At 39.7% G+C, this 288,358-nt stretch overlaps 11 protein-coding genes and 1 long non-coding RNA gene across 27 annotated transcripts in view; 7 read left to right on the top strand and 5 right to left on the bottom strand.

Moving 5' to 3' along the window:
* Positions 1-46,458: 46,458 nt before the first annotated feature.
* On the bottom strand, positions 46,459-108,178 carry si:ch211-191a24.3 (tensin-3). Its single transcript, XM_042006735.1, has 27 exons — positions 108,022-108,178; positions 102,750-102,922; positions 102,323-102,373; positions 102,124-102,246; positions 101,951-102,015; positions 99,020-99,103; positions 98,760-98,872; positions 95,160-95,220; positions 95,009-95,084; positions 93,230-93,359; positions 92,932-92,997; positions 90,307-90,411; positions 84,207-85,103; positions 77,896-77,999; positions 75,407-75,515; positions 75,259-75,327; positions 56,565-56,700; positions 54,374-54,828; positions 52,760-52,843; positions 52,491-52,622; positions 52,185-52,277; positions 51,825-51,902; positions 50,223-50,300; positions 49,942-50,110; positions 49,792-49,860; positions 47,957-47,986; positions 46,459-47,451 (listed from the first exon to the last, which is right to left on the bottom strand). Exons 2-27 carry the CDS (start codon positions 102,915-102,917, stop codon positions 47,310-47,312), a joined length of 3,687 nt encoding a protein of 1,228 aa, XP_041862669.1. The 5' UTR covers positions 102,918-102,922; positions 108,022-108,178; the 3' UTR covers positions 46,459-47,309.
* A 2,869-nt stretch (positions 108,179-111,047) lies between these two features.
* LOC121653328 (PH domain leucine-rich repeat protein phosphatase 1-like) lies at positions 111,048-134,270 on the top strand. The gene is made up of 17 exons (XM_042006718.1): positions 111,048-113,008; positions 116,501-116,697; positions 116,998-117,123; positions 119,061-119,209; positions 120,735-120,881; positions 123,564-123,791; positions 124,331-124,533; positions 124,616-124,676; positions 124,776-124,871; positions 126,638-126,793; positions 126,935-127,135; positions 127,370-127,532; positions 129,188-129,318; positions 129,405-129,521; positions 129,926-130,120; positions 130,211-130,448; positions 132,469-134,270. Exons 1-17 carry the CDS (start codon positions 111,385-111,387, stop codon positions 133,594-133,596), a joined length of 5,160 nt encoding a protein of 1,719 aa, XP_041862652.1. The 5' UTR covers positions 111,048-111,384; the 3' UTR covers positions 133,597-134,270.
* A 659-nt stretch (positions 134,271-134,929) lies between these two features.
* On the bottom strand, positions 134,930-141,411 carry si:ch211-191a24.4 (uncharacterized protein LOC100150331 homolog). 4 transcript variants are annotated; one of them, XM_042006727.1, is made up of 5 exons: positions 141,297-141,411; positions 141,071-141,173; positions 140,517-140,631; positions 139,202-139,320; positions 134,930-136,725 (listed from the first exon to the last, which is right to left on the bottom strand). In XM_042006727.1, the coding sequence occupies exons 1-5, from the start codon at positions 141,399-141,401 to the stop codon at positions 136,067-136,069; spliced, it is 1,101 nt and encodes a 366-aa protein (XP_041862661.1). In that variant the 5' UTR covers positions 141,402-141,411; the 3' UTR covers positions 134,930-136,066. The 4 variants fall into 4 exon arrangements, with proteins under 4 accessions (XP_041862661.1, XP_041862660.1, XP_041862664.1 ...); XM_042006726.1 differs by having other exon boundaries at positions 140,517-140,634; positions 141,297-141,410; XM_042006730.1 differs by lacking the exon at positions 141,297-141,411 and having other exon boundaries at positions 141,071-141,181.
* c14h8orf82 (chromosome 14 C8orf82 homolog) lies at positions 141,090-145,841 on the top strand. Of its 4 annotated transcripts, none has more exons than XM_042006733.1 (4): positions 141,090-141,222; positions 143,193-143,374; positions 143,464-143,512; positions 144,658-145,841. In XM_042006733.1, exons 2-4 carry the CDS (start codon positions 143,210-143,212, stop codon positions 145,152-145,154), a joined length of 711 nt encoding a protein of 236 aa, XP_041862667.1. In that variant the 5' UTR covers positions 141,090-141,222; positions 143,193-143,209; the 3' UTR covers positions 145,155-145,841. The 4 variants fall into 4 exon arrangements, with proteins under 4 accessions (XP_041862667.1, XP_041862665.1, XP_041862668.1 ...); XM_042006731.1 differs by having other exon boundaries at positions 141,141-141,222; positions 143,027-143,374; XM_042006734.1 differs by lacking the exon at positions 141,090-141,222 and adding an exon at positions 141,712-141,890.
* Positions 145,842-146,514: 673 nt separating this feature from the next.
* naprt (nicotinate phosphoribosyltransferase) lies at positions 146,515-154,262 on the top strand. Of its 3 annotated transcripts, none has more exons than XM_042006722.1 (13): positions 146,515-146,995; positions 148,498-148,625; positions 148,708-148,790; positions 150,052-150,182; positions 150,275-150,390; positions 150,989-151,185; positions 151,496-151,633; positions 151,746-151,830; positions 151,915-151,995; positions 152,083-152,185; positions 152,285-152,442; positions 153,465-153,572; positions 153,705-154,262. In XM_042006722.1, exons 1-13 carry the CDS (start codon positions 146,749-146,751, stop codon positions 153,789-153,791), a joined length of 1,662 nt encoding a protein of 553 aa, XP_041862656.1. In that variant the 5' UTR covers positions 146,515-146,748; the 3' UTR covers positions 153,792-154,262. The 3 variants fall into 3 exon arrangements, with proteins under 3 accessions (XP_041862656.1, XP_041862655.1, XP_041862657.1); XM_042006721.1 differs by having other exon boundaries at positions 146,518-146,995; positions 151,493-151,633; XM_042006723.1 differs by lacking the exon at positions 146,515-146,995 and adding an exon at positions 147,072-147,283 and having other exon boundaries at positions 151,493-151,633.
* A 4,742-nt stretch (positions 154,263-159,004) lies between these two features.
* On the top strand, positions 159,005-201,791 carry LOC121653329 (1-phosphatidylinositol 4,5-bisphosphate phosphodiesterase gamma-1-like). 2 transcript variants are annotated; one of them, XM_042006719.1, is made up of 32 exons: positions 159,005-160,277; positions 173,661-173,810; positions 174,520-174,613; positions 178,760-178,807; positions 183,655-183,739; positions 183,851-183,931; positions 184,889-184,923; positions 185,299-185,371; positions 185,454-185,549; positions 185,632-185,750; positions 186,625-186,710; positions 186,870-186,990; positions 187,130-187,298; positions 189,216-189,335; positions 189,413-189,520; positions 189,751-189,935; positions 191,319-191,519; positions 191,721-191,840; positions 191,962-192,145; positions 194,937-195,014; positions 195,452-195,555; positions 195,626-195,722; positions 195,818-195,884; positions 196,074-196,240; positions 197,656-197,752; positions 197,855-198,079; positions 198,164-198,309; positions 198,388-198,502; positions 198,600-198,761; positions 198,885-198,973; positions 199,172-199,356; positions 200,046-201,791. In XM_042006719.1, exons 1-32 carry the CDS (start codon positions 160,016-160,018, stop codon positions 200,101-200,103), a joined length of 3,927 nt encoding a protein of 1,308 aa, XP_041862653.1. In that variant the 5' UTR covers positions 159,005-160,015; the 3' UTR covers positions 200,104-201,791. The 2 variants fall into 2 exon arrangements, 1 of the variants encoding a protein (XP_041862653.1); XR_006012782.1 differs by lacking the exons at positions 199,172-199,356; positions 200,046-201,791 and having other exon boundaries at positions 198,632-198,761.
* Positions 201,792-202,762: 971 nt separating this feature from the next.
* LOC121653331 (alanine aminotransferase 2-like) lies at positions 202,763-210,730 on the top strand. The gene is made up of 11 exons (XM_042006724.1): positions 202,763-203,011; positions 204,577-204,666; positions 204,987-205,095; positions 205,213-205,346; positions 206,594-206,837; positions 206,917-206,996; positions 207,081-207,217; positions 207,995-208,169; positions 208,255-208,410; positions 209,568-209,677; positions 209,757-210,730. Exons 1-11 carry the CDS (start codon positions 202,910-202,912, stop codon positions 209,956-209,958), a joined length of 1,539 nt encoding a protein of 512 aa, XP_041862658.1. The 5' UTR covers positions 202,763-202,909; the 3' UTR covers positions 209,959-210,730.
* A 1,683-nt stretch (positions 210,731-212,413) lies between these two features.
* LOC121653332 (zinc finger protein 135-like) lies at positions 212,414-217,963 on the bottom strand. Its single transcript, XM_042006725.1, has 3 exons — positions 217,696-217,963; positions 213,801-214,553; positions 212,414-213,532 (listed from the first exon to the last, which is right to left on the bottom strand). The coding sequence occupies exons 1-3, from the start codon at positions 217,877-217,879 to the stop codon at positions 213,306-213,308; spliced, it is 1,164 nt and encodes a 387-aa protein (XP_041862659.1). The 5' UTR covers positions 217,880-217,963; the 3' UTR covers positions 212,414-213,305.
* Positions 217,964-234,255: 16,292 nt separating this feature from the next.
* LOC121652713 lies at positions 234,256-253,956 on the bottom strand. Its single transcript, XR_006012676.1, has 3 exons — positions 253,882-253,956; positions 241,031-241,043; positions 234,256-234,266 (listed from the first exon to the last, which is right to left on the bottom strand). It is a non-coding gene; the product is annotated as an uncharacterized LOC121652713 (long non-coding RNA).
* A 1,547-nt stretch (positions 253,957-255,503) lies between these two features.
* LOC121652708 lies at positions 255,504-260,370 on the top strand. Of its 3 annotated transcripts, none has more exons than XM_042005633.1 (4): positions 255,504-255,627; positions 256,467-258,195; positions 258,709-258,921; positions 259,389-260,370. In XM_042005633.1, exons 1-3 carry the CDS (start codon positions 255,547-255,549, stop codon positions 258,903-258,905), a joined length of 2,007 nt encoding a protein of 668 aa, XP_041861567.1. In that variant the 5' UTR covers positions 255,504-255,546; the 3' UTR covers positions 258,906-258,921; positions 259,389-260,370. The 3 variants fall into 3 exon arrangements, with proteins under 3 accessions (XP_041861567.1, XP_041861569.1, XP_041861568.1); XM_042005635.1 differs by having other exon boundaries at positions 255,546-255,627; positions 258,712-258,921; XM_042005634.1 differs by having other exon boundaries at positions 255,546-255,627; positions 259,493-260,370.
* Positions 260,371-260,646: 276 nt separating this feature from the next.
* Positions 260,647-283,149, bottom strand: LOC121652712. 2 transcript variants are annotated; one of them, XM_042005642.1, is made up of 4 exons: positions 283,135-283,149; positions 263,336-263,732; positions 261,726-262,630; positions 260,647-261,461 (listed from the first exon to the last, which is right to left on the bottom strand). In XM_042005642.1, exons 3-4 carry the CDS (start codon positions 262,554-262,556, stop codon positions 261,123-261,125), a joined length of 1,170 nt encoding a protein of 389 aa, XP_041861576.1. In that variant the 5' UTR covers positions 262,557-262,630; positions 263,336-263,732; positions 283,135-283,149; the 3' UTR covers positions 260,647-261,122. The 2 variants fall into 2 exon arrangements, with proteins under 2 accessions (XP_041861576.1, XP_041861577.1); XM_042005643.1 differs by lacking the exons at positions 263,336-263,732; positions 283,135-283,149 and having other exon boundaries at positions 261,726-263,050.
* Positions 276,479-288,358, top strand: part of adcyap1r1b (adenylate cyclase activating polypeptide 1b (pituitary) receptor type I) — a 33,264-nt gene continuing 21,384 nt past the window's right edge. For 3 of the 4 annotated variants that reach the window (XM_042005639.1, XM_042005636.1, XM_042005640.1), the window contains exon 1: positions 276,479-276,817. In XM_042005639.1, the coding sequence (XP_041861573.1) occupies positions 276,815-276,817 (3 nt within the window). In that variant the 5' untranslated portion in view covers positions 276,479-276,814. Of the gene's footprint in view, positions 276,818-276,885; positions 277,020-288,358 lie in introns of all 4 variants that reach the window. The other variant, XM_042005637.1, reaches the window with a different exon arrangement.

The following is a 288,358-nucleotide window of genomic DNA, read 5'->3' as shown; positions in this document are numbered from 1 at the left end:
CTTCAGTTTGGACTTGCCTACCTCTGGCTAAGGTTGTTCCTGTGACAGCCTGTTAGGATCTTTTGTTTTTATTGTTAGTGTGGTGCTGAAGGCTGGTAAGTAGTGCAGGTAAGTAGCGCTGCATAACGTTTGAAACAGCATGTTTGGACAGACTAGCTGCAAGAACACATCCTTTGAAAATCCAAAATTTATAAATGTTCTTATGGAAATATAGTTTTGACTTAATCAAATTGAAGGAGCGATCTTATTCATAACTCTCTTCATAACTCAAGAAAAGGCAAAGATGTAAGTGTACACCAACTGTCTCATTTAAAACTATAGGTATGTGTATGTGAATAGATGTACATTAATAAAATGTCACAGTCATCTTTTTTCTTTATTTTACTTTAGCTCCAACTGTCCTCCCTTTACTATGTCCACTTATGTTTTTTGGCTTAACTACATTAACAGATGGCTAATGATGTCAAATAAACCTTGTTTTCAGTTGTTAAGCTCTGACAGGTCTCTCCCCGCAGGCTGACGTGTTTGGCTTGCTTTTGTCTTGGGCCCTGTACCCACAAGCACTGGCATTTTGATATCCAGTTAGCCAATTATTCTATGCATTTTCACCCATTGTATACAAACCTTTTTGCAAAATAGCCTCCAGATATTTGAATGAATGATAAGTGAATGTTTCCACTAACACCAGCCGTAATGTTTATGTGTGACTGGAAAACAGAGGGACTGACTTAATGTGTGCACTGCTGTTTTCTTAGCTTTAGATTTTGAATACACACTAATTTTCCCTTTGTCTACATGACAAAAATGGACTTGCACTGGTGCAAACCATATTAAGAGAACTTTTTACCAATAGGCCCATAAATGTACAGTTACTGGCTGACTATAAGGGTTGGAAATGTCAGAACATGCTATGAAGTACACTGCTACATAGAACAGCAATCCTACAACATAGGACTGGATCCTAGTGTTGCTGGTTTTGGAGCAGGCCTGGCCAGATCTTGAGTTGGTGGGACTAATTTGCCAACAAAGTGGTTTTAACTGTAGAACAATGAGAGCATTTTATCCAAAACTTTGACCGAGCTGCTTCACCAGTACATTGTCCTGTCAGCCCAGTCAAAAAAAGTGATTTATTGGAACAAACCCATTGTAATGTATACCCATGTGTGAGTGTTGTGTTTTAAACTTCAGATTATAAAAGTATTAAGAAGATTTGAATCATGATTGCCCTCTAAGAGGACGCTTTGGGCCTCTTTATGGATTCTGTGTTCACTTGTACATGTGATTATCTGCACAACAAGCATACAGCACTCTAGAACTGCTTTAATGTTTCAGATACACAGTTGCTTGCAAAACTGTTACCATTGCCAGGCGTTGTTTTGCTTTTGTTTGTTTTGCAATCAGTAATTTGGATATTTGGGGGACTTTATGTAAAAAAAAATCTAATTTAAATGTAGCACAACTAAACTTTGTCAGATTTTCTCACTTTAGCACCTCATTACAAAGGCCAATTCTGCATTCATCTTGCATCATGTCTCTTCTCTGAGCTCTCTCCAGCTGGTGAGTCAGTTGGATATTAATTCTTGTTGTATATTTTGCTCTGTCACTTTCTTTTACTCACTTCCTTTGATAATTTCTTCTTGCATTTCTTTCCTGAGTCCGTCATGGCCAATGTGGTTTATCCAGTTACTGGTGTGTGACAAAAAGCAAAACACAGTTGTCACATGATGCTCCGAGCTGGAAAAAAAAAAGAAAAAGTGTGAAGTGTAGCTTCTCACCCTGACGATGCAGCAGGGCAATGACAGCCCCGGGAATGTACATAATGAATGTCAGGGTAGCATCAAAATGAGTCAGAAGTGTTTTTAAGGTCGAAAAGTTATGTAGTCTTGCTTTAAAAGTGTATAAATTTCAAACTATAAAATATCTGATTGTTTTTCTGTTTTCTTATTTCTTTTATCTCTCATAGATTTTACATCAATGTTTATGGTCCTACATCGTCATAAATGTTACCATGTAAATTGAAATGAAATGCCCTGAAACATCACTCAAATATTGATTAGTAGGGAGTCTGTAATTTGATTGTGTCATTGTGTGTATATGTGTGTGTGTGTGCATGTGTGCAGAAGTGGAGGTACATTAACTAACACGGATATGTCAGTGTGATTAAACTATGTTTGCGCTGTGAAAGAAATCACAAATTCTGAGTTACTGAGATGTGGTAAAGGATGTTTCACATTGCTCAGAACCCATTCCTGTTGGATGTGCACACTGACCAGAACAGGTGGCAAGAGATCACATTGGTTACTTAATTTCAAGCGAGGACAAAACAACCTTTATGAGGCACTTTTGCTTTATCTTATTGACAAAACGAACAAGAGAGAAATGACTGATGTATCATACCTGCTATTTGTGCCTCTGCAGGGCTTTATTATAGTCATATTTGCTTGTAATTTTCAGAAGACAATTTGTTTCTGTGGGGCCAAGACTTGATGAGAAACAGAGCAGCACAGCTGATTTCCCATCTCCAAACAGCCTCATAATAAACCTAATTTGCAGTAAACCACAAACAAGCCCAAGGAGATGAGATGAGCTGTTTATCCTAAAGGAGAAAGAGAGGAGCACTTTACTGCATTGACAAATTTTAGTTTCCCATTAGCATCACCCCCGCTGAATATTGGGACAGATTGATAAGATTGATTGTGCAAGTGTGTCACCTGACTGGCAAGGACTGGTGGAGACAGATCAGGAGGTTTCAGCAGCCAATCACAGCTCAGCTGTGCTGCCTGTCAGTTACCTCAACCAATGACTTACCCCGCAGCAGGGCTGCCCCCCCCCCCCCCCCCCCCACACACACACACACACACACAGCACCAGCTGTAGCAGCTGTGCAGTCAAAGGGTTAAAAAGAAATTCACTATGACTGAAATCCACAGAGAGCTGCCCACGTTGTCCTCCAGTTTCCACACAGAAGATGCTCTCTGCAGTTATGCTTTCGTCATTCTTTCTTATTATTATTCATTGAAAAAGAGAAATATTCCACATTAATCAACATAGGTACATAAATGTAAACATATGCATAGATCGCATTACTGTTGATTTACATCTGCAGACCTCAACAATGCATAATAACCACACAATAAAAAGTCATGTTTAAACTGATTGTAGTAAACTTTGTAATATTTAAAGTGTCCAAGTTAAATTACATATTTCAAGTACAGGAGGCTGGAGTGTAGTTTTAAAAATACAAGATAAAACACAAACACTATAATTCAATTACAGCATCAACACAATCACTTACCATTTAATCACACAGGATAAGTATATGAACAAAGTTAGTGCAGTACATGTATTTTGTTCCATGCTGGACATATTTATATAGTTTTACAAAAGGAATAAACACTCAGAAAAAAGGCAGATGTGTACAGCTGCATGTGTATATGTATCATACTGTAGAGTAGCTACCTAGTTGTGAGAAGAGGTTCTGGCTGGTTAAAAGACAGTTTTAGAAATTGGATTTAAAAGGGAAGCTACTCATTGCATCAGTTTTGATTAAATTACATGTTGCCAGCTGAAAGATAGTTGACCACGTAGTAATTATCCAATAGGAGGCTCATACTAATTTGCTTAGTTAAAGCTTAGTTTTTTTGGTAGTGTAATATTTCTGTGTTTGGTTGTGTAGAATAGCGTAAGAATAATGTTCCTTTATTTTTATGCAAAACAAACTCAGCTTTTTCAGTCTCACTCTTGCTTGTGAGACTTTTATATATATTTTTCAGCAATTTGGCCTCTGTCCTGTCACATTTCCATTTTCCCGTCTCATTGTGCACTAAAAATGCTTTTATAACATTACGTAGCTCAGGTGGAAGAGCGGTCGTCTACCTACCAGAAAGTCGATGTATCAATTCCAGGCTTCCCCTGACTACATGCTGAAGTGTCCTTAGGCAAGACACTGATCCCCATATTGCCTCCCGATGTGTCTATCAGGGTATGAATGCGAGTGATAGGAGAGCACTTAGTATGTAATAGAAGTGTTGAATGAGTGTGTGAATGGGTAATTATTACATGTAGTGTAAAAGCGCTTTGAGTGGTCAATACATGACTAGAAAAGTATATAAGTACAGTTCATTTACTAAATGGATCATTGTTTTTACAAACAAAGCTTAATACAAAACTGTCTTTGTAGAGGGACTGTGTCATGGTTCCTGGCTCTTGGAGTGTTTGGTTTGTGTTAGATTTTGATAATGGTTTAGGGCAGGGCTACTCAATTCGGTCCTACGAGGGCCGCAATCCAGCAGGTTTTCCATGTATCCCTGCACCAACACACCTCAGTCAAATTAGGTGGCTCTAACAGCCAATCAGGTTCTACACAATGACACATTCATTTGACTCAGGTGTGTTGGTACAGGGATACATGGAAAACCTGCTGGATTGCGGCCCTCATAGGACCAAATTGAGTAGCCCTGGTTTAGGGTTTTGGTTTGTCATGTTTAGTTCTGTTTTGATCTTGGTTTCTAGTTCTGGTTTTTGTGGCGTTTGGTTTTCTGTTTAGATCATTGTTTGTGTCATGTTTTAGTTTTTGTCTTGATTTTTGGTTTATAGTTCTGGGTTATGTCACGTTTAGTTAAGTTTATGTGTTTTCCCTCTTGTGTTCCTGTGGTTTCTGTTTCTGGCTCGTTAGTTCACCTGTTCCTTATTACTCCCTCTGTGCATATATACCCCATGGTTTGCCCTTGTCATGGTTCATCCCTGTCTAGTGTGGTTCCCTGTCCTGAAAGTAAGGAAAAAACCTTGGTCAACTGCACTGCTCTGCCTCCTGTCCTCCACTGCCCGCATTTGGGTCCTCAACACCTCCGCCACCCATCCACCAGAAATGGACCCAGCAGGCAGAAAGAACCGGCCAGCACATACCCAATAACAGAATGAGCGGGCCATATAAGGATCTCACAGAGCGCGAACATTTGGAGGACTGTTTATTCCTGGCCAAGGACTCCTACCTCAGTAGTCTGGAGGGGCCTTGTCCACCCTTTGTACGGGTGGCAACCGCTACCAGGTTGGTGAATTTGTGGACTGAGTACCTTACCTTTCCTGGAGCAGCTGACCTATGGTTAGAGGACGCTGTTCGAAAAGTGAGGGCTGAACTCCATCCGCCAATTCCAGGACTCACATCACGGTTGTCGCCACCTGTTCCGCGCCTCACGTCATGGGTGACGCCACCAGCTCCAAGGTCAGAGTTACCGGTTTTCCCACCAATTCCAAGGTCCACGTTCCCAGTGTTGCCACCAGCTCCACGGTCCACATCACGGGTGTTGCCACCGGCTCCGAGGTCCAAGTCACGGTTGTCGCCACTGGCTCTAAGGTCCATGCCTCCGGTCTCGTCACCAGCTCAAAGATCCACGTCTCCGGTGTTGCCACCAGCTCCCAGGCTCACGCCTCCAGTGTTGCCTCCACCTCCGGTACCTCAGCGCCCCACGCCGGCTCCCCGGTCTGCTCCAGTACTTCAGCGTCGGACGCCAGCTCCAAGGTCCTGTGCCTAAGGGGGTCCCTTGACGGGATGCACCTCTTCATGTCCTTGTTTTGGAGAAGGTTCCTAGGGGGGGGACGCTTCTCACCATGTCCTGGTTCCTGAGGAGGTTCCTGGAGGGAACGCTTCTCATCATGCCAGTGTTCCTGTGGAGGACCACAGCCACGATATTGTTCACGTCCCTGTTCCTGAGGGGTTTCCTGGTCAGGACCCCTCTCCTCTTGCTCCTGTTCCTGGTGGGGTTCACGGTGGAGATGCTCCTCCGTCGCCCCCTGTGGGCTGCATCGCCGAGGGGGTTGCTTTTCCTCCTCCGCCTGCTCCGTGCCTCACGTCCCCAGAGTCTCCGCCTGCTCCACGCCTCACGTCCCCAGAGTCTCTGCCAGCTCCACGCCTCACGTCTCTGGTGTCGCACCAACTCTGACATCCACATCCCCGGTGTCGCCACCAGCTCCGAGCTCCATGTCACCAGCGCTGCAACTCCCCTTGCTGGCTCCAAGGTCCTGCCCAGCACAGCAGCCCCCCACTCCTGCTCCCCAGTTTGCTCTGGCTCCGCAGCCTCCCACGTCAGCAACGTCCTGCTCGGTTCCTAAGTGTCCGATGCCAGCGCCCCAGTCCTGCCCAGCTTCTCAGCGTCCGACGCCTGCACCCCGGTCCATGTTGCTTCTGACTCCTGTCTTTGAGGGGGTCCCTGGTCGAGACCCGTCTCTTCTGGTTCCTGTTCCTGAGGGGGTCTATGGTCGAGACGCTCCTCCCCAGCCTCTGGCTCCTCCCTTTTCTTTGGTTCCTGTCTCCAAAGGGGTCTCTGGTCGAGATGCTCCTCACCTGCTTCTGGTCCATGGGTCTGAGGGGTCTCTGGCCAAGATGCTCCTAACCCATCCTTCGTCTCCACCGCTGAGGGGATTGCTTCTCCTCCTCTGCCTGCGGTCAGCGCCGCCAAGGGGATTGCTCCTCCTCCGCCACTTATGGTCTACGCCGCTGAGGACATCGTTTCTTCTCTGCCGCCTGTGGTCTGCACTGTTGAGGAGATTACTCCTCTACCGCCTGCCTGTGGGCTGCACCGCCATGGAGATCGCTCCTCCTCCATCTCTGGGGCTCGTCAAAATGTGGATACTGAGCCCAGAGAATCCGTCGGCGCAGCCACCAGAGATCCAGTCTGCTCGGCCTCCGGAGATCCAGTCCGCTCGGCCTCCGGATAATCCTTCTGCTCAGCCTCTGGAGAATCCTTCTGCTCAGCGTCCGGTGATCCGGTCTGCTCAGCAGCTACTCCCAAGCCTACTGTTTGCTCAGCTTCAGGGCCGACCTCCCGAACTGACCCTGTTGTCTTCCCAGCCTCTGGGCCGGCCTCATGACCTGTGCCTGTTGTCTGCCCGGCCCCCTGGACGGCCCCCTGAACCGAGCATGTTGTCTGCTTGGCCCCCTGGGCCGGCCCCCTGAACCGAGTCTTCTGTCTGTGCGGCCTCTGTGCCCCCCATCCCCCACCCTGAACTTTGTTGCCCGGAGTATTCTGCTTGGGCCTGGGTTTTGGGGACTGGTGGAGTACTGTAGCAAGGGTTGGCAAGACAAATTTGTTTATATAGTACATTTTATGTACAGGACAATTGAAAGTGCTTTACATAAAACATCCAACACCTAGAAGTAATTAAAGGCAGCAACAAATAGCAAAAATCACAATAAAATCATAAAATGATTAAAAGCAAGATAAGTTAAAAAGTCACTGTGCAGATTTTCATGCATAGGTGCATGAGAAAAGAAATGTTTTTAACCTGGATTTAAAAATGTCTACATTTGGTGAAAGTTTAATCTCCACTGGCAGTTTGTTCCACTTATTTGCAGTATAACCGCTAAATGCTGTTTTTCCATGTTTAGTCTCATTAAAGCATTATTATTAAAGCAACATTGTTGTCTTGATATTGTAGCAGATGTTTCTGCCTGAGGTGGTATTTTACCACATTACCTTCATCTCCCCATATTATACATGGGAATATACAAAAACAAAAAGATAAACCTGGTGGGTAGTCAAATGACACAATCGATAATGTTGCATAACTACAGATAATGGGCATAGCAAGCAGAAATGACTAGCTGTAATCTTGGGTGTGCCAGTATGCCTTGCAGTTTACCGTCATGTGCAGGATCCGATCTGGGCTTGATCATCTGATGCTATGCTCAAAAGTTTAGTGCGTTTGACAAAGTTTTCTTTTGTTTAATAAAAGCAGGAGAAGTGTGTTTATGAGTTACCATCATCATTTAACAAGCCTCCTTGGTGAGCCTCCAGGAATTTGATCAATCAGAAGACACTTGTTCTCTGGAGGATGCTTCACCCTGGGAAACGATTGATGATCCATCATAAACTGATCCAAGATTAATAATAGATCATAATCAGTTGAAGAAATTATCCTCCATGTCCACTTTAAAACAGATGCTGTTGGTCGCCTAACACACACTCATTAAAAAATGTTTTTTTCTGTCACTGCAATTGGGAATAGATAGGGATATAATCAGTTGTTTGCAGTTCATCCACTTAACATCCACACAAGTGCTGTCAAAAAATATGAAACTGTAATAATCCCAAATGTAGGCCCTCGGATAGGAGGCAGGCAAGTGAATAAAATAAGAAACTTCACAAGTTTAATTTTGGTTTTAGTAATAAAGTCTCCAAAACCACAAATCTAGAACATAAAGATGAACAGGTCAGGAAAAGAGCTAAACTCATGAAGAAAATGAATACAGACAACAGCAAAGTACTGAGAACAGGGAACCTGGTAGTATAACCCCAAAAGTTGGAACACTGTCTAAAAGGTTGATAATTAACAGAATTAAATTATTTTCAAATTATATAAACCTATATGTTATTCCTGATAGAACATAATAAACAAATCAGATGTTAAAACATTTTAGTTCAGCATTGTCTTGCAGAAATCTGCAAGACCTTTCCCGAAAGAGACATCTGGATGGGAGCAGATGTTGCTCTAAAACCTCCATGTACCTTTCAGCATTGATGGAGCTTCACAGATGGAAGATGCCCAGGCCATAGGCACTAACGAAACCCCATACCGACAGAGATGCAGGCTTTTCAACTGTCCACTGATGAAAAGCTGAATGCTCCCTTTCCTCTTTAGGCTGCAGGACACGGCATCCATGCTTTCCAGAAAGACCAAGATCAAGTTTTGACCTTTAGCCTTGTCCCATGTCCATCCATCTATTATTTATCCCTGCAACATTAATATTGACAACCAAAATGTAAACAGAATGTTCTCCTGACAACGAATCTCTCTATTGAGAGTATCCAGGTCCAAACAAGATTGATAAAGTATTAATGTTTTCAATCCAGTATAAAAACGTAAGTTAAGTTACAGCAATTATCTCACAACAGAGAAATGAATAAGAAATTAAATTCATTTAGTTTCTCCAAACAGTAGAGCTGGGGCAGAACATGCAGAAAGCACAAGATGACCCTAAAAGTATAAGGTGGTCACATTCTTGGCTTAATTTGGTCTCTGGCTCTATCACATTACAGCCATTCCCCTTACTGCTTGGGTGTTGAACATGGTTCTTTGTGCTCTCTAAGTTTGCACTTTTAAAATGCAAATCTACATATTGTAGCACTTTGCTGCCATTTAAGGACAATGTCAGAAGTATGAAACCATCTAAACTGTGGGCCAGTTGCTTGGGTGTTAATAAGTATGTAGCTAAATACAACCAAATGTATTCGTAGATGATTTTATAGTGGACTGCAAACATTTCCAGGTCCAGATGATTTTTCTTCTTTCAAATTTCTCTAATTTGCTGCAGACACCTGCAAGAAGAAGCCTTCAGCCCTCACAGATTAGCATGCAGTGTAATTCTATCACTTGTTGTTATAGTAGCTGTTTTGCCCTTTGGAAGAAATAACAGTCCCTAGATGGCACATTTGAAGAGGATGAGTATATGCCTAGCTCCCAGGATAAATTGGATCTTACTGTTTTTTGGTGGTTCACCACAGTGACAATGCACCTACATGTCCAAAATCAGCTTCTCTTATGGCGATAATGTTAAATTCAGAGTTTTAGAATGGCATGTGCACTAACTTTGCTGTTTATGCATTAATGTGTTAAAAATTAAGGGGCTAGTTTCAAAGATTTCTCTCTTCATTGATTAATTTTGACAGCCCTGGTAAAAACCCTAAATTAATTTAATAAATGTAGGTTATATATTTTTTTACAATCATCTAGCGACCCCCTATGTGGGTTCCGACCCCCAGTTTGAGAACCACTGCTTAAGGATTCTTTGAACCTGATTCAGTACAGCTTGTTAATAGAGTTCAATGATTTTAACTGCTTGTTTGCAGTCACTTTGCAAGCAATAAAACCTGGTCAAGCATCAAGATCAAGCATAGGTTTGTTCTGCACTGTAAGAAGACCAAACCAGGCAGCCCATCATGTAGCTTATGCTTTCAGAAATTAGCAGTATAAAACTAGGTGAAGATTTGGGTGCTTACATTAGTCTCATTTACAGCAGAAAGTGGAATCTTTGAATTGATTTTGCGCACAGATGAATGTCAGAGCTACTCCAACATTCCTGACTCAAATAAACGAGTCATTGTGCGGAACTTCATAGGCTGTTGGATCCATACGGCCTCTTCTGGTCTGTCGTGGTTAAAAAGGAGCTGAGACAAGGGGCAAAGCTCTTGATTTTTCCCATCAGTCTACGTTCCTACCTTCATCTATGGTCACAAGCTGTGGGTAGTGACCGAATGAATGGGTTTCCTCCACAGGTTGTCTGGGCTCTCCCTTATTGATCTGTCATCTGCTTGGGACTGCAAACGTAGGTATCAATACAATTCCAAGTAAACCCATCAAAACCGATACTTATACACTTTTTGCTTGAAATTTCACAATCATTTAATGATTTGGGCTTTAATTATTGATCATGATTACGATGATAATGAAACACAGAACAAAGATTTTTTTTAACTGAATGCTAGAACTGAGAAATTTAAATTCTTTTTTTCTTGTTTGTTATTCTCTGTTATTCCATTTTATCACATACAAATGTCTGAGAAAAATAAAATCAATAGTCCAAATTAGAAAAAAAAAAAAAAAAAAGCAAAACCTACTATTGATTGGCTCTCATTCACATTCTTTGGCTTTTTATTTTCAAAGCCCTCTGCAGGAAAAATATCAATCTCATCACGCTAGTATTAAACAACATTGATACTAGCCTTGGTATAGAGGTCCCCCCAGCCCTATTCTCCACATTGAGAGGAGGAGGAGGATGAGCTAGCTCAGGCATCTTTTTAGGTTGCCTCCTGGACAGCTCTCTGGTGGGGTCTTCCAGGCATTTCCCACTAGGAAGAACAAACGTAAGCGGGACTATGGCTATGTCCACACGGCACTGAAGCCAGTTCAGGTGTGAAAACGGTGGCGAAAACTAGGAGAAAGGGGTCAATATCCCCATGAAACTGCTGTAGTACATAATACAAGGCTGTGGGGGGTACTAAAGAGTAACACTCCAAAGCTAGAACAAAACAACGCATGCACATACAAAGTCTCACTGTGTGTTGTATGAAGTACACATTGTAAGAAGAGAAGATGGCTGAGGATTCACTGCGAGGCAAAAGAGAAACATTTGTTTGGACTGATGAAAAAGTTGAGCTTCTTCTTTAAGTAACGCTGGACTACAAAGTAAAAAGAAAATTGAGGAAGGGTGGATTGGGAATTGGTGCGTGTTTGTCACATTGATGCCATATCCTCCAGTTGTGCAGCTATGCTGTCCTCACAGTACCACAGACGGTAGAGGTTTCAAACCTATCCACCTTCGTACCTGGTTTCAGACATGATCGGTCTCATGGAGGCTAATCCCTGGTTTCGTGGGGATGAAAAGGTGGTTTGCTAAAATACTTTTGCGGTTTACTGCAATTCGGCGTCGTGGGGACGGGCCCCATGTCTCTTGGCTGGCTTGGGAACACTTTGGCCCCATATGAGCTGGAAAAAGTGGCCAGGGAGAGGAAACTTTGGGCTTTCTTGCTTAAGCTGTTGCCCTACAACCTGACCTTGCAAAAGCAGTAGAAACTAGGTGGAAGGAATTAGTGGGTGTGGCCATGTTTTTTTTTTTTTTTTCCAAAATATATGAGATATTATAACAACACAATTTCAGAAAGAATCAGCAACAATTGATCAGCTTTATGAACAGGGTTCGGATCACGGGGGAATTAAGGGGAGCTCGGCTCCCCTGACAAGCAGACAAGCTCCCCTAAAGACATTCAACTTATACTTTAAGGGAGAGCCCTAAAAATAGTCCACTTTCAAGGTTACATTTAATTTTTCAATAAGGTTACTGGTGTTTCTTGAAAAGAATAGCCTTATTTTGTCTGCTTTGTGTGTTTATTCATTTATTTAACAAATTAAATCTTCCAAACAACATAGGTTATCCATAGTGTTTCCTTCAGCAACGTGGACTGCAGCATTGTTTGAGCATCCAAACAACAAACAAACTTGATATGCTTCTTTTTGTGGTTGTTAAACTCTCCTTCCCTGTTTCTGATTAAACAAACTACATACAGTAGTAGCAGAGGTTTTTAGTAGTAACCATATTTTTTACTGCGCTATGTGCACTAATATATATGAATGTGGATGTGAATTTTTTTAATCATGACTAAGTGTAAATCTGTTTCACTGGGGGGGCAAATAGATACCTGAAATTAAAGAGAAGTGTTGGAGGTAAGAAATAAGACTGGTACTTGACCTTTTTTTTATGATTAGTTGAGAAAACATTTAAAATGTTTTCTGGTTTGGTTGTTGGACTTTATCAACAGCCTACCCTTATCAAAGGAATTTCTTCATTCTTTTCATTCTTTCATTCATTCTTTCTTTTAGTATCTTTTTATATGAATTCTAACTATTTTTCAGTTTTTTGATCCAGTCACATAGTAAATTCTCTGTAGAAACTAGACGCATTATTCAGACACTGGAACAAAGCAGATGTACCATGAAGCTGGCAGACAGTATTATATCTGACATCTGTGTTCCCAGTCTGAATGAAGTTTAGACAACATAAAGGCAACAGTGTAGGACATAAATTATGATCTTAATTTAAAACATGTGCAAGGACTTCTTGCTTCACAGAACCTTGCCATTTGTCATGATAAGATGATGCTACTTTTCACTGTTTTTTACATCAAGCTTGGTGCCTACCGAAACTGTCATCACAAAGGTTAACCCATCTTAGCTCGAGTTCAGTTTTGAACTGCTCATGTTAGCTGTGCATGTACTCTAAACTTCTTAAATCTACAGTCTCCATGTTCTTTACATGTCTTTATTTCAATACTCTTCTCTTCTTTGCTCTACCACCACTCTTTTCACTGAAATGGCAGGTGGGACATAAAATGTTGGGAGGTCTCAAAGTCAGGACATCAAAAGGATGCATCATGGCTGAGTCACTCAGCAGGCTCCAGATCTCTGCCCTGCATTATGAAAACAAGGCGGCTGTGTGTAAAACACTTGTTGGCGGTGGGGAGATTGGAAAGTGGGATACGGCCAGTCACAGAGGAATGTAATCAAAGTGCATTTTATTATGTTTCACTGCAAGACCACGGGACACCGCAGCCGTTGACTCACTCGTCATTCTACCCTGTGTAACCCACTTCTGCTTTGATTTTCAAGTGTGCTTAAGTGTGTGCGTGTCCATTCCTCTCATTTGTTATGTGTGTGTGATACATGCCTGCATGCCTTTGAATGTTTTTCAGTGAGAGAACTGCCATTCTTAAAGGAACATATCTGAGTGGTCATATGTTTTAACTCTTTAAATATCTAACAAACCTTAAAAAAAGGGGGGGGGGGGGGGGTTAACCCCTGCTTTTTCTTCCTCCATTCAAAGCATTGAAAATATAATTCAGTCTGAACAGGAATAACATATGAAGTCAGCCATTACAGAAACTAATTCTTGTTTTTTTTTTCTCACAAAGGACCTTAACAGATCTTTTTACTCATTTTATGTTCCTTCAGCACATTGTTTATTTGAGGTCCTATTGCGTAGTCAAATCCCTGGAAGGTTAGGGATATTATCTAAATGATATATTATATATACTATATGTATATATATATATATATATGTATATATATATATATATATATATATATATATATATATATGCTATATATGGAATAATAACATCGAATTGGATTTTACTGCTCAAAAAGCTCGCAGATAAAAACAGAATTACAGACAGATGCAGAGTTTTTATAAGTAAACTACAACTGATAGGTCTTCTTGTTCTACTGTCTTCTACATCTAATAAAGAGCAGCTTTTCTCACTGTGGTCAGACTGTGTACCTTTATTCCACCCTCATTTGACTTTGTATCTCATTATGCTTTCAGACAGATGTTGTTCTGGTTCTGGTTCTGACTCTTTTCTGGAGGCTCAGAATCTTGGTGTTTTCTGGGGAACCGCCCACGTTCACCCCAGTTTAACCAGAACCAAAGTAGCAGGGTTTTACCCCATGGAAGTAAACATAAACAGCTTGGAAATTTAGTCACAAAAGTTGATGGTTAAATCGTCAGACTATTTTAACTTGTAGTTTCCCAAAAATAAACAATATGTGCTGATGACAGCAAGTTTCATAACATGCTAGGAAATCAGCAGCTTACATGTCGACTCTAGCTTTTCTTCATTCACTCATTCTTTACTGCTTAGTCCATCACGGGTCGCGGTTAAGCTGGAGCCTATCCCAGCATTTAACAGGTGAGAGGCAGGGTTCACCTTGGACAGGTTACTGGTCCATTGCAGGACCAACACAGATATGGACAACCACTCACACACGTACTCACTCCTAGGGAGAATTTAGAGTGACCAATTTACCTAACATGCATATCTTTGGACAGCTGGGAGGAAGCCAGAGAACCCGGAGAGAACCCATTCATACACAGGCAAGCTCCACACAGAAAGGCTACCACACCCCAGGTTCGAAACTCCACCCAGCCAAAGCTTGAGCCAGCAACTTTCTTGCTGTGAGGCTGCGGTGCTAACCACCACACCACCGTGCAGCCGCTGTAGCTTTCTGGAATTTAAATTGGTTGCCAGACAATATAACATAATGACATTCAGGTTTTAAAATGATTAATTAATTATTAATTATTCCAGTGTTTGATGGAATAAGTTAGGCTATCAGTAGTTTATTTTTTCACAGGTAATACAGTCAACCTACTGTCTTCTTTTGTGGAAGAGCCAGGAGTGGAAGGTGGTCAGCTTCTGTGGCTGCTCCATCAGCTAGAAAGATGGACATATCATACCATATCAAGCTTAATTGATATCAAGCTTAAGAACCCTGCGGACATAAAAGGGCAATTCAACTTGTTAAGGCAAGGATGCCAAACATTGGACCTTGAGGGATTGCTGTCCTACAAGTTTCAAATGTGTCCCTGCCTCAGCTCACCTGATTAAAATCAAATGGGTCCAACATCTTATTTCAAGTTCTGCACATTGAACTATTGATTTCAGGCATGTGTATTGAAGCAGGGAAACATCTAGAGGCACATTTATGCTCCTTTTAAGTACATAAAGGGAGGGGCGTCCATTTCAGCCATCACTGCTCTCATACTTTCAGTATCCCAACGTTGGCATGGTTGTTAGCCAATACATCCACTAGAGGGCAGTGCAGAGTACAGAGTTCACCTCCGAGCTCTAACATCAGTTTCATACAACAGCAAGCATGGAAAAGATAGAGGAAATCAAGATAATGTTCATTCCAAGAAAGAAATATAAAAGGAGGCAGCACAGTAGAGGGCGGTTGTCTGTGCTGCCTCAACAAGGCTTCTTCTTTGTTCCTTCCATGAATAGTACGTCAGCTATACAGCTAAACACTGCCCCCATGGTTTCTAGTGGTACTACTTTGTTTGCTCCGTCAGGGCACGCCTCCACGAAGGCTCTGAACACAGACCAAATTATGTACATCAAGGATCCAGAAGATGGACGAAAGGCTTGTCTTTAGTGTAGAGCATATGGGCCTTGACACCTCATGGATTAAGACCTGCATCCATTCTCAAGCTACCTCTACTTCTCTAATTCTGACATCAGAAAGTTCTCTTTAATTACCTTTCAAATATCCATATCAAAATATCTTTTATTGTAAATACATATCTGCTACAGTGACTTTTCAAACATAATCTGGCACAAACTGCTCTGGAAAATTCTAGAAATGAAATGATATACATGTGGGTAATTTTTTATATCTCGACGGTTACACCCTGATACAGTCTACATGTATGATTATTATTCCAGAGTGGAAAAAAAAGAAAAAGAATAGTGAATAGTGAAAAAAATCTTAACCCTAGAAGACAGTAGCAAATTAATTTATTAGCAGAGTGGAGACTCAGATGAAAAAGTGCAGCTATAAGCTGGCTAAAATGCATAAATCCCTGTTATTCTTTCGGGACGTAAATCTATGGTTTAGATTAATCCAGATTAATGTTTTACTGGAAGCAAACGTCTTGGCCACAGCTCAGACTATCCTTTGATTTCTCTTCATCCTGTGTGTTACAGCTAGTGAGGCCTTTGAGATAACAACGGATATGAATCACAAACATGTGACACACCCCTCCTCTGATATTCATTATAAACTGTTAGCTCTTTTTTCCATCCTTGTTCTCCAAAATGTTAGTCACCCAACCAAAAAGAAGAGCATAAGAAGGGAGAGACTGAACTTGGAAAATGGTGAAAGTAGATTGGTGGAAGGGTAAAAAGTGAGATGATGGCTCTGAGTAAGAAAAATAGAGCTCATCTGAGGATTAATCATCTCTTCTCATATTTAGAGAAAAGTCAAAGGAGCATTTTCATGAGCATAGAGTGAGAGTTTTTGGTCACCTTTCACAAAAAGTTGAATTAGGTGTAAATCAAATGAAGGAAAGACTGAGATGAAAGTGGAAGGACTCCAACCTCCCACAAACAAAGTTAGAAGGTCTACAGTGATTAAATGGCTCTCTAGATGCCACTTTCTGTCTACAGTACAAAGTTATAAATGTGCGCAGTGGCTACCCATGCACAAATGCCATGAAATGCAGTGGAGGAGGGTGATGGAGAGAGCGGCAGCGAGCTTAAAGGTTAAGACAATGCCATTTATAAGTCTCTCATCTATCTCTCATAAACTGGGAAAGCAGGAAACATCCTCTAAATGCAAAGCTTGAAAATGGCCAAACTTCATAAATAAAAGGGATAAAGTGTTTTTTGGTTTATATGGTTTACGGCTGTGACAAAATGTCAAATTCAGATTCTAAATATGCAAAGAGTGTTACCTTTGTTGTTTATGTATTAATAAAAAAATTACATTTTAATTCAACAGAAAAATCTCGGCATTCATTTTTGACAGCCCTATTAAAAACAATTGGTTTCAGTATCGACGAGACTAACTCTTTATTTACTTGGTATTGGATCAACACCAAATCTTACAGTATCACACACCTGGAGTCTGGTTTGATGGACCCAGGATTGGGTTTCTGCTTTTTGCAGATGATATAGTCCAGTTTACTTCAATAGGCCGCGATCTTCAACTTTCACCATTTGCAGCTGAGTGCGAAGTAGCTGGGATGAGGATCAGCACCTCCTAATTAAAAAACCATGGTTCTTAGCCGGAAAAGGCTTGAGTATTCCTTCTGGGTTGGGATTGAGGTCTTGTACATGCAGGAGTTCAAGTATCTCAGGGTCTTGTTCATGAGTGTGGCAAGAATGGAGCGGAAGACCAAAGGGCAGATCTGTTTGGGGTCTGCAGTGATGTGGACTCTTCATCGGTCTTATGTGGTATGTCAGTAGTGATGAGGTGCTTCGAACGACTGATCAGAGACTTCATCACTTCTTCCCTACTGGCTCTTCCCTTGCTCAGCCTCAGCACTGCAGCCCCCCAGGGCCTATCAGAAAGAGACCTTTCTGATAAAAGCGGATGACGAGAACTGGATAACGTGGTTATGTGCACTGTCGCAGTCTGAAACAAATGTGAATATGCGAATACTGACAGAGAGCTGACATCTCTCCTTGTTCTTTCTTTCCCTCTCTCGTTATTTCTGTCCATACCTGTCTCCACCTTGCCTCCGTGCACCAGGTCTATGTTTAGACAGGATAGAGCTCTCTTGGGCCAACACGGATAAAGCTCTCTCTCGTCTCGGCACGGTGAATGTGTCAGTAGGGAGAGTTATAAGCCCTGCTCCCCCCACCCCCACCCACACCTTGGCAAGTGGTAGTTAGTCAGCTGATTTGTGCTGCTGAGGGGATTTGGTGTTCCAAGTAGGCTATTTAAAAAGTACCCACACCTTTCTCACTCTCTTTTTAACTCCTTTACTTTTTCACAAACTCATGCCCAGCTTTACTTACAACCTTATGACACACCCCTGTCACTGAATTTATTCCTTACAATTACCCAATATGTCTTTTTCACCATATGTTATGAAATATAGGACATTAATCATTTAATGGTTATTGTCCAACTTTTCTAGCATCTGAGCGGCTCTACAGCTAGGCTGCTTGTAGCTGGTTGTATGAGCGCTATCTGACTGCTTGTATACGGTCGTGTGACGTCTGTAGGCTCATGTTCTTCTGGCAAATGAAGTAATAGTGAAACAAATTAAACAAATCCTGCTGAACAATCAAGATACAAGACGTCTGAGTATTCTCAATTTAGATGCGAGTTTACACACTAGCTGTCTTTAAGAATGTTGAGCTACATGGTGGGATAGATGCTTGCAACAGCTTTGAATTAATTAATAATTAATTCTTCAATATCTCAAACTTTCTGGTGCTTCAGAGCCCAGCAGATGAAAGCATGGAAATCTTGGATGTCAATAACATCTTAGTGTGCGGATGGGTGAAAGCATTTGGGATTAAGACCCTTTTAATCCTGCATTGTGTCTTTATGTGTGCTATAAAGACACATTTAGGTGCATCATCATTGTATTTTATTGTATTGTATGTTCGGTATAAACAAACCCCAACCGGCTGTTTCACTTTATCATGGCCTAGATTTTTTGGAGGAGCCCAGTCTATGTCAACGTCATAAAGACTGCAAGGACTTCCTGTTGGATGAGAAAAAACATTAGCTCAAGTTAAAATTAACCCAGCTCACATGTTATTGGCTTCTTGCTTGGGATTCACTGTCTTGGAGGATAAAACAAGAAAGCAGATACAGTTTTTAATTGCTCTTGAGTTATAATTTACCCAAAACATTCCAAAAGCTAACAAAGAATGACCCCCAACTGACTGAAATAACGTGATTTACAAACCATTAACTAAGATTACTGCAAACCTCTGACGAGCTTTGACTCAGTTCCTTTTGAGCTTAACAAAAGGTTCACAAAAAAATTCCTTTGACCAAACCCCTTTTTCAAAGAATCTTTTAATGTAGGAAATATGACAACTTTACAACAATGTAATAACAATATTTGAATACAGTACTCATCTTTTCAAAAACAAAAACACTAACAACCCTTTTTTTCATTCAAATTTTGAAGCTATTGAGAAATTAATCTGTCTTTTTTTTTCAATTCCAGTGATTCAAAAGGCTACGGTGTGCTAAAAGCCAGAATTTCTTTATTATTTAGATGGAAATGAACCTCATCCCGGGAGCCCCCAAAAATAGTGAGGAATGCAACATCAGAGGAAAATTTGCAACTTGCAGCATTTTCAGCTAGCTTACTTGAGCTCTGGAATAACTGACAGATTCAGAGATCAAGAATTTTTCATACAGGTACTTTTACAGTAGTAAATGTGGATTATGCAATGCTAATTCTTCATGGCACTATATTTACATCTGGCAGTATGTGTTACCAGAAGTCTGTGTTGGCGCCACCTTGTGGTCGATTGACCTATGCAGACAAACTGTTGAAACAAAAAAACAAAAATACAAAATTCAAGCTCCAAAAAAGCATTAGATAAACTGTCTCTGTCTTTAACATCTCTGCATTGGCACCATCTTTGCCTTCAAATTTCCACATCTATTCTCCAAAAGGCTCCACATCAGATGTAGGCTTTCTGGAGCCCCGAGTGAGGTTATAATTTACTGCTACCCTCAACCATCCTTCCCTCTGGGTCATTGCTGGGCAGCCTACCACAAGAGGATTTTGCCAAAACTGTCACTTTAAGTAAATTTGTTGATATAGTATTTCACACAGCTCAGAAGAGGACATGTCTCTGTTCTTTAGTTTAAGAGAAACTAGTTCACTTAAAGCCTGAAAGACTGCAGGCTTTCCCATGGTCGCTCTGCTGCAAACCTACTTTGGTCCTCACATCTCTAATCATATCAGGAGAAATCTCTTCCGTACCTGGAGCATCATATCCTCACAAATTTCGGCTTTAATGCTATTTTTGCTTCTTAAGAATTTCATATTAATTCCTTCCTTGTTAACATAAGGACCATAATCACTCAAATGAGCACAAGATGTTGTGTGTCAGTAATAAGTAAACTGAGGTTGTACCAATGCAGCGCTGCATGAATCTGTTGTACATTATCAGGCTTTGTCCTGCATTGACTTAGCTGCATGACTCTTAAGCACATGTTAATATGCAGACATGTAAATGATCCACATGTTTCTGAAACATCAATTATATTTCGGTGGGTAGGTGCTGCCATTTATTTAGCAGACATATTATGTATGCATGCACACACATAAACATGCATGCAGATATAGATACATCACAGTCAATGTAACACATACCCCTCTTAGTGTAACCATGCAGTCCTGCAGGCTTTACATTCTGGGAGTGTTTCCAGTGCCTGGACCTCTCTGTCAGCAGCGACGGAATTTACCCTGTTACATTTACAACGGAAACAAAAACATGGCCTTGGGACTTCATGGAAATATATAACACACACAGGAGAGTGCCTCGGTGCATGTTTACCTTCTCTGCATGCACGTTTAAAGGTGTGTCTGTGGGAATTTGGAAGAAAACGACAGAGAAAGAGTTATGTTATTTGTAAAAGTTAGAACAGATTCCATCGGGTGAGAAAACTAGGTCACAGAATAGGAGGAGATACCAAAAATGGACAAAGAAAACAGTGAAAAGAGAAGAAGTTAACAACATAAATCAGCAGAGAATGACTACATGATACTTTCAATTATTTTATTAATCCACTGAGTTTCAAATGTTGGCCAAATAAGCTCACCTATCGTTCACTTCTGTCTTTTAACAATGCCTGTGAAATAGGCTTTTATAAACACTGTGTCCTTATAAGGTCCTAAGAGGACGTGCCAAAACGTGTAGGGATGTGGCAGTATTTATCAGCTTGTATTTTAACTTCTTGCAAAAACTCTCTCCATCTGACTCAAGTCATGAATTTGATGACTTCAGACTCTAAAATCAAAATAAAAACTTAATGACTCATGACTGTGCTTGGACTTATGACTTGAAAGATGTGATATACTCTGCAGGCCCAGAGAGGAAGAATCTTGGCTTGTGTTCGGGGACTGAGCACATTCGGGCCAGCATTCAAACTGTAGATGTTTTTGGCAAAAGTCATTCTGATGTGTAAAAGCAAGGATTAGAACTTTATGGAAGATATTTACTGCAGTAGTTATGCAGAGTTTATTTAGAAAAAGTAATAAAAAAAAAAAAACATGATAAAAAAGTTTGTGCTGGGCCTATTTCTTGAACGGCCACAGTTAGATGTAGAATAGACCATTTCGCGTGAACCTCTCCACTTATTCAAGTACAAAAACCAGTTTGGATGAACATGTTGAGTCCCACTTACCCCCAAAAAGGGTCTGACAGAGTTTAAACTGCTTTACGCCAAAAGAAACAATAAAGAAAATCACCAGTATTCATAAGAATCAATTGCTGACTTGCTGTGCAGCAAGAAAAAGGGTCCAAATGAAAAGGAACATAAGAGCTATGCCATAACATCTTTAGAATTTTTAACCCTAATTTTACTCAAGTATCCCAAAGCCAATCAAGCCTACTGTGTTTCTGCATTTTTCACAGCACAGAGGAAAATCAATAACACAAACAAAACCAAGAGCCTCCCCCAGCAGGACTTGTCCCACTTGTTACTGATACTGCCACCACATGGCAGTAAAATACTTTAACATCTAGATGTGTGTTTGCAAAGCAATGTATTTAACATCTTTTTTTCCCTGGGGGAAATTTTTGGACGTATGGGCCATTTTAAATTGTTGTCATTTCACTTTATGTGACCCAAAAACTGTATGTATGTTTGGATTGTATATTGATGGAAGTATTAAAGGTGGTTTATTCCACTCTAGGAACCTGTGTTAACTAATAAGTTAATTTATTTGTCTAACAGGTATTTATATAACCATAATAAAAACTATCTAAAATGCATATGTCCAGTTATGTGAAGTAGTTTAATCTCATAGTGCACACTGACATTTGAAATGTACAAGAAACATTAACTATAAGAAAAATTAACATCAAAATGACTTATTCAAACAAATTATCAACAAATAAACAATTACTCTGCAAAACTGAAATAAAGACAATATTGGTTGCCATAAGACTGCACTTTACATTTTAGTTCCTGCTAAGGCTGCATTGCTTGTATTCAATTACAAGACTTGTACTTCCAGAGGGCTGTTTCATGAAACGGAGATAACAGATTAAGCAAGGATTTTCTGATTATCCTGGTTGAATTTATCCCTGAATCAGTTTCACTGAAGCTGTGACACATCAGTTACCATGGAGGTTTATTCTGTGCAGTTAGCCTGCTCCAGACCAGGCTAACAGCCTGGCTTAAGTAATGCTGGATCCTTACACATCACTGAAGAAAGATTCAAACTGAATTGAAGAAATACCTATCCATTCAGTTTCATGATAGCTTAAACTATCTGGCACTTGAGATGAGCTTCTACACACCCACACAGATGAAAACGTAAAATCTTGAAAGGCTATTAATTCTTCATGTGTTGATGAACGAAAACATCTGGGACTAAAACCCTTCATGACATGCATTTTTTTTCTTTTTTGGTCCTGTATGTATATATATTGGCGTCTTTATAGCGTTATTGTTGCTTGTGTTTGGTGTCAACGAACTGTGACTGGCTGTTTTACTTCTTGCTTAGTATTCGCTGTCTTGCTGAGAAGAACAATAAAGCAGTTACGGCTTTTATTGCCCCATGAGCTTTAATTCACCCACAACTGAGCAGAAGCAAACAGAGAAAGACCCAAACCAACTGAAGTAAAGTGATTTACAAACCTTTAACCAAGTGATCGCTGTAAACTGTGGTATTCTTTGACTCAGCTCCTCTTAATCCAAAGAAAATATTCACAAGCCACTTCTTTGATGTCTTTTAAAGTTCCCATATTATACACTTTTTTAACACTTTCATATGGCTTTCAGAGGTCCAACAACATTGTTTTCAAAGCATATTAACCCAAATTCAGCCTTGATCCTTAATTTCAGCCATTCCAAAAGTGGCTCTAGTGAGCTCTCATGAGAATGGGCTGTTTCTGTGTCTGAATTTTTAAATGTTCATGAGGGGTACCTGTCCATGCGCCTCTCTGGGCGAGGATCTGGCTTTGGCAGGCACCTGCTTGGTGATTTTAAAGGGACAGGCACAGCTAGTCTGGGGGCAGGGTATCCACTATGGGGGGCAGTGGTTATTTCACTTTGTGAGGTCACAAAGAGAAAGATCTCACAGTCACCCGTTTGAGCACATATTTGTTTAAAAGTGGAGCAAGCAAGAGATGAGACACAATTTTTTTCATTTTTGGGCCTCATACACAGGCTATGAGGACAAATATGACTGTTAGAAAACCTTTAGAAAGGGAATTTTTCAGAATATGGGACCTTTAATAAAATCTGGAAGTCATTCTCTTTTTTTGTGATTTCATGAGAAACCCTGAAGTAACCTCGATCAGTTTCATGATTTGAACAAGTGGAACGCCAAAAACAACACAAAAATCAGACATTTTCCAGGACACAATAAGCTATGCTGACCACCACTTCATGCTATGTATAACTAATGAGGCAGATATGACGTCAAGTGAAAAGAGAGATAGTCTGACCCCCCCCCATCATTGTTGGCTTATCAGTGGCCATGGCCGCATTGGTTCTCAGTGCTGTTAGTCTGATTTAGTCCAATTTAATTGTTTTACCTGACTTTTCATGAGTAAAGCAAGCCTGTTTCATTTTTCAGTTTCTCTCACATTTTCATTGTCTTGGGTCTGTTTGTTTCATATTCTCTTCCTTGCTTCCCTATGTATTTTATCCTTTCTGGAAGCCTTGCATATCCAACTGCCTCTACGTGTTCTGCAGGTGATGCTGTAGCTTTATATCATAACTTCTTCCGGCTTTTTCCATACTTTTTCCCCCTTCATCTGTTGTGAAGTATTATTTCATTGTAGACTTTGATCAGGATGTGCCTTTGCCCTGGAAGGAATTCTTTACTTGGCACAATCTTCCAAACTGCTCAATTCTTTCCCATTTTTCTATGTTCTCTATTTGCTGTTGTCTATTTTTGTTTTCTTACCTCCATTTCCCTTTTCGGCCATTTTTGTCTTTATTTGCAAAACTAGCGCATCAGTAATTACATCTCTTCAAGACAAAGCAGGACAGTGTTTTACACTCCATCTCATTCTCCTTTGTAATTCTCCTGCTGACTGTTTAACTGTGTTTGTGGTCGTCTGGTTGCTGTTCTGGGATTGTGGGACAGCCACTGCCTCCATCCTCAGTCTCCCTGCTGGGCAGACCGATTGAATAAGCTTATTGTCGGCCAGTGGAGAGTGCAGGTGCACCTCTTCTTTTTCACCTCCGACCCTCGGCCCTCGACCCCACAAAGCCCTTTGTGAACTCTATTTACTGGCGACTCCAATGAAACTGCAGTCCATTACCAACATCTCCTCTCTCCCTTTCTCTCCTCATTTTCTACTCCTCTCAAGAAACCAATTAGTGACAATGCAAGTAGGTTAGACTCTCTATTCAGAGTGGGCATTGTTGAACACAATACCAGGAAGCATTGTGAGCTAACAATTAGTGGCAATGGGGCAGTGTAGAGTGTCACTGACATTGTTGGGAGCTGCACAAGGGTGGGTTTGTTCCCAAAGAGGGAGTTAGACAGGGGTGGAGGAAGAGTGCAAAGGGGTTCCCAGGTGCTGAAATGGCCCAAACTCAGCCCATGTTTTCCAGTCACACAAGACACTTATCAGTGGCCGGGTTCAGGATACAGGATACAGGAGCGTGTCCCCAAGAGGGTGTGTTGTTTTCTATGGGTGTAGATGTTTATGTTAGAGGTAACCCAACCTAGATGGGATTGTGTGTGCATGCATCCATTATTTTATTTTTGACTGAATGAATGTATGAATGTGCATCAAGTTACCTGTTTTTGATTTTCTTTGTCTTTTTTTTGTGTGTGTGGGTGTGTAAATGCAATTGATTGGGCTTTGTATGCAGATATGTGAGCACCCAGAAAGGGAGGTGTTAGCTTAGGGTGTTCCCTTGGCCCTCTTGCCTTGAGGTCAACGCCCCGGGTCATTAGCCTATGCTAATGCAGAGAGCAAGCTAGTCGCCGCGTGAGGACTTTGCCATGCAGAGGCTCCTCCATGCTGGTGATTCTGTGCTAGAAGATCACGACCAGAAGGTCAAGGGTTCAGCCATCATTGTTAGCCTGCTGCCCTCGCGCTATACACCCCAAACACACCCCCGCTGCAGCATGACATCATGCAGTCAGGGAGTCTTGAGGAGCACATCAGCATGGAGCTGCTGACAGCTGACATTCGCTGGCCTCAACCCTGCTGTTCTCCTCTGTGCAGTAATGAGAAAAGTAAAAAGACCGTCAGATTTCATCATTTCTGTCTCACACAATTAGCTGTACCAGGTAGAAAGTAGAAGTTCATCTCTGCCATAGAGGTCACAAAGAAATAAATTCTACTCCAGTAGCATCTTGCAGGATTTTGTCACACAGATTAGCCACTTCAGGAGTACATCTGGTAATTATTATGGTAAACCTCAGTAAACTCAAAGCTCCAGAGCAGCTGAAAGCAGAATAAGGACACATGAACCCCTGCAGTTTGTTTTCTTTGATCTGAGTCATGCCTTAGGCCCGTCTCACAAGGCATAGTTATTAAGTTAGCTGCACAAATTAACTGAGTTAAAACCATAAAAGATATTCTTACATCAGAGGACTTTGGTGTTTTGTAAATTATACTGATAATTTGATTATGGTAAATTTGTGATAGTGGCCTCAGCTTGCACCAACTCTTTAAAAGCCAAGTCATGAGGACTGACAAGTAACTAATCATTTGATTATCTTTAGCATAGGGTTCTGGTTTCCAATGTCCTGTAACACTGGATGGCTTAAATTAGATAACTAACCACACTGCACGAAATGATAGATGTTATTTACCCAAAGGGTTACATGAGAAGAAACCTGGAGAAAAAGTTCAGCTCCGACACTGTTTGAGCTGTAGCTGATGCATTGAAGAACTTTTAACCATAAGAGTTCATTTTCAAACTCTTTAATATGTTCATATATTTGTTTTGTTTAAGCAAAAACAGATTTGAGTCACAGCAGAAATAAAAAACTGACTATAGAAATTAAGTTTGAGACCAAAAGAATTATAAAGACAAACTGTTTGACAATTTCCAAAATGCAAAAGAATGTATTCCTGCATGCTGCTGTTATTTTTGTGTTTAAAGGTATTAAAAGAAAGAACAGCATTCTTATTCCAGGTTAAAAATAATATTGTTTACACAGTTCTGTCTCACTGATTTTAAAAGAGATCTTGGTATCTTTGACAAGAAGCTGTTAGCTTAAAATTCTGAACAAATACAACTTGCAAATCCATGCCTCCCTCTTTGCTGTATTCAGCCTCTGCCTCCATAATGCTCCTCTCATGCAGACAGGATAACCGCAGCAGCTGCAGAAAAGGCAGGGGTTGATACCTATGCAGTCAGCATGCTTACATGAGGCCAGGAAGAAAAGGAAAAAAAATGCATTACTGTGACCAAAGTCAGACTTTTCTTTGAATGCAAACATAACTAAAATCATACAAAGATAACACAGACCAAGATAACGCAGCTTGAGGTCTAATCACTCTTACAAGTAAAGCTAGACTAAAGTGGACTGAGGCAGGCCACACATGCTCCAAACTTAACTGTTTTCTCAAAGATGCAGCAAAAAGTAAGTGTAAGTGTACTATTAGAGATTAATTCTCCCTCATTTACATGTTTTGTTCTCTTGTCGAATGGCTATATATGTTGCAGTTCAATAAAACTACATCAAGCAATTGTTGCGTTAATAATTTCCAGATGTGTTATGCTAAACAAATTTGCTTTGCCAAGGGGACCTTTATGGGTATAAGGCTCCTCTGCATAATCTGATTTTTTTTTATTTTTTATTTTTTAAATCTTAATTATTTTATGTCGACTTATATAATTTACATAATCTTACTGGACCTGACAGAAAAGAAGAATAGTGAACAGAGGTAAAAATAAGAGTAGAAAATAGAAACAGGAGACAAAGATACAACAGATAGAAGGCCATGATCCTTCAATCCAACCCAACACCAGATAACCAACTGCTACACCTGAAGATAAGCACAACAGAGAATTTCCTACGGCTTTTACAGACTAACTAAGCTGACAGTCATCAGGAGTTCCTAAAACATGTATCACAACAACAACCAAAGTACCAGAAACACACACACAAAAAGAAAAAACCTAAAAAGTATCTTTCAGTGTATAACCCTCGGTGACTGTGTCAGCATGCGGAGTATGAGGAATGAGGAGTTATCAGAGGTCAGCCTCTACGAAGGCTAGCCAGCCCAGACCCTGACCCATGGAGCAACCATCTCCCTCTGCCTGCCCCCAAAGGCACCCTAAGGAACAGGGGTATGAGAGGACCCCATTGCCCTTGCTTCCCCCACTCATGACTGTTTGTGAAATGTGTGTTGTTTGCAATTGAAATTGAGGGTCAGCAACCACACTGTGCTGTGAGCGAGACCACCAGAGCAGCCCTGCCTGCCATGCACTACATGGCACACCCCCCAAAAGTTGCTGGTGTGTTGTGTTTCTCGTGTTTTGATGACTAAGTCTAATTAAAACTGAGAGGCGAGTCGCCACAGGATGCATCCAACGAGGCCACTTAGATGGCCCCCTCCACTCCACCCAGCATGACATGCATGTCTCCCAACACATGTGTTGGGAGACATGCATGGAAAGGAGAGGGGTCTGAGGATTAAGTCCAAAGGGAAGCGAACTTCCCTCCAGAAGGTGAGCTGCTGGTGGCAGTAGGCACCCCTGTTCCCTGGGAGGCCCTCCAGAGCAGGACAGGCTAGGAGCAGCCAACCCCACAACCAGGTTGCACAGCAACCACACTCAGTTAGCCGCCATCAACTCCAGATATTGTCTCAGTACTGATGTGGTCTAGTAAGAGATTCCTAAACTGCTAAATACCTATATTATTTTTGGTTTTCCAGTTCAGATAGATAGTTGTCTTTGTGATGCAGAAGACTGTGACGATCATGTGTGCAGACTTAATTACCATGTTAATGTCACCCACGCCACCTAGCAGGCACAGTGTGCATGAATCTTACATTAAGCCATGTTGACATGTCTTCACATACATCCTGAACATCCTGTGTATGAGTTCTGTGCAGAATTTTAAATTGTTTTAGTGGCATATTTGAATTCTTAGTCAGTTTGAAGGTGTTTAAACATATTTGTGACCATTCATTTTTATTAAAGTTACTGGATAAGTCGGCCTCATATTTTGAAGTTGGAAGAGAGATTGAATCTTCTAGTATATATAATAGTTGATATATTTTTGATAACATCTTTGGAGCATTGAGATTCAAGAATTCTGCTACCCTGATAGGTAGCTGCAAGCTTATCTGGTTAATAGTGTATTTTTTTTTTTACATATAATAGATTTAAGCTGGTAAGGTTCTAAAAATTTAGTGCTGCTGATTCTGTGTTGTGAAGTGAGAATATTAAATGACAAGAAGTTTACATTTTCTATTATATGTTCCCTTTTATTCCTTTATTTTTTGATTGAGTGAAGTTAATTATCTTTTTGTTTTACAGGATGTTAGGATTGTTCCAGATGATTGTAAGCTTACATGGAAAAAGTGAGGACTTGGTTATTTTTAGAAATTCCCATCAAGCCATTAATGAGGAACTGATGTTAATGGTTTTAAAACACTTATGTGGTTTTATGGCTGAGCTGATGAATGGCAGGTCAGAGATGACTAGATCCTCACACAATTCTTGCTCTACGTCTAACTTGCCATTTTCTAAAGGATGGGGATACGGGCAGCTTCATGTTTCAGCTCCACGACAATCTTACACACGGAAACCACAGCAATGCGTAAAAGCCAGTAAGTCATTTATCTCACCTCAAACATAAGGCTGTAACATGAAAAGTAAAAATTCTACTTTGTCCAAAATGAGCTTTTTGTTTTTTAATCAAGATGGCGGTTAACCGGCCGTATACTAGCGGCACGTTACAGTAATGTATCGTATATAAGTTAGGATACAGTAGATGAATTGATAAATGGATAATTAAAACTTTTATAGTTCAGCATTTTGTTCAGTGGCATCTGTCGTAAAGGGCTTTGTTTATAAATAAAGTTGGCTTGCCTTGGTATAGGCCTACAGTTAAAAGTTATAATTTGAAAGTGTAAGGCCTGTGCATTTTTAAGCTGCTATATTTTGTGGCATAGTTGTCATATCTTGTATTTCTGTTTGCTGATTTGATAATAAATGTATATTTTGGAAAAGTAGCTTGATGTTACTGGATTATTCTAGAAGGTATTTCCTTTATAGTGTCACGTTCGACTGAGGTGAAGACCCAAAATGCAGATTTCAGACTCAGCAGGCAGCAGGACCCCAGGAAACAAAATTATTTAATTCCAATCTTCAGGAATAACAGAAAAAAACCCCACACACTACAGGCACTAAACTGTAAGGCTCTGACAAAGACACTGAAAACCATAGGTATGAATACACAGAGGGAGTAATCTGGAGCAGGTGACGTGAATGACAATCAAACCAGGTGAACTAATGAGCCAGGAACAGAAAACACAGGAACACAAGAGGGAAAACAGATAAACTTAACTAAACGTGACATAAGGGAAAGCTTCAAAAACAGGAAACAGAACTAAACATGGGAAAACCAAACACATAAACCATTATCATGACATATAGTTTTAAAACTTATCTTGAGCTTCAATTTCTTGTAAAGCAACTTTGATGGACTATAGTGAAAATATGAGCAGGTTGCAAAGAAATTCTAAATGGTCATAAGGTGTATCATAATTATTTATTATAATTTAAAATTAACCTTTGTTTATATAGGCAGTCCTACTGAGACATGCAGTCTCATTTACAGGAGAGACCTGTTTACCTAATCTAACACGCATGTCTTTGGATTCCACCTTCCACCTAATACATTATTGATATTACTGGTTGAACATAGCCAGTGCAGAATATAGAATATGTACTAATACAGAACAATGCTAGAACTACTATCATCAGTTTTAACATTATTTAACATGCTGCAAGGCAGGTTGCAAAGGAGCAGGAGAGAGAGCAAATTTTTCGCGTCCCTCCCAGCAATTACACTGAAGTTTTACTTATTGTGTCCCCCACAAAAATGGGAGTTTCACCCATGCTTTTATTAATAATAAAAAAATAAATAAACATGGACTTTGGCAAAGTACATGTCACTCTGCAACTATGCTGTGAGTTTCCCATTAGTCTTTGTACAACTTGAACGTTTTAAGTTTGCTTTCACCAAATTGAGAGATTTAGATTGCTAAGTTGAAAGAAACTAATTATTTAACTTGAATGAGCTTAATAATTAACTTGGTTCTGTAATTCTAATGATTTCAAGTTAATTGAATCAATAAAAGTAAGTTTGATCACCAACAAAATATTTAAGAGGGATTCATATAAAAGAAAAAAAAGTGCTATAGATACATACAGCCCAAATACACTAAGTTAACCTAAGCTAACCAGCTACATCAGAGGGATTCAAGGAGCTATGTGGTTGACCAAAGCCAATCATATCAACAACCCTCTCACGGTAACGACATACCATAGTTAATGTTAAGGCATACAAGTTGATCTAAACTGTATTTCTTTTTCTATTTCAACACTATGAGGTCTTTCTGCCCAAATGTTCAGTGATCCAAATGGGAAACTCCTGGTGCTTACAATGGTCAGTCTGCTCTTGGTTATACACCCTTTCAACTGGGGCAGTTCCACCACTGGTTCGGAGCCAGCTCCTAATTTAGAAGTAGCACTTTTTTGTTTTGACTTAAAAACACAGTGTTGGCTTGGGAAACTCTGTACCAACAATGAGCTGGTCTAGAGGCGGGATCACCCGTCCAGTGTCCTGCAGGTTTTAGATTTTTCCCTGCTGCAACACACCTGATTTACATTAAATGGTTCTCCAACAACATGTTGTCAAGCTCTGCACCAAGCTTTTGATGACCCACTAATTTGAGTCAGGCCCAAGAGGTCTTGCAAGGGACAGCTTTACCAAAACTGCAAATAAAGACGGTGCAGCCGTGCAGTGTTGTCGGCCTGATCCAATTGATGATATTGTAACATTGCCAACATTCAATTGTGCATGCTCTCTTATTCTGCAAACACCAGCTTTCAAAATTATTTTGAACAGCCTTTACAGCCACATTAGGCTTCTCAACACTACTTATTGGCATTTTAAACTCTGTTTTTAGTTGTATTTAGAAATGTAGGCCTGTGGTTAAAAAAATGCCATTTGGCATTGAAAAGGACATTCACACACACTGTAACTTAGGCTATGTCCACATTGCACCGAAGCCGATTCAGTTGTGAAAACGGTGGCAAAAAGGCTTCATCATCCCTGGGTTGTTTAAAAAATTTAATCCGGATAAAAGCTATCTGGATTTCGTAATCCATTTTTTCAGGACAGCGGATCACGTAATCCAGCTTACTTTTACCCCAGTTGTTCAAAGCAAAACAGGATTGGATCACCCTGATCCAAAATCCCGTTTTTGAGGATCACGTAATCCGGATTTTCAGCATGTAGATCAATGTGCGCTGCCGTCCATGTGAACAGCAGGTAGACAAAACGGTTTGCACGCCTTGCGAGCGGAACCACTGGGAGCATGTCCTACATAACATTGCAACCTGGCGGAATCTTCTTCTCTGTGACATGTTAATGTTGGGATCAGGATAATCCTGTTTTTTTGGTTCAAAGTTATCCGGATTCTACTCAAAAGTGTTGAACAACCCAAACTAAGGGTTTTATCCGGATTACAACCAGGATTGGATTATGTGATCCAAGTGGATTTCGGAATCCGGATTTCCGTTTTGAACAACGCATTTTCAAGATTTGATCCTATCTGATAACCAAAATCCGCTACGATTACATTTGAACAACTGGCCCCCCACGACACCGCTGTAGTACATACTACAGGCAAAACAATCAAAATATGTACCTACATGAAATCTACTATACAAGATTAAAAAATTATAGGAAAAATATAGATTTAAAAAAAAGGATAAACCTGAGCAGTCAGTGCAAATTCTAGTAAATGTTTTGGATAGAACTCACAGTATTTGTTTCCAAACAATATTCTCTGCCCATAGATGCTTCACATGAATGGAGCGTGTGGGACATCAGACTTCTATGATGTTACAAATGCTATTTATTTTATTTTCATTTTACTCAACTTTACGACTTCTTATTTACTTATTTATTCATTTATTTATTCATTCAGTCATTTTTAGCTGGAAGAGGGCTGGAAGAGGGGTGGGGGGCTTGGTGTGTGTGTGTATACGTGTGTGCGTGTGACTGTGTGAAAGATTTCATTGAGTGTTTTTATTCTTATGTTTTTAATCATGTAAAGAACTTTGTGTTGCCTATGGCATGAAAAGCACTTCATGAATAAAGTTTGATTTAATTTCATTTGATGAAGGCAGTGTAAAAAATTTGTATTTAAAAAGAATGGCTCACAAATGAACGGCTCACAGTTGTGAGGGTGTGTTCCCATCGTTCATTTAAAAGAGTCGTTCAAAAGAATCGATTCGTTCATGAACGTCACATCTCTACTCACTGCGTGTTTCAGGAAGTTCACATCAGAAGAGAGAGAAGAGAATATAGCTGAGGATTCACTGCGAAGCAAAAGAGAAACATTTCTTTGGACTAATAAAGATGAGATTCTTCTTTAAAAAATTCTTTCTTTTTTTTTTTTTTTTTTTTTTTTTTTTTTCTTTTAACCTGTCTTGTCCAGCATCGTTGCAAACAGAATGAATGTCTGGCTGCCGTCTGGTGCCAAAAAAAAATTCTTGACTATAAAGCATAAAAAACTTGAGGAAGGGTGGATTGGGAATCGATGCGTGTTCATCACACTGGTGACATTAAGCCACCTCACTGGAGGCAAAACTGAAACAAACAATCTGTAGGAAGGACAAACTAACAAAGGGATTATTTAGGCCTTATTGAAACTGGTTATAACTTTATAGAAAAGATGACTGCAGCCTTGTAAACACATACACATTTTGTCAAATGCAAATGTAACGTTCACATGCAAATTCATGTCTAGGCTCCTAAAAAAGTTCATTCTATATAAGTCCAGCCAGGATGAAGACAGTGTTGTCATGTCTACACATGATTGTTCACCACTCTCTCCTTGATTTTACATCAGAATATTCATCAATCTCCAATAATAACAGTGTTAAACTGTAGGTGTAGAAAGCACCACAGATATCACTGACACATAATCCAACACCGACCCAACCTTTAGCTCTGCTGGTTTTGGACAAGCCTTGATCAGATTTCAAGCTGGTGGGGCAACTTTGAGAATTAAAAAAAAAAAGCTATTGCTACAGACAAGGGAGAGAATTTTTATGTTTCACCTGCAAATCAACGTAAGGACAACTGTAATTAGATCAACTGTGAGATGTAAGAGCCTGGAGCTCAGAAATAGAACAAAACAAAAGAGACAACAAATTCTACATCCACATCTGAAAAATAGAGTTTTTGTTAAGGAATTACTTTAATCTCTGATAATCTCTGGGAATAATTAGGGCTGGGTTCTGCCATTATTTTTCCTGAATCGATTCCTATTTTGATTAGATTTTGATTCAGTCTCGATTCATTTACAGCTAATTGTGTAACACCACCTATTTTTTATTTATTTATTTTAATATTAAAGACATTGTCAGACAAATGATTTTATAAAACACTAAGTACATTTACTTGGCAATCAAAATCAGTTATCTGGAAGTAATCAGATTACTGTAATAATCTGATCTGACACATTTACGTGCATTTCTGAAATACCAGAACAAAACTGTGTTTCACCAGAGTCAGAAATACTGTGATGGAAAAAAAAATACTCAGGACGGAAAAAAACTTTAAACATCCTGATGAAGCTGTTTCATTCAGTGGACTCACTCTAAATATTCTTAAATTTCAGATCTCAGATAATGTGTTGATCTTAATAAAACCTATAGTAAATCCATTTAAAGCCATAATATGACTTATAAATTCCTACAGTGATGTAAATTCAGCTTGTTCAGCTATGCGTTGGATTGTTATGGACAATCCATGATGAGCGCAGAAGTCCAATAACAAACTACCACTCAGATGTAGATCAGTGAGGCCATTCCTCCCAGTCACACCCCTCCAGGTCTTACTGTCATTGCCCACAAGAGCATTGAAGTCCCCCAGCAGATCGAGGGAGTCCCCAGAAGAAGTGTTCTCTAACACCCCTTCCAAGGATTCCAAAAAGGGTGGGTACTCTGAGATGTTGTTGGGAGGAGTTTGGAGAGGCCATGGAGAATGACTTTCAGATGGCTTCGAGGAGATTCTGGTCCATCTTCTGGTGGCTCAAGAGGGGAAATCAATGCTCCATCAACACTGTTAACAGTGGGGATGGGGGGCTGCTGACCTCAACTTGGGACATTGTATGTCGGTGGAGGGAATACTTCGAAGATCTCCTCGATCCCACCATCACATCTTCTGACAAGGAAGCCGAATCGGGGGACCCTAGCGTGGGCTCTCCTATCTCTGGGGTTGAGGTCACTGAGGTGGTTAAAAAGCTCCTCGGTGGCAGGGCTCCAGTGATGGATGAGATCCACCCAAAGTTTTTTAAGGCGCTGGATGCTGTAGGGCTGTCTTGGCTGACATACCTCTGCAGCATTGCATGGACATCAGAGACAGATCCCCTGGACAGGCAGACCGGGGTGGTGGTCCCCCTCTTCAAAAACGGGTACTGGACAGTATGCTCCAACTACAGGGGAATCACACTCCTCAGCCTCTCTGGTAAGGTCTATTCAGGGATCCTGGAGAGGAGGATCCATCGGGTAATCAAACCAGTGTGGTTTTCGTCCCGGGCGTGGAAGAGTGGACCAGCTCTACACCCTCTTCAGGGTCTTGGAGGGGTCATGGGAGTTTGCTCTACTTGTGCTTTGTGGACTTGGAGAAATCAATCGACCGTGTTCCCCAGGGACTTATGTGGGGGGTACTTTGGGAGTATGAAGTGCCAGACCCCCTTGTACGAGCTGCCAGATCCAGAGCTTAGTCCGTATTGCGGCAGTAAATCAGATTTGTTTCCGGTTTCCTGATAAGTTTCTCTGGTTTTACAAGGAGTAACCAGAGGAACTTTCATGTTTTTAAAGTTAGTTTTTGGAAGACAGTTTCAGCAAATAAAAGGAAAATTAAATTTTCTTCAGGTCACAGAGGTCAGCTTCTAGCCTTGCTTGTATCTCCCAGTTGGCTTATTTGCTTCCATAATGATACAATTAAAAGGTTTATATCTTCATAACTCTGCTGTTCAGACTAAGGAGAGAAACATTGTTCTCTAACATAAATTACTCCCACATAACTCCTGTATTATGTGAAACTGTAAGGCAAAGGACAGAGTGCCACTGCAAACCCTCCAAGCCTTTGTTTTATCAGTGGCTACCCCAGATGACCCCAGGCTGAGTTTAAGGGGTGTGACGAGAAAGATGTGGAGCAGGGAGCAAAGACACCGGAGCCCTCCACACTGGTGCTCATTGTGCAGCCATCCCTGAAGCCCTGTTTCTATTTCTGGCTGTCCTTCTCATTTCATCTCTCACGCTCACCCTCTTCACCCAGAACCGTTTCCCTCCGTTGTTTTCACTTTTTTTTTTTTTTTTTTTTTTTTTTCCAGTTAAGTTATTCATTGATTTCTAATTGCTAACTGGACTTTGAGTCCCGGCCTCCTTTCCATGCTCTGCTTTTTCATCCTTGACTGGCTGAAATTTGGGTCACAGCTACCAGAAAACTCATGAGGTGAAAGTGCTGAATGAGAATACTGGCGGTCAGAAATGAGGGAAGGAAGAGGAAAAGAAGAAAGAATGCAGAGAGGCAAACAGCCGTGGCACCATCTTCTTCCTCCACAGAAAACTTGTATATACTCGCTTCTTTGTTCCCACACTCAGCAAAGTTTTTACATGTTCAGGAGAAGCCAAATAAAAGACAGGAAATAAAAGAGAAAAAGAAAGAATGAGACTGAAACTGAAGATGGAAAAAAAAAAAATTTGTTGTAACGTGAACCAGAGGTACATTTGCTCTAATAAAATACTTTGGAGGGAAGCAGGAAATGGCACAAAGAAACACAAACTATTTTCACACAAAGAAAACTGAGATGGCACACTAACATTCAGATGCCGTCATTGCAAAGAAAAAACAGTTTAATGCATTTCTGGTTGAATTGTTTCTCATTATTCTGACTAATGAAGACAACGAAAATCAAAAATATTGTAAATAGACCAACAGTTAATAAAACTATCTAAACTAGCCCTTAAAAGGTATCTATTTCTGTTGAGGTTGTTTAAACTGCTACTGAGAAGTTTGTGTCCGAACTTTGATTGGCAGCACAGAGCACTCTCGGCTTTAAAAATGAAAAAAAACCTAAAACATGTTTATTACATTTTGAGTCAGTGCTACATTGTGAATTTTTACACTGTGTGAACTTTGCATCAGTGTCAGGCCTGCGCCTCCTCCACCAGCCCGTTCATCATCTCCAGAATACTGAGCCCTGGAAAGAACTACAAATCCCATACCCACCGGACTCCGCCATCATGGCTATCACCTGCACTCCCTGATCAGCCTAACAACCAACACCTGTCAACATCCCTATATATACCTTCAGTCCACTTCCACTCTTTGTCTAGTCTTGTCTATGCTCATGCATTCTCTCTACTGACCGACATCATTAAACCTTCTAGAAACTACAACCTGCGACTGTGTCTACCTGTTCAGCGTCAGATCTTACAATCAGACTGTTTTTACATTTTCTCAGCTGAAAAATATCCGTGTTTCAGCACAAATTCATTTCCATCATGTTGCAAAAAATATCAAAATGATGCACTCAGCACAGCATAAGAGAAAGCAGCTAAATTATAACAAATTTAACAAATAAAAAGGTCTTGCTTGTAAATGCAGATGCCCATAAAAGAAACACCCATTTAATTAGGATGCTAACTGCAATGACAACAGTATTTCATATATACAGAGTAGAAAGTATTAATATTTGCATCTTATCTAAGTAAAATACATCTTATAAACTGAGAAAAAGAACCTCACCAGCATTAAATAGATCAGTGAAGGACAGGCAGTAAATGAAATCACAGTCACACTGCACTGCAAAGGTAATAGAGTATATATTACTGAAAATATGCTGAATTGTCTACAGACAAGATTTTATAAAGTACAATGTTTTAGCCTCAGAGACTTGGGCAGAGACAGTTCTTTGGCTACATGAAAAGCAAGTTTAAAAACAAGCCAAAAATCATCTTCAAATGGTTACACCCTTCACCCTTCAAAATCTCATCAATATTTCCCCTGAACACACAAATACGCTTGTAAGTATACTTGTATGGGCAAGAGTGCTCCATTACTCCACCTCGCAGAGATTATTTAAGATTTATGTAGTAAAAAAAGAGTTTGAAAGAAAATACAGCTCCATCAGATATGCCTCATGAAATACACACAGACTCAATGGCATACACACCCTTGCACGCCAATCAAGATTACTGGCCTACGTGAGCTCAGGCACATGCCTGAGAAAACAGTGCCTTTATGGCCGTCCTCCTCGTTGCATTGTCTCTGTTGTAACTGACTGACAACACTGCTTTACACACACACACACACAAAAGGTCTGGGCACTTGGGTATCAGCGTCAGTCTTAATGAACCTGTCTCCAGGGGGCGGGACTGGGGTAATGTCCCACACAAAGAACCCCCGCTGGGCTGCAGAGCCAACCAGAGGCCAACAGATTAACTTGCATTACATCAGCATTCCCACAATACACCTAATGAGGGGGGCACTGTGTGCATATGTGTGAGTGTTTGTTTGCTCTCATGGCACCGCACCACCAACTTAATGCAATGATTCACTTTTGCTGATTCAGTTTGAGTTCAGCTGACGTTAACACAGACGAGCTGGTGCATATCTTTACATATATTTAGCCTCAATCAAGCTGCTTTAATAACTATACTTAACATTAACTATTTTAAATTCCTGAAATATGAATTGTGAAACATGTGCGTGCTGAAGCTTTTTACAGCATTTTAGTGTTTTTTTTTTTAATTTATTTATTGTTTTATTTGTTTTAGCCATCATCCAGATGGTTTTGTTTCAGTGTTGCCTCACCATCAGTCATGTTTTTATTACTTCTGCAGGTTTTAGTATTTCTCTCAATAGTTGTTGAACAACAAGCTAACATAAAGACTTGTTCTGGTTCTGTTCTGTTGCTTTACATTTCCTCTGGTGTTTGCGTTTTTATTTGGACAAAAATTAGCTGGATGCCATCAAAATGTTTTTCGGGGTTTTGTCTGCTGCACCCTCGTGGCCAAATAGTGTGAGGAACTAAATTCATACAACTTCAAAGAATGAATTATTTTACTAAGTATATTTTGCGTAATACATGTTTTAAAGTTATTGGAAGTTGTTTAATGTTCTATATTTTGTGTGTGTGTGTGTGTATTGTGAATATTTTACTTGCAGGTTTTCTTGAACTAACTGTGCTGGTACTATATCCAAATTCCAAAAACGAAAAGAAACTTTCTAAATGGTGTAAAAAAAAAAAAAAAGCTGAGTGCAGTGATTATGAAAAATATCATAAGCCAGTGTTTTGTTCATGATAAAGCATAGAAAAAAGTGGGGCATTTTAAGTTAATTTTTAACTTAATGGCAGCATAACATCTTTTAAAAAGGTGGAAAGGAGGAAACAAAAGTAAGTAGCACAGCATGAAACTGCTGTAGAAACATGTTGCAACTAATTAAGTATATTGGCAGGTTAGTAATATGATTGGGTATAAAAAAGAGCACCTTATGGAGGCAGAGTACCTCTGAGGAGAAGATGAACAGATTTTATCAAAAAGCTGCATCAACAGATTGTGATATGATCTCTTAACATTGTGAAGATTTAGAATATTCCATCATATGTCATACATAATATCAACAAAATATTCATAGGATCTGGAAACACCTCTGTCCTCAAGCTGCAATATGATAATTATATATTGGATGTCTCTGCTTTGAACAGGAATGATAGCAGAATTTTTTTAGGAAAACACTGCATGAGCCCAGGAACACTTGCAAAAATCACTGTGAACACAGATTATAATGCCATCTACAAATGCAGGTTAAAGCTTTCTCATGTAAAGAAGAAGCCATACAAGGACATGATCCAAAGACATGACTGTCTTCTCTGGACCAAAACTCATTTAAATTGGACTGATGCAAAATGGAAAACTGTTCTGAGGTCATATGTGTTGAAAATCAGGGGAAGGTTCTGACTTGTTATCAGCAATTAGTTCAAAATCTTGTATCTCTGATGATTTGGAGGTGCATTAGTACCTACAGAGCTGGCAAATCACACACCTAAAAAGGATCCATCAATTCAGATAGGTACATACACGTTTTAGAGCAACATTTGCTTTTATGCAGCCAAAATCTTTATTTAGAGGGCCTTGCTTGTTTCAACAAAACAATGTTAAACTACCTACTGAATCCATAATAACAGCCTGGTCTGAATGCTGGACTGGTTTGTCTGCAAGATCTAAATTCACCAACTAAAAGCATCTGGAGTATCATAAAGTGGAAAATAAAGATGTTTACACTGCAGGCCTTAATGCTCAAATCCGATTGTTTTCCAAAATCTGATTTTTTTTTTTTTTTTTTTTTTTTTGGCATAGTCATTCACATTATCATTTCAGTGCGCACCCTCTGGTAAGTGTCAACACAGAAAAACTGCCATAAAATGGTCATACATCAATATTCTTTAACTTTATCAACTGTTTGCCATCATTTAAACAACGTATGTCCTGCTTGAAACTACTAGACATTCAGTCAGTTATAGGATTTACCTGTCCTGTCCAGCATCTTAGCAAGCAAAATGATAGTCTGGTCATTGTATTGTATTGAACAAGTTTGCTCTGCCAAGGGGAGGCTTATGGGTATAAGGCTTCTCTTGACAATCTGATTTATTTATTTATTTACTTTGAATCATGGAATCTATGTAATCTTGCTGGACCTGACTGGAGGGGACAGAAAAAGAAGGAAGACGGCAAAAAGAAGCAATAGGGAAAGAAGAAAAAGGAGACAAAAACACCACCGACAGAGGCACCGACCCTTCAAGCCACACTATCACCAGACAACAAACTGTTACACTTGTACATAAACACACCAGAAAATTTCCTACAGCTTTTACTGAAAAGCAGAGCTGTTAGTCATGAAGAGTTCTTAAATAATAACCAAATCAAGAAGACATAAAAAAAGTAGCACAACAACAACCAGACACTAACTGACAGGAAAAAAAAAAAAGATCTCTTAGTGTATAAACCCACTGGACAACTCACTGACTGTGTCAGCATGCAGAGCATGAGGAATAAGGAGTGATCAGTGATGAAGAGTGGTGAGTGAGATCGTGCAAATGTGACCATGCCTCTACAGAGGCTAGAGGCAGACCAGGGCAGCCCAGAGACCCAGGCCCTCAGCAGCAGCACCAGAGCACTAATCCAAGCTACCCCACCCCGAAGACGACTCCAGCCCCACCTGGAGGGTGGCAAAGGAGAGCCCCAGCCAGAGCCCCCCACGGTCTTGTGGCACAGGCCCCAGTGGGCCAAGATCAGCAGCCGCCGGCCCCGCCAGGGACCTGCCATCCAGGGCAGCCCAAGCAAAGGGTCCAGGGCCTCAGGAGCCCGGAGGTGCTCCCCCCAAACCCCCAAAGGTAATGGGCCGGCACCATGCCTAGGAGAACCAGGCCCCCCCAGACAACCACCTGGTGTGGGCTAGCACACACCGATGTTCCAGCCGCACATACCTGGAACCAAGGCGCCATCGACCGCCTCCCCCACCCTCCACCTACTCCAATCTCCACCCCATATAACCCCACAGTCACACCCTCCCCTGCGCCGTACCCATAAGCACTCACTGTCACACAGTCACGTCATGCATAACCCGTCATGTCGTGTTCAAAGATGGCGATGCAACATGGCAGCCTCCACCTATGTATTTATAAACAACTCATTCTAAGCTATGAGAATGCTTCTATTTGGATGCGATTGTGATTAGACTTTGGTAAAATACGTATTTATGATAGCGATACTAGATTTTTGCTAACAAAAAGCTAAACAAGCTACACACTGTACTTTTAAGTGTGAACGTTACGTGTGCATGAAGTAACAAGCATGAAGCACGCCGTCACGCAATGCATAGTGTTTACAGAAGTAAATATTAATGTTTCACATGTTTGTGTATCATTTCGGGAGGGATTACACAATTAGAACCAACGAAATTATGTCCAAGTGATAAATGAAATTATTCGATGTTGCTGCGTTCTACTGGTGTAGAATCGTGCCATTTGTCTCACTTCTTTGACGTCAAAGTTGGATGAAATGCTACATAACCATTCAGAGTGCGGTCACTTCAGCACGGGTCATATCCGATCTAGGACCAAATGTGAAAGTGGCCTGGGTCAGATTTTTTAAAAAAATTGGATTTGTGCTGTTCAGACTGTCATCAAAAAAATTCAATATGATTCAAAAGTGGGCATAAAAATCAGAATTGAGCTGCAGCATAAACGGAACCCTAAAATCTTCTTTCAGAAAACTTTCATTTCCCAGAGGTCCAGCACATGATATCCTTAGCTACCAGTTGGTTCTACACAGTGGCAAATATGGACCTGTCCCAATTTTTTTGAGATGAGCTGCAGATATCCAGTTCAAGATGACCCAACATTTTTAAGAAAAAGTTTCAATGTTTTTATCATGTAGTGAATAAGTTACTGGTTTATGAGGTTTGCAAATCATTGCAATCTGTGCAGTCTCATTTTTCTTTTTTAGCCTTAGAGTTGTAGGAAGCATTATGGAAATGCAATAATTTTTAATATAAATATGATTATTTACCATTTTTGTTACCATGTAATCAGTGCAGTATTAATTTATACTTAAGAACTGTTCACAGAGTGATAGGGTAAACATTTAGCTGTTACTTTAACATAATGGTAACTTGTTTTTCTCTGATAAAGTTTTGTTTTGTTGAATGACAAGTAGAAACAAAATCAGTACTTTTTATGCAGTCAGCCCTGCAGGCTCTGTCTCCTCAGCAAACCAATTTAAAAATAGAAGTGGGATTATTTGTGGGTCGTTGTGGTTTTAGCGTGTGAGACGGAGTGTGTGTTTGCTCCCCCCATGCAGCCAGCAGCACACTTAGCACAGGCTTTAAATAGCTAACTCAAATAAAGTGAGAGGAGGCCGGGGATCAGAGGCTGAGAGGGACTCTGTGAGGGAGGCATTCCCAAACGGAAGCCAGCCTTTGGATTTCCAAACACCATTCGGAGTGAGCAATGCCAGGAATGTGATGTCGTCCAGCAGCAACAGCCGCACTCCGGCTGTAAAACCACCTTGCCACCAGGTGCTGGTGTGCCGCCTGACAGGAAGTGCAGCAGGAAGTGCAAGCAGAGGTCCAGCTGGGGGAGAAAATGGCGGCCGGTGACTCAGCACAGAGGACTGAGGGCTGCTGCTGTGAGCAGTCTGTGTCTGGCCCGTCTGAGGGAAAGCAAAGCTTCTATCAACCCCGAGAATCTCTGAAGCACTGAAAAGGCAACACGACTCCCCTTCCAAAACAGCCTCTTTCTCATTTACTAACCACTCTTCCTCACTTTCCCTCCTTTTTTTACACACTGTATTAAATTTCTATTCTTTCTCATCCTTTTTACCTTTTGACGGCCTTCTTTGTGTGCAGGCTGTGGGAAAGTTTCCCGTAATGGTGAGGTCATCCACCACCGACAGCCACCCCCACCACTCACACGGACACACACACAAACACCATCACTGCACCCCCTCACCCTCTGTGCTGTCCCCCCAGGACAGGCAGGACTGTAGGACAGCAATGCGTCCCCGTGTCTCTGTCCCACTTCCAGTTCCTCAGTTCTCCCCACAGAGACCAAGAACCTGAATAGAGCCTCATTCAGAGCTGCTATCTAATGCTACCAGCCTACACACCAAGACAGAGCAGACGGAGACAGACAGACGTCTGTCAGTCTATGAGGCACCTGGAGATTCATCAAGCATCTATACCATCCTCTTCTGCCATGTGTACACCAGGAAATTCTCTTTGTCATTCCCAGACACACACACACACTTTGACAAGTGCATTCTGGAGGGGTGTTTGTCCATGTGTGGACAGTTCATGCAGCAAGTGTACTGTGGTCAGAAAGGAGGGAGGAGAAAGGCTGATTAGCAAAATCCAGACTCTGATTTTCCTACTCAAATACTTTAAAGTTCTTGCTTTGGTATAAAATTTTTGTGGTTGATTACTGCCATCTGTTGGCAATTCTGGACACCAAACCAAGGATTATTAAAGGAGCAGTTCACCCAAAATAAGCAAACACCTCTACTCATGAATAGCTCATTCAAACATCACATTTAAATAGTTTATCTCAAAAGATGAGTTGAATGTTTAAAAAATCTACCTTTTTGTAGACACAACCCAGCTTTCTGCACTTTATACCTATAATTTAAAAGCAATGTTAATTTTAGATTAAGATGGTAACATGCATCAGTAATACCAGACAAAAGGAGAAAAAAGTTTAACACTTCCTTGGTAGAGATTAGTTTTCATTAAACCAGAGCAAATGTGAAAAGTTGGGACCAAATGAGTGACGTAGATACAGTTGTGTTTTCATCTCTTTCCTCTAGTAAATTTCCATTAACAAATTAGCTCAACATGCTATAACATAAGAAAACACTACTTAGATTTGCTGCAAAAGTGACAACAAATCTTAATACATGGCAGAGTTGTGAATAAGAAAAACATTTAGATGACATGTGTCAAACTCACGGCCTGCAGGCTACATTTGGCCCATGAATTAATTATTTTTGGCCCGCATGATCACATCTGATCACTATTAGAGCTGGCCTGCTGATAGAGCGCACTCACACTATAATACTAAGGGGCTGAGTTATGACGAGGGCAAAACTGCTGCGCTATTTAACATTTGCTGCGCAGTTTTGCCCTGGGTATGTTTCTACGATTAGCGCCTGATCTATTAAGACTGCTCCTGTTATCATTTGCGGAGCAAACAGCAGTATTTAAATGAGGATTTAGCGGCGCTGTTTGCTCTGTCATGTAAGGTTCTGGAGAGCAAGGAAACCGCAAACGCAAAATTAACTTTTATCCGATAGAAGTTGAGACAAATAAAGGAGACAAATAAAAATATTGCGGAAGTCGAGGAAAAAAATCTAAATGTCACCAGAAATGCTGCAATATGGTTTCATATTCAAGTTCAATTTATTTATAAGGCACACTAACAACAACCTTTAGGAACCAAGGTATTGTACATATAAAAACATGCAAGGAACAAATAAGAAATAATAAAGGTTTAAAAGCTATAAAGAAATAATAATAATAATAATAATAATAATAATAATAATAATAATAATAATAATAAAAGACAGGCATGATAAAGTCTTTAAACTTATCCAGCAATTCTAATATTGCAACGCTGGATCGTCTCCACAATCCTCTTCTCTGGCATTCTAAATATATTAATATAATAGAAAAAAATGCATTATCTTAGTCGCCTTTCATGGTGTCTGTGCCTCCTCCTTAAAATTATTACTGCAGCCATTGCGCGTATACTGTTGTGCCAATTAGCACCTGCTTTTCAGAAACGCTATTTTTAGAGCAAACATAAACACCGCAAACTATTTGCGGGCTACATGAATCCCACTGCTGCGCAAACCAGATTTATTTGCATAGTCTCCTCCCACTAATGTGCACTTTCTGGCCGGAACGCCCATAATGCATATGCAGTAGCTTCAGAAACGCAAAGTGGAGAGCGGCGCAGTTTTGCCAGGATAACTGACGCAGTTCCATGTTTGCGGCTTTGATAGATAAGCTTGGGCCGATTTTAGCGGAGCAAAGCCGTCTGCACCTGTTTTAGTACACGCAAAGCGTTAATAGATCAGGGCCTAAGTCCCACAATGCCCTGCCTGTACGTTGGTGTGTAAATCACATTGCAAGCACGTACCTAGCACATTGGTTCTCTAACTGGGGGGCGTACCCCCTCGGGGGGGTACGGCAACATGACGGGGGCGGGGGGGGGGCGCATTGGATTGCGAAAATGTAGCAGACAAACTAATGTTTTGACAACTTCGATTTGACAACAAATCGTGATTATTCGCAGCATGTCATGCGGTTAATCGCGATTAAAAATTTTAATCGTTGCCCAGCACTAATATATATATATATATATATATGCAAGAGGGTTTTTACATGCAGAGGGTTGAAGAAGCACTCCTAAACTTTGACAGATTTTCTCATGATCGCTAATTATGTATTCATCTTACATACAATATATATATATATATATATATATATATATATATATATATATAGATAGATAGATAGATAGATAGATAGATAGATAGATAGATAGATAGATAGATAGATATTTACACGGTGGAATGTTTCTCATATAACAAAGTAGATGTACAGGCTTAGGACACCCACGCACATGAAACTATTTTATTAACTGCAGAAGTTGGTGTGCAAACTCTATGTGAGTCTCCAGTCACACACACACAGGTCCAGATAGAAGAGCAGTGACTGATAATATGAAACTCTGCCCAACAACAGAGGAAAGCCAACCTGGAGTCAGATGTTGGGTGTGGTGAGCCCGCCTCCTGGCCCCAGATCTGCATAAAACCATTGGGGCTCTAGTTAAGTTTCGTTCTTCTCCTCGTGAGCAAAGACACATTTTTTCTCTGCTTGCTGAGAACAACCAGAGCTCTGCACCAGCACATTCAATTTCTAATGTTTCCCAATTTCCTGATTATTCCCAAATCAACGAACACATGAATCCTTGTTTGATCATTATTTGCCTGTAGAAAAATGTTTTCACTTGAAAGTACTCTGAAAAAGATAAATGCATTTAGAACCATAAGAAATAAAAGAGATTTGAACAGACTTTTTTTTCCATTTATTTAATGATTAATGTTGTTTTATAGGCAGTAACTAATAGGCTCTGTTATTTCCAGGTTTATTGTGTGCAATAAGGTAATTTTTAATAAGTTTTTAATAAACAATGAACCAGTCCAGCATACATGTTGTTCTAATTCTTTAATTTTGACCCACTGTGTATTTGAGTTTGACACCCCAGATGTATACTTTTCAATTATGTGCAAAGTGTGGAAATGCAGAATAGACATGCAAAATATCAAAGTTTAATTTTTATAGTGAGATACTATATATATATATATATATAGTATCTCACTATAAAAATTAAACTTTGATATTTTGCATGTCAAAGTTTAATTTCTATAGTGTTGTCCCATGAAAAGATATAATGAGATATGAGGGTGTATATATATATATATATATATATATATATATATATATAGTATACTTGCATTCAGGTGAATGGACTGTGGTAAACATAAATTTAGAAATCTCCAAACTGCAAAAAGCATAAGTGAGCAGAGTTGAGGAGAAAATGCTCTTCTTAAATCTGTATTAAGAGTAGAGGAACACATTAACAACTTCATTAGTAATACAACAACTACATATGGTAGATTATACAGAGGCTGTCGTGAAATAGCTCATTATTTTCTTCCACGACAATATAAACGACAGTTTGCTTTTAATGTACAGCATGTGTTAATATACAAAAATAAATGGTAGGTATATTTAGTAAAAAGAAACTTTCACACATCTGTAATAGGAGATAAATATCACAGCTCATAATAAATCCATCGGAGCAATCACACTGATTCCTTTGTCTTACAACCATGCTGTTGGTTTTGTTTTAATACCACAGTCTGATTACTGCAGCCTGATTTACACATTGTTACTTAAAAAAAAAAAAAAAAGTTTCAAAAGTATAATTACAAAGACCTGTTCATGTGCTGTATATCCAAAAGTCTCTGGGTTTGAGTAACCTGTTATAATGGACAATTTCACTATCAGCAACAGTGAGAACTCAGTGTGAAGAACTTTCAGCGTAAATGTAGAAATAAAGTAGTCCATCTTTTCACAAAAACTTTGTCTCATTCTACATCTGTGAAAAAGTCTGTGATTTAATATTTAAAAAAATGTTCCAGAAACAAACTTGGAAGTAGTTCCAGCTTCCTGCTGATACATCAGTCTTTTCTCCCTCTAGTGGCAGCATCCTGCAGTGCAGGCAAGAGTTCAGCCTGCAGGATGGACAAACAGGATTCGATGCTGGAGTGTGAGGGCTTTAAGGTTTTTCTCTGTTGGTCTTTCTTTATGACATATTTAATTTGTGTCAGGGTGGGAGAAATATTCCCAGGTCCACCTTTTCCTGTTATTTGTTGCAGCTCACATCCCCTCACTTTTTGTGACAACCAATCATGACCTTTGAGACAAAGTTTACGATGGCGCTCGCTGGCTGCTCGGGGTCATGCTCAGCAAACAGATGGCAAATGTTTTCAGTCTCACTCTGAGATTTCCTGGCTACAAATCCAAAGATCCTGGAGGACAGAGATACAGAGAATAAAAGGTTGAAAATGATACAAGCTTACCTAAATAAAAAAACAGCTGCTTTTAAGATTAAAATAAATATTAAACTCAAACCTAAAAGAAATTCATGCTGTTTTGCTGTTAATATTTTAGTCTCCAGCTGGTTTTATTATTTCATTCCTCATACCACTCAGCCCTCGGCTTCATTAACAGAGATACTGTCCCTGAGCATAGATTATCAAACTGTTGAGGTGCTCTCATGCTGTGTTTTATTATTTCTTACCACAGTGAAGTAATAAAAAAAATTCCTGCAGCTGAAAAAGTTTACTTTTATGTGTCAGACCAGAGCAGATCAAAAACTGGTGCACTTAATGTTACAGCATAAAACATGCAGCTTTAATGTAGATCCAGAGAAAACAGAGCTGAATTATGGCACTTTTGGCTTGCCATATAAAAAGCTTGCCTGTAAGCCTCCTCCCTGACCGTCATACATTCAGAAGGAAGAAGTATACTTACTTTGCAGTGGAGCCACTGTCTCTTGTCCACCTGTTTGGCACAGAAAATGTTAAATTAACAGTTTTATTATAATTTACAGCTTCCACAGTTACTGACACAAACAGCATCTGCAGACGTTACTGTGTGCTAATCTAAAACTCAGAATCTGAATCCTCGCTTTACAGTAAAGGAAAATGACTTCAGATAAACAACTGCATCACGGCTGTGTGATAATGATCCTCCATTCTTGTGAACCAAAGTGAGTAAAGTTTACCTTGAAGGCTTTTTCTCTGAGAGCTTTTGGTTAGAAAGGATTTCGGAATTCAGGACAGGTCATGTTCCACCGGTTGTGAACTCTGTTGAATTTGGTTTTAACTAAGACTCTCTATTAAGGCTGGAAAATAAGATTTGATAGTCTTTAAATTTTAAGAAGTAATAGGTGAACAATGCAACAAAGACTTTATATTTTTGGGGGGGCATCGACTCCTAACAGCAGGATGAGAATAAGCTTCCAGCTATCTTTCCAAAGACAAAAACAAAGCATCAGTGCTGCCTCTTTTTGTCCACTAGTTGTTGTCTCTGAGTGAGATCTTATTGTCAGTTGATATCTGTTTCTATGAAAGAAAATTGTGGTTTATCACCCAAACTGCAGCAACTTTATTGAAAATAAACCTTTACACCTGAGCTCTGTGTTCCCATCCGTGCTGAACGGAGTCAGAAAAGATTAAAACCTACAAATCATTTAACCATCGCCACATAAACACTAACCTGAAATAACAAAAAGAACGACTGTGCAATAACTGACTACATGCAAAATAAACATTTGTGCAATTTTACTGGAAAATAAGTTTAATATTTTAATGTTAAACTCAAATGTCAACTTTTATGTTTACATGTGTATGTGTGAGGGTGTGTGAGTGTGATTAGTATGCAAATTTAAATATTTTATTATTATTATTATTATTATTATTATTATTATTATTATTATTATTATTATTATTATTATTAAAAGCTCCGATTCTTAACGGGGTCTTTAATTTTGTTGTATTTTACAGTCACAATAAAGGTTCTGAATCTGAAACTCGGGTGTTAGCGGATATTCATGTTTGTCTCATTTTCATTTTGCAAACTATGAGGTAAGGACTAAGGTGGGTCAATATATCAAGATTTTCAAAAATTTTGAGACTTTTTCACACGCAATATAGAATGAGGGAATGTTGTTTATGTCGAGATAGTTTGTTTCGAGTATCTTTTTACTTTATTATTGTTATGGGCATTGAAAAGTATTTTTCACTTATTTTGTTTTAAGAGTATTTAATGTAACATACAGCTAAATACACATGTGCTGCTGATCCTTGTTAAAATTTATTTAGCACTCAAGGCTGTAAATTAGAACTGTCTCTTTGGTTACTTGACAAAAATATTACAGAGATAAATATCGTATCATATCGTATCGTATCGTATCGTATCGCGATTCAGGTAAAAAAATATTGAGATATGAAATTTTGTTCATATCACCCAGCCCTCAGTCTGTTTCCAATGGCCTCTTCTTTTTATTAGCTCAGTCTATATTTCATTATTTTTATATTTCAATAATCATTCATATATATTCCTCTGATTGTGAGCAAATGCATTTCCTGCTGTTGCTCCCAGGCAGAGAAGTTCAGCCTGAAGCCTGAAACCTCCTCAGGCTCAGTTCTGTGGCATCTCGTTGCTACCAACACCCTTTAAATGCTCAACGCTTTTTATTGATTTTAGATCTTCAAAAGGTCACTGTTGTCCTTGCCGAAGACAGCAAAACTATCTAAAAATGTGTGTATGTTAATAAAATGAGGAATGTTAGTAGGATTACTCACTTCCTCCCCTGCGGGTCCAGAGAACAGAAAATAACGGTGTTGACAGCGTAGTGTCTCCTGAAGAACAACCTGCAGAGTCAAACAAACATGTGATTGCTGTGTGATCACCTGAATCTGTGTGTGTGTGTCTGTAGGTTGTCGAACACTCACTTCCTCTGGTTGTCAGTGAGTGTGATTCCCTGAGCCGACACTTTGAAGTGGACCACGGTGGAGGCCGGCGGAGGGTCCATGGAGAGCGTCAGCGTGGTGGCCTTTTGAACTGCCTGGTGACCCGTCAGAGACTCCAGCTCCACAGAGCCGAGGTACCATACATTACATGCTAACACACACACCGATGAAAGGAGAAATTCACCAAAAGAAATGCAGTAAATGTTTACATGCCTGGCTGGAATGAAATCAGGAGGACTACATGTGAGATAAAAATGTTTTACCTGCTCCCTGCTTGAGAAGTTCAGCAGCTGAGTTTGTTGCAGTCTGTGCAGACGACTCATTCAGTTCTTCCAACGGGTCTGTGGGCAAAAATAATGAGTTTACTTGCAAAAAAGTGCAGACTGTATCTATGCTGGGCATGCAATCTGACAACCAGTCAGTTTAGGTTTAATAACAGTTTAAATTATGTCATATTATGTCATATCTGAGCAGCTTGGATCCATTAAAACCAGCTTGGCTCAGATTGGTCTGTTAATGCAGTTTATCTGAGCTGATCTGAGTTTGGTTTGTTAAGGTTTTCACTGGACACCTGACCCTAGAGCACTGCTCCTAATTTTGATTTTATTTACTCGTTTCAAGCTGAGCTTATCAGCTGATGGTGTCTCAATCTTGAGACACCATCAGCTGATGAAAACACGTCACGATGACGTTTTATGAAGAAGGCTGAAGTTCCACTCAAAACATGTAAAATTAATACTCCTTAAAAAACTTTTTCTCTGATCAAAAGAATTTTTACAACTATAACTGGAATAGACTAAATGAACCTAGTCACGTTATTATAATAATAATAATAATAAATTTATTTGTAATGCACTTTACATTGCATAAAAATTTCAAAGTGCTACACGGTAAGTAAGAACAATAAAATAGCAATAATAAATAGGATAAATAACAGTCTTTAGGTACAGGCAATGAAACTAAAAGCTTTAAAGACTAAAATGTTTAATAAAAAGTAAGGTTTTAAATCCCTTTTTAAAGCTTTGACAGTCTGTGGAGCCCTCAAGGTGTCCACCCATTGTTCAGGACCTAACTTACAAATCACCGTCATCTAAAATAACATCCCAAAACATTTACTGCCAGGTATCTGGGAGTGAAAAATACTGTATTTTATTTTATGACTAGAGTACAGCGCTTTTCTATTCATGTTGTCCATTTAAAGCTCTTTACACAGCATGTCACATTCACCCATTCACACACTTTTATTGTTAGATACTAAGTGCTTTTTCTTATCACAGACATTCAAACCCTGATAGACACATCAGGAGGCAACATGGGGTTCAGTGTCTTAAGCATGTAGTCAGGGGAAGCCTGGAATCGCACCACCAACTTTTAGGTTGGCAGCTGACTAGAGGACATAGAAATTATTTAAAAAGGAAAATACATGTACATTTCCACATTTGTGTAGTAATCACCTGACCACCTGAACTGACTCATCTCATAATACAAACTGAAATGAGATCTATTAGGTAAGAAAGACATAAAAACAAGTTATCCCCCTTTTTTAAGAATGTTCCCCCTGGAGTGCTTCCAGGTACCTCAAGGGATACGTGTGCCTTCATTTGAGAAACATTGCTCTAACCTAAACACATCCATATTAATGTTGTCACACAAGCAGCTCAGCTTTTTGAAAAAAAAAACTGACACTAAGAATAAAATAATTCATTAAATAATGCCACAGATTTAGGAGCATATTTTGCTTTAATGTCAGGTCTGGAAACGTGGTGCATTCAGAGGATTTCAGGCATTCGTCACACTGCAGGTTAAATTCCCAACTCTAATAAAGAAGCCATTCATTGACAAACTGTGACACAGGCTGTGTTTACCTCTGTCAGGCAGGATTAGTTTACAGGGCAGGGCCAGAGGGGTGATGGAGTGCTGACACACCAGGGCTGTGAGACTTCCTGTCAGGAGAGAAGCGTTATTAGCAAGCAAACCCACTGCTGCACCTTAATAAAACGACCTGCAGAGGGAAGCATATCACTTAAAATAATGTTTTACTGCTATGCTTTGTGCAGAGCACCCTGATGGAGCATAATGGATGAATTTCAGAAAGCTAATTTAAAACACACCTCCTTTTGTACTTTACATGCATGTCAGAAGATACATAAACATTCAGGATCTTTACAAATAAGACAAAAAACACCCAAAGAAGAAAATAATCCATCAGACGGGAGGATTCTCACCAAAGTACGGCTCGTTGGGGCAACCTTTCAGTCGAACTCCTTTCTGTGTGCACTCTATCAGGAAGTGTCTCACCAGCTCATTTGACAAATCTACTGCAGAAATTTCAATAAACGAAACAAACATTTCAGCCCAAAATACTCACTGAACAAGCAAAAACATTAATCAGAGGAAGCAAAAAGCTCACAGAGATGACCTTTAATGTGGAAACCTCCACTTACTGTGTGCTTTTTTTATAAGTTTAGCTTTTAGAAACTGTTTGACATATTTTACAAAAGGAGCAGAGAGTGGTTTCTGCTTCAAACAACCTTTTTTACTCTGTTGCAGCACAGACGGAGGAGGCGTGGCCACCTTCATAGCCAGTCCGTACGCCCCACGAAACGAGTGGCTGTCTCTGACGATGAACGAGCCCGGCTCCTTGTCTTTTAACACGGCGATGGCTGTTCAGCGGGTCAGCAGGTGGAGGAAGCAGAGATAAGCTAAAGTTAGAACCAAATTCCAAATGCATGCAGGGAAAACTTTGCATAATCTGCTCACAAGTGGCTGTTAAGCACTGCGCTCCAGGGTCAATATTTACCTTGGTCTCTGGAAATGTCGGGCTTGTACCAGAACTTAGATGTGTCCTGAACAAACTTCACAGTGTCCTGCTTACTGCCACAGTCTGCAAGACACAGATTTAAGCTCTCTGTTAGGTTTCAGGATAACATTCCCATGAAGCCAGTTGAATTATGTGCATGTTGTTTCTTCTTTTTTGTTCAGACAAGCTGTTATATGAGATAAGAGGAATGTTTCCCTGCAGATCCGGGTTCAATGTTTCCTTTGAATTAAATTAATCTGAAACTATTTATTTTATTTCCTGTATAATCATTTTTAACATGTTTATTCCAGCATTCGGCAGTAGGCTTTGCAGACAGCTGCACAGGAATGTTATGAAGCAGCTTTGGGACGGCTGATTTTAACTCTGTAACCTTGTTGCTGCTGAACATGACAAACAGTAACACCAGCACAATCTATTAACCAGGTGGGATGTTTTGGATTATACATTAGAGACAGTCAGTTAAAGAAGCGCTGACTTTAGACTCAGATACGCAGAAAAAATAATAATTTCTGCGAATAACTGAGGAAAATATGCTTTTTGCTTTTGAAGCTTGCTAAAAATTTTATATATGTTCCTCCTTTAATTCTATGCCCTTTAACCCTGCATGCTCAGAGCATTGTAACTTGCTCCTGGGCAAGTATAACAGCTAACGTCAAGAGGTTTCTGCATCAGAGAGTCATCTGGCATGCAGAGATTTCACAGTCAATGAAGGCAAAACCATCATCTTCCACCTGTTGAGGTCATTTATCATGAATCAAAGGCTTTTTAGGATCATTATTCTGTTGTAGAAGCCGTCATCTTTTATATTCAGCTTAATTTGAAACAGTTTGATGTTTGCTTGAAGAAAAGCAGTTTAGAGTCCTCATCACCATCGATCCACCCCCGTGTTTTAGTGTTTAAGGTTTTCTTTCCATTGAGTTTTGCACTCATGTCTTTGTTCAGTGTGGTAATAAATAACATCAGAACACAGAACTTGTTTCTAAACTACCTTAGGCTCATTTAGATATTTATTAGCTGAAGCTGAGGATGCATGAAGAACACATCCATGAAGGTCATATTATGCTGCACAGTAGAACAACACCATCACTCCAGACGCTGTCACTCCTGACAGAAGTTGTGACTGAGTTTCCTAAAAACCCACAACTTAACTTGACCTCCACTGTTAATTCCTGTTTCTTAAATCACATTCCTGCTGGTAGGAACAAATCATAGCTTTAAATAGCTAATTAAAAGTTAGTTTTTGCATGATGCCCCTTTCCAACACCCTCACCTTTCTTAAAAATGATGAAAATAATTTTTTTATCTGTAACTTAATATCTTTTGGTTAATTTTCTACTCTCATGTTTGGAGTTTATTATGTTTTTATTGCAGAGGAACTGACCTTCAAGTCTTTTTTATTATTTTTTTTACTTTAAAGGGACAAATCTTTCCAGTGTTTTTCAAACGTGAGCATATTTTTGCAGAAGATTTTAAGGTTAAACTTAGTAACTTGCTTGGTTTGAGTTTTAAATTATGTGCAACATGAAGAACAAATCTCTTAAATGATGACTGATCCTGTGATAAATGTACTGCTGCCATAGAAAGACAGCATACCTGCTCCGGGTGACGTGGCCCCACTGAGTCCTCTGAGGGGATCAGGGGTCAGCGAGGATGAGAAAGGGATGCTGAGGCTGCTGCCACTGTGAGGGCTGGAGAACCCACTCAGAGACGGGGAACATGAGCCCATCTCTCCCAGCTCGCCTCCTCTTCTCTTCTCGGGCAGCAGCGGAGTGAGGCTCCCGTCTCCCTCCATATTCAGCCTCCCGAGACCCTCTACTGCCTCCAGCAGGCTGTGCTCCAGGCTGCCATTTCCCAACAACAACGAGGACAAGTCTGCGCTGCCGGCCCCCTTGCAGACCTCCAGACTCCCCCCCAGGCCTTTCAGAGCCTCCCGGGGAGAAATGTGGGCATTGGGAGTGCTATGGGGAAGAGGGGGCGAAGGTTGGGGAGGATAGGGGGAGTTCAGGGAGTTTGGAGTCCTGTCATGCCACACAGGGGGAGGAGTGGAGCTGCAAAGAAAAAAGGATAGAAAAAGGAAAAGATAAATGGAAATTTAAGCACGAAGATGATGGCCATATTTAAAGAATAACAAAAGAAATGGTGATGATGTTGCAGTACAAATATTTCTCTTCAGGATGGCGTTTTGATATGGTTCAGCTGCAGCAGTGATTTCTCTGTACACGGACAAAACATGCACGTGTGCAGGGTTTTATAGTTTTCCTTAAAGATGATTTAGAGGCAAAGCTGTGTGAAAAATAACATGGTGTCCACAGGAGGAGGCCTACATCAGTATCAGAAAAAATAAAAAGATTCCTGGTGGATAAAAGCAAATGTGAATTTAGAAAACAAACAAACAACAGAGCAGTCTCCGATGTGGTTTAATAGCTGCACCTGCATTTTCCCACCTGATGCTTCAGACAGTAGACTTAGTGATTAAGAAAAGTGTTGTTGGTGGGATTAAAATGCTTTTCCTTGTTACGTAACTGCATGTAGGACATTTATCTAACTAGGAATCAGTGAGATCCTGATTAGGAATGCCTACATATTCAAGTAAATATTAAATACTGAAGCTGCAGTGCATTAAATCCTGCAGATGCTTCACCTGATGTTTAAGTTGTTTGTTGGGAGTAGAAGCTGAAACCATTCCTTTCCTGGCTTCTGAGTAATTCAAGGACCAGTTAGCATAGAATGAGCAGAACTTCCATGGGTGGAAAACACTAAAGGAGACTTGAACACGCCTCCTGTTTCATCGATGCTGAGCAGAAAAGCAGCTCAGATTTATATCCAACCACCATGAGTCACATGGGATACAAAAGGAGGAGACCAGGTCCTTTCAGGAAAGAAATGTGAAACTGGAAAAGACAGGCTGGTTCCTGCAGAAACCGGTTCAACATATCTAGGATGTCTACTAGAGGATGGAGGTCTTGTTGAGTAGTCTCACTACACAGGTTATGAACCCAGGTTTTCGGACAGTGGATGTTTGCTCGGTTGTGCAAAACGATGCCATCAGATCTTAAAATCATGGTCATTTTCTGTCCTAAAAGGTTACAAAGCTGCTGCAACTAAAACAGTCATGTCTCTGACAGAGACAGCCTTTTCTCTCATGAACAAACCTAACCTGCTGTCTGAAGCAGATTGAGCACCTTGATGATGCAGCAATAAGGTGCAGAAATAATGTGATGCAAACATGTCAGAATGCATCCGATTTAGAATCAGAATATCTTTATTCTTGTTGCAACAAGTACAACGGAATTAAGTGCCTTCTATGTAATGTTACAAAAGACATATAATAAGGTATAAAAAGGTAGGAAGAATATATGTTTTTATACTGTATGTACAAGGATAAAATAGGAATCTTTCACTATGGTACACTACTGGATGTAAAAAAATCTGCACATAAAACAAGTGGCATCAGTATCTCAAGCTGAATTCCATCCCAAAGCAATGCCAGTTTTATGTAAAATTTTTTTGCAAATCTGATTTAAAAAAAGTAAATATATGTGCCTTTTACATCCACTTACATCCGCTTATGTGGTTATTAAGATTTGAGACATCGAGATCAGCTGTAAGTAGCAGATATTCAGAGAAGCAGTCACTTATTAACAATTTCCCCTTTTTTATTTTCCAAATTTTTTAAATGTATTTGTCTGCCACCTTTTTTATTTTTAATCCAGTTTTTTATCCTAATAATTGCAGATGGAGGGTTTCCAACTGTTTGAAATTTTCAGTGTGACTTTGCGTGCACCTGTCTGTGTGTGGGAGTGGGCTGCCGGATGATACTGAGCACATGGAGCCAAAGATCCTCTGACAGGAAGCAGGAGTGACAGGTACGTCTGCGGAGCCGCCGGTGTTGTTCATGCTGTCCAGGAAACTCCGGGATTCTGATAAAAAAGAAAAAAGAAAAAAAAAAGGTCAGCAACCTGTCTCCAAATACAAAAGTAAACAGATGTACTGTAAATTTTCCCAGGATGTGACACAGGTCCATAAATTGTGTAATAACTGCCTGCACACGACTAACTGGCACTTATGTTTGCCTGCGTTGGGACCCGACCCTTGTTTGGATTACAGAGAAAAAAGGTTGAAACACACCCACCATCTTTAAGAGGAATTCTTCACTTTGTTAACTTTATCTTATCACAAGGAATTATTCCAGGATTTATACCAGTAGCAAATGAAATAAATCAAATTTGTCATAACAATCAGCAACAAAAACAACATTTATGCGCTGAAATTTTCTAGTTTGGTTTGCAGATTTCTATAAGAATGTAAAAAATATACACATATCTCTCTCTCTCTATATATATATAATACATATATATATATACATATATATATATATATATATATATATATATATATATATATATATATGTATGTACATATACTAACAGCATACATTAGATGTATATCTGTGTGCATGCTGTCAAAGTGAACATCCCAACGTGACATCCTGATGTCAGCGTGTCATTCAGAAAACATGAGGACGGGCCTCCTCGGACGGGACTGTGAAGTACGATGAGTCACCGTGAAAACAGTCAATCATTATAAAGAGCTCGTTGTTCAGCCTGCTGAGCCTCCCCCTCCTCTCTTCCTCTCTTCCTCTCCTCCATTCAGCCACTCCGAAGTGCAAGAATTTGGACTGAGCTGCCAGCTTGGTTTACAATTATTCTGGACAAGCGGCATCGTTTCAAATGAATTATATAATCACACATACATAATTCAGTGATGTAATACAAACAAAAAAGCTCCAGTGGATATAAACTATAAATATTTATTGTATGTGTAAAAAGAGGTTGTGGGAAATATACTTATTCAGGATGGTCTTGAGATATTTTTATTTATACTACTTTCTGGAGACTTTTCCCCATCATCTTTCAAATTTCAAATTAACCTACAGAACCTGTAATTATAGAAGTCCTGAACCTACCCAAAAATCCACTGCAGCGAGAAGAAAAACAGCCTCAAACTGTGACGTCTAAAACAGTAAATCACAGCTTGCATGTCCCTCTTAGGCTTAAAACGAAGACATTCACCTAACTTACATGTATATTAATCCATATTAATCCAAATGCAGTTTCAGTTTGTGTTAACTGATATTTTAATTATCTTAATTAAAAGCACATTCACTGAAATATTTCAACCACTAAATTCAAACCGCTGATGACAAGCCCTGTCAGTATCAGCTAATTATGTGGCGTCATGCTAGGTGCATGGGGCACATTTTATTTCCCAGATGTCATGAGAGGTCAACTCAGCCATAGATGGGAAGATTTCCTTCCACACTGTCAGAATGCTTTGGTTTAAGATGCCTTTCTCACACACATTTCTACAGCGCCAACATTCTCTACGGTGTATCAGATGTCTGGAAGTGTGAATGCCATGGCTGGGTTTGGCATGTTTTTTCATATTTTGTCAGGTTTTAAGCTAAAACTTTCATCAGGTCATTTATTTTATCCTCAAAACAGGCCATATCCTTTCAGCTTACTCATTTATTGCAGCTCTTTTAAGGCAAAGGCAATAAAATAAAAAGTAAAATATTCGCAGGCATCTTAAAACAACAATGTGCTTGTCAGCATCGTCCAGAGAAGCTTCTAGTCAGGTGAGGACCCAAATGCAGGTAGCAGTTAATTAAAACAAAATTCATTTTAATTAAACACATTAAGCATTACTGCTGGTGCAGGTTGTCCAAGAACAACACATGGAGCTAAAAATATCAAGCATAACAGGAAAGAAGGATGATATGTACAGTAGATGGAGTTTCTGGCAGTGAGCAGTGAAAACTATGTGAAGTGGGGAGGAGAGAGGAAGTAAATCAGCTAATGGAGACTGAGGAGGTGGGTGAGCAGAGAGAAAGACAACGATAGAGATTATAATATTAATTTAAAAAGAAAAAGGAAAAACCAGAACAGATGATGTTACCCGCCAAGATGCTAGCAGTGTGATTGCAGATTCTTTTCTTTATTTGAAGTTTAAATAATCAATAATATTCGGCCTTTAAAAATAAGTATCACAGGGATGTCCAGAATTGGTTCTTAAGAGCCAACGTCCTGCAGGTTTTAGATGTTGTCCTTCACCAACAATTGAAATGGACCCTTAGCAGCATGTGGTCAATTTCTGCCGAAGCGGATTAAAAATCTGTTAATCTGATTCAAGTGTGTTGAACTAGGAAACATCTAAAAAGACGGTGGCCCTCGAGAGCCAATTCTGGACATCTTTGCTTTATATTAGAAGAAAGAAAGCAGTAAATCTTCACAATTTACTAGTTTTTAAAAAAAAGCCTACAAAACGCAGCTTTGCTTCATTTGTTTGATCTTCTCTGATGCTGTAAATCTGTCCACATGTGACTTTCAGGCTGTTTTTGTGCACAGTTGAAGAGATTTTTACATCATTTACTGATATGACACTGTAATAAATTATATTCTGTTGAAAATGTCATGGATAAAGAATAAATTGACACAATTATTAGAAAAAGTCCAAAGTTTTAAAATGGTCTTTTTTTTTTTTTTTTAAAGCTGTGCTGGAATATACAATAAGTCTGCATGAGTAAAGCTGTGAAATAATTGAAGTGGGAATGAAAAATCTAGTCAGAGATGATGTAAAAGATCTTGTTTCATTCCACCGGAGTAGTTTCACCGCTTTGAGGTTAAAGTTTGAAAGCACAGTGCAGGTTTGGTTGTGGTTTGCCTCTAATTAGACATCACATCGCTAAGAGCTCACAAACATCTGATGTACAGAAGCTCAGTTCCAAGAGAAAAGATAACCCCAAGTTGTTGTTGTTGCTTACAGACAACAAACACAAACTGAAGGGGAGGACAGCAGGATTCCTCAAACATTCCCACAGTCACTGACAGTTTTCTCTCTCGGGATGGTTCCCAGAAAGCAGCCGGTCTCTGTCTCTGCATTCCCACGGACGAATCTCCTCATTGCGGCTTGTCACATCTGCTGCTGGTCGCGGCTCAGCCGGCTGATTAAAGATCAGCCAAAGCTGCAGCCGCACCAGCTGACCTGCGCCTGACTTCTGACCTCTGATATCACTCTGCTCCCAGAGGTTCCACAGGTCCATGTCACACCATGTCTCTCTCTGTATCCATGTTACTCAGTTTCCACAGCTACACATTTCCAACTTGACATGCATTACCAATCACTTTGGAGAGAATGCGTGTTGTGTCCTGAGTCTTATACAAGTTAAAAGTCAGTTTTCTTTTAACAAAGTTTACAACGTAAACACTCATACTTATTTACCTTATTCTCATGAATTAGAAAATAAGATTAGTTTGAAACACAGTTAGTTTGTGCAGGTTTTTAATATAGGTGTCAGTTTAGACCTGGATCCTGTCTGAAGCATCAGAAGCATCAGCTCATTAATGGCTCATTAATGCTGCAAAGACGGACTCTCTGCAGAAATGAAATACGATGGAGGGAGAATGTGGATACAGTGTAGAAACTGCATGAAGCTAAAAGATGCAGTGAGATTAAAGGAAATTTTATTTTCTTAAATACTGAAATGGAAAGATGTCTCATAAGTCTCAGAAATCCTTAAAGAATGTGGAACAAATCCAGCAAAGAACCGTTGAAAAGAATCTTGCATGAAGAAAGCAGAACGTTTCCGTAGAGATCAGGACAGGCTGCTATCATCTGTGTCCAGAAGGATCACAACAAGAAACAAATGGAAATATTTACAATAAGAGAAGAATTTCACCAATGAATGGGTGTACCCCTCGCTATGGACCTTATTCATAGTTTAATTAGTCAAACAGTCAGATTTTCCAATACATTGGCTTCATTTTTATTAAATTTTGACAAAAGAACAAATAGTCTGTGTTCTACTCTAAATATCTAAATAATTAAATTAAATTAATTTAAAACAAACAAACAAACAAATAAGATAATTATAAAAAGATAATGTGGCTCTGAAACAGCTTCATACTGTATCCTGATTTCATTTTAGTGAATAAATGTTCTGTTTTACTGCAGCTAGAAGTCATTAGTTTTTTTGTACTTTTAAATAGTTTCAGACTCATCTGCAGCTGCCTATCCATACTTCCCAATTCAAGCATCTGGTATGGTGCAGAAAGCTAGACTAACATTAACATCTATGTTAAAATCATCTTTTCATAAACTGTGGCTCAATCATCAGGTCATAATATCAAGTTGTCCAGCTTCAGCTGCAAACAAATGATAATAAAATCTTTAAAAAATATACTATTACAACTATTGTACCAGCAAGAAACACCAGATTTTCTTTATATTGACCATTCTAAATGTAAATCAGAGCGTATGTTTCTTGGAATCTAAAAGCAAATCAAGAAGGAAAATAAGTTTCTTTTACAGGGATAAATCTTTTTTCCTATATGTGTCAAAATTAAACTAAAACTTTAAATTAAATGTATTTATACACTTTACTGTAGCTGGACCCAAAGCGCTTTACATTATACATCCTATTCACCCAAAGCTGAAGCTGCCATGCAAGACGCTAATCAGGACCCATCAGGAGCAATTCGTGGTTTGGTTTCTTGCTCAGGGACACCTCAACATGAGCTCGACAGGCCGAGGATTGAACCGGCAACCCTCAGGCTACAAGTCGACCACTCTAACCACTGAGCCACGCCGCCCCACGCTGCTTTACAGTCATTGATTGTTATTAAAGGCATGATCATAAACTGTAAGCTAGGATAACTCTTTCTCTCTGTAAGGTGTAGAAAAACATGTCTCATCACTGTGATCTTTTAATGTGCAGCCCATTATAAAACACAAGTTATTCTATTTTAACTTTGTAAATATATATATTTCCCCCATTTTTTTGTATATTATTAACTTTTAATAGTAAAATTTCATCTCTACAAAATCCTGTTTTTGATTTTCTAGATTAATTGCTCTAACTTATCTAAGCTTTTATCTATTATTTAGTCTTATTGTTCTTTTCCCCCCATTTACCTTAGATTGTAAAAGAGGCCTCAAAACTCCATTTTAACTGAACGAATACAGTATATTTAGACATTTTGGGATATTTATTTACTTATTTAGTGTGCATGGGGTTTCTGAGTGAGCACAAAGCCTCTTCAGTTTATGGTTAAACCATGCAAAACCTTTTCCAGATGGCACAAACTCATGAGGGCATGTCTGCCAGCCACCCGCTGCAACACCCCAAACCCATAACACACACATGCACACACAAGCACATACTTTCCTGATCCCAGACAGGGGTGGCTGCATGGCTCAGACTCTTTTTGTGCAAACCTTCATGTGTTGTATTGATATAAATCCCATTAATCAAAAAAAGTGCATTGAGGTTATTTGGATATATTCTCCTCGCTGGGCTCTGCTTCACAGTGAATGAGGAGGAGGTTATGAAGAGAAACAGATAAAAGAAAAAGAAAAAAAACTGTGTAGCAGTCACGTTTTATCTGACAAAGAAACATTTTGTCTTGTTCAGTATCAGGACAGAATGCCGAGCCTACACACATGCAAAAACACAGTGATGCATGTGCAGTTACACTGGACAAACACCCTGCAGACCACAGGAATGCGAGTCCAAGCTTTTGGTCTGCACACACACTCAGACCGAGGCTGACACTGAACTCCTGTGGCATGTTACAGCTGTTCACAGCGCTCACATGCTGCAGCTTCTCAGGGGGATGAAGGGAAGAGGAGGGAAATGAAGAAAGAGGAAGACACCTGCTGCTTCCTCCAAAACCCGCCGGCAATCCATGTTGCACATAATCATGTAAATATAGTTTGGAGTCATGTTTTTAGTCTTTAAAAAACAGATCAACTTTGCTTATTTCAAATTAAAATTCTGCCATTGTGACTGCTTGGACGATTTAAGCACTGGCTTCCTGTTTACAAATAGCTGAGGACAAGTGTGCAGCAGGAAGCCTGAAAATATGCTGCTAAAGTCAAAGTTTACAGAAACTTTTTTGTCTAAAACATCAGAGTTTCCTATAAGTAGACAGATGAAACTCAGTTTAACCAGATAAAAAACAGAACAAAACAAAATAAACACAAAATTATATTTATTTGTCCCTTTCAACCTGATTAAGAAACGCACCAGCGTGGATTATAAGTGGATGGGATCATTGAGTTGTATTTTACTTTAGCAAAGACAAAATCAACTTTATTCATGTGGTTTTAAATGTTTAAATAGCTTTATCAACAAAATGTCTGATTTGAGAAAACATGCAAGTCTCAACCATCCGAATACAATCAGCTGTTTGGTGTTTTCCTCAAAAACCAATTAACTCACCCAGTAGCTCCAGCATTTTTCTTTAGGGAGGAGAAACTTGTAGGTGGTCGTCTGTAAATCAGATTCCTCTGTCAAGTGGTGTTGTTCAGAGCGACAGCTTTGTCGACTCAGAGAAGAGGGAGCGAAGAATAACAGCAGCAAACAAAGACACGTTTAACGAGAATGCTGTCATCACTCGGGGAGTTATCGGCGTCTGAAGGATCCTGATTACATGTAAATAACTTAATGAGCCATAGTTGGAGACGCAGGATTGTCTCCAGTCATGAGATCAGACTCAAACTGTTTTCCTGCTTTAGTGTAAAGTCTGCAGTCAAAAAACAGGCTGATATCATGTTTTACAGCTGATGTTACAGCCCTCAGACTTCCCATATCCTGCTGGTAGTTCCATATAGTATGTTAGTGGGTTCATCCTCTCACTGTGCTGTGAGAGGCTTTTTTATTCTATTTCTACTCCCACAAAGTAGATTAATATGAGTGCAAAATGTTCATTTAAGCATTTGGTAGATTGCAAGAGGTGACATTGACTTTGTTCTGTGCACCAAGGCCTGTGGGTAAGTGTAAGAAAATAAAATGAAAGAATATATTGTTTTTCTGTACTAGAAATCTAAATATCTTCCAACCGTCCATCAATAATAAAAGAGTAGTAATGTTAATATGACGGGTGCTAGCAATTGGAAAGTGAGGTAGAAAGAAGACTAAAGGAATGATACATCAGCAGCAGATAATCTCTTATGTAACATGTCAAACATCACACAGAAAAGAACCGTGTGAAAGGAAGAACTATGGCAGACACTGGGTGTACCAAGTGAACCCACAGAACCGCTGCAGGGAAGACACTCATTCATGTTTGTGAATCACTGTGTCTGCACAACAAAGGATGCTCACACATTCATATGTTTACATCCAAGCAGCTCTCAGTGACAGCCTGTTAACCACAGAGCTTTATCTGCATCTGCAACTATGATGGAGATCAAACAGCTGTACAGGCTGTAACGATTACATAATGAATAAAATGAGCATAGAATGCTTGTTTTTGTTCACTGCTTCCTGCTAACAATACAGCAGTTTCCATCAGTGGATAAATGCATCACTTCCTAAGAGTAAAAAACCTGCTCTCTAAAAATATACCACAGGTCATCATCCCAGGAACATGGAAGCTCCTGATATGTTGAAATTATACCTATCTTTGAAATTGTATATGATAAAAGTTATCAGATGTCTTAAAAGTAGCACTGTGTAACTGAACTTAAAAACATTTGTTTGTTTGAGTTGTTTTGATGGCTTAGGGACATTTGTTAAGTAGATTCTGGAGCCGTCGTTGCCCAAAGACTGAGAAACCACACTGCACAACTTTAGCTTCCAGGTTGCTGCATTACTTAAGAGCTAAGTTTTGCTCACCGCGTAACATGTTGGCAGCTTGGATACACTGGCCGTTCTGAACACACACCGTCGCTGACTCATCAAAGAAAGCAAGAGGACATTATCAAAGGAAGGAAGTAAAAGAAAGAGAGAAAGGGACAGCGATAAGACAAGTCTTGACATGGGATTGACTCTCACTGATTGGAGCTCAGAGTGTGTGTAGGATGCAAGATAGATACCAAATTAACCATCATGAGAAAATCTGCCAAAGTTCAGGAGTGCTTCTTCAACCCTCTACATGCAAAAACTCCCTTGCATACTGCTCAAAAAAATAAAGGGAACACTTAAACAAGAGAATGTAACTCCAAGTCAGTCACACTTCCTTGAAATTAAACTGTCCACTTAGGAAGCAACACTGATTGACAATCAATTTCACATGCTGTCATGTAAATGGAAAAGACAACAGGTGGAAATTATAGGCAATTAGCAAGACATCCCCGATAAAGGAGAGGTTCTGCAGGTGGTGTCCACAGACCACTTCTCAGTTCATGCTTTCTGGCTGATGTTTTGGTCACTTTTGAATGCTGGTGGTGCTTTCATTCTAGTGGTAGCATGAGACGGAGTCCACAACCCATACAAGTGGCTCAGGTAGTGTTGTGGCAACAAGGTTTACTGTGTCTGTCAGCGTAGTGTCCAGAGCATGGAGGCGCTACTAGGAAACAGGCCAGTACATCAGGAGACGTGGAGGAGGCCGTAGGACGGCAACAACCCAGCAGCAGGACGCTACCTCCGCCTTTGTGCAAGGAGGAACAGGAGGAGCACTGCCAGAGCCCTGCAACATGACCTCCAGCAGGCCACAGATGTGCATGTGTCTGCTCAAACGGTCAGAAACAGACTCCATGAGGGTGGTATGAGGGCCCGACGTCCACAGGTGGGAGTTGTGCTTACAGCCCAACACCGTGCAGGATGTTTGGCATTTGCCAGAGAACACCGAGATTGACAACTTCACCACTGGCACCCTGTGCTCTTCACAGATGAAAGCAGGTTCACACTGAGCACATGTGGCACATGTGACACATGTGACAGAGTCTGGAGATGCCGCGAAGAACGTTGCAACATCCTCCAGCATGACCGGTTTGGCAGTGGGTCAGTAATGGTGGGGGGTGGCATTTCTTTGGGGGGTAGCACAGCCCTCCATGTGCTCACCAGAGGTAGCCTGACTGCCATTAGGTACCAAGATGAGATCCTCAGACCCCTTGTGAGACCATATGCTGGTGCATTTGGCCCTGGGTTCCTCCTAATGCAAGACAGTGCTAGACCTCATGTAGCTGGAGTGTCAGCAGTTCCTGCAAGACGAAGGCATTGATGCTATAGACTGGCCCGCCCGCCCGTTCTCCAGACCTGAATCCAATTGAGCACATCTGGGAAGTCATGTCTCCATCCACCAACGCCACGTTGCACCACAGACTGTCCAGGAATTGGCAGATGCTTTAGTCCAGGTCTGGGAGGAGAACCCTCAGGCGACCATCCGCCACCTCATCAGGAGCATGCCCAGGCGTTGTAGGGAGGTCATACAGGCACGTGGAGGCCACACACACTACTGAGCCTCATTTTGACTTGTTTTAAGGACATAACATCAAAGTTGGATGGGTTAATAAATTTGATTTCCATTGATACTTTTTGTGTGATTTTGTTGTCAGCACATTCAACTATGTAAAGAACAAAGTGTTTAATAAGAAGATTTCATTCATTCAGATCTAGGATGTGTTATTTTAGTGTTCCCTTCATTTTTGAGCAGTATATTTTTTTTACTCCTACACACATGTAAAGTCATGCTTTACTTTATTTTTAATTTTATTTAGCTTTTTATTTATCAGTTTTTAGCCACTCTATGAAAATATTTATGAAACAAGTTTCTTTTTATATACCTATTTTATTAAAATAAAGCTGTATCTTTTCTTGTTTATCACTGAAACAAACTGCTTGGTTTATCTTTTTGCCACCCACAAATATACCATCCTCACCCATGCATTTACTAGAAAACAGCCTTTAAATAGGTATCCACTGTAGTAAACACTGCATGAAAGGGTTAAGAGCGAAGATTTTATTGTTGGTCGCCATCCACTCTTCAAACCACAACAAAGCAACACACAGATCTCCTCATCTCCATCAACTTCCAGTTCCTCCTAGAGGATCCCCAGCATCTCCTAGCTGGGGATATAGTCTCTCCAGAGAGTTATGGACAGCCAAGTTTAATAGGTTCATTAAGTGGTTAAGGAGACATATCAAAAGGCAAACAACATCCACACGGTTTCCCCTCTTAGTGGAGGAGCAGCCAGTCTACTCTCAGCTCATTTTATTAATTATTCCTGGCAATGATCTTGTTACTTTGGTCATCAACAAAGGCTCAAGGCCACAAGTGGCACTATAGAGGTGTCTCCTGGACTGTGCATAACTTCCACTCCTTCCTACTGTGCTTTGTCATGATGTATGGAGCAGATGTACCAGGCACCATTTCATCATCAGACCAAGACAATAAGAGTTCTGGTGAGTCTCTGGCATGCTGCTCTTGTGACAACATAGACGAGTTGTTATCTAATGCTCTGGGTTAGAAAATCCTTCTTTCCTTCTTTCCATTCTGCTGCGTTTGCACTGAACTGACCTTAAGTCCAACATTTTTTAATATCATAGTTTGATTTTCTGCAACTTTCCTCTTAATTTCCTGCAGTCCTACAAAAATCAAATGTCTTCCACACAGAAGACATCCATATAATGTCACTGCAAAACTTTCATGAATCCAAACATTTTCAACCTACTCACAACTCTGCAGCTATTTCATTTACCGGTGAATAGTTTCATCAGTTTTGCAAACACAGATGTTTTCAGAGTAAATTTGAAAACTTCTGCACCTGAAAACCGCCCAGACTTTGGTAAAACTTAACCAGGACAGAAATATTTTAGTGGCACATCTAAGCATTTGGCTTAAACTCACTACAAGACCCCATAAAAAGTAAAAAGTAAGCTGATAAATGGAAATTATTTTTTATAAAAGTGACTCAGATTAATCTAGCTTCTGCCACAAAGCTCAAAACCTAAAAATTGGAAGTGAGATAAAGATAAAAATAACAATGCTTCATGACATCTTGAGGAAGCCTAAAGCAACAAGTGCAGCAACATTAACAACAAAAGACTTTTTTAATGCAACCATGGTCAGGAGAGCAGAGAAAGGGTAGAAAACAGCCTTTCTCAGTTAACCACCGATACATTAGTCTTCCACTTCCACGACTGCTTTATAGAAGCCAAAATAAGCCTTTAACAGGATGAGATCATAAAGGCAGCAGTGGAACAAACCACCTCACCATCCCAGCAAGCATAAGAGGCTGCAGATGCTGATGTTCTGGATGTCAGATCAACAACAATTACAAACATATATATATATATATATATATATATATGTGTGTGTGTGTGTGTGTGTGTGTGTGTGTATATGCACAAAAAGAGGCTTTAAAGGAGGTGGGTGGGAGTTTGGGGAAGAGTAAAATTCCAGAAACTGTCTGGAAATATAAAAAGGCCTAAGAAGGACAGCTAACATGTCTTAAACAGAGGGAATAAGCATAAAACGGGATGTACACAGCAGGAACATTTATTTATTTATTATTTAGTGGTTTTAATGCCTGCCTACACACGTGGGGGAAAAAAAAATCCACATTTGCATGTACATACCAAGAGATGCGGTCATGATGAGGGCTTCCTCAGAAATGATCCCGTTATTTGTTGGTTGTTTCCAGTTTTCTCCAAAGTCTCCAGGGTCTCTCACCTTCCTGTTCTAAAAATTTGCAACTCTTTCTGCTGCTTCTCAGTGTGAATGAAACCCTCCCTGTTACCAGCACCCTCCTCCTCCTCTTCTCTCCCTCTTTCACTTCTGTCTACTGAAAAGCTATCTGGCTCCACTCGCTGGAAGTTCTGTTTTAGGAGCTGGATAGTTTTACTGTTATTCCCAATTCCTTTCGTCCCCCAGATGGGAAAATAAGCTCCCCGTTTGTTCTTGGCTTGTTGTGACACCGCTCGACTTCTGGGTATGTATGGAGGGAGGGACTGAAGAAGGGAGGGAGGAGGTGTATGGAATTTCTTCCCCCTCTCTCTCCCTCCTCCTCCTCCGTCTCGCTGACCATTGAGCATTGTTCCTGCTGGGTCACTGCGAGAACTTTCGCCCAATCAGAGTGGATTCCTGCAGGGTCAGAGGTGACTTGTGGCCTTTTATGGACTAGGGAGAGCGATAGGAGGTGATGGGGGAATTTGAAGGGCCTCTGTGTCAAGGCCTGTGTGTCCACTCCCACCATCTGCTCACCACAAACAGAAGGGCACGCAGACACACTGACACTCCTGCCATGTGTCACATCTAAGCATGTCATAAATAACATAAAGCTCCAGCTGAATTGAATTATGTTGAGTTTACTTTAGTTTCAGTGGAAGCATGTGCCTTGTTTGAGCCTCCGTGTCACAGGAAATGAGCTGACATGAATATCAGCTCCGTTTGTCTGTGCTGCTTGTTCATCCGGTTAAATATTTGGAAATATATTTTTCCTGTATTCAAGTAGTAAATCCATATACTCCCCCTTTTCATTTCTATCAAAGTATTTTTTATTCCCATTCATTTTGTTAAACTGCTTGATGATGTTTTGAAAAGAGACCTGTCACGTGCAGCGGGCGGAGGTGAGGACCCGAATGCAGGCAGTCAGGCAGGTGACAGGTTTATTTCCCAAAACTTGAGACAAGGAACCACACACGACAGGGATAACTCCAGTGAACAAAAACCAAACATGACCAAATAAGGATCTGACAATGAATGACTGAAAACTAGGAGTACTTATACACAGAGTGAGTAACAAGACACAGGTGAAGTGGATGACTAATCAGGCCAGGTGATCTAATGAGGCAGAACAGAAATCACAGGAACACAAGAGGGGAAACTGAAACCTAAAGCATGAACATAAGAACTATAAACCAAGAATAAGACCGAACTAAACATGACAAAAACCAAAATCCTAAACCAAGAACACAAACCAAAACCCAGAAACCATGACAAGACCAGGGCGGTTTGGTGCAGTTTAGTAAGGTAAAGTCTGATCTCTGTTGGATTTCCACAGCCAACTGTACCTTTACCTGGTAGGCGAGTATAAGTTGTATATAGATGGATGCATCAGCTACGTAACAGCATGATATTAAATCATAGGTACGACTTGTTGAACATGTCTTTCTTTCTTTATGTCTCTTGAGTTATAACAAAGAAGAATATGACGCAGAAACAAAAGACAAGGGCAGTGGACATTCAGTAGTTTGTGTTCTTTCTTCAACTGTTTCTACTGTATATTAAAACATGATACTGTTCCTGCCTTGTTCTTGTAGCAAGTGGCTCATGAGGTGATGATTTTTTTGACCAATGAATGGATTGGAGTGTTTCAAACTCCACTCTTTAGGGTAAGATTGCTAAAACTGGGATTCAAATAGAAGGGTCCCCATGAAGTAGGGCAGGTTGAATTGGATATTCTAGCATCCTTCCCAGTTTTTGCTTGTGGAAACACAAAATTACAAAAAAAAAAAAAAAAAAAAGTCCAGGTCTGTACCGATCTAGACCCCTTAGTGAAAAGTGGGCTACTGATTAAAGGTCAATTAAAAGGGTTGGTATTTATAAGAAAAGATGAACATTTTCTTTCAGTGGGCTATGACTGCCACCTGCTTGCTATTGTTAAGTCTTTTTTCGACCAGCTCTCAGCCTATCAGGAAGGAACATGTCATCTCTGGGGGTTGCTGCATTGTGTGGTATCAGCACCTTTACAGTACAAATATCATATAGTCACATTGGACCCTTACACTTCTGCTGTCACATAATAAAGGAGCAAAAATGTATGTTTGACTGGTTCCATAACTCAGTTCTCTGTACAGACGTTTCTTTATGTATTGCTATAAGCTGACTTACAACATCTCACTACACAATAAAGTGACTTGTCTTTTAAATGCTTATAAGGTGGTTATGTCTTTGCGGATGCTCCCTGACACCAAACACCTGTCTAGCATAAATATTCATCTATCAATATCTAACATAGATGTGAACAAAATGTAAACAAGACGTGAACAAACTTATATTGCATAATTTCATTCAATTAATTTACAAAACAGCCTCCAAATAACAACATTGAAACTAAAATTGGTAATACAGCATTTTGTTTACCATCACATCCGATTTCTAAGTGCAAAATCTACTTGTAATCATACACTATCATCAAATAGCCAAATAATGGGAACATTAAGGTTTTTAGAAGTTTTTGTTCCAGTGATAAAACTAAAATAATTTCTGAGTTAGTTATTTTAGTTGGGCCAAGTTAATTTATAAAGCACATTTAAAACAACCACAGTTGACCAAAATGCTGTATGTAGCTGTATATGAGTGCTGTGTATGAAGGGCAGTTAAGCCAGTTAAGCCAGTGTGAACAAATACGTCTTTAGCAGTTTCTTAAAAGATATGCCTGTCAGTCACTGAAAATGCAGCGTCCAGTCTTTGTTAGACAGAAGATTAAAGAAATTAAAAAAGAAAAATCAGAAGAAAGCGTCCTCACATAAGCTTGTGAAGCTTTTAAGGACATTTCTCTACTGCCTGCCCTCACATTTCCAACCATCTTTTACTCTGTCTGCCACTTGCTTAGACATTCTCCTGACCTCTGACCTCTGAAGTTCAGACAGTCAAGTGTTTGTCTGAGCAAACCATCTGCCTTTGCTAAAGCCAGTGTCTTCATCTACATTCCTTCGACTGAACCCTGCTTCCGCTGGCTGAGAGCGTCTGTATATCGCTGTTTATTTTGATTCAGTCATAAATACACAAAGGAAATGTTATTACACAACATGTGAGAGCACAGCAGAGTCTGTCTTTGGGAACTGTGGGTTTAACTTTAGTTTTACACAAGCCAAAATGTGGAGAGTAACCAAACCATTTCTTTTGTCTTTGGGTCTTAGGTTAAAATTTTGGCATTACTGTTAAAATTTCTCCATGTTCAGGGCATCTCTCTGCCATCAAGGTAAAGACAGAAGAGTTTCTCAAACTTAATATTATCACCCAACAACTTTAAAACATTAGTAGTTTATCTATGTGTCTGTAAATGATCCCTTAGCTTTACAACATTTTGGGCACTTTGCGTTGTTTTAAATGTGCTATAGAAATAAACTTGACCTCGACCATAAATCTGGTGATTTTGCAAAAGTAATTTGGAGAACTGATTAAAAAGCCTGCGATGAACTGGCGACCTGTCCAGGGTGTACCCTGCCTCTCACCTAATTCCTGGGATAGGTTCCCCGCAACCCTGAATTGGACTAAGCAGTATTGAGAATGAATGAATGAATGAATGAATGAATGAATGAATGAATGAATGAATGAATGAATGAATGAATGAATGAATGAATGAATGGATGAATCTAAGCATTACTCTTCAACCTGCACAGCATAATATTCTCATCATTAGCATGTAATGTTTTTGTAATTTTTAACATAAAATTTGTCTTTGTTTTTATGGTCCACAATGTTTTTGTCTTTTATTTTTTTTGGTGGTGGGTGGTGGTTATAGTGCGTTCCAGATGTCAAAATACCTGAGAGTAGACCTGTCACATCATTACTAGGAAAAGCATCTTGTCCTGCTTTCCTGCTGCCTAAAAGGAGACCGCTCCAACATAGAAAATTTCTAAGTGTCTAAAAATTGGTTAGAAAATTGAAAGAAATCACAAACTAATTATTAAAATCTGCACCATAAGAAAAACAGACAATTCTGGCAATAATGGTTAATAAACCCCACATTATGTTATGTAATTTTATATATATATATATATATATATATAAACAACTCAACTCCGTGCTATTTACACTAAAAGCACTTACAGCTAGCAAATTGGCTAGATAACGTAGCTTAGCATTTAGCATTGAGAGAGACAAAGATTTTCAGAGGAAACCCAAACAGAGCTAAAAACAAAATGAATACAAGTCCCAAATGATACTAATATTAGTTTATGTCTGCATTTGATAGCTAACTTAAACAACTTTATAAGAAGAAAACAATCCATATGAAGTCTAGCCAGTTAGCTACTTCGCTAAGCTATTTGAAGTAAAAGCTAGGATGACTTTTGTCTCATTTCTTTCTACATTTTAATTTATTTTTTGTTTATTTATTTTCTTCCTCTTTGTAAGAGTAAAATATTTACGTCATGTACAAATAAATAGGAAATAAAATAAAAAAGGAATAAACTTCTTGTCTTGTTAGCAGGAGCTCACCGCCCGCTCTGCTGTCTTTAATTTTCTCAAATTAATCCTTATATTCATTCTTTTATGGACTTTTTCCTCCTTTTAGCATTAAAAGAAAACAATGTTTGTTGTTTTCTTTGCTCTGATGTTTAAAGGTCATATTGATTTATCAATTTTGTACTTAATTTAAAAAGTGGTTTAGTCTGAGTGAAGTACAAGCTGTCCTACAGCAGCACATTGGGTTATTCATCATACCCTCATCAAAAACTGCATTAAATGTAGAAATTAGCTGTCTTTAATACTAACTAAACATCTCAAAAGATTTCCTGTTTACACCCAACAACAACAACAGCATTACCACTAAGATCTGCTTGACGATAACTGCAGCTTGGACTCAGTTGTTTTCAAGTTGCCTCCTGCAGTCCACCACAGAAAGCCTTAAGTCGAATGAAAGTAATGAATGTACAAATAAAATTCATTTTATTTAAATGGAGAATCTCAACATTCAATCCAGACTTTGCAACTAGTTTTTCAGGCTGTCGTCTGCATTTAACGTGGGAAACAGGAAACTATTGTCTGACCCAAAACAAGCAAAAGATATTTGATGTCCTTTGTTAATTCTTCTGTCCATTCAGCCAAGAGAATCAAGTGATTTTCTGTATACACGTGATAACCTTTATTTTATCAGTTTTTTCTCCATCCTGCCGCTGCTCTGCTCTGACAAACATGTTTACAATAAACAGACAGACATGCCTTTAAAAGAACAAACTGGTTCATCTACAAAAGCAAAATGCCACCAATAATACCACTGGTTTTGTAGAATAAAAATAATCTGTCACCGCCACCGCCATGTTTACGTCCCCTCACCGATGTTAACCCCAAGTTCCACCGGTTTCGTTCCGACCTGCATGGCGGGTCAATTCACACCGGGAGTATGTCAGTTGCGGAGCACCTGAAACCGCACTCTGTCTAGCTGGATCCGCGAGATCACGAAATCCCAGGAGAACTGGATAATCATGTGATTCTCCACTTCCAGGATAAACAGCTAGTCATCCATGATAAAAAAAAAAAAATTAATTAAATTACTGAGAGCCATAAGGCTGCGCACAGGCAGGAGCTTAAACAGAGTGTTCAGACAAAACATGTTTTTCCCAGCAGACCCTAAAAATGAAATATGAAACTGTAAGTAAGCATTAAAAAGGCTTTTTAACTTAATCACAGTGCTCTCTTATTGATGTTGGTTTTCATTTTATTTTAGTTTAGCCTGCACTTTTGATAGAAGCTGATTGAAAACTGGAGATCTTTAGATTGTGCTTTCCATTTCAATTAAAAATTGAAGTCATTGAGAATATCTAAAATCCCAGACAGCAGCTGACTCCGCCTCCAGACCAGCGAATGCACTTTGACAGTCACATTCATTTTACAGCTGAACAGACCTGTGCCAAGTGCAGGCTGGGCCGAATCACACCTTAACAATCCACACCTTGCCCAGGGCCGATCCTGTTCTGGGCTGGATTTGGAAGAATGGATCTATATTGGTATTGGCCCATTGTGCCAAAAGACAAAACCCGGATCTGTTATGCAGATCTGGGCCAGAACTTCTGTGGGCTCATTTAGACTTTATTGTCAAGCAACTAAACTGCAGCATGTGACGTCTCGTTACTAATTTTTGAACATTTACAGTGACTACACATTTACACATTTCAGTGTTTTTAATTATGAATACTGTTCATATAAGCTCGTACAGAAAAGTTTTTTCCTGCTGCCATCATCGTTTTGATTAAGATGACTTGTAGCTACACCATTATGATGTGTGATTACATGATTGTACTGGCTGGGGTTAAAATGAAGAAATGTTATTACAGTTTTTAAACTCTTAGTACGGTGTCACAATGAACTACTGCTTTACCCTTTAACAGCTACTTTTTTCCATTCCTACATCCATCTTCTAGACCCGCGTGATCCAACTGAAGGTTACCAGGGAGAGGCTGGAGCCTGTGGCAGCAGATTAGATATTAACGTAATCAGCTGAAAGATATTTATGCTTTTTGACACTACAGTAAATTGTTGCTGCAGCTGTGTGGTGCATATCTCCACAGGCAGGATGTCCCAACAACAAAAGACACTCCCCTCGCCTTGCATTCCCTCCCTGAACAGGACGTGAGTGGACATCCTGCCAGCAGTGGTCTCTTCCTCTGTTACCGTCAACTATTATTAGCAGGAATCCAGCATCAGCTGTCTTACACAGTCCTGACAGGATTTTCAAGTCTATTTCTTAAATTAATATAATGCCACACATAAAATAATAAACACACACACAAAAGAGCAACAAGCCATCTGTCACCCTGTTACTGCATCTAAATGACCAAAAACAAAAGTCGTGCCCACATATCCAGCCAGTAGCAGCAAAGTGCAGGACAGGTAAGCTGAGTGTGTTTTGAGTATATTATGCCAGGAGGACATTCCAGCCAACTCATGAACCTTGTCTAGAAGGAATTGGGAAGTATTTTGGATTTAGTGCTTTTGTCAGTCATACACACTCTTTGGAAAGTTTACCTTGTATCCAGCTGTGCTGGTCCCACTGGCTGCCCGCCCTGAACTGGGAAAACTCTGGGAAATGTTTCACTGGGAAAAGGAGGAAAATACTGATAAGATTTCCAAATGCAGAAACACCGACAGTGTTCATTTTGACATGCTCTCTTACCATAGGGAGTTGGAGGAGACACTGGGAAGGTCGGAGTAGGTGGGACGATGTCAGAGGAGTTCATTTGGCTGCAATAATCCACGCTGTTGGTTTTGTGCAGATGCCCATGCTTCGGAAAAAAATATCATAACGAAAGACAGAAGTGAGAAAACAAATGAGAAAAGTCAAGAACATGATTTCTTTTCAGTCTTAAGAGGTGACAAAATCTCCCTCCCTACACACACACAAACACACACCAGCAGACGTTAGTCTTGTGACTTGTGTGTGGCTGCAGCCAGTGTTTGGGTGTAAACAGTTGAGCCATTATGCCTCGAAGCCGAAAGACTAAGAGTAAGAGTAAGAACAAAAAGTCAAAGACTTTAAAAAAGAAAGGAAAGGCAGAAAAGTAGGTACAGTTACACAATTATAATCTCACAAATCTTTTTGCTCTGATCTTTAACATCATGAATATTTAAAACCAAGTAATTGTGCAACTTGAACATGCTCTTTTCAAGTTTTTCTAAGTTGTTGGGACATTTTATCCAGGTTCTTTTAAATCCAACTTTCATTGCAGAGCATTACAAATATTAAAACATTATTCATGAGCACCTGCTCTGATTGTTTAAATGTAAACATGGTGACATACCCTCACAGATAACGTAGAATGTTTTATACTAAATAATGTACATTTCCACTGCATTTCACCTTCGTTTGTTTAATAACTGCAGCTGAAAACATCAGCATGATGTGTAATAACAGTAAGATTGTTTCTAGAAGCTAGAGGCTACTAGTTTAGCTTTAGCACCACTAGCTCATAACGTAGGGGAGTTTGTACCAATGTAATAACTTTTATTCTCCGCAAGGCTATTTAAGGACATTTTACAAGGAAATCAAGAATTATATGTTACCAACACTCATCTTTGTGCTGTTTGCTCACCATCTTTAGCAACTGGTAAATATAATTGTTCTGGGGAGAGTAGAAATCAAGTTTAACTGTTGTTTGTCTGGGTAATATAAGGCTGACTTTCTCCTTGCAGTTCTTTAGCATGTAATCTAAACTTGCTTACAGTATGGGCCAAAATTTCATAGTACAGTTCTTTTTTTTAATACCTTATGTTTATTTCACATATTTATATCAGATAGGGATGTATTTATAGCAGCAGCTGTATAATTTCCATGTAAGAACCAGCCAACTTAATCATTAATGTACATTTTCATACACATATGTGCTCGTGTCACTAGAATTTACATCATGCAAGAATATCTCATGTCTTATATTTTGCAACTACACACTGTAAAAATAAAAAAAAGAAATTGGTAATATTCTGGCAGCTGGGAGGCCTGACAAATAATGTGGAAAAAAATAATAATTCCAGTGAAATTTCAAATTAAGAATACAGTTTATACCTTTACTTTTACATGATATATTTTTATTTTTATTTTATTTAATAAAAGACTTTTACACATTTGAAAAGAATTAAATGGCCCACAGCAGAATAAACCACAGTAGTAGTTTTTAACTAACATTTTTCTGGGTTTTAGCCTGACGTGATGCTTTTTCTCAGACTAGTTGCATAGTTTCAGCACAAATTAGGACTGCAGATATGCCCATGGTCACTGATCTTCTTGGTCAAGGTTACTACACGTGTATATGTAATATGTCTACTATATTTTGAGGGGGAGTAATTATCAGTGATTATGGGCTCAATATAACATCATAAAAATTTTACAGCCGTAAATCAAGTTTGTCATCCTGCAAAAAAAAAAAAACAACAAACAAACAAAAAAAAAAAACTGCCTAAAGCAGCCCAGTAGATCCCTCTTTGGACTGCCACTTCTCGCTCTCCCACACTGTAAAATATTCAACCTCCCACCCGAGGAGCTGCTGTCAAGGACAGAGCTGGACGCAGCCGGTTGATGCAGCAACCAACACTCTGTCAATGGTTTGCAGAAAGAGAGCGTCTGCAGCACCTGCTGCTTGAGTCTGAGTGAAATATTGGTTTATATTAACTTTGAGATACAATCGCACCACCATCCATCCTTAAAACATATCTACTCCCCTTTAAAAACCTGCAACAGCACAGAAGGACAGGAAGCTGTCTGCTCTCTGATTGGACAGCTTAATGAGTCCCCATCCAATCAGATAGAGGTAAAAGGACAGGGACAAAATTCGCAACCGCAACTTCGGTTTCACATGCAGTTTTGTGTTTTGCATCTGTGGACAGGATGTCTGCAAAAGCACTTCTATTACATCCACACAAATACAAATCCTTTTTTACAACCATGCAAATCCTTTATTGCACATTTGCAAACTAATTTTGGGCAGATTGTTTTTTTATAGGGTGACTTGATTTACAAATAGAAACTGAATTTATTTGCAAACATTCATTTACAGCTGCAAACCTTTGACTGTATATTGAGCCCATATTCATGCAGTCTTCATAAAATTAGCATCCATTGCCCTTCATATGGAATATGGAAGTGCCTACTGGGTGTGATGAGACATTTACCTGAGAGTGTGTGAAAGAAGGGCTGTTGCCCTGCGGTCCACTACCTTGCCATCCTGGAGCAACATAGTCCGTCACATCACTGAATTGTTTCTGCTGTTTCCACCCTGATCAGAAACAAGGTAGTATAGAGGGGTAAGGGGGGGGGACAGAGAGACAAAACCAGACAGTCAGAAAGATTATAATCTGGCACGCAATCAGTTTCTGAACCAAACTTTGCCATGTGTTCTCCTATTAAATTTAATGCCCACGAACAGTTATGTCTAGTCTTGTAAAAAAGCCATAACATTAAACAATATCAGACACTTTGCTGTGACCAGACATCAACTTGGCAATAAAAGGTGATGACAGTGATTAGTGTTTGGCATGTTTGTCTCAAACAAAAGCATCTATCAGTACATTTATCAGCCGAGCGTAGCTGCAATCATCCAGGCAAAGCTTGTGTGACTAAGCAGGACTTTGCTGTGAACAGATGGTGGAACAACCTGGTGTCTTTTTAGAAAACATCTGCTGGAACAATCAGTCATTCTCCGTTCAGATATGAGTGCATCATTGTCCCATGGGCTGGTTTTTTTTTTTTTTTTTTTGTTTTAATTTCCAGAAAAAGAAAATACACGGTATATTCCATAAAGCTAAGAGTTATTATTTGCTGTTCATACTGCACAAATGTCAACTAGTAAAGTGGTTTAATAGGCCACTGGATGGGAATGATATCCTGAACTGTAGATATTCTGTGCACAAAGAGCACTTTTAAGGAATCCTTAACAAAAGAGGCTATTTTTATGCTGATAAATAATTGCTAAACTGCCATTTACACGACTGAGTCAGTTTCATATTACATTCTGTGTGCAATTTCAGTTTTTCCTTTTAATTTTTAACACCTGGGTATGTTAAATGGGGTATAACAAGCTGCAGTTGGATATTAAGTGGGAAAATCTTGTGGAAAAAGATAGTAGTTCTGGCTCTTAAGCTAGTTTTTTTTGTGTGTGTGTGCCATGGGGGCATAAAGGAATTAAATTAAATTAAACAGCTAAACAACACAACAACATCCACATTAAATGTTGAATTTTGAAAACAAAATGTGAGGGGTCACAAAAATCTCGGAAATGTTTGTACATCGTCCAACAGCAACTAGCTTAGCATTAGCATCAGTGCATAAGTAAAATTCTGTAGAAGTCCTGGCCCTGGCAGCTGCTTTAAACAGCCTTTTTGTTTGAATGAAGCAAGGTAACATCAAGACATGTATGCATCGGTGGTAATGTTAATTAATTAAACAATTATTTCCAATGTACTATCCTGCCTAACATAGCGCATAGAGAAAAGTTTGCCAAAATTAATAGAAATGTTAAATGTACGGGCGGCGTAGCTCAGTGGGGAGAGTGGTCGTCCTGTAGCCTGAGGGTTGCTGGTTCAATCCTCGGCCTGTCAAGCTCATGTCGAGGTGTCCCTGAGCAAGACACCAAACCCCAAATGGCTCCTGATGGCAGCTTCCGCCATCAGTGTGTGAATGGGTGAATGTGACGTATGATGTAAAGCGCTTTGGGTATCCCAAGTACAGAAAAGCGCTATATAAATACAGACCATATTAAATGTGAAATTATTACACTTCCCTTTTAATAATACTTTAACTTGTTAACAACTTTTCAGCCTCCTTTAGTCACTTTTGAACGATGGGCAAAGTAAAAAGTTCAGAAGTCTTTATTTGACATAATTTGGGAGACTTTTGTTGTGGGTTTTGCTTTATTTTCATATAGTATTGCACCATGAATTTACACTAACTTTTCATCTCCTTGCATTTCATATTAGCTTTTTACTGAATTTTTAAATATAAATTTTGGTTTAAACCATATTGGCTAGTTTGCAGCTTCATTTTTTGTGCATTTGTTTAATCAAAAGTTGATAGTTTTGAATCAAATAGTCAATTAACTTTAAACTCTGCTGATAAGACATGAGCCTGGATCATTTGCCATAAAAAGAGATCAGGGTTGCAATGTCTGAAAACATTAACATCTTAAAGTTTTTCTTTTTAACTCAGTGACAATAAAATGTTACTGCAGTGTTTCTATACTTTGCAGATGCCAAAAACAAAGTAAAACACAACAACAAGAATGTGTCATAATTAAGATTTACTGTATGCATCAAACCGGTATAAACAGCAGTGAGTACAGTAACAATGAGAACTCAGCTTTCACTGTGAGCATCCATCATCTCAAAATCACATGAAAGCGAAACTGGAGTGAGCCAAATGAAACTAATCCAGTTCCAGCCCGCCAACCGTGGAGGCTTCCACAGAGGTTTCTACAGTGTCAAGTATCACTTCTTGCCCACTGTATTTGTCAGAGGGCTATTCTCTTTTGAAGAAGATGATGAGAGGGTGAAGGGCAAAATGTTGTGTCAAAACTTCAAAAGCATTCTTGGTCGCTTACAAGTTCCTGCCTCCAAACATCCCCTTGGAAAACATGTACCCTCACAGTAACAAACCCAGTCAAGTGTTAGTTACTGCTTAAAAATGTGCCCTAGGGAAATATCAGTCTCCAACCTCCTGACACACATGACCTACATATGTATAAACATTTAAGCTATTTTTTCTGCACACAAATTCTTTGTTTTAAGTAAAATAGCAAAGAATACTTTAGAGTGAGATGTTAAATGGTGTCAATAACGCAGCCTCATGTTGCACATAACCACCGTTCCCACCAACCACCACAGAGACACAAACTAACAGAACTCAGGCACTATGAAGGTCATCCTCCCACATGAACCATCAGGCCACTGAGAGGTCAGCACTGATGAAGCGACTGCTCTTGACATCAGACATTCAACTATGACCTAAACTCCACAAACAGAAAATAAATCAGGAATAGAGGTCACAGCAGAAATGTGCTTTTTCCATGCATTGTCTCAGGGGATATGACAGGGGATAAGTCCATCATATGCGCCAGCAGGTTGAAAAGAAACAGCAAAGAAGAGGCAAAGCAGAGGTACACAAGTGTGTGAAACAAGAAAGCAAGCTTCGTCAGTGTTAAACATTCAAGTTCAAGATCTTTGAGGTGGGTCAGACATGTTTACTGTCTCAAGTTCAAGTGTAGGTTTTAGACTGGATAGTTTATATGATGCTTCATTTAACGTCTGCAGGCACAATAATGTTTGGGTGATGAACTAATGAAGAAATATATTGGGCATGCTTGAAGAGGGCGATTCCATATGCGAATCCATCAATGCATGATGAATTGTTAATAAAGTTTTTTTTTTTATTTGTTCTGTAGTACATTGAAAAAACTAAACTGAAAACAAGCTAATGAATTATTCAAAAGGATAGATTGAATCCATTAATGCATCACAAAGAAGAAAACTAAACCATTTCCTAGAGTGCTTTTTATCAACTATGGCTCAAAACTATTTGTGCTGTGTAAACCAAAATTATCTATGTGATACTGTATGTCACACTTAAAATAACTAGATTCTCATTCACAACTAATCACATAACAATGCTGGGAAGAGCCCCTTGTTTTAAAGAGTTTTAAATGCATGCAGAGCCCTTTTTTATTTTCTGATGAACAGGGACCTGCTACAGTTGCATGTTGTCATTTATCCATCTGTGGAAGTGATGCTCTGACCTTTCCAACTAAACCTGTTCTCACAACTGGATAGATGCTCTGTGGCACACTGACACATACATGTGTGTAGCTGTGTGCTGCACGCATCTGCCTTGTGTTTGAGTTGAGTGTTTAATTTCTAATAATCCAATAAGGTTCACAGTCTCTATAATTCTCAATAACTGCTTTAGTTCTTATGTTTTATTTGTTAGTTATTTTGTCTTATTCCTGTTTTAACTTGGAGAACATGTGTGTGAACACGTGACAGACTCCTGTGTGATTGAATGGTAAGTGGTTGGTTTTATCTTTTATTCTTAAAACTACAATTCAATCTCATCTGCTTGAAAAATGCTGTTTAATCTTTTAATTTTAAATCAATGTTCTTCTCACAATATTTAGTATGACCAGTCTGCACTTTACTTTATGTGTCTGTTTATTTGTATTTTATTGTTTTATTTCATGAAAACAAGCTTCTTTTTTTCCTATCTCTGGCATGTTTGCATAATGCTTTTTTGTATTGATGTTAATAAATAAATAGACTGCAGCAACTACAGTGACAACAAGTAACACAGACAGCATAAGGGGGTTGGACAGTTTTCCAGTTCCCAAGCCTGAGAACGGTGTGGCATCCAAACCTGTGGCTGCTGTTCTTTCTGTCTTTATTTTTCCATCCAGTCTTTAATTTTACTTCCTTTCTCATCCCTCAGCCACAATTCAAAACATTTGCTTGAGGTTGTACAAACATCATGGTAAGACATTCAGTTTCAAAATGATGTACATCTTTTGGGGGCAGTTACCATGTTGCCATAGTAACATGTCTCAAAGACTATTGCATTATCATTCAGGGAAACCATGTAGATCAAAAAGTGATATGTTGGAGGTAACCTGCTCATTAGGTTCCTGACCAAAAATCAATATCTAATGAGTTCAGAGTGAGAACAGGTTTCTAAAAACCCAGTGGTAACGGCCAGTTTAGGACACTAAATGACTGGAACCTTTAATCCTTGGCCACAAACCAACAGGCTCTCATTACCAACCGATCAAACACTGCTGTTTGGTTAAGAATCCTTACGTTGGCTTTAAACATACAGAGTACCCCTTGGTGGTGGGTTTTTATGCAGGAAGAATTGCTCTACAGCTGTACACTTCCAGTTATCCTCCTGCAGCGGGAGATGCACCGGCTGTAATAGTCATAAAGGAAACTGGGCTGTCAACAATTAATACGGTCACACAAGGAGGTTGTTGGAAGAAGGAGGTTAGATACCCGACTCTACAATGTGCAACTTGTGTTTGAGTCAAACCTTGTTGTTTTTTACTTTCTCTTACTTTAGTTTTTACTTGTGTTTATTTTCTTGTTTTCATTTAGACTTTCTCTGTTCTACATTGCCATGTTGAGTTACCAGCTTAGAAAACCCTGCACATCCAAAACTGACACTTTGAGGGCAGCCTCTGTATTCAAAACATTCAACGATAATGAGCAGGTATTATTATCTGATAAGTTATGATTTTTTTTTATCATTGTGGTCTTGCAAACCTTGTGGGAATCCAACTGCTTTGCTACGTTGCTACATTCTTCTAAATACATGTGGCCATCTCCTGTTTCATTTCTTTCAATAAACTTTAAGTTGATCTTCACAGACATAAATAAATCTTAGTTCAATCCCAGCAACACTAAAAGCCACAACATTTAAACCACCTGTGCAATGTCCCTCACGCTGTTAGTTCTGACTTCTCGCGGCATGGACATGGGACCTTTGGGGGTGTCCTGTGGTGTCTGGGACCAGATTGTTTGCAGTGTATTGTCTAAATCGTGAACTTCTCTATGGTTTGATCCTATTCTGGACAGATCTTGCTCTTGGATCTGGGACTTTGGAAGTAAGATCGGTGCTTTGGGTTTTTTATTGTGTTTTCCATTGAACAGTTCTGACAGTGTAATGGCTGCACACCTCACATTTAAAATGTCCTATTATTTCATCAGAAATTTATAATCTGGATCAGCATTACTGCCTAAATAATTTTCTGATTCTTAAAGCAGATGACATTTAGATTTTTCCATGTTTGTCATTGCACCTAGTTATGTAAACTCTTCATCTAGGTGCACATATTTCCATCCATAATAAGACAGACTGTGGGGAAAACTCATCATTGTGTCGCGAGCAGAGGTCCTGATTTTACACTGCCTACATAGCAAAGTTATCCACTACCTGTTTAATCAAACGCTTACACCCTTTCAGCAAATACCATTCACATAAACAAACACCCCTTCTGTAACAGAGGAATTACTCTCTCACATGGCGGTTTCCATGGTGCTTCAGGCCTTCATTGCAAACTAAACTGAGCCCAACATTCTCACACGCAACCTTTATCGTCCCATGAGCATGTTGGCACAGGTGAACTTTTCTTAGTGAGGTGTTTTGTAATAGTTTTCCAGAGTGAAGGGTCAGTGCACCCAAAGTACTCCAACCATAGCAACTGGGATAATTTCACGTTCCACTTCACGTTATTACACTCTAAAAATTGGTGTAATTTCTAGTACTTCATTTACCAAATTACCTGACTCCATATGCTTTCCATTATGAGAGGAATGATTGTGCATCTTCATGATGTCAGACCAACAACACGAGGGAATGCCACTGGCTGATGGGATTTGAGTAAACTGACCCTTTAAACTGTTACACTTCTTAATTCAAGCATTGATTCATCAGTGATTGGCCTTACCTAAGAGATGGGAGCGTCCTTTGTGGCTGAGGCCGTTGGTGTGTAGGGAGGCACTGCGGGACAGCGGGGCACAGCGGGTAGGAACAGGAACAAAAGTGGGATCCAAGTCCAAAATCAGCTGGTTCAGCTGTTCTATGGACTCATCAATGTCTGTAGTTAATGATGCCAGTTCATCCTCTTGGCAAGATGAAGGGTTTTTGGCAGACTGCATGCTGTATGTGCTATTTGCGACATGAGAATCGTGCTCGTCCATCGACCCTCTCTGCACCGCTTCTCTGCTGCTGGGACCTCGAGGTGGTGTGTCAGGAGCTCTCTCTTTCATTGCCTTGCCTGATCTCCGAGCTCCATCCACAGCAAGGAAATCATCAGTGACGACATCCACCATCTGCTGCTGACACACCCAGGAGCAAGTCGAATACTCGGCTTGGGAAGGTCTCTGAGTTTCAGATGAGAGCGAGCAAATGCTACTTGAGCTCGGCATGCCTAAAGCAGGATCTGTTTCTAGCTCGTCTTCATCATCCAGAATATCAGTCTCTCTCTCACTGGATGAAGCCTCCCCATTGATGTTGTGTCCCAGTCCAAACTCATCTCCAGCCATCTCCCCCTCCCCTCCACCAAATGATGCAAGTTCAGTCATGACCTCCAGAAGAGTCTGTGTGGGCTCAAAGTTCTCCCCAGAGATCAGCTTCCCTGTCTGGATACACTTGTCCTGCTTGGCCCCTCTCCACTGTTTGGCTCCGGTCAGCCCCTGTGAGGCAACAGACAGTCCTGAGTCACTGCTGGCAGACGGGGCTCGGTCACTGCAGCTGGGACTGCTGGTGCTCACTCCTTCCTCGCTACTCTTCTTCCTCACTCTGGTGTATAAACTTCCATTTCCAGGTTCTAAGACATGAGGATCTGTAAGAAGACATTAACACTCTGGTCAGGTTAAGTTTTAAAGACTGATTTAAATATCACCATGTCAGCTGTAACAGAAATATTTAATTGTGAATGGCTTAATAAAGTTTTTTTCTCTATTAATTTAATTTCACTTCACTTTTGTTCAGCCGAACAGAAATGCCTTAATTCTTTTTGTTATTCTCCTATTTCTGGAGTATCACAGGTGCACGTTTTTGGAAATCTGAGTTAGGAATCAAGTGGCTAAATTAACAAATCCTCTTTATTTATTTAGCCATTTAGTAAAAATAAGTATAAAGCATTTCCATGCAGAACCAGTCCTCCAAAATAAAACATGAAATATCGCGTGTATAAAAATCAATAATAACTTTTGGTTTTTATATAGATTTTTTTTATCAGTTTTAGGTTTAAAATTAAATATATTTTCTCAAAAAACAGTTTTAAATATTTCAGGTTTAGCACAGCAGAAACCTGATAAGCAAACATCAGGAAAAGCGATAAATCAACATCTGTTTCAGATTTTTTTGGTAGGAAACATCCAATTTAAACTCTTGAAAATTCAAATAAAAGATAAATGTCCTCCTTTGAAGGTGTTTCCGCCTCATGTGACTCCACACCTGCATCACCCACTGTATATGACTCATTACACACTTCATGTAGATAACACAGAGCCCCTTTGTCTGGGCTAATGGGTGCATGTGTGAGTCCGTGTGTCACGGAAAGGACGTGTCTGTCACAGACGTCTACCTGAGGTCAGGTAGAGCTGACTGTGTGTTGATGCACACACAAATTACATCAGTGTGTCTCAACATGACAAAACAAATAAAAATGCAAGTTTAATGAACAGATTTCAGTTGTATGACTGTAATGTATTTTTGTGTGTGTGTGTGTTTTTGTTTTTATTACATATACACTAAATAATCATTATAAATAATAATAAAACATAATTAAGAAATAAATATTACTTTACAACTTGGATTGTTACGCTTTACACATAATGACTGCCTCGTGCAACAATAGATACAGTACATACCAGAGCTGTATGAGTACACACACTTAAGTCCAGAGAGGCAATAAAACTCAAATACCAGACATGCATGGTAAGAACTCACAGCTGCTCTAAGAGGTTTCCCACACAGAGATGCACGCAGTTTGCAAACTGATACAGATTCTTCACAATGAGCAGAATATAAAAAAAACATCTTACTTTACCAGCGGCCAGGAGTAAACTTTCACTGTCCCCGCTGCAGACTAGAAACAGGATGGAAATGCTTTGCTGAAGCCTCCCTCCGGAGTCAGAGAAAGAGGAAAAGAGAAACAGATGACAAGCAGAAGGGAAAGAGAGACGAGGACGAGGGCAGAAAGGATGAAGAGTGAAGGCAGCTTAAAATGATTCAGAGCAGCTTCTCTTTATGTGTTGTCCTCTGTGTCCCTGAGGCTGCCGCAGGAAGACAAGCAAAGAACATTCTTTCTCTTAAGGTGCTAACAGCCCTCTGGTGTCCCCCCTGCCTCCCACACTCTCTCTTTCCCCCTCTTGCATGTCACTCCTCCGTCCCTGCACTACGAATCCCCGCCTTCCTCTTTTTTCCCCTCCTCCTGCATCCTGTCCCAGGTAGGTAACTGTGGGGAGAAAGAGTGGGAGCACTCATGCGTTTTCATGTCATAGGGGGAAGCAGGAGGGGAAGGAAACTGAGGGGTGGATCATTCACCAGACTTGCAAACACACACACACAGGTGGCAGAGTGTGCAGCACACATAATGCACTTTCAAGAAAAAAAAAACTCAAAGCACGGGGACCTTGAGCTGCCCAAATTTGGAGCGGGGAATGTAAATATGGAGGCGGGCTCTGGAGAGACTGTGTGCAGAAGGGGGATGGGGACATACTGGACAAATTGCAACCTGCAACTTGAACCTGAAAGCAGCATGCAGAGCGAGATAGAAGGAGACAAGAGAAGAAAAGGAGTGAGTTATAGAAGATGAGATGAAGTGATAGAAGCAGCAAAGGGGAGGGCTGTGAGAGGGTAAAGTAGAACCACTTGTGCTTCAAAACAACATTCCTGCAGCCAGCGGTGCTCCTAACAGGCTGGCACCTTCATTTCCCTCACAGTTAAATCCATGTGTGTTTGTGTTCATGTGTGTGTATTTGTGTTTACATGCCACTTTTCCACACGTCTCTGGATCGAAATTACATGGCTGGAAGGGGCAGTTTTAGCAATGGCATAAAACAGCTGGAACTGAAACGCCAACCACCGGTTAAAGAGATTGTTTCAGCTGTCTGGTGTGCGTTTTTGTGTTGATGTTTTTTGTGTGTGAATTGTTATTTTAACTAAAAAAGGGAAAAAAAGATGCTGCCTCCTCATGCACAGGTCTGGTTGCTGTTGAGATGATGATTTTTCCAGGAACTTTAAAAAAGCCTCTTTGACCACAACATTTGTAAGATGCTGCATTGATGAGCAGGTAACTCTCCACAACACTGACCACAGTAAATGCATCCAAATAGAAAGCTCCTGACCATCAGTCAGAAATACATTAATAGATATTTTATCATTACCTTACGAAGTTTTAAAGCTTTATTCATCTTGCAGACACAAACCAACTCATTCCAGTGGGCTCATGTGAAAGTGTGATTAGCTCTGGTTTGGTTTCCAGAAAACTGTTGGAAACTGAAAGATTTATCTGCTTTATTCACCAGCTTTTAACTGAAAACGGCTGAAAATATGAAAGAGAACCAGGTGCAGAGTTGGAGATAATCCACTGAGATTACACTTTTTATATAAGACACTTGATGTAAACGCAGGTTATATTTACCAACGTCACCTGGCTTACTGAAGATTTTGTTTGCTTTCTGTAGCACTGCTGTGTTTCACATTGTTAACCCTTAAAACTCCAAGCCATTTTTGCTGTTTTTTATTATTATTATTATTATTATTATTATTATTATTATTATTATTATTATTATTATTATTATTATTATTATTATTATTATTATTATTATTATTATAAGCTGAAGCCTTTTAATTCCAGTCAACACCCAGACATGATGTTTTAAGACAGCTTCACTTGTCAGATTCTGAGGGAACAGGTTCAAAAACATTTTTCTTCTATAAATAAAGTATTAAAGTTAGCATCTTCTGGAAACTTTGGTTGAGCTTTGGTTGAAGAATGAAATTAGACTTAGTCGGGTTGAATAATTTCAGTCATAATCAGGTATGAAAATCATATTTTCTTATCAGTTTTTGTCAACTCCAAGGAGGAAGAGACATCATCTTGGTATCGCGATGACACAGTGGAAATTAGAGAAACCACTTCTGTTAGTTATGTATGGTCCACTGGGTCCTTACGCAGCGTTTCTGGGGATTTCCAAACCTCTTTTCTCTTTTAATGCTGTGCACAGAAAAAGTCATTGTAGTTGGTGACTTATTCATTCATAAAGAAGAATATAGACAGCCTAAATATTTCCTTTAATTCTATACTAGACTGATGATTTTTACACAAAAGTACACAGACACTGACACACTTGTTCTGACACATGGCATCATGAGCAAGTGAGCTGACTAAGAGTCATCTCACGTGTTCACTATGCCAAGGAGGAAAGACATCAGCAATGATCTTAGAAGAGCTTTTGCTAACAATCAGTCTAGGGAGGGTTTTAAGGTCTTTTGCAAACTACTTGGAGTCGATCATTCTACAGGCAAAGATTGCTAATTATCTTATAGAGGACATCCCAGTAAGATCAGCCCAACATTATGGCTTGTTTGGAAGGGTTGCATGTCTAAAAACAACATGGCATCACAACTTAGGTTTGCAAAGCTGCATCCAAACAAACTACAAGACTTCTCGAACAATGTCCTCTAGACTGACCAGACCAAAACGGAGGTGTTTGGTCAGAATGCACAAAAGAAACCAAACAAGCATTTCAACATTAATACTTCATATTAACTGTCAGCTCGGTGGTGGAGGGATGATGATCTGGGCTTGTTCTGCAGCGACAGAACCTGAATACCTTGCAGTCGTTGTGTGAACCATAAACTCTTTTGGATACCAAAATATTTTAGAGTCAGATGTGAGTCCATCTGTCTAACAGCTAAGGCTTGGCTGAAACTGTCTCCTGCAACATGACAATGATCCCAAACACAGCAGGAGATCTACAACAAAATGGCTGAATAAGAAAAGAATCAGCATGTTGACATGGTCCAGTCAAAGTCCAGATCTTAACAAGATCAAAATGCTGTGTATCAACAAATACAGCAAGAAGCAAAGCTGTAAAGAGAAGCAGACCAGAATTCCTCCACAATGATGTGAAAGAATGTTAACATCATACAGGAAACCATTACTTCAATTTATTGCTGCTAAAGAAGCTCCTTCAAGCTGTAAATAGTCATACGTAGTGATCGCCATCATCTCTTTTACCAGGTAGATTTGACTCATAAACATAACCACATAGTTTAGTGCCTAAATTTAGTAGCTGTGAAAGTGAAAACAAATGGAAACAGTAGATGATCACAAAAAGAGAGCTGAGATTTTAGACCTTGCAGCTGGTTAATAAGTAAACATTTAATAGTGCCATTTGCTGTCAGTGTGTTGGAAATGCTCATATTACCATAAATAGGGCTGCTAATTATTCTCACATCATTATCTAACAGCATGAACAAAAAAACAGCATGTTAAGCCTGGAAGCTTATTGATTTTAATAAGACATTTGCTTTTGTTAGCCAGTTGTTTTCATCCTGGTCGGACGGATGGTTTAAACAGTCTTAATCAAAAACAAGGCACAATAGTTATCAATAACATACAGGGTGAACATAATAATGTGGACTTTTTGTCTTCTGGTCTAACTCTTGCTAATAGCTTTGTATTGCTGCAGCCTGAGCAGGGAGTAGTTTGAGAAAAACACAATACAAAGAAAATAAACACTAACAGTCAGGTGAAAGATTCAGTCTTATTCTTTGAAAAATGTAGAAAAAGTCAATAAAAGCTCAATTCAATAAAGAAAGATACATGAAATGACTTTTATGTTAAAGCAGAGTAGGAAAGTTTAGCTCCTGAGTGCCTGGATAAAATGTTTTCTTCTTTTATATCCTTATTAGTGTTGAGGGCAGCTGAGTCACTCAAGCTCCAAACAGCACAAAGAGAAAGTGAAAGAGCAGAAAAAATTGGTATTAGTGGACAATTCCTGACAAGGATCCTAAAAAGTGGCCTTCACCTGTTTCAAGACAAGATGATTCCTGGTATGAATCACGTCTGACCAAAGGGTCCAAGGTGTCATAGTCCACCTTCACGGAGCGTCCGTTGTGCCACAGCTCCCTGCCTGGATAGAGAAACAGGCGACTAAGTTAGAAATCTGCAAAACAACAACAAACAGGTTTATCAGACTCTTCTACAGTAGACTTTTTTAACTGAGATCAATCAAGATGTGAGCTTTGCCCTTACTTTGGTTTTTGCTCGGTTATATCTGCATGTTCGTCCCTGTGTACAGTATCTGCTATCAAGATTCCAGTCAGATGTGTGCATGTGATAACCCCCCTATTGCTTCCTGTTGAGACGCAAGGAGCCTGGTTGTTGGTGCCAAAGGGCCACTTCGGTCATTGTGGTGACCAACGCTGCCCCCGTCTGGCTGCTGAACTGTTTTATTTTTGTGTGTGTTTAATTTGAGTGTGTTTCAGTTTCTGAGTCACAGGCTTTAAGAGACACAGCAGCTCAGTGCAACTTTCTAACCCAAATAATGAGTCCAGATGTTTCAGCTATCAGCCAAAGCATGATAATACCTTCCCCTTGTAATCTCCACATTTTTACTCGTTTTTAAAACAAATTTTCTTTTTTCTTTTGAGATAATGTATGAAAAGCTTTTCCTGCTATTATTACTTCCATTACCACAAATGTCCATCCATCCCTTTTCACGCCACTTATTCATATTAACGCAAATAGCTGGCAAATATTTAAAGTGCATAGCTCTGAATTTTGTTATTAAAGTGGTGTTAATCCTCCTCTATGTTTCTGTCTTTTAAAGCAGTTGTTCCCAATCTATTTACCTTGAAGACACCTTTAATTTAACTACCAAAAAGCCCCCAGGGATCCCCCCTATGGTGAAAGTGTGCTTGGTTTTATGCTTTCATTAGTTAGCTTGACATGTTGCATGATATGCTCTGACCTTGTGAATGTTCTTGTTTTAATGTTTTAATGTATGTTTTAATATTGTTAGGTATTGTATGTATTGTCCTGTGTCACTCCCCTGTTTGTTGATAGGTAACTATCAACAAACAGCTTTATTATTTTACTTTTAATTTCTTTCTTTTTCCACATGTTTCATTAAAGAAAAGTTGCAGGAAAAATCAAGGTTACCTGTAAAAACGTTAAATACTTCAGTAGCTCCACCGGCTCACTGACCAATGAACCACAGTACATAGACGAAAATTGACTGGATTCACAAGGACTAGGATCCTACTAAGGAGCTTTTTTTTTATCTTTGGCTAAGGATAAATGTCTAAATTATTGCATAACATATTTTGATTATGCTTATTTATTCACTTTGAGACCTGGTTAAAAAATCTGGCATTTCCAGGCTCTTGCAAATAAATCTGTTTTATCATTCATCCAAATGATAAAAAATAAGTTAAGCAGATAAATCTAAACTCGTCTCTGTGTGGATATAGCCTTAATTCAAACAATCTTGAAGTCAAAGCCTTGAGGGTCCCCTGTGCTCTTTGGGAGGGGCCCAGGCTTGGAACTATTACTTTAAAGGATGTCACTGACATGGAACATGGGAAAAAGTCTGAACCCCAAAACCACGTGAAAGGTTTTTCACTTGGTTTGGGGGTTTTCACTTGTAACCTTTTGAAACTCCAACTTGAACAACAGCAATACAGGTTATAAAATCAGTTTGGTTTTGCTGTGTGAAGTTCATCCACAAACACAGCCGCTCATTCAACATGAGTTACTTTCAGTGGGCAGGAAGCTTTTCATGTTTATATTTGAAAAAATCTTGTTTTTTGTTTTACATTTTACAAAGAATTGCAACCAATCTTTGTACACATAGAACTCCCTTGATAGGGTTTTTGGTGCCTGCTTTGGAGTAAGAGTTTTCTCTACATAAGGGGTAAACATCACTAAAACATCTCTAACATATGAACTAAAGCTACAAACTGAAACAAAACACAGGTGGACTGACAGTGAAGTCTGGGGTTTATCAACTTTATATGTAACCACATATTATAAGCTGAATTTGGCTCATCTGACAACAGCTGGTGGGTCATTATGTCACTTTAGCCGTATCAATCTGAGAAAAAGGCTAATTCACAAAACCCTCAAAGAGCCTCTATAACTGTTAATTATTCATTATGATCTGGAACCAAATTTAACAATAAAGATGTTAATATAAGGGTATGTAGACTCTTGTATCTAATAAATCCACCATAGACCATCAATGGCCTTTTAAAAGTTTATTAACTAAGATTTGGATGATAATACAACTGGCACAAGCAAAAACCACAACACACAGGACGAAACTTCAAGTAAATATCAGACAAGAATTATCAAATTTATTTTTCATTCGCTTTACTAAAAATATTTCATATTTCCTGGTTTTTTAACAAATACGTCTGTCTGAAGGTGGCTGACCGCCTCCATCTCTGTACAGTCCATTCACCTTAAATGACACCAAGACTTCAACATGTTTTGTTAGACTTTCAGAGAATTTTGAAAACCTGTGAGCCAAATCCTGCAACCTCTGAGATACATTTAAATCAGAATTTTATCATCTGTCTTATATTTATATAAATGCCAGCTTGGTTTGAAGATAAATCACTGAGACGTCTGTGTGGGGAAAGTCTACCTGAAATCTTCTCTGGACTTTCAGAGAACAACAGCTCAACTTTTCCATCATCTGGGAACAGAGGGTCTGGAATATTGAGAGAAAAAAAAAACATCAGACATCTGGACGCTTCTCTCCACATACTAGAAGTGTTTCCATGCGTCCTTCACAGCTGCACAGCTGACATCGTTCCAGGGTTAGTTCAGGTGTTCGGAGAACAGACCTGACAGATTTATTGGTTACAGATTAAAGCCTGATAGAGCAGCAGAGGGGAGCTGTAACAGCATTATGTACAGTTCAGACTGCAGGTTATAAATACCTTCACTGGCACAGTCAAGGTCCGCCTTGGAGAAAGAGAGGGTGTGTCTGACCATGAGGCCGGTGTGAAACTGCAGACGGAAAACAACCCGACGACTGGCTGAACGGCTGTTTTTATCATAACAAACCACCTGGAATAAGAAAATGAGATGATGTATAGTTTACTAGTCAGCTGCATGCTGGCAGGCTTCTGGCTCAATAATTCATTTTGACTATCTAAACACTTACAATATACACTCACTCGCCACTTTATTTGATCCACCTGTTCAACTGCTTTCAAACACAAATATCTAATCAGCCAATCACATGGTTGCAACTCAGTACATTTAGTCATTTAGACATGGTGAAGATGCTGAAGTTCAAACTGAGCATCAGAATGAGGAAGAGAGGGGATTTAAGTGACTCTGAACATGGTTGCTGGTCTGAGTATTTACTGGGATTCTCACACACAACCATCTCTAGAGTTTACAGAGATGGTCTGAAGAAGAGAAAATATCCAGTGAGCAGCAGTTGTCTGGACCTGAATGTCTTGTTGATGTCTGAGGTCAGAGGAGAATGAGCAGACTGGTTGGAGATGATCAAAAGACAACAGGAAGTCCAATAAGCATTGGTTCCAACCAAGGTCTGCAGAACAGCATCTCTGAACACACAACTCATCCAACCTTAAAGTAGATGGGCTACAGCAGCAGAAGACCACACCAGGTGCCTCCTGTCAGCTAAGAACAGGAAACTGAGGCTTCAATTCACACACACACACCAACACTGGACAATAGAAGATGGAGAAACGTTACTGGTCTGATGAGTCTCCACTTTAGCTCCACATTCAGATGCTAGGCTCAGAATTAGGTGGAAACATCATGAAAACATGGATCCATCCTGCCTTGGATCAACGCTTCAGGCTGCTGGTTTACACAGTGCAGCATCTTCTCATGGCTACTTTCAGCAGGATAAGACATCATGTCTCAAAGCTCAGATCATCTCCACCTGCTTTCTAGAACATGACAATGAGTTCACTGGACTCCAACGGTCTCCACAGTCAACAGATCTCAGTCTAATAGAGCAGCAGGCAGTTCTGATAGAAAAAGGGGGTCTAACCCGGTTCTGATAAGTTGTACCTAATAAAGTGGCCGGTGAGTGTATATTACACATTAAGCACTAAAAAGTGGTAAAGCCAGTATCAAATGCATGTTCCACTTCCAAATAATTTTTTACTAGAAAAACGTTGTGGCCTTTAATTCCTGATTATCATCTTTGTGTTGACTTAGTGCAGTTGTGTTTGTGTCTGGTTCACGTTTATAAATCTCATGAATGGATATAAAACTCCATAAATTAATCATTTGTATGTAAAAAAAAAAAAAAAAAAAAAAACTGTTTTGGCCAAAAATATTAGTGCAGTGAAAAGAAAACAAAGAAAAAACATTGCCTCCCAGTGGGATCCTCACATGAATGAAATGTCACGTGGCAGTAAAAGTACTGCACACTGAACTGTAGGTTCAAGTTTCTATAAACCAGAAAAGGCTAATTCTGGGGTCGAGGTTTTCATCCTGCAAAGTATCTGTACTCAGACTTAACTTAATATTGAAGCCTATTATAAATCTAATAAATTATGTAACAAGTTCCTTGTTGAAAAAGAGAAATATGTGATTGAATTGTCTCAAGAAAACACATGAACCCAACAGTCCACAAATGCAGTGAAATGTCAGACATCAACTGCAGCATTAAGAAAACCAAACATCCCATTCATTGATGAAAAATGTAAACACAGAGAATTCCTACTCACCATGATGTCCCCTTTGAGCAGCTGAGCCGGCTGAAGCACAAAGTAGAGCCGGTCTGTTTGAGCTGCATTAACATGGCTGAGATAAAGAAAAACATGTGTCACTTCCTGGGCTCTAACAGTGTTTACAGTCTCTAAATTATATGTTTCTTACTAGACTGCTGATGTGCAAACAGCTTGCAGGCTTTGGTAGACCCTCAGGAAGAGGCATGCGCCTAAGAAATAATGATAATAATAATAATTGAAAGAAAAATCATAGGTTTAAACTGAACAGAATAAAGTAATCAGGAGGCATTATTGTTAAAAGAAAGGGGATAAAAGACAAGAAAAAAAAGCCACCATCAGACTCTTATAAATACTGTACTGTGAATTTTGGGGGAAAAAATAAAAGAAAAAAAAATATTTTTCTTATGCATTTTCCAATTCAGATCAGTCAGGTCCATTTCTACTTGGGTCCAGTTTTTATACATGGATTAGTTTGGAAACTCTTAGTTCATTTTTAATTTTCTTATTGGGAGTTGCTGACCGGTGCCTTGTATTTGAACTGAACAGTAGGAGTTCTCAGAAAAATCACCTGGAATGCCCCCAGAGGCCCAGTTTCCAATTCAGAAAGTGAAAGGAATCTCACCCTGATCCAAAAATCTAACATGGCTAACCTGTGCATCAAAGTGAACGATTTATTCCCACTTCTGCAAGTTTTTGTCTGATTATTAAACCTATCACACACATCGTACTGTCTCACCTGTACCAGTGAAAGTGTTGCTATGATCATTTTATGATTTAGAGACAGAGCAATTCATTGTTACATATTTGTGTTGCTAGCTAGCTTAGCCAGTGATCAAATCTTACTGGCTTTCCAGCTAAATAAAGTGCAGTCAGGCTGTATGGAAAATTATGGGGCTATCTATTTGTGTTTAGAAGAAGAAAATGCATTCTCAAGTCAGATTCCTGACTTGGAGGAGTCTGACCTCAAAATCCAGCATGACTGCCGCAGATATAAAAACTGCTGACAGCTGCAGTAATTTGCTTCTCTTTCAGTTACACACATAGCACAGTGTAACCTCTATCAGTAAATGTATTATTATGATATTTGTAAGATCCAAATATAGAGCATAACTCACATATTTATATTGCTTATAGCTAGCTTCACCAGTGAGCAAATCCTACTGGCTTTCAGCTAGCAAGAAGAGTGCAGTCAAGTTGGGTGGGAAATTATTGTCTAGTTGCATTTGAGAGTCTTTTAGCTAGATGTAGGGAAAATTAGCTTAAATTCACCCTGAAGCAGAGTTCCTGACGTTATAAAAAACTGACCTCAAACTCTTGTTTGTCAAATGACAAATTAGCTAACATTAAAACTGAACCATTGTGTTACTCTGAGATAGCTAGCTAGCCTGTTAGCTCACTAATCAAACAGTAATCTGTGATGAAGATTGTAAGCAAAGACAACTTTCAGCAATGACACAATATTCAGGGGACAAGAAATATCCGCAATTCTGTAATAACTGTGTTTCTACCCAAACAAGTCGAAGGTCCAGAGCAGCAAACAGCTGGTGACACATCTGTGTCATTGTAACTTCCTCACATTCCTAATGACAGCTTTTTAAATTGGTAGGAAGGTTATGCTGATGTAATGTAAGTAATGCCAAACATTTTTTGGTAAAAACCACACTGGTAACACACTTGAATCTTGTTTCTTAAATACATATTTCAAATTCAAAAGCATATAACAAGAAGTCTCGAATACATTCTTGATTAAAATATTACCATAATCAAAACATAATAGTTAATAAATTTCCTGGTTTTCTTTGTTCCTGAGATAACTGTTTGTTCAGTAAAATATAGTTTCTTTTCTACAGAATCCATTGTCTTTGAACAATGTGGTTTCTTGTATGTTTCGCTTTGAGATTTTTCAAACAATTGAAAGTACAAGACAGAGGAAATACACATTTTTTAGGAGGAAGTTGTCTTCATAAAGTTTTGGCTTCCATCAAAGCTCCATTAGCATTTATGTTGAGATATCTTTGGCTCTATTCACTGATGGTGCCACTTGCTCATCATGTTTTTCACTATTCTCAGCTGTTTTAAATCAAAGTTAAAAACTTTTCTGTTTGCCACCTTTTATCAAAACAACTATTATTTCTTCACTCTGTTACTTATATTTCTTGCATTTTATTCTTTTCTACTTTAGTCTTTTCTGTCTTTGTTTAATTTCTTCTTTCTTTTTAAAGTTGGTTCTTAATGTCGTTCTTCTGCACCCCACAGTAATGTTTCTAGGCAAGGCAAGACAAATTTATTTGTACAGCACATTTCATGTACAAGATAATTCAAAGTGCTTTACATAACATATTAAAAGCATTACAGCAGGATGCAGGAAGCAATAACAAGTGTATTAATAAACTTTAAAAGAAATAAAAGAAATTAAACAAAAACTGAAAGAAAAAAGCTTAAATAAAATAGATAAAATGCAAGAAATAAAATTCCAGTGTGGGGAATTTAACAGTTGTTTTGATATAAATCTGCTGAGAGTTTCAACAGACATGCAGTTTTCTAGAAGTTTGTTCCTCATGTGAGAAGCATAAAAGCTGAACGTTTAGTTCTGACTCTGGGAACAAATAGTAGATTTGACCCGAATGATCTGATTGATCTCTGGGATTCATATCCAGAAGATCCTGAATGATTTTGAAGTCAGTTCTTTGGCAGACAGGAAGCCAGTGTTAAGATCTGAGGACTGGAGTTATAGACTTATAATACAATTAGACTACATCTAGTCTAAAGTTTGATCTCTGTCTTTTTATTGTAGCATAATGATGTACACTGTGCTGCCAGGGACAAACTTAAATGTCAGTAATGTCATTGTAATGTGCATGTAACATGTAAAGTACATGTTACACATCTCAGAAATTCATATTAAAGGTTTCTGTGTCTCTTCAACTTTATTTATTTATTTATTTATTGCTAAATTCAGTCAATTCAATCATTTCTACTTTCATTGTGCCCCTCTTCACTTACTATTTTCTTATCTTTTTTTTTTAAACATGGTCTAAAATACTGTTAACATCTGGCTCTTGGGTGCAATGTGAAAGTGTTTAATTTATTCCTTTGTCAAACAAACCATGCAACAACTGGCTCCATCTCAGCTTGGCATCAATGGGAACACAACACCTGGGTGCGCAGGCTAATTTTCACTGAGAAAGCTGTAGTTGGGACAACAAAAATGTACACAGCTTACATTTTCTTTATAGAAAACATGTCTACCACCCCTAGCATCTCACATGGATGCTCCGAAAGTGATATCAAGGACTTGTGGACAAAAAGAGGAGATCAACAACCTGACGTATTTTAGATTGTAGTGGTGAGCTGCCTGAAAAAATAATGCAATAGCTGTTTTTGTTGTTGTTGTTGTTCCAGAACAGTCCTAGAAACCTTTGACTTTTCCTGTCAAGATAATTTGTCTCACTTGTGTTTCAGCCTGAAAACTGAAATTTGATCATAGTAATATAGTCTTCACCATTAGATGATAACTTAATGGTAAAGACTATTACCACATAACCAACACTCCCCATTTGATTCTGGTCAAGGTTTACTTCATTAACTACATCACTTCTTTTTTCTGTACCTCTATCCTGTCTTGATGAATTTGGGCTAAAAAGCCAGAAGAAAACTTAAAAAAAAAAGACATTAAGGTGAGGTTTACTGCACTGCTGCTATATAATGAGTTTAGAAGAAATAGAACATGACAACTCTGACTTCTTACCTCCATCTGGTCTAAGTTTTGGGAGACCATGAAGAACAACACAGAGGAGGAAAGATGGAGAGGGACACATCCTCAGTCCTCTTTTCAACATGTTGCCCAGCATCCACACATACCTGAAGAACAAAAAGAAAAATGACTACCTGCTGCAGGCATTAACTAAATAAAAAAATGACATTTGAAGGGGTTATTTCATATGGTAACACCAGTCAGCAGGTTCCCTCGGTTGGCTGGTTGTTGACATAAATGCTGCAGGTTCTTACCGTTTCTGTGAAGGTGTCATCACGGCAGACAGCTTGTCATTGTAGAACCGCCTCATGGCAAAATGGTCGAGACAGAGGTCTGGACTGAGAGAGGAACAAATCTTCAGATGAGGCAGTGTTGTGAATAATTTTTTATTCGTTTCTATGTTGACATCTGCAGAGATTTCTACTTCAAAGTCAGCTCAGTGGAAGTGATGTCAGAGACAACTTTACTGATGAGGACTGCATGAAACCTATTAACCAGGTTTTTAACTGTTTATTAACAAAGATGCTTTTTAATAGAAGTTCTGTATTTTCCTTGCTGAAACGCAGTCTGGTATCTCAAACAAAATAAAACCAAACGCATGACTGGATATCACGTCTGTCTTTCACAAGCCTCTGCATACCTGAACTCATGCACATAAACACCATTCACAGAGGGACAATGGTCACAATCAGATATTTCTCAACTGTGAGTCAACTGATCAGCCCTGAGAAACATGCACACGGACACGTGCACACCAGTAAAGGTGGAACTGATTTGCCTAGACCTGAACTTTCACAACATCTCACGGTGGGATGAACCCAATCGAGTCTGTGCTTTAAACAGCTGACATTTAGCTAAAAGAATAGAGGATATATTTTAAGAGCAGCTTGTGTTTGCCTTTGGCTTCAATTAACAATATTTTAGCCTGTCATGCATGACAGGATCCTAGCCTGGAAATCAAATAACATGTTGTTCAAAGTCTCTTTAATCAGCCACGCTGCCCTTTGCCTGGAGGAGACGTACAGTAGATCTGCTTCTGTCTATTGTTCCATCAGTGCTGTTTAATCTTCAAACATCAATAATGGCTCAGTTCTTTACAAATACAATTCCCTTCATCTTGATGACATCTCACAAACGTAAAGCCCATGTGTACAACCTCAGCAAGATAACAATGCTTTAAAGATTTGATTAAATCTAACTAGAAATGTGATGCCAGTAATTCCCTCAAAAAGAGTTGGGTCATGTTTCTGTTGTGTTCCATCAGCTTCATACTAATGAGGCTAAACTGAGGATAGCTTTAGGTTAATCTGTTTCCATTCTTGATGAATCCAAGATTTTAGCTCTTCAACAGTCTTTTATTGTCTGATTCTCCTTTTCCCTGTGCCAAAGTCCAACATCCACCTCTGCATCAATGATGCCTTCACATATATGAAGTCCTCCATGGACACAGAGGCAGCCTTGGATGATCTCTCATCTTTGGCACATAGAAGCGGATGTCAGTTTGTTCAAAATGCAGCTGAAACATCTGACCACAGAACACATGTCCAATATCTTTCTGTCCACCTGAGATGAGCCGGTGTCCAGAGAACTCAGCAGTGTTTCTTCACAGAGTTGATAAATGGCTTCCTCTTTGTGTAATCCAATTTCAAGTTACATTTCTGAATGCAACAGTTGACTGTGTTGTTTAATTTTTTCCAAGGTCCTCCTGAGTTAATGAGGTTGTATTGATCATGGTATCATGATGGTTTCTCCTGCAGTGATGTCAGAGGAACTGAAGGTCACAACCATTCAACAGTTGCTTCTTTCCTTGGCCTTTATTAAAGCATAGCATGCTGGTTCTCAGATCTCTACATTCGCTTCCAGTGGGACAAATAATTTATTTTATAAATTTAGTGCTGGTGTAATGGTCTGAATGGTTCTGGTCCAAAATGTATATCTGCTGACGCCACATAAGCCACCAAGACTTCTAAGATCACCTGGGTCATGTTTTTGCTTTCCATAACGAGAATTAAAACTAAACAAGGAGTTTAGTTTTTATGCTCCTACTGTCCAGAACAAACTACCAGAAAATCATATCTGATCCAGACATTAGTTCTTTCCATTTTAGTATTAAAAATATTTTATTTTCAACTGTTTTTAATAAAAATATTGCAGTTTTTCTTTCTATTTATTTTCTCACATGAATGCATTGACAGCGATGATGATGATGATGATGATGATGATGATGTATTTCCTGTTGGCACCAGTTTGCATCATATGTATTTCACTGTATATATTCCGTTGTCTGTTTCTCTGTATCTCTGGGTTGTATCTTGTTCTGTTTCTATTTTATTTCTTTTGTTCTTTATTGTTTTAATTATCCTGTTCAGTGTTTCTTTTGCTCACTGCTGTTAACTTTTTGTTGTCTTATGTAAAGCCCTTTGAGTTTTCCTGTACATGAAATGTACTATACAAATAAATCTGCTTTGGCTTTACACGCTGAGATTGTCCCCTTGCTCCCTGATTGTTTTAATGTTCTTTGATGCTAAGAAACCAAAGTTTGTTACAATTTGTCATTTAGAATTTATTTTCTTTTTATGTAATCCTAATTTTTCACACGAGTTTGGCACAAAGTGGTGAGCCATGGCACATCCTCTGCTTGGAAAGACTAAAACTTTGGTGCATGCTCCTTTTACACCAAATCCTGACACCCTAACCTGACACCAAATAATCTGCTGACCACAGAATCCTTAAAATGCTGTAAGTTCAGCAAATCTTTCTGCCTCTCTCTGCCTCTTCCGCCATTTTTTAAATATATTCCAGCTTAAAGTTTCAGGTGTGCTCAAATTTTATATAAGGAAAAAATAATAAGATTAAGTCTCTCTGTGAAGACACAGAAATTTATTTACTTTGAATATGTGTCTGTTAAATAAAGGTACCAACAAATTTAGATTCACAAGTTTTTCCTATTTTTTGTTTTTTTTTTTAAATGGGGTTTGTAATGTGAAAAAGGCTTTTTTGTGTCAGTTGGATTAAAGTTTTAGTTACAGCAGTCTGCCCATAAGATATGATATTTGGGTTACAAGAAAATATATATTCCAATATATATTTTACTCTATAACTTTGCTAACGTTAAATCTGAAAAAAGTCGTGATTTAGTCTCTGTCAGGATGAAAAATTAGCTTTTTAGTGTTCATCACAGTTACCTGGCTGACATGTTGCTGAAGTGGATGTACGATGCCACCAGGACTCCGAGTTGGCCTTTCCCTCCCTGTTTAGGATAATTACAGTCTCAGGATAAATTAATTGCATTTGCTAATAGATTCATTTAAAGACCATGTCAGTGTTAGTATGTGCTGCAGTGATGTGCAGTGTTTACCCTGCAGTGCAACACCAAAACGTGCTTCAGATGAGTCTGCAGCCAGTTCTCCATCATTGTGCAAACACTGAAGACCTGATCCAAGCTGGGAGCCAAGAGATCCCTCCAGCCTGTGTCCAAAACCTGACAGAAAAACCACACATGTATGATACAGTCATGTGACCCTAGAAAATCTATCCTCATAAACTGGTCCACTTACCTTGTGGTTCATTCGTGTGAGAGCTTCATGTTTCTGGGAGAGGTTGATGAACTGCATGAGAGCAGATGACCCAAAATGTTTAGAAATCTATCAAATTTGTCCCATAAAAGATTAATGTGATGTTAAGAATAAAGTGCAATTATTGGTTCAATTTTAACATCACAAATTGATATAAATATCTAAATGTAAACAGCAGGAAACTGTAGAGGATCTAAGTAACACAATGATGAGCAAAGTTTTTCCACATTTTATTTATTTATTTATTTTTTACATTTTTTGTGCTTTCAGTCATTTTTTCACTCTGTAGAAAATAGTAAGACTCTGGCACTTGTGGGTTTATCTAAACATTTCATTTGTATTGTGCAATACGCAAATAAATCAACAGATTTTCATATTTCAAAGAGATTAACTACCCTCCCCAACTCACCATGTAGTTGTGTCCATGCTTGGACTGCAGCATGGGAACAATCTCCTGCAGGTTCTGCAAGTAAATGTCCTCTGGACATCCAGGAGGGCAGAGGATGGTGATGATGCGCTCAGTGATGTAAGTTAGATCAATATGATGCTGTTCTTCCATGATGGGTGTGAGTAACATGGAGCCTGTAAAGAGCCAGGAGGGGATGTAGGATGTGAGAAAGAAAGTTGAGGAAACGTTTGAGGAAGTGAAACTTTCAGATTAACATAGCATTTATCTGAACTTCTGCAACATCAGAAGGACGCCCATGTGAGACAGCTGTAGCTTGAATGTCAAAGTTCATATAGTCCACCTTAAATGTTCAAAAATAGTTTTACAGGATGTGATTCTTACATAAACTGGGGTCAAGACCAAAAAAATGCTGGACATCACGGAAACCATACACAGCTTGTGACCAGTGGAGAAAAAAACCATGCTGAGTCACAAACATGAGACTGTAACCCAAGGACTCATCAGCACAAATACAGACCGTTTTCTTTTTTTAACTTGTCCACCGTCATGGCAGCAAAATGATGGTCTGGCTGCCTTGTAACAAACAAGTTTGCTTTGCCAAGGGGACATTAGTGGATATAAAAAAGTGAAAATAAAGCTTTGTGAATTTAATGCTCAGCTTATTGCTTGATTATTGTTCTTTGGATCTAGCAAGGGGAAACAAAGGAAGGTGGAGTGTGAGGAGAAGTGAGAAAGAGAAGAAAAATGAGACAAATATATAACAGAAAGCAACAACTTTATAACCAAAACAGCAACCAGACAGCTGCTACACCTGTAAAGAAACCTTACAGAAAACATCTTGCAGCTTCTGTAAGAAAACAAAACAGATAATCATAGGGAGCACCTACAACTAAACACTCTAAGAAAAGCATGAATAACAACGACAAGACCTGCAACAACTATACAAAAACACAACTGTAGTTATTGATGATTAAATCTGCAGAACAAAGCAATGACAGTACACAGATTCTGAAAAGAAAAGTTAAATCAAACTCAGGAATGTCTTATAATTCACACAGCTGTATAATTAAACAGCGGAAGAACTGATGCTCATATAAACTGTACAACACTCATTCATCCCCATGTAAATACAATAAATCCCTGACTGAGAGTATTGTAACGTATAATTTTGTGTCCTGGTTTGAAAACCTTTTAAATGAAACTGAAAGAAGAAGAAAGTGGTGCAAAACATTAATTTAATCAGCCTTTTTTTGTCTTTGGACAAAAACAACGGTCACTTCAGGAGTCACATCATCAAAAAGTAACCGATAAAGCAAACCAGATTTATCAAGATCTCACCCACCCGCACATTCTGTATTTCATCTGCTGCCATCAGAGCAGAGACTGACGGTTCCACTGGCCCAGAAAAAGGCCTACAAAATGTCCTTTATTCCATAATCAGTAGTCATTTTAAACAAACAAACAAACAAAACTCTAAATAGGTTTTACAGGATTTATCCCAGCACACACACTCTGGTGTTGATAGTATACTTATATATTTCTAAAACATTTATTATTACATTTCTGCTATTTAACTCAGGGGGCTGTGGTGCTTTGTTGTTTTTATTTATTTATTTACAAATGTTATTCTCTCTCTTTTTATCTTCTTCTGTGTTGTATTGTATATTTGTCGTTGGGCCACAGCCAAAAATAAATTTCTATTTTTGAGAATGAAATGGACAATAAAGTAGTCTGAGTCTGAATTTATTCATAACAGTTTACAGTAACTATACCAATGATAACAGTACCAATACCCACTAAACTACTATGAATAAAACAGTAGTAGTTATTTTTAATTAACTTGTTCCAAAATAAAGAAAAGGGTACCTTTAGTATTTTTATTTCATTCTTAGATTACATCTTTGTTCTATTTCTTATTTTTTCAACATTTTTTTTTCTTTTATTTCACTCCGCATCTAATCTGAGATCCCAAAGAATGCAACTTCCTCCCACATTCTTGTGTAAACCATCAATTCTGTGGTAAATGGGCTCTATGTCAGCATTTGGAGCAGGGAAATTACATGCATGTTTGGGAGTGAGAAGGCACATAGTGGAGCACACAAAGAAAGGCGGTTAACCTCGCCTTCACCCGGACCATGTGACCACAGCGGGGTAAACAGTCATACAACCACTTTTACAAGCAACGTGCTGCAATGACCGGCTGGAAATCACCGTTTCAGTCCAAGACCTGGACAACGTTCTGTCTTCGAAAGTGTCTCTGACAATCTTGGTGATGCTTTACATACAAAAACTGAATAAAACATTTACTGATCATTTGGTAATATTGGCGGCTCATTTTGGGAAAAGATCAAGTACATAGTGAACAAAACTCTGTCACACACTCTGCTCATACACACTTTCTTTTCAGTCAGTCACAGATTACTGCTTATAATAACCTCTATTTAAGTGCAGTGTAACATGCCTGAAAAACACCAAAATAAAATCCAAAACTACTAAAAAAGCACAAATATACAAAGATATGTTTGTACAGAATAGTGGGCTTTAATCAGTTTCGAGACTGATCTACATATTCTAAAAAGATTCTCTTGTTTGTTTTAAATTATAGTTGCTTTCTTCATTTTTAAATTTCTTTACATGCTGAAATTTCTGGCTGAATATGTATATTCACTGATGTCATAATTATTTCTAGATGTGTTTTAAACTGCATCATTTGATTAAGTTGAGTTCCTCTTTAATAACTTCTAATAAATATTTTAAATGGTACTGATTGGATTATTTTAATTCATGTCCAAAAAGCATTTAAAGTAGATTTTGGAGTATAAGACAAGTTGTTAAGATTGGTTTTGTCCAGTTTCTATCTTTAAAGCTGCAGATGGTTTGTCACCAAAGTCAGCCATCGGTTTCTTTAGGAAATTTATTGTAGTTCTAGTTTTTTTCACTTTTCTTTCAGATTTGAGAAGCAAAGCAAGCAAACTGGTAAACTGATCAAATGGACAATGATCTCATTCACCACCTTCAGACAACTCCTACCTACCTGAACTTCCTCAACAGACCATTGTACTTAAATTATAGTTGAACCAGTAACATTTAATGATTGAAACTACAAGTTATTATCACTTAAACATACAATGTTTTACTACATGACATTAAGAGAAACAGATCCGGTATTTATAGTGATTGCTTGTATTTCTTGTTGGGAGATCTACAGCTGCAAAAAGAAAAAAAAAAGAAACAAAAACACGAACACATGGACTACAAATAGAAAAAAATAAAATAAAATAACACCTGAGAGAGATGCAAAGTGAGCACAGAAACATGTCAGAATGACAGAAACACACAAAAGTAACTTTGAAGGTGTGCATAGAGACTTGAAAGAGATTACAAACAGACAAAACAATCACAAGGAAACACAACTTATAAAAAAACATAAAGCTACATGTCAGAAAAAAAAAACAAAACAACCACAAAGAGACAATGACAGCTAACAGACACAACAACATATGGAAGGCAAATCATCTCAACAAAAACCAGCCAGGAAATCTAATAAAGATCAAATGTTTACAGATTTAATAAAAAAGATCCATCAAAACAACCACAGAAAATCAAAAGGGACAACAATATGATCCAAAATTAAGAAAGAAAAATGACACATCTCACTACAGAAGATCTGAAATCAGCCAAAAGAGACACAAGAGGACAAAAAAAGAGAGACTCACAAACAAAGAGATGTTCACAAAGAACCACTGAGACACAAAAAAGTAAACAAAAACAAGCTAGACACGAGTTACAACAAAAAAAGGGTTAAATAACTTGAAGATTTGAAGTTAAATGGGGGAGTGGTAGCTTAGTGGTTACAGAGGTGGGCTTGGGTCTGGAGGGCCCAGGTTCCAGTCTCCTGCCAACAGCCTGAACTGACCTTAACCCTCCCAACTGCCCCCCAGGCACCAAAACATGGCAGCCCCCTACATCTAGAGACGGATCAAATGCAGTGCCGACCTGACTCCATGGAGACTTAAACAACAAATGAGAGAATAAAAGCATCAAATGATACACAAAGAAGCTACAAAGACATGCAAAATCAAGAAATTATCATAAAAAATAAATTAGACAATACAATAGAAGCCAAAAACTAGAACAGAAACAAAGAGGGATGACATGACTGCACACAGAGATGCACAGCAGTCTGAAAGCGACACAAAACCACAAGAGGTTTTTTCCATGTGTGCTCAGGGCCAGCCACCATCCCTGTAAACATACAGTCACTGTAGCTAAAATGGTACAAATCAGTTGCTTTAACTTGCATCTGTTTAATCCCAGTTTAGGGTCGGAGGACCAGCACATCTGAGCCAGTTCTCGCTGGGACAGCTGACAGGCTGAGCAAACAATCCTAATGAGCTACTTCTCTCCAATTATATAAATCTGGTCCTGTTTTTCCTCCGTTTTCAACTGCGCATCTAAATTTGTCAGCACTCCGCCTAAGCAACCAAAACAAACGGAAGTGAGCGACTGAACCACACGTGTCTACTCATGCTGCTGCTCTGCAAAGTCCTTGAGCCCTTAACTCACCACATCTAATTATAGTCTCTATTCCCATTTTAAAAGAAGGCATTCCGAAATGGATTAGCCATCTTTGTTTCTTTCTTTCTTTCCCACTCAGCGAGTTGGCAGGAAAACCTCCTTTGCCTTCTTGAATGATGCCGACTTAAAGCTGCTTTTTGGCTGTTTATTCACCTGACAGATTAAAATTGAAAGTGTGTAAAACAGGAATCCAACTGATCTCTAAAGAAATGTTTAATTTTGCTCTAAAACTCTTTTTTAGCAGAATTTCAATTAATTTCTGTTCAAATTTCATATCAAAGTCAAATCTATGCCACTTCATTCAGTAGGTTATTGTCAAAGCTGGTTCATTAGCATTGCTAATAGTGTCATTATCCCACTCCCACTGACAGGGTTTGCACTTCTTCCAAAACAAGCAGGCTTTTAAAACTTAATACGAGATTAAATGACCTCTTAAGATGGAATGAATCCCAGTGTAAACATGTTTTTGTGGGATGAGAGTCTTAATATGTCAGTAGGTTAATCTCTGCATCTGTGGGAGAGACAATTTTTTATATAGTAATACCCCACCCCACCCCCTCTTCCCCATACATTTACCATCCATATGCTCTCACCTCAGTGACCATTAACATTCAGGGAAAGAGAAACTTAAAGCAGCAAACAGCCTGTCTACATGCATCCAGCCTTGTTAAGAGACTAGAGAAACAAAGCTTACCTTGGTTGCAATGAGCAGAACATCAAATCCACAGCACTATGAAAACCAGATGAGTGAAAGTCTGTGTAACCGGTATAAAAAACAAGGAGGAGACTTGACAGTAGGCGGAGGAAGAGGAAGGAAAGGAAATGCGAGCAAGAGAAATAGCATGATAAACTATAAAGTTACAGCTCTGCTTGCACTTTGCCCTCTGTTGGACTGCTGTGTGACAACAGTCCACTCCTGCCTGCCTGTGTAAAACTGTTAAAACAATCCAACTCCACCTCTCTGAAAACACACACACACACACACGCGCGGGACCTGATTGAACTGTTTGATCTCTTATCTTTGCTACATGTAATTACATTAAATCCACTCGACATTTAACCAATGTTTTCATATAATAATAAAACAGATTAATTTGCTTTTATCTTAAAATACATTTAATATCCATCATTTATTATATCAGGAAAACAGAAAATAGATGCAGCAATTTACTGAGACGTGTAGAAACACGAATGTTATAAGAATTTTTGGTCTGAGTTGCTTTAATCTTTAACAGCCTAAACTTTCTGCCATTTATTTCAGTAGTCAAATCAAATCATATTTTATTTATCAAGCACTTTTAATACAAAAAGTAGCATAAAGTGCTTTATGTGATAAAAGCAATTTTTGTTCATTAAAAACACAAGTTTTCACGCACGCAAGTATGTGACCTAACAATTTTAAAAATACACACCTGATCATGCCCTGTGACCTTTCATCGGATGAAGCGGTATAGATCATTTATAAATGGACACCTGATTATAATCTCTTTGCACACAGCATGCATGCCCCCCTGTGTGTTACGCTGTCTTATCTTTGGTGCTTTTCATAGCTGCAACTAAAGAAATGGGAACAAATTATGTGTATATGTGTTGTTAAGTAGCTTAACAAACAAAAACAAACATAAATTCTTATCAAATAGCCAAGACCAAAGACTGGATTGAAATTTAATACAAAAGCATTCATTGTCAAAAGTAAAACTTTATTTTTTTATTTATTATTTATTTATTTAAAAAAGTAAAATCTTCAAATGTCTTCAATCAAAACTTGAATGAAACAGGGGCAGCAACCAACCACTTAGCCATCAAGACAATGTACAAAAGATTTTCAACAGTGTCTTTACATAGTCGAGCTCAACACACATCATATTATAATATATTGGGAATGCATCCCTTCATCAACTTTCACCTTTTTCTTTATATTTGTTTAACAAGAGTGCTTTCATTTTTCTTTCAAACACAATTTTTTTATTTCAACTCTTTCGTTTCTTTTTCCAAATTGCTCCACAATCTGACACTGAGAATCAGCGCCCCTTTAATGTGGTTTTAAAATTTGATTTCCTGATGATCTCAATGAATAATAACTTTCTCTTTTCTGAAAGATTTTCTGAAAATTTCCTGGCAACAGGTTTTGATTATCTTTAAACATTATAAGGGAAATGTTGTAATAATCTATGTTTCCACAGTTTTTGATGCACAAATAACAGAATTGATGAATCTCTGTAGATGCTTCCAGTAATGATCCTTATTGCTTTTTTTAAGTTTATTTATCAGGGAAAATAGAGATACAGAGGACACATAGAACCACTGATGTTTTGCATATAGAGTATATCTCATTAAGCTTATTCATAACTCTTGTAATGTGAAAAGTGGCACCGTAAATGTTTAACATGTACTTCTCCACCCTTAAATACAGTATGTCATATATGGAACAAACAGTACTATACAAGATACAGTGCTTAACCACTGCAATTGTTTTAGATTATTTTAACTTTAGTTGATCAATATGAGATTTCCAGTTCACCTTTTTGTCAGTCATTACACCTAGGAACTTTGAGAAACCTCCAAAAAGTCTGGAAAGCTATATCTTAATACCACATTTAATATTACACTGAAAAATGAAATCAGACAACTTGGAACCAAAATACAAATAAATAAATAAATAAATAAAGGTGGTCCACTACATTTGCTGAGAATTGTATAAAAATATATTTTTTTGCAACATATACTGCAACATATGATTAATAAAGTAAGCTGTAATACTAATTTGTGCAAAAAAAAAAAAAAAAAAAAAAGACTAAAAAAATAACTAAACTTATTGGAGTAAAAAAGATAAACACAAAATATTCAAGTGAATAATTTAAAAAAAAAATCCAAAAGACAAAATGAAAACTAAGTAAAGTACATTTACGAACTCTAATTTATAAAATCAGGATAAAATGCTGAACCTAAACAATCCTCAATAATATGTTCATTTAAAATTTTTAAGTGGTAATATAGTGTTTTTACACCAGATGGCGGCAGAATACTAGTTACATGTCACCCTTTTCTTTTGGTTAATGAGAATTGTATGGCGATAAACTAATTAGTTTAATCATAAAAGTGTCTATGTGTGTGAATGTGTTGGAGAATTTCAGATAAATGATACCATATTAGAAAAATCCATTTCTATGTAAACTAACAGGAAACTGTAACGAGGATATGTTGCCTTCACAGACTTATTCAAGCTCGTAGAACTCATGTGCGTTTTGAGAAAACTCCCCTAAACTTTTTTTAAAAACTTATGTTCATTAGAATGTTGAACTATTAAGCAAAATGTCATAAAATCACATGAGATTTGCAAATGACAGTCTTTTTTCTGTTCGTTGGCGATCTTCTGGTCAAAAATTCCATCACATTTTTTCCCTTTTAAAAATAAAACGAAAAACATAGCCAATGGTCCAATCCGATTTGGTCGTCTGAACAAAACGATAAACATATATGACAGGATAAAAATGTTGTCAGTAATTACAGTAAAACAGATCTTACAAATCGTTTGAATTCCTTCAGTTTGACTTCAGAAACATATGCTGGGAAAATCATCGGTACTTTCCGTGTTAACCCCAGCTAAAAACAAACAACAGCAAAAAAAGTCACGTGATGACACCTGAAAATCCCGAGCCTTCTGGTAGTTGCTGAATGTGTCATAATTCATATCCAATGAGACCCCGCCCTGTCCACAATGTACCACTGACCGCCAGTACAGAGGGCTGTACAGAGATAGTCGCGCCTTCTCGCGTTAGCTTCTATGGCGACCAGCTACAGAACTGTTCTTTCCCTCGACCAGCCGGTTAGCTCCTATTAGAGAGCTAACGGGCGTCCAATAAAATGGGATGATGTAGCGGGATAACTCCATGGAAGAACTGCGCAGTGCTTTAGCATGCTAAGCTAACCCATAGCCATACACATTTGCTTGGAAACTAGCCAGTAACTAGACCGACCGACTACGCTAGCACAGGCTAGCATTCACCTGCGGGCTGTTCCTGCTAATCAAGTGGCGTCGCCGTTGCTTTCTAACAGGATGGAAAGTGTGAAGGAAAACGAGTCTGGAGCGCTTTCGACTACATCAGCACCGCAGGGGATATTTGACACTAGCAGTGACAGTAACTCCGTGAAGCCAAGTGGATTATCGCCGCTGCCTTCTGGAAAGAGACCCTCCATCGGGGAGGATGAGGGTGGGGGCACAGAGGCAAAACTCTTTGGGAAAGGACTTGCAGCCACCTCCCTTCTTCAGATTGCGATAAGGAACGGGATCTATCAAAACCAAGTTGCCAACGCAATCGGCGGTGTGGCAAAAAATATAAATATGCCTGCCGTGAAAACCGCCAACATTTACAGTTTGACATCAGTCAACAGCACCACTTCAGTCAACTCTTTGCTGAACAGAAGGCGGCACAGACACAAGAGGAACCTGTCTCTGGGGGCTCAGCCTTGCTCCAGCTCACCGGGGGTGTCCCCTGCTGAGTCGGCCAGCCCTGCTCACTCAGCCTCGCCGCTCAGCACGCTCAGTCTGGATAGAAAGACATTCCTCCGGCAGAAGCAGTCGAAGCAGCTTCAGGCCTCTGATAAGTCATGGGTGAGATCCGACCGCCGGCGGGGCTGCATACATGTGCACGACTGGCTCACGCCCTCTTATCCGAGACCTGTGCTGTGCACCTTGGACACCACTGCTAAAGAGGTAGCCAGTAAGCTGGAAGGGAGTAAAGCTGGAGCTGTGCTGAGAATAAGCTGCAAGCCTGCTGCTGTAACAGACTTAAATGATGTTTGTAATGATATTAATGGACATTCTGATGACATCAAATGTCTTAATGGTAATGTAGATGTAAAAAAAACAAAATCAGAGGAGGATGAACACCTAAAACAGTGTTATTCTGATTCTAAATTGAGCTCCAACTTTCTGCATGATGACAAAACTGCAAGTAACTCATCATCTGAAATCTATCTGAATGACATTTGTGTGGATTTGAGCCAGAGTGTGGCAGAATGTTATGGGCTGTATTCAGGTTCAGACATGGAGAGCAGCACCTGTGATGACTTCAGCCCAGGTGGACCCAGAAGCACAGGGCACAGAGACTCACTCAGTGATGGGGTGGGCTTGGGTACCGACTCCTCAGTGATGAGTGCAAATTGTGACAGTGCCACAGAGGGACCTGACCCATTTGAAAGCTCCTCGGATGAAGTAGAGCTCACCTCCTCTCCAACTCATTTATCTGACAACTCTGCTGCAGACCAGCAAGCAGACCTGCCTCCCTCAGACACCACTGGTGTTTCTCAACAAGTCACAAGACCAGATGAAGACGGTGAACCTGAAAGTGGTGATCCTACAGATGTCCCTAAATTAGTCAATGCTCCCTCTAAATTGCCCAGTAGCTCTCTTGCTCGGCCCCTGACCAGCCAAGCACTCATCCAGCCTGACTTGGAGATCCCCAGGGACGACGCAGGAAGCCCCGAGCCTATCAATACCAGTCCGACCCCTGCCATCTTCATCCAGCTGCATGGAGGAGCTGTGCGGCGCCTGGGAGATGATGAATGTCCTCTTCAGATCCTAAACGAGTACCTAACTAATCTGGGGTTTGAAGATGAATGGAGGGTTCAGGAGGAGGGGATGAATTCAGAAATTGGATGCCTGATGCGCTTCTACTTTGGTGAGTACTTTAAGTTGCAGAAAAGCTTGATTGAAAAAAGATGTTGAGCAGTGGGAGCTACAAGCTGTTGTTGGCCACTTCAGCAGTGCTTGGCTTGTTTCTGCTCGGTCATTGTTCATCCATCCTCAGTGTACCGTGAGTGCTGTCATTGTGTTTGGTCAGTCGGACTGTTAAACTAGTGTATTCCATTGTCCAGCCTGCACAATACCCAGTGTTGTCCCTGCAAACCCACTCCAGGCCCACTGTGTGTAGACCAGTAAGACGACACATCAGGAGGTAACAGGTGTACTCCTTCAGCTAGCTACAGACCAAATCCTGAGGCTTTCCGTGTTCAGTTTCTCCCCCTGAACTGCTGTTGTTTTGTTGTTATCTATAGTGATTCTGTTTTGTTGACAAGCCGGGGTAAGAGGATGGAAAAACACCCATGATCTCTTATGGGATTAACACAACTGGATATTGTTTTTGACCTTGTTTTTGTACCCCATCAGCAAAGACAGAGGGGGATAAAGAGTTGGGACGTAGTGGCTTGGCTTAATTTTGTGCTTGAATGATCACATTTTACATACATTCTCATCCTGTTTGAAGTTATTCAGTCATATCACAAGATCAAGACCACTTTTTATTTGTTCACTTTTTCTTTCATTTCATGCATCAATAATAAACATAACATATTATTACTGTTTACCCTGGGATGTACTCAACAAATTATAAAGCAGGCTTTCCTCAGTAGCATGACAGAGGAACAAAGCATGACATAGTGTTATGCTGCTGAGAGCAGGGGCCCTGCCAGATGCTGCAGACAAACATGCAGCCATGAAACACGCAGTGAGAGGCTAGTTCATGTGACTGGCATGAGGAGAAGTAGTGTGATGTGAGATGACAACCAGTTCACCCCCACTTTTTACAACCCCTTGTTTAGTGATTTATTTTGTTCTCTAATCATCGTTGTGAAAAAGTTTGAAGACCTGAGGGATTAAAATTCCCCTGTTCAGTCCTCTTGCTTCATACAGCATGACTTGTTTGATAATGTTGATGTCTGCCCAGAGGAGTTTGACACAGCAGTAATCCCACCAGCTAAATGCACACTGCCACATGCACATACTCTCTGTATCACACAGGCTCGCTGTGTGCTGATGATAAGAGAAAAGTGACCTTAGTGGAACTCAGATTTCACCTCCTCAGTATTTCAGATCTTTCTGAGTCGGTCAGAGCTGCAGGCTTTACCTCCGCCTGAAACTGCAGCACCCAGGGGTCACCGCTGTACTTCACAAGGTTGAATACTCACCCAGCAAACTTGCCTGACACTTTCAACTCTGAGAGGAGGATGAAGTTGGATGCTTGATTCATTTAAGGACATGTGTGCTTATTCAGGCAAGATTTGTATTGAAATAAAAAAAAAAGGTTTCTGAGCAGGGTGTGGTGATCAGCTGCTTGATGAGACAGGATGTTCCCCATTGAGAGAAACATACGGAAGGAAAGGGCATGCATGTTAACACACCCCATCTCGCCTGCACTGCCCAGGGAAGGGAGGGTGCACACAATACACATTCCACATTATTGTTAGACTAAAACGGGATGGAGACAGTTGTACCGCTGCCGTCAGCCACAGGTCACAGTCTGAGTTTTGACCGTTCATCATTGATCTCTGTATTCTTTGTTAAACTATAATGTATTGCTAACTACTTTTTTACATTGATTAATTGGTGGATTATTTAGTTGATCAATAGTAAAAAAAAACAACTGAACTATTAAAAGTTTGTCCTAAAACCTCTTTAATTTTGTTCTGCTTCACGTTATCTGAGATAATGTTCACATATGATTTTGATAGATTTCAAAACGACTAATTCAGCACCCATCCTGTCTGTACTCTGAGCTCTCTCCAGCCAGTAAAAGACAGTTTGATGTTGACTCTTTGTTCCTTTTCCGTTCTTCCTCCTCTTGTGGTTCTTTGATAAATCGGTTATCTTGCGCGTGGCATGTAATGTGATGTGTAAAAGTGAAACTCAGCTGTAACGTGATGTTCCAGGCTGGAGAAAAAGTTGTAAAGTCTGCTTTCTCAGCTTAGATGGCTTCAGCAAAGTACATAATAAATGTCAGGATGCTGCAAAAAGAGGTCAAAAACATATTTTTAGGGTCAGAAAATTACATAGTTCTACTGTAATAAATCTCACAAGTGTTCCCTTTACTATGACTCAAAAAATATTCAGATGGAGCTTGTGTTTGCAGAGTGAAACTTATTACATTATTGGTATACAACAATGAGTACAGGGGTCAAAGGGTTAAACCATTTTCCAGTTGTTAGTTTTATGTATTTGAGGTTAAGAAGCTATGTGGTTGTCATCATGTAAGTTCTTTGTAGAAGTGTTAAAAAAAAATATATATATATATATATAAACAAGCTTTTTGTTGTCTTTTAACCAGCAGATCTTAGTTAAAAGCTAATTTTTCTACATTTACAGTACTTTATCAGTGTTGTTGCCAGCACTCAGAAAAGGAGCTTTCATGAGGGCAGATCCCAGATTGAGCTACAAAAAGTGCTTAAGTTATGGAAGAAACTATTTTAAACCAAAACATGACGGACTTAATGGCTGATTGGTGCTTAAAAATATGTTTTCATGTTTTTCTTTGTCATTCCTACAGTAAGTTAAAATAGAACAAAATTACATCTAAGCACTTGTAGTTGTATTATATGTGTTTGGAGAATCTTTTTTCACTAGTCAGTCAATATGATTCAAGACGTGCTCATATTCAACAAAATAAACTTAAACCCAGAAAGTGATTCAACACATTAACCCCATTAGCCTCAAAATCTGGATTTCAGATAATCTCTAAATCAGATTTTCAGCTTTAAATACTCTGTGCTGGAGACAGAAGTATCAAAAAGCCCAGAAGTTGGTTGAAGGGGTGCTGTGGGGCTGCCCCGTACTGAAGTTATGGCAGAGTAAACACAAAGTGAAGTTGTGTTTTAGTGACTGGATGAGGCAGCAGGGAGGACGGAGGTGCTGGTGTTGTAAGACATTACATAACAAGCTAATCTGATTTCAGGCCTCTTTGCGGTTCAGACTCTTCATGCGTCTCCCTTTCTCTTTTCTCTTGTATGTGATCTGACAGTTTAGTAGAGAATACACAGTGGCTATGAGTTCAGAGTAATTTAAACCCTCAGGGCAGTGCAGGACACAGGCCAGAAACAGCAGGAAGGTTTTCTGGCTCGGCTGCACTTAATTTTTGTGTTAGCGAGGGGTTAATAATGTAACAAATCACGCTTGAATGACTGCTCATTCTGGCAACCCACAGGCTTCAGTTCGCTTGCATAACCACACAGCTCTTGCTTTAGAAAGAGAAACCCGTGGAGAGAGAGTTGATTCATAAAATCCCACAGAGCTAAAAATAAAGCTGTCAGTTGTCCTCAAATCCACCGTGAAAAGACAGCAAATAATAATAACCAAAGATCTCTTGCTGTGAAATAACATGCCGGTTTGTTTACCCCCACAGGTAAGCCTCGCAGCGTGGGGGGTTCGGAGCGTGTGCAGCTCTCTGGGATATTCAACGTGCGGAAAGGGAAGCTGGCCCTGCCGGTGAACCGTTGGTCGAAGCGTCAGGTCACTCTGAGTGGAACCTGCCTGATCGTCTCGTCTGTGAAACACGTCCACACTGGCAAGATGCACATCCTCCCCCTCATCGGAGGAAAGGTACGTCTTTAACATGCAAAGCTGACATTCTGGCTTCTACATAACTGCACAAGTTGCAACTATTTTTTTTCAGTATTTATATGGTCTGTACAGTTACCCCTTTTCTTTGTGCTGTTCTACATCTTTTCTTTTGAATGGACTTGAGTTAAAGCTCCTACTTTTCTCTATTTAGATTCTAAAGATAAAAAATCTATGATCAGACATTAAGTGTTTTCTTCTATGAGCATTTACAGCTGGTGGAAAAGTTAGAAGCAAGATTTAGCATAGACTGAAGACACCAAGATGTTTTTCTTGCTGCAGGTGGAGGAAGTGAAGAGGCACAGCCACTGTCTAGCTTTCAGCTCTGCTGGACCTCAGAGTCAGACCTACTACATCAGCTACGACTCCTACACTGAGCACCTGCGCTGGCACAGGATGGCCTCCAAGGTATAAACTGCCAGTTTGGGGCTGCACACCTGGAGAGAAATGATCTCCTTTGTATGAAAAGCTGACATCACAATGTTTTGCATTTGTCCAGAAGATAAGGTCCTGAAGATAATGTCAGGTGCCCATATGAACACCTGTCAGGTGTTTACACAAGCTTTTTTGCTTCTAACATCAAAGCTCCCACCTAAAGAAATTCAAACTGTTTATTTAAAAGGAAAAAATTTGCAAATTTAAGTAGCTATGTAAGAAATAAAAATAGAGCGTGTAATAAGACACCAGTTACATTACTCCTCTATAGTAAAGCAGCACATTATTGTTTTAAGAAATGATCTGTTAATTACAAAGTATTTAACCAGGCTATAATTAAATTGGTAAAGATGTTTATATAGAAAATGTAGCTTTGATGGCAGATACAAGTAAATTATTTTATAGATAATGTTAGCTGTCTTTTCTGTAAGTCAGGTTATGCAAATTTTGCTTTTAAATCTGATATAGGGCTGCACAGTATATCAGAATGTGTCCTTATTGCAAGAACAACATGCACAATACAAGTATATCAAAACTTTAAACATGACATGCATGTGTGTATTATTGAGGACTGTATTCCAATTCGAGGAAACTTCTGTTTTTGTGCACGTTCTACAACTAAGTAGCATGCACAGGTGCAGAAATGGAATGCAGCCCTTGTTAAACCTCTTAACAAGGTTTCTTGTCAATACGCCTGAGATTAGCACCATATATGGAAGTAGTCGTTTATATATAGTATACAAATACACTCTATAGAAGTAGTTGTTTATGTATCGTTCCAGTGTTCAACAATAATGCATGTGGCATGTTTTTACTGGCTTGGATTGGGTTCTTTCTTCTGCTTGCTGCTGGCAAACACACTGCGATTTATTCTTAATGGTGATATTTTGTTGTACAAGTCTTATCTTTACATTTTGAGCACAAATCTATTAATAGTCTATTCATAGTATACTTAGAGTGGTACATATGATTACAACTATTACTTTGAATTATTTCAGCCGCAACAACCAAGTATCCGGTTCCTGTCTGAAAGAGCAGATTTCAACCATTTCTGCATGAGATCACTTGCTGATCCTTCCTCCCCATCAGGAAGTTGGGTGTGAGGTGTCACCGTAGTCTGAAAAATCTGTCATTGTGAAAATTGAAGCCATTGATGTAAAGGGTGAAAGCAGCAAGCTGCTTACTGACCAGACGTGGTTAAATGGCAGCCCAGGCACAATTCCCTGTGTCTCTTTATCATGATGACAACAGCCTCACGTTCGCTTTTTGTTAACACACACTGACACATCAGTTTCTTCTCCCCTCTGGTGTTCGATGTGATATATGGGTGTGAACTGTGTTGCTTCTAGTTATACAATATAGTCACACAGTGTCCAAAAATAGCTGCGAAATGTGCCTAAATGGCTGAAAACTGGTTCCTTGTCTTATTTCTGCTTTGCATTAATAGTTCTTGTGCTTTAGAAATGAGAAACAAAATTCACAGCTTCCACACTTTTTTATTACATAACTTCTTCCGTCACAGTCTGCTTAGCTAAAAACTGTGGCCAACTTTTTTTTTTTTTACAGAACTGGGATTTTGAAGTTTCTCCTTTGTCACTTCCACCAAAACTGCATCAGTAAATTAACCTAGTGACAGGATGAAAGTGATGCTTTAAAATAGTTAAAACACACCAATAAGACAGAAGTACCCCCTGTTTTAGCTGATTAATGGACGTATTTGTATACAAGTATCAGTGAAGTATTGTTGGCATATTCTGAAGGGTATAAAAGGCCTTAGTGTTCATGTGGGTCCTGACTTCTGTTGAGTTTTGAGGCTGTTATTTAAAACAGGGCTAATGTGAATGAAGATAGGATGATTGTGGACTGCTGTCCTCAGATTATTCACTCATGTGTTGTGATGTCCGTCTCAGATCGCCTCTCAGAGGGTGAACTCTGTCGACCTGTCCTGCTGCAGCCTGGAGGAGCTGCCTGCTCAGCTGTTTTACAGCCAAGACCTCACCCACCTCAACCTTAAAAACAACTTTATGTCCCCGCACAAAGGCGTTACAGCACTCACCAGGTGAGATTGTGTCACTCACATCTTTCTCTCTGTCTGTTCAGAGATGTGTAGTATTGTCTTTGTAAGCATTTTCTGGTTTGGGCTTGTCACTCTGTGGTTTAACAGTCTTGGGAAGCCACCATAAGGTGCAAAAGGGAGGCAGTTTTGATCAAATTACAGATGACGTGTGTGTGTGTGTGTGTGTGTGTGGGCGGTCGTGTGCTTTGAATGATTAAACAAGAGCTGCAGTGATGACGAGAGAACTGACATCACCTAACCTCTGGGGCAGAGGGCTCTTGTTGCTGATGTCATGTCTTGTGAGGTCCTCAGTGAAGTTGGGTTTTATCAACCAAAAAATGGGCTTTAAAAATCTTTATTAGGAAACCTGTTTACAGACTGTTTAGCTTCAGAAAGGGTGGCACCACAGGTCTTAAAGTCTTATAAATTCAGCACACAAAAAAAGCATTAGGTGGTATTAACAAGACCTGACTGGTCTTGTTGTATCTTTATAACATCAGACCTGTGAAGTACAGTTTTGTTGTTAGCTGGAGGAACAGCTTTGCTCGCTGCCCCTCTGTTCTGGCTTTTACTGTGGGTTTTACCCATATTTTCAGAATCCGTCGTGCCACAGCTGAGTCATAGTTCAGCGGTAACGAGCTGATTACCAGCTTCAAAACTTTGTTGTCTGTCATGCGAACACAGAAATTTACATGATATGTTTGGACTTGAAACAAACACGGGACTGCTCCCTGAGTGGCGCTGTTGGCATCATCTTACAGTTTGTGTTAACAGCTGCCGGGCCGAGTACAACATGTCCTCAGCCACTTGTTTTGTGAAAAACTGAAGGTATTTGTCCAGGCCCCGACTTCTCTGGGAATCTGATATTCCTGTTTGGTGGTCTCCTGCATGGTCATGTGTTATTGGCAGCTGCACTTTTAAAATGAACTAATAGCGTTGTTCTCAAAAGTCTCAAATTTATAACCTCTTTTATTTTCCCCCTAATCTTTCATTTCTGTGTCTTTTAATTTTGATTTCTTGGCATCTCCTTTATAGTAAGAGAGCGTCAGGTCGAGGCCTGGAAGTTAAATGATGGAAATATCCACATATATGCTGTATATACACAGCCATTGTTTCTGGATAAAAAGACGCTTCCCATGCAGCGTTCTCCAGTGTGTTTTTCCTGTGGTCAGCCTGTGACTTTCCCTTGGAAGGATGTGGGTCCAGCTCAGCCTTTCACCCTGACCCCTGCGTGAACTGGATTAGTTTAGGCCAGGAAAGCATGCACACTCATTCAGGTTCCCACCTAAAGCATACACAGCATTGTTCCAGTCCAAACTTTAGCTGCGGACTGCTTTCTGTGTTTACCAAAGAGGTGTTATGTAATTTAGAACGTTTTTCTCAGCCTTTGTGTCTAATTTAGAAAGGCCAGGATTTGATTATAGTCCAGAGATGAGTATCTGTGTCGCTCTTTGTCTGCCATCGTCCTCCCCTCTCTCCCTTGTCACTCTCACTCACAATGAGCATCTCTCTGTCTCTTTCTCTTCAGATTTTGTAAACTGAGAAGCCTCAGTCTGTCAAATAACTCTCTGTCTGAGTTTCCTCTGGCCTTGTGCAACATCACCTCGCTCACAGAGCTGAACCTCTCTGGAAACCGTCTCTGCAGTCTCCCTGCAGAAGTAGGAGCTATGCAAAAGTAAGTGTGCTGCAAGTACCTGACAGCCTCCAGCCTGCAGTTATTAATGATGATATTAACAACGATTATTTTTCTAGTGCCTGCCTGAGAGCAGAACGTATAATCGCTGACCTGTATGTTGCAGGCAGAGACCTCAGTCAGGAGTGTCGTCACTGTGGAAGCATCAGTGCAGATTAATCCCTGTCTGTATTAAATGAACAACTGGCTGAGTACCAGACATTTGTCCTGACTATGCAGAGGTTTTGTTCAGGTGGCAACACTGCAGAGTCATGCTGATACTGTCCCTGTATGGTGGCCTGAGATGCTTAGTCACTGTCTCTTCCTAAATGCAGGACTGGAATGCGCAAGATTTTTAAAGACTCAGTATTTTCTGGCATTTTAAATACTGTCTGCTTTTAGGAAACCCACATGTTTAACATTATAAAGGCGTCTGAGGTTCAGAGGTGAGTGTCATTTGCAGAACAATCAAGCAATCTATTAACTAGAAACTGCTGGATTTATGGTTTTAATGCTAAAAACCCTACTTAGTGTTTACTTTGGTCATGGTTCTTCATGATTATTTATGTATATAAATCATTATAAACTAATCAGAATCTGGCTCAAACATCTTTTCTCGGTAGGTCTGTAGTTTTAGATTAGGGAAGTAAGTAAATAAAGTTTATTTATAAAGTGTTTTTCACAGATAAAAATCACCAAGTGCTGCACATAAAATGGGTGCAATAAAACAACATAATTTCATAAAATAAATAACCATTAACCAAAGGTTTACCACACGGAGGGACGGGGGTAAGTCATTCCAGAGTCTGGGGGCTACAGCCTGAAAAGGCAGGTGTTGGGTTTTGAAACAGGTCTTTGGGACCTTCAATAGGCTCTGGCCTGAAGACCAAAGGGTGCGCCCTGAGGAGTAGGACACCTCAAGGCGGCAATATACAGGAGGCAACAAAGTAAAAAGAATTTTAAAGTCAATACAAAATTTGACTGAAAGCCAATGAAATTTTGATAAAATAGGGGTGACTGCCTCTCCTGCTACTCGTGCTGGACAGATTCTGGTGAAAACTGCATCAGCTTTGAACACCAAAGTAAAAACAGAAACCTCAAGACTGCATCAATTTATTGTTTCTCCATTGTTTACTTGTGGTAAACAAGCCTTTTTCAGTCCTGGCCAGCCAATGATACCCCCCCCCCAGTTCGTGTTACTGCATGATGTTCAGGCAGTTTGGTCCATGTGAGTAAAGTTTTGTGTAAAAGCAAACTAAATCAAAGGAAGTACTACATTTTTCAGAATACTCCGCAACTTAAAGATCACAATAGATCTACAAAATCACAGCATTTTTCTTTTTTTCGTCTTGGTCAGTGGTCGTGGTCATAAGTGTCCAAAACTTTAAAAAAAAAATCCAATATTTCACTTTTCAATAGCTAGAAATTATTTTGAATGTGCATACTTGTACATTTCCATCTTTGTGTATTACTCCCGACCACCTGAGCTGAATCAACTGATTATAAAAATAAAGTCGGATGTATTAAATAAGAAAGATTAAAAAAAGAAGAAAATTAAACAAGTCATCCCCGTCTTGTAAACGTTACATATTCAAACGTTTTAAAAATTCAGCCTCACGTGGACGCATGGGGATTTGCAGTTACTTTTATTAAAACAATCACAGATACTGTCTTGTATGTCATTTTCACATTTTTCAAACTCATCCCGTGGGCCAGATTAGACCCTCTTGAAGGGCCGGTTTTGGCCCCCGAGCCGTACGTTTGACATCCCTGTTTTAGATACTTGTTAATGATAGTGGAATCAACTTTCTGTCCATCCTGAATACCCCTCGATCAATGCATCATGTTAATGGGACAGAACAGTTAGAGGAAGGAAGTACAACAAGCAATCAAACATGAATTCATGTGTAAGTTTTGTGTTGTACAAACAGTGTGACATCCCGAATGCCCACATCAGCCACACACTCATTTCACAACAATGAGCTTTAGCCATGTTAGTGTTTGTGAACGTTGTGTCTGCTGCATCTGTATGAGCACTGACATGTGAGGTGTTTCCTCTTGTACATAAGACATAATACCCCAACAGCTGCTCTTCCTGTTGATTCCACTTATGTTTATATTTGTTGATAAAGTTGTGGATCATGTGACATCTCTTAATATGGGACACTTTAAAGCTAATGTTAATAATGACAGATCATATGAGGTGAATGAACTCTCACCTACCCCCCTCTAAACACTAATGATCCTCAGTAATAAGATTTTTGAGGTTCAGGTTTTTAAACATTTCGAAGCACGGTCCAGATGTGCAGACCCACGGCTGCAGCTAGGTGCTGAAAGCAGGGAGGTTTGAGAAAGAATGGCTCTCCTTAGCATGGGTGATGATAGAGAAACTAGTGTAATAATTCAGTTAAAACGCCTCCTAAAATCTTTGTTTCAGCCACCTTGTTGTCTTTAATTATATGCTGTTAAACAAGCGGGTCAGTCAGGGTCAGACTTTTATATTTGTTGCAGTCAGAGTTTGGAGTCCATTAACAATATAATCCACACAGTCGTAGCTGTTTACAGCAGGGGTTACAGAGTTTGGCTTTAAGGCAAGAGAGGTTTCTGCACAGAGTGTGTACTGTTGGAAAAATGGCCTGAGTTCTCATTAAATTCCTTTCACCTCTATTTCCATGTTCTGCCCAGCCTGCAGACTCTTCTCCTGGATGGAAACTTTCTGAGTTCACTGCCTGTGGAGCTGGGCTCTCTGGAGGGCCTGACCTACCTCGGTTTATCCTTCAACTCCTTCAGCTGTGTCCCCCCCGTCCTGGAGAAGCTCAGAGGCATGGAGAGGCTTTGTCTGGCAGGGAACCAGCTCTCTGTCCTGGATCTGGCCGGGCTGCAGTGGCTGCCTGCTCACTACGTAGATCTCAGGTAGAGAAAATCCACTTAGGATGGAACGGTTTTACAAGTTGTACTGGAAACTGAACACGTTCCAAGATCCTGCAGGAAGAATCTGCTCTGTTTATGCATTGCTGCTTATTTTTTTATAATTAGGTTTAGGGATCTATGGAGTAAAAGTTCAAACATGCAGCGGCAGAAAGTAGACTTGATTAATTATTGATTTATGATGAAAGAAGTGAGTATTTTTTCTTCAGTGAATTCATCTCATGCTTAAAATTTCTATCAGCTGCTGTTTTGTGCTCTAGAGTTTAGGACCTGTTCTTCTTGTTCTGTTCTTCTGTTCCCGTCAGGAGTCTCTACAGCCTTGAACTGATTTGCATATTGATTTGGGTTAGGTTTTACGTATAATGCCCTTCCTGAAACAACCCTTTGCATTTATCCATCCCCAGGATCTGCACAATGAAGACACTGGGTTGTGCTCCCTCGGGGGCTGCATTAAAATTAGCGGTTCTGTTTTCGTTCACATTTGTTTCTGATCATTTTGTCTCTGTGCTGTCCACCTTGTACAGGCTGAACCAGCTTCAGACAGTGAAGACTGCAGATACAGAGCAGCTGCTCCACATCATCCAGCTGGACCTGAGGGACACTGGTCTACGGGAGCTGGATGTCAGGTCCCTGTGTGAGCTGGAGCTGCTCCGCTGTGACAGAAATTCACTCTCCCTCCTCAGAGTCAGCGGTCATGCCCTCAAAAGCCTGCATGCTGCACAGAACGGTACCAACACTTCTCAAGTTTTATAGAAGCAGTGATGAAGCATGACAGTGCACATTTACAAATGCTGTGGTTGTGTTTTTAGAGCTAAGGGAGCTGGACGTGCAGCCTGCGCCAGAGAATCTGACTGTTTTGGATCTGTCCAGGTATTAAATCTGTGAACACTTCACTCTCCTATTTATCATTTTAAAGAGCAGAACATGTTGTTTTTCTAAGCTGTATGCTAACTGTTTGTTTTCTTAAAGGAACAAGCTGCGATGTGTCCCGGACTGGGTGTGTGAGAGCAACAGACTGGAGGTGTTGGACATCAACCATAACTGTGTCACCGAGCTGCCTGTTTGGTAAGAATTCCCATCAGAGAACAGAGGGTTTCTAATTTCAGAGGAATGTCGATGTTATCTCTGGTTGCATGTAGAATGCAGATAAGAAGACTGATGGGTCGTAAAAGAGTAAGAATCAATGTGCAGTTCCTCTGTCACATACATGTCTGATAAACCAGAGCTTCACTCTTGGCTCCATTCCTCTCTTGTTTTGGTAGGTTTTTAAAACTGACATCAACCCCCGAATCATGATTATATACAGTTCCTTAGTAAACAGTAGGGTGTAACTCTGTGGGGTCAATTACGATGGATAGCTTAGCCTTAAGGTGATCTACGGAAGTGATCCAGGCATTTGTATCCCATTTAGAAGGTTTACAATTACAATAAAAAAAAAATAGGAGGTTTACAATCAAGCTACATAATGTGGTGTTACTCTGTATGATAAATACACAATAAACGATCCATGATAACACCATTATTTATCACATTTTCATCAAAAAAGATCATTATCACCACTATGTTGCTAAGAGACCTCTATTTAGATGATGAAGCCACTTCCTGTCAACCTTTCCACCAATCAGAGAGCTTTAATTGACGGTAATGTCCATACAGGAGCAGCCAAAGATCAAGAAGTGAGCAGAAAGTTCTATGTGTGTCTGAAAAGAAGTAAAAAATGCTCCTCTATGGCTGGTATAAAGCCAAGAAGACATTTTTGATGCACTGTGGTGCCAAAAAGCAGCTGAGTTGGAGTTGGTTTTGTGGGGATAGCAGGTAAATATTAAAACAACAAGAGGAACTGCCTCAAATAGTTATGAGAACTATAGAAAGGTTCCTTTGGTCTAAAAGCAGCTCACATTTCTGCAGCAGACAAGAACACGCCAAGCAAACAGCTGCTGTAGAGAAGACTGTTTTCATTTTTCATGGCCCCAATTTGCAATTTCACCTCAAGGATTCCCACTGGATCTTTAAATTTACTGCCTTTAACGCAACAACAGAATATAGATGAGCTCAGGTATCAAACGTGGCTGTTTCCAAACTGTCTTGTAATAAGATAAGACTTTATTTATCCCGCTGTGGGAAAATTCACATTACAGCAGCATCATTTCCTAAAGTATAGTACATGCATCTAAGATGAAGTACACACATTCTAAAAGCTAAATAAAGCTACATACAATGAGTGTCTAATCCAAGATTTCTTGATCAAAGTTGCCAAAATATGAATAAATATTAATCAAAATTAGTTATAAAACTGCACTTAACTGCATCATCTTGATGAGAAACAATAGGATGAATAAAAGAAGCATGTCCATGAAAACATGAAGAGCCCATGTAATATACTGATAATCTTAAATTATTTACAAAGAGGATTGTCTGAGTTTTTGTTAGTGTGTGGACTTAAGTCAGTTGTTATTACACATTTTGATCAGATCCTTTAGCAACACACACAAAGAATGTTATGTCACTGTCAGTATATGCACAGCTTCGGCCAGCACACACCATGCCAACAACCATGGTAACGGTGGAGTAACATACTCTGACTTAATAGCTTCTTTGTGTGTCCATGTGTATGATCACTGTTCAATTTCCAGCCACATAAAGCTCACGTGTAGCTCCAGCTCAATGTGAAGTATTCCTCTGTTCTTTTCTGGTCTTGTTTCCTGGAACTTGTTGGACATCAGAGGGCGTTGGGTATGCAGTGCCGTGTCCTTCCTGGGCCCATCGGTCCCCGCTGACAGATTAACAGCACACAGGCTGAGCTGTCTGTGTTTATGTTGTTTGTGTTGTAGGCTGCTGTCCAGTGGGAGCCTGAGAAAACTGCTGGCAGGCTGGAATGATGTGTGCCGGCTGGCTGAGAGGGTGGAGATATCTCAGCTTGAAGTTTTGGACCTCCAGCACAACCACCTGACTGAGCTCCCACACAACCTGTTCATCAAAGCTCAGAGGTGCACACTGCATCCTGTTCTCTGCTCATGTGTTCTTTCCATATTTGGTTCTAACATCCTCCTTCCAACGTGTTTCTCTTCATAACTTAGTTTTAATTGTGAAGTATTAAGATCAGACTCTGTATTGGGATTTTATCACAGCTTACGCTACCTGAATGTGTCAGCCAATAAGCTGGAGGACCTCCCTGCAGCCAGCCTGTCAGAGGACAACTTCACCAACTTGGAGGAGCTCTATGTGACTAATAACAGTTTGACAGACAAGTGTGTTCCTCTCCTGACTGGACATGGCCACCTCAGAGTGCTCCACCTCGCCTACAACCAGCTGCAAACCTTCACTGCCAGGTGAAATTCTTCACTTCTAAACATGCCGAGTTTCTAAGTTCTGCAGCAAGGAAAATGACAAAGACAAGATTCTTGGTTAGGGTTTAGTTTGTAAAGTTGCTGTGTATCTGGACAGAAAAGGGGAAAAAACAGCATACTCTGTCCTATCATCTATGGTATAATCCAGCTTTGCCACTGAAGCCAGATTAAGCCACAAAAATAGATTTTAACATTGTGCATTTCCACATCCTGCAGTAAACTGGCTCGGCTGGAACAGCTAGAGGAGCTGGACCTGAGTGGCAACAGACTGAGAGCTGTGCCCACCACCATCCTCAACTGTCTGCGCCTGCACACGCTGTCCGCCCACTCCAACTGTATCAACACCTTCCCAGAGGTCCTCCAGCTGCCTGAGATTAAGGTTCGTCAGATTTATGCAGGCGGTTATCTCTACTGGTTCAGTGGAGCCTGAACGTGTTCATCTTTTTCAAGGAAATCTCTACTACAAAGCAACATATTTATAGTCTAAATCAGTGTTTCTTAAGTGGGGGCACACGCACCTCTTGGGGTATTTGGAGACAATCCAGGAGGTATGTGAGGAAATAAAAAAAAAAAAGATAGGGATAACCTTTATATCTTTCTTACTTAAAAGATCTGACTTCAGTTTTTATTATGAGATGAATCAGTTCAGGAATGTGCAAATGTACATGTAGGTACATATAAGGCAACTTTTACATCTGTATCATTTTATGATCAATTTTGTGATTTTGTAGATCCATTGTGATCTGTAAGTTGTAATGCAAGTATAAATAACTAATTATATAAATATGGAAATTAAATAAAATGGAAATAAATAAAATAATATTTCCAGATATTTATTTATTTCCAAAATAAATAATAAAATAAAAAATGTATAGATAAAAATATAAAATAGAACTATAAATATAATAAAAAATATAATCAATTTGATATATGAAGTTAATACATTTATTTTAAAAAATAAAATTGATCAATTTTATAAATTGAAATAAAATGAAAAAGATTTTGATATGTGTGTGTATACATATATATATATATATATATATATATATATAGTTTACATTTATTAAATTATACTTTTAAAAAATATTAAGAACAACCTGGAAAATAAATGCAGTTTCAACAATATTTTACCTCAGTTATACCTTAGAAATCACAATGGATCTACAAAATCACAAAACACTTAACTTCAGGTATCTGGAACTGAAAAATCCACTATTTTATATTATGATTAAGGTAACTTGTCAGTCTTGAAGTGATTTTAAATGTACATACATGCATATTTCCAAATTAGGAATTAGTTATTTTCATTTAAATTTTGTAGTTAAAGAAGCACTATTGAACTTTGGCAGATTTTCTCAGGGAGTCGCCCTCTAACGACGACTTATTTGGCATCCATCTTGAATCCTACTTGTACTCTGAGCTCTCTCCAGTCAGTGAAAGTCAGTCTGATGTTGACTCTTGTCTTTTCTATTGCTCTGTCCTTTTCTCTCTTTCTTTCCCTCTCTTCCTCCGTTAATGTTTTCTTACATTTCTTTGATGAATCAGCCACGGTGTGAGTTTTAAACAGTCAGTGTATTAATATCCAGTTGCTGGCGTGTGATGCGAAACTGAGCTGTAATGTGATTTTTCAGGCTGTAGAAAAATAAAACTGAAGTATAGTTTCTCAGCCTCAGGACAGTGCTAGGCAATGGTGGCTCCAGGAAAACAAGTCAGAAACAAATATCTCTAAGGTCAGAAAGTTACATAGTGCTACTTTAATGTCTGTTATGTCATTTTCTCATTCACTAAATTCATCCCATGGACCAGAATGGGTCCTCTGATGAACCAGTTTTAGCCCCCGACCAGTACGTTTGACACCCCGTCTTGGAGGGTCTGTGATTCTCTGTGATTGATGTGCACTTTTTTGTGTGAAATCAATGGAAATGTATTAATATTTTAAGTCTTGTTATAAATGTGGACAAATGTCAAGAAAAAAGGACTTGCAAAGTATTCTCAGTGAAGAGATTCTCAGCTCGCGCTCTGTGTTGTTATCAGTGTGTTGACCTGAGCTGCAACGAGCTGACCGAGGTGACCCTGCCAGAGACGCTTCCTCCAAAACTTCAGGAGCTCGACCTCACAGGAAATCCTCGACTCAACCTGGACCACAAAAGCTTAGAACTCCTCAAGTACGAACCGCAAGTATAAACATGCTTCAGTGGAAAGTTTCAAACACAAAACCAGCTGTCTTATCTTTTCTCCCTCCTCTCTGCAGTAACATCCGCTGTTTCAGGGTGGATCCATCTCCTTCAGCTGCATGTGCAAGTGAGAGCCACGGGGCCCCTGCAGTCTGGAGTCACGGCTACACAGAGGCCTCCGGAGTCAAAAACAAGTCAGTCTTTCCCTTTTTGTATCATTAGCTACTAAAAAACAAAACAAAAACTGGAGATAGCTTCATTCAAAGTCTTACTTTAGCAGTTTTCCTAACATCTGTTCCAAAGTTGATCCTAAAATACGGTTTTTATTGAGATAAAAATGTAAAAGCATTACAGCTCTTGTTTAGCCTGGACAGTAACATTTTGTTAGCTGATCTGAGGCAGCTCTGACTGATCCAGCTGTCTGTGCGAGACGTCAACAAGATGTCACGCAGGACTGTTTGTCCCTGGAGAACATGCAGCTGCAGAATCATGTTTTAGCAGCTATTTTTGGTCTCAAGCCTTGTTGTTAGAACGGAGGAGAAACACGTAGATGAGGACGAATGTGTGCAGGACTTATTTGCTTTACTGTTGCTTGCAGGTTGTGTGTGGCGGCTCTGGCCCAGGATAGTTTCTGTGGGATCCGCGAAGCTATTTATGGAGTTTTTGACGGAGACAGGAACGTCGAGGTTCCTTACCTACTGCAGTGCACCATGGGAGATGTGTTAGCAGAGGAGCTTCACAGAGGCCAGAGGCAGGAGGACTACATGACTAACACTTTCCTCACCATGCAAAGGTAAAAGCACACTTTAACACGATTCCAGACTCGCTGCTGCGTTGCACCCAAACTCCTCCAGCTAACACAGCATTTCCTGCTCTGCTGCAGGAAACTGGGCACCGCGGGCCAGAGGATGGGCGGCTCAGCAGCTTTGTGTCACATCCAACACGACCCGGTGGCTCCCGGTGAGCACAGCGGCTGCTTTACACTGAAGGCAGCCAACGTCGGCAGGTGCCAGGCCGTGCTGTGCCGGGATGGCAAAGCTATGCTGCTGTCCAGCATCCACACAGTTAAAGAGGAGTCAGAGTACCAGAGGGTCCGACAGCATAACGCCATCATCACCGAGGTAACTACAAACTGCAGAGCATCATGTCCTGAATAGATTACTCGTTCCACAACCTTACTTAAATCATAAACAATTAGATCAAGTTTTATTTCTTCATATAATTTCATTTAAGGAATATGCAGAGAACTCTTCATTTTCAGGCTTTTGAATGTCAAGCTTTTAAGTAATTTGAATACTGCAATGACAGATATTAGAATAACTAAAAGAGCAAAGAAATGGTAAATCTCCACACTGAGAAATCGTATCCAGGGACTTTTTATCTTTAACAAATGGCTGACATAATCAGCCCTAAGCTTGTTACACAAGGAGAGGGAACTTTGTTCTTTTTCTCGAGGAAGAAAGTTTGTTTTGGTCCGGTCATTTCATACTCCACGAGAAGCTTCATCCGCGACAGGCGGGAAGAACTGCAGCGGGAATGTCTGTGTTTTTATGTGCAATAAATAGCTGACCGGGTTGTGTCATATTTAATGAGAAACTTCATCCGTGGCTGGGCGGGGTCCTCAAATGTCCGGCCAATCACACAATTCTTCACAGAGCTCCACGAAAACAAGTTCTGTTCGTCTGATGTGTCGAGAACAAGCCGCAGGCTGTCCTCTTTCATGTCCTCGAGAGCAAAATGTCATCATTTTGTTGTCGTGGCCTCGAAAACAAGAAAAAAGTTCTCGCTTCCCGTGGAGTATGTAACGGCCTTTAGAGAACAAGCTCCTAAAACCTGATGGTTTCAATAGGGAAAAAAAAACTTGATTTCAAGTTTTGACTTCAGTTAAGTTCACTTAATGTTTTTGGTTCTGACTTTTAAAGCATAACAATGAGAAAATATAAACCACCTTTTGTTTCCTAATAAACCCTTTTAATTAAAGAAAATGGGTCTTTAAATGTTGACAACACACATCTGGTATTAACCCTGAAAACTGCTAGATTGCCGGTGCCCCCGAGCACTATCGCTTTTATTGTCAACAATTTCTCAGGAACAGTAGTGTGTAACTAGTGTTGGGTGAATTGTGATGGATAGTTTAGCCTTTAGGTGATCTACAGAAGTTTTCCAGGCATTTATATCCCATCCAGGAGGTTTACAATCAAGCTACATAATGTGGTGTTTATTCAGAGACTATATGGTAAATCCACAATGAATGATCCATGATAACAGCATAATTTATCACATTTTCATCATAAATAAAGATCACTATCACTACTATGCTGCTAAGAGATCTCTGTTTAGACCTGGACATGATGATGAAGCCACTTTCTGTCAAACTTTCCACCAATCAGAGAGCTTAGATTGACAGTTATGTCCATTTAAGAGCAGCCAAAGACCAACTGGTGAGCAGAAAGTTCTGTGTGTGTGTGAAAAGAAGAAAAATAATGCTCCTCTATGCTGGAATAAAGCCAAGAAGACGTTTCTGATGCACGGTGGCTCCACAAAGCAGCTGAGCTGGAGTTGGTTTAGTGAGGATAGCAGGTAAATAGTAGCAGGAATAACTGGAAATGAGGAAAAAGTGGAAACATGGAAATAGTTTCTGTTGTGTTTGTTTGTTTCAGTGCCAATATTTTTCTCCTGAAAGCCAAGACTTGAGAGAATGATGCAGATGAGAAAAGGCTTGGTCACTGTTGATCTGTGTGTTATTTCTACAAAGTTAGTAATAAATTCTGCTTTCTTCTTCTGGTCGGCCTTTATGCTGCTATATCTATTCATACATTCATTTTACATCATTTTAGCCTCAGAATCTGACAGCTGAGGCTGAAAACATTATGTCTGATGCTGACTGGGATTAAAAGCTTCAGCTTCTAAATGCAGCTTTACATTAAAGAGATTACACAAAAAAATAGACGAGTTCAGCACGTCAGAGATGAGCCGAAAATTGCCCAAAAAGAAAAAAGTGCTTTGAGTTTAAGGGTTGATAGATCAATTACTAAATATATAAATTATCTGTTTACTCAACCCTTCAGACTTCTGATAGATGAACTGATAACAAACACGATGAATATCAGGAACTAATTTAATTCTCTTCCCCCTCTGCAGGATAACAAAGTCAGCGGTGTAACAGATTCCACCAGAATTCTGGGTTATTCCTTCCTCTGTCCCTCTGTGATGCCCCGCCCCCATGTCTCCATGGTGACACTCACCCCACAAGATGAGTTTTTCCTGCTGGGCAGTCGGGGGTTGTGGGACCTGTTGTCTCCCAGCGAGGCGATCGAGGCAGTCAGGAACGTTCCGGACGCTCTCGCTGCAGCCAAGAAGCTGGTGACTCTGGCTCAGAGCTACGGCTGCTCCGACAGCCTCAGCGCCGTCGTCGTGCAACTCAGCATCACCGAGGACTGCTGCTGCTTCTGCGAGCCGCCACCTCCACCACCCAGCCCCGGCCCAGGCGCTCACCCGTACTCGTCCAGCAGCGACGGCGGTATACCACTGCCAACAGCCTCCTCTGGAACCATGAGCGAGCTGAGCAGCGAGTTCAGCACGTCTGAGATGAGCAGCGAGGTGGGATCCACTGCGTCCTCAGAGGAGCCGCCGCCACAGACTGAAACGTTGACTTCCCATCTGACACCCCAAGGCCGAGCTTGCGTGCGCAGACCAGCCTGCAGGGGAGGGAGCTTCCATAGACAGTTCTCCGGAGCGCTGTCTGACAACGGGCTGGACAGCGAGGACGAGGAGCCCATTGCTGGTGTGTTTTCCAACGGCAGCCGAGTGGAGGTGGAGGCTGACGTCCACTGTCTGCTCCGCCATGACTGCGCTCACAGTCACACGCTAAGCGGAAACAATCCTCCCGTTACATCTGTTAACGAGCCTTCACCTCCAACCATGACCTCCCCGTCTCCTTCCCCCATCCCTCCTTCCTCACCTTCTCTGAGCAGCGAGGCTAGGTTGGGAACTCTGGGCCGCAGGGCTCGAGCTAACGGCTCTGTAGCCTGCCACGGCAGGAGCCAGGACCTTATTGAGGAAGCAGCAGACGCCCCTGTCAGGAAGCAGGGGGGCTATTTTAATGCTCCCGCCCAGCCGGACCCTGATGACCAGCTCATCATCCCACCTGAACTGGAGGAGGAAGTCCGGCAGATCATCCAGCAGCAGCAGCAGGAGCAGATGCAAACGCACAACCAGCAAGCTCACGCTTACCAGAAACCTGCAGATTACTTCGTCACACCTCTCTGACTGCTACCGACTAGCAGCCTCCATCAGATTTAGGTTTCAGAGGTGAAGTCCACTCAGCATTAAGGTCACTCCAAAACCTAAGAGTACTCTGAACACATTTTTGGACCACAAACTCTTTTCTTAAGGTTTTGTTACTCACCTTTTTTTTTTACTAGTAACTCGAAGCCCTTGAAGCACAATGCAATTTTTATAACACTTTATGTTGCTTAAATCTTCACATGTAATTAATTTTTACCATATCTATCATATGAAAAAGCACTTTGCTTACTAGACTTTTGAGATCAGCTCTATGTCGAACGGTACTTTGAGATTCGGACCACTCTGTTTTTGTGTTCTAGCAGAGATTTCCCGTTGGTTGTGGCTGATGGCCTTACAGTTGTGAGAGTTAGTAACTGTTTAACTAACTCTTAGGAGTTTAATACTTTAAAGTGACCCAGTCACTGAGGCATACTAATATTCTCTGAGAGAAAAGATTATTTCTGAAGGCTGATATTCCAAGTTTGTGTTCTCTGGGTGCAACGAGTCCAGAGTGGTGCTGCAGTGGTGAGTAAATGCTGATCGTAGTTACTACCAGCTCAATGAATGTTCTCAGAACAGTGTTACAGACTTCCTGACAAAGCGAACTGCACAACAGAGCTACTTTTGCTATGTAATAAATTAAAGTTTTCAGATAACCACAATATTTTGGCTTGGACTTCTTGATGGGATGAGTGGTGGAATGATTTTACTTTGTGCCTCATTTATCCAAAATATTTTCTTTTAAAAACATTGTAATGATTAGCTTTACGTTACATTACGTTAAGAAAACGGCAGCTGTTTTCTGATTTCTGCTTCTCAGCAGTAAGTTTGCTCTCCTGTGGATTTTATATCAACATAAAATTAATAATTTTGGGAATGAAGACTACTGATGGAAAAGACCAAGCAGTTGAAGAGGGCAGCTGAGGTTTAATAAGTATTTGTTCATTTCTTATTTAATAAATGGAAAATATGTGTCATCTAAATTAAATGTTAATTGATGAATTTTTTTATAGAGCAAGACTCATTTTACCTGAATTTTGTAAATTTGTCTGCAGAAATTATACTTTTTTAAGATACTAAAAAGTGAAGCATTCGACCTTCAGAGTCACACAAGTTGTGTCACTGTGGTCCAATCACTGCTTTATGTGAAACAGTTTAGATGTTGGGTAATTACGTCTCTTTGGATCAGAGAATTTCTTTTGTTTGTAATCAAGTCTTGACTGAGCACTGTGTCCTCTGTGTGTGTGAGTGTGTGTGTGTCCGGTCCATTGTGTGACAGCAGCAATGTCATAGCTGGCAGGAAGCCACTGCAGAGGACAGAGGACCACCAAGACAGCAGGACAGGTCAGCACTGTAAGAAGTCCTGGCGCCCCCTACTGCTGGGTTAGTTTATTACAAGAATATTCCCAAAACCGCCATAAATGAAATCACTTAAATTTAATTAGATTATAAAAAAAGTTGCATCACAATGTCATATATACAAAAAATATCAAAATAAACTTATTATGTTAATAACCTTTATATAAACATCACATCCCGCATATAAAACCGGTTCATTCACAACAGTCTGCATCTGAGAATGACTAGTGTCAGATCAACTGGCTCAAATGATTAAAAAAACAGGACACTAACTAAAAAATGCAATTATACCACAGTAGATAAACAATATGCAGCTAGAGACAGCTAGAATTTTAACCCAAAAACTAAAAAATTGTGATGACTTCCAGCCATTTATTCCACTGTGCAGATGCCTAAACAGCACGTTATCCTGAGATTCAGACGCAGAGCTCTGAAAAAGGCTGCAAGTCACAGGTAACTATAAGTCATCACAGTACTGGTGTGTTAAATTGTTTGTTTTAATCCCAGAACTAGTTCCTGGTCATAGTCTTAAATCTTTAACAATATTTAATGGTATGGAGCCACAGAGTTGCATTTTCTAAATCATTTTCTGATCTGTTAAAAAAATTCAGTTTTGGCCATCCTGCACCCAGCCTGAATGCTGCAGTATGCAGTCATTGTGAACGTGAGGATTCAACATGTGCTGCATCTACAAATTACATCTGGTGGATTTCTGCTGGGTGTGGGGAGCATCTGGAGTAAATGAGGAAAAATTGCAGTTCAGGGAGATCCACTTGCTCAGAACATGGAGTGCATTGCAAAGAGCAACATAAGCACCAAATCCCATATCCCATTGCGAGCTCTTAGTGGCTCTGCAGCATGAAAAACTAACCTGGCCCCTACAGTAAACATGTTATCCGTGTCCATGTGGGGCCAGAGGAGAAAAGCTGGGGTCATTTTTCTTCTTGATCTTACTGATCAAGTTGTCTGTCATATTTTCGGCTTCAGTGCTTTGGAGCAAGTTCACTATGTAGCAGGAAGTAATCTTCCTAATATCAGAAAAAATCCAAATTCAGACCAAGAGCAGACGGCAAACGTCTCTCCCATCCGTCCCTCACACAGAGATGGTTTCGGCCCTCAGCGGGGCTCTCTGTGGGTTGGCTCGGGCTTGCTGTTTCTCTGCCTCTCGCCTCTTTCGCTCCTGGAGGTAGCGCTTCACCCCTCTGATGGTCTGGACTGTGAGCACTGTGCCTGCTGTGTACAAGATGGCGGTGATGATCCCAAACAGAGCCACGGCTGCATCCCCCCCGCTCACGCTGCAGTTCATCCAGGTGTAGCCATTTCGTGAATAAATCCTCTCGCGCTGTTTGCACACATCTGTGGAGTTGACCTGGATCACAAAGTGCAAATAGAGGCCGATGGCCACCACGTAGACCACCGCACCCACTGCCTGGAACACCAGCGATCCAACCAGGAGCTTCCATGACATCAGCTGGGGGGGTTTGTTACCGGCAACCACAAACAGCAGCGAGATGACCCCAAAGATCAGGATGAAGGCGATTCCGCCATAGGTGCCCGGTGCCCTCATCTGGCTGTACTGCATGTCCAGCTCTCGTACCTTCTGCAGCTCTGTGCCCTGCAGGGAGATGTCAGTGTTGATGTTTAAGCTGCTCATTCCAGCCATGGAGGTCATGCCTGAGGTGACCATCTGAGCTGTGATCAGACAGATCAGCATCAGGAAGTTGGTCAGCACAGCACAGATCAGCACGATGCCTAGTGACCACATAGAGATAAAGAAGAAGAAAATCTGTTACTGTTTTCATTCCTGATAAAAACTGCAATTAATTCAATTAACTCTTAATTTTTTTATGTAAAGCACTTTGAGTTGTATATTATATTTTAAATGTGATGTACAAATAAACCTGTCTTGTGTTAAAACTCAGTCTTTTTTTACCTTTTTTTATATTTTGGCAGCTTTTTTTTTTTTTTTTTTGTAAAAATGCAAGTAGAAGCTAAATTCTGGTCAACATCCAGACACTGTTGTTGCAGGACAGCTTCACTTGTCAGATTATGAGTCTAAAACAATGTAAGATGAATGTATCAGTAGATATAGCACCATAAAAGCCAACCAAAACAAAAAAACAGAACTTATTACTAACAGAACTTCATAGAAATAACACACAGATCAACAGTGACCAAGCCTTTTCTCATCTGCACATCATGCTCTGAAGTCTTGGCTTTCAGGAGAAAAAGAAACAAACACACAACAGAAACTATTTCCATGTTTACACTTTTTTCTCCAGCTGGTTTTTGGCACCACTGTGCACCAAAATGTCTTCTTGGCTTCATTCCAGCCATAGTGGACCATTATTTTTGTTCTTTTTAGACAAATCTTTCTGCTCACTTCCTGTCCATTTAAGCTCTAAAGTTTGATGTAAAGTTTGAAAGGAAGTGGCTTCATCATAATTTCCAGGTCAAAATACAGGTTACTTAGCAGCATAGTAATGATATTGATCTTTTTTATATTACGAAAAACTAATATAATAGTGTTATCATGAATCACTCATTGTGGATTTATCATATAGAATCACTGAATAAGCACTACATAATGGCGGCTGGATGGGATATAAATCCCTGGACAACTTTTGTGTATCATCTAAAGGCTAAGCTATCAATCACAATTTACCCCACAGACTTACACACTATTGTTCCAGAGAAATTGCCAACAATATAAGTGATAGTGTTCAAAGGTGCAGGCAATCTAGCAGAGTTTTAAAGTGAATCCATTTTCACAAGAATTTAGTTGGGCTGTGCATCTTTACTGGTCTCATGATTCAATTATGATGATCATGTCTTCCATGATGCATCACTATGTGGTGCCTCCTTAGTTTTCTTTATTACTTCACATTGTTACTTTCTTCATTCAATACAAGCAGTAAGATAATTATGAACGTCATGTTTGTAATTATTTCAGAAATCAATCTAAATGTTCTGATATTGACAAAAATCATAAACATATAAACAATTGTGTTATTTTCAACTTTATTATTAAACTTTATTATTCCATTTCCAGAAAATCAAGAAACAACTTTATGTGACGTTCTGTTATCAATAATGGTCAAGCAGCCTTCTAGTGGTGAGATTTCTTACAGTAAAGCAGTGAGTTTTGTCCCTCCAGTCTTTCCGTAGTCAGTTCATCGGTATTTTCCATAGATGTTAGCCTTAAGCTAACTTATCAGTTTTTATACATTTTGTTGTGTAATGTTACGTGATTTCGTTGAGACAGTATTACCATTGAGATACCGATGTATTTTCTGTATGTCTGCTTAGTTTTACAGTTTTCCTAACTTAAGGTTTCAAAACTGAGCCTCAGATCTCTGATCTATCTGCTGAGCTGTTGCAACAGGCTAAGTCACGCCCCACACAGCGGTGGTTGGTGTCAACACCTCAGAAGAGTTACTGGGAAACTTCTTGTTAACTAGGGTGAGGAATATCCTGTGCTGTGGCCAACATAACAAAGCTTTTTCTATTTACGGTTGTTTGCTCAGTATCTTGCTTTCTCCAAGCTTTATTACATAACATTACTCATCGATTATGTTTTGCTGCTGCATCGATGCTGAATCGTCTACGTCCACATCGCGATGCATTGTAGAAACGATTAAATTCAGCCTCTCTAACATTTAGTAGTTTTGGGAATTGTGCTTGACCAAAGTGAGCCATTTAAAGATGATCATTTATATACTAATATGAACCTTGAAGCAAAAATTAACATGGCTGCTTTTGTTGTTCAGGTGATATTATTAGTTATTTACTATTTTAGGAGAATAAATGCTAAATCATTTAAATGCTCTTTAAAAGAAAAGCCAAGCTTCTGTCATCAAATGTCAAAAGTATTACTATCCAATAAAGCATGAAAATCACTTTCACTTTAAGAAGCTGAAAAAAGTACATTCTGGTACTGATTTATCAAAGCTGCTTTGTTTAAATGTTCTTTTTATCAGCTGATATGCAGGGTTACACCATTATTTACATTCTTATAGCAATCAACTCTTGTGAGTTGTCAATTTTTTAGACACAGAGATCAAATTATTAGTCTCCTCCCAGCTTAGAGGATGCCATTCTTCTGCCTAAGCAGAGACCAGAAAAACCGGCGGATCCAGTCGCCACAGAAGGAGGAAGCGGTGAATGGCACTGAAACCAAACTCAGGCCTCAGACACAGCAGATACTGCAGCTGTGAAGCAAACATACCTCTTCTGGAACAAACGTTTGCACATTTGGAGTCATGGTGCTCCATTCGAGGAACATCACGTGCGTATCTGGAAGAGGGGTCAGCATCTCGGGGGTAGTATGGAGGGTGAGAGGAGGAGCTGGAAGAAAGGAAAAAATGATGGAAGTCTTCTTGTTTGTTTCCACTATGATGTAGGAATAACAATGAACCAATTTTTATTTAACGCAGATTGTGATGGGAAAAGAGCTATTATTGATTGATTTGTGTATAATGGTTGTGCGTTTTCTTAAAGAAAAAATAAAAATATTTTTACTCTTTTTAATCAAGTCCAAACACATCATTAAGACTGAATTTATTCAACCACATAACTGACCACGAGAGACATTTATGTTAACTGCTGCTTTGCGTAAAATCCAGTAATAAAATAGTCAGTTTGTCCACATTTTGGATTCCTGACATCACACGAAACAATCAAGTTGCACAGTCATGCATTAAGAACAGCAGCATCTTTTAATAATAAGTTTTTATGTGGTTAGACATGAAGATAATCTGGTCCTTATCTAGTCTGATCTCACAAATTAGATCAGTAAAACCTCAGATGTGAAAGATGTGAAGGTGTGAAAGACTAAGTACAACCTGTGACTCAACAGTATACAGATCTCCTTTTAGCAGCAACTACGTCACATGATCATTTTCTGAGTAATGATAACAGTGACTCACGTGGTTTTGGGTTACTCTTCTTTACATTATTCATATCAGTGGGGTTTGCAGCATTTGTTTATGTGTGCCTCTCTAAAGGTTCCATTACAGCATTTTTATCAGAACTTTTTATTTTATGTGTTCACAGTCCTGCTTAGAAATTAATCAGCATTCATGTTAAAAAAAGACACTGTACATTTATTGACCCATTTTAAAAAATCTGATTATAATTTCTCATGTAAAACCTTGAAAAAAGACTGAATTTTATATTCAAACAAAACAAATGGTGCCAATAAATTATTCTAAAAGTGAAACACTTTAAACAAATGTCACAAAAATCCTAAAACTGAGTCTGAACCATTTGTTTGCTCTGTCACAAATCATACTGAGATTCCTCAGATTTATCTGTTGGCCAGCATATAAAATGAATATAAATTAGTTCAGACTACCGTCACCCACATGATGCCTCAGATTAATGTCACATGTAATCAATACCACACCAGAACTTTCACAGTCAAGACTTTCCCTCATGTCTAAGAATCAAGTTAATGTATTAGCTCCTTAGTTTGAGCCTTGTCACGAGTACATGGGGTTTTTGTCTTCTTTTATTTCAGTGTTGTTTAACAAAGAGCACACCTGTCGGGATATGATCGCCGGTCATCCCGGGACGACCGGGAGTCTCCGCTTCTCGGTCGATGGTCTCCATTCCTCTCCCGGTGTCCCCGGTTTGAACGGGGCGGTTGGCTCATACCTGCTGACCGAAAGTGACACAGAAACAACCTTTGAACAAAACGAAACTAAACCAGGTTTCTATAAAAATTACTTAATGTGTTCTTTTTGTAATTTAACTTTTAAACTTTTAAAACATAAAAGCATAAATGGTTTCATCGCACGTTGACGCATAGAAATAAGTAGTTCACGCAGCTTACGTCAGAACGCAGAAAACGTAAACAAACCAAAGAACATTTTAAGGACATTTAATAATTTTAAATATACGCTTTAAATTATTTCAGCAACCTATCATCTTGTTGAAGAGGGTTTCTGAATTTTGCGTTACGCTAATTAATCCACATGAAACCATCGAGCAACAGGTTCCTGGTTAAAAACTAAACGTCGTAGGTGTATGTTTTATTGTGTTAGCTAATTAGCTAAAACACCAAATTCACCAACGTTGTCAAATGTAAACTTACTGTGAAGTCGATGTAAGCAGTCTAAAGTCACGCAACAACTGTCCTTTTTGAATCCTCGAACCACCAAAGTATGTGTTTCCAGGTAGAAACAGCTCCACCCTACCTAGAAGAGGAGGAGGTGGATTGAAACAAGGCGGAAGAGGAAGCTACAGGTAAGCAGAGGAGGCCTTGTTTTCACCACTGCAGCTTGGGTGCAGAGTTTTTTGGATGGGGTTCAAGTCATTACCAGCTTCTGTGAATCAGCCGCTTTGTACGATGTCAGTCCCAGCTGTGAAGCCAAAGAAGCCTCTGTTGTACACACGATTTTTAGGGGGTGTTGGCCTTTTAACATGAGTAGCAGTGTCTCAGAGGCATCTAATGTATGCGCTTCTTTTATTGAGGCTCCCAGAAGAGCCCTTTGTCCTCTCCTACAAGTAAGAGCCTACAGCGTAGGCTGCTTACATGTTTTTCTTTTTTTTTTTTTAGCCTGAAGCATGAATCAACACACTTTAAAGTAATACAACTAATTAAAATGTTTGTTTGTTGTTGTTGTTGTTGGGTTTTTTTTTTTTTTTTTTTTGGTGATTTATAAATCATCTAACATATGGTCAGATCTGCAGTTTCTGCTTCTCTAGTGTGAAATCATGATGGTTCTCTGTCATTTTAAAGGACTTTCCTAATCTATTTTTTAGATATTCTTAGTGTTTTATCCTGTTCTCTGTCCAGATGATCCTACACTACTTCGATAATGATGAGGACTAGTTCTGGGGAGGATCCATCCCTCCATCAAACCTGTTGAGGTCTAGTTCTGGGGCGGATCCATCCCTCCGTCTGACCTGGTGTGGGTTCCAGTCTTTGTGTTATTTGGCATACTTCAGCCTTTTCTCCCTGTTTCCTTCATTAAGAATGGCTTCTTGACAGCCACGTTTCCATGATGATGGGCCGGTTTTCAGAAAGGAGGTTTAACAAACTCTGGGTTTAAATCTGAACTCTGAGTTAAATGAGCATTAGGGAGTAGATAAAAGACTTCAGTTAAACACAGATACATATACAATACAATACAGATACAAGTAGCTGGATGGCACATTTCTGTGCAAAAAGAAATAGATATAATTACACGATAAATATTTTTAAGGTAGTAAATAGTCGTTTCTGTTGACATTTTACATACAATATACACTATTTTGCAAAATAACTAATGAACTGTTAAGGACCATTTGTCAATTTTTTATGTCTAGATTATGAATGAAGCCCAAGAGCCCAAAGATCCGGGTGTACATAAGTTAGTGGCTTTCTGTATCTCCTCTTCTTCTTAAACCATTAAACATTATTTGATTTTTATCTGAAAGATGCTTTTTGGTTGCAAAGCAGAAAACATTTTTGAAAATAAAACAGTCACAAAATTTAAACTATTTTCAGCACAACAGAAATAAAACAAAACTAAATGAACAAGAATATCACAAAACAAAACAGATGTTGTGTAGTCTTAATGTCCTGAAGAATAAATCACACATTCGGGGGAAAAATACCAAATAAAAAACAAAGTTTCAGCAAAGTACAAATATTTTGTTAAGAGCAAAATTAAATTATTTAAACAACAACAAATAATAAAAATAAAAATATAATAATAATAATAATAATAAAAGAAAACAGCAGCAACAACATTCAGGAAAAAAAAGTGCAAAATAAATCATAAAAATAGATATTTTTGTGGTTAATTTTTGTTTTCTGTTTTTCCTTCCACCTTTGGGTCAAAGTATTTTTTTCAATAATCATTAATCTTAGAGAATTATTTTAAACTGTAATGAGAACACACCTTTTGAATGTAGTTTTAAATATATTATGATGCTCGTTAAATATTTAGATTTATTGGATAATCTTTGCTATAAATGCGTATTGACTGCTTTGTTCTGATTGATTAGTCACGTCATTGACTCCATATAAACTCCATACTGTATTAAACCTTTTGTCCACCAGGTGGCAGCACGTGACCCATGAGGATGGTGCGGTGGTGAAAGTCTTCCGGGTCGCGTGTCTGATTCTGTAAACAAACACAAACATGAGGACACAGGCAGTTTTGTAACGCCCTCTAACTACAGAAACATTTTTTTTTTCTTTATCTTCCGGGATTAACGTGGAGCAGATTTACTCTCCGCGACCATGTTGTTTCTCCGGACTCCTGTTCTCAGCTGCAGAGCTCTGACCGCTCTGCGCTGCCTGTTCCCCGGCTACACCGCCTCCAGAAGCTCCGCTACATATGTTCAGGGCCAGAGTCCTGAGCCTCGCATCCGAGAGTATTTCTACTACATTGACCATCAAGGACAGGTGGGAATATAAACCAGCCATACGATGCACACATAAACACGATGTCGATGCTGTTGTTTGTTAAACACTGAGTTATTTTCTTTTTGCAGCTTTTCCTCGATGACACTAAAATGAAGAACTTTGTCACCTGCTTCAAAGGTAAGGAGTTCTTTGCTTTTTCAGTGAAAGCATCATTCCCCTTTCCTGATGATAGCCCACCCAAAAGTTCATCCTCTAATTCAATTCCTCAGTTTGAAAACACTCAATTCTTTTATTTGTTTCCTCTCTTTGCATCTTTGCACCCCTCCTCCAGAGATGCAAGCAGTGGAGATGACAGGCATTTTGCAAAATAATCATCTTCAGGGCTTCATTTTGAACCAACACTAGTTATAAACTGTGACATAGCTTCATTATCTCACGGTTGTTTTGTTGCTGCCTGCTGCTGTCACCTGAGCATTAACCCTGCTTGTAACAGTAGACATTTACTTTGAATTCTGTTTACATGTAAACTGCCATTCAAATGTTGCGGGTGATGATTAAACATTGGAAAAGATGCACAAGTGTTTCCTTGCTTATGGCTTCTCTAACAAGCCTCGTCTCTCCTCAATCGTCTTCCATTCATGTGCATTTTTAAGAATATTTGGAAACAAAATATTTGGCTGTGATCTCCAGGTTGCATGGAGGTAGAAGATGTGAAGGGTTAAATTACATAAAAAAAATAGAGTCCTATGTATAAGTCAGACAATATGACCACAGTGAAGACACTGCTTTATGGTGAACACACATCACATCTTAGCTACAACTGACTGTGTGAATATTGTTTGAACTTTCATCTAAACTTTTAGCTGTCAGCCTGTTGAAATTTCACTGAACAAATTTAACCATATTGCAGTGTTGATGTAATATTATCTTTTAAACATTTAGGCCCAATCCTCTCCCAGGTTGGCCTTTTTTCTTGTTTGTGGATTAAAGGTTAGTGATCAGCTAAGTCTTGTAATGTGGCATGATGGGCTAGATGGCCACTACCTCTCCATTTCCAAAAGAAAAGGTCATTAGTGCAGCAGCAGGCAAAATGGAGGGTGTTGGCCAAGAAGAGAAATTGGATTGGGTCTTAAATTGGGCTAAAAATGACACTTTCCCTTGTATTCTTCTTTTGAGGCAGTGTCAGAAATAAAGGGACTTCTTGAGGATCATATTTCACAGTTTTGACTGAAGCTGTCATGTTAGATATAAACAGCTTTACTGAGTAAATTTCATGGTGCTGTCTAATGCTCAACACCTTTCTGTTTAATGTTTTTTCCCAGACAAACAGTTCCTGGTCTTCTTCTTCAGCCGTCTACGTGCGAATGAGAGCGGGCGCTACGAGGAGGACTTTCCCTTCCTGTCCCTGTGTGGCAGGGAGAGGAACTTCCTGCGCTGCGATGACCGACCTGTGGTCTTCACCCACCTGCTGCAGAGCATCGCAGGGCAGCAGGGAACTACAGGAGACCAGGAGCAGCTGTCGTACTGTGGCGGTGCAGAGAAGCTCTCCGTACCCTTCCGCCCGGAGGCGCTCTACATGCATCCTGTTAGTGGGCGGGTCTATCACCCCTGCCCGGAGCGCTCAGGAGGTGTCGGCCTGATCAGGTCCACTTTGGCAATCGAGCTCAGCCCCTTCTTCGTTTATCCACCAGAGAGCACCCTATCAGGACAGCCGACACATTTTTTCTGGGGAGGACAGAAGCGCACGCTAACCAATGAGCTTGCAGGATATTTCCCCCCAACAGCGGAAGGTGGCGAGCAGCAGGGAGAGCTCAGATAAGGACCATAACTGCTCTTAGATGTATGCTAGTATCTGAGTCCCTGAAATGCTCACAGAACACCAACACCTTCCTTTCATTTATGTGGGCTTTAAATAAGTTCTGTAATTCAGTCCCAGGTTAGTACGCCATCCCATCTGAACCATCAAATTAAGTTCACAGACTTTTTTTACTTCCTGCAAATACAGCAGTCTCTGCTTCCTTATTTCAGGTTGGAGCATATTTCAATGATGAGTTTGATTTAAATCCCATTCCGAGCTCCAAACAGACAAATTTACTCAGAAGGTCAAAAGTTTACATCAAGTAAACAATTTCTACTAGTCCTGTGATCCAAACGTGTTAGATATATATAGTGAAACAGTGGTGGATTAATCTCAGAAGGAGAATAAGGGGGTAAAAAAGGACAAGACACCAATGAGCTGCCTGGAGACGTTAACAGCAGAGACTCCTGATTTTGTGGTAAACAGGCGAGTTTGCCCTCAACTAAGAGAAAAGAAATAAATAGTTCCAACAGTCTTTGGAACTAAATTCCCAGAGGACACAGTATGACGTGCAAGGTGATGTAAAATAGTGACTTTATTTAAAAGTTGCATTTTTGTTGAATAATGACCCAGAAAAATCGAAACTGTGGAAAACAGTGGAAAGATTTGAAACTGCAGCAGCACTTTTCTCAGGAAGAAAAAGAAAACGAAAAAGTAATAAATTTATTTAAAAATATATTTATTAAGGAAAAAATAAAATAAGCAAGTTTAAAATGTTAACATTGTGTTTAGTATTTTATTTGCTGTCTCAAAGAAGACGTGGTTTCAACATGGTGACTAAAAAGAAAGAGGGATGCTAAATAAGGACCATGGCTGCCGTGAAATGTTTTCACTTATAAGTAAATTTAAAAAAGATATATATATATATATATATATATATATATATATATATATATATATATAAACTTTCAAATCAAACTTTATTTACAAACCACTTTTCATCATCATCATCAAGGCAGTGCTTTACATGATAAAAACAATTCATGCATATTAAAAATAAAATGAGCCTTTACACATCAAAATAGATTACATAACAATAAATAAAAAAAACTTAGTCTTTCACACAGTCATATGCACACACATGTACACACCCCCAAATCATTCTCCACATATATATCTGCACATGATAAGAACTTAAACTGAAGGCATCTGGACAAAAAAAGAAGTCCAACTGCCCTCAATTCAAGTTCTTAGGGTCGCTGTAAATAAAGTCAGTAAAATAAAACAAAAACTGTCATAATATAAAAAGATAAAATAAGACATTTAAAAATACAGATAAAAAATGAACAACAAAACTAGTCCATCCATTACCTGAATTGTTATGTAATTGGAACCAGGTGGACCAGTTTGAAATATTTAATAATAATTAAAAAGCCATTAATTTAACAATTTACATCAAGTCTGTATCTGATCAGCTGGTGTCTGAGGTGTGGGACAGGACTTCGCCTGCTCCTCAGCACGTTACAGCAGGTGAAGGACTCGGTGGGTCTTAGTGGAACTACAAGTCCCAGAGACCTCAGCAGCGTCAGTGGTCCTGGAACCACTGCTTAATAACATGGCAGCGCCGTCCAGAAACACACGCGAGCTGCTGGAGCGGTCTATCCGGGACCGGGTCCCTCCGCTGCTCACCGACCTGTACCAGTTCACCATGGCGTACGCGTACTGGCGCGCGGGTCGGCACCAGGAGCCCGCCGTGTTCGAGCTCTTCTTCAGGGACAATCCGTTCGGCGGCGGCTTCTCGCTGTTCGTGGGTCTGCACGACTGTCTGCTGTTCCTGCGCAGCTTTCGCTTCACAGACGAAGGTGAGCGGATCAAGTTGGTCGCATTGATTGCTTTTAATAAAACCACATAAAGGTAAAAACAGCCATGGATGATCCGGGTTGCGCAACACCTGAGACCCGGCAGGGGCTGTCACTGGGGAAAACGTGAGAGCCGACCAGCTTCTGCTAACTTCGACCTTTAACTTTGAACCTGAGCACCAAGAATAATCCATAAAGGACTGTGTGCTTTAAAGATCAAGAGGCCCACCTAAAATAGCAGCGCGCGGCATGCCACAAAAGTTATGGGTAATGAGACTACTTATCCTGCCAGTAGGTTGTTTGGTTTTCATATGAAAAGACCTTGCTTTTATGGACACACAAAGTAGAGGTCCCCTAGAACACATAAAGATTGCTTCCAAAAATTTAGCTGTTTAAAAATACTAGAATACTCTCAGCAAAATGTATTTAGAATAGAAATTCTGAGGATATCTAATGACCCTGCTTACAGGATTGTTATTAATGATATAATAGCATGAGTATTTTATTAGTAGTAGGCTAAACATATTTCCAAAAGCTTAAAAAAATTCTAAAATGCATTAAAAACCTAAATCTGTAGATTATGAATTTGTTTTAACTTGTTTATCCATCACAAGTTAAATTATTTTTATTGTCTTCACTGATCAACTTTATTTAAAATATACGTAAATTAATTTAACATTTGATACCAGCAATGCTCAAAAGTTAGGATGGAGACCAAGGAAAACGGAATATATAGTAAAATGGTTCTGGAAATTCAAATCTTCAATCAGCAGATTAATTAGTGATGGGTGAGGGTGCCCAGATTGGGTATAAAAGGAGCATCCACTAAAGATTCAGTCTTTCCAAGCAAGGGTGGGTTGTGGTTCACCACTTGGTGCCAAACTCTGCCAAAGGATCACCAGTAATTTCTACCATAGTTGGAATTATGGGGGAGCTAAGGAGACCTCGGGTCCTTTGAAAAGCATATATAAATCCTTTTTTTTTGGCCATTTGTGACACATAACAGATCTTTGTATTATAGTCTGAACAGCACAAATCCGCTGTACCTCCTTTATCCAGTAGTGACGTTGTAAGTAGCTTAAAGTTTTCAGTTGAATATAATAGTGTGTTTCTGAGAAATACTCAAGTAAATCTACTGATAAGTTTTAATTGGCTTCCTTTTTAGTAACTGAAGTAGTCATAATTACCAGCATGCTTCATATGTGCGTGATGTTTGTGATTCATACCGGAGCCACAAACATGTTGGTCTTAGTTTCATTACAGTCACACTGCTGATGCCTGCTGGATTAGATTAGCTGTACATTAGATTTTCTTCTGTTACTGTGTGTGTGTGCGTGTGTGTGTGAGTGAGAGAGAGAGAGAGAGATATGAGAGAACATGTGAGACAGCAGGACACATTGAGGACATGTGTTTCTGCAGGAACCTGTTTCAGAACAACTGGATGGATGCTTTCTGTTGTTAGTCTCACTGAGGTTGTTCCAGCTGTTGTGCTTTTGTGGATACAGATGTGGAGTTCCTGCGCTCCGTCCTGCCCCCCACCACCGACCCCACCTTCTTCCAGTTTCTACGAAGCCTCGACTGTTCGGGCGTAACACTCCGCTCTGTCCCAGAGGGCACCGTGGTGTTTGCCAGGGTGAGCTGCAGGTATGAATTTGTCAGTCAGGGTGAAAAGGAGAGAGAAGGAGTAACGGGTGCTGCATGTCTAACACCTGCAGGTGCCACTGATGGAGGTGGAGGGTCCGCTGGCCGTCGTTCAACTGCTGGAGACCAGTTTACTTTGTCTGGTGAACTATGCCAGGTAAAAAAAAAAACACAGTTGTTTTTGTCACTTCAAAGGACTTGCCTTGGTTTCAAGCCTAAAAAAAAGAAAAAAAAAAAAGCTGCCATTGGTGCAGCAACGTGACTCCAATATCTGCAGCTTTTATGTGGTTTCTTCCTGCATGACAACAGTCTGATGGCAGAGGCAGATGTTCAGAGCAGAGTAGTTGTTACAGTCAGAATGAAAAATTGAGCTTTCTAGAAAACTGTACCATCAAAATGATGAACCTCAGTTCAAGCAGCTTTTACAGACTTAAAGTAGAACTACATAACTTTCCAGCTTTAACACGTTGATGGCGCAGTGACATTAAATATGTACATTCCTTGAGATGTCGTTGCCCTGCAACTACCCCGAGGTGAGAAACCACCTTTTCTTTTCCATCCTGGTGCATCACTTTACAGCAGTATTTCACTTTACAGACCACATTACATGCTAGCAACTGGATATCAACACACTGCTCGCTGCTAATTCAGCAAAGAGGCCCAAGAGGACAATATTTAGAACAAGTTATAAGAGAAGAGTCAACACAGACTAGCTTTTGCTGCAAGATGGATGCAGAATTAGCCATCTTAAAAGGTCACCTCAGTACGAAAACCTGCCAAAGCTCAGTGGTGGGGTTGAATTTACTGACTTTAGCCAGATTTTGCACTTTATTATTATTACTGTACACCTTGCAAGCCATTGCGTTTGCTTTGAGCATTTTATTATCACTGTCAGACAAACAGGAGAGTAAATCCTACAGCAAAGCACGTTTTTAAAGAAACCTGTGGTTCCAAGAGCAGAGAGATATGCTAGTTAGTTTTCTTCAGTCTTTACTTTTCTCTATTTGTCCTTCTACCTGAAGCTGTCAGCTGCCGATAGAAGAATCTCTACTTTATGTGCATAAATGCCCGTGTTATTATAATGCAAGTGCATGGTAATCTTGCTAATTATGGGTCCAAATACAATAATTCCTCTGCCAATAAAGTACACGTTAATACAGATGACTAAAAATAGCTAACAAAGCCCTTTAGAACTGCATGTTTGGTAATTAAAGGTCGTCAGCTGTTTTTCACATAACAAAAATCGTGTTTGTCACTTTTTTTTATTTAAACTGACATAGAAGAGATCTGGAGATTCTGTTCCTCATTGAGGAAAACTAAAATATTAGAGAATTTTCTCTTCTATAACAGATAGTCTTCATTGCACATCTATGCAGCTTGTTGCATTGTGTGGAGTCCTCAGTCTTCCCTCTTTTCAGTCTGGTGTGCAGTAACGCTGCACGTTTCCGCCTGGCGGCCGGACCCAAGAGGAAGCTGCTGGAGATGGGTCTCCGCAGGGCTCAGGGACCAGACGGAGGTCTCACCGCCTCGCGATACACACACATCGGAGGTGAACACTGTGCGGTCTGTCACCTGCTCTGACATCCACATCATCAAGGTTCTGGCGGATTATTTACTAACCTAACGGGATCTGTCTGTCAGGGTTTGATCTCACCAGTAACGTTCAGGCTGGCTTCTTGTTTGGGATCCCTGTCGCAGGGACAATGGCCCACTCATACGTCACGTCCTTCACCTCACTGGAGGAGGTGTGGCCAGAAGTGAGTATTTGTGTATCAATACAGTGAGATTAGAAACAAGCTTCAACCGGTTTTGACTGATTATAAAAACTTTTTGGGAATTTCCTGGTTATTTACTTTTTTTTTTTTTATTCTTTTTTATCCATATATTTTATTTTTTATCATATGTTGTTTGCACATAGGATTGTGGCTGCTTTAAATACAGCAAGGATACTCAGAACAACAGAGTCCTTAAAAGGAAAAGTCCTTCAGAGAGGTTTTAGGATGAGGTAACCATCAAGGATCCCGCTTTTACTTTGAAAAGTGCAAACCTTTTTCCTGTGTCAGGATTATTCAGGGATTAATGAAGTATTGTTTCATTACATTTCTCAGTTTTTTTTATGTTTTTACTGTTTGTGTTGGTAGATTTTTATCTTTGTTTTTGTTTTTTTTTAGTCTCAGGTCTAAATTTATTTGATGGTTTTATGTCATTCTTTGACTGCTGTGCTTGCTAATTAAATAGTTTATCATGAGTATTTAAAAACATAAATAATGTCAATAATGTGGGTAAACAGAGTAAAATAGTAAGATTAACACAAAGAAAAGATTTAGTCAGCCTGCATCTTTTTCCTCCACTCAGACGTTGGTGGCAGCGGACAGCGACGCTGATCCAGTCGATGTCATTTCTCTAGCAAAAGGCTGGCTGAGTCGAGTGTGTGAGCTTCTGGGAGCAGAGTCCGGGAAGATCCGGGAGGGCGAGCTGGCTTCCTTCTTGTCTTACGCCATTGCCTACCCTCAGAACTTCCTCCCTGTGATTGACAGCTATAGCGTTGGCTGGTACTTATACAATATTACATCCTACAGAACAGAAATGGAATAGATTTTTACTGAATTTGATGCCCTCCTCCTCATTATTTAACTTAACAAAAGTTAAGCTAGGTGACACAAGTTTCAAAGAAACCTGTGAAAGATGGTGCGCATGTCTAATTTGTTGCATCACTGTTATTTTTTACTAGTAGGTGTCTCTATTATCACTCAGGTGTAAGTGTCCTGAGGATGAAAATATTCACAGATGCTTTCAGGACTTCATCAACATTTTCCATGACACATACAGTATTACGTATTTCTCTGTGTGTGCTTTCAGCAGCGGCCTGCTGAACTTCTGCGCCGTGGCGTTGGTGCTGTGTGAGCTCGGCTACAGACCTGTAGGAGTTCGTCTGGACAGCGGGGACCTCTGCAGACAGTCCATCGAAGTCCGTCGTGTCTTCAGACTCTGCAGCGAGCAGTGAGTGAGGCGTCATGCTGCACACGTGCACCAGTGTGACTCTTATTTGATCTGATTTGACTCGTCTGCGGTGCATTTGTTCCTTCTCTGTTCTCTCTGTTCACATCTGCAGTTTCTCCGTCGCTGCCTTTGATTCTCTGATCATCGTGGGGACAAACAACATCTCAGAGCAAAGCATGGCTGAGCTCAACAGGAAGGTAAGGAAGAAGTGCTGTTCACCGCAAAGCATTGTTTTTATTTAGACTGATTTATTTTTGTCCCTGATGTTCTGTGTCTCTCAGGAGAATGAGATCAACATTGTTGGTGTTGGAACACATTTGGTCACCTGCACTAAACAGCCCTCTCTGGGCTGCGTCTATAAGGTCATTTGTCAAACAGAAATACACTCGGAGGTCGTTCACTTCATTTGTCATGTTAACATTTATGTGCTGTTTGTGTATATTCACCAGCTGGTGGAGGTAAGAGGAAGACCCAGGATGAAGATCAGTGAGGACCCAAAGAAAAGCACAGTTCCAGGAAAAAAAGCAGTGTACCGACTGATAGACTCAGAGGGTAAGGATCAGTTTAAACTTTTGTTTTCTCCAGCAGTGATAAATCTCCAATAACAGGATTCATCCTGCGCTGTTGTGTGCCGCATCTTCTCCTCTGCAGGTCATCCTTTTCTAGACCTGTTGTGTCTGGAGGTGGAGCCTCCTCCAGAGGCAGGACGTCCTCTGAGATGTTACCCTCTGGGCTGCAAAAACTCACCTGCATCAATCACTCCAGCTCAGGTCACCTGTCTGCGCCAGGAAGTCTTCACCAAGGGACAGGTGTGGCTGCAGAATGCTTTCACCTGGCAGATGTTGTCTGTGATAATTGCTGTACCCTTTCTTCTAAACAAAGTCATGTGACATTTCATCAGATTCTGTGTTAGTGGAAATGCTGCCAGTTTGGATTTATGTATTCAGAAAGATTTTATTAAGTAAAAATGGGATACGTGTAGATATTGCACTGAGTGATGTTAAACAACAAAACATCAACATCTACCCCACTCAGTCATAACATTATTTCTACCTGCCTAGTACATCGCCTGGCTATAAAACACCACCTGGATTTAACTAAGCAAATCGTTAAGAGCTTCTGTTGGATAATTACCGCATGGATGATCGTGTTTCAGCTGCAACAAGTTATTTAACCCAATGGATGTGATGATTAGCTTCTCATTACTTTAACAAATGTGGAAAGAAGATTATAGTCTGTAATCAAAGCTAAAGATGGTCCAACAAAAAATTAGAGGGGGAGGGGCTATGTAATAGTCTTGAAGATCCTACAAGTCCAACAAGTTGCAAGTCAGTGCCTCCACATCCCAAATCTGCACACTGAGATCTGGAGAATTTGGAAGGCAGGCCTACTCCGGCTCAAACCCAACGCGCTCCTCAGAGCAGTGTGGCAGGGCATGCACTGTGCTGATGAAGGTGTGTAGTTCTTCACCATTATTAAGGATGACAGGACCCGAGGTTTCCCAGCGGCCAGCCTCCATTTCCCACATATCTCTGCGTTCTGACCACCGCAGACCCGGAACATAAGACAAGACCTGCAGTTCTGGAGACGCTATGACGCAACCGTCCAACCATCACAGTTTGGTCCTTGTCAAAGTTGCTCAGATCTTTAGACTTCTTAGCTTTTCTGCTTCCAACACCTGAACTTTAAGGACAGAATGTTTTCCTGTTGCCTTCCCTTCTCTTCCAGTGGTCATGTGATTGATGACTGGTGTGCAAAGCCCTGGATGCCATTGAGCCTTATCCAAAACAAAGCATTACTGTAAGACTGTACTGTACTTTTTGTTTTTTAGGTCACACAGCCTCTGTGCAGCGCTGCAGAAACTAGAACAAAGGTCCAGAGCTCCCTCCAGACTCTAAACCCCCGACATAAAAGGCTGCAGGAGCCAGACTCCTACACAGTAAGCTGCAATCCAGTCTGCATCAAATGCAAAAACGCATAACAACTGTTGATAAAGACATAAAAACAGACTCACCGGTTAATCTTCCCTTATGTGAAAGAGTTCAACACTATGTTTTTTTTCTTCCAACAGGTGGCGCTGTCAGAGAAACTCCACAACCTAGTCAAAGAGCTCCAAAAGTGCTGCAGCAGCAACAATGACTTTCTTTTAGCAAATTAAAAACTTTTTGTTCATACTGTTTTCCAAAGTACCTTCCAGGAAAATCAGTGTTGACATTATGCTCTACAAATGGCGTCAGTCACTCACATTTAATACCTCAAAAACTTCCCTTAAATAAACAGAACTTCTCAGTTTAGTGTGCTGGGAAGGCAGATAAAGAAATTTAAATTAAAACAAAAAAATCAGATTAAAATCTTTTTGTTAGTTTTAATAAGAAGCTTCCAAACAGGAACAGAAACAACAAACACTCGGTGCCACAAATCAAAGTGCAAACCACTTTGATTCTCAGATGTTGTTTTTTTCTTTTTCTTTTATAAATGAATGCAAGTCCAGGACAAGAATGATGGTACAATCTTTCTGCAAGTGGCAAGAAAATTCTTTGCTTTTACATGATGTCACATTTGTTTCAATAATTGTGCACAAGGTTTGAATTACACTGGGGCTTACAATGAACAAAATTCTCAACAAAAAGCCTGTTGGAACATTAAAGCTAGTCTACAAGTTACCTGAACTTTGATGTATTTGCTCCCCCATAATTCAAACCATGGTTGTGCATTACAGGAGGAGGATGTCAACATTGCTCATTGTAAACCAGGACATGCACTTCTACAGATTTCTACAGTAGCTGCAGTTTCAGGATCCTCATTTTTCACAATGGCTACCTTGAAGCATAGGCGCCGATTCCGTGGGTGCTTCGGGGCCCGAGCACCCACGGACACTACCGAGCACCCACGTGGGATTGCAGGTAAAGTCTGCCTGACCAAGCATAGATGCGCATGCTCAGAGAAGTAGTGTCAAAATTACCGCTCAGGTGACATTGATTGGCGGATGCTAACTTTGACAAGTGAACATTTAAGTTAAAAAATGGACAAATTTGTGATCAGGAATCCCCAAACATCAAGTGAGCCCAACGTTTCTACAAGTGCAACGTCCAGCTTTACCAGTGCTCCCAGTTGTGTCCAGTCAAGCTGCAGAAATATCGAAGACAAAAACAACCTACGCAGCGAAGGTGGTCCAAAGAAGGGAAGGACGTATCAAGCTAGCTGGAAAATTAAATTCCCATGGATAGTTTATGAAGCAACTAAAAGCAAGGTATTTTGTGAAGTTTGCACAACAGCTAAAAATATGAATGCCCCGCTTCCTTCAACAACACACGATCAAGAATCTTTGAAAGCCTTTGTACAAGACGGCTTTTCAAGTTGGGCTAAAGCACCTGAACGTTTCAAATTCCATGAAAAGTCAAATCTACATCGAGCTGCTGCTGGAGTTGTCGCCTCTGCCAATGCAGGTGTAAATGTTACGACTACAACTTCTGCTAGTAAACAAAAGCAGATGTCAGATGCTAGGACAGCTTTGTTGGCTATTTTGTCGTCTATCCAATATTTAGGATGTCAGGGTTTGGCCATACGAGGAAAAACAGACGAGGAGTCCAACTTGCTCCAGCTGCTAAAACTGAGGCCCACAGATATTCCACAGCTGCTGTCATTGCTGGCTCGTAAGGAGAGTAAATGGTTATCACATGAAATCCTTAATGAAATGACAGCTGTTCGTGAAGTGATCACCCTCATCCGACAGTCTCCGAAGCGACTCGCCTGGTTTCAAGAGTTTCAAAGCAAAGATGCACCAGCTTTAAGACCTCTGTGCCCAACGCTTTGGACCGTGACAGCGACCTCTTTGCAATCCATAGCTTTAAACTACAGTGCGCTACTGGAATTTCTGGAGGACTTAAGTTTAAACGACAAAGGGGATACAGGAGGTAAAGTCAGCAGCATCCTTGTGCATCTGCAGAAATTTAGCACATTTTTCACTTTGAAAATAATGCTGAAGTTTTTCTCTCGCATGGAAACGGTCAATGCCGCACTCCAAAAGAGTCAGTTACATATACAGAGAGCAAGACAGATGATCAGCACACTCAGAGAAGACATCAAAAGTCTTCGTGAAGGATTCCAAGAGTTTTGGGAAAACACAATGGCAGCAGCAAATGATCTGAACTTGGAGAGGCCAGCTGTGCCAAGACCAAGAAAAATACCCCGCCAGCTGAATGATGGAGGCGCGTCGCCACACAGCTTCCAAACACCAGAGGAACTTTACCGACAGCAATACTTGGATATTATCGACACAGCCATAATGTCCCTGGATTGCAGATTTAGTCCTTCTGCATTCAAGCACATCCAAGATGTCGAGGATTTTGTGTCTGGAAAAAGTGACTCCAAAAACATTGCACAGTTTTACGGTGATGATTTGGATGAAAGCAGACTCACACTGCACCGGGATATGTGCGTGGACTTGGCAAAACAACACGGAGTTCAACTGAACACTTTCCAAGATCTTGTGGACTTTTTAAAAGGCGATCAGGGACAGCTGTTTAGAACCATGTTGCCAGAGCTCACAAAACTGGTCAAACTCACGCTGCCTATCCCTGTAACGTCTTGCAGCTCAGAGAGGTCATTCTCCGGCCTCCGAAGGCTAAAAACCTATCTACGCTCCACAATGGGACAGGCAAGGTTGAACCATGTTGCACTACTGAACTGTCACAAGACTCTATCACGAACACTGAACCTGGATGTAATCGCCAATCGCCAGAAATGTAAATCGGCGCCTATGCCTTGAAGTAGTACAAATTAGCAAGCACGGGAGAAATAAAGAGTTGTGGTTGTGTACTGTGAAAGAATGACAACGTATTAATGTGAATTGAAACAGCACAATTTAAAAACGTCTACATATGTCCCTGAAAGCAGCGTTAAAATGAGGGTCCTGAAACTGCAGCTTCCTGTACTGCAGAAACTCCATGTTGCTGTGTGCGGTGAACATGTTCTGATGTCTGGAAAATGCTCTACGTTTTTGCTGTTTTGGGTTGTTCATCCGGGCACATTGTCCCGAGGACCAGATTCAATGAAATCATTAAACTGTTTCAAGTTACTACAGGATTACTTGTGAAGTCATGAAACAACAAACCAACTATTTTGGCTCACAATTTTTCTCACTTCTTCTGTTTAACTTTTGCCATTTTAAAAGCCATTGCTGCTTTCTGGTTTTACTTGTTAAGTGAGACACCAACTTGAGCACTTAACTTAAGCTAATGTTTTTGCCTCATTAATAAGGACGTTTTAACTATCTTTATGATATGATGATGTGATATGACAGAGATTACATAGACCGGACTCCTATGAACAATTTTTATTGTGCAAGTAATGACTTCGTTGTTTATGCATTAAAAATTTATTAATTCCACAAATTAATTTCTGTGCATTAACACATTAATTTAGCAGCCTTATCATTGTCTGAAAACATGTTTATGTCTGGAAGAATTTTGGCCACTGATGGCCACCGTTCGTTTACAACTTTCTATGCCCTTTTTTTTACCACTGGATGTCAGTAATTCTTACTCTCTACCTTTAAATGAAAGCTGTAAATCTCCATCAGCTGAGGAAAGCAAGTCAGAAAATGTGAAACTTTATAGACAGATTCATCTTTACTTTGTTCCATCAGTACCCTCAAAAGTGATATTATGTATGTAAACATACCTCAAATTTTCAAGTATTGTGTATTTTTAGTTTTGTAGTTGATTCCATTTATTAAATTGTCACAATTTTACTATTTGTCACTAACTTGTTTTCTTTTAAAGCAGGTACTTTTTCAACTTTGTCGCCCTCTAGTGGTGCTAATGGCTAACTGTAATTCATGGCAGTATGTTTGGTCTAATTTATCAACTTATTCCAAAAGAATTGTTATAAATGTAAAATAATAACAATCTAACTTAATGCCACCCTCGTTTTGTATGTTGGAGCACCCTAACAGATTTTATTCTGTAATAACATGTTTGTATGTGACAGTTTTGTGTGTGATCTCCTCTCGTCTTGTGTTTAACTCAGTTAAATCTGATTGCTCACCCCCCAGCTGCTCTGCCATGAAACCCTCCACCTCCCCGCCTTTCCGCTGCACTGTTACTTGAGTTCTGATTGGCTGCCTTCTGACCAGTGGTAGTACAAATGCAGATACACCCTCAGACATATGGAGCTGATTAGACATGGAGAGACTGTGATATCATCCACGACTATATATTTTCAGCTCTGAGGTGGATCAGTCAGCACTCATACTACATATGCACTCTTCTACGCTTTTTTTTTTAAATATAACTTAGCAGATGCTCAGTGTTTAGATAAGTATTCAGGTCTTTATTTTTTTTAAATACCAATTATTAAATTATAAAAGCTCTTCATTCAAGGCCCAGCATAAAAAACACATAAGTATCATTTATTTACTTCATTGCAAAATTATAGTAGAAATATTCTATTTGACTTCATGCAAAAATATTGAGAATCCTAATAAATTAAAAGAGGTTTAACTGGAGTTAGTCCAGTTGTTGCTTGAACTGCTATGAAGCATCACTGGGTGAGATTAGATATTTATAATGATCCCATCCAGACATAACAGCTGCTGGTTTTTATTATGTTGCCTCAAAACCTTCAATTAAGTTTAAAACAATGCTTAAAGTTTCACACTCCAGTTCAATTCTGAAGTTATAAAGCCCTAAACAACTTACTAAGGGTTTATACTAAGTTTCCACTTCCATCAGAAGAACCTGGAAACAACATTAACACACACTTAGCTCCACCTTGCTAGTTGGACCCCTTTTTAGTGTCATAGATTCAACAAGGTGTTAGGAACATTCCTCAGAGATATCCCCCACATAATTAATTTGATGTTGGTTCTACCAAATATTGACTCTGAAATGGGGAGTTGCAACTGTTCCTGGAATGTAATATTCAGTGGTAATAACATGTAGTAATGTTTATATGTTATGTTTAATTGGCAGAGTTTAAAACAACCATTTATATGATCTGGTTCAAACTGTCTCATAACCGAAATCTCCAGTTTCTTAATACTGTAATGGAAACAGTATTTGGCATCATATAAATTACATCTAATCCTTCTCTGAAAAGAAATGTATTAATATGAGTATTATTTGTCAAAATCTTCATCTTGGAAAGATAGCTGACATTTCCACGTGGATTTACTGCAGCGGTCTGAGTGGCTGACATGTGAGTGACCTTGTTATTTGAACCCCACTTGACCTGCTGACACGGGCAATCACCCGCTGAGTTAAGGTGTTTCAGCTCAAAACAAAAGAAAATCCATCCCCAACCTTCTCCATCGGGGCTGCAGATCTCCTGCAGGCCCGCGGAGGTCGCTCTGCTCTCTGCCTCCTCTCCTCTGGATTTCCCTCATACGAGTCTCCCCTCATCCTCCCTCTGAAAAAAGTCAGATCAAGCTTTTCCGGTCTGCTAGCCCTACTTTCCTTTCAGATCTGTGGTGTTGGAGCTGAGGGGACTCGCAGGCACAGACGAGGAGCGGCGAGGAGGAACCGGAGCTGTTAAACCACGTACGCCTCTGCACGGTCACTCCAAACGGCTAGCGTGTCCTGTCGGTGGTGTTATGTGCTCGGAGAGGAGGTACAGTTAGGGAGGAGGGAGCGGAATGCTTCGGTGGATGGCACCGCACACGGTTTTCGCCGCGACTGCTATGTGCTCTTCCATCCACGCGTCTCCGCGTCTCCGTGAAGCCGCCACGCGCCTCCCGGAGCTGCATGTCCTACTCTCCGCCGGCCTGCTGTTCCCACCTCCGGTGTCCGGCTACTCATTACATAACTCCGCGTGTTTGTCGCTCGCACTGACTTTATTCTCCCGCAGCCAAAAGAAGGACATCGCGTTTACCGCCCCAGAAGCCGCAAGCGGCAACAGGCGACGACGCGGCGGCGGCAGCGGTCAAAGCAGGATTTAAAGCTGGACTGCGCTGCCTTGTGCTGTCGTGGACTGGAGGAGTAGTAGGAATAGCATACAGGGTGGAAACCTGAGTCCAGCGGTGATGAGAACTCACCCGAGTGGATTTCACTGGTGTGCTGCCAGAAGCATCTGGAAAGGATAACACAGGGATACGCTCCCCCTCCAGAGGACCAGAGCATAATTCACATCTCAGACATTTCAGCGTTTCAGCTCTGCGGCTGCTGAGGGATGTCTTTTAGCTTGTGGCTTATGGTGAACTTATTTTAATTACACTGGCTACCCTGAGTGGCACAGTTTGGGCTTAAAACCAGACCTCCTTCTGGCAGCAGAGGGTTTGGACCTGTTGGATGACTGTGCGCCTCGATGCACTGATTCCATCCTGCTCAGGAAACCCGAACACATTTATAACCGTGCAAAATTCCTTGTAGCTATGCAGTGAAGATGTGTGCAGCCAGGTTCAGTGGCTGCCTTAATGGCTCTGCCGAGGAGGCCGCCTCTGGCGCCACTGGTCCGGTCGTGACCTCCAGGATGCTGGACTGGACTGAGGCCGGTCCCCGCATCCTCCACAGCCTGGAGATGGGCACGGTGATGACCATCTTCTATCAGAAGAAGTCCCAGCGGCCCGAGAGGAGGACTTTTCAAATAAAGCAGGACACCAGGCAGATAGTGTGGAGCCGAAACCCCGACAAAATAGAAGGAGAAAGTGAGTATTAAAGCATGGAGGGATTCCTGAGCCACAGGCTAAAGTAGAGATGTCTCAGTGAGTAAGATTCAATCTCTGGATTTCCTTGATTGTTCTTCCTGTGGTGTAACTGGATGTAGTGCAGGAAGACTGATAACTACAGACAAAACAACCACAAAATGACTCCAGCTGACCATAACAGTAAGGGAGGGACACTAAACATGGACAAAGACTTGGAAACACATGGCAGAGGTCCCAGTGGATCTGGCAAGATCTACTAAAAGACTTTATTTGACTACGAAGTCAGTTCTGTAAAGTAATGCAGAATGCACACAAATGGATGGACTGTGAGGGACAATGTGACACAAAGTGGCTACAGAGACACAAAGAGACAAGAAAAAGAAGCAAATAGTGACTTAATAAAAAGACAGTGATTAGAAAGAGACAAATTGCGACTTAAGTTAGACAAATGGTGACGTATAATGTTACAGAGACACTGATGGTCTAAAAAGACAAATGGTGATTAATTATAAAAAGAGAAAAAGTTATTATAAGATGACTAAGTGATCATATAATGACAACTTTACTATTACGGTGCAATATAGGACAACATATAGACCTGGATTACAGGAAGACATGCTGACAGAGACAGAGACAGAACACCAGGTACTGTTTTCTTCTCTGCATTCACTGCTGTAAAGAGGTCGGCCTCTTCGGATTTTAATACAGGTGCTGACCTGCTGAGCCAGAGGATGTGACATTTTTCAAGAAAACTAGAAAAAAATCTTGTGTGGATTTTCTGATACCGGTGGCCATTGATTTGCTGCTGATGTTCTTAATGTTGATCTTATGTCAAATTTAGCACATAAAACTAATAAGGGGACATTTTATTTGGAGAAATTGACATGAAAAAAATGCACATACAATCTTAGAAACTGAGGCTATGTTTAATTGAACATTTTTTCTTAAATAGTCTCTAATCATGTTGCAGTTTCTAGCTTCTCTGCTTTCAGTCATGTAAAGTGCTGACATTCCCAGCACAAGAAGAGATACAGATTTGATTTTCTGCTTCTCTAATTTGGTTGATCTGTCTGTCTAAAACAGCACACTTGCAGGGTTGTCCCTTCTCTGCCTGTGTCTTTCTGTAAAAGTTGACATTTTGCTGAGGTCAGCTGGTACCGTCCCAACCCAAACACACAAGCTGAGGTGCTGTCACAGCCTCCTCAGCCGACAGGGGGCTTGCAACCCTGTGGCCTCTGCTTCCTCCTATTCGGCTTCACAGTAACTCTCCAGACAGGGCGGCGTGCTGCTGCCACATGGATCCTCCACCAGCCCCGAGCTTCCTGTCTGTCTGAATGACTGTCTGTCTGTGGGCTGAGGCAGCCTGCAGCTTTGGAGTCGAGTGGCGGTGTTGCCCTCAGAGGAGCAGGCGACTGTATGCTCGGCCTGTCTGGAGCATGGAGGCTATTGTCTGTGGCCTGGATTATGTAACCTGAGGATGGATTTGTTGAAGTGTATGCTCACGTTGAGAAAACTTAAAGCATTTACAACTGGCACGATGAAATTTCCTTCTGGCTGCCATCTGTCCTTTTCTACTATATCGCAGCATTATGAAAAATGGTGGGAAAAAAGGCCCCTATGAGACAGAGACACAAGCTGGTTTATACTTGAGTATAAACCCTAAACTCGCATGTTTAAGTTTTTCAAGATTTCTTAAATGAATAAAGTTTAAAGTTTTAATATGCAGTTAAGTTTGTTTTGTGTTTTCAAGGGCTGTTGTGTGAAGTACTTATGAGTAATCAGCAAGCATGTTTACACAACACTAGAAAAAGCTTTTTTGTTTCAGTCACACCAAAATCAGACTTTAAGAAGCATGTAAACATTCTAGTCCAGCCCAAACCCTGTGAATGCAACGCTCTAAAAACCAGACTAGCATCCAGATAATGTGGCTCAAACTCATATCAGTCCTGCATGTACAAGACTACTCATATGGACATTTATGCACATGCTTCAAACTTTAATCTCTTTGCATAATTTTTGTATAAACAGTACATGTTTTGTATATTAATGCAGCTGAATTTCCAGCTCATTTTCAGATTTCCTTCGGAGTATGCACATATGTAGAAGTAGAACTTTCTGTCACCATGACTATTAGCATAGTGTTAGTGTCATTATGACTATTAGCAAAATGTTAATGGACAATAAATCGCTGTCACTTACAGTAAAGCTATGTCGCTATAACTTGCAATAGATCGCTGTCACTCGCAGTGGATCACTTTTGCCCACAATATATCACTACAGCTCGCAATAGATCGTTGTCACTCACAATATGTCGCTACTACTCACAATAGATTGCTGTTGTTACGACCCCTTTGGTAACCAGGGGTATTCGGGGTCCGAAACAAAAACACAATGAATCAATTTAACGCATTTACAATTATTTAATAATAAAAAAATAAACAAACAACCAGGTTCAAAATAATACAGGACAACCACGGTAATCAAATTCAAGAAAAGAAAATCCAATTTACACAAGGTGTCCTCACTTGAGGTAATAATTTAACCAAATAATTATCAATAACAAAAGTCCTCTTAATCTTATCCTCAATATATTTACAAACTAAACTATACAAATCCAATACCAATCACAAACCACAATATTAATCTTACAATTAACGTTAACACAAAATAGAGCTGCTTGTAATTATCCTTCTGACAAAATAAAGATTAGCTTAATTATGCTTACAAAAGGAATAACCCAAACTTACAACAGGAAGGAGAGCTCAGAATCTCAATATCCAACAAACACAATCGTGTATCTACTAACTAAGGGAAGTTAACGCTCTTACAAAAACCACAAACGGTACTCAGACCAGCCACTACAATCACAAATCCCAGAGTTGGTGAGCTGTGGGCCAAAGGAACACAGCTGCCCTGATTCCTGGAGCCGTCCCTCTTTTAAAGGCCATCCTGGACTCTGGTTGGCTGTGGAAGAGGAAGTGCTGTGGAATCTTCGTCCAATGAGATCCCTACGTAGATCTCCCTCCAAAAGGAATGCGGAAACATAGGTGACCAATCACTGTAGAGGAGGGAATCCTCAGAGGTTCAGGCCTTCAGGTGTGAAGGGTTCCAGACCAGGCACCTGATTACACACACACGTACCCAGGCTTCAGACCAGGGGACGTGACAGCTTAACTTGCAGGAGATTACTTTCACTCGCAATATATCGCTATAACTTGCAATGGATCGCTGTCACTCGTAATATATTGCTACAGCTAACAATAGATTGCGGTCACTTGCAGCAGATCATTTTCACTTTCAGAGTATCAACTGGATAGCGATAGATGCCTAGATGGCCTCAACTATGTAATAGCATGACGCCATCAAGTGCAATGCCTTCTTTAAAGTATAACCAAAACATGACTCAGAAACAAGGGAGAAGAATGGTGGTCATCCAACAGTTAACTTGCATTAGATTGCTGTCACTGTCAATAGATCAGTATCACTTGTAGTAGATCACCGTCACTGGCAACAGATTGCTATAAGTTAAAAACTATCAGAGCACTTGCAGGTTAGAAAATAAGCTCCTCAGAACAGGCACAAAAGAATATGATATTTTTTTTGTTTTTGTTTTTTTTTATATCCTAAATAATTCAAACCATTTAAATTTGACATTGGTTTCTTGTTTTGTAAACTTCAGTCACAAATAAAATCACTTTTGCATCACACATACTTTATCAATACGACCTAAGAGCAGAACATGGATAATGTGACTTTGTCCGTGGTCTGTGTACTTATATCATATCTTACTATGGTGTTTACATGAATTGCAGAAGATATCCCATTTATATTCCTGTGTCTATCTTATACTCAAAGTCTAAATATTGACTAACATCCTCATTGGATCCCACTTTGGTATTGCAATGTTTGCACACATCCAAAATCTTAATTATTTCAATTTCTCTTAACCCCTTATCAAGCGGGGCATTTTGGCAAACCTCTCCAAATTAGAATTACTGCTGTTATTGAACCCTCTGGATTGTAAGTACAGGCTTGGGCTCTTTGTAAAGGTAACACTCTCTAGTTTCACCCACAGCAATCAGAATCACTGTAAGTATTACTGATAAAAAGTTATATACTTTAGAACACACAGAAAAAATAATTTTTTTGTCCTCGCCTAACCCGTACAGACAGAATGAGACCAATCTTGATGGGAAATATTGATGTTTGACCTATAGAGAGCCCTCAAAGGTAAGGAAAGTCAACATTTAAACTTTCTGCTTTTCTGTAAAAAAGACTTTAGTGTTAGCGCTGTGATTGTTGCGTGTCAAAATGGTTTATATCATCAGAAAGACGAGACTTTGAGCTTTCATTTGATGTGTATGTTGTGGGCATTTATGATGGAGGGGCTTGCACACATGGCTGCAATGTTGTTGATTAGTAGTCATGTACCGGGACCAGTACGTCTGCATCATAAGGGGTTGAAACACTCGGTGTGGCCCCTACAAATTCTTCACTTGCTGTAAATGTTCAGGTTTTTTGTGTTTTTACTGCAGCAGAATGTTTGTTTCAGTAACTTATAGTGTTAGTTTTGTTGTCTTGTAAGAACTGTGATTATTCAGGGGGCTAATTTTTGTATTTGTGGGGGCTTTTATGATTTTTTTTTAATTTTTTTATTGTGAACTTTTTTCTTTGACATATGTGTGTTTTCTTTTTATATCTGAAATAAGGTTTTATCTCATTTTTATTTGCAGTGAGTTTCTCTGTTTGAGTGTCGCTAAACTGGTTTCTATAGCTATTTTTTATTTCTATTCAAGAGGTGTGTATACAAAAGGTGGACAGAAACAGCAAAAAAGTGAGCAAAAATTTCCACTAATGTGCCAAAAAATGCTTAGATGTTTGCTTTTGGTGGTTTGTGTTTTTATCCCCATTTCACAGACTTGATGTTTATTATAGGGATTAGCATCTTGTCTGGTCTGGCAAAGACTAAAATGTTATGGCTGTTTTTTCTGTTTCTGATCTCAGTCAATAAACAATAACACTCATTAACTGTTCCGAGTAGGTATGATATAATATCCCAGATATTCCCAGAAATTAAGTACCTCCTCTTTAGAGGTTGTTTTTAGGTTTGCTTCTACTTTTCAAGGGTTTCCAGTTTTAGCCGTAGACTATGCAGCTGTGTGGTTTCACTGAGTTCTCAGTGGCACATCAGTTTTCATCCACCTTTTTTTATGAAACATGAGGGATGAACAGCAGCTGTAGGGGATGGGTTTAAAGTGTAACTACACCCCCTACTTTTTGTGTAGCTCCACCCACTGCCAGATTTTTAAAAATGCTTGAAACAGGGTTGGAGTGGGAGGTTTGGGGTGATCAGTGTGTGGAGAGTGGCCGGGTCGGGTTACACAGACAGAAATGATTGACAGACAGCAGCTCAGCTTACTGGCAAGAGGAAAAGTGAGATTCAAAGAGCACAAACACTACAGAGCGATCTATGAGGTGGAAGATTTTCCCCTCCTGAATCTCCTCAGCTATACATGAACAGGGTGGTCCTGAAGCGTATCAGTCTGAGCCGTTAAAGAACAGAAGTCTGAAAGGAGCAAATCTACACCATAAGTTCACATCCCTTCTTATGTGCTGGTGGGTGTGGTTCTCTATGCCTGCAAGGCGAGGACCCGCCTATCTGCATCTGGAGAGGGGACTGTGGGGTTTTTTAAATTTTCTTGTGACGTAGATAACCTCTTTATGTCACAAAAAACTTAACCTGGTTTTACCCTCTAAACGACGTTATGAGCAATTTTTTCCCACAAAATCCTGTTTTTAAAATAAATGAAAACATTACAAATTTTATTTACAGTATATGTAGTTTTCATCACATTTAAGTAGTTCTGTGTTGTTTACAGCTCAAAAAACACAATTTTTGGGTGTACTGACCCTTTAAAGAGCAGCCTAATTTAATTACTTTGGTTTTAAACCATGTAAATGATGCCATCGATGATCTGTGGGGCCACTCATGAATCTGAGCAAACACCTTCTCTGCTCATTCATCTTCACATTCTCAAACTGGTGAAAACAACACTTTTTACACAAACACACACATGTTTTCATAACCTACAAATGTCCCTTTACAAACAACCTCCCACCGGACGAAGCCTCCAGCAGATTCCAGGAACTCAGCAGGTTTCTCCTTCCCTCTATCTCCCACAGCTCTATCTCTCAGCTCCCCTCTTTTCCTTCTCCTCCTCTCTCAAATCTCCCTGCTCCCACGCATCCACCTCAACACCCATCTCGTTTTCAGATTTCTCTGACCTCCCATCTCACCCACTCTGTTTTCTTTCACTTTCTTTTAGAGGTTCAAGGTTATTTCTTCGTATTTATGTGACTGACCTCCACTCTGTCTCCTCACATCCCCCCTTGGTCTCCTGCTTTTCCTTCCTTTGTTTTTGTTGCTTGATGCTTTTCTTATTTCCTGCACCGTTACTTGAAGATAGTTCATCCTTGCACACACACACACACACACACCTCAGATTCTGTTTTTGTTTTTTTAGATGAGCTGTTTGGCAAACAGCGGAGGTATAAAACCCGGAGGCATAGGAAGTGTTGGGTTATCAGGGAGTGTCCCACTTCCTGTCTCAGATTAAAGGACTGAAAACAAAGCTCAGAAATCATCTGAAGGAAGCAGAGGCATCGACCCCAAATGAGGCGCCAGCTGCCTCCGATAATCTGGGTGGTTTGATCCAACAAGAAGTGTTTAGGGTTAACCAGAACTTAGTTAAGCCTAGATTTAAACGGCAACAACTGACATCCACAGCTTTTTTTTTTTTTTTTTTAGTTGGATGCAGTAGTAATATTACTGCAGAGTGATAGCATTTTCTTTTTTATTTTTAGCCCTCAGAGTTCTCCATCTTCATTATATTTATTTATCCCCTCCATTAAACTGAGGCCAGCGAGCCTGTTCTCACTCTGAATGCATCGTATTCTGTTGTTTTTCACGCTCTCAGTTTTAAAGTGAATTTTATAATAATCTTGTGAACCTGGTCATTTCTAAATGTCCTCAGCAGGTGGAGATTACCTCCACGGTACATGGTTGTAGTAAAAGGACTGGTGGTGGTTAACAGAGACAAAAACTGAAGGAAGATGCAAACAAAAATGGCAGCCATGGCGATACAAGAGGGTAAAATGGAAGGATGTTTTAAGGAATTCTTTACAAATGTTGTAGTTTTTATTCCCTTATTTGTGCGAGTTTTGTCCATGTTTAATCTCCAGAAGAAAAAGCAGCTGATAGTTCTTTAGATGAATCAGGGTTAAACGTTGACTGTTTGCAGATGATGTTTCCATTTATTCCTTTGCAATTCAGCTTTTTCTTCAAGAATAGCCAAAAAAAAAAAAAACTTAATTGAGCAACTAAAGCCAGTTTGCAAACTGTCATTTGAGGCAAAAATTGAAATAGTTTTGAAGCTGCGTGTTTCTGTGGCGGAATCGACGGCGGTAACACAGGGTTGACAGCGGTAAAAATAACAGAAAATGGCTTGGCTAGCACCCTGTGTCTTGTTTCAGCGGCCTTAAATACCATCTATGATACTGCTGCTGTTGTTTGTTTTTTTCTAATGTGATCTCCAAATTAACCAGATATTAACCTCATCTATTATTTTTATCGTTTTGCTTACACCTGGCAAATTTGGAAATTCTATTAGGACAAAAAAGGGGTTGAAGTTGCCTTAGTGGAGTTCTAAACCCAAAACCCAACAGTTGCAAAAGTTAAAAAAGAAGATGCACATCTCAGCATCCAGATGAAGGAGAACACAATGCTCACAATGAGTCGTTTATTTGGCTCACATCACAGATAAAGTACGCTTATGTGGTTGGCACAGAGCCTTCATCACACCTCTAAGTGCTATACAGGTGTCAGCTTCAACTAAAGTCATTGTCCAGTCCTCTTAATCACATCATGCAAACCACTCCCAGTTACATATCACTTTTGTTAGAAATGCAACACTGAAGTGAACAATCTCAGGCTAGAAAACATCTAAGACTGAACTCATCATAGTATTTAGTGTAGAAATCCAGTACACCTCCCTTTGAGCCAGTTTGTTTAAAAGATCACCTCCTTTTGTTGATGTCTCCCCAAAGTAAAGAATCCTATTAAAAATTCCTGGATCCAGGCGGTGATCCAGTTCACCCCAAAATCTAACCACTTGTTCATTATTTCATTCCAACACTTTCTGAAAATGTGATCAAAATCCGTCCATACAGACCGACTGACAAAAACACAACCAAAAAAGGCTGAAAGACATTCTGCACAGCCTGTATCTCAGGCTGAACAGGGTCTGATTGAAAAGTATGTGACGCCCTAGAAACGAGAAGCAGTTGCATTACATGCATCCTCTGAAATGCCGAACACGTTTGGGTGCTTGGATTCAAACCCGAAGGCCAGTCTCTAATCTCATCTCTTGGTTTCTAACAGTCACTGGCTGACTAGACGAACACATTTGGTTAAGTTTTTTATAGTTTTGACTTTACAAGGCTGGATTCACTTGTGAAACTAGCAAGATCACAAGTGAATCCATCTAGTCAGGCTCCAAGTTCTCCTTTGTTACTAAAAACAAAAGTTTGGACCAATCAGCATCCTGCACCGATATGAACGATGGCAGATCATATGTGCTGACTTTTTCTGCAGGGTCCATATTATTGGATGAAGTTTAAAGTTTGCTGGTGGAAATTTTTAAAAGGTTCAAGGATTCATCTAAAAGTTTAGAGCATCGGGTTTAGAGCCAGTCCTCCTGCCAGGGCTTTTAGCCAGAATCCCTGCTATCTATTTTCTCCTCCTCTCCCGTCCTTCACTTTTCTTGGACTTGCTGTAAACCATCCGCACCATCTGGCAGAAGTGATGTCATCAGCTGTACCAGGAACAGTTTGTTTCACTGGGAGTGCTCTGCAATTATCAGCAGCTGGTGTTTTCAGGTCAGCAGATCACACAGCTGCATTCAGGAGCTGCCGTTCAGTCCAGCAGTCAGAGCTGACCCAGAAAGAGAGAAGATGAGGTGCTGAGCGTCTCTGATGGAGAAACATATCTTATCCAGCATCACTGGGCTTATTGTAAACATTTTAACTGTCCAACATTCAAACTAAAAGGCAGGAAATGATAAAAGGTTCAATGCAGGGATTAAAAATAGTTCTTGGTTGGTTTTCCTTCAGTTTGGGAAGAAAGTGACTCAACTTTGGAGACTTTAAACTGGTGTAATGGAAACAGCTTGAAACCGCTGCAAGTATTATGAGTACGTTTTGTTAGCTTTTTGTTTTGTTTATTCATCTTGTGGACTTTAGATCCAACCGTCTATTTTAAAACTTTTCCTTGCACCAGCAACAAAACAACTTTATGTAGAAAACACCAAACCAAAAGAAAATACAGTCCCAATCTGCCTGAACTGTCAGCCGCTGTCTAAATAAAGCCATGCCTCTACTTCAACAAGTAACAAAACATGAAGCCTTTAAAGCTTCTTCACCGTCTTTTTCAAATGTGTGCTTTTTTTAATTTGGTTAAATTTTGATTTAATTTAGTTCCACATATACACCATGCACAAAAATCCAATTTATTTTATTAATATATACTTTGAGGATATTTGCAGGATGAGGTAAAATGGAGCTGTCAAGCACTGACGATGACATTGTGATCCTCTCACTTCTCAGTGGGAAAAAAAGAAAAAGTAAACACTGGGTCTGTTTGATCTGGGGTCAACAGCAAGGCGAGTTTTACTGCTGAGTAATCCCAATCATTTCCAGGTGTATTTCAGGATACCAGTGGTCCAGTCTGTGATCAGAGCAGTTTCATCCGGTATCTTCAGTTTTTTGTAGTAAAGTGTTTCATATGAATTTATTTTGGATAGCAACATTTGTGTAACGACTGAATGGTGAAAAACACTAAATTAAACCCGTTTTAAAAACATGGCATCAATTGCTTTAAACTTCTGTAAACATAAAGGACATGATGTGATTTTGTATATTTTGGACACGTGACAGTATCAGACAAAAAAACTGTGAGTTGTTGTGGAAGGTACTATCACAGCAGTTGTTAGGGTAACACTGGAAAAATCGGTGAAGAATTGTGAGAATATCTACGTGGCAGCTCTGTTGTCTTTTACAGCTGATCTTCATAATCTGCCGCACACAGGAAATTCTCTTTCGGGTTTTGATCATTTTGATGTTAAATCACATTTTAATAGGTAATTTTTTCACTCCAACAGCATCACACTGTACATATTTGAAATAAAAATAAGTAGTTTAGTTGAGTTGAGTCATTGTGCAGAATTTCACAGGTTTCATAGTTAATAAAAATCCTACAAATCTAAGAAAAACAAAGCGAATGTATACCTTAGTTTTAAGGTATACATTTACTTCATAATAGTTTTATTTCAAGTTACTGTCTTGTTGGTAAATTTGTAAAGGAAAAACTGATAATTTGCCACTTCAATGAGCAAACTGGTTTGGTTTTGTTTGCCTTCAGTTCAATAATTAAATCTGTTGAATTTTCTTAAAAAGAAACTGAGTGGATCATTTTGAGACTTTTTTAAATAGTTTTTATTGTTTTTTAATGTGCTAAAATGACTATTTTAGTAATTGATTGAACAATTGGTAGAATATTGACTTACCTAAACAATAGTTTTTGCTGTCCTGGTACAATTTTGAGTTAAAAAACAGTTAAAATTTGTCTTCTCTGAAACTTGAATCTAAATTCAGCAGATGTGACGTCATTTTAGACCAAAATATCTGAATGTTTAAAGCACAGATGGACTGTTTTTTAAGAATTGGGATAAGAGTGAACCTTTAAAAGTGTTGTTTCACAAAACAAAGAGATGCTGCGTGACTGCCTCCATCTGTTTAGTCCCTGTTTGTACTAGAAGACCCTATTACACACTCTGGATTTGTCTGATTTGCTCCTAGAGGAGAAACTTGATGTTTCATTTTTACCAGATAGAGATCTCTTTATGCATGTACTCAGCTTAGTGTGATCATGGTGTTAAATATTAACTAACAATAGTTGATGAGTAATCGGGCTGATAGATCAATGATACGTCTACATAGTGGCAAAACAGAGTTTGTTTTTATAAATAGGTCATATGTTATCGGTGGTTTATGGCCTGTTTGTGTACAGATTGAATTATTTGTTTCTCTGATGCTGCCGGTACCAAACCCTCTAATTCAGAACTAAGTTCGGACACATTTGCATGCAAGGAAAACGGAGGTTTCTCTTAATCTCATGCCAGACCTTCTCCCTGCCATTTGCACATGCAGGACGCTCAGATCAGAGCCAGATTCTCCTCACAGCTCTTTGATTCAGGATTATTTACAGCCTGTTGAGGATGGCCACGTTGGCTCAATAAACAGTTTCTTCCTCCTGTTGTGTGTCCACAGTCGTCTGTCTGTTGGACAGATAATATTGTCCAAGTGGGAAGTTTTGACTACAAAAGGGGGAAAAAAAACAGTTGGACTTCTTCTGGACTGCTGGTTTGATTTGGAAGGGGATCCAGTAGTGTCCAGGGTTTTAAAAAAGACATTTAGCTCATGCATGTGTGTGTTATAGTGGTTCTGTGTCTGATGTGCGAATGTGCAGATCATCTATGAGTGTATGCTTGTGTGTGTTTGCACACCACATCTGCTATGTCAATAAGCTGGGGTTTTCTTTGTGGGTGTGTCGACTGCTGCAAGTGTCAAAGTGGAGTCCAGGCTTTGCATCACATTCTGCGGTCGCTCGCCGGCCTCTGTTAACCCTTCTGAGGCAGCTGTCGCTGCTCGTTGACACACTGACACAAACACCTGTTGTAATTTTTAAAATATTATCAGCTGGTTAGCTGGTTAACACTGTTGATCATTTACAAAGTTCCCACAGTCATAAAAATCCCTGAAATCTGATGGGAATTTAGAGCATTGCTTTCCAGGCAATGAGAAAATCTTCCGGCTGAAACCTCTAGCCAACAGAAGGGTCTCCTAAAAAAACATGAAAACAGTTGCTTGCTTGAATGTTACATCACATGTTTGTGTTAATTAGTTGTTTTCAAGAAGAAAAAGACTTCAGCAAACAACAAAAAAAAAATCCCAATTTAGATCCTTCGAATCAGCTCCAGTGTGTTGGAGAAAATTGTGCAAATGCAGTTAGAGGCTCACCTAGATTTTAAGCAGGTGTTGGGAAAACTTCAGACTGAAAACAGCACTTTTAGAGCTTTTAATGAATCTTTTAATTGTTGATTCTGGATCAAAGTGAGCACTTTCAGGTCCATATTTACACCAGAATAGTCCGGGGAATCTGTTCGATTGGGTGGGGATTTCTAAAACATTCCCCACCTTTTTTATTTTTAGCTATTGTCTAAAAATATTTATAAAATAATATTCTGACATATTTATGTACTATCTAATCTAATAAAACACATTTGTATATTTTTCCCTGTTAATCACTGCTGCAAACTTATAATAAAATAATTACAGTGTATATACAAAATTTTATAATTTATTTATTTATTATTTAATGAGTGGCAGTGTATTAAAAACATCACTAATGTCCACTGAAGTGGTTAATTTACAAATATAACAACCTGACCCATACATATACTAGAACAGTGGTTCCCAACCTATTTTTCTTGAGAAAATGCAAATACTGAAAAGCCATGGACCCCTGCTCCACCACATGCTTGGTTTTATGCTTTCAATAGTAAGATACTCACCATAAATACTGTATTCTGGCTGAGTGCTGTCCTTCCATTAGTTAAATTAACATATAACCTTACTTTCTTTTCTCAAAATAGGGATAATGTTGGACATTAATCACAATGACCCCAGGTTGGGAACCACTGTGCTAGAAAAGAACCTTTAAACACGTGTCCAGTGTAGTGAACACTGTGCATTAAAAGGTTAAAGACATGAAATGCCTCTAAGGTTTTTTAACAATATTTATAGGGGCTAAAAAGTGTTTAATTCTCAGGGTAATTTTAAGCCTCAGATCTAATAGCAAATAAACAAGAGGCGCAGAGTGCTTTATAAAGTTTTAGATTTTATTTGTCTCCATTAATGTTCCATTTTTCACTGGATTCAGTAGTTTTGGTCCATTTCAAATGACTTATTTCATCAAATATTGCAGAGATTGTGTTTTTCTTTAACAGTAGCTGTGAAAACAGCAGTGTTTCTGTGGCTCAGGACGTCTGCAGACAACTGGAGCGTCCTGCAGCTGACTGCTCAGACATTTGTGTGTTTGTTTTGGGCCTCATGCACACACAGTGAGCATTTGTTCAGCTCTCCAGCAGCAGATTTCTGGGTGTTTGGCAGGAAAATGAACAACATGCCAGTGTGATTTGTGGTTGTGCATATTTGTGTTCATGCAATACTATCCTTCCTTCCTCCCTCCTCCTCTTCCTCCTCCAGTTGACATACGGGAGATCCGAGAGCTGCGTTTGGGGAAGGGTTCCCGTGACTTCGAGCGCTACCCGGAGGAGGCTCGCAAACTGGACTCCGCCCACTGCTTTATCGTGCTCTACGGGCTGGAGTTCCGCCTCCGGACCCTCAGTGTGGCAGGTCCGTTTGTGTGTGTGTGGTGGTTGTGTGTTTTCACAGATACTATTCATCGTCACAGAACTAAAGCTTAAATCTCACATAACATCTTTATTTTCATTTTGTCTCGCTCTTTATTTACTTCTCATCCTTACTCGCCTCAAAGGATCATGTATGCATTATTACATACTTTTCTTATTATTTCTTATTATGTTTGAATCACACAAAAAGTCCAACAACAACAATATGTTAGACTTCCTCAACCTGATCTCCTGGCGGGACTAACCCACAGAGGGGCCCCCTGCTTTTCCTTATCAACCCCCCACAGTTTCATTATTTATCAAGAAACCAACCTGTAACCTAAAACTGAGATTCTTTGTTGATTAATCTGTCAAAAAACAATCAGCAAAGCTTTTATTAATGATTTTTTTTAATTAAAATGTAAAAAATCAGCCTATTTTCTATTGTTTACCTTTGATCGTTCACTAGTTTTAAGTCAAGCTCTGTTTTTCTTGAGGTTTTTATGGGTTCCTTTAAAAAAAAATAAAAACAAAAACACCCAAATATCAAGTTTCAGTAAAGTTACTGCAGGACTCCGGCTTTGTTGTCAGACCAGAGGAAACCATTCATTTTCAGGGACTGTTTACTGAGGTACATTCATTTGCACTTGGTAATCTGACATGTTTTAGTCGACAAACACATTTTTTCTGCCTCTTTTAATGTGTGTTTGCAGCCTTCAGTGAGGAGGAAGTCAACATGTGGATCAGTGGACTCAACTGGCTGATGATGGACACCCAGAGAGCTCCGGCACCACAGCAGATCGACAGGTGTGTGTGTGTGTGTTAGAGCTGATAGGTCCTAAACCCTTCATTAGACCAGACATTTGCTCTGAGGATGAAGGATTGTGAGCACTGATGGGTGTGTTAGACCCTAATCAACTGAATGAATAAATTTTCCTCTAAATGTTGTGTTGAGGCTTTTTTGCAGACTCAACAACGCAAGAAATTTTTACTTGGATTTCAAGCACTGCAGCGTCTTAACAATCTCTGCTAAGTGGTGGAGAATCCTGAGCTGTAAACATACACTGCCTGGCTCAAAACAAAAACTACCTGAATTTACCTACGCAAATGGAAAAGTACCGGAGGGATATGTAGTAACAGTTATGATGAAAAACATAACTTATTGTGGAAAAGATGTTCCTTTGTTTCAGAAGGGTCAAATTATTAGTTTGCAAGAAGCAAATAGAACTGAGGAAATATTTAAAACTAGTAAAAGGATCATGGGCTTTCAGGAAAGATGATGATCAGAGACCATTTGTGAAATTAAGACAAAAAAAGTCACAGGAAAGGTAAAAAAAATTATGAAACTAATATAATTTCATACACACAATGCAAAGAGAAGGGACTCAACAGCTGTGTAGCCTAAAGAAAACAGTGAGGTTCATTTTCCATGGCAGCATAAAGAATAAAGGGACACTAAGGCAGCTTGCTCTTCCTTTTGTCTAAAACAAAAAAATGGAAAAATACGAACAAACAAAAAAAGCTGTGTTCAGTATAATTAATTTTAACAAACCCAGGTCGCCTACGTACCAGGAATTTTGATATTCTGGCTCATGCCCCCGTCTCACCGGCTGGGATAGGCTCCAGCTTCCTTGCGACCCTGAACTGGACAAAGCAGTACAGAAAATGGTTGGATGGGCTCGTGCCAGACATCATATGTCAATCATTTCTTAGCATAAACACTTGAAATATATTTGTAGGCCAGTGTAGCAGAGAAACTGGAAAGTCAAGCCTGTAAAATTATGTTGTAATTTAGGTGAAAATGTTTTAATTGGGATTCATGTCCATGAGCTGCAACCCACCCATGGCATTGTGTTTATTATGTGAGAAGAAACATGAAACCAGCTCAGCACAACTTGTTGCTGTTGTTAGAGACACTGATGGTCTTACTCTGCAAAGATTTGGAGGAAGAACCAACAGTAGAGGACATCTTTAATGTTTTCAGCACATTTTCCTATGAAAACAGTCTGAGCTTTTATTCATTCACTCATTCTCTGTACCGCTTTGTCCATTCCGGGTTGCGGGGAAGCTGGAGCCTGTCCCAGCATTTTATCAGGTGGGTGTCAGGGTACACCTGGAAAGATTTGGAGAAATACTTTTCTAGAGTGATGGAGACATCAGGGGAAGAAGAGTGGTGGACGAAGCACTGCACCGTCATACCTAAAGCTTACTATATAAGCCCGTGGGAGCAGCGTTATGATCTTACAGTGTTATACTTTGTCAGGTTTTGGCTCAGCAACATCCTTAATACTTACCAAACAGATTTCCCATCAATAGATACGTTTTCTTCTTTTATGGCACAGGCACATTGTAAGATAACAATGCTTTTAAGAATTTACCTTTGCTCAAACTGTGAAAAATGAGTTTTCTGGGGCACTGAGATTCTTTGGGACGTGTTGGAGAAACTTGACTGACTGCTGTGTTTTAACAGGATTTAGTTTTTTACATGAAGCTTGGGATAGCCAAGTACAACACTGTTTGAGGTCTTAGGATGTCTCAAGGGAAAAGCTGACATGACAAAAACCAGATGAACTGTGCTGCTAACAGTTTAGTTATTTATTAATGAGCTGAATAAATCAGCCAGTTAAAGACCCAACGATAAATGGAAACACAAGACGGAAATACGACTGCTGTGCTACCCATCCTGCATCTCACACATCCACATCTGGCTGCATGTGGAAATGTGGACGGAGAGTTGGAGGAGAGGAAAAATATTTGTTTTGAGATGAAAATATTTACTGCAGATGAATGTGCGGAGGCTGTTTTTGGCTCCTGTGGTGAAAACAGCGATGCTGTGCAGGAGAAAGCTGGTTTTGTTGCAGACGGACGGTGAGAATGGTCAGAGGAAATGAGCGGGCTAATTCTGGCTGTTTATGAAGTTGTGTAGACCGTTTGGGGGAAAGGATCCATCAGCTGAATGGGATGTTGTTTTTCCTGACTGGTAAAAGAAGAGACAGATTTCCTACCTGTAGTCTACCTGTGCATATCCTCTTATGTTCCCATTTTCTGTCAGCTTTTCACAGACATTTCAGAGGAAACTTTAGTTAATGCTGCTAATTGTTGCAGATGTGTGAGATTCCCGTGGTATAATGATTTTATCTTCAGTTTTTATAACCCTTAAAGGAATGAAGATTATCTATATCTGAGCAAAGGCTTTTTAAAACTGAATTTTGACTCAGTGTTTATTTGTGTGTCGGTTGTTCATCAGTCACAAGGTTGCAGTTCAGTCCACATGTTAAAGTGCTCTAGGTGTGACACCCCCACATCGACATGATTTGTTCCTCTCTTGTAAATCGTTTAAGATAAAAGTATCTGCTGGATGAATAAATATAAAAAGAAGTTTGTGGTGGAAGTTGATGAATGAGGCAGGGTGTTCAGGAGGAAAAGGAGGTGGAAAGTTCCACATCTGTCTGCTGAAATGGATGTAATATTCATAAATATAGCTGTGTTCAATTCAAACGCTCACTAATCCTTTCTGACCACTGAGGGAGTTTTATGGAGAGCTACACTACTGGTAGTAGCCATCTGAAAATGGTAAACTGGGTACACCAGGAACAGCCTGAAGCGTTGATCCAAGGCAGGATGGATCCATGTTTTCATGATGTTTCCATCTAATTCTGAGCCTAGCATCTGAATGTGGAGCTGAAATGGAGACTCATCAGACCAGCAACGTTTCTCCGTCTTCTATTGTCCAGTGTTGGTGTGTGTGTGTGAATTGTAGCCTCAGTTTCCTGTTCTTAGCTGACAGGACACACCCGGTGTGTCTTCTGCTGCTGTAGCCCATCTGCTTCAAGGTTGGACGTGTTGTGTGTTCAGAGATGCTGTTCTGCAGATCTTGGTTGGAACCAGTACTTATCTGACCTCCTGTTGCTTTTCTATAATCTACAACCAGTCTGCCCATTCTCCTCTGACCTCTGACATCAACAAGACATTCTGGTCCAGACAACTGCTGCTCACTGGATATTTTCTCTTCTTCAGACCATCTCTGTAAACTCTAGAGATGGTTGTGTGTGAAAATCCCAGTAAACACTCAGACCAACAACCATGCCACGTTCAGAGTCACGTAAATCTCCTTTCTTCCTCATTCTGATGCTCAGTTTGAACTTCAGCAAGTCGTGTTGACCGTGTCTACATGACTGGATGTATTGAGTTGCTGCCATGTGATTGGCTAATTAGATATTTATGTTAACCAGCAGTTGAACAGAAGGACCTGATAAATTGGCTGGTGATTGTATAATATAATGTACAATGCTAAGAAATTTAAGAAGAAAAATATTGAAATATCTTAATGTCAACTGAAGATTATGAAGATTTGTATCACAGGTTTTAGAGCTTTTCCATGAGTTTCAGGCACAATGCATCATGGAATAAATCCACTATCATGTTGCTGAATCCTACAAATGGACATTAAAGCCTTTCAACCATTTCTAGAGAAGTTAGTAGTTTCAGGACTGAGATTTTTAGTAGCTTTAAGAGAAAAAATAGTTGGCTACTTAAGCAAGACCAATTCAAAATGCACCAGCTGGAACTTTTCTCCACTCCCCTGCTAATTTAGCCAAAGTTTTGTATCATTAAACTGCATAAATCCCTAAAGCTACAGCTGGCAGTTCAGCCAGTGAAATGAACAGATTCAGGATATTAAAAGCTAATTTGTTTTATCTGTTTCTATAACAAGGATTATTTCTTGTCTAATTTATCAGGTATTTATTAAATATTTCTCAGATTTCTCCTCAGTCTTTTAGCCAAACACAGGTTAAAGCTCTTCGTGCCAAACTTTAAAATGTAATGGAGCAAAAATATGATGAATTTGTAAATGCTGAACACATTCAGGACTGTCCATGTTCTGCTTTTATTCCTGCAATATATTCTAGCCAACATTTACTTATTTAACATCCTCTTCCTCTCCTTCTGCAGGTGGCTGAGGAAACAGTTTGAAGTTATGGACAGGAACCATGAGGGCAGGTGGGTGACTCATTACAAAGATATTTAACTTCATTTTTCAATGATTAGACCACCACAGCCGACAACAGCTCCACAACATCAGTGCATGTCTGCTGAACTCAGTTCCCATTAGCTTCATTCAAAAATGTTTTCCTTTCATTGTACAAGAATTCAGACACGTATTAAATGCTTCATTTGCCTCCGGCATGTTTCCAGCTGCATTCAGAGAAGCTCGAGTAACACTAGCCCACTCTGAACCCTGGTCAAGTTGAGAACTAGTTTTCTGAAAAGGTGGTTTTCAAACAGTTCTCATATTTCCTCTAACTGGATAAAATCCTTAATACAATCGGTAAAAGTCTCCTCTCTGCAGATGCCCTAAAGGAAGCTAGAGCTGGAGCACAGCCTTCTGTTTTTACCCCATCTTGCTGAACTGCTCTGCAGGTTTTGATGGAGTTAACAATGGCATCCTTTCTGTACTCTCTGAGATGTGGATCTCAGGCATGGCAGACCGTTGGTGTGAATCACACACCACTGGGTATTTATTCAGTTTGTCATTTAATGGAGAAGTGTTTCATCACATCTCACTGCTTCTCTCCGGGATGCCCCAAGGCTTGGTATTGAGACCCCTTCTCTTTGCAATAGATACTACTATCCTTGGTCCTGTTCTTTCATCGTGGATGACAATCCTATGTGTATGATGTCCAACTGTGGATGTTACTCTTGAAAGATCAACCTCCTTCATTCAGAAAAAAACAACAGATTTGGGTGGAATCTTTTATCCCCACCAGATGAGCGTTTTCCACTGTGCCTGAGCCAAATAAACAAGAAAAGCTTGAATGCATTTTCACCCGTTTGTGGAGGTGATGTCACTCATGCAGGGCTCAAGTATCCCCCTGGACTTCAGCAGAGGCTGAGAGGTTGACAGAAACACCTGACATGTCTAAAAAAATTAAGAAATTCAACACGAAGGGGCTCTAGAAAAAATTAAAAAGCTTCATCTGTTTCGGGTGAAGCATTAGGATGGAGATATACTGGCTGACAAACCAGGAAACAACAGCAGGCTCCATCACTTTAGTAAAAAATAAAACAATCTGGAAAACATGAAAATGAATTTCATAGGGCAATCCTAGAGTTAAAGCATGAATCTTAGCTGGTCTCTGACATATTCACATGGATGAAGGAATGACACCTTTACATAAAACTGCACAGAGCTATCAGTCATCCCAGTTAATTACTCCACCCACCACAATATCAACATGAAACTATTCTCTTCTAGTACCTCCTGAACAAAGGCTCTGGGTGTCATTATTGATGACCTGGTGTCCAAGTCTGACCATGTTGTTTTAGGCTTTGTTCACACTGTAGGCAAAAGTGACTGAAATCTAACTTTTTTTGCCCATATGTGACTCAGATCTTTTTATTACAGTCTGAACAGCACAAAATGATTTATTCAAATCTGACCCCACCCACTATCTTACATGGTACCAAATCGAATACATGTCTGATGTCTTTTAAAGTGATCTCAGTCTGAACGGTCATGTTGCATTTCTTTCAGCTTTTACGCTTTTGAAGTGAGACAGACGTCAGAAATCTGTGCAAAGTTCCAACTCTGTATCTAGATGTACAGAAGAAGCAGTTAAGATTTATCCTCCCGTTTTTCTTAATTTCCTTTTTTCCCTTATCAGTAGGATATCATTTTTTGTTCCAACTGCTTAGGAACTTCCAAATTAAAAAAAAAAGAAACGTTTAGCATCCATATGTACCTCCATAAATACAGCGTTCTGCAAGTGACGTCATGTCTACTGCACTGCAGGGTGATGGTGGTTGCATTTAAATAATAATAGAAACAACCATGCAAAAAAGCAAAAGGACCTACAGTGTTAACGCGGTCTGTCTTGTTCATGTTGTTGTGCATTTTATGTTGGCTTTGCACAGATAAATGAGCCTAACGTCAGTATTGTACCTGTGAGGTCACTTGCGTTCTTCTCAGGAAGGTTGTCTGATACTGGAATCCCTGTGTCAGTCCAGACTGTCTTTAGTTGTGCTTCCATGATGGTGGAACAAGCCACAATACTGTCAGAGCTGGCCCGTCCCTCTCTATATTTTGAGAATCTCCTAAAAACTCATCTCTTCAGAAAACACTTCCTCCCTCTCTCAACATTTCTCATTTTTAACTTCTGAACCTGTTCCGTTCGTAGTGTTTCATTTTGATTGGAGTAAGCAGTCAAAGCTTAAATCAGAGTTTCTTCCAAAGCTCGAATCTTGTCCCTCACCTGTGGGTTGTTTTCAATGAAAGCAGCTGCAAATTCACTACATATAGTGTCTTTAAACCCAATCGGAGTTGTCAATGCAGCCTGTAATGGATGTTTGTTGGTCAACGTGTTGCGGCAGGCTGGATATGCAGGTAAAACCACATCCAGATGTTGTCAGAGAACATCTTCCACTTCACCCTACATGTGCATTCTGTCACATCCCCATGCTTGTATTATTAAGGTCCAGGCTTCTGTTTGGGTGGAAACCTCTCCAGGACAAACAGCCTGCCACAGCCTGATAAGGAGAAGGAAGTGATGCGGTGAACAGGAAGCGGGCAACTTCCTGTCTCTTGTGAAAAATAGTAACAGCAGCCAGACAGAGAGGTGGGAGGCAGCACAACTCAAACCTGGGAGCGATGGCAGTCACTGACCCCCACCTCAGAGCTTCGAGCTGGATTCTTTTTCTCCACCTGCTTTTCTTGCTTCCTTCCTGTTCTGCTATTAAGTCCATGTGTTATGCTAATCAACAAGTGATTGTCCATGTGCTGTTTATCCATGAAAAAAAGTGAAGAGGCAGACAAGAGAAACTACAGCAACCCATCTGCAAATATCCTCCATTTATCAAATCTGTTTTGTCTATCTAGTCAGAGGAGTTCTCGTATGTCTAAATACTTAGATTTAGAGCAGATGTTGACATTAAAATCAACTAAACTTTTAAGGAAAGTTATAAGCAGTATTGTTGTTTGCACTAACAGGATTCTAAGTTGTGGGGGCCTGGATTAATGGAAGAATACAGAGTGCTTTCTAAGGCCGGATAAAGGCATCCAAGGTCTCTTTTCTTGTCAGGGTTGAGGTGTGGTGGAAGGCAGACTGATGCAGAAGTTGAAGATTTTAATAAAGAAGCACAACAGAACACAGGAAACACAATGGATACATGACAAAGACTAAAATGAACTAGCAAGGTGAAAAGGAAATCAGAGGGTACATATACACAGATGGACTAACGATCAACAGGTGAAGTGAATGAGCAAGTTAAACCAGGTGCACTAATGAGAGGAAGCAGAAAACGAAACGGAGTACAAGGGAAAGAACTACAAACTAAGACAAGAAAAAGCATAACGTGACAAGGCTACCAAACCAAAACGCAGGGATCATGACATTTCTGGTCCATTGCTTGACTGTGACAGTACAGCTTGTGGTGAAAATAGTTTAACTGTCTGAAGTGGTAGCAGCAGTACTTACCAGTCAAATCACCTGACCAACAGTGTGTAATGACTTCTGGTTGTTGCTACTTATCCAAATGTCAGGCTTGAGCTCAACTGAGTGAATCCTGTCTCAGACGTGCTGCTGGTTTTTCCTGGTGGTCACTTGTGTTGCAGCTGAAAACAACCCTGTATGGCCTACAAAGCCTAATATCCTAAAAATGTGAATGGGGCACTTTTTTTGTTGTTTTTAGCTAAAGCAGAAGGTAATGCTGCAAAATGTGTCTACCTCTGGCCACATATCTCACTGTTTGATTGGGTTTTGATCATTTTTTTGTGCAATAATCATTTTAGTTGAGTTTATGTTCCTCCACATCAAGAGGAGCCAGATTAGGAGGATGGAGCATCTGTTTCGGATGCCTCCAGGACGCCTCTCTGGTGAAGTGTCCTGGGCACGTCCCACTGGGGGAAAGTGCCGGATAAGACCCAGGACACGCTGGAGGGACTTGTCTGGGATCCTCCCGGATAAGCTGGAAGAAGTGGACGGGGAAAGGGAAGTCTGGGCTTCCCTGGTTAGGCAGCTGCCCACACAACCCCACCTGGAATGAATGGAAAAAGACGGCTGGAGGATTAATTATTGTTTTAACGTACTGTTAAAACTTCACTAATGAACTTTGGCAGATTTCGTCACTTTGGCGCCCCTAACGATGGATAATTCAGCAACCGTCTTGCATTTTCTCTCCTCTCTGAGCCCTGTCCAGTCAGTAAAAGTCAATTCGATGCTCATTTATCTTATCTTTTTTGCATAATCCGCTATGATGCTAGCTCAAGACTGACAGTGTGTTGATATCCAGTTGCTGATGTGACTCGGTGCTGTAAAACAAAACTCAGCTGTAATGTGATGCTCCGGACTGGAAACAGGAAGTTGTGAAGTTTGGTTTCTCAGCCTCGGGATGCTGCAGAGCAATGACATCTCAGGGAATGTACATTATGAATGTCAGTGTGCCATGAAAACAAGTCAGAATTGCAGGATTTTAAGGTGTGAAACGTATGCAGTGCTGCTTTAAGGTACACATGGTTTTGTATACTTTTTTTTTTTTTTTTTTTAATTGCTTGTTTGCGAATCCCTTTGCAGGACTGTCTTGAAACTGTCCTTTAGTTTAGTTTAGTTTAGTTTAGTTTAATTTCCGTTTTATTTCCATGTTTGTATTCTTCTAAATGGGGCCCTGAGTGCTTGAGTGCAAATGCTTGGAAAGTGGTAAATAAATAACTAAACCTGAATGAAGTTTGGTTATGCACACAGGGTCTGTTAGCAATAAGAAACAGATAGGTTGTCAGTATGTCCTTACCTCTATGTTCATGATAAGTGTTAAAGTTATGTGTGACTTCTGTCATATTTGTTCTTTCTCTTCAGCATCACAGTGAAGGATGTTAAAGCTCTGCTGCCTCAGGTCAACTACCGAGTCCCCAACATGCGCTTTCTTAAAGACAAGCTACAGGTCAGATTCTTTTACATTTTTCTTCCTACAGATCCTTTTACTTTGTGACATTTCTAATCCTACAAGTTCCAATATAACCACCACAACGCTTCACTCTGAATCTCTCCACAGGAGGTGGAGGCCAGGAGTAAACTATCGTACCCAAACTTTGCACAGCTTTACAGAACACTGATGTTTGATGCTCAGAGGAATGTGAGTGCTTCTGTTAGTGTATTTTGCATTGTTTAGATAGCATAGTGTGATTTACAACACTGCGCTTTATAGCTTTGTCAATGTGGAGTCGTTTCTTTTAACCCTTGAGGTACTTTTTAAAAAACGTACACTTTTTTAGCCTTAGTTACCAAAATGTTGTCTCGCATAAAAGTCATAATTAATTTTTTCTAACTTTTAGAACCTCAGACTGAACCATAGATATAAAAATCAAATTAAAAGGTTTACTTTTTTATTTTGTTAAAAGAAATCCTGATTTATTTATGAGAAAAACACAGAAAATACATTTTAATATATGATGATTAAAATATGTGTTTATAATGGACATCAATGTGCTGTTGGCATTATGTGCATCTCCTATTGTGTACAAAATTCAATAAAGGGGGATCATGGAATTTTAAGCATTATAATAAAAGGAAAATTCTGGTCAAGTTTCATACAACTAGCTTTTAATATGAAGCAAATATCGTGAATCAAAAACACAAAATCAAAAAAGAACAAATTTGGTCCTTAAGGGGCAAGAAGTGTTAAAAGATCTGCAGCCTGCAAGACATTCTTATCTTAACAGAAGAAAAAAGGGCTGAAAACTGCTCAATATTTTCTATTATAAAAAGGATAGAACTTGCAAACATTCATAAAAACGTTTTACTTGACAACAGACTGCAGTGAGGATGCCTCTGGAATTATTTGAGATTCGTACCAACATTTTCCATCATCTGATTATTGTTTTAATTTCCTTTGAAAGTGAGGAAAAGTAAAGTTTCTGTCTGCCAGAATTGCTCTTCAGTCCTTCGTTTGAATGAATGCACCATTACTGATGTGATAGTTTCCACCGCTGCACCTGCACAGCATCACACGCACTTTGTCCTGTACTGTTTATGCTTCACCTGGCTCCCTCCCACCTGTCCATCACCTGGTTCCTCCCCTTTATTTCCTCAGATTATTGAGCAGCTGGAGCTCTCCTTTCCCCTTCGGTGAGTCCCTCCACCTTCACCTCCATCTCCTTATCTTCCTTAGTGTCCAGTCCTCCCTCTTCCCACCCCCCCGCCCGTCTACCTGTCCAGCCTCTCTGTAAAACACTTTATAGAGAAGGTTTTGGCTTTCAGAAACTGTTTCCATGTGTTTTTCTTTTCTTTTTTTTTTTAAACCATTTTAATGATACTTAAATGTTTCCTTGTTGGCTCGATGGATGTTAGACATTTTCTTAATGTTATGGGACATTAAGCTAAAAAAATGGCACATTTAGATTTGGTAAAGTCATAATTTCAGCTTAATGAATCACGTCTCCTTCGTTTTGCTCCACATTCACTCCTCTGTGAATTAACATCTTGAAATTTGTTTTATTTCAGAAATGTTGACCGGCCGGAGCTTTGTCAGATCTCCCTCTATGACTTCCAGAAGTTTTTACAGATGGACCAGAAGGTATAAATTCAGCTCTCGTCAGCACAAAACAGAAAATGCACTCTGGAACTGCTTTGTGCTCATTTTTTCTGGCTGGTCTCAGGAGTCCTGGGCGTCGGATCTGAGCCGTGTCAGAGATTTTCTCATGGGCTACATGAGGGGAGGGGCGCAGCCTGAGCCCATGCTACAACTGGATGAGGTGACACTGCTGACATGCACAAAAACTGAGTTTGAAGAGTTTCCCAACATCACAATCTGATCTTTTGTGTCTGCTTTTCCAGTTTCTGACCTTCCTATTCTCAAAAGAGAACTCAGTGTGTGACCCCCGACTTTCTCCTGTCGTTCCCGATGACATGAAAAGGCCGCTGTCTCAATACTGGATCTCCTCATCACACAATACGTAGGTCTTAGAGTCCTTCAGGCTGGATTAGAGATGTCACAATTACAGATTTTCTTGGTACAATTATTGTTAAAGAAATAATCATGACTTTATGATTATCATGATTATTACACGTTAATTAATTTCACAACACTGTAAATCAGCGTTATCGAAATTAATGCATTTTCTATATCACGTAGTCCAATTCAGGGTCGTAGGGAAGCTGGAGCCAATCCCAGGAATTAGCAGGCAAGAGGCAGATACACCCTGGACAGGTCGCCAGTCCACTGCAGCACCAACACATAGAGACAAACCTCATACTCACTCTTAGGGAGAATTTACAGTGTTAATCTAACATGCATGTCTTTGGATGGTGGAAGGAAGCTGTAGTACCCGGAGAGAACCCACACATACACGAGGAGAACATGCAAACTCCACACAGAAAGGCCACTGTTGAAACCTTCTTTAAGCCAAGGCTCGAACCAGCGACCTTCTTGCTGTGAGGCTGCAGTACTAACCACCACACCACTGGCATCAGAACTGATGCTGTACAGTATAAAACAGAATACACACACATCTGAGCCCAGTCTGAGCTTCTTTTGGCACCTGTGCCTCAGTTGGTGTGCTGGCAAGTGATCTGTTGGCCAGATGTGGCCAAAGGCCCCAAAAAAACGCAGATTTAGATGATTTCTGGTGGGACTATGGCTGAGTTAACACTGCCAGTCAAGGTCAAATGTGAGCAATAAGAACCCTGAAGACATGGGTCATACTTTCTTTGTTTACAGTTTGTTTTAAATAATTATTTTGATCTTCTACAGATATAAAGTAATCTTTTAAATTTCCAAGAAACACTATTCCTTTACATAACTCATTTTTTATGGGTTTATTCCTCCAGCTACCTGACAGGTGACCAGTTTTCCAGTGAATCATCTCTAGAAGCCTACGCTCGCTGCCTGAGGATGGGCTGCCGCTGTATTGAACGTAAGAAATACAAACTCACTGTGATTTTGGGGATTATTTATTTATTTATTCTCACTGTGAATTCATCTTTACTAAAGCTAATGTCTAGATCTTCTTGATCTTCTCCTTTTGGTTTAATCCTCTCTGATTCTTAACTACATGTTTAATTCTGTACGTCAGTGGACTGCTGGGATGGACCTGATGACCTGCCAATCATCTACCACGGCCACACTTTAACCTCAAAGATCAAATTCCTGGACGTCCTGCACACCATCAAGGAGCATGCCTTCGTAACATCAGAGTGAGTTCATGATAAGTGGATTCTTTTCACCTTAGATTTACACCTTCATCTGATAAAGTTCTACAAAATCTCCACAAATCCACTGATTCAAGGGCCTTTCCAACATTTATCAGTCCACCTTCCTGCTGTACATGTGCAGGTATCCTGTCATATTGTCCATCGAGGACCACTGCAGTGTGGTCCAACAGAGGAACATGGCCACACACTTTAAGAAGGTGTTTGGAGATCTGCTGCTCACCAAGCCAGTCGACAACAATGCAGACGAGCTTCCTTCACCCTACCAGCTCCGGAGGAAGATCCTCATCAAGGTGCGTTCACAAATGCATGCCGCTGTTATGCTGGAGTTAAAAGAACATTGCACTAATTCATGCTCAGTAGTTACATCTGTCAGTGTTAGGATTGCACACAGAGGCAGGTTTAATATCTGACATGTATGCATCTAACCGATCTATCCTGTGTTTGTTGGGAGCGTCAGCTGTGCACATCCTCAGAAATTATTGCTGTGCATACAACAGTTGCAATAAAAGAGGTGACTACTAGGAGCAAGTGTGACTAGATGTCAAACATGCTGGAATCAGAGGTCTTAAATACAATCTAAAATGCTGCAGCTCTTGATTTGATCTTGTTACACACTCACTTGACACTTTTCCAACTCCACCTGTAGTATCGCTCAGTTAACAAAATCTAGTCAGCCAATCACATGACAGCAACTCAGCACATCTGGTCATGTAGACAGGATGAAGACGACTTGCTGAAGCTCACACAGAAAGGAGATTTAAGTGACTTAAAACGTGGCATGGTTGTTGGTCTGAGTATTTACTGGGATTTTCACACACAACCATCTCCAGGGTTTCCAGAGAATGGTCTAAAGAAGAGAAAATATCCAGTGGGCAGCAGTTGTCTGGACCAGAATGTTTTGTAGATGTCAGAGGTCAGAGGAGAATGGGCAGACTGGTTGGAGATGATAGAAAGACAACAGGAGGTCAGACAAGCACTAGTTCCAACCAAGGCATGCAGAACAGCATCTCTGAACACACAACACGTCCAGCCTTGAAGCAGATGGGCTACAGCAGCAGAAGACACACCGGGTGCCTCCTGCCAGCTAAGAACAGGAAACTGAGGCTACAATTCACACACACTCACCAACACTGGACAATAGAAGATAGAGAAACGTTGCTGATCTGATGAGTCTCCATTTCAGCTCCACATTCAGATGCTAGGCTCAGAATTTGATGGAAACATTGGGATGTGGTGGAACGGGAGATTCTCATCATGGATGCAGCCGACAAACCTGCAGAAACTGTGTGATGCTGTCATGTCAATATGGAGCAAAACCTCAGAGGAAGGTTTCCAACACCTGGTTCCATCTATCACACCAAGAATTAAAGCAGTTCTGAAGGAAAAAGGGGTCCAAACCGGTACTAGCAAGCTGGACTGGAAAGTGGTCAGTGAGTGTATCCAATCTTTCTTTCCGTCTGAGTTTGCTGCTGCGTCGCCTGGCGAAATCCTCCAACTCAAACATCTACAATTGACATGAGTTTTGTTCATCAAGTTGCAGCCTTCTGTTCCATCTGCATGTTCCAAATGTTGTTATCCAGTACTCCCAGATACTTCCTCAGTCTGCGCTGTCATATAAAAACATACATATGTTCCACCATCCAGGTCACAGCAAACCTTAAAACGCTTAAACAGACGGAAATCTGAGCTATTTTTTATTCTTAATGACCCATCCACCTGTATCTCTGCTATATTCTGAGTCATCTAGCAGGAAATCATGTGAAGGATTTTGTGTTTTGTTGTAGTCATTCCTCTCTTTATAGTTTTGATTTAAACTGTTTGGGCTTTTTTTCTAACTTTATTTAAAAAACAAGCTCTGTAACATGTCAGTTTGCAGCATTTTAGCCGATTTCAGAATGGTTTTTTTTGTAGACATTAAAATAAAGCAGCGGCTCTGTGGAGAAACTGGATCTAATTTCCCAAAGCTGTATATTTTATTGACAACTAAAATCTGAATGCATCTAACAAAAAATCTGCTTCTGTCAGACTGGAAATATAATTAGTGTGAAATGAGATTGGAAAGTTTTGTGCAGATTTATGTAGTTTTATGCTTCCTTGTCTTCCAGGACGCCCACAGCAGGGACAAAGAGTGGAAACATGAATGAGCCTTTTATCTGTAAATGTGTGACTGGTGTCTCAGTGTCTCTTGTTTTGTTGTTGTGTCACAGCACAAAAAGCTGGTGGAAGGAACTCTGTATGAAGAGGTGACGTCAGCCAGCTACTCTGAAAACGACATCAGCAACTCCCTGAAGAACGGCTTCCTTTATCTGGAGGACCCCATCGACCATGTGAGTGTGTGAGTGTGTGTGTGTGTGAAACATTCAGTGTGCTTCATCTGATCTTGTTTTTCTGCTGTAACTTGCAGACATGGACACCACACTATTTTGTCCTGACCAGTAATAAGATTTACTACTCAGAGGAGACATCAAGCTACCAGACAGCTGATGAAGAGGAAGATGATGAAGGAAAGGAGGTAGGGAGATGCTGATGCTGGGACTGGCTTTTTTTTTTTTTTTGCTTCTGCTTTTATATTTTAACTTGTCCTATTTATTTGATTTTATTGTTTTGATTGATTTTATTCTTTGTGCTTTTGGTCTTCTGTACAGCACTTAAAGTGCTTTTTAAATAAAGCTGGATTGGATGTGAGAGCAGGGACCAGGCCCCGCTTTAAAAGTCTTCATCCAAGCGCTTTGTCCTTGTCAGGAATGCAACAACAACGAGCAGCACTGTGCAGAGCGCTGGTTCCACGGGAAGCTGGGCGCAGGTCGCGACGGTCGGCAGGTGGCTGAGAAACTCCTGCAGGAGTACTGCGAGGGTGGCGGCAAAGACGGGACCTTCCTGGTGCGAGAGAGTGAGACGTTTGTTGGAGACTACACCCTCTCCTTCTGGTCAGTGTTTTCTGTTACAACACTACAAAATTAGTATAAATAATAAAAAGATGGACATGAAAAATTTCCCCTTCATGTCAATCAGAACTGTAACATGGCTGGATCTTATAATATATAATAATTTGAAGTAATATTTTTCTCCTTGTAAAGGAATTTTGCTCCAGTCTTCTTTCCAGTGTTGCTTCAGTTCATTGAGGTTTGGTGCACTGGTTTCTGCAGCTGTCTGAAGGTCCTACCACAGCATCTCAGTCAGGTTGAGGTCTGGACTTTGACTGGATCATGTCAACATCTTGATTCTTTTCTTTTTTTTTAGTCATTCTGTTGTAGATCTGCTGCTGTGTTTGGGATCATTGTCATGTTGTTTGAGACAGTTTCAGCCAAGCTTTAGCTGTCAGACAGATGGACTCACATCTGCATCTCGAATACTTTGGTATCCAGAGGAGTTCATGGTCCATTTAGTAGCTGCAAAGTGTTCAGGTCCTGTGGCTGCAGAACAAGCCCAGATCCCCTGGTGTTTGTGCTGATATGCTGTGTTTGTTTTTTGTGCATCAAGACCAAAAATCTCCACTTTGGTCTGGTCTGTCTACAGGACATTGTTCCAGAAGTCTTGTGGTTTGCTCAGATGCAGCTTTGCAAACCTAACCTGTGCTGCCATCTTCTTTTTAGAGTGAAGAGGCATTCTCCTGCAACCCTTCTAAACAAGCCATACTGGTTTATCTAAGTGGACTGTCATGAACTTTAACATTTAACATGTTAAGTGAGACCTGGAGAGTCTGAGATGAAGCTCTTGGGTTTTGTTCCAGTTTCTCTGAGGACTGCTCGGTCTGATGTTAAGCTGAACTTACTGGAACATCCACTACTGAGAAGATTTGCAGCTGTCCTCAGTGTTTTCCACTTGTCAGTGATATTTCTCTCTATAGAATCCTGGACTCCAGATGGTTTGGAAATGGCTTTCTGCTTTTATAGAGCAGCTCACAGTGATCATGATCAATTAATAAGATGCATTTGATCAGCAGCACCAAGCTATTACTGACCCTCTCAATTCCTATAGAAGCAGTAAGGGTGGACTTACTCTTCCCTGTTTCTACATTTTCGCTTATTCTTGCTAAATAAGTAAGAAATAGTTATTATTTCTTGTGTGATTTTTCATCTGATGTAATATTTACCAAATAATAAGACCCAGTAAGTATATATATATTTTTTTATTTTATGTCCTGATATATAAAACCTGAAAAAATGAGAATGGATGTGTCTTTTTCTTCATGATTCTAAACACTATATTGTATTAAGGGCTAAAGGTGCAAGCTTCCTGCAGCACAGATTTGATCAAACTGTTGCTGGCTTTCCCTCCAAGAGTTCTAATGTCTCCTGCTCCTCCTGCAGGCGGTCTGGTCGAGTCCAACACTGCAGGATCCACTCCCGTCAGGAGTGTGGTTCCCCCCTCTTCTACCTGACAGACAACCTGGTGTTCGACAGCCTTTACCACCTCATCTGCCACTACAGAGACACGCCGCTGCGCTGCAACGAGTTCGAGATGAGGCTGGGCAGCCCAGTGCCGAAGCCCAACGCCCACGAGAGCAAAGAGTGAGTGATATCTGGAAACCTTCACAGAAGGGTCAAGTATTCAGAGTAAAGCTTCACTTAAAGTTACTTGTTACTTCACTGTAAAAAGTACCTGAAAGAGCTTATAAAACTGAAAGAGAACTCTCATAAAACCTCTAATCATGCTGAAGAACGAAAAAGCGGCGGGTTAGAAATGAAACTGAAAAGTTTGCTGCTGTTCAGGTGGTATCACTCCAGTCTGTCGCGTGTTCAGGCTGAACACATGTTGATGCGTGTGCCCAGAGACGGAGCTTTCTTGGTACGAAAACGCAGCGAACACAACTCCTACGCCATCTCCTTCAGGTAAAACCTCAACCTGAACTCATCTGTTTCCTATGCTCTTCAGTTTCCAACTAAAACAGTTAAGAAGAACATTGCGTCTGTCTTCTTTTCTCTGTAAATGGTGTGGCCTGCCGGCGTGCAGAGCGGAGGGTAAGATCAAACATTGCCGCATCCAGCAGGAGGGTCGCCTCTTCATGTTGGGGAGCTCGGCAGAGTTTGAGAGCCTCGTAGATCTGGTGAGCTACTACGAGAAACATCCTTTGTACCGCAAGATGAGGCTCCGCTACCCCATCAACGAAGACACTCTGGACCGGATGGGCACCACAGTGAGTCAAATCATGTTTTATACACAGCTGTCAGATTCTCACACACACACCTGATGCTTCAGGTGTTTCATCCTCGTTCCAGACAGCCAGTGAGCTTTTCATGAACCCTCTGCAGTAGATGACTTCTACTCAGAATGAGTTAGAAAGATTTGTCCAGCTCTTTGGCTCAACCACGTACTCAATAAGCTGTGTGCACTTATGCCCAAGATGATAGTGTTTGATGAATTTGTGATCTTGTATTTAAACAAAATGACTTACAAAATATCTCAAAAAAAAAAAAAAAAAAAAAAAAAAAGCACTGCCTCCAGCACTACATGACAGCACCTGGGTCCAACTGGACTCACAGCAGTCGGACTACCACTTAATTATGACGTCCCATCTTGTTTGAATTCTTGCTTGTGTTGCTCTTAATCTCAGATGTAATTCACTTTGGATAAAAGCGTCTGCTAAATGACTGTAGAATAGAATAGAATGGATGTAATTTTACATTCCTCAATTCATATTTAAAAACCTAAATATGATTGATTCCTTAAAGAAAAAGAATTAAAAGATAACATACACTCACCAGCCACTTCATCATGTCTACCTTGCTAGTACCAGGTTGGACCTCCTTTTTTTGTTCAGGCCTGTCTTAATTCTTGGTGTCATACATGACAGCATCACACAGTTGCTGCAGGTTTGTTGGCTGCGTCCATGATGAGAATCTCCCGTTCCACCACATCCCAAAGCTGCTCTACTGGACTGAGATCTGGTGGCTGTGGAGGCCGTTGGAGTCCAGTGTACTCATCGTCATGTTCTGATGATCTGAGCTTTGTGACATGGTGCATTATCCTGCTGGAAGTAGCATCAGAAGATGCTCCACTGTGGTCATAAAAGGATGGACATGGTCAGCAACAATACTCAGGTAGGCTGTGGTGGTTAAACCAGACCACATTGGTACTAAGGGGCTCAAAGTGGGCCAAGAAAACATCCCCCCACTATTACACCAGCAGCAGCCTGTAGCGTTGATCCAAGGCAGGATGGATCCATGTTTTCATGATGTTTCCAGCAGATTCTGAGCCTAGCGTCTGAATGTGGAGCTGAAATGGAGACTCATCAGACCAGCAACGTTTCTCCATCTTCTATTGTCCAGTGTTGGTGAGTGTGTGTGAATAGTAGCCTCAGTTTCCTGTTCTTAGCTGGCAGGAGGCACCCGGTGTGTCTTCTGCTGCTGTAGCTCATCTGCTTCAAGGTTGGACGTGTTGTGTGTTCAGAGATGCTGTTCTGCAGACCTTGGTTGGAACCAGTGCTGATTTGACTTCCTGTTGCCTTTCTATCGTCTCCAACCAGTCTGCCCATTCTCCTCTGACCTCTGACATCTACAAGACATTCTGGTCCCGACAACTGCTGCTTGCTGGATATTTTCTCTTCTTCAGACCATTCTGTATAAACCCTGGAGGTGGTTGCGGGTGAAAACCCCAGTGAATACTCATGACTAGATGTGCTGAGTTGCTGCCACGTGATTGAATGATTAGATTTTAACTGAGCGATACTACAGGTGGAGCTGAAAAAGTGTCAAGTGAGTGTATAACAAGATAAAATCAAGAGCTGCAGCATTTTAGATTGTATTTAAGACCTCTGACTCCAGCATTATTGACATCTAGTCACACTTGCTTCTAGCAGTCACCTCTTTTATCGAATATATATGGTGGAGGAAAAAATTAAATGAAGCCGTTGCGAAACGTCCTCTGACCTCTGACATCAACCAGACATTCTGGTCCAGACAACTGCTGCTTGCTGGATAATTTCTCTTCTTCATTCTCTGGTGTGAAAATCCCAGTAAATACTCAGACCAACAACCATGCCACGTTCAGTCACTTAAATCGTGTGTATTTCTCATTTTGATGCTCATTTTGAACTTCAGCAAGTCGTCTTGACCGTGTCTGCATGACTAGATGTGCTAAGTTGCTGTCATGTGATTGGCTGGTTAGATATTGGTGTTAACAGGAAGTTAAACAGCTGGACCTGTTTAAAGTGGACCGTGTGTGTACAACAAATATCAGCGTTATCAGTGATTCAGGCGTATTAGCAAAGGATGCATTCCACTTCTGCATCTCTGCATACTGGATAGTTGCAGAACATAAATTAATGCAGAGTTCATCGATGCAGGTTTGTTTTATTTCAGGTTAAAATGTTTTTTACGATATTGAGATTAGTTTTCCATAGATTGTGTGCTCCTAATGGAAACCTGACTGATGTTACATGCTCATCACCATTATTTTAGATAGTCATCATCATCATCATATTTAGTTATTCTCACATTGTTTTCCAGCATGTAATAAAACTGACTTTTTAACCCTTTCGATGACATGACTGTGGATTTTTTTGTCACGTGCATTAATTTTTAGAAAAGCAGAAATGCAAACAGACTTTTTTCATTTAGAAGGCTCATACTGTCATAGCTGCACTATTTTAATTATTTGGTTTGACAGATAATAATCTACTGAAGATGATCACATTTACATGCTGACATTTACACACAAGGTTTAATTTTTATTTCTTCTTTACTGTTAGTCAGAAAATCTTAAAAAGAAAAAGTACAGAAGGGTTTTTCAATGCACTGTTTTCCAAAAAGTTTTTGATTTAACATTTTATCAGTCTTTTGGCATTCACAGTATTGATGACATGATCATTTCATTTCTTCTGCATTTACTCTGAAACTAACAAGGAATTTACTGAAAGGTGTTTTCACTTCTAAAAGCTGAGCTCTGATGGGAAAGAAACTTTTTTTTTTTTTTATATATGTTTTCAGGAGCTTGACTACGGTGCCCTGTATGAAGTTCGCACTCCTCATTTCTACGTGGAGGCCAATAAGATGCCCACGGCACGGGTGGGTGAGAGCTGAAACACATTTATCGTAGCACAAACAGCATCAGTGGAATCTGAAAACATTCTTTGATTACCAGCAGTAAAAATAAAGGAAGAAGTTAATTTTGAAAGAAATTTTAAATCACTTACAACAGGGGGAAAGAAAAGAATTTATAAATGTGGTGTCCTACAAACTTTCTCTAACTTTGGTGCCTCCAAGTGGCCTCAAAGAAAACATGCTGTAATGTGACAGCTGATGTGGACCCATCCAGAGAAGCATGTGGTGTTTCTAACTTCTTAATAAACATCATCGTAAAACAAAACAAAGACGCTGCTTCTACATTTTGGCTTAGGTTCTGTCCAGTGACAGATGCAGTCTATGAAAAGGTATTTTAGGCTTTCCTGGAGGAGCTTTCTCCACCTCAAGCACCAACACATCTCTTTGCCTTCATGTTTCAGTGTGTGGTCAAAGCTCTGTACGACTACAGAGCCCAGAGAGAAGACGAGCTGTGTTTCCCAAAGCAAGCGCTCATCCTCAATGTGGACAAGCAGGAGGGCGGCTGGTGAGTGCCGACTCCTGCAGCCTCTTCTTTCTGTCTGAATGTCTGTCACTGACGTGTGTGCTGCGTTCAGGTGGCGAGGCGACTACGGAGGAAAGAAGCAGCTGTGGTTCCCTGCAAACTACGTGGAGGAGATGCCCACGTCTCCCACCAGAGAGCTGGATGAAGTGGTGAGCTTCAGTTTAAACGTGAATCGGTCGACTTTCAGGCTTCTAAAATACAGGAACTGTAAGAAAAATGTGTTTTTCTTTTTGTGTTGTTTCAGTCAACAGAGAACAGTCCTTTGGGAACTTTCCTCAAAGGCTTTATTGACGTCCCCACCTGCCATGTTGGTGAGTTAACATGTGGTTTGAAGTGTGATCAAGTATAAATATCAAAGCAAAGAAAAAGAATAGCCTTATTAGCTTATTTCATTATTTTATTATCAGTTATAATTAATGAATGTGACTCATATCTTAACCCTGTAACGTAGACTGTTCCCAGTTAAAACCCACTCTCCGACCCTCCTTCCATCCCTCCAGTGGTGCATAAAGACGGAAAAAATTCCCGGCCTTTCGTCTTCACAATCCACTCCCAGCATCTTCCCTCCCATCCAGTCCAGACTCTGGATGTGGCGGCCGACAGTCTGGAGGATCTCACCGGCTGGGTCAGCAAAATCAGAGAGGCTGCACAGAACGCCGATGCACGGGTCAGTGTGACGCTGCACAACACCGACCAACGAATGCAAACAGTCTTCTTAGACTGTATTTCATATTTAACTTCAGTAACTTGAGCAATCCACACAAATTTATTTACTAGTTGATATAATGAATACATAAACAATTATTGGAAACTGAAATAATGTCAGCGCACAGACATAAATATTTATCTCACTGTCTGAAGTTAAATCAGAATAAACTTCTGTTTTAGGTCAGTTACAATTACCAACATTATTTCTATTTCTTAAATGCAACAATTATGATCCCACACAAGTCAAGAGTTTGCATGCATTTGCTTAATATTTCAAAGATTTACCTTCAAACTGTAAAACTTCGGTTGAGCATGTTGAGTATCCTTCCACAAGCTGGAATTCTGGCTGTTCCTTTAGACAGAACCGCTGCATTAGTTCACACAGATCTCAAGTTCGCTGATATGTGAGGATGTTCTATGTTTTGTTGTTGACTTTGCTTTTCAGCAGCTGCACTTGAAAACAGATGTCCATCTAGCATCATAAAGCACAGTGTTTTTAACTCAGATAAAGTTAAAGCCGTACTATTTGACTACATGTTATAAATATTTTAGATCTGTGAAAATTTTTCCAAAAGATGCAAAAAAAAAAGAACAAAAAGCAAACAAATAACAACAAAAAATAAAAAAAGAACAAAAAAAAAAAAAAAAAGAAAGAAAACCATGAAGTATAGATTAAAAATGATCCAGGTGTTTATTTTTTAGTTCTCATGCAGGACGTTTTCTGTCTTTCTGTCAGATGACATAATAATAACCAACATGGAGAGAAAGTTGTGGTGGACTGAGAACACTCAGCCATAATTCATTCCTTGAGTTCTCAGATGGGTTTAACCCTCCAGTTTGCAGAGGTGAGGTTTTCCTTTTATTTTGGAGATCAAAAATGACAATTCATGTGGCCCCTCAGCTGGAGCATTGGAGGCTGGTTGCTTAATGCCCGTTATTCCTAGATCTCCATAAGAAAAGGAATATCTAATGTCTGTAAAATGCTAGCATAAGGCTAAGGAGTCGGGCTGAAAATGCCATGCAGTCAATGGCTTGAGTCCAATTTGAAGTAAACAGACTCCAGAAATACTCTGTTATTTTTAACCAAACATTCACTCTGTGGGTCTAAACGGATATTTGAACATCTTAAATCGGATCAGGACATCCCCAGTAAAGATTAACTGCAGGAATTTATGAAATGGAAATAAGTAGACAGCTAAATGCAACTTGTACAGGACAGTTGGTGCCTGATAAAATTCAGCCTTTTGGTTGAATTAAATAATGATCATCTGACTCTGACTTAAAGATTTTCAGAAGAATTAAAAAAAAAAAATACATTTTAGATTTTGTCACCTCTGATGCAGCTGCATTGTTGTCTAATCTTTATGGTAACAGATGCAGGAGGAGAAACAGATGGAGAGGAGGAAGAAGATTGCAGTAGAGCTGTCGGAGCTGGTGGTTTACTGCAGACCCGTCCCCTTCAACGAGGACAGTGAGGATCAGACTTCCTGTTCTCACTTAAAAAACATTTTTTTAAAAGATCCCACTTTTATTATGTCAGCATCTCATTTTTCTTCTACTTTGCTGTTTGCAGAGATCGGGACAGAACGTGCGTGTTACCGGGACATGTCCTCCTTCCCTGAGACGAAGGCAGAGAAGTTTGCGACTCGTGGTCGAGGGAAGCGCTTCCTGCAGTACAACCGCCACCAGCTGTCCAGAGTTTATCCCAGAGGACAGAGACTGGACTCGTCCAACTATGACCCGCTGCCCATGTGGCTCTGTGGCTCCCAGCTGGTTGCACTCAATTTCCAGACCCCAGGTCAGTGTGCAGAGGTGATTAATTATATTTATACAGAATAAACTTCTGCTAATGCTGAATCGTATAATATTTGTCTGCATGCAGACAAACCCATGCAGCTGAACCAGGCCCTGTTCCTGCTTGGAGGTGGCTCTGGCTTCGTTCCTCAGCCTGACATCATGAGGGACGATGCCTTCGACCCCTTTGATAAGGACACACTGCACGTGGAGCCAATCACCATCCAGCTACAAGTCAGACTGACCAATAAGCATCCTTACAGTCATTTAGGAGAGTCTGATTATTAAAATAATGCACTTTGACCTATCCAGGTACTGGGAGCTCGCCATTTGCCAAAGAACGGCCGCAGCATCGTCTGTCCCTTCGTGGAGGTGGAAATCTGTGGAGCAGATTACGACAGCTGCAAGTGTAAGACGGACGTTGTAGGTGAGACGATGCAGCTGTGGTGACGTCCTTGTGAAGTCTGAGCTGTTTCCATGCACGTGGCTGCATGTTGACCGTCTCCTCCTCTCGGCCCTCCTAGCTGATAACGGTCTGAATCCTGTGTGGGTGCAGAAGCAGTTTGTGTTTGACATCCACAACCCCACCTTCCCCTTCCTGCGCTTCACTGTCTACGAGGAGGACATCTTCAGCGACCCTAACTTCCTGGCCCAGGCGACGTATCCGGTCCGTCTGCTGCGAACAGGTGAGCAGAGTTTTAATCCAGTGACCAAAACAAAATTGTGAAGACAGCGTGACTACAAACTGGAGATTATGTTTAATATTCAGACGGAAGTTCATAAATATTCCCAAATGTTTCTGACATCAGGCTACAGGAGTGTACCTCTGAAGAACAGCTACAGTGAGGAGCTGGAGTTGGCAGCACTTCTGGTTCATATAGAGATCGTCAATGCAAAGGTCCACTTTGTTTTCCCTCTGTCCTGCTTATAGCTGGATATATTTAAGAATAATGGTGTCCAGTATCAATTCTTAACTAAAGCCAGTTTCACACTGAGACTGTGGTGTATGTGTTGCCATTTTTAACTCAGCATGCGTCTGATAATGGCCATAACAGCATGTTTATCTGTACACTTTTTATCCACCCTGCAACAACAGGAGGAGGATGACGAGAACTTGTACACGTCCATCCAGCGGCTGCGGGACCGAACCAGCGAGCTGTCCACCCAGGTTTCTCTCCTGGAGAGGTCGGGTTCTGCAGACCTGCGCTACCAGCAGAGTCTGGAGGAGCTCCGAGCAGCTCAGGACCAGCTGAGCGAGCTGGTGGAGGCTCGAAACCGCAGGTGACCGAGCACACGACACAGAGGCTGGGTTCACACGTCAGGCAAAAATGGCTCAAATCTGACTTTTTATCCGTGTGTGGCCCACTGAAAACCCTTTTGCGACAGTCTGAACAGTCGTGTCATCTTATCTGACCTTTATGTCACTGAAGAGAGGCGGTCAGAATTTTGCCCTTTTATAGTTTCCTTTTCATACCTTCTTTATTCTTTTATACTGTTATTTTTTTATTCTTCTTACAGATTTTATGGCACACAGATTCTAAATAAATGCCATTTTTAAAATTAATCAGTGTGTGCCGACTTACCAGAAACTGAAAGTGCTGCTGCAGATGAAGGATCCCCATTTACAGATTTACGACGACTGGATGGCAGTGCAAAGCTGAAAGATACAGAAACAGAAAAATACACGAGGAGCTGGAACCATTATCATTGTTATAATTAATATATAAAAATATTACAGTGAATCATCAACTGCTTCAGTTCATTTTTTCCTCCACCATATATATTTGTATCACACATATAAATGACTGCATTTACAATAGTTTTCTTTTTAATTGTTGGAATTTCATTTAGTACCTTAAGACTGAGTCATTTTAGGTTACCTCTAACTCATCTGTCACAGGATTAATTTTAATCAAGAAATTAACCCACACATAAAGTCCATTTTTAATGTTTTTTTTATTCTTTTCCAGGCTGATGAAGAAGAGGAGGGAGAAGCTGCGGCAGCAGGTAGCGGCAAAGCGCAGTTAATCACCTCGTCCACCAGTGGGCGCTAATCTGAAACACAAAGAGTGCCTAACATGCTGTGCAGGGATGGCTGCGACGTGCAATCTGACATTTAAACCGTAAGGGGAGACAAAAAAATCTTCCTTTAGGTTAAAAAAAACAACAAATGGAAGCATCTCATGGACTAATAACACTAAACTAAGCTATAACAACAATCAGGACTGAAGGCTGAAACACATGAAGAGCAAACTAGAGAGGATACTGCTGATGTTTCCATGGTAACAATACAGACAACTCACTGTAAGTGTAAATGTCATTACACTTTGTACTACTACGAGTTTTGAGACTATAAAAAAGTTTGCAAACAGATTTTGTCAGACATATGTGGGCCAAACTACTAAAGTTGTTACTCCAGCCATGTTTAGTTGGTCACTATTTTTTTTTTTTTTTTTTAGCAGGAAATTGGAAAACAAACCTGCCTGTGATTTATCTGTCTCATAATAAAATGAGCTCTTTAAAAGCTGCTCTTACTGTGTTTCAGACTTTAGGAAGAAAAACTGGATAAAAAAGGGAGAGAAAAACTCAGGTTACACAAATGTTAAGGATGAGAAACAGAAAAGGTCCTGTCTGGATGGGCAAAGGGAGCTGTGGGCACGTGTAGCAAAAGGGAAATATCCTGTTTGTGCCTTCGTGGTCGGGTTGTGTAAACTTAGTTACTCCTCAGCAACTGGAAAAGTTTCCCTTTCAGGGAAAACTGTTATAACTAGAGGAGGAATGCACTCGTTTGGCTCACACCACTACATAAGGGATTTAAAGACTGAAGTCTGCTCCTTCTCCTCAAGCCCAAGTCTTTCCTTTGGGGTGATGATGTGAAGTCTTCCCCCAGGTGTCGGGGTCTTTTGTCACTTAACTTCCTGTTCTGCCTGGGAGAGCACAAACTGTGCCAACAAAAAAACACGAGAAGGTCTTTTAACACTTCTTTTAAGGGCTCTTGATTAATCCATGCTACCTTCAGAGAGGCACAAGAACTGGGGAGGAGACCAATGAACCCCCTGGATGTCCCCTGTGCAGGGGTTCAGGTGTGTTCACTTGCCAGACACACACGACACATAAGGGCTATGACAGAAAACTAACGGAGCACTCTTTTCTACCTGCTGGCTTGGAATGCCTCTCATCTGAACCATGTGACCAGAATCAGTTTCCATTATCTGTCTCAAATTAGCAGGTGTGGCTCTACTGGTCCTGAATCTGCCAAAACCAGGTGTGATTTCCCCCCTTGCATGGCTTCATGTCTAATCCCACCCACCCTCCTGTAGCTACACCCCCCTGTATTATTTCTTATCATGTATATAACTTCTTTTATTTATCAGGCAGGTGTTGGTCTTATTTTAGTAGATGACAGAACTCATTAATAGAATGATGACTGTCTCAGACTGAAGATACTGTAATTTTACTTAGGAATTAATATTGTGTACCTGGAGCTCCCTTTAAATGTCCCCATAGACACAAACCTCTCTTTCTCCCTACAGAACACTGTACGCTGCACCGTGTAGGGACTTCTATGCAAAGGTCACCACGGCCTACAGATGTTGTGTATTAGCTGATTTGATTCAAGTTGTGTTTTCTCCCTATACCTATGCTAACTGTCCAGTATTATTACTCTGTATTACAAATCCTGTGCAAGGTTCCAGTTAATAAAGCTATTTCATGTACTCCTGGGTGTGTGATCATCTTTTTAAAAAGCAAAACTTTAATCAAGTAAATACACAGTAAAGACTTTGTGTTCATCTTAATGGCTTTGGATCAAAGTGAGAGATTATCAGATGTCACATAATAATCCAGGAAGAGTTCATTTTCCTTCTTTTTAATCCAGACCATGAAGTCTGTATGATGGGGATTTTAAAAGGTGCCGTGTGTATGCATTACTGACATCTAGTGGTAAATATGTGAATAGCAATGATTTTAAATCCAGCTCCACAGCCGACGTGAACATGAGCAAGGCCGCAAATGTGAAGGCATTTATACAATGATGTGTAAATACAGATAAAAATAGCTTTAAAAACACCAGAAGCATCAAATTCTACATGACAATCAATTTCTGCTTCAATCAGTGAAGAAAAACATTGTGTTTTTTTTTCCTCCATATGACCTGGAACAGAGTGAAGGACCAACAGAATCTGAAGACCCAGAGTCTGACCTGTTCACTGCCTGACTCAAACTAATTCAGTCTGACTATAACATGTCAGGAACGCAGCTACATGCTGTAGGTGGCTGATCTGTGGCTCTGGTCAATCATTTAAACCCATGAGCAGAAAATAAAATGTTTTGCTTGTAAGGCTGTTCAACTTTGGGGACATTTTGTAACTAAATGCATCATCCAGTTTTCCCATCTTACATAACATTGCATGATAACCTGACTGTGCACATAATAGGCAACTTACATTCTTACAACCTACGCGGCCCTCCCTCATTATAAAGTTTCACCTCATCAAACTCCTCCATTGTCAACATAAACAAGAGGGCACTATGAAAGCAGTAAAAAAACATAAAAAATCGATATAAACAATTAAACCCTGTGAGTGTCAAAAACAGGTTGGATGAACAAAGTCCACCTCAGGGATCACATAGTAAATACAGCACAAAATTACCAGGATTAAACATCAATCAGGGGGAATATCTCAGTGGTACATTAGTCAAGTATTCACCTTTTTCTTTCTACTGCGTCTGAGATTGTTGAGCAAAAACTTCTCCAGCAACCGTCTGACAAGCTCCTCCAACAAAAAAGGTCAATTTAATTGAAAGGTTTCTACATTTAAACAAACTACCTATAATGATTTCCCTGCAAGACGTGAATCCCAGAGTGAGAGCGATTAGAGTCTCTGCACAAACGGCTCTGCAGAGTCTGTCGGCTCTGCAAAAAGACATGGCTCAGGTAAGTCCTGCATGCGCACTGCTACCAGCCACTGGGCCCACTTTTAAATTAAGATGAGCAACTAAAATAAACACAGCATCTGCAGGACACAGAGCCCGATTAAAGTAAATATGTAGTTTGTGCTTATGTCACGGGAAAACTGAGAAGTTAAGCTTTTAGTCATCATCCTGTAAAAAACTCTTAAATTATCCCTCAAGAACATCCACCATGTTGAGAAGCAGGTATATGCAGAACCAGATGGATTCAGGACTGTAGTATCCGAACACTCATTTTGTAACCCTAACTCTAGCTATTTTGTGTGTGGACAACTAGAAATGAAACAACAGAAGTTGAAGATCTGGTCCTGAGACTAAAACCACCGTCCTCCTCAAACTGCAGCCTCTAGCAGAGACTTGGCTACAGATGTTAGCTGAGGTTCAGATCTAAGGATAAAGAGTCGAATGTGGCTCAGAAGATACCAAATCAAAACCACTTTCCCTTATTATTCTGTTTTTACTTCTTCTTGTGGACCTGGGTCGTATCTTGGTAATTCAGAATAAACAGAAAAGAAAATCATTTCTACTGAAAAAGTTTTTATTATTTTAGAAAAACCTTTCATAAAATAGTTATGTTACATGATATTAATTCTGAAAAATATACTATAAACTATAATTAAAAAATTCTCATCAATTAAAAAAATATTTATGTAAAACTGTCATTAAAAAATCCAATTAATATTTTTTAAAGAAAAAAATGCTCACTAATTAAAGAATATTTATATAAAATAATATCCTTTTATAGGTTATTTATATAAAATAACTTTAATTAATAAAAACAATTATTTTTATTGAAAAAGAATTCTCATTAATAAGAAATATTCATCTTAAACAAATTCACAAAGTCATAAAAACACAAACACTTCATTCACAATAACAGAATAAAATTATTTTTCTTCATAAATTCATATTAATTCAGAAGAAGGACTGAAAAAATGTCATTAAATTATCGTTAATTCAGAAAGGACATTTTTTCTGAATTAACTGAACATTACAGGAATCATTTCTAACACACTGTTACTTTTAAATGTAGGATGATTATTTCATGTATATTTAAATGCATGAAAAAGATTTAGGGACTCATTTAATTTAATGCAGGTTGATGAAGTTATGTGGCAAAAAAGATGCAATAAACCAATAAAGAATCACAACTTTTGTTAATTTCTAGCACAGGAAAAACTTGGACTCTGGATACTGGACGAGGGTTCAGTGTTCATATCCTGCTTCAGTACTTTTGTCCAATGCTCCTTCTAATAAAATCAAAATGATTTCCAGACCTTATGTCATTGTTTTTAGCTATGATGCTAGCTACCCAGCATCCTAAGGGGTCAGGACTGATCTGGATACCAATTTTTATTTAAAGAAAGATAATAAATGTTTATTTCTTATGTCTAATATCAAGTGAATCAAAATATAGCTTTAAAAATACAACTATAACTGTTTAAATGAGCATCCCATGGACATTAGATTAAGTTTACGTAGCAAACTGGACTTGGTTTTGGTTCTACATTAACATGTGTCCACCTGCAGGAGGCCCAGAAACCCTTTAAGGAGGTGATTGATGTCGGTTCAGGCGATTCCCACAGAACGGGAATAAAACCCATCTCATTTATCCGGCAGGTTAGTTTGGCATTTGTACGCTAAAGTGATCCCATCATCCAACATTTTGTTTCCAAATTATTTTCCTTACATTTTCATGTCATATAAGCTGTTTGGCATCTCGTTTTATCCATTTTTAGTTGCCTACTTTCTGTGTAGGTACTATCATAGTGTATTTATTGTAATTGATTTATAAAATGCCTCATCATATTTTGTTATACAGTTTCAGTCTTACAAGGACGGTGTTTTGTTTAAGTACATCTATTCAGTGTCAGGAAGCCTGTGAAAGGTTTTACCTTCTTGTGGACCTGGTCCTCTGTGAATCTGACCTGTTTTCTCAGGTCCTGGCAGTGTGTTTGTACCCTCAGCTGCTGGAGGACGACAGTCTTCCTCTGGATGTCAGGCTAAGAGCTCAGAGGCTCCTGCAGGCCTGTGATGGTGAAAGTGTGGGTGAGGATGCAGACATTATTTTTTTCCGTACAACCTGTGCAATGTTTAAATCCTGGCAGGAAGGCATCTCACCGGCACGTGCAGAGGAATGATGATGCTTCATAAAATTATGTGCAGGTTCCTACACTGCCTCCTCTGGGCTGCTTCATGTCAGACAAAACATTGCAGACTTCATCACGAAACGAGACGCTGGAGTTCCTTCAGACAGCAACGACGTCTTCATCTCTGCTGGTGCTCAAAGAGCTCTGATGGTAGGATATAAACAACCCATCACTTTATTGCTGCATTTACTGGGATTCTACTAAACATCACATTTCTAATGAAATCCTGCAGAGATGCAACATCTTGTAGGAAATATTAAACACAAAATGCTTTAAAAAATTCTGAGTGAAGTTAGTCAGATGGCAATAAAAATAATAAAAATAAAGATAATAATAGATTAGAGGGCATATTTTTGACTAAAGGAAAACAATTATTGATAAAGGTTGTAACAACACATCAGACTAAATTGATAAATGATCCATCATCATCTTTTTCTCTCTTCTTTTGATAATTTCTTCTTGAGTTTCTTTGCCGAATCAGCCACGGTGCACGTTAAAAATAGCTGTTGTGTTCAAATCACTTGCTAGCATACTAGCATCGATTTTCTCTTACATGATGTGAACATTTTCACAAGTCACACTAATGAAAATTAGCTTATTTTCACACTTGCTAACGATGACTCCGTCTCTTCTCTGAGATCTCTCCAGCCAGGAAAAGTCAGTACGATGTTGACTCGTCTGATCTTTTGCTCTGTCACTTTCTCTCTTTTTTTCTTCTTGTTTCCTCTTATAATGTCCTCCTTAGTTTCTTTGCTGAATCATAAATGGTGCAAGGTGCTATAAAGTGAGACGCAGCTGTATGGCGATGCTCCGGGCTGGAAGGTCATTGTAATGTGTGGTATCGCAGGCTGCAGGGCAACGACAGCTCCAGAAATATATATAATGAATGTTAGTGTGGCATCGAATGGATACTTGCAATATTTATCTGCGTAACACCTCTAACAAATAATCTGTAAAACTGCTCAGGTTCACATTTTTAACTTCTACTTCTGCACAATTCCTCATCAAACATGACTTTCCTCATTCCTAGACGAGCTGCTTGCTATTTTAGGTTATTTGATAGCCTGTTTTAATCTTTTTAACATTTTCCTCTATACATATTCAAAATATTTGATTTATTGCCTATTTTTCCATATTTTTAGAACAGATCATAGAAAATGAGGATTTTAAGCATCAGTCAGACCTAACCTGGACAGCTGGTTGACACAGGCAACATGCTCTAAACTACACAGTTCAGACATTTTGTCTGAAGGTAAAATTTAAGTAAGCGAGACTGAGAAACCTTTTTTTCTTTTCCATAACAAACAGTCAAAAGCAGATTGTTTATGTCCCAAATTATCCTTAAAGTAAAGCTTTCAGTCCAGAGTGAGAACTTGAGTTTGGACTTTCGTGTTCAGGTGGTTGTGAAGCTGCTTTCCAGAGGGGAGGGGCAGACTCAGACAGGTGTGTTGACCCCCCTGCCGTGCCCACACACCCTGCCGGCTCTGCTGGATGAGGCCGGGGTGACGGCGGTGCCATATCAGCTGACAGAGGAGCAAGGATGGGCTGTAGACCTGAACAAGCTGCACCGAGTGCTGCAGTCCTCTAGAGGGCGCTGTGAGCCCAGAGCCATTTACATCAGCAACCCAGGAAACCCCACAGGTACACAACATACTAACCAACATACTGCACCCAAATCCAAAACACACTGCTGTCATCATGTTGCTGTTGATCCTTTCAGGCCATGTACAGGACAGGAAGTCCATACAGGAAGTGATTCAGTTGGCAGCAGCTGAGAGACTCTTACTGCTGGTTGATGAGGTGATCTTGACCCATCTTACCTTACCTTCTTCAGTATCCACCAGGACTTTCCAGACTCATTAGTTCCTGTCCTCTGCTCTGCAGGTGTATCAGGACAGCGTGTACGGACTGAACAGAGAGTTCATCTCCTACAAGAAGATTCTGTTTGAGATGGACAAAGAGTTCAGAGACACTGTGGAGCTCGTCTCCTTCCACTCTTTATCCTGCGCCTCTGTGGGAGAGTAAGTCCTGTCACTTCCCTCATACAGAAGGACTCTTTAATGTTAAATCTGACTTAAGTTTTAAAACTATTTCTAGCAAGCATTGGCATTCAAATCAAACACAGTTCAAACACCAAGCAATTATACGGGCATGTAAGAAAAACACGAGAACAGCTCTGTCCGCTTTAGAGCTTCTGCTAATTTCTCCACTTCAAGCAAACCACACAAACAAGGAGTCAGATGAAAGCAGAGACTCTGCTGGTTACAAAGATGTCTGTCTCACTGTGGAAATTATGTGGATTCAAACTTGATCCACTTTGTCTTTGCTGGCTCCATCGAGTTCTTCTCATTGGGGTAAAATCGTTTGTTATAATGCTTAATCATGATAAAGATTTAAAAGTTGTAGCTACATTTAATTTTTCTTAGGCTACTCATTTCTCTACATGGACACGTTCCTAAAACATGTCCGCTTTCCACGTTTCCACAGTTTTAAATAGACCACACACACACACACACACACACACACACACACACACACACACACACACACACACACAAAAACACCCCCAACAAGCTAATACTACTAATAGTAATGTGACGGTGTCGTGCCAATAGGAAAAGAAATGATAGGAAGTGTACAACCATATATGCGCAGGAGCGTGCAATAAGTCACAGGAATCAAAAGTCATAATCATCATCATCATCAGCAGCAGCAGCAGCAGCAGCAGCACTATTATTGAACCTTGACAGCTAAATCTTTGCAGTAATTCTCTCACAAGCTTTCACATCTGTGTTCAGGTGTGGCCTGAGGGCAGGATACATGGAAGTCATCAACATGGATCCAGAGGTGAAGCACTTTGTTGACACCATGCTGTGCACTGACATCAGTACTCCAGTCACAGGGCAGCTCGCTCTGGATCTCATGTTAAACCCCCCTAAACGTGGAGACCCTTCATATGACACATACACTCAGGTGAGAACACAACAGAACCTCAAGAACAGCTGACACGGTTTTACTTACTTTACTCACAATCAGCTCTTTGTTATGTTCCCTGAAGGAGACACGCTTCGCTCGTGCCACTCTGTCCCTCAATGCTCAGCGGGCTCTGGAGGTCCTGAATAATCTGCCAGGGATGAGCTGCCAGTCTGCGATGGGGGGAATCTACCTTTATCCCCGTCTGCATCTACCAGCTAAGATCAGGATGCAAGCCAAGGTAGGCAATGTCACGGTGCAGCAACCTCCACACGTATTTCCTCCCACTCTGAAATTTAAAAATGTGACGTGTAATAGTTTTTTTTTATTTCAGTAGCTCATTTCTGATCCTGTTTCCATTTGTATGAGCTGAGTCAGTTCAGGTGGGCAGGACTACTACACACATGGAAATATACATGCATATTAATTTAAAATAACGTCTAGTTCAGGGGTGTCCAAAGTCGGTCCTCAAGGGCCGCTGTCCTGCAGATTTTCCAGTGTTTCCTGCTTCAACACACCTGACTCAAATAAAATAGATCCAACAGCCTATTAAGTTTTGCACAATGACTCATCAATTTGAGTCAGGTGGTTTTGGAGCAGGGACACATCAAAAACCTGCAGGATTGTGGCCATTGAGGATCGGAGTTGGACACCCCTGGTCTAGATCTTGAAAATTCCCTTTAAAGGTCCTATATTATATCCTTTTCCAGCAATTTCATATGGGTTTCAGAGGTCCAACAACATTGTTGTCAAAGTGTATTACCTCCAAATTCAACCTTGGTCCTTAATTTCAGCCATTCCAAAAGTGGCTCAAGTGAGCTCTAATGAGAACGGGCTGTTTCTGCATCTGAACCTTTAAATGTTCATGAGTGGTGCCTGTCCACGCCCCTCTCTGGGAAAGGGTCCGAATTTTACTGGTGCCCTCTCTTTGGTTTTAGAGGGCAGGCTCAGCTAGGGGGGCGGGTCAGTGGCAGTTTCCTCCACCCAGGGGAGTGGTTTTTCCCTTCGTGATATCGCAAAGGGAAAGATCTCAGACTCCCTCATTTGAGCACATGTCCACTAAAAAGTGGAGCAAGCAAGTGTGAGAGGAGTTCTCATTTTTGGGCCTCATACACAGGCTATGAAGGCACTCTATGACCTTTAGAAAGTGAATTTTGCTTAATATGGAAAGCTGGCATGAAGGAGCTTTTGATATTTTCAGTAATTACGGGGTGGCAGTAGGTCCTGTAAACATCTTTTTGTACACATTTGCAGCTGAGGTGTTGCTTATGGACGTCTCTGGTCGTATGACAGTGTCAGTTATTCCTTGTAAATCTGTTCTCAGATGCCAGTTTCTCATCACTGGGAGGTGAAATGATGCACAAAACCTTAAAGTATTGCTCATGCTTCTGTTTGTAGGTACAGGGGGTGGAAGCAGATGTTCTTTACTGTCAGAAGTTACTGGAGGAGGAGGGTTTGCTGGTGGGTGTAGGTCAGCAGGGTGGAGAAGCTGGCCCCCATCACCTCAGGTAAAAAACCAGTCACATTCAGTCTGGAACTGTAGTGGATGTTGTCTTAATCAAAAATGTGTTTTTTTCTGTCCTTTAGGCTTTGTGTCCTTGTTCCTCCAGACATGCTGGAGAAAGTCATGTTTCGTCTCTGTTCCTTCCATCTTCGCCTCATGAACGGGCACCGTGACGTTGACAGAAGTCTGACAGGCGAAGACGAGAAAGAAAATACTGAACATGTGTTTAACTGTGGAGAGGGAAAGAGCCTCAGCTCCAGTGGTGACCTCATGGAAGCCATCTAAAAAGAACAGCAGGGTTAAGATCCTTCCATTTCATTTCAGCTTGTACTTTAAATAAATGTGAAATGAGGCTTATTCTGGCACCTTTTCCTGGAGGAGAAACACTTCCTCCAAAGTAGCCATCCAATAATCAAAGAACTGAATTGAACTTCAGCTTGAAGTCTCTTATCCACAGATTTTACATGTCAAACATCTGCAGTTTGTTTGTCTTTCGAGAGCTTCTGGTGTCTTTCTGTCTCCATCCTGTGAAACTAAAATGACTTGTGACTGTGTAAATCATACAAATTAGACCGATAAAGACCACAAGCTAATGCACAGCCATCTTATCAGTGAAATAATTTAACATAATAATCATACCAGCATCTGGGCTTTCAGATCTGTTTACTTTTAAAACAATTAAGAGGAGAAGTTGGTCCTTAAACACAGCTCACCATCCTGCAGTCAGCTAAGTGCTAATTACTGTCTAATGTAATACCTGTTAAAGAAAATCTTCAGGACGCCTGTCAGAAAAAAGCTAAAAGCTTTTGGGAATTGCTGCAAACCAATGAGCAAACTGACTGTTCTTTTTGTAATATCATTTAAAAGAGGTACCATGCAGTTTGGTGTGTGTGTGTGTGCGTGCTTTATATAGCTACAAAAAGGCTTGAAAAATGAAGGTTTTCAGAAAATTAAAATGCATAATGCATAGCTGTTCTTATCCACATTCAAATCCACAAGGTGCATTAATTTCCAACAACACTGAAGGAAAAATAAACCCTGTGGTTTGTCAGATAAGCCAGTAAACGTGATTTATACTCCGAGTTGATGAAGAAGTTTCTAACAATGATCTTTTAAGAGTAAAAACCTCCAGTGATAATGTATTTGTACTTGTTTGGACTCAAATAAAAAAATTAAACCATATCAAGATTTTACATAAAATCCTTTTAGTAGAAAAATAATTGCAGTTTTAATATTTTGCTTCTATTACACATAAACATAGTTTTATTCAAACATTTCATTTGATAATTATGTATATTTCATGTAAAAAAAAAAATTAAATATATATTTTTATATGTATATATATTTATAAAATTCATTTTATATTTTTAATTGAATACAACTGATTAATTTTAAAATATTTTTAAATAGACACTAATAATATATCTATTAAACATATAAACAATGTGTTTATATTTAGCTATTCAAACATTTTACTTAAATTTTTTTTTTACATATTCCTTAAAAGTTTCAAACCACAGTGGATCTACACAATCACAACACATTTAATCACAGCTATCTGAAAGTAGAAAATTCCACTATTTCACATCATGGTTAGAGTAACTTTCAACCTCTGGAAGTTATTTTAGTTCACATTTTTGTACATACGGGTACATTTTCACGTGTGGTAATCCTGACCACCAGAACTTACCCCATCATAATAAAATGAAGTCGGATTTATTAAGATAGATAAAAAAGAAATTTTCTCATGTGACCAAAGATATGTGGACCCCAATTTAAGAAACATGGCTTATAGAGAAAATTATAGACATTGTTTTAAAGCAAATCCCAGCTTCATCCATCTTCATCTTTCCTGATGTGATTTTTTTTCTGGGTTTCATCTGCACTTTAATTTACTTTTACAACTATGATCTGGCACACAGATATTAAATGTGTCATGGTAATTTCACATTTGTATGTTTTTTTACCGTGTCAACACAGTGCCAAGTTGAGACAGAAGTAAGATGTGTGTCGAGTTCTGCTCTGGATTAGGAATGTCAATTTTAGTGCGTCTGATAAAACGTTTTCATTTAAAAAAATCTAAACCTGGATTAACTCTTTCATCAATATATAATTTGTACAACATATTTACATTCATATGTAAATAACAAGAATAAAGTATAAATATTTCTCTGAAATCAACGTGTCGAAGTCCAAAGACCTTCAGAACAAATCTTTTAATCAAGAGATTTTCTAAGCTGTTGCAGAGCCAGTTCATCTGATATTAAGTAAAAAGTAAAAAGTGAGTTAACATGAACAGATAAAAACAAAGCATTTTTGTCAACATGAAAGCAGCTTTAGTTTTATGGAGCAAAAGCCAGTCAGGGAACCGGATGAACACAAACTGCTTGTAGCAGATGTTATTAAAACAAAGTGACCTGCTAACTTGGGAGAACAGCCCTGCTTAAACTACACCTCCACTCCTCTGCCAGCTCACCCACTCAGCACTCGTTCTTCTCGTTCTCTCAACTCAACCCTCCCATCCTTCCTCACCTACCTTTTCCTCACTCAGTCGATTCTCTTTCTCATTCCAGTTACTCATCAATCTTTCCATCCTCCTATATCCCTATCCTCTATCTCCTCTCATCTCCTTCTTTATAGTATTATACAATCAAGAAACATGGGGGGTATAAACACCCATAGGCATGTTAGGAAAAATTAAATAAAATAATATACAGAAGTTTCCACAATTGCCAGAAAAATAAAAGAAAAAAGAAAAATAGGAGCCGATCACCGTTTGCAGCACCAGAACACAGGTTAACAACTCTCACAGCTAAAAGCCTAATTCCACAAACAGCTGGGACGCTGTGTGACGTCTGCATAAAAATATAGCATAACTATCTGCAAAGGAAACTTCTTCAATCACAAAGGTATAAATCAGCATGTTATGTAATACAGAAACATTTCACAGCTGGACACGTGCATTCAAAACCTGAAAATACACAGCTTGTTATTTAGAGTTATGATGGGTGCAGAATGATGTAGAGGTATCTGCCTGGATACGTCATTCTCTTATGTTTGTTCAGAACAGAACTCATTGGTGACATGTGACACTCCTTTCTAGAGTACTTCCTACCACAGACAACACAGCAATGAGAGTTAAATCTTTTGTGGGTTCCAGTCATACACTTGAATCTTCAACTAATTTTTTTTACACAATCTTGGAGTGTTTTGTACGGTTCTTCTCCTTTTTGAAAGACCTACAGCATATTTGACAGGATAGGGACTTTTAGCTCTGAGCCTTTTGTGTCTGGTTAAATCTGACACATGGAAGTTAAATCAACCTTTCTTTTTTTTTAATTTTTGACACACTTCTGGTAAATTTAAGGCCCCTAGTTTGAGTGCGTTTTTCTGTGGGCAGACAATCTCCAACTAACAGCAAAACATTTCCCACATATTTTGCAAGAATATGGCTTCTCGCCTGTGAGTTAATCAAACGACTCCTAACAAAGAAACTTCTGTGACATACTGTACATGCATGGTTCATACCTGTGTGAATTCTGTACTGGCTAGTTGGCTGGTATCTTATCCTAAAGGTGTTTCCACAAACATCACATTTCGGAGACTTGGTAGCTGTGTCAGAATCGCCGTAATCAGACAGGGGAGGGGTCTGCACTGGTCATGTGAGCACAGAGACTTGTCTCAGTCTTCTGTTCTGAATCTACAACCGATCCAGATACTACACAATTGCCTCCCATCAGATCCCGACTTTCAGTAGAAGAAGTTGTAGAAGGGAGGTGCTGGTCAGCGTGAGACGGGCGGACGCTCTCAGCCTGGGTCCACATATGTTGGTCAGCACGAACCTCCTTCTGTGAAAGGTCTTCAGAGACAGAAAAATGTTTATTAGGTGATTATTTGCTAATATTGTTTTAACTGGGAGTCAGTGGAAGAACAAAGCTTACACAGAATCAAGGCCAATGTGCAGCATTCACAATGTTCGAAAATATTTTTTTTTTTACTCCTTATCAGGAGCCTTTTTATAACATAAATCAGAAGCAACAATAAGACTTAAACTCCGAGTTCTCTTATGACCAATCAAACTAAGATGAAACTTTTACCACATATTTTACACAAGAACAGTGTCTGACCTTTGTGAATGAGCTTGTGCTTGTTGAGGTTCTTCTCCTGTATGAAAGAGTTACAGCATATTTCACAAGGATACGGATTTCTGGCCCTATGACGTCTGTGCCTTGTTAAACCACCAAGCACTCTGAAACCCCGACCACATGTCTCACAAGCAAACGGCATGTTATCCACATGATACCTCTGGTGGTTGAGTAAACTGCTGTTCTTTTTAAAATACATGCAGCACTTTGAACAAAAATAAGGCGTCTTTTTTGTGTGAATTCTCATGTGTTTATAGAAAAAGGAACTACGAGAAAAACCTTTCCCACATATTTCGCAAGATAAAGGCTTCATTGTTGGAGGAACTTGTTTCTGTTGGTCCAGAAGAAACTTCGGTTCAGTACGGTGACTTCCTCCATGAACGGGGGCCATCGTAATGGTATCAACATTTTCCGTCTGTACGAGCTGCTCTTCCTGCTGACTGATCCCGAGTTCATCCCGGTCCTCTTTGATCCCTTGAGGAACTTGTTCCTCCTGACCCAGCAGAAAGTCTGGCTCATTCTGGTGACTTACTTCATAAATAGGGGTCATCATAAAGGTATCAGCCTCCTCCTGCAGTACAACCTGTTCTCCATATCGACTGGTGCTGAGTTCCTGTAGTTCCTCTTTGATCTTTGGGGGAACTTGTATCCCCTGGTCCACGCTGGAGATCTCATCCTGGTGATATTGGCCAATTTGAACCTCCTTTTCCTTCAGATCATGTTGCTGTGGAAGGTCTTTAGGGACAAAGAGACAAATATATAAGGCAATTATAGAAAAAGTGAACAAATCCAGTTTATTGGCATTTAAATCATCAGTGTTTATACTATCAGCTGCTCCTAAACCAGAGACTGAGCGATGGAGGCCTGCAGAAGATACACACCATCTAATCCCATTATGGTGACAAGTCAGAATAATTTACAAGCAACCAAACATACCTGACTGCTCTAAATAACACTAACATGCAACATTCCCACAATTTTATCCTTACTGTTTGAGAAAGTTATTTGTCTTAAAGATTTAACCTTCAATAATCCCAGAAAACAACCCCAAACAGATTTAATAGTTGTTCAGGTGAGCTTCAAAAAAGGGAAACTACTTAAGGAGGTTGTTCTACACGATCATGCAAGTCACACAGTATGAAAAAGATAAAGGAACAAACACAATAGACATTTCACTAAAACTTGTCTTACTGTAGATTTAATTCGGTGTGATTCAGATGGCAAATGTGTTGATTCAGATAAAAGCAAACCAAGTAAAGTCTCCGTCAGGCAAATGCATTATTAAGAGAGCAGCTGTTAAAAAGTCCCTGGTGAGCAGTGAGTGGCGTTTCAATCTCTCCTTGCAGGAGGCTGCAGTAAGCTGGACTTTGGCCACCCTTACCCAACACTCAGATCTAGAAACATTTGCAGTGGGCTCAGAAATACACGAAGACTCAGTTTTATTCACTCGTCCAAAAATGTTCATCCAGTTACACAAAGGTTCCTTTAGGTAAGACAGTTAAGAAATAAAGGTCTATGTTTGCCTTTTACTTTTAGATTTAGGCAAGCCCAAAATCTGAACTGCCACATAATTCCTTGTGCAGAAAGATAAACAGGTGGAGTTGAAATAGCGTTTCCTACATTATAGTCTATTTTTAACTCATGAGTTTTATACATGTAAATTATATATATTAGCCATTAAAAAATGGGGATGCAAATCTTGTCAACCTTAAAATCAGCACTGTCGATTTTTTCATTTAGTTTTACCCAAAAAATGTTATAATGACAAAACAATATCTATATAATCTGACTGGCTCACTTCGCAGTGAAGTCACATCACATTTTTAAACCTTTGGTGGGCTAATTTCATGTAAGTGACTGAAGGTATGTCACCTCCAGCGAGCCGGCCCAACAGCATGTTGCACGCACACTGGTACTAAAAGTCCCACAATGCACTGTACCCGGCAGTCATCAGCAACCTAAGTGGGTAATTTAAAGTCTCTTACTTTTGGTTTAACATTGATGTAAAGCCAGAGATATGATCATTTGCTGGGGCCTCTTGGCCAGGTCATGTTTGTAAATGAGAACTGGTTCTCAAACATTTTTTTTTACCTGGTTAAATAAAGGTTAAATAAAATAAAAAATTTGAATTTGACTGTACAATGACTGTACAGCAGGGCTGCCCAAGTCCGGTCCTCGAGATCTACCATCCTGCAACTTTTAGATGCAACCCTTCTCCAACACACCTGAATCAAATGACTGGCTCGTTACCAGGCCTCTGCAGAGCTGAATGACATGCAGATAACATCTGATTCAAGTGTGTTGGAGAAGGGTTGCATCTAAAAGTTGCAGGATGGTAGATCTCGAGGACCGGACTTGGGCACCCCTGCTGTACAGTGATTAAATCAGCATGTGATTAAACAAAATGATTTAAAGACTGTGAAAAATCAGTTTCTATGTTTTACTTTTTCTAAGATTTAAACTGACATTAACAGGAAATATTTTACTGCGGCCATTTCACATGGTTACCATCCATCCATCCATTTTCTTCCGCTTATCCGGAGTCGGGTTGCTGGGGCAGCTGCCTAAGCAGGGAAACCCAGACTTCCCTCTCCCCGGCCACATTCACCAGCTCATCCTGAGGGATCCCGAGGCGTTCCCAGGCCAGCCGAGATGTAGTCCGTCCAGCGTGTCCTGGGTCTTCCCCAGGGCCTCTTTCCAGTGGGACGTGCCCGGAACACCTCACCAGGGAGGCGTCCAGGAGGAATCCTAACCAGATGTGCAAGAAACCTCATCTGGCTCCTTATGATGTGGAGGAGCAGTGACTCTACTCTGAGCCCCTCCGGGATCACCAGGCTTCTCACCTTTTCTCTAAGGGAGAGCCCGGCCACCCTGCGGAGAAAACTCATTTTGGCCGCTTGTATTTGCGATCTTGCTCTTTCGGTCACTACCCACAGCTCGTGGCCATAGATGAGGGTAGGAACGTAGATCGACCGGTAAATCGAGAGCTTTGCCTTTTGGCTCAGCTCCTTCTTCACCACGACAGACCGATGCAGAGTCCGCATCACTGCAGACGCCGCACCAGCGCACTATTACTGCTGATAAACAGCAGATAAACTGATTAAAGTATTATTTAAAAGTATTCACTACTTTGATTCATTATTGAATTTTAACAAATTGTGATTAATCACAGAAATTGATGCAGTTAATTGTGATTAAAAATTTAATCATTGCCTAGTACTATAGGCTAGATTTTAGTCTAATTGTAATTGTAATGCTTACTTCTGTATTATATTTTTGAAACATGCATTAATCACTGCCTTTGTTTGTTTCAGATAACAGGGAAGAAGCGAGCCAGAATTTATTCATATATATATATATATATATATATATATATATATATATATATATATATATATATATTATCAGAATACTGCTCACATCTTATTCTGATGCTGCAATGCCGAGAGCCCTGGATATGCCTCAGAAATGACGACGACACGAGTATAATATGTTTGTTTAGTTGTGCGCGTTCACATGATGAGCATGCAATTCTCGGGTGCAGTTCTCGGCATCACACCTGCAGCGGGGCTGTGGCGAAACGGAGAACAGATAAGCGAAACAAGTGAACGTTGGCACAGAGTTTCGGGAAGATTCTCTGAAGGTTAACTGCCACCTTCAGCCAACGTATGTGAAACTTAAAAAGAACCCAAAACTTCCCATCTCACTGTTCAGGTAACGTTTACTCGGAATCGTAGCTAACCTTCCCGCGACCCTCAGGCAACGTTCAAGGAGCTTTTCAGTTAGCCGTTATATTATGACCGTTAGAACCATCGGGTCTAATTGGGTTTAGAAAATACCATTTAGTCCTTCACTATTATTGTGTTAAGGCACAAACCTATTCTGTGTAGCTTTATCTGAGGTGACAATATCTTCAGCAAGTTGGAGGTTTCCAGAAGCCTGCGCTGACGGTCGATCTCAACTTCATATTGAACAATTACTTTTTCAAACTCTGTAAATATTTCTTCAGCTGCAGCAGTTAGTCGCTCATTGATAAGATTTCGTAGATGCTGAAGGGACATTTTTACTATATCTACTTAAAATTTGGAACTGAATACACACAAACGCAGCCCCTGCTGGCGCTTCTGTTTTGAATATGTCGTCTTCTTCCGGTGTTTATTGACGGTCAACATTATGGCGCATTACAGCTGCGCATGCGCGCTGATCGTTCAGGATTGTGGATTGATAAGGCTAGCCTCGTGTTAGCTTCTGTCGTATTTCTTACACTTAACCATAACATATTATTTTGTTTCTTCTTGATTACAAAATTTACATTTACCCGAGTCATGTTTACTTGTTATGTCTATTAAATTACAGAGTATTCCAGTCTGAGTATTAATGTAATTGCTTCTATTTCTCTCACTTTAAGTCAAGGAAAGTTTATAACACAGACTACAGGGTGATTCAAAGTGCTTTACAGAAAACAAGAAGCATAATTTAACATTAAAAACAAAAGAGAAAGAAAAAATGATGGAACCAACTCATTAAAAAGTTCAAGCCTAGAAGCAACATATCCAGATTTTGACTTTTTTTTTAAATACTAATAAAATACAGCTGAGAACAGTTGGCTGCATGTTTCCAGCAGTTCGCCCTGACAGTGAGCCTTTTCTTCATTATTTAAACTATGTTTAGCAGCAGCAGTTACGATTTCTCAGATACAGAGCTGAAGACACTACTGAAACTCCTTGAGCTGAACCCACATAAAAACTAATAGGTGTCCCTGTTTTTTTTTTTTTTTTTTTCTTTTTTTTCCCGCACGGTTTTATATGGTACCAATTTGCAAATCACTTTATTTATTTTTTACATTTTATTAAAAGGCCACAGAAAGAATTCAGATTAAAAGAATTTGAATTTTCTCAGCACTATTTCCTGGGTCAGTCTTTAAAAGCTTAAGATGCATTGTTACCACTTATTAAATTATAGTGATAATAGTATAGTGATTATAGTCCAGTTATGAATGGTTTGTATGTTGGTAAGAAATGTTTTGTTCAGTGTATTCATAAAAGCCTTATATGTAAGCTTTTTTCATTACAAACATAAAAACATGGTTATTAAGTTGAACATTAAAATCAAACCTTTAAATTAGGGGTGTTGAATTTTTGAATGTTTCCTGCTGCAGCACACCTAAATCAGAGTAATGGGTTAGCAAGCATGACTCTTGCAACATTTATTTAGTTGCATGCCTATCCTCCTGCCCTGTTAGATGAATTAAGTAGTTCGTCTTAGTAATCATACAGTATGGGATGACCTTTCAGCAGCATCTGCTTAAACTAAACATACTGGGGAGGTTTTTATGGCTTCCAAACACAACCTAAGAGCTTGTGCCTGGATTGCGTCTAACTGATTTCACCAAGATAGTTGCTTCATCTAGCCTTGTTTTGATCAATGCTCAAGTTTGTAACAGACTAAAACCAGCTGTTGTCAGCGTATCGACTTCTCTGAAACTTCTCTTGTATAAAATCCATCATGAAACTAGAACTAAATAGATCAGATTTATAAACTGCAACAATGAACCTTGGTTCAGGCTGTCAGATAAAAATTAGTTGTGGCTTCTTTGAGTACAATAAGCACTTCAGTTCTATGTGTATTAAGCAATAACAATCAATCCATCAATCATTATTGATAAAGCACGTTTTACAGATATTGTGTTTGTTGGTTTTATTTGTTGTAGTTTTTAAATAAAGTTGGAAAAAACGAAATCACAGCTTTTACCCCCTACAGACCTATGGTGTAATGTCAGCTTGTCACCACCAGGGGTCACTGTTAGCTCATATTTTCTTCTGATTTAGGTGGCTGGTTGCTTTGACCAATGATGGGAGGAGGCACCATTAAATTGTGTTTGTTCATACATGTGTCATGAACATGCATAAAACAACATCATTAATTCATCAAAAATCTAGCAATGCTGAACTGGAGAGTAAATTTCCACCAGAACATTGAAGTGAAAATGAGATCATCTCAGGAAAAGCATCCACATAAAACTGACTCCCTTTCCTTCAGGTATGAAATCCTGGTATTTACATATGATGCATGTAAATACCAGTATATGTATGATGTGTATATCTACATACATCTGAGTCACATGTAATGCTGCAAAAAAATGAAGTGAAAAAACTGCAGAAGAAGCTGGCTTTGTTTCCATCTGGAGGGACTCCTCCAGCCTTTTACTGTCTGGGGTTCAGCCAGCAAGTTAAGATCACAGGCCTGCTCATTACTGAGAGATGCATTAAATCCTCAGCTGTAAATAAAATGAGAACTGCTGTGCAAGGTTCAGAGTTGCCTACAGGAACTGGGGTCCATCTTTTTATTTTTGGCTTCATTTGTCCCCTCATCACTCACTCTGTCCTCTCACAGTGAGTGGATTTCAGTTTTGCACATGCTACATGGTTATTACACTCCAGTTGCTCTTAAGAACAAAGAGTAATATAGCTCATTCCTCAAAAGCAAAGCCCCACATCAGCCTCCCTGCCCCCATCCTCTCCACCCACTTTCGCTGCTCAGCTCGGGGTGCTCCACTGAAGATGCAAACAGAAACTGCAGCATCACCTCAGAGGATTCACAGAAATGCACAATCAGTAGCTTTGCAGGACAGAAAACCAAAGCAGGAGATAAACAAAGATGTCAGACTTTATCCATGCAGCTGGCTGTGAGCGTGAGGAGTGTACAAGATGTTTGATGTACAATCTCATGCTGGTGATGACTTGATGTTGGTGGTTTGCTGTACCACCATTAAAACATTTCAAAAGACACTGAGGTTAAATGTTGGTTAAACTGTTTCTGTAGTTTATAATTAAACTTCCCATGAAAATAAAAAAAATGGTAATGATTTTTAAAAATAGCTAATAAAAAAACACTGATGATATGAATAAAATCAGAGTGTAATATTTAACACTTCTTATCAGTGCTTGAAAATTTGGGAAAAGCTTAAAAAATAAAGTTACTTGTAAACTGACTTTATTACTTTATCAGGTCCTTACCATCTGAATGTGGAGCTGAAATGGAGACTCATCAGACCAGCAACGTTTCTCCATCTTCTATTGTCCAGTGTTGGTGAGTGTGTGTGAATTGTAGCCTCAGTTTCCTGTTCTTAGCTGACAGGAGGCACCCGGTGTGTCTTCTGCTGCTGTAGCCCATCTGCTTCAAAGTTGGATGTGTTGTGTGTTCAGAGATGCTGTTCTGCAGACCTTGGTAGGAACCAGTGCTGACTGGACTTCCTGTTGTCTTTCTATCATCTCCAACCAGTCTGCCCATTCTCCTCTGACCTCTGACCTTTGACCTCTGACATCAACAAAACATTCTGGTCCAGACAACTGCTGCTCATTGGATATTTTCTCTTCTTCAGACCATTCTCTGGAAACCCTAGAGATCGTTGTGCGTGAAAATCCTAGTAAATACTCAGACCAACAACCATGCCACGTTCAAAGTGCCTTAAATCCCCTCTCTTCCTCATTCTGATGCTCAGTATGAACTTCAGCAAGTTGTCTCCATCATGTCTAGGTGATAAAATAGTTTGTGATTGTACTGCCTGAACACAGGCTTTGAGACATGATTTCCATGACTCACTCATGTAGAAAAATATAGAAACTAGCAAAGACTAAAATTAGACAAAGGCAATCAATACCCTTTAATACTTTCAATTCTGTGAGACTTAATTACATATTTTAAAATATTTTAACAGTATAAAATGACAAATTGTGCATTTAAGCAGATTATCTTTTATCACAAGTATTTTGTCAGAAAGAGTTTCAACTCCCATCTCCGGCAGAGCTTCAACCATGTCCCGGGTGAGGCGGGGGACATGGAGTCTGAATGGGCTGTGCTCCGTGCCTCTATTGTCGAGGCAGCCAGCAGCAGCTGTGGCCGTAAGGTCGTCGGTGCCTGTCCTGGCGGTAACCCCCAAAATCGTTGGTTGACACCAGCAGTAAGGGATGCCGTCAAGCTGAAGAAGGAGTCCTATCGGGTCCTGTGGGACTCCAGAGGCAGCTGATGGGTATTTGCGGGCTAAGCGGAGCGCAGCTTCGGCGGTTGCTGAGGCAAAAACTCGGGCATGGGAGGAATTTGGAGAGGCCATGGAGAATGACTTCTGGACGGCTTCAAGGAGATTCTGGTCCACCATCCGGCGGCTCGGTAGGGGAAAGCCGTGCTCTGTCAACACTGTGTACAGTGGGGATGGGGGGCCGCTGACCTCGACTCGGGATATTGTGAGGCGGTGTAGGGAATACTTGTGGTGATGGTGCTGGCTCTCCCATCTCGGGCTGAGGTGGTTAAAAAGCTCCTCGGTGGCAGGGCCCCGGGGTGGATGAGGTCCGCCCAGAGTTCCTTAAGGCTCTGGCTGCTGTAGGGCTGTCTTGGCTGACACATGATATTTCTCAGAGATGATGCCACAATGTCTTGATAGGTGGATACATAAATAAACATACCACCTACTTTCAGCAATGTCAGCAATGACACGCACACACATACACACACGGGCCAATGAATCCAAACGGATGCTGTAAAAGACCTCTATTTGTTTGCTAAGTAACAGATTACACCTGTAGGTTTCCATTAGCACTGCTGAGGAATGAGAAATAGGAGGCTCTACATTTTCAGGAGCAAGCCAGACCTAGTGAATAACATGAAAGGACTTATGATATATAAGTAATTATGACATGTCTGCATCCTTCTGATTGTGGGACCAACACTGGGCCTCATTTAGCACCCCCCACCCCCATCCACTGGGAGCTGCCAGCTCCAGTGAGGGTTTGAAAGCAGTGCTTATTTTCAGATCAGTGTTTTTATTGTCAAACCACTGATTCTCAGTGAGGAAAACAACTGTTTACATTTTAACATGGGGTAGGATTATTGAAGCAAACTAAACAAACAAAAGTTTTTTAATTGCCAGGTTAAAAAGGGGGACCATCAGAAACCGTGGAGCCACAAATGTAGCTCTTTCCTTTGTTTGGGCTTTGCAGCACTGAACATGTCAGCCTATTACCTATCAATATATGCTGCAAACATGACTCAACCACTAGAACTTCTTTATGACAATAACTCATCTACATAATTGTACATGAACAGACAAAACACTACACACCTCCAGCACACTCAACTCCACCCACCAACCCACTCGCATTATTGATACAACACTGAGCACAGCTTCAAACCGCTCAGCCTAACTCAGATAATAATCAGACCTCTGATTAACACAACTGAAATCAATACAAGACTCTAAAAGCTGAATGTGCTTCTTGTTGTCCAACCTTTCTTCCATTCTTCTAAAATCTACCATTAAAGCCACTCTACTTTATTGTCCACTGAGACAAATTCTATTACATGATGTCTTTGAAATGAATTTCCCCTCCCCCAATCTTTCAGACCTCAAGAGAAAAGCCTCTGAAAGCAGAGCACATACAGAATTATTAAGACTTCTTGAATTCCAAGCTTTAAGCTTCATTCTATACACCTAAAAACCACCAACCAGGCCAGAAATCATGTCTTCCTGCTCCAACACACGACTCAATTCAATGAGCCGCTGTGCAGAACTTGATAGGCTGTTAGATCCATTTAATTTAAGCCAGGTGTGTTGAAGCGGAAAGATGTTAAAAACCTGCTGGATTGTGGCCCTCGTAGAACTGAACTGAGTAGCCCATAGACCAGTGTTCCAAACCAGAGCCCTGCATTGGGACTGGGATCCTGCAGGACCTAACAAAAATCCTGCAGGAGCGGGCGATTTTAAGGTTACACTGGGCCAGTTGATTGAGGGACTAAAGAAAAGAAAGTAAATTTTCTCTCTACTTCTTTACAGTGATATGGGACATTCCATAAATTTGCTCTTTTTTTACGACTGCAGATCTTACAGTTTTTGGCCTCAGTTTACATGAAGATTGTAATTTAAAACTGAGACATTTTTGTTGAATACATTTCTTTTATTCTCGGCCTATATGGGTTGGTGGGAGGGATTGAGCAGGCAGCGGCAGTGGGGATAATGGTCAGAATACTAGCGGGAGTGGGTGGGAGGTCAGTCCTGCGCAGGGATCGACTTCAAACCTCAATGAACTGAAGCAATTTTATAAAGACAAATGGACCAAAATTCCTCCACAAGCATGTAAGAGACTGATAACGTCATAAAGAAAAGCGATGTTGCTGCTAAAGGGGCTTCTGCAGGCTGCTGGATCATGAAGTAAATGCTGTTTTTCATCTATAGTTGTATTTACTTAATTTTAACACCTGGTAGGAACCAGATGTTATTTATTTTAAACCGGAGAACTAAAAGAGGGTGCATTTTTTCATGCCTGCTGATAATGTGGCTGTTACTTAAGTGAAGATGCTCACATCAGAGTCCATGCATCTCTTTACTCATGCACATGTGTTGTCATCATTAATTGGCAGCACAACTACAGCCTAGTTAGCCTGGTTAGTTAGTAGCTAAAACAGCAAATCAAATCCAATCAAATGTTATTTATAGAGCACTTCTCATGCACAAAACAAGACAATGTGTTTTACATAACAAAAACAAACACACCAAAGTATAAAACAAAAAATAAAAAACACACCTCATAATAGTTCACACACAATCGCTCACAAACTCACACACATACAAACAAAGCGCATGTATTCTCCCCCCACCCATACATACCCCACTCTGTACGAACATGAACTCCCATCCCTAGTTACTGTCTCTGTACTGAAAGTTAGTATAAAATAATAATAAAATGAAAACATCTGGCTTGACGCTGCTGTGAGGAAACAATATCTTGGGATCCAATCACACCAGAATCCAGCCCAGCCATGACCACAGAGGGCGTCACCACAGGAACTATCCCGGTCAGGGCAGGCCGGGATCCACACCGCAGCCCCAGGGCTGCAGTGCAGGACCCCCAGCCACCCAGACAAGGGCAATCACCATGGCAACAACCCTGCAGACAGAGCAGGTAGAGCCACCAGTGTGAAGGATTCCATGGAGGGAACACTGGAGTTAAACAATAAAAACAAAATTAAATAAACTTATAAACAATAAGAACTGATAGGAGTGACAGGAATAAAAATACAGATAAAGGAGTTCAGGTTCAGATAAAATAAAACAAAAGCATTTATAAAAACTGTGTACTTGGGTAAAAATAAAACAATAAAACGGAAAGCCACATAAATAGGTGGTATTTAAAATAATAGAAAAATTAACTAAAAAAAGAACCTTGAAATCAATCCTGAAACGCACAGGGAGCCACTGCAGCCATTTTAAAAAGCAAAAGCTAACTGCCGAGGTTTTCTTGGCACTTTTAATCTTTTCCTTCACAGCATGGCAAATGTTTGTGTCTCAAACTAATCTCCTGATAGGCCTCACAAGAAAACTGTTGATACAAATGAGGCCCCTATAAAGGGCATCTAGCATGTGTTGACAGTGGCTTTAACATTAAAGACAGTTGTGATCAAACCATCAAAAATTACCTTTGCTAAATGAGACTAAAATCTGAGTTGAAAAGTGTGACTGGTGAGTTGAACATAGCCAGAGACCTGAAAATGATCTGAATGTAGACAACTGTTAAACTGACAACTCTCCTGTTTATACTGATGTTGCTATGAAACTGACCCATCATTTGGATGCCACTTAATTTGTCCTTATGTGTTTTCTCTGCTTTCTCAAATGCAATTAGATCCTCATGTTAATCTAATCTCCAGCATGACTGCATGCCTGTTTGTTTACCATCTGCTTGCTAACTAACCTGCCTGAGTTGATTTCTATAGCAGAAACCGTATGTACAAACACACTGCAGAACATCTGATGCACCTGATGGTAAACATGATGTACAATCTGGAGGTGAGAAGAACAAAGCATAGCTGGTGATCAGTGTGTAGGAGACGACAGAATCTGCTGTCATAGAGGAGGTGTGTAAGGAGTAAGAAGTTAGAGGAGGAACTCACAAGCTGTTAGGATGACCGGAGAGGAAGAGCAGCTTGTTTTCATTCGCCTCAGCTCTGTAGTTTCTTTCAACTTGTCATTTTTTCTCAATCAAATGATAATATTACATTTCTCAACGCTGTAGTGACTGATTGAACTTAATGCTGGTTTTATTAGCAGCTTAACGAAATACATTTAGAAATCACTCTGTTTGTATTGATCTTTTGTTTCAGGGACTTACTGGAATTTATTAAAGATTTTCTCCTGATCAGTTTACAATGAATATCACAAACACCAATGAATGGAATTAACTATCAGAGTTTTCTTACATTCCACATAGAAACTTACTCTTGTGGTTAACCTTTGAGCATTGTGCTGATTTTCTAGGTGCTCCTCCTCCTGCTCGTAGTGGCCTTTTAGCCACATATTTGTTGTGTGTAGGCCTAGGTTGTTGGTGTATGCTACAACCTCATCTTATTTATGTAGGTGTGTTTATTTCTACATCTTCATAATGTTTAGTTTTCCAGGCTGGCCTTGTAGATGAGAGCTGCCATTTTGTTTTCTTGTGGGTAATTTTCTCCAGTTTATGTTGACATTAGCGTAGTTGAGTTGTAGGTTTCTATCCTTTTATTTTTGTGGTTAGGTAAGCTGTTTTCTTTGTTATGTGGGTCTTGGCTCTCACTGACGCCTGTGCCTTTCAGTGTTTTAACATTAAATGAAAGGCAAGCTTAAGACTGTCTCCCTTTCTTTGTTTGTTTTCCTCGTTTCTTGCAGTAAGGTTTTACAGAGAATGGTCTGAGGAAGAGAAAATATCCAGTGAGCAGCAGTTGTCTGGAGCAAAATGTCTTATTGAAGTCAGAGGTCAGAGGAGAATGGGCAGACTGGTTGGAGAAGAATTTCAGCTTCACATTCAGATGCTAGGCTCAGAATTTGGTGGAAACATCATGAAAACATGGATCCATCCTGCCTTGTGTCCTGATGGGACACATCCCCTTCCATGGATGTCTGCAGCCACAGTCAATCTTTTTCATTTGATCCACTTCCTTCCAGTTCAGTGCTGTCAGTCTTATCATACATCCAGTTGTAAAAATATCTTTGTGAAAGCTTTAACTCAACAGCCCAAAAGGCACAATGTCAGGTCATAATGGAAAATATAGCCAATCATTTTCATAAATAAACACAGCTTCTTAACACCGGTTTTTCTCTTCTCAAGTTGCTGCTCACATACACACTTCATAGCTAAGGATTCTAATATGGAAGGATACTTTCTCACTTTAGAAATGGCTGTATTTTGTTTACAGCATGTCTTACAGATGAGGCTCCCTGCTGTGTTTCTTTTCTTGCTGGTTTTTAATACCACCACATTTTGATGCACAGACATGATTACTTAGTAAATGAAGTGTGCACAGGTCAGTAGAAACAGCATGGTAGCAGCAACCCCCCCCCCAGCACACATTCATGCAATGGAAGATGTAGTGCTACATTCTCACACTGCCCCATCCTCTTTTCCACCAAAGTGGCTCCAAAACTGTCGCTGATATACTACCTAACTTATCATTTTTATAGTTTAGAAAGTGTGGTTGAAATGTTACACAACTGGGGGAAACAAGAACTTTACTATTTTCAGATATCTTGAATCTTTAACTGAGAGGGTGTACTTCCTTTGTCACGCACCCCCTGTATAGGGATATAATGATCCATTAGAATAAAGCTGTCTCCCCTCAGTCTTGGATTTAATAAGTACCAGATGATGGATACACATGACAACCTTCCTTTCAAGTCTTTTGTTGCTGCCACTCTTGTAAGGATTTCATTAGAAAGGTGTTCCAAACAATGTTGCCATGACTCCTCTGCAGAAACTTCTGCCTCTCTCTACTGTATGATCTATAACGGAATACCACAGGAATGATTAGCAGCAGACATCATCATGAATGTGGGGTTTAAAAGAGATTGAGTCATTCTGTGCTGTTTGTTCTTCTTTTTAAATATGCATCAGTGTTATATCTCCCAGAGAGATAACTGGCTCCTTATGGATTCAGGTGGATGACAGGTGATTGGCTGGGTCAGGGAAAGGTTTGAAATGCCACAGAACTACAGAGTGTTGTGCACAGATTCTTATAAGTGATGCTTGACAATAAACGTTGCTATGGATACTTTCTCTGAGGTCTTTGCTTTATTTTATCTCCTTCTAAAATAAGTTATGGCAATGAAAGACTTCAAGATACTGTGAGGATTATTGTGTGGAACTGTTTTGCATCACAACGTGCTGCATGTGTGCATCTTGGCTGTAGCTGGTGACAAGCCAGCAGGTGGTGGAAGGCGTTGCTGGAGGATGAGCGGTGCCGGCTGGAGGGCAGCAGGGGGGTGAAGGGGCTTTGGCAGCTGCAGCTGCTCCTGTAGTCTCTGTGGGGGTGAGTGACAGTAAAAAACAGCACCGTACAGGCCGGGGTCAGGGGTCACACAGTTAGCATGTTGTTTTGACAGCCTGCAGGGATGCAAAATCTTATCACAGTCAAAGGGAAGATAAATGCATGTGGAGATCACTGAAATTCTGTTAGAAAACAAAAAGGTTATTTTTCAAAGATTTCCTTTATTGATTTGGTTACCAAAAAAGAGTTTGGAGGTAGGAAAAAAAAAAGTTCAGTCTTTGTCCAACCCATTACATTTTAAGCTGTATCTAGCTTGTAATATTTTTAGCATTTAATATCTAACGCTAAATATTTTGTAACAGTAGTAGTAGTATAATTTATTTATGTTGGTCCTGCGATGGACTGGCGACCTGTCCAGGGTGTACCCTGCCTCTCGCCTGCTAATTGCTGGGATAGGTTCCAGCTTCTCTGTGACCCTTAATTGGACTAAGCAGTACAGAAAATGATTGAATGAATATAATTAATTCCTTGTTCAGTTTATTTTAAAGGGATGACGCACATTAATCATCATTTAGGTGCGCCGCCCCTGCGGCTGCGGCCTCAGTCTGCCTGATCGGACAGTTTGTACTGGAAGACATTTTGTTATACTTGTGTACCACACCTGTATAATGAGAATAAAGTTAAGTCTAAGTCTAAGTCATTTGAGTTTAAATTTAAAAAGTAAATGAGTTAGAGTTAGCAAATGAGTTAATTCTCTCTCTCTCTCTCTCTCTCTCTCTCTCTTTTAATCATTTGAGTGTTTCATCCACTTGTAACCAGTGTTTTGGGAGCCCAAAACACAAACTTTGCACCATTTCATTAATGAGACATGTCTGAGAAATGCCACATGCAAATGATTCACCCTTATTTTGACACACATAACGATGCTGTCCCGAAGCCGATCTAAAATCTAGTCCACCGAGGCAGAAATCTCGTGTGATCAAACGTGATCTAATAAAAACGAAGAAGAGAAAACAGCAACAATCGGAAGAAGAAAGAAGAAGAACCATGTTAACAACCGGAAAACACAAAACCTAGCATAGCAGAGGATATACATGATGAAGTAACGATGGTGGGCTTGTGACTTTTGTTAATAGAAAATACCAGAACTACATAAAACAACAGACTGGAGACAGCGTGAACACAGACTTTATATCCCACCTTGCTCTCTAATCAGGTCACTCTCTGATTGGCTATGCACCGTTCCACGTCAAAATCCACACAGTCACAACTCAGGAGTCGTCAGCTTTCCACACACACATCAAGGGGCCGTCCCCACGACCCCGAATTGCAGTGAAACAGCAAAAGTTCTTTAGCAATCCACCCTTTCATCCCCATAAAACCAGGGATTAGCCTCCATGAAACCTGTCATGTCTGAAAACAGGTACCAAGGTGAATAAGTTTGAGACCTCCACTGTCTGTGGTACTGTGTGGGCAGTGTAATCGCACCTCTAGAGGATATGACATCAATGCGACAAACATGTGCCAAACACAACAACAATAATGGCGTCCGTGACCAGCTGTGTTGTGGTGCTGCTCCAGACAGTCCTGGCTTGTGTACAGCTTTAGCATCAAAATGCTCGGCTTTTACAACACAGTGCTGCGCTGCTGTACCATCAACAGCGGGAGCAAGCACATCTGTCATTATCTACTACGTCTTGCTCTATCTCTGGAGTGTAACTCTTTAATCTTCGTAGCGCCCCCCACATCCTTGTAGTATGTACTACAGCAGTTTCGTGCCGATGTTGAAGCCTTTTTCCTAGTTTCGCCACCATTTTCACACCTGACCCGGCTTCGGGACATAGCCCAAAACTTTTGGTTGTAAATATTGAACAAGTTCAACACTTCCATTTGTCAGCCACGATCTGTTTCGGAGCAGATTGTTGGGATGAATTTGCTCTTAACACACCTCACACCAAATGATAATTTTATAGGAAAATCTTATAAGACTTAAGATAATCAGGCGTTTGCTGTCCTTGGTCGGCAAGGGGCAAAATCGGGATGAAAACATAATATTTATGTGTGTACCAGACTTTACAGTCACTTTACAGCCATGAATTCTTTTATTATAAACATTTTGGCTTTATTTTGTTTTCACAGGTAATATTGGTAAGTTTTAGGAATTAATAAGTTCGCTTGCGTTAAAGTAGATACTCCAAATTTTTCTTTCTTTTTTTTTTTTTTTTTTTACCAAATACTCATTCAACTTAAATTTGGAGCTGTGTATCTCAATGGAAATGCATTAACTGTGTTAATCTGAAAAGATGTTTTATATCTTACCATGATACCAGGCTGCCACGTCCTCACTAAAGAAATTACATGAATAAAATGTAATTTAATTACCCAGCTCCCTTTAAATTTTTTACTTTAAAAGGTTAATGTTTGACTTTTAGAAAGCAGTTCAGCAGAAACTTGGACTGAAACAAACAGAACTTAAACTAAAAGGAAAACCTAACATGAGACCATTTTTGGAAGGAAAAAATAAATAAATAAATAAATAAATAAATAAATAAATAAATAAAGGGACCAGAAACTGTTCTGCCTGTATCTCTCTCTATAAGGGAATGTTTCTCAAACTAATGAGTTTTATTTAAGGAGTGGATGAAAACACACCCAGAAATACAAAGCTGCATGGTTGCATCAGCTCTGGGTGGTTTTTGGAGGCAGATCTAATGTCGAAGGAAAATTCACTCAAATGTAAATGAATATGTGTTCCTGTTCATGAGATTGCATCTCAGTGTGGTTATCACTGTCACATCATAAGGTTTCTGGTTCAAATCTCAGCTGGGGGCTTTCTGTGCAGAGTTTACATGTTCCATACATGTATGGGTTCATTCCAGAACTCAAAAACATCCATGTCAAGTTATTAGACAACTCTAAATTGACTGTGTGGGTAATATGAACATACCATCTTTCACCTGGTGGTAACTGGGATCGATTGCAGCACTTTAGCAACACATAATTAAATAAAGCTGGTCCAGATGATGGATGGATGCCATCTAACAGTGTATTTGACCCTTCCCTCACCAACACAATAAACCAACACAATGCATGAAATATCTCCCATAATAACCAGAGCACAACCAAAAAAGAGTTGAGCTGCTTCATTTAATTGTCAATTTGAACCTGAAAGGTCTGCATACAAGTGCAGCTCCCAGCTCTGTTTACAGCCTTTATTTGTTGATTCTCTCAGCCTTGTGTGGCCTCTGTCTTTGGTGAAATGGTGTCTCTTTCACATAATGTCTCCCTGGGGATGTTTTAGGCTTCATACATTTCCACCTCATTTATTTTTACCAGCCTTGAGGCTGCAGTCTGGCTATAAATGCTCGCTGTGGGTGTTTGTGGGGGTGAAAGAGTCTGTGGTTGAAAAATGATCCTCCTCAGGGCTCTGTCGTTGTTGTTGTGTCTTAAGTGTGTTGTTGTGACATTGTATGGGAATAGGAAATGGCTTCTAGAGTATACACAACATTAGAAAATTATTTTTCCAATCGTGCAACTCAGAAAGCTGAATTTCACACAGCCTCAAGGATGCTGGCAGATGGAATCTTGCTCTGCATCATCCTCGCTGTTCAAAGTCTAAATAAAAGAACCTGAAGAAACATTGCATTACCCCTCCATCTCCTCCACGTATACCGCACAGCGACTGACTCATCAAGTGGTCATACAATACAATCAGAGGACATACAGCCATTATTTCCCTGCTGTATTTATTTAATAACTTGTGGACTCTAAGGGCACTGGAGCAAACTAATTCTCTTCTGCTTGTGACTAACAAAAATAAAAATCTTCATAAACTCCCCCATGACAAGAAAAAAAGGGCTTTACCTTTGGTACCTGGTTCTGATTTAGTTTCATGGTGCTTATTAATTTTATATCAACTAACCACTTTATCATCACCCAGGAGGTGACGTGGCTGAGCAGGCTTGTCTGTTTGTTAGAGATTCCTTAAGAAATAGTTCATGGATTTTTAGGAAAATATTTCAGTGGCTGGGGTGCAGCCTAATGCAGAGATAATTAAATTCTCACATTTATCCTGATGCAACTAATTTTTCCAATCAGAGGCAAAGAGGTGGGCAGGCTCTGGCTGCTATTTTATGACCAAATAAACTACATTTTCCCAACAATTTTATATTTAGGCAGTAAAAAAGGACATTTTTTAACAAATTCTTAAATTAGAAACAGTGCTTTCGATCACTCATGCAGATTTTTTTTTAATCAACTTTTGAGTTCTGTCAACAAACTTTCTGTAACATTTTAGTCTCTTCCTGGTTGGGGATAGCTAATAACATCACTTATTTGTCAAATGTAAGTATTGCTTGGGTCTATCCCTCCATAAGACCTGTTGTCCCTGATTTTCAGTCCCGTTCTTGTGTCATGTGACATACCTCAGCTTTTTCTCCCTGGCTCAATCCCAAACTGCCCCCTACACACTACCCCTTCACTAGTGTTACTCCCAATGAAGTCACACTCGCAGCTGTGGAAGGCACTTTAATTGGAGAGGGAGGGTATAAATAAGATGCATCCCCTCTTCCTTCCACTAGAAAAAGAAAGCTGTTGTCACCATGGCAACACAAAAACACCCTGAATTTATCTTTTTAGTTAAACGACCATAGTATAAATGTTGGAGACCACACCAGGTTTTTCCCACAGTCCCTGAAACACCATAAATTCAGCAACCATTACAATGACAGGAGCCACATTATACTTCACATACTTTTAAGTGATTCCACAAGTCTTTTAACCCCATTACCATTCCACATTTCCATTCAAACAAAATGAATGAATGCTGCTAATTGTTCTTACATCAAATCAAACTAAGATTTGCTAGTTTCGTTTTATCTTCCTAAAACTTTTGTGATTTTCTGTCCATGTGACAAACATGTGGAAGTCACATTTGAAGACTGTTTCCTCATTTTGCAGCTGTAAAATTTGTTGTGAGTGTGGAGTGTTGCAGACTCGTTATTTGAGGGCTGAAGAGTCCACTCAAAATGGGAAAGGATGTGTATTTGTGACAAGCTGTAAATAACAAATTTATTTGAAAATAGGATTTTTGCTAAGGTGTTTCTCCAGTTTAAATATAATACTGGTTCATCCCTTGAGATACGAGCCTTTTAAGGCTTGAATGATTCATAGGTTCCCTAAGTGACTTAGGGCACATTCAAACCAGCCCTTTTGATTTGAATCCTTATTAATTTTGAATCCTATTTGTACCAAGTCTAGCAGACTATCCAGGTGTAAATGCACCCATAACAAACAAACCCTTCTCTGAAAATGGTCATGCACAAGGACTGGACTATCAAAGAGAGAAAAAAAGGAGAAAATGGCCAAATTAGAACTTTGAAACACCTACAGAAAGATGGAGAATGTTTTTATCAAGACCACTTGACCACAAGACCAAGATTAATCCAGGACATAAACGGGATCCAGGACATGTTATAAAGAGAGAAGCCAAACAGCTCTCTTTGAGCAACCTTGTTACTGTACAAGAAATAATAAACCTTTGACTTGCTGCAGACAAATCATGTTCATGAACTTGAAAAATATTGTTTGGTAATATAGAGTTTTTTTTAAAATAAAAGATATGTGATATGTAGATATTATTATTATTACTCTATAACCTAATACAACCTAATATATATATATATATAAATAAAATGTATATATATATACATATATATATATATATATATATATATATATATATAAATAAAATGTATATATATATATATATATATATTATATATATATATATATATATATATATATATATATATATATATATATAAATAAAATGTATATATATATATATATATATATATATATATATATATATATATATATATATATACATTTTATTTGTTGGCACCTTTCTTGACACTCAAGGTCATCTTACAGGATAAAACACAAGAGTAAAATATATATAATATAATATAATATAATATAATATAATATAATATAATATAATATAATATAATATAATATAATATAATATAATATAATATAACCTAATATTAGGAGTGTCCCAAGGGGTGAGTGCGAGCATGACTGGTTGTTTGTCCCTCTGTTGGTCCTGTGATGGACTGATGACTGGTCCAGGTGTACCTGCCTCTCACCTGTTAATTGCTGGAATAGGCTCCAGTTCCCTGCACCCCTTAACTGGAGTGGCACAGAAAATGATTGAACGAATGAATGAATGAATGAATGTTTTGAATATAAATATTGATATTACTTCACTATTCTTATTTTTTATTTCTTCTTGCATCCAGGTATATTTGCATCTGGACTCACTCACTCACTCACACACACACACACACACACACACACCCACACACACACACACACACACACACACACACACACACACACACACACACATATCTCTCATATCTATGAGATACTCATATTTGTATTCACTTTATTTGTCCATGTACTACCTTTTCCTCCTTTTCTCATTTTGTACAGTGTGTTTGCATAAATGAATGAATGAATGAATGAATGAATGAATGAATGAATGAATAAATAAATTACTGTATGAGCTGTAAAACATTTCAGTCTTACCTGGTTTTGGTATTTTTCTACCTTCCAAACTGTAAAAAAAAAGTCAAGTAAATATTGGAAGTGAAGCATGTTTAAATCAAATACACATAATTTAGTTTCCCTGAGTCTAAATGAACGTTGGAGGATGGACGTCCGTCCGTTTCAAGCTGCTCCTTTATCGGCTCAGTCTCTAATTGTTTTGAACGGGCTCACTGGTGAGCAGCAGTTTACAGTTTATTTATACATGCTATCAAAAGCAGCCTCACACGTCACTGAGCTTTGTTTTGTCACTCTTCTAGCTGGGTGCCATTGATTGCCTCTATGAATAGCTACACTTAGCTGGATGACAGACACTGAGCTGAGCACAGGACACAAATACCAGGACGTGGTGGGCTCCAAACGCTGCAATGTGTTTTCTTAAGACTAGATAAGTGACATTATACGATAGAGACAAAGTGAGGCAGTGATAATGTTATTCTAAATGAGACGAGGCTGAGAAGGAAATGCCAGTTGCCATAGTGATTTGAGAACTGTAGATACTTCTGAGGCCACAGTGTCCAAGACTGAGTTTGCACAGGAGTAAAATAAAAACAAATGTTCTTTCTTTCCTTTTTTATTTATTTATGCAACTTTATCATCTGTTTTGTAAAAGAAGCAGGCAGCGATTGTTTAAGCTGTAGGAAGCCATACACAACAATTTACAGGTGAACGTTAGAATAATATAAAGCATCATCTCAAGTCATCATTATAAAAACTCACAGCCAGATGTCCTTTCCTCCCTGTCATCTAATATAAATCTAGATTAATCTAGCCAGACCAGCTCCTTTTTCCAGAATAAATATCATTTTTCAGTCCCCTGTTCCCTGATTCATACAAGCATGCAAAGCAAAAAGCCAGAACAGGCATCAGAATGACCCCAGCCAAACACAATACTTTCTATATTTTTTGAAGGGTGCAGATCTAGAAGGTGGAAGGAGCCACATAAATATACAAGCAGCTAAGTGTGGTGGTAGATGTTATCACTGGAAAGCCTGTGATAGAGACATAGATATTTGTAGGTTTGAAAAAGTGCAATCAATGTAGAAACGGTAAAAGTCCAACAATATGTTACTACATGTTCTGAGTCTCATCTAATGCTTTTTTAAAACCCCTTATTAAGCTTGCATAAATTCATGCTTCAAACAACTGAGTCTGATTCCCTGAATTTTTTATAGATCTGTACTTTCTCATTTCAGCTGGGCCTGAAGTGCACCCAATGTTCCTAAAGATAGACCTAAATGCATTCATGCAAATACCGTTTTTTCCCCTTTAAATTACTACATGGACTCCAAAAAAGTATTCCACCTGGCACAATATAAATGTACCAACACTATGATTTTAGCATGATTTTCAAAGCTTATCTCCAAATAAAACCATCTGCTGAATTTAACAGACCAGTTTCACCAGATTTAAACGTAAAATTATCTACTTGCTAAGTAGTATCACAGCGTAACGTATTCCCTGGGTGTCATTTCCCCTCTGGTAGTGTTAATGTGACATGATGTAATTATGAGATGTGATAGAAAAAATAAGTAAACTGTAAACTTGTAGATGTAAACACAAGCATGAAGTCTAAGCTGAAGCATATCTCACCCTGCCCATTTGTGAGTTAGAGTTTAGAAATGTAAAAATGCAAAACCATGACATTTTACTAACCCTAACCAGGTAATAATAAAGCTTAAAAAGTAGCACAATAGAGCATTGGAAGTAAAAAAAATAAGACACAAACAGCAGCCTCAAGGCTAATAAATCAGAATGTGTCAGGCATTAAGGAGGCAAGAGACGAGGTGGAAGGACCCAAATGCATGACTCACTGAGGCAAAGGTGGATGGACGACTAAAGATCATTTAATAAAAGAGAAAACGGTGCAGAAGCAAGAACACTGGGAACTGAGCCACCAAAATTCAAAACTATGAAAACTGAAACTCTAAGACTAGAAGAAAAGAATACACACACACACACACACACACACACACACACACACACACACAAAGACCGGATCAGACCAGACCAAACCAAACCAGACCAAACCGGCCTAACTAGCAACTAACACACACAATGAACCAGCAATGAATAAAGGCAAAACCTGGAGCATATATACAGAGGGACAGATTACAAGATGAGAGGCAGGTGTCACAATCAATGACCAGAAGCCGGAAACACGAAGTAAAGAAAGCAAAATACACAAGTAGAAACAACCCTACAAAATAAAACCGGAAACAAGCCAGAACTCAAAAATGACAAAAGACTAGAAAACTAAATAGACGGCAACAGAACAACAACAAAAACAGGAGATCATGACAGAATTTTCCTGTCCCGCTTTTCTATTGACACAGATCATGCATCAATTACTGCTACAGAAAGTATAAATGACAATAAGCAGCTGTGTACCACATGTTGGAAAGTGACAGTAAAGATGTTTCCTGGCTCTGGATGAGCATCATTGTGGAGATGGAAATGAGAATGTGGTGACCTTACACCTCAGCCCCAGATCCTAATTGCAAACCCAGCCTGCTCTGCTTCTTCCTTCCTCTGCTTAGCTTGGTTAATCCTCAGTTTCATCTAAACTGCTTCCCATCACAGTCCACTAATCTGGCTTTTATCTTCCATAAATAAATCATCTTTCAGCAAAGTGGAGTTTAATTTCAGGCTGACCTGGTTTGTGTCATCTGCTGGCTTAGCTAATTCAACTTCTTAATGCCTTTAATTTAATATATATTGACATTTATCTAAATATTTAAAAACCTTTTGATAGGTTGACACTGTTGTCTGGTCTCAACACAAGGAACAGGTTTGTTTTTAGGAAACACTTCATCTTTACCTCAGATTTTAATGCATAAGTGGTGATTTACCTCTCTCTGTACATCTTTCTTGTTTTGACATATTTCTCTCCAGCTAAATCAACTAAAGAAGAAGTGATAACTGTATAACTATTGATAGACATGAGTTGTGCGTCATTTTACTTGACACCCAATTAAATTTATATTTTGCAGAAAGGAAGGAGAAACTAAAATAACAAGATCTTTTACATTTAATAATCTATTTTATAGAAATAAAGACACCAAAGTGGAACCAATTCATCCGACTTGAGACTGGATCCAGACTTATTGTTTTCCGACCAGACCTACAAATCACCCCTCTCTGTTTACATTCTGTCTGAACTCATTCACTTCCTCTCCACCCACTCTCCTGCTCTGCTTTTTAGCAACATCTCTTTTTTTCTGGGGCCCAGCTTCTCATACAGCGGCCCAGCACACACTGCTCAGATAAAGAGTTAAATGTTGCATGACAGTAAACAAATAACCCAGGGAAGTGTCTCTGCTCCTCTCTGCTCATTTGCAGTTCAGTGGGGCTCCAAGTGATGACCCCTGTTTGTCCACCACCTGTGACCCAGAACTAACACAAACAAACATTCACACAGCAGTGGGGAGGACTGGGAGAGGGCAGGCGAGTGAAAATTGGGATGCCAGTTGGATATGAATCCTCTCCTCTTTTTCCCACATGGACCAGTGTTCCTCAGGTAAACAACAAACAAGGTCCCAGGCATCTGCATCATGCAAAATAAAGTGTCATCAGAGAAAGCCACCTCCTTCCATTGCTCCATGGTCCAGATGGCCAGCCTGGCTGGTCTGCAGCCACAAACTGAACTGTGTGAAATCAACTAATTAGTTATAATTAAACTGCTTAATCATAGTTTAACTGGTTATATTTCCCTTAGAATTACAAAAGCTCTGTCAATTATAGCATTTATGGATCCCCATTAGTCTTCACCAAAGTGAAGACTACTCTTCCTGGGGTGCAATTAAACCATAATAATAAAATATAATACAAAATATTCAAACACAACATTTAAATAAATACATTTTAAATACAATAAAAATGTAAAATGATGTATTTATAACGTACCATGTGTCTATCCTTGTAATATGAATCGCACCATACCACTCCTTATGTATCACGCATAAATTAGGTTTCTAAAGAATATTGCAGTTTTCAAATTTAGTTACCGACAAAAACTACCTTGTAAGACAAGACACGTTTATTTGTATTGCGCAATTCAACAGCAGGGTGATTAAAAGCATTTTCAAGAATAAGAAGCATTATTTAATATAAAAAACAAAAGAAAAGGGAAAAAGAAAGAACATTGTATAAAAACAGTAGTAAAACATGATCATGTTTAAAAATTCCAGCTTAAAAGAACCAGAAGCAGGTCTGAACTCTAAATACAAACCAGTGAAATGCAGCAGAGAACAGGTGGGTCTTTAACCTGGATCTAAATAAACTGACTGTTTCAGCTGATCTGAGGCTTTCTGGGAGTTTGTTCCAGACATGTGGAGCATAGAAGCTGAATGCAGCTTCTCCATGTCTGGTTCTGACTCTGGGAACTGATAAGAACCTGGATCCAGATGACCTGAGGGTTCTGGTAGGTTCATACTGGGTCAAGAGGTCACTGAGGTATTTTGGTCCTAAACCATTCAGAGCTTTATAGACCAGCAGCAGAACTTTAAAGTCAGGTTTGTTAACCTGTTCGACAGCAACAAATAAAGCCCGAGCAATTATGGCAGTTTTACTAATAATTTTAGAGAAATAGAAGAGTGAAGTTTCTCTTTAAACATGTTGTAATGAACCCGTAGATTTTTTTTTTCTCCCTCTGTGCTTGGATTTCTGACACTCATCCAACAACATCAACCACAAATGGTTGTCTTTGAAAAGGGAAAAAGTCTTTATTTCTTATTGCTTGTACATTTGCCTGTCAAATTAATAAAAATAAACAATAAAAAAAGATCTTTCATCTTGAATCAGATAACAGATGTGTTGCTCTTTATATCATTAGAATACTTCTTCTTAATTTAGACACCATTTTGTTTATGTGTAATGGCCAAGACAGTGTTTCTGTGGCGATCATTTTTTAACATCTAAAGCATTTCATTATCTTGAGAAAATTTACCTTGTGATCTCATCATAATGACATATAAGGTATGTTCCATCTCTCTCTCTCTCTCTCTCTCTCTCTCTCTCTCTCTCTCTACATATATATATATATATATATATATATATATATAAAAACATAAAAATATAAAAATAAAAAGATTTGCAGCAAGGTTATGTACATTTTAGCTCGAAGAAGAAAAACTAAGAATGACAACAGAAAAAATTGAAGGCATGAATTAACCAAAGATTAATTGTAATGCAATGTAGTGAAATGCAGAGGCTAATATGACATACTGCTGAGGTCTCCAGTCTTCCCCCGATCCATGACGGCTTTGAGAAAGGTTGTCTACATAGATAGACAGATACTTTAACTGATCCCAAAACTGGGAAATTAGGGCTCTCTGCAGGCCTGGTTTTATGTGTTACTGTGCAAAAACATAACAGAGGGGTGAGGGATGTTGTTGTGTTTTATAAATTGATGATTCTTAGTTAAAGAGAACACAGCTTTTCTTTTCTTTGCTGTATTTGTACCAGATGAAAATAACAACAGAAGTTTGCCCAGCTTGTAACACACTGAAACTTTTAACATCTAAAAAGTGGAAATTCCAACATTAAATGTTTGATTTGGTGCAACAACAGAGAAACTCAGTTGGAATCTGCGGTGCTTTGTCATGATGAATAATTCTTCTCTGTGTTTGTGCAGAAGTGTGTGTATTGGCTTTGTGCTTCCAGTTCGTTTACCCATCAGCTTTGCTCAGTATGCAAACAGATGAACACAGCAGCTGAAGAATCACAAGGCACCATTTATCTTTGCATCCAGCTCATTGTCAGCTTTCCATTCTCTCATCTGGTTGCATCTAGCTTCGCGCCGTGTGAACCTACATCACCACTTCACATTGTAAAATATGACACATGAAAAGAGAGGTGGCATACTGCTGTTTTAATATGGAGGAGGGTCTTTGGTGGCATGTAAAAGTGAATGGAGGGAACTTTGATTCTACAGCTAAGAACAAACATTTTTCTAATCAAAACCAGAGTTGAATGTTTGGATTATTGTTTGTGGCTCTGGTTGTTCTTTTTTTTTTTTTTTTTAACTTCTCCTGCTGTGTTGTGCTGAACAAATTTGCTTTTCCAAGGGGAGCTTTATGGGTGTAAGACTCCTCTTGATAATCAGATATATGTATATTATTTATTTTAAATTATGGAATTTACATAATCTTGCTGGACCTGACCGGAGGGGACAGAAAAAAGGAGAATAGTGAGCAGAAATAAAACAGAAAGTAGAAAAAAGAAAGAAGCGACAAAGACAGTAGATAGAAGCAATGACCCTTCACTCCAACGCAACACAAAACAACCAACTGCTACACCTGTACGGAAACAACAAAGAATTTCCTACACTTTTTACAGGTAAACTAAGCTGACAATCATCAGCTCCTAAAATAAATAAATAACCAAAACAACAACAACAAATTACAAAACAAACAGAAAAAAAACACATCACAACAACAACCAAAGAAACACACACACACACACACACACACACACAAAAAACTAAGCAAAAGTAGCTCTTAGTGTATAAACCCACTGGACAACTGATCAAAGATGAGTGTGATCATGCAAATGTGACCACGCCTGTACGGAGGCAGGAGGCAGACTAGACCTGGGCCATCAGCAGCAATCCTGGAGGGCGAACCCCAGCCACCCCACCCCAGCCATGAAGACAACCCAGGACCCACCCAGAGGGTGGCAAAAAAAGGCCCCAGCCAGAACCAGTGGCCACAGGGCACAGGCCCTGGCAGGCCAAGATATGCAGCCTTCAACCCCGCCAGGCACCGGCCATCCAGGGAAACCAGAGTGCAGGGCCCATGGCCCCAAGAGCCCAGAAGCATCTATAAAGCTAGCATGTGTACAAAAACCAGCATATGCCACTAATAGTCAATTTTTGGGATTTATAAAAACCAAACTTGGCAGAAGATCGTCCCTACCTCCACAGCAACCCTGACCCTGCTGTACCCACAAAATCTGGAGAAACAGGAAACACCAATGGGACAGAATAAAGTCAAAGAAATGATGTGAAATGTGAGACATTTGTGCAAAATCCAATATAACCTTTCACATCACGTGTTAGGTATTAAAGTTATTTTCTAAAATGAATAAAGAGGGATATTTGATACTGATACTCCTGATAGTGTTTTTGTCATTGTGAAACAAAACTTACGTTATAAAATACACTCACGCTAAGACCATAGACTCTATGTAAATGATGGATGGAGCCTCTGTGACGTCACCCGTAGGTTTCTGAAGAGGTGAATGTAAGCTCATTGAATGAGCATTAAGCATTAAACACGTTTATTTCTGCTATGAAATTGGACTTTTCAACATGGGAGTCTATGGGGATTGACTCTGTTTTGGAGCCAGCCCCTAGCGGGTGAAGGGTGAACTGCAATTTTTTTGCACTTCCGCATAGGCTTCACATTTTGCCAGCCAAAGTTGCCACTTGGCTAAGACGGACAGTCTGCTGCTAAAATCTGCCAGACAAATACATTCTTAATTATTAAAATTAAAATGACATGGTTGCAGTGCAAACATAATCTTCAGTTAGGCCACAATCAGGGTGTTTCCCCCACCTTTAGCTTTACAGAAAATTGACTGATGGTTGGATATAAAAAGGCACCCCAGTGTGTTAAGATGCACAGTGGCTTATTTGGCACTGCTGGACAATATGGCACAAGAGACTTGAGCAGATTTTTGGAGACCAGCTAAAGTTACTGAATGTTAAGTGAGCTGGCCTATTTGCTCTCACATTGTGGTGCGCTAATCCTAATCGTGGGTGCTAACAATGGTAAATGGTAAAATGGTAAATGGTCTGTATTTATATAGCACTTTTCTGTACCTGGAATGATACCCAAAGCGTTTTACATCATACATCACATTCACCCATTCACCCACTGATGGTGGTAGCTGCCATGCAAGGCGCTGGTGTCTTGCTCAGGGGACATCTCGACATGAGCTGGACAGGTGAGGATCGAACCAGCAACCGTCAGGCTACATGACAACCACTCTACCCAATGAGCCACGCCTCTATGCTAACAAAACAAGACCACAAGTTTTAAAAATCTGTCCTACATCACAACGTACATACATACTCAGAAGGAAATTCAGCTGAAAATGTAATTCTCACATTTCTGCAGTGAATGTTGATGCAGATCTGATTATTCAAATAATCTGATTGTTCACAATTATCTGATTTGTATGTAAATGGGACCTTGTTTCATGGTTGATTCTGCCTCCAGACAAGGAAACTAAATGAAAATAATGTTTGATTTGAATAGAGATTGCAACCATTGATACAAATCCTTTCTACCTAGACTTCAGGCAATGAGCATGAAGAAGAAAGAAGTTTTCTGATGTAAACAAACACCCCTCTGTATGCGCCATCAGTTCTAGTTTGGTCTCGCCCGGTCTTTGACTAGCCTTAATTCTTTTTATTTGTTGTTTTTTGTTGAGTAAAGAGGTCATAATGTAAACTGTGGGATTACATTATGTTGACATATCGCTGACAGGCATGTGGAATAAGCATCATTTCTACCCGACATTGGTAATATGCGTTTTTACGCACCCCGATCAATCAGCTTAACCCACCTGCCTCGGTCAGAACGAAATGAATGAGTGTAATGGGCTCAGTCTTCCGATTGGTATGTTTACATAAAGCACTTTTATTCAGGTTTTTAACTCAAATACTTTTGTCCATGTATACATGGCTATTATAAACATTGCCAAGCTCAATAAGCGTAACAGACAAACTTCTGTATCGCTGTACGTGTTTAGCCTTTGCAACAATGAACAAACACTGACACCGTTAAGCCAAGTTAGAAAATATACTCACATTTTAAAGAATCTGACACAATATATGTTTTTAAGCTTTCAAACAGAAAGTTTAAAATCTATTGTGCTTTAATTTATTGTCTCTGTTTGGTTTGGTTTATTGATGGTGACAGAAACTTTTTGGGAGATATGACACCCCAATGAACTTGACTTGCATCTCCAGCTGTGAAAGTGGAGAAAAATCTCCTACATCTCTGTTAAATTACCAGATTGTTGTTACCAAGTGAAGATGCTGTAGGGCTTGACTGGATTTCATCATCATCAGTGAATCCCTCTGCTGCTTCAGGAGATGCAGTTTCATATCCAGGGAGGATTACACCGTAAACTGCTAGTCAAATTTGGGTGAAATTTTCAGTGAATCCCAAAGGATGCCACTTGTTTCCACAAAAGCTCCTCAGCTTAACAAATTTCACTGGAAGTTGTCTCATTTCATGCAATATTCATACATGCAGGCTCAGCCTCTTTCTCCGTGCTCTTCATGATACAGGCTCTACTTCAGTCCTGTTTCTGCCCCCCACCCCTTTGTCTCTCATCCTTCCCCTCCCTGGTGAGCAGCATGGTTTGCAGGCGTGTGTGTGATCAGAATTTCAACATCAGTGAGTGTCGACCAACCAAACTCCTGGGATGTTGTTGCACAGATTTCTTGTTTTTTTTCCCCCCATTGACTTCTACCCTGTGGATATTTTTCCCTTTCTCATCTTTGTCAGTAGTCTGGCAGTGCAGTCACATCTCAGTTGAAGAGATTATGCACTGATAATCACATTTACATGATACACATGTATAAAAAGCAAGATTATATTGTCGTGTGAGCGCCACATGTATGCTATGCTTTAAAGTTGCATAATATGCTGTGTGGCACACTTAGTGCATATCAGCTTCATCTGTGAAATTTCACTGCAGACTGAATCTTCCTCTTCTTTCTGCTGTCATGGGAACAGAAGCTTAGTCTGAACTGCGATTGTGGGTTTATGAAACCTTGAAGCTTGGCTGTTTTTATTTTAGTTTTACTCTTTAAACGCATTTAGTGAAAACAGTTGCTTTTGGTATTTACAGGAAAGTGTTGCTCAGAAACTTGTCATTTAGGAGATTTCTCTCTCAAGTACAAGACATAATATTGCTGGGAAGGATGAATAGGGTAAATTATCAAACCCAGAATGAGTCATTTAGGTTTCCATTATACAGGTAAGAGCAGATTATTAGCCTACCCTCAATTTACCCTGTAAGTCTCAAATTAATCATTTTAAAAGCATAATTTTAAATAGTTGGTTGCACTTGACAGTTATCAATTGACGTTTCCATCCAATCATCAAATTTAAAGCAAATTTTTGAAATGCTGAAGCTCCATCGAATTTTGATCAACTAATTTTGAGTAAATAAAAAAGGTGCAAGTCAGTCAGTCCATTCCCAAGTAAAATGTTTGGTTTATTTTTGTCAGATTTCATGAAGCAAACACTAAAATTGGATTAAGAAAATACAAATCTGAGCCTGCTAAATAGTTTTTATCTGAGGCTAGCTGAGTTAGCTAGCAGGGCAAATTTTGAACATTCTAAAAAATTCAGCATTACACCTCCTCCCATCCCACATCACAAACAACTGCCTTACCTTTATCCGCTGACCAGGGTTCGATTTATGGGGGAGCGAAGGGGAGTTTGGCTCCCCTGGAAGGCACAGGAGCTCCCTTAAAGACATTCAACTAATACTTTGAGGGGGAGCCCTAAAAAAGTTCACTTCCAGGTTACATTTAATTTTTCAGAAGGGTTCCTGATGTGTCTCAAAAAGAAGAGCAATAATTTGTCAGCTTTGTGTTTTATTTATTTATTTACTTAAAATAATTAAATCCTCCAAATGTGATCTGTTCTGTTGCCTTCAGCACCGTGGACAGCAGCGTTGTTTGTCTGTAGCGCGCTGTGAGCGTCCAAACAAAAAACACTTTTATATGCTTTCTTTTGTGGTTGTTAAAAGAACTTTCTGTCCCTGTTTCTGATTAAACAAGATTTTTTTTTATTATAGTAACCATATTTTTGACAGTGCTACGTGCACTAATATATATGTGCATGCACATGATGTGCAAAGTCAAGGTGCACGCCCGACAAAGGCTTCCCCAAAAGCTCCAGTGTAATTTGAGCCCTGCCTTTGCCTGTCATTCTTCCTCTGTTTTTCTTATCCTTCATTTTTCTGCCCCACTAAGACAATTTCATCTTGATACCAATATGCTGTTTACCACCCTTATCCCAACTAACAGGAAGGATGGGTACATATCAATCATTCTGCATACTGGTGGAGTCCAAAGATTTTGATTTCATTATGCCACAGAATCACCAGCCACAGCTGATCATCTTAGCTAATATTTCTTTTTATATCTTATTTTAACACTACATGGTGGTGTGCTGGTTATGACTGTTACCTCACAGGAAGAAGGTTCGTGGTTTGAGCCTTGGTTGGAGGGAAGGGGTTCAAGCTGGGACTTTCTGTGTGGCGTTTGCATGTTCTCTCCGTGTATTTCTGGGTTCTGTCCAGGTACTCCAGCTTCCTCTAAAAGTCATGTATGTTAGGTTGATAGGTCACTCTAAATTATCCCCAGGATTGAGCATGAATGGTTGTCTGTCTCTCTGTGTTGGCCCTGCGATGGACCGACAACCTGTCTAGGGTATATCCTGCCTCTTGCCTGCAAATTACTGGGATAGGCTCCAGTCTCCCTGCAACTCTGCATTGGAAAAGCGGGTATAGAAAATGGATGGATCCTATTCTTCAAGCATTAAAGGACAAGTCATTTTAATTATCCTCAGATGATACTGGACATTCAGCTTTTGGACCCCCTACTGGCTTGTGGGAACATATCCATTTGCAAAGTCTGCTTAAGACATGAAATACCCTGGGCTGCTTAGAGTCGTCAGAAGCTAATGAATGTTATGCTACACATGGACTCTGGCCTCAGGGCAAATTGGTTGCCATGAGATGTTTGTTCATTTGAGACAAATCAGGTAAAATCACTTGGATGATCATTGAACCTCTAAATGCAGCTGCATCGTAAAAAGAATGTGTTTTAACCAAGTCATTTTAATTTGTTTTTTTTAGGAATTTTTGGGCTTTAGTGATCTTTGTTCAACAGAAGCTTAACAGGAAAGGGGTCATCAAAAAGCCCCAGGCTGTAGCCTCTGTATACCAGTTAAACTCAACGCCACCCAAGCAGTTTTTATTTCTAACTATAACCAACTTGAGTGTCTGTGGATTTTGAGGATCTTGAAGCCTGTCATCAGTTAATTTTCTTGCCTGTGTGCTGCAGCCAGTTGTAACAGTCTTGTTCAGAGGACAAAATTATTTACATTTTAATTATCGAATGTTCAGCTTCGATGAACGTTTTAGCTCCCTGGAGACGGTCACTCATCTTCACGCCTTGTCAGCTTAAAGGAGATTAACAGACAGACAAAGAGGAATGAATGACTGACAGGTCCAAACCAGTGGCCCCCTGGGAGTTTCATGCACATATTTACCAGCAGATTGTGGATGCATCTGAAAACTTTGGCTAAAGATCTGACATTAGGTGAAGAATTATATAAAGCATAATAGTACACATAAATAGTAGAAGCAGAAAAAATGAAACATTTATTAAAACAATTACTAATATTTTTCAATCTTACACTCAAGAAAAGACCGCTTAATGTTTCTGTGTTAATAGACATCATATGCCTCAGTCATTATTTACTAATAATGTTTATGCAACAAGCTGAGATTTAGCAAGGGTCAAGGTGTTTTCTGTCTGATAACACCAGTCTTAAATATTTTATCACATCATGTTAGAAAGACATGAGCACAGCCTGAGGATGTTAATTCATAGCTCCTGGTGCGAAGACACAGTTAAAATGTGAGAAAAACATTCTCCCTCTGTTCTCATTGAGATTCGCTTCTGTGGAGCTCCTGTTTCGGCTGCTGTTACTGTTCCCCTGCATCTTGAACGAGCCCCATGGAGACGACTTACAGTTGCATCAGCAGCAGTCGATGACACAGCTGCCAGAGGGTGAGCTGACACAACATCGAATGGAACTGCATCACTTACCATCTTTTAGATAGGATATTTAACACATTCCCTCCAACAGCTGCCCTGTTTAAGAACAGAATCAAGTGTGTATGAGCTGCACGTGTGTGTGCTTTTAATCGTTTCATAGTAATATTTTAACCTACAGCATAAATTTGATCATTTATTGTTTGGAATAAAATTCACATTCAAATGTTGAATGAATAAAATATTTCCTAATATATACTTTCTGTTTAAAAAATACTGAATTAATTGTGTAATCTCATATGCAGACAAATGATTGAACTTCTTTGAAGCAGATGTAAAATGGAACATTATTACACACATTTAAAACCAATTACCAGCCTTGGCTAACACACGTTGTAAAACTGAAACACATACAGATGCACGGTCATGAGGCATACACGACACATTTTACCTTCCAGCAAGACCTTTGTGATTTGCATACTTGGAGGTTGAGAGAGAGGAGTCCAGCTGAAGACCCCTCAGCTCAGGACCCACTTCTCTGAGTAAATAAATTGAGCCAGTCTGTATTGCAGTAAACTTATTTGTTATTTGTTTCATACAACTTAACTTTCACTGTTAATTTAACTTCTTCCACTTCATTTGATTCTTTATCATTCAAGCACTGAAAGGTTTGGAAGAAATTCTTTTTGCAACAGCAGATTGCAGATTGTACTTTGGTCAGGACTAATCGCTGGTAAATTTACCCAACAATCAGCATGCTTATCTTAAGGTAAGGCTTGTTTCTGTCCTCACTGGTTTAATTTAGTCATCTAGAAAGAAATGAATGCGCTGCAGTCTCACAACACTCAGCTTTGGTTTCCTTTGTTGGTGAAAAATGATCCAGAAGACTATGACTTATCTATGAAAGGACTGGCTCCAAAACAACATGTAGCTCTTCACATGTTTAACAGTAACAGTAAAAAAAAATCTTACCCTCTTTACAATCTCAGGGTTGACATACTAGGACAGTTTACACAACCCAGTTTCAAACAACCTTTAGAACAGATACATTTGACTCTAGAATACTTTGGTATCCAGATGATGTTCATGATCCTGAAGCTGCAGAACAAGCCCACCCAGACAGATGACATGTTTGGGCCCAAACTGCATTGAACCTAATCTTTCTGCATTTACGGCTCAGTTACGGCACTAGTAAGGGTTGTGTGGGCCACATGTGGTCCAGAGCTGTTGGCTTGCATGTGGATTACGGGCAAGTGTTGTGTGGCCAGAAGTGCTCAGAAGAATAATTCATTCTTTATGTAAGTAAATAATTCATTTTAACCCTACAAAGGTGGGAATAATATTTTTCAGTCTACATTTTTATTTTTTCTTAAATTACATAATTAAATTTCTCTTATGGGTTTTGTGTTAGGGTGTGGTGTAGAGACATGGCCCAAAAAGTGGAATCAGGTAGGAGGAAGGTGTATGAAGATATGAGATGTTTAATGGCCCACAAAAAAATGGCACTGCTACAGCAGGTTTCCAGAACACAAGCCAAAGGGAAAAGATGAATAATCAAACTGAGGAGAAACCCGCAACCACAAGGCAAAAGGGACAAAGCAATGACGATGATCTGGCAAGGAGACTGTGAAACCAGCAGGTTTAACTATACGCTGAGGACAACTAACAAACAGGTGAAGTGAGTTAGCTTAATCAAACTGGGTGCACTAATGACAGGAAGCAGAAAGCAAAACAGAATACACAAGAAAAACCAACATATAAGAAAAGAAAAACAGAACTAAACATGACAAGACCACAAAAACCTAAACCAAAACCCAGAGACTGTTTGTTTATTACCTTGGATGTTTAATTAAAATATTCAGATTATTCAAAATGGATTCAAATGTATATACACCCCCCACAAAAAAAGTAAAACTAAAATCCAACGATTGACACATTTAATCAAACAAAATTTTATTCACAACAAAAGATCAAGTGTAGAAAGTGAAAGATTTCAACACTGCAATGGACTGAGCTCCTCTTGGGTTTCTCATCTGGATATTTTGTGAAATTTTATTTAATATTCTTCATTTTGTTTCAACAAAATCCAAAGAGAATCTCCTCATTTTAACTGCCACTTGTTAATGTCATCTCAGCTTTCTTTCACCCCACTACATCCTCAGCAAAGACAGTTTCATGCCTGCACTCTATGTTCTGAGCCTCGGGCTCTGATCTTTGTCTGTTCCTGCCAACAGACGGTGAGGCCAATTTAATTAGGCAAACAATCCGGCACCAGCTGAGAGATACCTGGCAGAGCAGACGTAGTTGGGTTCAGCTGAGGAACCTGCAAAAAGTAAACTACATTTAAGCACCGGACTAGAAGACACTGTTCTGCTCTCATGTAACAATTATAATTAGATTCATTGTGCTTTTGATGCATCCAATTATGTAATCATTATTACTCCATGCTGCATGTTCTCTCATCTGCAAATTACAGCCTTTATTTCGACATATGCCCACACTCATTATCAAATGAATAGTCATTAGTGGTTTTACAGAGATGTTCTAGTGGTTCTGTGTTCTCTGGAGGAGTTCACTCCAGGGTTATGATTATACAGTAGTGCTACATCCTGTTTCCACTGTGCATGAAGCACTTTCTAAGGACACGACAAGCTGCGAAACCCCTTCAGACCTTTTTGTTTATTGAAATGCCAGAAAGTCAACATGCATCACCTGACATTTTCAACGTCTGCTTCAACAGTCCGAGTGTGCAGAAAGGAGGCGACAGCGGTGTCGTCTTTCATGTCAAGCGGCCTTGGCTGACATTAGAAGAAAAGATGGTGGATTTACAGCTCGGCACAGCAGAGCTGAGAGTTCATCCGCCGACTTTGACTGAACATAACTCTCTCATGTTTGTGTCAGAGATCAGTTTCTCTCCACAAACATCACTCAGCGTCTTGTTGAATCTGTTTATCCTGGTTTGGCTTTTGCACATTTTATTTCATTAATAGTGATCAATAACGATAATGGGAACAAATCTCTGCTAAATGAGTTACAGCAAAGAATGACTGAATAAGCTTTGCGTTGGAAATAGACTGAAGCCATTCTGCTCAGTCCATTATTCCAATGAGGTTACAGAGGAGACAAAGTCAATATAATACAGTTCAGACAGTCTCTGAAACTAACTGTGATGGTGTGTGATCCATATATACTGTCTGCTATTTCAAGAAAAAGTACAGCAGAACCAGAAAGACTGACAGCTATCTTTAATAGTCTTTAATGGTCGCAGGGAAACTGGAGCCCAACCCAGCATTTAACAGGTGAGAGGCAGGTACACCCTGGACAGGTCACCAGTCCATCGCTGGCATTATATATATATACATACAACAGAATTAAAAACGCTGTCTGGTGCAGAAAAGATAACAGATTAAAACCAATCAAGATTTCATTCACTGACCTGCATCTTCTCATGATAAAGAGTCATTTACTGTTAGTACAGTAGTAGATCTGCTTATTCAAGAAATATTTTATTTCCTGCAGTTTTATGAAACAAAGGAGCACTTGTGAACATTCATCTACATCCAGTGAAATCACTGGATAAGAGGCACTTGAAGCAGTTTAATTATATCTGGGTCAGGGTAAGAAGCATGGTGAGAAATGTGCTTTATTTAAGTCAGTTAAGCTTTGTTTGTCTGGTGCCAGCTTGCAAAAAAGTTATCTTACTTTTACAGACACAGTCCAAATCAATTCAATTTGTTAGTACAGTTATAACACAATTAAAACAAAACCATTATATCATCCACATTAGTCCAATTTATAATAATTGTGTTCATATGAATCTTTTCTTTGATTTAATTCTCCATCCTGAGTGTGTATGGACTGGTGGGTGACAGTGGAGAGGAAAAACCTCCAGCAGAACCAGACTCGGGAAGAGCTGCTATCTGCCTGGACCAAAGGACAGGAAATCAACACGCATCATAACTCAAAGCCAGGGATACCTGCTCAGAAAGAAGAAGAGAAACAAATTAATGACAGCAATGCCATACATTTATACATGAAGAATGAAGAGAGAAAAGTGGAGGGAAGCGCATCATGGGACGTCCATCAGCAGTATAATCCTGTAGCAGGAATGGCTAAGGGTCACCTAAATCTGTATTAACTTTAAGCTTCATCAAAAGGGAAAGTTTGTAGCCTGATCATCTGAACCCAAACTGGAAGTTGGTTCCACAGAGAGGGGTGTGATAACTGAATGGTCTACCCCCCATTCTACTTTTAGAACCTCTAGGAACCACAAATAAACCTACAGTGAGAGAGTGAAGACCTCTGTTGGGAAAATGTGAAGCTATGAGATCTTGGAGATCCAATGGAGCTCGGTCACTGAGAGCTTCCGATGTGAGTAGCAAAATTTTAAATTCTATTCTGCAATTAACAGGGAGATGATGAAGAGAAGCTAATTTGTAAATGGCTTTAAAGTAAAACTACATAACTGTCCAACTTTAAAATTCTCTGTGCTTCTGAGTCGTGTTGATGGTACACTGACATTCATTATGTAGATTCCTGGAGCCGTCATTGTCCTGCAGCATCCCGAAGCCAAGAAACTAGACTTTATTTCTAGTCTGGAATTTCACAGAATATTACGATACCGTATCACATGCCAGCAACTCAATGTCAACACATTGGCTGTTTTGAAGACACACTGAGGCTGATTCAGCAATGCAACTCAAGGAGACATGTCCGAAGAAGAGAGGAAAAAAAAGAAAGTGACAGAGCAAGAAATAAGTTAATAGTCAGCATTGGACTGACTTTACCTGCCTGGAGAGTGCTAAGAGAAGAGAGAGGATGCAGGACCGATCCATCCTTTGTTAGTCGGCACCAAAAAAGAGAAAACCTGACAAAGTTCATCAGCGTTGCTTTACGGCTGTGTCTACTTCCTGAAAGCAGTCTGAAGTCAGCATGTAGAGTGGCAGCAGGAATGTCAGAGCTTCATTAATCACACTGTGAAGATGGTGAAAGACAGCTGTGCCTATTGATGTGAAGGAAAGATGGGGACATCCATCAAATGTTGGTAGACAGAACAGGCGATTAATCTCAGAGTGGGTCGAGGTCATAGCTCACTTTGGCCTTCGGAAGATGGTTCCCATGGCAACCACATCTGGAAAAAGTCCCTTCAAAACATTTAAATTTAGAAAGATCCAGCTACTGAACCTACCCTAAGATAAACATGAAGCTGAATGTCAGGTGTGCTATTGGTATGCAGGTTGTTTGGTGAGGTGAGCTCGCTTTAGCCCATTACAGGAGGAAATGAGACACAGCCCTCACCCATCATCATTGTAATTGGTTAAATTGCAGCTAAATGTATTGCTTCCCACCTGCTGCCAATTTACCAATGAGAACATCTGGATAAGGATAAAAATAACACACACACACACACACACACACACACACACACACACACACACACACACACGCCCACACACACACACACACACACACACACACACACACACACACACACACACACACACAAATTCTTGTGTTCCTCATATACTGACAGACTTTTACTGAGTAGTTTTCATTAAAACCAGAAAAGTATGGAAGTGGAAATCATAATGTTTGAATCTTGCTGGTATGAAGAGTTTTCATTGTGTACAGTCCTTTTACAGCAAATTGAGACTATTATTACTAGAAAACAACAGCATTGAATTTTGATTTTATTTATTTTTATTTATTTAACCCTTTAAAGGCCACTCCAAGAAAAAGTATTTACTGTAATAAACAGTAAATATACAAAAGTATTTTTGTTAATTTTGTTTCTACATTTTGTTAGTTTCAGTTTTCTGTTTTGTTATGAAGAATCATCTGCAGGTTACACAGAACTGTGCTGCTTTATGCATCAATGCACCAGATAAACAGTAACTTGACAAATGAGCTGAGGCTGGCTTTAACCTCAACAAGCAACTTGATCTCTATTTCAGTAAAGTCTATTAAGCTTTTTATCCATTTAAACAAGTGCTTTCCATTTGCAGAAAAAAATTCTCAGTTGGACTGTTTATATGTATGCATTTTCATCATTTCTTCATCCCCCAAACAGGATTTTACAGATCTGCATACACCTGGCACTCTTTAGGACGGACTTCTATATACCGAGGTAGAAAGATGAACAGGCTCATGCTGATTGCAAAGCCATTGTTAGGAATTCTTTACATGTTCCAGGGGTGCATTCAGAGCTCTATGCATCCTTTCTATGAAATGAGATTAAAAATTCCATTAGTTTACAGGTTGTTCCTTCTTTACATACTTTGCAGACCATCTTCCTGGTTCTGGTTCTGCTAGAGGAGGTTTTCCTTTCCGCTGTCACCTTCTTACGGAGCCCGTCTAGTGTCAGTGGTGAAAAAAATAAAGACCGGTAGGATTCCGTGCACGCGGATTATGAAACCGTGCTCACAGTTTAACAACCCGTTAGCACAGATTATGAAACCGTGCTCACAGTTTAACAACCCGTTAGCACAGATTATGAAACCGTGCTCACAGTTTAACAACCCGTTAGCACAGATTATGAAACCGTGCTCACAGTTTAACAACCCGTTAACACAGATTATGAAACCGTGCTCACAGTTTAACAACCCGTTAGCACAGATTATGAAACCGTGCTCTCTGTTTTGCAAACGGTGCGCGCGAATTGTGCGCATGGACATCTGCGGAGAGCTTGGACTTCAGTTGAATGATGAGCTCGGACGCATGACCCGCTGCTGCCAGGTAAGTCAAGTGGATTCTTCCAAGTAATTTCTTTATAAACTTGAAGCAGTGTCATATTTCAATCAGCGCACTACAAAATGACTATTTAGGCTATGTTACACTGAGATAAGACTTTTGCATTTGCGCAGATGCGCGTTAGGGCCGTCCTCGTTAGCCAAACTGGTTGGCTGGAGATTTGCTTGTAAAAGTGATGGTTTCCGCTTCCTATGAAACTGTTTTAACTGAACTCCCGGTCAAAAGATTCCATTACATACAAGTAAGCCTAATAATGTGTCAAACCGCAAGTTGTACTGTAGCTTGGCTACCTTTTGAGTATATTAACTTTAAATAGGGGGAAACTCTTTGAGTTTTCTGTTCCAGAAAGAGATTGTCTTGCCCCGAGTCTGTTACCACGCTAACTCCTTGAAGAAAACCTTCTTAGGCCTACTGGCAGGCTCACCATAAAGTAACCCGCAGTTTCTACCTGCTTTCTCCTACCTGAAGCTGATGTCAGACATAGGTTGTTCATACTAACGTGATTCCCGAGATTTAGATATGAATTAGTAAACAATTATTTATTTAATAAAAGGACAGTTTCAGAACTCTAACAGATGTGTTATTTCCTGATCAGCAGCTGATCTGGAACCAAAACTCAGAGTTGTTCAGGTCATAGTAAGTTGATCCAGGGTTTCTTTTTAAACTCAGAGTTAGTTGAACCTCTTTTATGGACAGACTAATTGAATAGAAGTGTTACACACTCTGAACCTGATAAAAGACACACACACCTCAAACTGCTGTGGTGGTCGCTGTATCTTTTTGTTTTAAAAGGGCCTACATTCATCTAATTAATAAGTATGGCTGTCAGAATGAGTGTGTTTATGAAAATAAATTGTTTGGCGTTAATATATTAATCCATAAACAAAACAATTAAAAAAAACTGATGCAATATTAAAATTCAGTATGGAGGGGGTCGCAAACATTAACTTTTATCTTAGGGGTTGTGGGTCAAACGTTTGAGAACCCCTGTCTGGACGTTTCATGTGAATAAATCAGTTGATGCTAACTTAGAAGTGTGATGTGTTGAATCTTTAATTTACAGTATCCAGGCTATTGTTATTGTTGTTATTATTATTATTATTTATTAGTCATAATATTTGTAGTAGCACTAGTAACAGTGATAGCAGAAGTAGATTTGTTGTTATGATAATAATAATAGATAATAATAAATTATTATTATTACTCTTGTTGTTGTTATTATGAATATTGCCTGACATAAAATTATTCATTTGTCATAGAATGGATCCACAATTCCTGGAATTCTTACAAGAGCAGCGAAAGTTGAATGACACACTGATTGCCAAGTTGATTGATGAGAAGGTATGTGACAACCTCAAAGAACAGAATAGATTATTGATATGCATGGATAGATCTAAACACCCTAAAATGTTGTGAGAATTTGGTGCCTGAAATTTAAAAAAACAAGTACATTTTGGGTTTGTAGATGTATCAACACTCTTTTTTTCAATGTTTATTCTTCTCTGTGTCTAACATTGCTTCTGCTATACTATGATCTTTTATTCAAATTTGTTTGACAAAAAATATCACCCATTATATTGATAATATTTTTGTAAAATAGCATTTGATAATTGAGTTTTAGGCACCACCTTTTAAGAGCATGTATGTTTTGAAAGTAAAAAAATCAAACACCAAAAGCCCAAAAGTACTTGCCCTCTTCTCTTTAACCCCACAATTTTATTCTCTAGGGAGGGAGTTTGTGTAGATTAGGAATCCATATTTCTTGATTGCAACATGAAATACCGTTTAGTCATTCCTAATGAATTACAGCGACTGAAAGTGATATCCAAATTGTCAGTGGTATGCTGCTTTTGCTTTTCATTTCTGTCAGACTTTATCAGCTTTACTTACTTAATTACTGTAAATACTGCTCATATTCTGCACAGTAAAAAGGTAATTGTAGACTTATGTGGATATAAATGTGGCAACAAGCAGAGATGTCAAAAAGATACCAAATTGATACTAGTGTTTGTTTACTTACTAGATAACCGTATATTCTGTTGTTTTGTCCATTGTTAATCTTATCTTCCACAATAGATAGCGGACACATTTTTTCTGATGCATGTTGTGATTTAACCCTGTAATTTTTGGTCAAGGGTGGGGGACAAAATTTAACAATAACTTTCATTTTTATTTCACAGATTGACTGCTATGCTGTCAATGATATGACAGATGAGCAATTGATGAAATATGTGCCCAAAATTGGTGATCGCATGGCAATAAGGCAGTATTGCAGAAGAGAAGTGGCTGTTCTGGAAGGGACCACATCTGTTTCAAAAGCAACAGCCAGTCTAATGTCCAAGCTCAATGACAGGCGGAATGCAAGAAGAAGTGCAAGAGACTTTCGTGGAGAAAAGCTGGCTGGTAACTTAAATGCTCTAAAACCTGAGCGTGCATTTCAAATGGGTCTTTTTGAAGAAGACAATGGCCGGTGCATTCAGATAAAAGAGAGAAGAGGAGGAGGTACCAGGCATTTGAAGGCGCCAAAGAGTACCACAATGGCAGAGCTGATAGAGACTGGGAAAGATCTTTTCTTTCCAAATGGAAAAAGTAGGCTTGGAAATGTCAGTGAATTTAAATTCACTATGCGTGACTTTACAGAGGAAGAGCTAGATCCAACAACCACATTAAGCCAGCAATATGAGAAGCGCAAAGTTCGAATGTTAAGATTGTATTTGTCATGTAAGAAATATGAATGTGACATGACTGAAACACTTGATATTTCTGCATCAAACATTGAATCAGAAAATGAATGGACACTTGAAAATGAGTCACCACAAGCAGCACAACAAGACACTGCTTTCTCAGATGAAACAAATAAAGTTACTGATACAGCTACCTCTGCCAGTGCATCTTGGGACTCTGTGACTTTCTTTTCATCTGACAATGACATGGGTGAAGAGGAACACATCATTCTGGTAACACAGGCATCAGTCTCTGATGATGAAGAGGTAGTTATTGGACATGCCTCTCTTTGTGATGGCTTTTATGAACTTGATGACACCCTTCCTTTGGACCCCGTTCAAGTGGAAAGTTCTTTAAGAGTCCAGAATCCATGCCAACCACTAAAGACCACCAAGCTAAGGCTACACAGGGGAAGTGTTTTTCAAGAATTAAATGCTGCCTTCAGTGATGGTCTTGTCTCTATTAATGATTGCCTTCTGGAGATTGAAATGATCCAGCCCAATGGTAGTACAGAAAAAGGTGAAGACAATGGTGGAGTTCTGCGTGATGCACTCAGTGAGTACTGGGAAACCTTTATTGTGAAGTGCACCTCTGGAAATATTATCAAAATACCAGTTACAAGACATGACATGAAAGATGTGTGGGAAAACATAGCTAAAGTCATGGTCCTTGGCTACAACATGGTGAAATACTTTCCTATTGTGCTACCAAAGCCCTTTCTCTCCCACTGTCTGGGACTTGAAATCCAGGATGATGATCTATTTTCTTCTTTTTTGGAGACCATTCCCTCAGAAGAAAAGGAAGTAGCAGAGCAGGCTACCAAAGACTTAAAGTCTGTCTCTACAACAGAGGAATGGCTGGATTTCCTTGAGGCCCATGATGTGAAAATTTTGGTAACAGAGGCCAATGTCAGGAAAACCATACTTGAAGTTGCACATAAAGAACTAGTACAGGATCCCGCATACATAGCAGAGTGTTGGAGCTGTGTTCTCAAAGAGCTCAAACTCCCTCCTGGAGGACTGGATGAAGTCTTTTCCAGTCTCACTCCTTCTCCCAGGAAAGTTATTGCCATGTTAGAGCATGAAACCCTCAACAAGAGAGAGAGTCAGATCCTTGACTTCCTGAAGAAGTTCATAAGGAACTGCACTGAACTTCGGCTGAGGAAATTTCTCAGATTTTGTACTGGTAATTTGTATTATTATTATTATTAGTAGTAGTATTTTACCTTTTTATTTCATAGCTTTTTATTGCCTACAATATAATCAAATGCTTCAATGGACAAAACATGTATTATATGTAAGGAAATAATTTTCAACTGTTAATAAATTCTGTACATCAATGAAGTATTTAATCCAATACAATAAATGTATTTTTAGATAATGCATTTTACACTTATAAAGGCCAAATTTAAAATTTGAAGCTTGACATAACAATAATTTGTGGTTATTTCTAAACTTGCTCAGCTATTAGTTCAACTACTTTTGCTTCGGCACTATAATTTGCAATTGTGAATCCTTCCACTTCTAACTTAATAATATATCTTGTCATACGATATAAGTGAGCATTTGTTTATATTTTGGCTTTAGCACAATAAACTGATACTGTTTTATATCAAAACAAGAATTATTGCTGTACTACACAAAACAATCAATTATCTTTGACTCTACAGACTGATTGAATGGCTTTTCTGGTTTTCAACAGGTGCAGACCTCATAGTTGCTCAAAAGATTCAGGTTAGATTTACTGACCCAGAGAGCATCTTTACAAGAAGACCAACATCCCACACATGTGGATGTGTGTTGGAGGTCCCAAACAACTATGCATCATACCCTGAGTTGGCAGAGGAGTTCACAAATATCCTTGATGCAAACATGTGGGTCATGGACATTGTTTAGCAAGTAAAAGGTTGAGGTAATAATTCTTAAATAATTCCTATTAAAATAAATGTGTGTCTAATGTTAATACAAATGTGTATATATGTAAAAAAATAAAAATAATAAATATATATATATATATATATATAAAGATATAATTTTGCAGACAACTGAATACATTTCATTCATTTATTGGAGGGATCTTCAATCTTGGTTCTCAAGGGCCAGAGTCCTGCAGGTTTTTGAAGTGTCCCTGCTGCAACACGCATGACTCAGACTTGAACAAACTCTGCACAAGTCTGCAAATTACTGACTGATTTAAGGTGTGTTGAGGCAGGGGCACTGAGAACCTGCAGGGACACATGCAAGATCCCTGATTTATTGCATGCTTTATTCTTGCCTCTGTTCCAGTTCATCATTGAAAATGAGAATAAGTTCTCAATTGACACACCTGGTTAAAAAAAGTTTATTCATTCATTCATTTAATTTGCTTTTGCTTTACAGGTAGGCCTGAATCCTTTACAGTGTCTACAACATTGTGATCCTGAACACAATTTTTCATGAAGACGTGCTCCTTCTTGAGGATTCTTCTCCTGTACCACCCACAGATTACCGATTTTTGCCAACAACATATACTGACAGAACTAAAGACTGTAATCATCCAAACAGCACTACTGTTTCTCTGCTGCTCAGTCTTTTCTGTTTTGAAGAGGTTAGTTAGGTTAATTTGTCTTTTAACTGTTCAATGTAGAGAATTTGTCCGCAGCAACTCTGAAAAAGTGAATGGAAGTGTGCTCTTCACAGATATTCCTAATATAACAATCAAACAATTTCATTTTTCAAAAAGCATAGTTTGAAAGGCGCTGATTTAAAATGTGGTTGCTTTTTTTTCCTGTTTCTTCAATTTCCAAGTCTTAAAAGCTAAGTGGTTCATAGATTGTTTTGTGCTTTGAGCACATTCCCGTTTTTAAAAAAATCAAAAACAACTTTAATTTACATAACCACGTGAACATTTTATTGAATTAGCAAATCGAGTCAAAATGTTATCAATACAAATGACATTGTTAATTTCTTAAGGCCACATATTTCAGTAGAAATACTGTTGTTTTCAAAGATATATGCGTTGTAATTGCACACTGACAAGTCTGGACATTTGCATGTTGTAAAATATTTACTTTTGGAGCTGTTTTTCTTTCCAAAGTTAATGTTGGAGGGGCAGTTCACAGGCTAAGGGATTTTTTTCTAATCATTTGCAGTCATGTTATTTTAAGAGCTGCAGAGGTCTGATGAGCACTTGCCATTGTTGATGCTCCAAAACAAATAAACCTTGCATACGAAACCAAACAATACTCATTTATTTTCAAAGTTTTAAACTCAAGAAACTTCCCTTATGTATCTATCAGTATACAATGGGTGTATAGGTTAATACATTGATGTGGATACAACTTAAACTCTTTATATTCAGGATATGACCACTTTCACACATCGAGACGGTAGCGCTCACTGTTACATGCCCTCTCGTGGTGAAGTGTAGGAATTACAGTTACATCCTTGCCATTCTAAATCTGACTGTGAACTCTTAAGGTAAAGGAAAACTAAATGCACCAAACCCCAGAAACAGCAGACAAATTTTACTTGTTCTACCTGAGATCCGATACATATGTCAAAAATTACAACAAAAACAAATGCAAAACATTAACTGATGGCATAAACAGAAAAAACTGAAAACAAAAGGATGAATGAAGAGAATGGCACAAAATTCTCAGCCTTCTATTTATTTGATACATTGTTCTTGGTGATCTGCACCATAAACACTGACAGTAATGTGCAGAGCAAAATTTTAGTTGTTTTCCATTGTTATTGAAACATTCAGATATGTTTCCAACTGAATCCAGTAGCACAATATTTCTCAGTCATAAAAATGAAATAGGTGAATGTACGTTCACTGATTTGAGAAGACGTGGTTTCTTTATCAACCAACCCCAAGCCCCAATAAAAAAAACCGTATATACACTTATGAAGATATATATGTGAAGACTGAATATCAATAAAGTTACTTTGACTTTATCAATGATTTTTTTTTTGCATTCATCTTGAAAAAATATGTTCACTTCAGAAGTCCAAAAATTCATTCCTTTATTCGTTTTCTGTAGCGCCTGATCTAGTTCATGGTCACAAGGAAGATAGACTCTATTCTAGCAATTGGTTTGTTTACATCAAAAAACACTCCATTTGCTATTATCTATCAGGATTTAAAATTGTGATCAGTTCTCTTCTTAAAAAAAGATAGAGGTCTATGGCCATGTGTACATCAGCAGGAATGGGAAGATTGTTTTGTGCCATAATGTGGGTGCAGAGGATGAACACATCTTCATCACAAGCAATGTCACTGCGGTGAATACAGTCATCTTCACACCTGATCAAATCCTCTTCTGACACTTTGCATAGATAATCTTGAGTATCATAAAGTTCAGGAATCAAGTACATTGCATCAGGACGCCCATGTGGAACCAATTCATTACTTGATGGACGTATTACATGGCTGTTCCATGATTCCTTGGTGGAATCTAACTCATCCTGCAGAGGTGAGAACAAAAAGATCAATATTAAAATACTGGAATTAATAAAATGAGCAAGTCATGAAAATACTATAAATACATATTTTCTCTTTAAATATTTTTGGAGGTATATTTCCTCATACGATTCTCATAATCCAGTTAAAACAATAGCTCCAAATACTGCAGTGTGTGTTATCCATTTTTTTCACTTTAAAATGATAAATCAAGAACAAAAGGAGGCTGGACATATACACCGCATCATGCAGTCATTTTCGTCACTTACCTGTATCAAACCACAGAAGCAGAACAACATGAGGTTTTTGTCCAAAAAGTCCCCAGCATAATTCCCCTCATGTTTCAGTCTATGAAAGTGGTCAAGCCAAAAGTCCACACACTCTTTTCGGAGAAAGCCCCACCAGCTTTCAATTCTCTGATTAGCTGTGCTTCTTCCATAAATAAAGCTTTTGTCACCAGCCTGATTATCATCATCGTTACGACGAAGGTAACGCTGCATATCCCGAACTGAGCTGTTTTCTGTCCCCATATCTGTCCTCAGGATACAAGCACATCCACCTATCTCCCTTATAGTTTCAAGGAAATAACCTCCAATAACTTTGGGGTCACTGCTGGTATGGTATGCATTAAGCCACAGTATTCTTCTTGAAAATCCGTCAATGGCTCCATTGATGCAAATACCAAAGGGTTTCAGCTTGTCATACGAGTCAGCATGCCATACAAAATTTGGTCCTTTGGCAAAGTATGTTCGTCTTTGCAGTCTTCTTCTTCGTCGTGTTTCTGTGCCGTCTGGGTCCAAAGTTGAAAGAATGAGGCGTACATCCTCTTTTCTGACATGCAAACCATTTTCTTTACATTTAGCATACATCCACCTGTAGCCATGCAAAGCACCTGAACCTTGGAGCTGCTCCCTAATGAATCCAACTGTTTCCTCTAAAGTGTCAAAATGGATTCGACGAAATAGTCCATTCTGTTTCAAAATTCGCTTAAGGGTTCTCAAACTGAGAATAGTTTGATGTTTTGTACTCAGAATATACAGTATGTCTTTATAGTTCAGGCCCAACTTGAAGTAAAGTTTTATTAAGTTGAGTTTTTCCATTGTGGAACGACTGACAAACTTTGAAGGACTAAGAAGTCAAGGGTCAATTGTCCCAGCTCTCACAAAGGAATTGCCTAGGGAAAGAAAGGGAGAATTATTACTATGGTTTAAAAACAATCTTCATCTTATTCTAGCACCTCTAATTGAGGAGTCGGCTCTCAGATATTCACAATGATTTAGCAAGTATTTGAGTCAATTTTAAGGTTAAGAAATTCACCAGCAGTCATAAATAAAGAATTTAGATGTCCTCAAATAATAAAAGACCTTACCAAATGAGTGTCAAACTGGTCCCCTAAATGGCCCTGTGGCTGCAGGTTTTCATGTGCCACATGAGGCAAATTATTGATTTGTTGTTTGTACTGAAACTTTCAGTATACACGCAATATAATGTGGTCTTTCAGTCTGAAAGACCACATTATATTATGTTGTTTACAGCTTTGATTAGATATTAAATGTCTTTATTCCAAACATAATATGAAATTAAAATAGAGTACAAGGACAGCAATATACTATATATATATATAGTTATATAACTATATATATGTATAGTTAAAAAAAAAAAAAGAGTTTCATAGGAAGCGGAAACCATCACTTTTACAAGCAAATCTCCAGCCAACCAGTTTGGCTAACGAGGACGGCCCTAACGCGCATCTGCGCAAATGCAAAAGTCTTATCTCAGTGTAACATAGCCTAAATAGTCATTTTGTAGTGCGCTGATTGAAATATGACACTGCTTCAAGTTTATAAAGAAATTACTTGGAAGAATCCACTTGACTTACCTGGCAGCAGCGGGTCATGCGTCCGAGCTCATCATTCAACTGAAGTCCAAGCTCTCCGCAGATGTCCATGCGCACAATTCGCGCGCACCGTTTGCAAAACAGAGAGCACGGTTTCATAATCTGTGCTAACGGGTTGTTAAACTGTGAGCACGGTTTCATAATCTGTGTTAACGGGTTGTTAAACTGTGAGCACGGTTTCATAATCTGTGCTAACGGGTTGTTAAACTGTGAGCACGGTTTCATAATCTGTGCTAACGGGTTGTTAAACTGTGAGCACGGTTTCATAATCTGTGCTAACGGGTTGTTAAACTGTGAGCACGGTTTCATAATCCGCGTGCACGGAATCCTACCGGTCTTTATTTTTTTCACCACTGACACTAGACGGGCTCCGTACCTTCTATACTTTATATTTTGTCATTTTTTTTGGTGTGCCAACAGAAGTGGACCACTCTGGGGCCCCGAACAACGTCATAGACCCCTAAACTGCTCCCTTGTTCTGCTCTATAGACTATGCAAACATATCAGTTTCTTTAGTCGGCCTATTGTACTTTAAACTTTCACGATTCAAGATTTGAGCACCTCAACAACACAGATTTAAATGCATAAAATTAAACAGAAGTCACATGATATGTCCCTTTTAAATTCTGCTGATTTCTGCTTCAATGCAGTAGACATATCCGTACATCATCAACACATAATTGTCCAATAAGTATAGAAATAATATATGCAGGACATTGTTCATCATTGAGGATTTCTGATCTAAACTGAACTAAATGTAAATAAAAAACAGCAAGTAAGTGTGAAAGAAAGAAAAGCCTGTAGTTAATGTGTTAATCAAGCCAAACCACCTCTTCAGTACACACACCCACTTCTTATTCCACTTGTAGGGCCTCTTCTCACTCATAGTTAAAAGGGAAGAAGAATCTGTAGAGTTCTCACCCCTCCTCTGCCCTGGATTGATTTTATGTAGCGTTCCAAGAGGAGAGCAGGATAATGAGATCACAGCATGCATTTTTCATGACCAGGGTGAAAGACATTGCTCAGAATCTACATTTCAAATAAACTGCAGCCCATGTCCTTCCCCGAAGAACCTTTGGCCCTGAAAATGAACTCATCGCTCAGTGTTCTGCTGCTGAAGCGAGGACAATAACCTTTACGAATGGCAAGACAAATGCTGAAAGAGACTGTGTTGGAACCAGGAAGATCCTTACTTTAAAGCTGCTGCTTTTAATAGCTTAGCTCAGAAGCAAATGACAAGACATTTTCAAAGACACATATGGGAACCCAGCATGACATGAACTATAGCTCCATGTATAAAACATTAAGTCTGCAACAGGCAAAAATTTGGGCACATAACCCTCAAATCTTAAAGACACCACAACAGCATTTTCTCGGTGTAATATCTGCAGTAGGCTGTGTTTCTGAGGGCTTTTACTTGTATAGTTTTTTAAACAGACGGGTCTTACTGCTAGCTGCCATCTGCAGGCAGCCTGAAAATAGACTCACAGCCATTTCCTCTGGCTGTGTGACAGTACAAGGGGAGACAGCACAATAACAGTGATTACACTCTGATAAAGGCAGTAATTTCATTGCAGCAGGCAGGAGCTGATGTGTGTGTCAAGAATAGATGGCATTTTAACATCACCAGCAAAATTTCTGTAAAGGCATTTTAAACTCATTCAGTTTGATTATCCAGTTCTCGATTTTTAACACATTAACTACAAATGTTTTTCGATAAGCACATCGTTGTTGAGCACAGTCTTCAAATAATTTACACGACTTACATTCAAACCAAAGCCCACATCACTTGACAATAACAAATGAAGAGATCCAGTTTTATTATGCAACTTTCTGACTTTAAAACTTGAGTTTCTGACTTGTATAGAAGATGTAGTTTAGTTTTTTGGATTTATTTTATGTACATTATAGGAGCTGTTGTTGCCCAGCAGCATCCCTGAGGCAGAGAAACCACATTTCCCAACTTTTACTGCTGTGCATGCTCTGGGTCTTCCACGAGGCCCAAAACACCTCTTCAAGAAAGCATCCAGGAGGCATCCTGACCAGATGACCTCATCTGGCTCCTCTTGAGAGCAGCGGCTCTACTCCGAGCCGATGACCAAAGTCATAAAATTGTTTCAAGCACCAGGCCGTGTCTCCAGCAAGACAGCTTAAACCTGTTACCACTTTCCACCGCAGACATGTGAATCTGCTGCCTGCCGACTGCAAGTCTACTAATTATTTACTCATTGATTTGAGTCAGGTGTGTTGCAGCAGGGAAATGTCTAAAACCTGCAGGACCTCGGCCCTCAAGGACCAAAACTGAGGATCCCTGTTAGACAATAATCTGTGTGTGAAAGTATCATCACGTACATTTAGTGGAAACAACATAATCATGAGGAAAAAAAATATAATAACCCCATTCTGAACTTAAGAAAGCCCAATTGGAAAAAATAAAAATAGACTAAGAAAGTAAAACAGCAGTTGTAACAGAAACCAATAACTAAACCAAACTTAACAGCAAATCTGAGAGCTTAGGAAGAGCCTGGAAGAAAAAAACAAGTCAAACTCCAAGGCTATCAACAAAACCTAGAGACCCTGACATGTTTCAGTCAGCTGTTTCATTGGTCCAAAGGCTTTAAAAGGTAGTTTTTACATTTTGGTTAAACATAAGCTGATGCTGCTGTTTAAAGTAGGTGTCTTGGTTTGTAACTTTCTCTGCTAGGGTTAAAAAAAACTTATCACTGGCCAGAAACAACAGCCTATTTTTATTCAGCTTTCTGACATATACATCACTCTGCTGTAACATGAAGTGCAGGGAGAAAACAGTCCATCTCAGTAGATGTAACTGGTTTTGAAAACATATGGTTTAAGATTGAGCTGGAGTAAAGCTTCTCATTTCCTCTGGTTATTTACACATGTCTATGTTTGTGGTCCAGATATTCTGCTGCTCAATATCCTGATTGACACATGAGGCATTTTCATGCAATGCGATCAGTTTTATACCACCATGAAAAACACTTTTAATAGCAGTGGGGTTGCGACAGTCATGAAAAATCTGTTTTTATCCCCTATCCTCTGGTAATTAGAAAATTATTCTAGTAAGGGCAAAAAGCCAACACACACAATAGCAGACACTGAAAAATGGACTCTTTTGCGGTGCAATCTTCATTTCTCACCGTGGCCTGTCGAGCCTGCAGGAGATCAGCTTTAATGAAAATACAGGATGTTTTATTTATCAAGTGAAAGCTGGTCCTCACATTGTTTGGACTCCTAATGTTTAACCCAGCATTGCTTTTCTCTGAGGATGTCTGTCAAAGTTTCTTCTCTGCAGTGGCTGCTCTCTCCCTGAAGCTGTTTCTCCCAGGTCAGATCATGTAGCAGCAGCATGTTGGACAGATGTACTGTACATAATGTAGATTAAGTTAATTCTGTCTGCTGGATGAATGAGCAACAAGAAACCCCAGTAACTAGCTGTCACAACACATTTTGGAGCTGACAACATTATGCTGTCATGTTTGGGTTTGGAGTATCTTCTTCTTCATGTTTCGATGAGGCAGTCTCAAAGAGATGATTACTCCCATGCACAGAAAGGAAGATCTGCTTCATGTTTACAGCTCTGTCTCCCATAGTGATCGCTAACAAGAAATATTTGATGCTGAAAAGAATTAACACATTAATAACTAATCACTCCATCAATGCTAATGAATTACAAAAAGGGAAAATTACACTCATGGTCACTTTATTAGGTACACATTGATTGCTAGTGTGAATACCTAATCAACCAATCACATTGCAGAAACTCATGTAAACATGATGAGTCTCAGATTCAGCTCCACATTCAGATGGTAGGTTCAGAAACCCCAATCAGAGAAGATATGTAATCACCTTGGGCCACAAGCTGCCATTGACATTTCTAAAATTTCCAATCAATTATCTGCATGGATTATATGTTTTAAACTATGTTTCTCAATAAACATATAAGCTAAAAGGTAATAAAAATGTATTTTTAATACACCATGATGACTCGAAAAGCACTTCTCAGTAGTACAGAGGATCTGTTCAAGTCTAAATTTAAAAGACAAATCAAGAGGCAGCAAAGAAAGAAAATAAGACATGCATGGTTCATCTGCAGCAAATAAAAATAAAGACAAAAGAACAAGAAAACAAAAACCATTACTTTGTGTGTTTTTATCTAACCCAGCTGTGCCCAAGTCTACTATCCTGCAACTTTTAGATGCAACTCTTCTCCAACACACCTGAATCAAATGAATGCCTCGCTACCAGGCCTCTGCATGTTGAATACCACGTGGATGAGGGGATTCAGGCATGGGATTCAGGTGTTTTGAAGGAGGGATGCATCTAAAAGTTGCAGGATAGTATTTCTCAAGGATCAGACTTGGGCTCCCCTGATCTAACCAATGTGACAACCCTAAAAAATAGTACTTTGTTTAGTCGGGACGGGTTTAGTAATAGGAAAAACCGTACAGCAGTAAAGACCTGCAGCCCTGCAGGCTTTCAGTGTTTCCCTGCTCCAACACACCTGAGTCAAACTACATGGATCCAACAGCCTATCAAGTTTTGCACAATGACTCATTAGTTTGAGTCAGGTGTGTTGGAGCAGGAACACATTGAAAACCTGCAGGACTGCTGCCCTCGTAGCACTGAATTGAGTAGCCCCACTTTATTTGCTTAAGACATCAATAACATGGATACTTGGGACAGTCTCTCACAGCAGCTATAAATATCTACAGATAAAGATAGAATGGACTCACTGGAAAAAAATGTTAAGAAGATTAATTGCAATTGTGAGTTGTAGCAGAACTTAATCTTGCGTTTTATGAGTCTGGCTGATGAAATGAGCGAATAAGGGATGAAAACTGGAGAAATAAGGGAAGCGGATGGCCCCAAAATGTCGAAAACTGCCCCTGATTTGGGTTTAAAAGTTTAAAAAAGACATTATTTTTTCACTCTTACACATATTAGTTTGCACCATTGCTTCACAGCAAGACAGGTCCTGGTTTGAACCTCAGCTGGGGACTCCAGCTTCCTCCCACAGTCCAAAAACATGCCTGTTAGGTTTACTGGTGTTTCTAAATTCTCCCTATGAGTTAATGTGAGTATGACTGGTTGTTTGTCCTGCTGTGTTGGCCCTGTGATGGACTGGGGACCTTTTCAAGGTGTACACTGCTTTTTGCCTGGTAGAAGCTGGAGCAGACTCCAGCTTCCCTTCGGTCCGGCATTGGGATTAGCAGGTATGGACGATGGATGGATGGATGTTGCTGCTGCATTTCATGTCATCCTCTAACTGAAAAGCCTGATTTAAGCTCAATTTTTGAAACGCTTCCTATGATGTTATATGTCAAAGTGTTCATAATAAAGCCCAATAAAGATATAAAGTATGAAGGGATCCAGATCACAGTTCTTTTGGATTTAATTTGCTGACGTTTGTTTATTGTTTTTTGCACTTTTCAAAATTGAATTTTGTGTGTCTTTAAGTGTATACTCACACAGCTTGACACTGGTTATAGCACGCTGACCTTTCAGTTACTTGCTTTGCTTGTTTTTTATCCCCAGAGCCTCATCATATTCCCTTATCACTGTGTCTCTCAGTGTTCCAAATGCATTCAGTCACCCTGGACCTTTAGTTTTACTTTGGTCAATAACCTGTTACCCACCACCCACGGGGGAAAAATAAAGTGTGGGACTTTAGTAAAGTAGCGTTGAACTCTGACAATTTGAAGGAGGGTTTGGGTGAAAAGAGCAGGACAGACGAGGGACAGAGGAATCTCTTTCACCTCCTGAACTGAAGCACAGTCAGTATATGTGTCCATGAGTTGCAGCGAGGTTGCTCGCTCCAGTCTCCATGGTAATGGTAAAGCGAAGAAGAAGAGCGGGGAGGTTTGTGAGGACTCATGTGGAGATCTCCATTGATCTGGACGAGAGTGTAGCTGAAGAGGGTGATTCACTTCCTCGGCTAGGAAAACAAGAACACAGAAGACTGAGAGAACATGAGGACAGTTCATTGGTCCGAGCCTTTGAAAAAGAGCCATGACTTGTTGAATTCTCACTCAATGTTAGACTTTTGTCTGCAAAGACCTGACGACGAGAGAGACCAAAGGGCCATTTTGTTAACACTTCACTATACACAGATCTTTATTCTAAATCTTTTTTTGTTTGAAAATGAATTTGTATAATCATGATCAAAGGTGTCATTGTAATTGATGAAGTAAATCGTTTTGGTGTTAATATCTATCTATCTATCTATCTATCTATCTATCTATCTATCTATCTATCTATCTATCTATCTATCTATCTATCTATCTATCTATCTATCTATCTATCTATCTAGCTAGCTAGCTAGTTAGCTAGCTTACCTACCTACCACATTTCTTCCTGGAAGACAAAGGTTCCCTTTTTGAAATTACATCTCCTGATGCCTCTGGACACATCCTAAGTGATGTTCCTGGAATCATTGGGTGTTTCAGGCTTTCAACGTCATATACCAGGTGACCTAGTCTAGACCTCGGCTTGTGTCCAGGTGGCTAGCTAGCTACCCTGTCTCCAAGGATCTCCTCTTTTGAACCACAGCCATCTTGAAGTCCTCTCTGCTGCTTTGGAGGGGGATGCTGCTGTACTCTTTAGAGAAAGTCTGCAACATAATTCTGTCCTGCACACCATGTTCTGGCTAATGGAGCCTTTTGATGCCTCGGCACTGCAAGAGGAGCGGATGCCCAAAAGAAGGTGCTGAGCAGCCCCCACTGGGAGTAACACGGAGAAGAAAGGAGCCGATCTGTTTTTTCTAACAAGTAACAGACCATAAAGTTGTAGAACGACTCTATTTAATCAGTAGGCTAATGTTTCCCATGCTGTGCACTAAACTGTGCAGTTCTTTACTGGACAGGTGGAAATGCTGGAGGCGACCAGTTTTCTCTTTTGCAGGCTTTAACAAGTGGCTTCATATAACAGAACCTTGAACACAATAATGTTTAACTAATGCAGGTAAACACGGATGTTTAGCAGTTTGATAAAGTTTTATCCACCGTGTTTTAATGTTTTTATTTATCTCTTAGCATCGTTTATATTTTCAAGTGGGCAAAGTGGAGAATTGTGACTTTCAGGTAGCAGGCATGGGCTATTATCCAAATTAAAAATGAATAAAACAAATAAAACATTAATCATGGGCATATAGCTGCTACTTATTGAGAAATTTATTCATACCTCAGCTGGAGTCAGAGCAACAATGGCGAGGCTATTGACGGCCTCCATGATCCTCTTTGATGTGACGTTTTTGTTCATCCCTTTGACTCCGGTTTTTAGGCTGCCAAACATCACCTCTTTATTCTTTTCCATTTCACAAGTGAGGATTTCGATCTCAACCTCCTAAAGTTTATTTTTTTTGGCAGAATGTCTCCTCTCCACAGTTTGACCTCACTGAGCGAGGTCTCTGGACCACGAATAATTAAGGGCATAACATGTAAATGACGATGGATTTCCGCCGCCGCATTTATCAAGGCCGGACCATTTGTACGCTGGGATTAGTCACATATGAATGTTTCATGAATGACATGTGGATCCAATCGTATTGTAATTACTGCGATCAGATGTGTGCTCATTTCCAAGTTGGTTTGATAAATGAGGGCCATTGTCTGGACACAGGACGGTGGCTCAAGGTCCACCAGCAGCTGCCAGACTCTTGTGGAGGTCAGGATTGCAGGTGTTCTTCTGGCTGCAAGGGTTTCCTGCTCCTCAGCCTTGACAAACAAAATGGTTCTCTTGGAGGGGCGGTACTGATTTGTCCACTCAAGTCCTGAGCTGATGGCTTCAGCGATGGTCTTAAGGACTTGGTCACTCCTCCAACGGTACCGTTCTTCTCCAAGTGCCTTAGTGCAGCTGCTGAAGGTGTGCCCAAGGGTTCTTCACTTGGAACACAGAGGATGAGCTGGTGATTCTGTTCCATGTGTGCAGGTTAGGTGGGCTTTGAAGCACATCATAAACTGCCTGGATAAGGAATTTGATGTGGGGATGCTCAGTTTTCCAAATCTCAGTCCAGGTCACCTTCCTCTGAACAGTGTCTTCCCATATTCTCCAAGTTCCAGTTGTTTCTTCCCCACAGCTTTGCAGAATCTTGTCTGCTGCTCCCACCTCCTCTTGCTTACGGTGCCGCCTCTCTGTCCCTCTGGTACTTAGTTGGGGAATTGGAAAGGAACTCGTGTGACTCCCGTAAGCACACATAAATAGAAAATTATAAATATAACAGGCACACATAAGTAAAGAAATAAAGATATGAAAGATATAAAAGATATAAGAACACATCTATATTTATAGAAAACAAACACTCACTGATTTATGTTCACAGAGCAGACAGCTGCTTGCTGCTTCATAAAGCTTTATAATATATAAAAGCTTTAAACTAATGAGAGAGATCCTGTCCTAAGGAGGGCAGCAAGATCTTGTCCATCTCTTTCAGACCACTTCAGACAAATTGCTCTTCTCCCTCTTGACTAATTTGCAGGAGAAAATAAAATCATGTTTTTAGAAATTGATAACCCTCTTGCCGATCTGCCTTTGAGATTGTCAGGAGATGAATCAACACTGCTATTCTGAGAGCCTTTAAGAGCATGACATGAATCTAGGAACAGCTGCTGACCGAAATTCTTTTTGTTTCAATTTGAAAATCCATATCCAACGGAGTATACTGTGGCCAGATAAATGGTCATTCAGCTAATGAAAAATATGTCTAAATCCCACCAGAATGACAAATGACAGAATGGTTGTAAAATAAGCTAGACTTTAAAATTAGTGGTAAAAAATCTCTGTCCTGGTTCGTCCATTTCATTTACAATGCGATCACAGAGATTGGAAACATTCCCGGAAACCAGTGGGCAGAAAGCACAGACACCTCATGATAAGTGTGTATTAATGGCATACAGAAGAGACTAATCTAACTAATGTGTAAGTCCTCCATCCCACACAGTTGATGTATGATCTGTAAAGCTGGATTCACAGTGGGAGGGGCAAACATGCTGTCAGGGTGATAAATGCTGGCACCGACATCCCCTGAGTGTGTTCGGGAATGTAAATATGATGTATCTTCCTCTCTGCCAGCCAGTCTTCCTCATCATACTGTTGCAATAACAGCGATGGAAATCACCATGGCAACAGAGTTTCTACCTGAAAGAAAAGGCTGTGGGGAAACTGGAGAAAGATAGAAAGAATAAAAAAATAGCACTGGGTCTTCTCATAATGCAGCATGATTTATAAAGACCTGGGAAGAAACACTTACAGCTCATCTGTTTCAAACACTGAAAGGATCCCACACATTAAAGGCCCGGCAGACATTCAGAAAGTGCCGTCCGTCTGTCTGTCCGTCTGATCCCTTCCTCTCTATGCGGGTTACTTTTAGTCACATTGATGAAATAATAAAAAGAACATTTTTTTTTTTTTTTTTTTTGTGGCTAATCCTGTTATCTCAGTGTGATCCATGCAGCACATCAAGTGTAATGCAGCACATTCATTTCTCATACACACACACACATATATATATATATATATATATATACTGTATATAGTAATAGTAATTCTCAGTAGCCTTTGATTAGTCTTTTCACACTACAATAACCGGCTGATTAGCTCGTTATGCTGCAGAAAGCTGCCAGTGTGCCTCATTGCAGGATTGTGGATGTTGCTCTGTCGATGTGACAGTGGGTTTGATCATCGAACGTTCAATTAAAGTCAGTCAATCAGGCTGTTTTTTTTTCTCTTCCTTTCACCTCTGCTATGGATGGATCTGTGCAGTTGTGTGTCCGCAGCTGAAGACTTGTGATTGATCCAAATCTCAATAGTTTTTCGGCTCATTATAAAGAAATTTATTTCTGTGTTTGCCTACCTGTCTTTCATACTTGAATCTTGTTGATGGAGAAAGGTTTTTTTTAATGAGGTTTTTTTGTGGCTGGTGTGTGTATTTTTCTTCCTGAGTGCAGTCAGGCTGTTTCATTCCTCCTTTCTCTTTCTTTTTCTTTCCCTTTGGCCAGCTAACACTCACTTCTCTTCACACACATTGTAACACCCACTTTTTCCACCCCAGCATCCCCAATTACCCCTGAGCTTCCAGCAGCACTCTGCATCTCCTTGCATTGAAATGGGCCAGTTGCTATGGCAACCCTATATAGCAGCATATTATTCCTCTTTCAGACTTCAAGAGGATCAATTAGCGATGATGTCATTGCATCAAGAGAAACACTGAAATCCTGATCATGGTCGCTTCAGAGTGGCCAGTTTCTGAGTGTGAGTCTGTGTTTGTGTGTTTGTACGCGAGCATGTGGTGTTTGTGGTATATGCTGGTCTGAGGGTGAAGGAAAGTTAGCAAAAAAAAAAAAAAAAGTGAAGATTTTTTTGCAGCTCAGGGTGGAAGATGAAGGCAGACTTGAGGTGCTTGAGTCACCACTACACACTGTGTGGGAGGGCTGGATGGCAGCAGGAGAATGAAATTCACAGCTTTCAGCATTAAGTTTAGATCAAAAAGAGGGAAAAATACACATGCTGCATTTTCAGTGCTTGAGAGGAAAATTGGAAGTGGTCAAGGTAAGACCAGAGCACTCTGTAGCATTTCTCTGACAGAAAAAGTAGGAAAAAATGTTGCACATCAAACACAGACCTCACTGTGAGAAGTGATAAAATAACCCACCTCCTACTCCTGCAACCTTGCTGGAACTCTTTCACCCACTTCCCTTCCACTTTCTTACAGAAGGGCAGGAGTACTGATGATACAGAAGCTCACAGCTGTGATCACCACACCACTGCAAAAAATAAGTTTTAGTCTGGGAGCGCTGCTTTTAAATGCATTTTCTCTTTGCTTTTGAAATTGGATGCGTGTGACCCAGAGCATTCACATTTTTCCTGTTTGCTGCTGATACATAGAATTCTACACCAACTGCAGCAGGCAACAAGGAACAGTGAAAATAGAGACACTCGTGTAAAGGTCTCCTCATCTGCCTTGACCTGTAACTGCTGGTAGTACAAGAACTGGACTCCCAAACGCATGCGCAGCCATGTTATGCAGACTCCACAGTGCATTGACTGTGATGTGGAAATTGAATTAAAAACCAAAGTGTAAGTAAAGTTAAGTGAGGTTTACTCCATCTTGAGCCTCAGCTAAAATCCTCACTGGCCATCTGGGAAATGACTGGAAGGGATGAACACACAAACACACACACACACACACACACACCCACACACACACACACACACACACACACACACACACACACACACACACACACACACACACACACACACACATTTTCTGATGTTAATTAAATGGTGGTGGAGAGAATAAGCTTAAGTATAATTTACCCTGTGAGTTTACAAACCTGTATTTAATGCTTCGTAGCACAGTCATTTCTAATATGAATTTTTTTAATATTTTCAATTCAAACAAATTCAGAGTAGAGCAGTGTATGTGTGTCCCTTGTTATAACAGTAAAGGTAAAATTTAAAATAGACTTGCTTTCATTTTTGATAATGTAAGTAATCTGGTTCTTATTAAGTCCCAAAATGAGGTTAAAATAACTTGATGAACAACAGCATCTGGCAAAGTGCACCATGTAATTATCCTATGCGTATCTCTATAGTCTCCAAAACATGTGCGTAGAATTGGCTAAGGACAGCAGGGACAGTTCCCACCAATATCCAGCAACTCCTGGGTCGTCCCCATTTCCTGCTGCATATACAGCTGAGAGGTCTGAATTAAACCTATACCCCTGCTCAGAGGTCAGTTTAACAAGCATATCTTTAGCAGTGGGAAGCAAGTAGAATGGGTAGATTTCAGTGTGTTTGTAAAACACAAGACCACACTTTCCTTTGGGAAAATACTTTCTTACTCTTAAATACTGTTTTTATCCAGAAATGTTTCAGTGAGATGTTTTTGGTTGTTTTGTGTTGTCGTGTCTCGTGGCAGGAGCCGTGATCATACAAGTAGAAGCACCTCACAATTTGATTCTATTACAAAACCAAAGAGCTTTCATACAATTTTTCCAACACATTTTGCATGAATGAAGAAAAACTAACAAAATAAGAAAAGTGTGTCTGCAACTGCAAACTTGTAGTAAACAAATACAGATGTGAGCACGTTCAGAATCATTAAAGAAACAGAATTCTAACCAGCATCCTCTTCATGTGAGATATAATCACTCATTTTCTGCTCTTGTTTGAAAGAGAAGTTATCAGCCAATCAGATTGTGTGGCAGCTCCTTTTAATGGCTTCAGTTTTGGTCTCATTGTAGCAACACTGTGTTGATAAAATATCTTGGAGGTTGGATGCTGCATCTGAGCACCAGAATGTGCATCACAGCACAAAAGACTGAATACAGATGCAGATTTGGCAATAAGGTTGGTTATTTGATGCACCCTTGAATGAGTTTGGATTGGGTTAGAATGGGTGATGAGGTTTGAAATCCTTTTATTAATGGTCCTACAACAAGGTAATTAGTCAATAATTCCATTTCTAAAATATTTACAATGTTGTAGTTCAGCTTCCTAGAACCCAAAGTGCTTCCATGTTGTTTTAATGTAGGATTTCTTGCTCAGCCATTTTTAGATTGTCCAGGCTCTTCATTTGTTCTAGACCCCCCCCCCCCCCCTTTTTTTTGTTTTTTATTTCTACTATTGTCCAAAATTAGTTATTATTTGTGTTAGATAAGGTTAGAAAAATCATCATTTAGTCTTGAAAAAGAGGCAGTTGAGGATGGGGTGAAACCTAAACAAAAAGGAGGAGTCCAGGTGTTCTGGTCCACCTCTGCAAACTTCCATTAGACTGGTTTTGAACTGGTAGCATCAGTTGTTAGACAGTGCATTTGTAATGTAAAACCCCATTTTGGAATATGTTTATCTACAGGTACCCTAGGATAAGGTGCTCTCCTCCAACATAATTTCTTTGTCCTTAATGATGACCTCAGGACAACACACACACACACATATGTTCCACCACATATAACTAATATCATCCTTTGTGCTGAACCTGGTGAGATTGGATTATTTAACACAGCCCGTTTATGTCTCCCAATATATCATGCGAGATTGGATTTGTACCTCCTTGCGCGCATGTGTGAGAGGCTTATGTGTGTGGATGAAAAGAAGAGAGGCAGCGAGTGTGTGAGAGGGGCTTAGTTGAAATGCACAGCGCATTCTTGCGCGGAGGGCGAAGCGATCAGCCAGCCGCAGGGCAGAGGAATTGCTCGAAATCATCCCAACTCAACGACACGCGCTAAGAAGAAACCTCGTTTGGTTTCTCTGGTTGTTGCTCCAAAAACAAAACTGTTAGCGTTTTTAGTTGTTCAGTCCGCAACAAGCCAATCTGCATTTCGCCTGGAAGTTGTATCAACGGGGGGATCTTGCACCTTCACAGCTCCGCGCGGGTTGGTTTGTCTCCAGCGGCGCTCGGGAGCCGCAGCGCAGGTGTTACATTCGGATAGTGGCAATAAAATGGTAAGCTATGACAAAAGTGGATGAATTAGGATGGTATTGTCTTGAATTAAACAGTGTTTTGTGCGGAGGCAGTGAGGGATGCGAGGCGCTGCGTGTAAAGGGAGGAAAATGGTAATGAGCTTGCTGGAGTCTTGCGGCAAGTGTCGGCTAATCTCAGTGAGGAGGTTCCTTCCCATCAGTGGCTGCTCACTGCATGCGCGAGGTGTGTACAGTTCATCTGAATATGACATTATAGATGCAATTATGAGGACATATTGAGAGGTAATGTACGTTATAACTATAGCATGGTTTAAATATACAAATTAATGCATCAGACACAAGTAAATATGCGCGTTTAAGCTGTTATTGACTCTAAATTGAACTTTAATTTAGGATTGTTTTGTATGGGATCAGCTTCATCTGTTTTCTTTGTGTGACATACATGCATCAAAGACCACTTCATTCAGTCCGTTTGCATGAACATATTCAGTTGTGTGATGGCTTTGTTTTAAGATAGGCCTAAATGAAATCCAGGTCTTTGGGTGCAAGCTGTGTGTGACCTTGCAATGCATCCTGCTGTCACCGAATCACAGTTGCAGCGTTTTCTTTTCTCCTTCATTTGTGTTCACTCAACCCTTTCTGCCACAGTGCTCCTCATCCACTCCTCTCTCCTGCAACAGTAAGTCTTCTGTCAGCACCTCCATGTTTGTGAATATTTAGTTTTAGAAAAAATAAGAGAAGTGTGTGTGGGTGTATTCCAGTACAGTTGTCACAGTCTGTATCCCTTTGGTTTTATTACATAAAAAACAACTCTGAGATATTTGTTTGCATTTCTGAATGTTCAGCTGCGGCCTCATTCATAAAGAGTGATGAATGAGTTGAATATCCGCCCTGCAACCTCATTCAACGCAGAACAGGTGATATAAGTTTTGCCAAAAAAAAAGAAAGAAAGAAAGAAACAAACCCAACTAAACATGAAACAGTCACAATATGAGCTGTGAGAACTGTTTAAATATCCGAGTTGATTTATCCCAGAAGTCAACAATGTGTTTAGAGTTCTTTTATGTTTATTTTTACAATTCACATCTGGTTCAGTCCTCCAAGCCACAGAATCTTGTTTAGGTTTGCTTGACTCATAGCAGACAAACATAATCACCATATATCTTTAAAACGTTGACATTTAAAGCTTTAACAAAACATTTGGAGCATAAGCGCACAGAATGAAGGGTTATTCTTTTTTCCCACATCTCAGCGATGCTGACATTTAAGTGATCCAATTAGCCTCATGTTGGTTGGCCTGAGCAGCAGAGGAGAGAAGGAAAAAACAGGAGAGGACATTAGGCGTTGGGCCCAGTCTCAGCATGTCAACCTTGTAATACTCAGTGTCTTTTCCTCATATGAAGGAGATCCAGTTCTGGATGCCATATTTTTAAGATATAAAAAATGATGCTTGTTTTTAAGCAGAATTTTAGCTTGTGAGGATTAAAATGTGTTAGAACTTTTGAATCTTTAGATGTTGGTTCATGACGTGTTATTGATGCAAAATAAATTCCGATATGAAAATTCTATTCATATTTCACATAATTTCCTCTCAAGTCTAAAATAAAACATGAAAATCATTTTACCTTAAAATTTTGCTTGTTTTTGGCGTTTATCTTTTGGTAAACTTTGCTGCATCACAGTTGCATAAGTGGGAAGGGAAGTAACCATGTTCTTAGTCCAGTAAAGAGCATCGGATGATGGAAATGCTTTAATTTATGTTACTCAGTTCCGACCCTCAGTACCACTGCAACCACATGGTTTCCATGGTTGTGCAAACAGAACGTTTCATGACAAAAGGTTGTCATTTCCTGTTTGACTTTTCACTGTAACTTCACATTCTTCGGGAGAAGAAATGAAGATGGCTAAGGCTAAAATAAATTATTTTTACAATGCAAACATCTCCATCATGGCATCATTTATGCCTTCCACATGTCGGTGCTCTCAAACCCTTTCAATCAAATTCTAAACAACATATGCTACATGAGCATGTTTTGGGGAAGAGGACAGTCTCATTTAAAGGTGCACCAAGACTACCAAGTCCCTGGATGAGACTGAAAAAAATCAGCTGATGTTTACTTTTCGTCTGAGCCAACCAGCAAGAATGCTGCTTATTTACTTCCATTTGCTTCTATATATTAAGATGAACATCTTGTTTGTTTGGTTTAAATATGTTTCAGTGCAGTTTTATTTACATGGAGGCAGTACACAACAAAAAGTAATCACTCACTCAACACTACCTTATTGGAGTCTTGAATAATTACATTAGATCAAGTTAAGTTTGTGATAATGGCATAAAATATTGGAGTAAATGACAGAATGGAGTCAGGAATGCTGCACATTTGTTTACTCTGTGCAGGTTCCAATGCATTTACCATAAGGTTAATACATTTACCACAAGGTTAATAAATTTACTATAAGGTTAATAAATTTACTATAAGGTTAATAAATTGATGAAGGTGGTTTTGTCACAGAGATTAAAGGCTGTGAAATGTTCTAGGCTGCAAGTTGGTATTTTATTGACTCTATTGCTTTTATTAGCCTGGTTGCAAAGTAAAGATGCACAAGATAAAGGCCTGTTGCAGCCGATGTTTACTGTGCAAAGCCAGAGGACAATGGAGGAGAGTATTTAGAGGTGGTGGATACAGACATCCCCAATGCTTGTGTTGTAATCCAGTTCGATCCTGAGCAGGCAGCACTGAAGATGCTGTTGATGTTGAGCTTCATGGTGCAGTCATGCAGCAGACGAATGTGTCTCACTGGGTCATGTATGAAAATCAGAGCAGAAACAGGACAGAAAATCATTCTGCATCACATCGTCCTGCTTCTGCTCCATCTCAGTGTCACACCTGCTCTGCAGATGAAACAAGTTCCCTGTTGTCTTGTTCAACTCCCATATGTATGTAACTGTTCACTGGTTGTCTGCAGGAGATCCACATAGTTAAACTTAATATGATGTCATTTGTTTTACGCCAGTGTTGCATGGCAAGCAACACATCTATCTATCTATCTATCTATCTATCTATCTATCTATCTATCTATCTATCTATCTATCTATCTATCTATCTATCTATCTATCTATCTATCTATCTATCTATCTATCTATCTATCTAGCTAGCTAGCTAGCTAGCTAGCTTACCTACCTACCACATTTCTTCCTGGAAGACAAAGGTTCCCTTTTTGAAATTACATCTCCTGATGCCTCTGGACACATCCTAAGTGATGTTCCTGGAATCATTGGGTGTTTCAGGCTTTCAACGTCATATACCATAATATCATATATCATATACCAGGTGACCTAGTCTAGACCTCGGCTTGTGTCCAGATGGCTAGCTAGCTACCCTGTCTCCAAGGATCTCCTCTTTTGAGCCACAGCCGTCTTGAAGTCCTCTCTGCTGCTTTGGTGGTGGATGCTGCTGTACTCTTTAGAGAAAGTCTGCAACATAATTCTGTCCTGCACACCATGTTCTGGCTAATGGAGCCTTTTGATGCCCCGGCGCTGCAAGAGGAGCGGATGCCCAAAAGAAGGTGCTGAGCAGCCCCCACTGGGAGTAACACGGAGGAGACAGGAGCCGATCTGTTTTTTCTAACAAGTAACAGACCATAAAGTTGTAGAACGACTCTATTTAATCAGTAGGCTAATGTTTCCCATGCTGTGCACTAAACTGTGCAGTTCTTTACTGGACAGGTGGAAATGCTGGAGGCGACCAGTTTTCTCTTTTGCAGGCTATAACAAGTGGCTTCATATAACAGAACCTTGAACACAATAATGTTTAACTAATGCAGGTAAACACAGAAGTTTAGCAGTTTAATAAAGTTTTATTCACCATGTTTTAATGTTTTTATTTATCTCTTAGCATCGTTTATATTTTCAAGTGGGCAAAGTGGAGAATTGTGACTTTCAGGTACCAGGCATGGGCTATTATCCAAATTAAAAATGAATAAAACAAATAAAACATTATTCATGGGCATATAGATGCTACTTATTGAGAAATTTATTCATACCTCAGCTGGAGTCAGAGCAACAACAGCGAGGCTATTGACGGCCTCCATGATCCTCTTTCATGAAACGTTTTTGTTCATCCCTTTTGTTCATCTGTCTATCTATAAATATATAGATAAATAGATATAATAATTAAAGTTAAAGAATTAGAGATTTATTAGAGCAAAGTGACCTGACCAGGAGTTAGCATAGAGTCTTAATGATGTGCTTTTCTGTCAGCTTCTGACAAGTTTAGCTCTTGGACAGAAGATACTGAAAAAAAAAACAATAATTGATTGACAGCAGCTTCACTGGGAATTTGACTGTATTAATACATATTTCTGCTTCACTTGATTTTCACAAAGGTGCGTAAAACATCTGTGAGCTTTATTTGCAGCATGTGCAGATTGTCTAGGCATATTTGAGTCCAGTTGAATGTGTACTTGTGGGGGTAATTTGACATCCAACAGCATTGTCTGGGCAGTTAATCTGGATTTGAAAACTTCTGTTCTGTTTGATTTCAGTTTGATTGATGTATTAGCTGCATTATAGAAGTTCAGTGTTGGACAAACTAATTTAGAAGGCCATGCAAACATGCTGAATGTGCAGAAGGTGGTAATCAAGAGGCTAAAATTATTTATATTCTACAGTAACAGTAACAAATCCAGGGCTAAATTCAACTGAATGCATCTTCTGATTGAGGTAGAGAGAAGGGATGGTTTGCAAATGATCAACCATTAGTTCCTGAATTAGGTAACCAAATGGAGAGATGAGGTATTTCTCTACCTTCAGGGATGGCTAGAGTTAGGAAAGGATGGGGTTCATCATCATCAGTCAGTCTTGTACAATGTCTCACATCGCTATGGCGACATGTTCCTGATGTATAGAATCAAAGAGCACAGCATTACTGTCTGAACATGACATAACTGTAAACTTTAAGCGGTCAATGTTGCCTAAAGACACACAGGATGATTAACATACATGACCATTTTCATATTTCAGTCTGTCAACAAGTAAAAGTCAGAATAAAAGATCCCATTTGTTAGTATTAAAGTTACTCACCTGGATCATACTGCAAGGTGTTTGATAGATTTACAACAGATTAGAGATAATAATCTAAATTTTTTACAGACTTTCAAGTGCGTTAAAAGGGAAAAAAGTGTCACATGAAAGTTGCAATAACCCAGTTTGGGCTCCATGACAGAACTGTTCCACTGGCCTCACTTCCTGACAGTTTTGCCCGACCTAAACGTTGCAGGCTGCTGCAGCCCTGAGCAGTCTGAGAAGAGCATCTGCAAGCTGTTCTGAGCTCAAATAAAAAAGCTGGACAGCTGATAAAAAGCTAACGACATGTTAGATGAACAGACATGATTAGTAATATGAAATAATCAATCATTTAATTAATTAATTTAATTCATTCGTATCATTCAATCAGTCATTTAATTATCAAAAAATGGTTCATATCAAAACTATGACACTGAAAAACTTGACGTGCATCATGGAGAATTTTCTTTGACAGTTTTGTTTTGTTGGGAAGTGTCGCACCTGTTTCACAGCTTATTTTTTAAATATGTAATAACGACGGTGAGACTTCAGCTTAGTTCCAATCACAAAGATTTGCTTTGTGTCAGGTCAGAGCACAAATCAGCCTCATGGGAATTTACACCTTAAAAACCCAACAATTCAACAAATCTTGTTACAGTGCTTATTTGTATTTAGTGATGTGACAAAACATAAAGTAAATATTAAAAAATGAAACCTGAATATTGAATGTTGACAGAAACTCATCCATGGGGCATTGTATTCTATTTATATGGGTTTTTCTACGTGCAAACAATCAGCATCTAGACACATGTCCAGTAATTAAAGGGAAAAGCATTGATGATTAAACACTTGTGCTCTGGTGCACATAATCTTAAAAATAGGTAAATCTCATATGCTGGACAAATGATTTGTATATCAGGTCCACCATGTCAAATTAGACACTGCTGCTTACTGCTGCTCTTCATCAAACATCAGTCATGCCATATAAAGCTAATGAGAGGCAGATGATAAGCCCAAACACAGCTCTGTGGTATCTCTATTTGGGTGTCTCTTTCAGCCAGTGCTGAAATACTGATGTTGATGATTTAAAAGGAACGTTGAAGAGCCATTATTGTAATGTTCTTCAGTGACTGTAATATCATTTTAGACAGAAAGCCTGTGTGGGGAATGTGGGAGGTTACCATGACCAGTTCCTACCAGGGATCAGCTGGTGTTCCTGCTGAGTTCTTCTTGATTTGACGGCACAAATGCTAAATATTTGAAAAGAAGAGACACATACCACCTAATTCCATGCTCTGTTAGATCATTTGTAGTTCTGTTCATCTATTCATTTTCTATACCTGCTTCATCCTATTTGGGGTCACTCACACAGTCTGAGGGTCTATTTAGAATCACCAGCATATTTTTAGACAGTCACAGGAAGTCATGCATGTACAGGGAGAGCACAAAGCAAGAAGGAATTCTGACTTCCCACGAACATTGAATGCATCATGATGAGAACTTGTGGATAGAAATAACGATGAGAAGGATGCATAATTTGACTGATCTCAGCATTTGATGGAAACATCTAACCTAATGAGCTACGTGGTCACATCCAAAGTGGCATGGTGTTACAGATCATTAATTTCGTGTCAGTTCAGACACCCAATATGTATTCTTTCCAGCACAGAAATGATCCATTAAATGAGAATAGTCCTAAATATGAATTTTCTATACATCTTTCAGCATCTTACCATATAAACCAGATGATCAAACTGAGCTTTGAAAGTGTTCTTACTTAAGAAAATGTGTTTAATTCTTGGCCAGCTGTGGAGGGACTTGCGCTGTTTAACAGTTTGCTGATTTCATGTCTCTTGGGATGCTGCAATGTTATTTTAACTCCTTTTATATTTTCCTACAAAGTGTCCTCCTCCTCAGACTTTGGATGGCACAGTTCCCAAATGAATTGTGGGAAAAATGGGACATAATGGGAGCGAGAAACCAGGCCAGTTTGCATATTCTCCCTGTTTCCTTCCATTTTGCTGTAATGTGTGCGCCTCCCTCTCCCTTCCCAAAATAATGAAGACTAAGTCATGTCTGTGTTATTAATTCCTCTCATAATTCTTTGGGCTAAATATAGAGCTGGAGACTTGAGTGATTTAGAGTGATATTCAGAGGGAATTAGACAGTGCAGAGCTGGATTAACACATTAGATGATGAATCTTGAAGCACAGAGGAGGTTTAATTCTGAAAGCAGAAAGCACTCTAGATGACAGATATAAAGGGAAGAAGAGTTTGAGTGTCTTTTAAGAGGAGCTGCTGCATGCTCCTACACTTACAACAGCTGTCAAAGCATGACCAGAACGTGTCCTGGGGGACCAAACTGCTCCCACTTAAAACAAAATTGGCTCAAACTTTCTTTCCTTCCTTCTCCCTTCATGTCTGTCTTTTCTGTTTAATGATGCACTTCATCGGCAAGTTTTCAAAGCATTCCTCTCGGCGATGCTGCGGCATTACAGGTGGGTGATCATTACCCTCGCTCCTCTTTTTTCCCCTTTTATTCCTGAGAGGAATCATCTATCTTAACACAAACTTTTTTCACCTCAACCTTCTTATTTTTCCTCCCTTCCTCTGCTCATCCTCCATGGTCTCAACGTGGTAGTCAAGAAACAAAACATTGCATAAGAGCTGATTAACACAAATTAGATGCTTGGTTTTAAGATGGAGCTCAAAGTTTCTTTTTTTACAACTGCTTGTCTGCAAAGTAAACACAGGTGCGGAGCTAGAGGGTGGCCTGGGTGCCACCTCAGGTGATTGACAGGTCTCTGGAGGAGGAGAATAGAACGTTTTCTTTTCAGACCTGCATGGATCACCGGAGATATTAGACCAGTTTGAAGTACAGTGGTTTCCTAATTGGGTGTCCTATAATAATATTGTCATTTTGCTGCACATTTTGTAGAAGGGATTTTGTCCTATTGCAAGTTTTACTACTAATGTTGTGAAAGGTTATTAACCTAATCTTAGCATGAAGCTAGTTTAAAGATATTGTATGTGAAACTATGTCATATATAGTTTTTTAGTCAGTGTACAATTATTTCCTTATTTCATAAAAAAGCAGCAACACTTTTCATCTGTGGAGTCATTTTTGTGTCCAATAGTTTAAAAAAAAAAAAAAAAAGTGGTGGGGGATGTGACTACTTCCTGTTTTACCATGAGACTGCTCCTGTTATTTACAACCCTGAAGTCAAAGACTGGTGTTATGCTTTATTTGGAGGGCATACGTGCATGAGTGTGTTTTTTCAATTAGGTATGCTTTTTAGACGGAGCATCAAACATCCCACTCTCAGGCTGGCTGTGCTGAACATGAAAGCCACTGAGACTCATTAAGACACTGATTACAGCTCGAGGAGGATGGACGTGAGCAGCTGCTGAGCTAACACACACACACGAAAACACACACAAATGTTTACATTTCTTTTTAACCCATAAGAGCCCGACGTGACATATTTGTCACATACAATTTCTGAGACATTTTGCTTCAATTTATGGTATAAACTTTGCTAAACATTCTGTTGAACACAATCTTATACTTGTCTTATGTCCCCTAATACATACCCAGAAGCAGAAAACCACATTATAATCTTTTTGAACTATCACATGGTAATAAATGGTAGACACCCCCCCAAAAAAATTTTTTTTTGTTACATTTTGTTAAAGGGCCAAATAAAGACCTCATATTTAAAAAAAATGTACTTTTCTTACTATTTTTTTTATTGGTCAGGCCTTAATGGGTTAGACCAATATTAAACCACATTAATGGTTTTATTTATTTACAGTGATTTGGTTCTATTTAACTGAACTGGTGATTTACCGGATTAGGTGATTAGGTGTGATTGAGCTTTGTTATATACTAAATATTATTAATATTATTATTATCACATACAACTTACAGGCATATAGAAAGTATGTTTCCCAGTGAACAACTGTGCAGTTCCCTCAGGCTGTTTGATCTCATAATGATATCTAAAGCTGAGCAATATTACAGTTGTAGCCATAATTGAATCTCTAGTCCACAGTTTATTAAGTCATAAATTATTGTTTATGCAATGAAGACACACATAAGGATCACATAAGGTTGTTTAGTCTCTTTAGAAACAATGGGGATGCGTTTTAAAACCTCATTTTGGTTCCCTTTATGTACGTAAATGGGTATGTCTGTTTCAAACATCAAACACTACAGCCCAAAAAATGCCATGTGTGGTTTACGTTGGCAAGGTTGTTAAGGAATATATCCACTAGAGGGCAGTGCAGAGTTTACAGTTCCTCTCCAGGTTTGAGACAGTAACGAACATGGTAATGTGGAGAAGATCTTGATAATGTACAATCACAGAAAGAGCACAGTAGACGGTGTGACCATTAAATACAGCATAGCTTCTTTTCTTCTTTGCTTTCACTGGTCACACATCAGCTATACTGTGCAACACTGCCACCAGTGTTCTCCAGTGGTACTGCACCATTTACATACATATCCCCTTCTTTGTGAAAACAAACCAAAATATGCATGTAAAGTACACAATCGACAGATACAAGGAGGGATAGAAACATCTTTAGGGATTTAGTTCTGAATGAATCAACATTTTAGTCACATCTCTGATCACATGAGCAATTTTAATTCTGTTTCTTAAAGACATTAGAGAACTTTTGCAGATTTTCCCAGAGATGTCCCCCTTTTGTTGGCTAATTCAGCATCCATCTTGCATCCTACCTGCACTGTAAGGTCTCTCTTATCTTGACTGTTATTATTATTATTCTGTCCCTTCTACAACAGGACTGGTCACATTCACTGTATCAGCCTCTGTTCTGGTTTTATTTATTTATTTCTTATGCTGATCTGGTATAAGATATCATGGAAGCTGGATGTGGTGCAGTCAGGATCAGTTGTGAAAAATGATAGAAAAAAATCTCAGATATCCAAGACAAAGAAGAGCAAATTGTCAGAATATATGTTACTTTGTGCACGAATACTTGTGCACCGCTGGGTATTTATGAGTTCAAGAAACATTAAAAACTTCCAGTTTTATGGCAACTTTCATTTCACTTGCTTTTTTGTTGTTGTTTTTGTATCTTCTTGTCTGCTGCAGATGTGAACCACAAGTATGTTTGGTGGTTTGTAATAGTTTCCTTTTCCTCAGAAATGACTTAATGCTATTTCCTCTTTGAGAACTTGTAAAAGCTTTGTGAGGAGGAAGATTGGAAGCTTTTATAGTAGCCTTCCATATAATAAACATATTGTTTTTTTTTTTAGTTGGGTTTATAGTTTGTTTAAAGTTTGATCCAAGCAAATATATGGATGGAGGACACTTACTGGATGTGTTTGTAATAAACTGGTAATAAAAAGACTCAAAATATCTTTACTTTTCAATGTTTCATTCAGTTTATGACTGTTTCCAACAGTAAATACTAAATCGAAGGGAGTCTATTTACAGTAGAGCAGAAGACGGAGCAGAAGGCGGTTCCAGGTCCACGTGGTCCACTTCAGATCCAAACTCAGCAGCTCTCTCAACCGTTGCCCTTGACAACGCTTGCTGCTGGCAAGGTTTTGGTGGAGTAGGAACGACAGGCTGCCAAGCTCTCCCTGTGGGACAAGGCCTGAGCTCCCAGTCCTGATACTTGGCTTTGTTCAGGCAAACCCTCCCAGCCTGCAGCGTCATGCTGCAACCACTGGGACTCAGGCATACGTGCACGTGGACTCCTTACAGAAACACAACCTCACACACTCGTTCATGCACAGTTTGATAAGAAACAGTATGTTTATGTTGGATTCACTCTGTGACTGTCAGTGGTAGTAAAATAAAATCATTGTTGATGATCTTATGTTCAGCTTTTTGGTGAAATGTCACATTTTACAAGATGATTCGAGGAAATGTTTTGCTTTTTATTAGATAATGATGAATAATTACTCTAGTAATAACTTACCTTCCTCTTAGTTAATTGTTTTATATAAAGTTAAAGCAGCATGAAAATATCTGCACATGGTCAAACACTCTTGCAGGACTTTGGTAAACAAATGATCCCACACTGCTTCAGTAATGTCGAGGTCCAGGTTCTGGGAAGGATCCATTTCTGCGTCAGACCTGTCGATATCCGGGCTTTAGAGAGGATCCATCCCTCCATCAGACCTGTCAGAGTCCGGGTTCTGTGGAGGATCCCCGCTCTCAGACCTGTTGAGGTCCAGGTTCTGGAGAGGATCCATCCCTCCATCAGTTTTTGAATCAGACTGCTGGTAAAGAGCAATAAGTTGTCTGTTCTGTGCCAACACAGCACTGGTTCATCCCTTGAGTTAGGAGATGTATTTATATAATTCATTGGTCAGTGTTAAGGGGATTAACAAACAAAAAGATACGTAGAACATTCCTCTGAAAATGATCAGGTACAATGACTGGACCAAAAATGAAAGAAAATGCAGCAAATGTCCAAATAAATTTGAAAGACATTCAAAAAGCCAAAGAACTACGGCT

This window comes from Melanotaenia boesemani, chromosome 14 (genome assembly GCF_017639745.1).
Source record: "Melanotaenia boesemani isolate fMelBoe1 chromosome 14, fMelBoe1.pri, whole genome shotgun sequence".
Lineage (NCBI taxonomy): Eukaryota > Metazoa > Chordata > Actinopteri > Atheriniformes > Melanotaeniidae > Melanotaenia > Melanotaenia boesemani.
This window is presented reverse-complemented; position numbering and strand designations above follow the sequence as displayed.

Bases quoted from the DNA above. Each gene is read 5' to 3' on its own strand.
- LOC121653328 (XM_042006718.1), top strand. From the start codon at position 111,385: ATGGAAAGTGTGAAGGAAAACGAGTCTGGAGCGCTTTCGACTACATCA. The intron at 127,136-127,369 runs GTGAAATTCTTC...CACATCCTGCAG, and splicing joins CTGCAAACCTTCACTGCCAG to TAAACTGGCTCGGCTGGAAC. The intron at 129,319-129,404 runs GTACGAACCGCA...TCCTCTCTGCAG, and splicing joins AAAAGCTTAGAACTCCTCAA to TAACATCCGCTGTTTCAGGG.
- LOC121653332 (XM_042006725.1), bottom strand. From the start codon at position 217,879: ATGTCCCTTCAGCATCTACGAAATCTTATCAATGAGCGACTAACTGCT. The intron at 214,554-217,695 runs GTTTGTGCCTTA...TTGTCCCTAAAG, and splicing joins GATAAAGCTACACAGAATAG to ACCTTCCACAGCAACATGAT. The intron at 213,533-213,800 runs GTCAGACACTGT...CTGTCTCTGAAG, and splicing joins GCACAAGCTCATTCACAAAG to ACCTTTCACAGAAGGAGGTT.
- naprt (XM_042006721.1), top strand. From the start codon at position 146,749: ATGGCAGCGCCGTCCAGAAACACACGCGAGCTGCTGGAGCGGTCTATC. The intron at 146,996-148,497 runs GTGAGCGGATCA...TTGTGGATACAG, and splicing joins CTTTCGCTTCACAGACGAAG to ATGTGGAGTTCCTGCGCTCC. The intron at 152,443-153,464 runs GTGTGGCTGCAG...TTTGTTTTTTAG, and splicing joins AAGTCTTCACCAAGGGACAG to GTCACACAGCCTCTGTGCAG.
- c14h8orf82 (XM_042006733.1), top strand. From the start codon at position 143,210: ATGTTGTTTCTCCGGACTCCTGTTCTCAGCTGCAGAGCTCTGACCGCT. The intron at 143,375-143,463 runs GTGGGAATATAA...TTCTTTTTGCAG, and splicing joins ACATTGACCATCAAGGACAG to CTTTTCCTCGATGACACTAA. The intron at 143,513-144,657 runs GTAAGGAGTTCT...GTTTTTTCCCAG, and splicing joins CTTTGTCACCTGCTTCAAAG to ACAAACAGTTCCTGGTCTTC.
- LOC121652708 (XM_042005633.1), top strand. From the start codon at position 255,547: ATGGATCCACAATTCCTGGAATTCTTACAAGAGCAGCGAAAGTTGAAT. The intron at 255,628-256,466 runs GTATGTGACAAC...TTTATTTCACAG, and splicing joins CCAAGTTGATTGATGAGAAG to ATTGACTGCTATGCTGTCAA. The intron at 258,196-258,708 runs GTAATTTGTATT...TCTGGTTTTCAA, and splicing joins ATTTCTCAGATTTTGTACTG to CAGGTGCAGACCTCATAGTT.
- si:ch211-191a24.4 (XM_042006726.1), bottom strand. From the start codon at position 141,401: ATGTTAAAAGGCCAACACCCCCTAAAAATCGTGTGTACAACAGAGGCT. The intron at 141,174-141,296 runs GTAATGACTTGA...CTCCTCTTCTAG, and splicing joins CGGCTGATTCACAGAAGCTG to GTAGGGTGGAGCTGTTTCTA. The intron at 140,635-141,070 runs GTAAGTTTACAT...ACTTTCGGTCAG, and splicing joins CTGCTTACATCGACTTCACA to CAGGTATGAGCCAACCGCCC.
- LOC121652712 (XM_042005642.1), bottom strand. From the start codon at position 262,556: ATGGAAAAACTCAACTTAATAAAACTTTACTTCAAGTTGGGCCTGAAC. The intron at 261,462-261,725 runs GTAAGTGACGAA...TCACCTCTGCAG, and splicing joins GCTTCTGTGGTTTGATACAG to GATGAGTTAGATTCCACCAA.
- LOC121653331 (XM_042006724.1), top strand. From the start codon at position 202,910: ATGATTTCCCTGCAAGACGTGAATCCCAGAGTGAGAGCGATTAGAGTC. The intron at 204,667-204,986 runs GTTAGTTTGGCA...CTGTTTTCTCAG, and splicing joins CCATCTCATTTATCCGGCAG to GTCCTGGCAGTGTGTTTGTA. The intron at 205,096-205,212 runs GTGAGGATGCAG...AATTATGTGCAG, and splicing joins CTGTGATGGTGAAAGTGTGG to GTTCCTACACTGCCTCCTCT.
- LOC121653329 (XM_042006719.1), top strand. From the start codon at position 160,016: ATGTGTGCAGCCAGGTTCAGTGGCTGCCTTAATGGCTCTGCCGAGGAG. The intron at 173,811-174,519 runs GTCCGTTTGTGT...GTGTGTTTGCAG, and splicing joins CCGGACCCTCAGTGTGGCAG to CCTTCAGTGAGGAGGAAGTC. The intron at 183,932-184,888 runs GTGAGTGCTTCT...TTATTTCCTCAG, and splicing joins TGTTTGATGCTCAGAGGAAT to ATTATTGAGCAGCTGGAGCT.
- si:ch211-191a24.3 (XM_042006735.1), bottom strand. From the start codon at position 102,917: ATGTTACTCACACCCATCATGGAAGAACAGCATCATATTGATCTAACT. The intron at 92,998-93,229 runs GTATTTATAACC...TCAATATTCCAG, and splicing joins CCTTGACTGTGCCAGTGAAG to ACCCTCTGTTCCCAGATGAT. The intron at 90,412-92,931 runs GTAGACTTTCCC...TTCTCTATCCAG, and splicing joins AAGTCCAGAGAAGATTTCAG to GCAGGGAGCTGTGGCACAAC.